Source organism: Parus major, chromosome 1, assembly GCF_001522545.3.
Source record: "Parus major isolate Abel chromosome 1, Parus_major1.1, whole genome shotgun sequence".
NCBI lineage: Eukaryota > Metazoa > Chordata > Aves > Passeriformes > Paridae > Parus > Parus major.
Window position 1 is genome coordinate 32,220,456 of NC_031768.1, and position 288,358 is coordinate 32,508,813.

At 37.3% G+C, this 288,358-nt stretch overlaps 2 protein-coding genes across 5 annotated transcripts in view; both read right to left on the reverse strand.

The window, feature by feature from the left end:
• Positions 1-1,176: 1,176 nt before the first annotated feature.
• OCA2 (OCA2 melanosomal transmembrane protein) lies at positions 1,177-156,654 on the reverse strand. Its single transcript, XM_033513614.1, has 24 exons — positions 156,587-156,654; positions 155,379-155,671; positions 134,656-134,754; positions 133,856-134,044; positions 130,280-130,337; positions 129,349-129,421; positions 121,044-121,201; positions 120,470-120,552; positions 119,976-120,129; positions 104,761-104,832; positions 103,855-103,920; positions 102,702-102,758; positions 101,283-101,407; positions 97,612-97,750; positions 88,587-88,719; positions 77,376-77,523; positions 75,854-75,911; positions 74,613-74,721; positions 68,740-68,867; positions 64,124-64,183; positions 63,465-63,569; positions 53,259-53,352; positions 40,073-40,166; positions 1,177-1,761 (listed from the first exon to the last, which is right to left on the reverse strand). Exons 2-24 carry the CDS (start codon positions 155,645-155,647, stop codon positions 1,674-1,676), a joined length of 2,559 nt encoding a protein of 852 aa, XP_033369505.1. The 5' UTR covers positions 155,648-155,671; positions 156,587-156,654; the 3' UTR covers positions 1,177-1,673.
• Positions 156,655-193,409: 36,755 nt separating this feature from the next.
• Positions 193,410-288,358, reverse strand: part of HERC2 (HECT and RLD domain containing E3 ubiquitin protein ligase 2) — a 102,443-nt gene continuing 7,494 nt past the window's right edge. For 2 of the 4 annotated variants that reach the window (XM_015626978.3, XM_015626991.3), the window contains exons 3-93: positions 284,343-284,457; positions 276,796-276,933; positions 268,366-268,585; positions 266,557-266,657; positions 265,635-265,791; positions 264,719-264,829; positions 264,245-264,416; positions 263,480-263,653; positions 262,667-262,855; positions 261,598-261,749; positions 260,633-260,790; positions 260,077-260,190; positions 258,425-258,676; positions 257,351-257,544; positions 256,525-256,725; positions 255,686-255,914; positions 255,487-255,611; positions 254,913-255,091; positions 253,739-253,923; positions 253,210-253,365; positions 252,760-252,945; positions 251,758-251,928; positions 251,548-251,651; positions 251,289-251,439; positions 250,479-250,693; positions 249,476-249,608; positions 249,252-249,379; positions 248,934-249,129; positions 248,190-248,326; positions 247,521-247,694; positions 247,294-247,430; positions 247,058-247,209; positions 246,445-246,636; positions 245,405-245,592; positions 243,578-243,770; positions 242,784-242,966; positions 242,031-242,215; positions 240,245-240,392; positions 239,962-240,158; positions 239,498-239,728; positions 238,635-238,770; positions 237,938-238,081; positions 237,471-237,613; positions 237,014-237,281; positions 236,712-236,854; positions 235,204-235,302; positions 234,944-235,112; positions 234,705-234,830; positions 233,992-234,100; positions 233,713-233,852; positions 232,136-232,326; positions 230,927-231,032; positions 230,668-230,759; positions 229,929-230,104; positions 229,380-229,491; positions 228,467-228,548; positions 228,225-228,368; positions 227,562-227,652; positions 225,991-226,168; positions 225,479-225,560; positions 225,225-225,396; positions 223,168-223,312; positions 222,255-222,480; positions 221,367-221,538; positions 220,635-220,821; positions 219,740-219,880; positions 219,393-219,584; positions 217,961-218,114; positions 217,162-217,269; positions 215,936-216,067; positions 215,290-215,448; positions 215,080-215,198; positions 214,582-214,707; positions 213,556-213,711; positions 213,293-213,408; positions 212,969-213,167; positions 211,586-211,800; positions 211,173-211,350; positions 210,184-210,345; positions 208,988-209,079; positions 207,983-208,122; positions 206,744-206,931; positions 205,896-206,093; positions 204,115-204,198; positions 199,799-199,940; positions 198,845-199,039; positions 198,635-198,747; positions 197,561-197,751; positions 195,785-195,890; positions 195,050-195,262; positions 193,410-194,416 (exon numbers count right to left, since the gene is read on the reverse strand). In XM_015626978.3, coding sequence (XP_015482464.1) covers positions 194,144-194,416; positions 195,050-195,262; positions 195,785-195,890; positions 197,561-197,751; positions 198,635-198,747; positions 198,845-199,039; positions 199,799-199,940; positions 204,115-204,198; positions 205,896-206,093; positions 206,744-206,931; positions 207,983-208,122; positions 208,988-209,079; positions 210,184-210,345; positions 211,173-211,350; positions 211,586-211,800; positions 212,969-213,167; positions 213,293-213,408; positions 213,556-213,711; positions 214,582-214,707; positions 215,080-215,198; positions 215,290-215,448; positions 215,936-216,067; positions 217,162-217,269; positions 217,961-218,114; positions 219,393-219,584; positions 219,740-219,880; positions 220,635-220,821; positions 221,367-221,538; positions 222,255-222,480; positions 223,168-223,312; positions 225,225-225,396; positions 225,479-225,560; positions 225,991-226,168; positions 227,562-227,652; positions 228,225-228,368; positions 228,467-228,548; positions 229,380-229,491; positions 229,929-230,104; positions 230,668-230,759; positions 230,927-231,032; positions 232,136-232,326; positions 233,713-233,852; positions 233,992-234,100; positions 234,705-234,830; positions 234,944-235,112; positions 235,204-235,302; positions 236,712-236,854; positions 237,014-237,281; positions 237,471-237,613; positions 237,938-238,081; positions 238,635-238,770; positions 239,498-239,728; positions 239,962-240,158; positions 240,245-240,392; positions 242,031-242,215; positions 242,784-242,966; positions 243,578-243,770; positions 245,405-245,592; positions 246,445-246,636; positions 247,058-247,209; positions 247,294-247,430; positions 247,521-247,694; positions 248,190-248,326; positions 248,934-249,129; positions 249,252-249,379; positions 249,476-249,608; positions 250,479-250,693; positions 251,289-251,439; positions 251,548-251,651; positions 251,758-251,928; positions 252,760-252,945; positions 253,210-253,365; positions 253,739-253,923; positions 254,913-255,091; positions 255,487-255,611; positions 255,686-255,914; positions 256,525-256,725; positions 257,351-257,544; positions 258,425-258,676; positions 260,077-260,190; positions 260,633-260,790; positions 261,598-261,749; positions 262,667-262,855; positions 263,480-263,653; positions 264,245-264,416; positions 264,719-264,829; positions 265,635-265,791; positions 266,557-266,657; positions 268,366-268,585; positions 276,796-276,933; positions 284,343-284,457 — 14,448 coding nt within the window. In that variant the 3' untranslated portion in view covers positions 193,410-194,143. Of the gene's footprint in view, positions 194,417-195,049; positions 195,263-195,784; positions 195,891-197,560; positions 197,769-198,634; positions 198,748-198,844; positions 199,040-199,798; positions 199,941-204,114; positions 204,199-205,895; positions 206,094-206,743; positions 206,932-207,982; positions 208,123-208,987; positions 209,080-210,183; positions 210,346-211,172; positions 211,351-211,585; positions 211,801-212,968; positions 213,168-213,292; positions 213,409-213,555; positions 213,712-214,581; positions 214,708-215,079; positions 215,199-215,289; positions 215,449-215,935; positions 216,068-217,161; positions 217,270-217,960; positions 218,115-219,392; positions 219,585-219,739; positions 219,881-220,634; positions 220,822-221,366; positions 221,539-222,254; positions 222,481-223,167; positions 223,313-225,224; positions 225,397-225,478; positions 225,561-225,990; positions 226,169-227,561; positions 227,653-228,224; positions 228,369-228,466; positions 228,549-229,379; positions 229,492-229,928; positions 230,105-230,667; positions 230,760-230,926; positions 231,033-232,135; positions 232,327-233,712; positions 233,853-233,991; positions 234,101-234,704; positions 234,831-234,943; positions 235,113-235,203; positions 235,303-236,711; positions 236,855-237,013; positions 237,282-237,470; positions 237,614-237,937; positions 238,082-238,634; positions 238,771-239,497; positions 239,729-239,961; positions 240,159-240,244; positions 240,393-242,030; positions 242,216-242,783; positions 242,967-243,577; positions 243,771-245,404; positions 245,593-246,444; positions 246,637-247,057; positions 247,210-247,293; positions 247,431-247,520; positions 247,695-248,189; positions 248,327-248,933; positions 249,130-249,251; positions 249,380-249,475; positions 249,609-250,478; positions 250,694-251,288; positions 251,440-251,547; positions 251,652-251,757; positions 251,929-252,759; positions 252,946-253,209; positions 253,366-253,738; positions 253,924-254,912; positions 255,092-255,486; positions 255,612-255,685; positions 255,915-256,524; positions 256,726-257,350; positions 257,545-258,424; positions 258,677-260,076; positions 260,191-260,632; positions 260,791-261,597; positions 261,750-262,666; positions 262,856-263,479; positions 263,654-264,244; positions 264,417-264,718; positions 264,830-265,634; positions 265,792-266,556; positions 266,658-268,365; positions 268,586-276,795; positions 276,934-284,342; positions 284,458-288,358 lie in introns of all 4 variants that reach the window. The other 2 variants (XM_015626999.3, XR_004496946.1) reach the window with 2 other exon arrangements.

A 288,358-nucleotide genomic window follows, 5' to 3' on the forward strand; every position in this document is an offset into this window, starting at 1 on the left:
GAGACAGGCCAAATTCAATTGCTGAAAAACTGTCAGAAGGAGTGTCTTTCAGGTCATTATTTATTCTTTGTTTTGTTTTGTTTTGTTTTGATCCAGAGTTACCACAGGGGTTTGGTGTGGTTTTTTAATTGGTTTTGTGGGATTTCTGTTTTTTGGTTTTTTTAAATCTATCAAAGAAACTGAAATTATGCTGGTTCTGGGAGAAGATCTTCTGTTCTACAGATGGTCACTGTTAGCATAACCTCAAGGTTTCTCAACAGTGTTGCAAAATTGAGCCCCATCTCAGGGGGCTCCCCTGATCCAGGGGGTTGAGCATGGTGGGGATGGAAGTCTTGGTGAGAAGTCTGGCCTCAGTGGAGACAGCTCTTCCCCTCTGGCTCCACACACTTTCTGTGCTATCACTGAACTGACTAGGAGGGGTGGCAGCCCTTGCTTAGAGTGAGTGCTGTGCCTCATCTCCATTGGCCTCTTAATATCACATTTCACACTTAGAACTCGGTGAGGGATTTAGCCTATATATAACGAGATGTATGATTAATCTCACATGGCACTTTGGCAGGGGAGATACTGCTTCTTTTTCACTTCCCTGGTTATCTCAAGGACTAAGCAGAAGGAAAAGCCCCATTTGATCATCTCTACTGGCCTGTAATTCAGCCTCATCCACTTGGGTTGCACTCACCCGGTTGCCATTTGTTCTGACTCAAGGTAAAACACACCCACCATTAATTCAGGCCAAACCCACCAAGGTTTTGGAAGATGGGAACTGAGCTCTTGAATACCTCACAGGATTTAATACTCTGACTGAAAATTTTGACCTGTTGTGGCAGCCAATTATAAAAAGCAATATATGTGGTTTAAAACATTTATCACCAGATGTAATGAAATCAAAGCCAAAGTATGAGCTCATTCTTCCATATAGTGTATTACCCTATTAAAATATTTAGAGCAGTCCTTCACAAAAGTGAATGAATGATTAAATGGAAGATGTCTGATGCTTTATCACTATTTATGATTGTCCTTTTGTAAGAAGATTAGCATTAGTTTATTTTAAGGAAAAAAATAGAGGCAGCCTAACACTGTTCAGGAGTGTTAAAATGAAAAACAAAGCCTCTGGGGAATGCAATCCTGCTTTCTAAATAAGAATTTCTTCCACAGCACATTTTCAGAACATGTGTTTATTTTTAATGTAGATAATGATACATCCTTCATCGTGTACAGATTTTCTGCTTAACTGTCAATTATTACAACTTGAATATTAGTTACTTTCATACAAGTAGCTAAATATATTGCCAAAGAAAAATGAAGCCCTAAAAAGAAATTACTGAACATCTGCTATTGTGAATGAGTTTTTCATCTGTGACTATACTCAGATTGTGTCAATACAAACTTTCAGGCACAGCATATTCCCTTGAGACGGTTCCTTTTTATCCGTACACTAATTGCATTCATAATGAAATATATGGATTCTTTTAATTTTGATTGTCTAGTTCTGCATATTGTTCATAAAACAAAAGGTTAAGAATGACCATATCTGATGTTTATTCCAACAATCATTTTGATTGATACCATGTGTTGAGGTTTTGCATATCTTTTTCCTTTCATATGTGTTCTTAGCATTCTGATATAAACTAAACAAAAGAGAAAGTTTATCTGAGTCTTGAAAGTATAAATTACTATGAGTTCCAACCTACTACAACATGAGCAACAAGAAGATAGCACATCCCGATGGTACAGGACACGATCATCATGGGGAAACCTAACCTGGAACAACAATAAAATAAAGATTAATAAGGGTACTATAGTTTGTTCTCCAATCAATTTACAAAAAAGATATTTGAATTATCCTACACATTACAAGTGAAAAGTATGTTTATAGCAATACCAAAAGCAGAGATGTACTGAGTATATAACAGTGAAATATTGAAGCTCACTTTTCTACCTCCAACCTTAGAGAGACAAGGTCAAAATTCACACAGTTTCATTGGTTTCAGAACATCCCTTTCGATTCACATTGTCTCAAAATCTTGCATGCTTCGTTGTTTTGGCATTTTTCAGGGCTTTTTTCCACACACACAACATGCAATTATACAGGTAAAATAACTATTCTTACAAATTATGCAGCATTAGAAATGATTTTCAAGTGTGTATCCCTTCAGATTAGGTGTGTGATCCTGGTGTGGCCCTTTAGAACACATTATATAGATCAAACCCATTAAATTATTTCCTTGTTGATCTGAGTCATGTACAGCTAGCACTCCTCTTCCATACCTCTCACCAAGTCTAACAGACTTGAGTATTAACAGGCTGTTGGAAATAAACCCCAGGCGCTCATAAAATTGCTAAAAATTTGCTGTTCTACCCAAAAAGCTATTTCTTTTTCACCACAGGAAAAGATTTTCAGACAACACCCAGATTTAATAGCTCTCTTTAGACTGACAAACACAGAGAGCAGAGACAGACAAGTGAAAAGGATGTTGTGGAGTTGGCCAAGTTCTGAATCTCTAAATCTGCAGGTCTTTCAGATGTGTGAAAAGAAAAGTTTTCTGAAACTCAAAAGCATTATTGAATGATACCAGGGGTCTTTGAAAAACCACTGCTGTGATCACACTCATTTGTTTTATGTTACTAAAATCACAAGGAGAGCTGAGATGAGAAATTATCATGCCACAAACGATACCTTTATACACTTCCTTTTGCCAAATTCAAACAAGAGTTTCCATAAAACTCAGAAAAGCACAGCAATATTCTCTGAAGTACAGCATTTTATTTATTCCTTTTCTTTAACTAAGACCAAGTTACACATGTGGGTATGTCAGTTGTGCCTTTTTGCCTTACTTTGCCCTTAGGGAGTTACTCGAGCCTTTTCCCCTCTGCCATTACTGACAGAGTTCTAAGAGAATGACCATTTTGTAGGGGACAGGAGGACATTATGCTCTGAGCTTGGTTAAATGAGCAGCTCCTTCCTTTAGCAAGCTATGGCTAGAAGAGACCTTTTGGGGCATTAAATGTGTCCCCCCACTTCCTCTGGCTATGAAACCCCTTGCACAAAATGAAAACTAAACTTCTCAATTGCCCATCGCCATCTGCTTTCTACCTGCAGCTGCAACATTACCCTAAACTCATGAGATCTTCATGAGATGTTCCTTCCATTGCTGTTTTTCTGGAATGCTGATTGGCAGAGGCATGGATGTGATCAGCAGATCAGAAGTGCTATTGCCTTTAACAGTTATTGATTTGAGTTTCTGAGAAGGGAACTCTACCAGCAGTGAAGGTCACTGCAAACACAAAATATAATCAGCCTTAACATATAAAGTTTGCAGAATAACTAGGAAAATATTGAACACAGGCACTCTAAAAAAATGTGTTGGAATTATTTAGAAATAAGCAAGTTTAACCATAATGCCAGCTTCATGGTCACTCAACCCAGTACTGAACTGTGCTCATCTCACACACCTATAGAAGAAGACACAATCCAAGAGAAAGAGAGAAAACCCCTGCCAGACAGAAAATGTACAAAGGGAAGACTGTCAGACTGACAGATGATCTCACTGCTATGTCCTTGACATTCCTCTGAAGGGGCTGGGCTATCTCCTTGTGTACAAGTGTCTCTGTGTCCATCACCCAATATTGCCTGCAAGATTTGTCCCAGAAGGACTGTGCTCACCATGCCTGACTCCAGAGGCTTCCTCCTCCATCTCTCTAGGGTTTGTAATGGTATAATGGCCTTTTCTGCCATTTTGGCATCAGGCATCATTATTGCTCTTCTGGTTCTAAAAGCATTAATGTTAAACTGCCATTTGGACTTGAGGGAAAAAAAGGAGAGCAGAGAGAAGGGACAGCTGTGGCCAAGAGGTGAATGGTGAAAGGTGTGAAAAATTGCTAGAAAGGGTTAGAGAATTGTCACAGCTTTCAAATATTTCCTGAAAAGTCTGAAATGTATTTTGAGGATTTTCTGGGAGGTGGAAGGGTTTGTTTTTTTCTTATGAACATACATAAATATACTGCAGAGAAGTGTTATTTGTTTTCCAGTCTGACTGGTCAGATCCTTGCTTTTGAATGACTCGCTTCTTGAAAGAACTGAATCACTCTTCAGTCACTAAACTGTGATCAAGCTGATTATATTGTAAAACAGAAGAGCTAATTCGCATCCTGAAGTTATCTTAGGAAAAAAAAGCAAAAAATAATTAAAATAATTTCCTGGCTAGCCAGCTCTTTCACAGACCCTTCCCATTTTTCTGTCAGCCAAACTGATCTGTGGCATTTCCTAATCTCACTTTGATAAAAGTGTCCTGATAGGACAAAAAAAAACCAAAAAACAAACCCAGCAATGGCTATAGGAACAAAAGAGGGTTGCTAAAACCTCCTACTACGTCCTTTAGTATATTTAATGAATGCTCCCTGTGGCTCTATCTACCTGACAGGCTGGTGAGCTGGAGATTGCTACAGGGCTCATAAGAGCAGGGGTTGCTCTTTGACAGAAAACATAGATCTCTTAACCTCACACTTGGCAAGCAACGAGCTGGCACTGGGAAGAGTGGAGACACAGCAGATCTTAATCTGTATTAATGCAACCTAACAAACCTCCCTGGAGAATGCACAGTAGCTCAGCAATGAATGGCAATGGTGCCTTTCTGAAGACTGGTAAGGGGAAGAAAGGATCCAAAAAGATTCAAGGGCTACTTGACCACTGAAAAGAGAATAAAAAGGCTTGTTCAAACTTGGAGGAGGCACGTGCAAGAAAATGGATTAATTATATGGGGCCATGTGGAGGAATTGGGATCATACCACCACTGTCACAGTGCCAGACAAATGTGTAGCTGGAGCCAGAAGCAGCCAGCCTGGGGAGGAACCTCACTGCAAGGAGTGTGCGTGCTTGCATAGGGCACAATTGCAAAGCTGTTATTCTCATTGCATGGGCAATTACCCCACAACTTGAGGTCTGAATTTCAGGCTCACTGGCCTGAGGACTAATGTAATTGGATCAAATTCAATGTGGAATTTGTGCACCAGAGCGAGAAGAGATAAATGCAGTCAGTAAGTATTAGTTACTGTAGAGTTAATCAATTCCTTGAGTATCGTGTGATCGTGCTATTTACACTACCCATTGCTCTTCCCTAAGGAACAAAAAGTTCCTGTCCCAGGCCACATATGACACAATGTATAGCTATGAATGTCTTCTTCAGTTATATTAAGTCCAAGAATGCATATTAAACAATGTAAAAATTACTTTGAGCCACTCCTATTTCCAGCATACCCTTGGAATCAAAAAGGACCATGTCATCCATTTGTTCCTCTCCAGGGAAAAGGATCAGTGGAATTTAAAAGTTATCAAAATATTTTGTGATCTAAAACTTCAGATTCATAAGAAACACTAAAGATCATACTTGTCATAAAAACACATTTCTGCATCCTGCACTACACTTCCTTTGTCCCTTCCTCTCAGCAGACAGGGATATACACAGAGCCTGCATGGTTCAAAAGGTGTACCTCGGCTCTCCACAGCCAGCTGAGAGAGGGTTTACTGCTGCAGCGAGAAAGCAAGGTCAGATAAAAGGAAGGGAAGGATGGCAGGATCTAGCAGACACCCCTTTTTCCCCTCCTCCTCTTCATATTAGAAGCTTACATGTAAAACTCCTATCTAAATGAAATCACACAGCCTAAATATACACGAAAAGCAGATGTTAGCTCAGTGTGAGACAGTGAGAATGTTTCAAGTGAGAGCCCCAGGGATTTGTCTCAGACAAAGTTTTACTTATTAATAACTTCAGCAATCCAGTAACAAAAAGCTTGCAAATTGTCCCAGTGTGGGAGACATGTCAGACTCTGTGGAGAACAGAATACAACATTTTCTGAGCAAATCAAAATGAGAATTTGAAATGAACGAAATGAAACTCCATGAAGGCAAGTGTGAAATATGTATTAGAAGTCAACTGTGGGCACAAAACTAGCAAGAGAAGTGAACCTTTTCCCTGGAAATGACCTAGATATTTCTAATTCTGTCTCACTGCAAGATTTCTGGACTTGGAGAAAAGCAAATCACTGTATAATTATTCTGGGAATAAATTCCATTTTTTAATAAGTTTCTATGGAAGTGAATATTATAGTTTTCTTAGGTTATAAGTTTATTAAGTATTATTTGCTAAATAATAATAGTGAAGCCTTTGGGGTCAGAATTGAGTTTTCTTGAATAAACTGGTCTTCTACATCAACTTGCAGCTCTATTCTGTGATGCTTCGAGAGCCAGCAGGATCCAGTATGTATAAGACTGTTCATTGCCCTGTTCTGCATGATTTGGGACACAAAATACAAGATGTTCTCATTCATTAAAACCTTGCCTACAGGCACTGCCTTCATTGACAGATCATAACTTGCACAGCCTGTGCATCCTTGAGAAAATCTGTGGAAGGAGCATGTCTCCAAAGAAATGGGGAACCTTCAGTGGATTCTCAGTGGAAAAGTAACAACAGAAATTTCCCAAGACCAAACCACTGGCAATGACAGAAGACTGATGGAAGACAGGGATAAGAGTTAAAAAGAGTTAAAGCTAACTTCTACTCCATTTGTATTTGCGATTTAATGCATAATTTAAACTCAAGTGGTAGAGTTTCATCAGGCTTAAAATTCTGTTTTCTCTCTGTTTGTATCAGTTTCTACTGCAAGTTCTACAGAAGTTATAACCTCAGCTTTTGCAGAAACAGGTAGGGCATGAACAGATAGTGGACACTCGTTGAACATGAACCAGCGATGTGTCTTTGCAACAAGGAAGGCTAATGGTGCCTTGGGATTCATTAGGAAAATATTACCAGCAAGTCAAGAGAGGTGATCCTTTCTCCCTATTCACCACTGCTGAGGCTACACCTGGAGTGCTGGATCCAGTTTTGGCCTTCCCAGTACAAGAGAGATGGACATAATGCAGAGTCCAGTGAAGGGCTACAGTGATTAAGGGACTGGAGCATCAATCATACAAGGAAAGGCCTGAGGGCTGGGGCCTTGCAGCCGGGACAAGAGAAGGCTCAGAGGGGAACTCATCAATGCGTATAAACTCTTGAAGGGATGGCATAAAGAACACAGCACCAGGCCTTTCTCAGTGATGCCCAGGGAAAGGACCAGAGACAGCACCAAATGAAACACAGGAGGTTTTGTCTGAATCTCAGAAAACACTTTTTTACTGTGTTGGTGAACAAGCTATGACACAGGTTGCCCAGGGAGATTGTGGAGTCTCTGATTTTTGGGGTTATTCAAAAGTCATATGGATATGGGCCAGGGAAATAGGCTCTAGGTGGTCCTGCTTGGCGCCTCCAAAGGTCTCTTCCAACTTCAAACACTCTGTGATTCTCACACTTTTTTTTCTTCCTCTGTTATTCAACACAGGATAAGTAGGCATCATCTGCACACCTGAAGATTGACATCTCATCAGAAAATATTTAATGAAGAACAGAAGACAGATAATTCTTCTCAATCTTGGACAGTCATTGTATGCAGTGCTTTACTCTGAATTTTTGATAAACATGAGTTCATTCTTAAAAGAATATCTAAAAGTCTCTGAAAGCAGCCTCGAAAAAGAGACTCAGGTATGGGCATGCTTAGGACATGCATAAGGTTAGTCCTGAACAAAAAGAAAGTTACACATTTTAATGAAATGTCGTAATTCAATTTGCAATGTAAGTATTTTTCTCTTCAACAAAAGGATATGACCACAATATTCATCCTATTTCCTCTTTTCCTTTCTTTCAATGCAGACTACCTTATGAGTGTCCTATCATTTCAGCTGTATCAACCTTTCCATCATTCTTAGTCTTTGACATCCTGATCCAGTTTATCCGAAAGTATGGACTTTCCTAACAGCTTAAGGAAAATATATTCAAAATGTTTATCAGATACCCATGACCGCTTCAAATCCAGACACCTGTTGTAGCTCAGAAAACAGGTGGCTAAAACTGCAAGTGATCATTAATTTAACATTAAATTACTGTGAATTTCATACAGTCTGGAATTACATAAAAATTATAGTGTGATTACCTACTAGTTACATAGGAGTTTCTGTGAAATTTGAAACACAGAACAAAACCTATAATTCTATTTTCATCTGCTTTCTAGATATATAATTTCTCATGATATTCCATCTGTTTGAGCCTATGCCAAGATTTTCCAAATAATTACTGCCAGGAGTAAACTTAAGATAGGGAAAACCAGATCCTGAGCAAAGAAATAGAAAGGTGTTATGGTTTGCCTCCTGCCATCTAGAACATTCTCCTAGAGGTTTTTGGCTGTAACCTCAACATAGTTGTATGCAGAATAAGCAATGGGCTTTTCCTTGGCCTTCCAAAATTGTGATTACTGAAAGAAAAATTTCAGATTTTAATTCAGAGAGAATAGTTGGTCTGCCAGCTCCACCTGACAGTTTCAAATGACTGTTGACACAATATTTGTTACAGTCTCTGTCTAGGTCATTGTGGTGCAACAGAGATGAAATACAGGACTGTCAGGATAAGGGACTCTGATAATTATCCAAAATCTATTCATACATGATAAGTTAGTAGCCAGTAAGAAAAAACATGAAAAAAATTTGGAAAACACATCTCTTCTAGTAAAAAAAGATACTGTAATTGATCATTTAAAAATCAGATAAGTGTTAGATGACAAGGTTGTCTGACCTTTCTTTTAAAAATAAATATACAATTCCAACAGAAAAATGTGAAATCCTGCAGACAGCCAGGGAAGAACACAATCTCAAGTACAGAAACAGAGCTGAACACAGAATTATTTATTTCTCAGAAAGACCAACATAATACAGTTAAATATGCATTGTATAATAATTTTTATACTGTAATACAGTATAAATGTCTATTTGCTGGATCCACCTAGATGCACATCATGCACTTTGGTCAAACAACCCCATTCAGTGACACAGGTTTGGGAAAGAGTGGCTGGAAATCTACCTAGTGGAACAAGACCTTGGGGTGCTGATCAACAGCCACTGAACATGAGTCAAATTGTTCCCAGGTGACCAAGAAGGCAAATGGCATCCTGGCCTCTATCAGCAATATCAGCAGGACCAGGACAGGGATTGCTCCCCTGTGCTGGTGAGGCCACACCTCGAGTCCTGTGCTCAGTTCTGGGCCCCTCCCTTTCACAAGAAAGACACTGGGGTGCTGGATTGCGTCAGGGAAGGGCAACAGAGCTGGTGAAGGAGCTGCAGCACAAGTCCTGTGAGGAGCTACTGAGGAAGCTGGGGTTGCCCAGCTTGGAGAAGAGGAGGCTCAGGGGTGACCTTATTGCTCAACTACTACCTGAGAGGAGGCTGTAGCAAGGTGTCTGTTGGTCTCTTCTGGGGAACCAGTGATAGGGCAAGAGGAAATAGCCTCAGGTTTTGCCAGGGAAAGTTTAGGATGGATGTTCAGAAAAATTTCTTCACTGAAATGGTGGTTGAGCATTAAAACAGGCTGCTCAGGGAAGCGTGGAGTCGTCATCCCTGAAGGTGGACTCTGCAGTGTCAGGGTAATGGTTGGACTTGGTAATGTTCGGGGTCTTTTACAAGCTAAAGGATTCTAAGTTTCTACAAATGTTAGGGGAATATCTTGTCTATAGCCAGACTAGTCCATACCCTACTAAATAAGTATGACATGACATGATAAAGTTCAGCATAAAGATTCAAGCTGATCTGTTAGTGCTTTTTGTTACACATTACCCTTGGATCTATCATGACATTAGCAGTACATTTGCTCTCTACATCTTGATATGTTTAATAGACATCTACCTTTGTGCCATTCTAAAGCCTAGGAAATGCAAATATAAGTAATTGGTTCAGCTTCTTGAGAAAGCCATACTTATTCCTCTCCCACACGTCTGTGTAATGAGGTGTGGTTATGAGTCTGAGCTTAAGAAGATTAAAATCATCATGGCCAATAGAAGAGAAAATCAATGAAGTATGTCTTGTCTGACAGCCCTTGTTCTCATGAATTTTTTCAATGGTTCTGATACAAATATTCTACTAATGAGATAGATTTATACAAAACTAGTGAGGTTTACTGTGCAAAAATGAATGCATTAGGGGTGTTAAAATAGGTTTTGCAATATTTGCAGCAACAGTTTCTGTATTTTATGAAACACTTAACATATTGTAAACTCACTTCTGACAATTATATGCTTTTCTGCCTTGCAAAAAGCAAATTCGAGGCTTAAAGACATTTTTCTTAAAAAATCTTTCTATAGCTCAAATCTCCCTGCTATAGAAGCGTTGCATCAAATAAAACATTTTGCAGGTTTTTTGAAACAAACTGCATCTATTTTTTAGACTACAGTGTATTTGTATATGGTCTAAACAAATCAAAGATAATGGATATGGCAGAAATTTACTGTGATTTATTTTAATTTTAAAATGTTTCAAATTAAACAACCTTTAACTCATTATTAATAACTCATTATTATCTTGCTTTATTTTAGTGAGGATTCAGGAAAGTAAGTTGCTTGAATGTTATTTCCATTAACGTCTTTAATCCCAGCCCTCACAAATGGTATCTTGGGGCACTTCTCTTAGGTTTTATTTTCTTCTAAATGTACTCTTTTAATTTGGTTAAAGCACAAGATAAAGGAAATGACATTTTATGCTAGAGATTAATCAGCCCATTCTTTAATAATTTCATCAGAGCACAGTCAACTACTTTAAAAGCCTTCGACTTTGCTAAAAAGCCAGACATTGTGTAAAAAGGAGTAGGTTCCACTCTTTTCCCCTCTTTTTCTCTCCACTTTGAGATTCCCATTCTAGTGCCACACAATGTAATGATAGAGAACTTGTGTACAGAAGTTCACCAGGACAAAGGAACAATGTAATTGCATTTTGAATGAAGAAGCGGAAGGATGTCTCCTGTGCACTAATGATTACTTTTCATTATGAATTCAGTAGATGCCTCCTGATAAAAGGCTGATAATGATGTAAGGCCAGTAAACTTTCCACCACAAGCCCTATGCTACAGGCTGCGCAGTCTCAGAGAACAGCAGAGAGATTTTCATTCCAGCAGGCTGCACGTGGAGGTTTCCCTCCCACCCACCATGAAATGTTAACCAAAGGCAAATGAGGGGGCAGATGGAGCCTCACAAGCCCTCACTGCCATCATGGTGCACTACAGTGTACAAGCCTTTTTGCCCCAGAGAAGCCACAGATCTGAGCTCTTACCTGCTCTTTACATGGAAAATTTGTATAATCAGGTCTAACTTTAAGTGCACTAGCAAACTAAGGTTTAATTCCATGAATCCTATTCTAAGTGGACCCATTACACAGCATGTTAAAGCTCCCATATAAAAAACATTAGAAAAATAAGTAATGAATAAATGTGCCCTCTGGATTGTCACAGACACAGAAATATATACCAACATTTTTAAGGAGAAGAAAATCATAGAAACATAGAATGGTCTGGGTTGGAAGGAATCTTAAAAATAATCTAGTTCCAACCCCCCTGCAGTGGACAGGAATAACATTTCACTGGACCAGGTCCCTCGGAGCTCCCTCCAGCCCAGCTTTCAACACTTCCAGGGATGGGGCATCCACAGCCTCTCAGGGCAATCTGTTCCAGTGTCTCACTATCTTCACAGTAAAGTTTTTTCTAATATCTAATGTAATCCCACTCTCTGTTGGAGCCATTTTGGTCTTGTAAATGGTCTCTCTCCATCTTTCTCATAGGCTCCCTTCAGGGGCTGGAAGACCACAACAAGGTCACCCTGAGGAGACCTAACAGATGGAGAAGATGGAAAAAGTATGGTGTGGGCAGGCAGATAAGCACCACCAGCAGGATGATTAAACATGGGCTCAGCTACATGAGCAGTTCACAGATACTGCAATCAAGCAGTCAGAAGCATCACTGTCTAATTGTTACTGATGGCCAACTTAGGCCTTAAGACACTTCAAACTGATAGGGCAGAGCTTGAGAAAGTCCAGTTCTCAATTCCTAAAAAAGTACTTTTCACAAATTTCTTTGAGAAAGACACATTAGTCCTGGTGTCATCATCTAACACACACCATCATGGGTGTTACTCAGGCCTGTGTTAGGAATAGGAATTAGTGTGTCTGAAATGAGGGGAAAAAAGAAATAAAAGCACTGTTGGTTTGTTTTTTTTTTAATGAAGGTAATTATCTATATTTATATTTTCAACAAGTGGGAAAAAACTATGGTGCTTGCTACATTAATTTCTGCCTCCCTCTTCCCATTTCCAACTCTGCAGTGGAGAAGAAGGATCGCTACTCCAGGAATGGAAGTTCTTAAAAAACTCTACATTTAACTGATAACAGAACACAGGAGGGTAACAGAAGTTCACTAACAAGTGAGTTATGTAGGAGATGGCCTGGGTCAGAGATTTATACCCAGGTTACATGTACCCCAGTCTTCATCCTTTTTCTGTTTTAGTCCTTTGAACAGCTTGGACCATCAAGCAGTTGGTTTAAGTGTAATCAAGTGATTCTGAACCGTTCCTAAGTCCCACCAGAGAAACAATTTATTAACTCTCAAAAATATCAGGATTATTTTTTCAGATATGTTTAAGATATTTTCCATTTCTAAACTTGGTCTTTCCAGCTAAGGTCAACAGATTTTTGAATTCTCTGTCTTAGAAAGAGAAGGTACAGTAACACACATGAATGCATTTCTACTGTAGCATTATGAAAAAAAAAAAAATCTGACACAAGCGATGTATTAATATCCTTACAGTGCCAGAGATGGAATATGAGTATTTGTTGAGTGGAATATTTAGATATTTGGGGTTTTTTTCCCTTTGGCCTTAGAAGGTCTGTTTTTTAGATAATTTCCATAATACTAGAAAAACAATTTATCTCTAAGATGGCATTTAGTTTTGAACTTCTAATAGTTTTTTTCTGCCTTTATTATAGGCAAGCAGTAAAGAAAATAACAAATGGCTTAATAAAAAATACAGAAAAAGAAAAAAACAAAACACAAATACTTTTAAAATTATTTAGTAATATATGTCAAACAGTACCACAAAGGAGAAAAAAAAACAAACCACAGAAATCCTTCAGCCCAGCACTCTTTTATAAATTTTCTTATAAATAATCCTTTTCTTTTTCTTTACGAGGCTATTTTAAGACATGCGTAATAAAACTGACACTTTAGAACAAATAAAAAAACAAACATAACCAAAACCAAACAAAACTCCCCAACAGCCAAAAAAATCATCCCCAAAGAAAGCTCCCCAAACCAACAAAACTTTATTTTTCATGATGAGTTTTGTGCCTCCTCCCATGAAAGCAATTCTTATTGACTATCAATTTAAAATCACTGTCATTACCTAACCACTATTGTTTTAGCCTAGTGAGCTGCTATTTTTCTGTTTTAAACTTTAGAGTAGCCCTTTTTAAATAACCTTAATTGAAGCTTAAAAACTGCAAGTATTGATCAGGAAGTTATAATTCAAGTGTTTTACTAGTGCTGTTTATATTAATGTAGTACCCCTGAATGTAAATATAATCAGGAACATAATTTTTTTAAAGTTATTAAAATTCACTTCTAAGTTCAGGCAGCAAAAGAGCAAGGAATACAGTAAATAATTCCATGTCTTTTGTGTGAAAAATAGTGTCTAGCTTACACAGGAAAATAAAAATCTATTTCCTATTCCATAAAAAGCACTACTTCATGCTGCTCTAAATTCAAATGCATTATAATGAAAATAATGTAAACAGTAAATCCTCCTTTCTTCTGATTGTGCTAGGACACACCAGAATAGTCTGTTTAACACATTATCTAGTAACAGGGAAAATCACTTTGCTAGTTCTATTAAACATATCAAATTATTTGAGAAAATTAAATGCCCTATAAAATTATATTATGATATGACTCCAGATATCTGTATGATGCTTTGGCAGGCAAACATAAAGCATTGGATAAAGCAAATGCTAGCTGTGGAAAAATTAATATTTTGTCATAAGAAGACTTCTTTATCAAGGTATATATGGCAAATATATATAAGTTTCATACTGATAGTGTTCTCTGAGTTTCCCAGATTTCATATCACTTTCTTCCATCTAAGTTATCTTTTTGTTTGGATCTCTTGCAAATTGTTTTGCAAAACAGTGTTTGGAGATACAGAATTTCTCCAAGCAAATTTTCTACATCCAGCACTGAATAATTCTGGTAATTGCAAAAAATACCCTATTTAATTAGAAAATCACTTTCTAATTTCAACAATGTTTGAATAACACTCTTGTTCAGCAACTAAAGTGACTGTCTAATCAAATTGAGCATGTTGTAATTAACTAGAATCTTGGCATTTGATGAATCTGAACGAAGATGAAAAAAGTAGGGTTTTTTTGGAAAACAAAATCAATTTATATCAGAACAGAAGACATTACACATGTGAGAATTTAAATATATGTTGTTCAATACAAAAAACTGTGTGTGAATTTTATAACACCTCCCTGGTGGCATAGAAACAGAAACTGAGTTAAGGCAGTTTGGCTTTTTTTCCTCTCAAAGTCAAATTGCAAAAAGCACATAAATGAGCAAGCACTTCACCAATTCTTCTCACAATCACCTCTGCTTGCCTGGACTTGTTCCCTTTTCAAGCTCCCTTTCCTCCCTGTTCCCACCAACTCATTTATCCACAGCTATGGACACATAGTTTGTTGGAACAGGACTATCTTCTCCCATTTCTTTATGAGCTCAAACCCAGTTCCTGGGCACAGCCTGTACTCTGAAATGAATGACCTGCCAAGAGCTGTTTCTCTCCAATATCTACAATGAGAGCCAAGTATGGAAATAAAGATGTCAACACTGTAGAATGGAAAAGTGAGGTGAGATGAATCTTGCCTTTACTGACAGGCAGCTCCATCAACATTAGAAAATAATGAAGCCTTATTTCCTATCTATTTGTGTCTTTAGTTTGATTGACTTTCTGTCTAGGTAAAAAACTTTCTTCTTTAACTTATAATGATGCTCACCTACATGGATTTTTTCAGCGTGTAAAGAAGTGTGGCCTCAGACTGCTCCTTCCCTAGGGAGAATACTAATAGGGTTTTGTTCTCCTTCCCAGCCACCAACTTTGATGGGATTTCAGGGATTTTAATTTTAATTGAGAAATCAAGCCCCCTGTTCTCACCATTCTCTCCCCTGCCAGGAGTGTTTGAAGTTGATAAGCACATTCAGAAGTTATTAGGTGGAAAACACAGCAACACATTCGCAGCAATACAATTGTAAAGGAAAGCAGATGAAAAGTTAGGCTTTTACAGAAAGAAAGGAACAACAAGCTTTTCAAAGGCATTCTTTTTTTTTTTTTTTTCTGAAACATACTTGTTACAAGGAGATAGCTTGATATGAATGAAGAAGCATTAGAGGAAGGGATCTAGCTTTGCATGTGCTTCCATTACGTAGTTCTAGTCTCCAATTTAATCAGAGTGCTTATAGAAGTGGGAAGGTAACAGGTAAGAGAAAGAAATGCGATGTTAAAGTTTGGCATACATTTTGAAATTTTATGTAAATCCTAAGGAATTGTTAAGTTATATAGGAAAACTTAATTTCAGTTATTAAAAAAAGAAAACATTATTGTCACAATTTAATTTTAAATTTCAACATTATTTAATTAGTGTGCTGCTGTTGAGAACCAGCACAGCATATACTTTCTGACTTTAGCAGGAAGTAGAAAAGTGAAATTCTGTTTAATGAAACATTTTTAAAAGCTCTATGACTTAATTAATAATCTCTGATGAAGTTCAAAAGCTTCAAGATTTTAATCAGTTTGCAACTCAGATGTATACCTATTGAACATGAAAATATTACTAGAGTAGGGAATAATATACAATTATGGCTCAAAGTGATAATACTTCTATATGCAATTTTTATTCTGATCACTTACATTTTAAATACTGTTCAGAAATCTCACAAAGCCATAAATTAATACTCCATCCGTGTACCTTATACCTGAAAACTCCAATTATTCTTATGATGAAGAAAAATATCTGCCAAAATATAAAGAACAAATGAACTATTTACATGTATGGGTTGAAATTATTAAGGACTAAAAATGTATTTGAAGACTTTTTCTAAATGCAACTGCATTATTAAGTTTGCACCGAATACACTGTGCTCTGGTAGTTGCAATTGAAATAAACAACTTGTACAAGTGTCCCTGAAGTAATTTATTTAATGATAAGCTTCAGCACATATTTAGTGTTTCAAATTCTTCTATGCCTTGACATACTAATAGCTAGCACTTCATAATATATACTGACTAAATATACTTTGTGTCAGAAGAATGTACTCAGATTTGTAGTAAAATATTGAAAACACGGGATAATCTTAGTAACAATTTAACTGAAGAGATATTTATTCTGCAGCCTGAATAGAACAATGGGACAACACTGAAGGCCATGTAAACATGAGAAGTGATTGAAAACCTGACCAACAGCTTTTTGAATGTCAGTATACCAGATATAAAGCTTCTTTTCCTTGGTATGCATGTACATGCTTTTCTAGCAGAGAAAGGAAATTAGTTCATGCTGTAAATCAAAAATCTCTGTGGGGCCAATGAGAAAGTTATACATTACCTTCTGCCTATTTCTCCTTGCAAAGAGTATAAATCTTGTGCAATATTCCCAGCATCTGGTGGGGTCAGCTCCACAATCTAATGCAGGTCATGTAGTTTTCCACTATGCTAGTGTACATATATCAAAAAATAGGATTTTCCTCAATGAGCTGTAATGTGAACTACTACAACCAAGAGGAGACTTCATTTCAAGCCTCAGCTTGGCCCTTTCTTTTTTCTTCTGCCAGTGACAGAAATTTTAAAAATACTTGATAATAATAGATAACAAAATTTCATTTTGTTGCCAACAAAATCACTGTCACTGGAGTCCCCTCCACTGACCTCTTAACTGCAACTAGAAGTAATGCTCCATTCTGTTCTTCCCAGCAAGTCAGTGGATTTGACATGTCTGCCTGTACTATTCTTGGCCTTGGAGGCTTCTTCATCTTCCAGCTCTCCGCTGATCTCTCTTCACATCTGTCACTGAATCTTCTTGCCAAAGAGATGCTGTTCTTGACCCTCTGCTCCTACTTCCCTTGTTTCTCACTCCAGATAATTTCACCACTGACTACATGCAATTCAGAAAAGTCTCCTATGCTGACAATTCATTGATCTTGTTCCCTCCAATTAATCTAGCCTCACTCTCTTCAAAGTTCAGTTCACTCCTCTGCTAGGTCTTTACTGATGTCTAGCTATCAGCTACATGCCAGCCAGCACCATTCTCTTTTTTTTACCCCTGCAAATCTTTCCATTTATCTCATTTTCTTATAGTATTATCACTGTACTCCTTATCCTCACACTTAATTTTAGTCCATTTGGACTCACATTTCAAGTCACTTCTAAACCTCTTACAGATTAGTTCTGCTTAATTGCTCTTTCCTGACTAGTCACATAACTAAAATGCTATTTTATGGCTCTCCACCCCAGTTTCTCAGTGTTGTTTTCTTTGACTTCAAGAAATACCAAGGATTATTCTCCAGCTCCAAAAGTTTGCTCATTGCAGGATTCTCTTTGAATGCCATCTCCAGTTCTCTTCTTAAAAAAAGCACAAGCATTGTCAGCTTGCATAGACTAGTACTCCACCATTTATTCACAATGCAATGTTTCCAGCTGTATCCTGGAGCTAGCCCTCAGCACCATTTGTTATATTTCAAATTAGTAGCTTACTGCCAAAAACCTTCCTAGCACTGATAGGGATGCCCCAAACTGCCTGTAAAGTCACCTTATCAGTATTCTTCCACTTTGTTTTGCTCTGGCACAACTGATAATACCAGACATCTTTGCAGTTCAGTATTACACTTCTTTATGTTTCTCTCTCAGCTGGACTAATATCACCAAACTTGGGATGTCCAAAGCTGAGGCACTCTGAGCTGGGCAGCAATCTGTGCAGCTATCAGAGAGACACAAGCACATATATTACATACATGGGCACTGAGGTCCCTTTCTGTCTTCAGATCAACTCACACATTTTTTTCCCCTAAACTCAGCAAGTCATCTGATAAAAGAGTTTACTTCTCTCTACAAACCTTCTGCTAGCTGTGTCCTTAAAACATACAGTAACATCTCTGCCCTAAAGAGAACAAGCACAGGGTGACAATGGAGTTCTCACACATACAGACACAAATCACAAAAGGTCAATTATTCCTGACTGAAGGGAAGCCACTTGCAGTGCCAGGCAGAACTGGTTTAAAAGCAAAATAAAGAGAGCAAAAAAAAAAAAAAATCAGATATCTGATTTATGTGAAACACTTTATGTATGGTTAAAATGCAAAGGAGGTAAAAATAAGCTGTAACAAGAGCTACAGTTGGATATGAATGATAACAAATGAAGAACAGAAAGAAAATTGCTCCAACACATGATACCCCATTTCTAATCAGTGCCACTACTTATCTGTGCCAGATTCTTCCTCACTTGTCTTGGATAGAGTGTTTTTCTGCTTGCCCTTCACAGATACTTTCTTGCACATCTCCATGACATTTTGTAGTGTATCATCTTTTACTACACAACTGTCTGCTGTGCTTTAGGAATGGTACTCCCCAGTTCAGCGCCTTTGCTGAAACATTCCACACCACAGGCCACTCATCTTTTCCCCACCACAGGAAGTACAGAGCAGGTTAAATACTTCACCTTAGAAGCCTAAATTACCCTTTTCTTTGTATTCATTACTACTGAACAATCTTATGCCCAGACTACAGGTTGACTGGACAGGTACCACACTTTTGATCAGTGTTTTACTCTGCCTTGCCTTGTTAACTGTGCTGGACATTAACAAATTGTATCTGTGCCATCAGCAAGTGCAAAACTCAGCACAACTGACCCAGGTGGAGTAGGCAGCTTGGGGTTGAGAACATGATGGAAACCACCTGCACAGTAATTGTGCCTTGTACAATTGTACCAGCACAGCATAAACCAGAAGCGCAGTAGATATCCAAAGGAAGTGCTTACCAGAAGAAACACACTGGACTTCAAGGAATGAATTAGTATCAAAAGAATAATAAAAAAAATTATTACAGAAAATATTCTGCAATACTGAAAGATTTTGCCTTGGTTGTTTCTGTTCACAATCCTGGCAATCAAGAGCAATTTAGCTACTAAACATCATATTTGCCTCAGGAACTGATAGATAGCTCCTACAGCCTGGGGATATGACCGTCTGTTACAAGAATTTATACACCTGAAAATTATATGGTAATGTATGTTTCTGTGAATTCAATTTAAATTAAAAAAACATTGAAAGAAAAAAAAAAAAAAAGGTGGTATTAGGAACAAACAGATGCAAATATTGCTAGATTAGCCAGGTCATTTTGGTCCCAGAGCTAGACAAAAGGCACAAGAGCCTTTTGCTGTTCTATAAGCAGTCTTGTAAACATCTCTCAGCAAGGTACAGCTCCATCTGGCAGAAGACAATTTCTTGAATTAGAATTCTAATATTACCTCCTGGCTTATACCAGGCTTCTGAACCATCTCACAAGCACTGTACATAATCCAACAGTGCCTATAGTGACACTGAATGTTTGCATTAAGAAAAGATGTTCCTTTTCACAGCAAGAGAATGTACAGAGATTCTGTAAATATCATTAAAATGCATAGGAAATATTTCTCCTTGTTCAACAGTATAATTAGAAGGAACCATATTTTCTGCATAAATGCCCATCCTTTAAAGAGGCATGAGCAATATCAGAGTTTATCAAAAGGGCACGGTCTGTTTAATAGACTGACAAAGTTAAAGTCAGAGGTTCTTGTGTTGATTTACCAATTTTTTATAGTTAAATCATGCCTTCCCTCCACTATGAGTTTGAATAAAGATGGAAAAAGCAGAGGCTGTTTCTATGTAAAAAAATCACTTCATTATGGCAGCAAAATTGAAAGAGAAGCCAGACCAGCGTAGTCTCTCCCACTGTCACCACATCCAGGTGTCCCCACTATTACCTAATTCTTACTTGCAAAGCTGTCCCATTCATCATTCATCCCTAGAGTAATAAGCAAACCTTTCAACCCTTTCAGACTTGGATATTTTGATTCCTCTTTATGCAAGGATGTCTTCTTTTTACAACTCTATATATCCAGAATTTTCACGTGCTTACTGTGAACTGTGTCTCCCTGACCTTTTGTGGTATATATATGTAGCCCTTGAACTGCAGAAAGACCAAAGGTTTTGTGGCATTTTCCCTGGAGTGCTAAATCATTTGCATCTTCATATAAATCAGCAGGTTCTAGGCCAATTCAAGTAAGTATGGGTATGTTAGGACAGTTAGAAAAATCAGCTGTTAAATGGAGAGCTACTTCCAATCTTAACTGCTTTGTCATTACACTTCCTGAATCAAGTGCTAATGAATAATAAATCCTCTTCAATGCTAATAAAAATATATTTTAAATATTTATTAATTTCTTGCTAGCAAAATAGCTCTGTTTTATTTCTAGCTAAGGAACTATACATAAGGACTCTGCTTTTAATTAAATTCAATGTTTTAAGAAATGACATGCCTAACTGAAATAAAACAAAGTTGATATATTTTTATCTCCATTGGATTCTCTAAGAATATTTTCTCCTTCAAAGCTTATCATGTAAACAGAAGTTATTGCCAAAGATTCTAGAAAGAACAGATGTTTTCATTTCCAATTACTATTTTTGTAATCCAAAATAACTCAGCACCTAGACATTAAAACACACTTTGTGAACACTGGTATGTGGAAACTGTTCCAGCTGAAGCAAATGTTAGGAAAATTGAAAAAAAACCCAAAACTGGCTAAACAGACAAACATCATAAATTATATATGCTAAACTGCAAACTTAAGATTTATTTTAGTAAGAGTCAGCACTAGCCACTCTAACCATGACATAAAACTATCTGGAAACTACTATATGAGGAAATAAAATGCTCCTCTTACTGATTAACAGTCTCGTTTTTCTTGTGGAGCATTTTAGGAGGCTATTTGAAAAGGTTGCAAAGCTAAAATAATCCTCCAAGAATCATTAGAAAATGCAGGCTTTATGCAAAACTTACCAAACAAAATATCTCCCTTATGTGGCCAGCACACTGTGTAGGGAACAAATTTTTTAAATACATTTATTTCTATTTTTTTCTCCATTTTAACAAAGTACTTAACCCATCTGGCTCTTTTTTATTTTAATGCTCAAAAATTAGCGGTACTACTGGATATCCATTTATTTAATATGTCTCTTGTTAATTTTTGTGCATTAGTAAGAATTTGAGGTATGAAGACAAATGATATCAGGTCATCTATATGAATAAGGTCATGAGAACAGAAGATAATGTTTCAGATTTACCTTTGACTTTCAGCAGAGCTTTTGTTGAGTGGACTTGCTGTTAATTTCAAATTCTTCCAATGTGAGATTCAGATTCTTCTTTCATCAATTTTGAAAATTTATGGTAATATTTCTAGTTGTGCTGGGTTTAATCAAAGCAAATTTCATTGTTGTCACAAGCTGGAATGAGTCCTGTGATCCTAAACTACCCATAACCAGTCTTGGCAATGAATAACGTACAGAAAGATCACACTTTACATCACAAAGACCCTGAGAAATAACCAGACAATATTTGATTTTCTATTCTTGCACCAAGAAGGTTTTGATAATTTTAATGTTAAATGTCATTAAATCCCTAACAGCTTTGCTGCTGGAATACATAGCTGTATGCATACAAAGGCAGAATTTGTTCCTTTCTAACACACATCATGCTTCTATAAATTATTTTATTTATTTAAAGTGTCAGCATATACATAGAAATGAGAATACTTTCATTTCAAAATAGTCTATAATTTTCAACAGGAATTTATTTATGCTAACCTAAAACATTTCTGCTGCTTTCAATCAAATATGTTATACATAAATATTCGTATTTAATGGTGAAATTTGAGAACAGTAGGTTCATGTCTGGGGTATAACTGATTAGATGATTCTCATCTAAGAAAAATTATAGACCATTTCTTTAGGAATTGAACTAAGGATGTAGGAAACCAGTCACAGAACCATTAAAAAGGAAATTCGGGATAAAAATTATAAGATTATTATGAGTCTCATTAAGAAAAATTCCTCTGGTGCCACAGGTGTCTCCATGAACTATAAACATAAACAACTAATCTTGTATTTCTTGTGCAGCAAAAATTTCCCCTAGTCAATAACACTTTATGATTTCCCTCTTGTACATGATCAGAGTTGAAGATCATGTCTATCAACAATGCATGATTCTTACAAAAGTTATTCTCATAGTATTTGAAATTTGCTGTATGTATCCAGGATGAGTTTTAATTTTAGTAAATAATAAATGGCAAATGCAGAACTTAAGTGTAAATCTGTTATGTGACAACAGAAGTGTCAAAACATATTCAAAATTTTCACTGGAATGAGAATCTTAAGGTAAAGTAAACATAACTCTTGCTGAATTATTTCCAGCAAACTAAATGGCTGACAGGTAAAGAATTGTGGTTTGTTAACTAAATATACTTTAAATCTGGGAATGAAAAACCAAATCAGTGTCCTTCCACTTTCTTCTCCTCAATATGCTGGACAAATGATGCCTGCTTCCTGCACAGCAATATATTTACATATATTTTTTATGTAAATTGAAATACAGTGTCTGGGCACCTTTCCATGCACAACCTTCTCCACGGTATCAATAAGGCACAGTAGAAGAATCCCTTTCAAATTCCCATATTCCCAGGGAATCAGATCTTGTTCAACATATGGCTACACTTCACTGTGAACTGCCCTTTATGGTCATTCCAGGGTTAGGAGGAGTACATGGAGAGAAAGCAATACAAGGGGAGGAGAGCCACCCATTCCTGCTGAAAGCATCTCATGCCCACCCTGCCTTCCTAAGGACAGAGCCCTCACCTCCACCTCCCCTCACCAGAGCACCTGGCTCTGCCACCTGACATCTGAAATGCAAAAAACCATAACAAGACCACCAAAGGCCCCAAAACAGCATGTGGTTGGCTGAAGAATGAGGGTATCATTTAAAGTCCCTTTCACTTATATGGCCAGATGAATTACAGATTTGAACCAGGCTCAGGCAGATCCTGCTGAAAAGTCCTGACCATTGACCCAGGAGCCACTCAGGAGCTTGGGTAGTGCTGCGCTTTGTCTCTGCCTTTCTCCTTATTCTCACACATCTGTGTGGGGGAGGAAAAGGTTATGGGCTGGAAATAACAAGGGAAGAGATATGAACAGAGAGACAGTAAGGGACAAGAAAAGAGACCGGAGGCCAATGAAGGTAGATGAACGGGTTGCAGTGTCTTAAATTTTCAGTGCATATATTACTTCAGTGTACAAGTTTTTTCAGTGTACAAAATTCCTATTAATATCTTTCTGTCCTAGCTATTATTTCCTCTTTTGCATTTTCCTTTGAAGAATTTTTGCACAATATCAGTGTATGCCTGATGAGAAACTTATTCTGGGATTCAGCTCCAGATTCAGACAAATGTAGATGAGAACTATATGTGAAAGAGGTTTTTTGTCCAAGTTCCCACAGGGAAGGTGGAAAATTTAGTGTGTTTAGGCAAGTGAATAAAGCCTTACATATCCACAAGGAACTCGGATGGCAGCTTAGACAATTATCTCTTATCAAATCAAGTATTGTAATTCAAGCTGTAGCCCATCTTCTGGTAAAACACTGTATTGAGAATCAAGATATTTTTGTCACATGAAGATTGACCAGAATAAAAATAATATTAAAATAGTGCATTCACTCCCTTTTTGTACTATATTTTTCTGGAATAAAAAATGCCAAAAAATTTAGTGCTTGAATTGGACAATAACTGAAGATAATGTTAGAGTGGTTTGAAGACTAATTTATTTCAAAATTGATGTGGGTTTGAGTAATTTGCTTTTCAAATGAAATGTTAATTAACAATTTTAAATATTAACTTTTAATTAAATACACTATATTAATGCATAATTATTCTCATTTACTGTGGTTTTCATAGAAATACACACATTTATGTATAAATACAATTAAAATTTGCCAATATAAATTGATAGTTTTACCCTTTAACTCTCATGCATCAGGAAGTAGTAAAAGTCAAGTGTCTCATATCAATATTTCTTTTGTATATGTGCTACACTGCAACCTTTATTTAAGAGCTGCTAAAAATTAACTATATATGTATATGCATTAATTAAGGTAGAATATGCATTATTTAGCTTTATAATACAACAGCATAGAGTTGGTTCTGGTCAGCCAAAAAAGGGGACTTGAAGAAGCTAATTCTCCCCACCTCAGGATATCCCTTCAAAATGTCAGGACAATTCTTACCTTTCCACTGAACACAGAAGGAATACAAATGAACAGGTTCAATTACAGGAACAAACTCATGTGCAATGAGTCATATTTCAAGTCAGCTATTCTATTTCTAATTGTTGTCTTGCTGTTTATGAGGAAAATGCAGGAAGTTCTGGAGTAACACCACTGTAGGAAAAATCTGTAATTTCTCTGTGGTGAAGGGTTGCCTCAAAGGTGACCTAAAAAGCCACTAACAAGGCTAAACCCCTTTTAAAATATTATAATTCACACTTATGAGTTTAGGTGTGCAGACTTTTGTGCTGTGTCTGGCATATATACACCAAGCAGAACAGCCTGCAGACACTGTTCATTTTGGGAAATCATCTGATTTCCAATTACACTTCAAATTGCCAAGGCCCTGAGGGCACCCACTGGCCAAACTGTCCCTGAACAACCTTCCTGGAGCTCCCTTCCACTCGTGGCCCAGGATCCCATTTCACCCCTCTCCAGGGCTCTCCAGCCAGACATTCTCAATGTCAGAAAAACACATTGCAAATGAGGTAGCAGTGTATTTTAGCAAAGGGTGGATTTTTTAATAGTCATCAGCACTAAAAAAAGATATTTAATATTTTTTTTCTACACTGATAGTTCAGAAATTAGCTGCTTTTCTGAAAATATTGTTGAAATTTCTGCATGAGCAAAAAACTCAGAGATTTCAAAACCTGTAGTTCTACCCCCACCTCCAACAGTAATTATGACAAGGATTGGCTTACCAAGCTTTTCTTAATTACTTCAGTAAAGGTTATTTACCATATTTATTAATAGAATCCTATTCTCTATCTCAAAACTGGAAAAGTTGACCACTCATCTTGAAATTGTTTCTATCCCTTCCTATCAGAATAGACATAGAAATTAATATTTTTATGGCAGTTTATTCTGTGCGTGTAAAAGTGTCAATTATTTTTAACCTCTTAACTAAGAGAAGACACTTATCTGTCACTGAAATTTTGAGTTTGACATCAATTAAAGCTCTCCCATTAAAAAGGAGTTATTAGGGCAACATGAAGACTTACACAATCAGTCTGTCAAAATGATATTACTGCAAAACCTTAAAAAGAAAACCTTTCTTGTCAAACAGGCACAGTTTGTAGGTGGCAGGCTTTAACTTCAAAATTAAAGCCCAGAGATCCCAAAAGCCCTACTTTATTCCCATATATGTGATAAAGAAAAGCAATTTTTAAAAAATATTACATTTAAGTAACCAAATGTGACAGACTATGTATACAAGAGAATACTGCTGTGTTTCTCATCACACTGGCCACTAAGCCAAATAATCCATATGGTGATAGGTCTAAAAATGAGACATAATCTAAACTGCTTTTAGTCTCATGAATTTTGTTTATGAAAATATATAAAATATTATATTTTATTAATATGATAACATGTCCACATGCTGGCTGCAATAATCATGGAAATAGCACATGGAAATATCAATAGCAACAACAATCCAGAGTCTTCTAAATTTAAATAAAAGAAACCACTGATTACAGTGAGCTCTCACCAAAGCAGAAAAAGCAGCAGAAAAGACCTTTATTTGACTGTTCTCCCAGTCACTGCAAATAGCTTCTACTAGAAACAGTCCTCTCTGATATACCATATTTAAGAAATACAGAACAATTCCTTTGTTGGTTTTGTTTGTTGTTGTTGCTGCTGCTGTTTTTGTTTGGGTTTTTTTAATCTTACTGGGTTTTGGCCTTTGCTGGTTTGGAATGTTCTCAATTTTCCCGCTCCCTGATTTGATTATTCACAGCTACATTGCCCGCCTTCTTTCTTTTAACATTTCATTTATCACTATCATTAGAGACAAACCTCTGCTCTTGCTGAGAAAAGCACACTTTCCACCATGATAAAGCTCCTCGCTACACTAGGAGAAGCAAAAATGCAATTCGGTCTATTTCAAAGTGAATCCCCTTCAAGATGCATTAATTCTCAGCCACAGTAAAAAAAAAATCAGTAAACAAGGTTCCAATGAATAGCTGGGACAGCAATCAAATTTTCAAAGAGTCCAGCCTGTACTTCAGTAAGGCAAATTTTCACAGAAATTTAACAACCTAAGCAACAGTGCTTCAATACTGCTTCTGCATTTGGATTTCAAAAGGCAAGAATTTAGGCACAAGGCATCAATTTAGAGCCCTCCCAGAAGGGCTTGGAGGATTAAAACAAAAAACATTAAGATCAAGAGAAGCATGTGTAGGAAATATTGGAAAATAGGTGAAAAAATCTAAAGCGTGTAAAAGTCATTAAATACAAACCACTGTGAAACTGGTGTAAAGACAGAGCACTTCCAGAAAATCCTGTCCCATGCACAAGTCTATGCACAGAAAATTTGTAATATCTAGAAGGATTAATAATAACTCATCTTTTTCTTCTCTACAGGTGGGCTTTTTTTACTGGCTTAAATGACAGCCTGAAGGACAGCAAACGCAGCTCTCACACATTGCAACCCCACAGCTAAGCCAATATGATGAAGTACTTTGGGGCCAGATACCACTCAAGACCAAGAAGACACCAACAACTACATTGTTTAGTTGCCTGTGGGAATATCTTTTAACCCACAGGACAGTACTGCCCTATAAGGCCCTGACAAAGATAGAATTTTTTTTCCCCAGAAGTCATAGGAAGAGAAAAGGACTTTGTACATCACTGAAGTGTTGTGTCAAGCAGACGAAATGGATGAGTCCTAGAATAACAAATACCATGGAGGGAAAATTACTTGTATCTCAACTACAGGCAAACCAAGATTATCTCATACCCAAACGTGAGTTCCAGTGAAAAGGAAAGCCGGTCTGGACTAGTTGAACCACAGAAAGCAGTGGATGGAGCACAACAGCTGATGTAATTTCAGAAATAATTTGCACATTTTAGAAAACTATACTTATAGAAGCATGGACTTGTTTTTGTTTTTTTAATGTATCTGCTCCATTTCTTACTGTGTTTTACCTCTAGCTCAAAATGTGTCAGTAGCTTCCCATATTTGTGGCAAACATCTTCTTTCGATTAATATTTTCTAAAAAAATTAACTAAGATCAAGACTCTGCATTAGATTTTTTCCCTTTTGTATAACATGGAGATACACACAGCACAACAGTTGGGTGCCACATCTATCAAAAGCCCTTCCTTTTCCATGTGCTGGATATACTGAAATGGTAACAAGAAGAAACTCAACACAATTGTTAACTCAAAGACATGGTGGAAGAAATCAGTAAAAACTGTTTCAGTCCTACTTCTTTTCTTGCCAGAAAAATATCGCTAATCTTAGCTAGCAAAATGAGGTGGCAATATCAGCCAGCAGGATCATAAGAGTGGGGTCACTCCAGAGAGACTGTAGACACTCCTTTCTTCTCACAGAGACTTACTTATGGTTCAGGTAAGGCACCAGCAAACCTTTTATTTAAAGATCTGCAATGAAACGTGTGCTAGACCACAATGGAGCAGGGACATGGACACAATAGCTCCTGACACATGGCCCACATTCTCGTTAGCACCGCTGACATTGATGAATTATCTTGGAGAATAATGCACTGACCTCTTTTAACTGCTTTCTGATTTAATAGGCTCCATTAAAAAAAAAAATTAAATCACAATCATGACAAGCCTAACAGCATAATGGTACATATGACCTTCAGTTTGTGCCTTTTAGCATTTAACAAAAGCATATTTACCTCAATGCAAAAGCAAAAAAGGCTACAGATTAACTCCTGCCTTCTACTGTAGAAGTTTAATCAACTACAGAGTCTTCTCTTTTTCAGTCCAGAAGTCCCTAAAACTGGATAACACCTATTTTAATTATATCTTTTATCTAACCATGAAATTCTGTGCATTTAGATACAGAACCACTTGAACTAGTTTTAGAGGATTTGGTGGAAATTAAATGCAGTGAAATGAAAAATGAGGTAATTTACTTGCCTTTTAAAAGCTTGCTGGGAAGGTGAATATTCTCAGCTATGATTTCAGCCCATATTAGTAGTTGTAAAATATGAATCCTCATGGCCAGACATGTCAGGGTTTTTTTTATTTAAACTTCATCACCTCTCAGTGAAAAGTTGTTTTCTGCAGATTTTTCTAGTAATTAATTTTTCCCATTTTTACATGACTGCTACTTAAAGAGACACTGAAGAGGCACTACACTGCTCTTTGGGGCAGACATTCTGATTTTCAAATCCACCTTGCAGCATAGATCATATCTTCTATGAAATCCTGGCCCTTAGATATACTTCAAAAAATTTTTCACAAAAATATAATTCTATTCATTTTAAAAAAATTCTCATGTGACAGTTTGACAAAATCTATCTCACCCACCTATTTGTGGTAAAACTTCTTCTCTTTACACATTACTAGAAAAAGAAGAGCAAAAACACTTGAGCAGTCTAAACAAAAAAAACCTCTAGAATAAATAAATATTTCTTACTACAACATTCACTAACATAATGATCACCATAACCCTGCATCTTGAAAGAGAAATTTATTTCAGAAAACTTGTATATCCTCTTCACACGTTAAAGGTCAGCTATGGAAACTAGTCTAAAGAAATACAAGACATAAGTGGGTTTTTTTTTAAATGTTAGGCCAAGGCAAGAACGAACTTCTTCACAGATATGGTCTAAATCTCCATTTTAGAAAAAAAAATTTGTTTTATTCAGGACCATTCTAATAAAAAGCCAATAAATAAGATCTGTCATGTATGTTAAAACACAAATGCATAGCGCGAGCCAGCTGTGGGATAGCTACAGGAATCATTCTATCCTGATGCACATCTGGTTAGTTCATGCATCTCAATATTCACCTCTATGTGAAAAAATCATTATTTTTAACACAGTGGCAGTAGGCTAGATGGTCAAGACACATATGGGTGAAGAATGAGAAGCTGGGTGTTAAAGCAGTACAAAAAGCCTTGCTCCAAGAGCATGAGCAGTGTGAGCCTCTAAAGGTGCTTACCAAATACCAGCTTCAATCAGAAATAAGGCCTGGGTGCACCATGGCCTCTCTCATCCTTCCTTCTCTCTTTTTAACTCTGCTCCCTCCACCAGTTTCTGTGAGAAGGAAATGCAGATAGAAATGCCAGATTGGAAATATAGCACATACCAACCCATTTCTCAAACGGGGAGTCTCAGGTTCAAGGATCTAGGAGTGATGTGTTACCTCACCTCTGCACCATGCACCTTTAAGCCACTTCTAGTAAAGTCAAAGTGTTTCTGCAGAACCCAAAAAATTGCAATTTTATTCTTCTTTCTAGATTTGCAGCTGGCCTATCATCAAGCAGAAACAACCCAAATTTGATCACACTAATGTATTTTCTTTTCTATTTGCATGGAACCTGGTGATAGGCTCTGGCAACAGGAGTACCACAGAGTATTGGAGGAGATAAACAAGAAGAAAGAAGTTACTAACTCTTCTGGAACTTAAAGAAAGCCTTTACGCATTTATAAGTTGGTAATATTCACCAGAAGTTAGCTAAGCAAATGAATATATTTTTCTATTATTAAAAATGTGATAAAATTTCTTCCAAATATTTCAGATAAGTGATTTTTTAGAGGAGCCAAACTACACTGTTTTTATGACCTTGACTTTTCTACTTTCAGGAAAACAAAATTGCTAGTATTTCCAAGAAGGACTGCATGAAGACTGTCCCTTCATGTTTCCAGAATGCCTCAGCATAGCCCCATTTCTTTAATACAACTTGTCCCTTCCTGCTTTCTAGTTTCCACTTGCCATCAGTTCTGACCATGAAGTAAAATTAGAAAATCATGTTTGGAATAGAAAAGAATCTAAGAGAAGAATTCATCTTGCCGAACTTTACCTGTGTAGGAATTCTAGGCTCCCCCTGTACTCAATATCACTGTAAGTATGTACACAGAGAAAAATCCAACCAAGCTTTGTATTGTAAATACAACAGATGAAGTGGGGGAGAATTTTATGACTTTTCCTCTGCAAAGGAAGATATAATCCAAGATACCTTGAAATCCTTTACATAAAATAGTTTCTATAGGAGTAGCAGTGCACAACACAGCAGAATATCTGCTTCCTAACACAGCCAAAAACGTCTAGAAATCATTACTCTTAAAATTATTTTCATTCCAAGTGCTGTTGGGAAGTTATTAGGTATTGATTTAGTTGGTAGCCTGTACTTATAAAAGGTGACCAAGAATGGGTTATGGTCCATGTTAAGAAAATATAGATATATATTACATTTACCACTCTTCTTGTTGTTCACTGATTTGTTTTATAGTGTTAAATTGCTTTATACAGTTTGTGACTTATAAGATCCATGGTATACAATTTCTAACAGAATACTCTATAAATATGATCACTCTTATAACTTGTATTCCTAGTAGGAATACCTAGCATGACCATAAGTTCCCAAGAGTCCTAATTCTTCCATCCATATGGATGCAAATATGCTTTTCAGAATAAACCAGGACCAGTGTCCTGCATTTCAGCTTAACAAGAAAAATTAAATTCTCATCTGGTTTCAGTGTAATTCAAACCAGTTTTTCTTTCTATACTCTATTTTCATGCAGCTATTTATTTTCCTTACTTAATATACTGATATGTGCCAGTAGACTAAAAATATCTGCAAGGATTGAATGGATAATTTAATGCATATTATGTATATCATTACTCAGAAGGAAAAAGGTGTAGCAGAAAATACACCAGGAATGTGAGTAGTTGGCATCCATGGAACATTTAGGGAAGAGCTTTTAGAATTACATCCATTACTCATTTGTATGACAGACCAGTATTCTTTAGCACTTGTCCCTTAATATTCCTGAGCTTAACCTTTCAAATTTATGAATTTCCAAACACCTCAAAGATTCTAAGTTCCAAAGAACCACTGATTTGCAAAAAAAAACCAACAAACAAACAAACAAAAAACAAACAAAAAAACAACAAACCAAAACAAAAAAACAACAAAACAAACAAAAAACAAAAAAACACTAGACTTCTTCACAGATAACCACTGTCCCATTTAGGGCACATTTTCCCCCAATCTAAAACTCACACAAGCAAAGTTCAATAGACAGGTTTTGGAGAGTTAGTACATATGGCAAAGAAAATATTTTGGAATGCCAGGGGTGGCTTGGATTTTTCTCTTTGTTCTTTCATAGCCATTTATATTACAAGATAATGTGAATTTCATATCTAATATTTTGTATTCATTGCAATCTAGAAACAGTAGCTTTATGCTAGTGAAAGGGAAAGTTACTCTGAAATCCAAAAAGGCAATTCAGAAATTATATATGAGACATCCTAAATGGCATATAACACTTCAGAATTTAAAATAAAAATCATTTTTAGCATCAAAAAAGTTGATCTGGCTCTTAGATTGGTATGGTTTGTGTTTACTCTTCAACTTGCTGCCTTTTTTTCCTCTCTAAAAAATAGAATCTTCCTATCTGATAGTAATTCCACAGTCAAGTATCTTGATGATATGGGATTACATTTATTTTATTCACCTGAGGTACTAGCATTCATTCTTGACTGTTACTGACCTGACCCCAAAATATATGTCAATAAAATTTCAATTTAACTTCTTTGTGTGCTTAAAGGATACATGCATACACACACAAACTATAGAATTTATTATCACTTTTAAACCAATATGTAAATCTTCACTATGAAAGATTCAAAACTGAGGATTTATGAGCCAGTGTTCAATTAATAATGTTTTGATGAGAAGTTTTGTACAAATTGAACATTTTGTGGTTTTTTAATATATATACTTTAGACTATGTAATATTGTTGCATATGTCATATGCATATTATTTGTTTCCTTGCTCAAAACTTCACCTAATTAACTGATGTCAACATTTTGTAGTCAGATCTATTTCTTAAAAGTTATTTGAGGTATATTTAAGGTTTGGGTTTATTTTATTTTAAAAGAGATCAACACAGATGATCAAGTGAGAAAAGTTACACATGAAACTGAATCAAATTTGCTGTTTCAACACAAATAGATTCTTGCAAAGAGTTTTTTTCTTACATTGGCACCAATTTGATGACTAATAGTGGATATTACTATACCAAAACAGTTGTGCAAATCTATACTAGACTATAATCTCACATGAGTAGAAAAAGTAGATGGTAATTCCATTATCTTGTAGGACTTGGACAAAATGAAGCACTGGAAAAAACAGAACTTTTTAAACTTCTACAAAGACGTAAGCCAAATCCTGCCCAGGGGGAAGAAAAGCCCCTGCAACAACAACAACATTTGGGGACAGAGCAACCAGGGAGCAGCTCAGCAAGGAAGGCTCTGGAGTGGAGATCTTCATGTGAGCCCATGGGAAACCCAGAACCAAAGCAGCCAACAGCCTCCATGACTCTATAGAAAGGGGAAGATCTCTTCCAGCCTGAACCTTTCTATGTTTTTTTCTATGATCTCATGATTAAATAGTACTTCCATGACCTTACCCCATAATATTGAAGTGATGTGTCTGAAGGATCACTGCTTCCTATGGAGCCAAATGAAACACTGGATCATTGCAACTGTATTTTAAATGTTGAGGATGAAACACACACGTTTCACAGAATTTAAAGGCTGAAACCATACTAAAATTTTAATACCTGAATCACATAGCCTTATTTTATGATGAGTGAGACGACAAGTATTTAAATCCCATCTTTCCTTATTGGAAACTAAAAGCTAATCCAAAACACTTCACAGCAATAAGAGAAGAAGAAAAGTAATACTTGTATGTCCACAGGCCAAACAATTCAAAGTTATTAGTTCTATTCAGAAGACATAGGAACATTTTAAATGAAATGAAAACTTCACAGTAAATATAAATCATGATTCAAATTGCAAAAAGAAATGTCTTCTTACTTAAAGGCTCAAAATACTACTTTTCACCCTTTTTTCTAAAAATAAAAAAAAGTAAATCCATATTCATTCACATTTCCACTTTCACTCTTTGCAGAGTTTAAATAAAATCAAAAATTTAAATAAAATTTAAAAAAACAAATCACCCATAACTCAGGAAATATTCATAAAGTGGTGTGCACCACTGTTTCAGGAATACTTGCTTTCATGGGGTTTGATGCAAGCCATGAAAATACTTAAAATCAGCAGCATTTCTTTTATTCAACTGCCAAAAATATCAATATAATGTTTGAGAGCAGTCATTAGATCAACACTGACACTTTAAAATATCGCAATGATTGTTGTTGGATAGTTCAAAGAAAATGCATTGTTCTTAACAAAGCCAGTTTAGAACCTAATAATTTAAGATGAATACATGCTGAATTAACTTTCTACTGAGTTATCAGCTGAAAGTTGTATATAGTTTTGCTCTTTCTGTCATAACAGCAAATAGGACGTTAAAATCTAGATTACATTTGTTAAACTCATTTCCCTAAATCTGATAGAGATTTTCATATGCAATTGCATTTGAAATTTTACTAAAAAGCCCTTCTAATAGTTTTCTTACACATGACAAGAAATCAAGATAAATGTAAAAACAAGCTTTAGTAAAACTAAGAGATCCAGATTTTTTAAGGTTAGAAATTTCATGAAAGAAAGGTTCTAAAATCTCAAACTTGCCCACGTATTAATACATGTTTGTTGAGAGTGCTTTATTCAAGTGCTGCATTTGCACTTGAACAGAAGAACTCTGTTTTCATGTAAATTATCAACATTTAACCCATGACCACTCACTCCTCCTTATTGATCAGAAGAGTAGTGGGAAGTGAGCTTGAGATAATTGTTCCATTATAATCATTAAACCTTTTCTCTGCAGTTCATAGAATCCTCCTTATCTACTTTGAACCTCCCCAAATTCTATCTTCTGGAGCTGCACAATTGAGCAGAAAGTCCACAGGTGAATTGAGTTTGGGTATTTTGATACCACAGTGCTCAACCAAAGTCTCCATCACCAAAATTCATACCCAAAATGTAGGGTTGATTTTATTCTGATCAGAATCACCTTTAAAAGAGCAACAGCATATTTGTGGCATAGAGTGGTGTTAATAGCAAGAAAATATGAGAAAAAGACACTAAATTATCAGGAATTAAAAAGACTACAGCTGTCTAACACATAATCCAGTAGAGAAATTTATATGGCTTTACAGGGTTCTTTTAAAATAGTTACTTTCTGTAAGTTGTGTAAACAAGATATACAGGAGGTAGCAAAGAATATCACATTTGTCCTCCCACGTATGTGAATGACAGTTCTCACGGGAAGTACTGTTTCACAGTCTTTGCATCTGAGTGCTCTCAAAACAGATAAATAGGATATCCAACTGAAAATACTTTTGCTGTGAATACCTCACCAAAAAAATCCTATGATAAAACCAATTTTTTTCCTAAGTTATTATCAGAAAGCAATATTTTTGACACTTCCAAATTATCCTTATCCCCACAGAAAACAGAGAATATTAATTCAGCTCTGCAGATGGCATATGAAGGGACAGCAATGACAGAAAAATGCAAAATCTTAAAATATACACAATGCCTTCAAGATTTTATCCAGCTGACCTTACAACTGTAACTCTACATTAGACTCTTAGGCTCGTAACCTGCTCCTCTGGGCAAACTGATTTCCTCATGTATTAAATAATTTATCCCACATTCTTATCCCATTACATAGAGTTATCCAATCCATTCTTCCCATAACCAACACTGTAATACAGGCACAGTCAGCCAAAATTGCTTGAAATAAAATTGGAGTATTTCCCACAATATCCACTTTATATTTTTGTCAAATATGTTTATCATTTTTCTGTGATTCATTTTTTCTATTGACATCACACATCGTGGACACAGAGGAGTGATTGATATTGAATTACAATAGGATGAAGGAACATAAGTTACTTTATATTTGAAATTCTATATATCTTTATAAGGTTATAAATGCCAAACTTACAGAGAAAACTAAAGTCAAGTTGTAAATTGGATTAGCAAGTAAAAAAAAGTTATTAAAGTCCCTACAGCAATGAGAAACTCTTGTTATGGAGCTGGAATAAAATTTTTCACTGGTAACAAAAGGATTTCTCTGCTTCATTTTCATGTTCCACGGGGTGGTCTGACCTAGTAGAGTGCTATACTGCAACAAACAAACTCAGATATACACTAGTAAAAATTTAGAAAACTATAATGAAATGAAGCATCTAGATTAAAAGAGACATATGCAACGTTATTTATCTTACTCCTTGAGAAAAACAAAGCTGTTGATTGTTTTACAGTCTGAATTTATATAAAATCATTATGAAAACCTCTGTAATTAATCCAGGCAACAAGACTACAATGTCTTTATCTGACCATTTGCCAAGAGAACAGTACTCTCCTAGATTTGGGGTTTACCTTTATGTTAAGCTCTTATTTATGTGTAACATTTCTTTGATAACTAGACTAAAATCATAATGGGAATATTATCTTTCCCTGCCTTCTGCTTACTCATAAATGATGTCTCTGAGCAATTACCTTCATATTATTAACACATCTGATGTTTTCTACAGGGTCAAGACTATGAAAATAGTCGAACTTCTGTCTAGAGACATACTGATCATTTGTTTGCTCTGATGTTTGTTCTGATATTCACTCTTGACCACATACAGCAAATATCCCACTGCTCTCTATATCCTTTTCCAAGCCCCATGGACTCACAATTCTTTCTGTTTTTACCACTTAAATACTTGTCTTTGTGTCCACAGTGTAGGAAAAGTGTAAGAATTTGAGGAGAGAGCAGATATAATCACACTCATGTAAGTAACATGAAAACTGAGACTTGGACTTACACTGAGTATCAAGTTGAGCAGGAATTTGATATTGCCTAGGTTAAGAAAAGGCAAATAGCTCCACATTCTATATTAAATCTTATCTTTTTTAAATGTGAAAAAAGTAAGATGACTGTGGCTGGAATATCATGTTCAGCTCTGGCCTTCTAAATTACTAGAAGAAGGAAATATTAGGGTACATCTAACTTTTTTTTTCAGGAGGAAAGATAGAGCACATAAATAGAGGTTGATGAGGAAGTTTTCAAAGTGAAACAAGAGCATAATTTGGCTGTACTAATTCCAAAAATGCAAGAGCATGTTTAAGGAAATTATTATTCTGAGCTTATTCTTCTTACGACTTTCAATTTTGTTTTTCTCATAACGTTGCTTTCATTCCTTTTGAATTTGAGTTATCCCAAATGAATCATCCAGTGGCAGTCACTCATTATTTGCCTTCATGATTCTCAGGCTGGTTAAAAGCTGGATCTCTGAGTGGCAGGACTTGGAAGGCACTACTGGGACTCATAAGCCTGGGGAGCAGCATTAGTGACTGGTCTTCAGCAGAACATTGTGCAGCTGATCACACAGATAAGAACTTCTGCCTTTTCCACATCCTTTGTCAGCAGGTCCTTTCCCCATTCAATGAGGCCCATACGTCCCCTATTCTTCCTTTTTGCTGTATGTTTCTTTTTGTTTTTCTACCACCATGTCTAACAGATTCAAAGATACAAATATTTTCATGGTGATAAATTAAACTTATTACAATATTGTATATTGTAAATTGTGTATGACACTGTTTATTTCAGTGGAACATAATAAATAATAAAAAAAGCTCACAAGGTCTGGAAACAGCGAGTAGAATTCATGGCAACTAAATGACCCTCTCTCACGGGCAATCTTGCTTTTTCCCCTGTGAGCACTGTTCAGACAGAAATGATCTCTACATGTGTTGATGGGTAATGTCAGAGAAGGGATCAAGATCTGAATGCATTCTGAAATGGATAAGATATTTGGTGACACTTGCCAGCACATTCACCGCCAGGCATCCATGGATATGACCTGATATCTCTTCAACCAGCAGTGTATTCTGAACATCAGGCTGCTTTAAGGTGCTTCAACACAGAGAGGGAGCCCTATTCCTTTCTCTCTTCTTTCTCAGTATAATCTTTCTCAGCTAAATAAATGCCATCCTGCTGGAACCACTCTACAGGCACAGCACTTCCAGCACAAGTCTCTTGGATGGTGAGAATGGGACACCAGGCCTGTCTTCCCCTTACATCCATCTGTGGAGCACCAGGTCCTTGAGGCAGTAGGACTCTTGATCCAGGGAAAGAAGCAGTTAGTTGTTGTTCTGAGTTTTCCCCAGGAGGCTAGAGAGATTTCTGAAAGACTGTAGCATCATGGTGATGGTCATGCACCTCCCCAGCACAGGATTTCTTCTGAGGAAGGCACTCCAGAGAGAAGCACATCAAGCTGGTGAAAACTCAGCATTCCAGGCAAGTTATCACACCTGGCCACCTCTGACTCTGGCTGAGCAGCAGAATAGCATTGCAAATACACAATACACACAGAATAGCACTGCAAACACATCTGCTGGATTACCTCTGCTACTTTCTTAAAATGAGTAGATGAACTTTGAACCAGGCAAGTGCCACTGCACGAAGACACACAGAGGAAAGGTCATGAGCCCACACACCCTCTTACAGGGCAAGGAACCTGTTTCTTGCCTTTTTCTCTCCCTGCACAGAGAGTCATCATCGTGCCTCTCGCCATGGGGAACCACAGCTTACATAGAATCTCACCCTCTGTGAGGTGTACTCACCAGACATGCCTTTCAACCCTGTCTGGAATTCCTCTTACAGACCACTAGCCAAACCCTCCCCTGCCTCCCTTAAACACATTTGCATGATTTGGTTCAGCATTCAGCTAGGTAAGAAGTATACTGGAAATAGAGTACTCTGCTGTATGACTCTAGGTACCACTTGAGACAGACGTGGCATGGGTTTCCTGTACAGAGGCACCTGGGAAGGGCAGAACAAAACCAGCTCAGGCTGATATAAATACATCTTAACAAAAGTCAGTCAGCAGAGGGTCATCATCTCCCCACACAAGGTATCCATGATTTTTCTCTGGTGACTCACAGGGGTTTATAAAATGAGAGGGTAAAAATCTGTGTCTCTGCTGGGAGAAGCACTGCAGAGGACCCCTCAATGGGAATGTGAAATGCATTGAGTCATCCTGGGCAAACAGGGAAGAAATGCAGAAAATTCACTTTATACTTTGAGGCAACCTTAATAAATAAAAGTAAGCAAAATCAAAATCCTCAAAGGGATATTCAAAACACCTCTTGATGCCAGGAGAAGCCTTAAGACATGTGAATGTTTGACTGAAACAAATATTTTCCTAACACAAATTGTGAAGAAGCTCATGATTTGCCTGCTCAGTGATTAAAAGGCAACCAGAAAAAGTGGGCTTTTATGGTTTTTTTACTAATTAATATCCACTGCTATCTCCCAGAGACCACAATGGATTCTGTTCTCACATCATTGTTCAAGGTGGCTACAGTCTTTCCCAGAAATTGCTTCCACCAAAAGCACATGTATAGAAGGCAATTTCAGAGCATCTGCCTACTGTTGTCAGTCTTACCAAAGAATATGTTCCAGTAAACACTGCTGAAGAATTTGTTTTCTCAATCAGTCTCAAAGAAGTTTTAATGACATTTCATTAGAAAATCTACATAGAGGACACACTGTTAATGCTGCATACAAGTAAAATCTCCAAATGTCAAAGTTAAAACCTGTGAATAATGAACTGTGCAATCCACAAGCCCATTATTACTGCATTACCATTTTTTTGTGCAAGGGCTTGACTTCCAGGAAATCTGTTAGCTATTACTATGTACTACATAAGGCTGTTCTTCAGTCTCAAAGATCCTGACAACCAAGCCTTTGATCTGATAGGCATCTGCCTTTCTAAAACATATCATCAGAAGACTATGGGTGGAGAGCTGAATGATGCTATGAGTAGCACATCCTCACAGCTTGAATTTTAGCAACAGCACTTTGGACTACCTTTCTTTTTAGAGTTATCATTAACTTGGCTCCAGAAAATCCTCTGTGATTAATCATATAAACCACACGGGTTTGAGGACTTTGAGGTAAACAGTTTAGAAGAAAGCTGATAGAGATGAGAAACTATAATAAACAATGTAAAGAAATTAAAGAGAAAAAATATATCCATGTGAGATTAACAGTATCCTGTGCCCTAAATAAGGAAAGAAGTAGGGAATTATGTTTTAGATAAATCAACGACACTTTAAACTTGAACTTTTTGTTTCATCCTCAATTTGCTAATTTCCACTTACATCCTTGAACCACAGTCTCAAAAACTGAAAGTATTTTGAAAAATATTAAATTGTTGTATGCATAAAGTACACCTTGTCCCTTAAAAACATGCTGATGAATGACCTGCAAAGAAAACTCCGCTAGTAAAAACTCTGTTAATTATTAATTAAACAATTATTAAGCAGCAGCTTGAGTTATTACTGGCTGCTCATCACACTTTCATTCATAGTTGCTAAGTAGCTGATCAAAAGAATTAAGTAAATAGTTTATTATGGGATCATGAAGTAAAAATCAACTCAGTCTAAATTAGGACATTTCAGTTTCTCCTGATGATGGAACATCCATGAAAATGTGCAGACCAGAAACTAGGTTTAAACAGCATTTTACAATAAAGCAACGATTTTTAATTTCTACAAAACTGAAGACTGGGGGTGATCAAAGAAGGAATTTTGGAGGCTTTGTTTCTCCTGGAGTTCCACTGTGCTCCCACCAGCTTCATGAATTCTATCAACATTATAAAAAAATAAAGTGATCTGCCTTCCACCTGCATTTCAGCTGCCAAAACCAAATAAGGAACACAAGTCTATTTTTTATAGACCCTTTCACTAGATTTTTCTCCTTAGAAGATTCATTGTTTCCCTGGAGAGAAAAAAAACCCCATCAGATTTAATGTGAGAAGTTTAAAATTGTACCTGAAGAACTCCATGAAAGAGAAGCCATAACCATGCTGTTCAGCAATTCCAGCACAAACAACATTTGCAGATGCTCCAATCAATGTTCCATTACCTGCAGTTTAAAAAACAAAGACCAGTTTATAGTTTGGCTCTCTTTCTTACTCTTTCTCTGTTTATTCTGTATTAAAGTACTAAAATGAACTCATTACAAATGAAAAATCAATTTCTGTTGTATAGGCTTGGAAAGAAACATAGTCTACCGCCACATCCTAAAAATAGCTTCATGCTTTGAAATATAAGCCTGGTATTATTCTCTGGTTCTACTTAGGCCAGAAAATAAGAAAGGAACATAGCACCAATAAAAAAAAATAACACCAGAGATCTGCATTCAGATAAACTTGCTGATTTTTAATTTTACTTAACTAGAAGGTGCCATCAGATGAGGTGAAAAGATGAGATAATTTGAGGATGCTAAGAAACATGGATGCCTTTTTTCCCAATGCCAACTTGATATTGACAATGTAATGTTTTCTTTATTGATAAATTAATTAATTTGTAAGATGTTTGGGATTTTTTTAACAGAAATTTAAAACACAGTAAGTGTGACAATGGAGGGGAATGGATCTGTTTCACGTCTCTCTCCTAAGGCAAAAGGATCACAGACTTTGTTTACCTAATCACCATGGTTCTTCAATAAATAAGAAAACATAATTTCATTCAGTGAACTTCTCCAAATTAACTTATACAAGCCCCCACAGGAGAGGAACACAACAAAGAAAAATAATTTGCCACATTTATAATGCGCATCTATCATCACTTCTCTTATCCCAAGCCTTTTCCAGAAATTGATTTATTTCTTCATTTTCTCTAAACTTTTAACAATCTGGCAAAGTACAGAAATCAGGTATTCAGAGCTCAGAAAGACCGACCCATTTTCTACATCATATCCATGAGTCATACCTCAAACTTATACATGCTGCATACTTGAATTCCACAAAGCAGATGGCTTCTGCAAATGTTTCTGATCAAAGGCACGACTCAGGAAGTGACAGTGACTCCTACATGCTGCTCTTTAACTGAAGTTTTGAACAAAGGAGGTAACTATCTAAGAGAATTTTTATATATATATATACACTTTGGTAAGTCATCTCTTTTGCCATACATCACTACATTAACAATCAATTATTCTAAGCAGAAGCCTTCCTTTCCTCCCATTGTCATGCAGCTACTCTTCTTACTTTGGTTCTATTCAAAATTTTAGCTCCATGGAAACTCTTCTGGTCTGACTTTCATGGTCTGACTTTGAGAGAAACAGATCCTAATGTAATTTATACTCTGGTTAATTGTTTTAATTCAGTAAATATTTCGGGTCACCCAGAGATCAGTGTACCAAAAATTATTTTGGAATAAAGGCAGAAGAATTATTCCCCCAAAGTATTCATACATGGTACTGTTATGGCCTTCTGAACCTGAAAATGCACACAAAATGAGCAGATGTCTAAAACTATTCTTAAAAAATAATATAACATTCTTAAATTTTTTAAAAAAATGAAGTGCTACAAATCATTTGACTGGTCATTATAGTGACAGAGCAACAAATTTGAGGAAAAAACTAAACCCCAAAAGTCACTCAGAACATTTTAATTACTATTTTTAGTTGATTTCATGAAACTTAAAGCTTTTCACTAAAAAGCCTTGGTATGACAAAAATTTTTGTGAGTCCAAAGAAAACTCGTGATTCCTATTTATTCCAGGATGGTCAGTTATTATCAACACACATTAGGCAGCAAACTGAGATTTTCATCCCAGAGTAGAGATCTGAACAAAGGTATCTTTTGTCTCAGGTGAGTGACCTAAGCAACACCTATTAAGAACAATAGACTGTTTTAATTTTCTCATTAGCACCATCAAACAACTCTTGAGCAGATGCCACTATGGAATAAGGAAGACACAGGAATCTTGTGATGAGAAAAGCATTCCACTACCACTCCCTCTAGTCCCAAATAGATATTTTATTCTGTATATTTAATTCTTCCTCTATGTTTTGGTTTTGTTTTTTTTTTAATTCCCTTTCCTTCTGCCCTCCTAGGAGCTATGTTAGGTGACCTACTTGCTCTGCTTTTTAAGGCTTTGACATTGCAAAGGAGCTGGAGCTCAGTGCAGAGATTCTGCCTGTCTCTGAGGAGTTCTGCTGATGTTGGTGAAACTGCACATCAATACAAGAGTGTACCCTTATTGATCACAAAACTATTGTGATCATGCTTGTGAGAATTATTTATAACCTTGGCTTCTTATCATACACAGAAAATCACCCCCACCCCTGCTTTAGGTGTGGAGAAAAAAGAATTATTAACATTCATTAATGTTAATGAATCAGAAACCTTGAAAAAATAGTGTCTAGCACTGGTCATTAGGAACATCACAGCTCATTTCCCTTGCCCTCTCTCTCTTTGCCTCAAAGTATATCCTAATTACTGTAATGCATGTTTAAAAATACAAAACTGAACTTGGAACAACAGCTATCCTGGTAGATACTGCCATGAGAAAGCCTAGACACGAGGTGTGTGGCTTAATTTGAAAACAGAACAAATGAATACAGCTGATGTAATTAGAGAAGTCAGGAAGGAACACTTCAGGCATTTTAAGTTCCAAACTAATCACTAGTCTACAGCATCCAAACATTTCATAAGAGATTTCTTCTCTATGTGTAGCACAACCAGTCATCACTCTCAGAATAATGTTACTGCAGACAAAGAATATAGCTCTGGCTTCAAATTAAAGAAATGAGACTAAAACTGCACTTGTCCCATGGCTCTGACTAGATACAGTTGAGATCTCCAAACAGCACGAGCTCTTCTATACTGTATGGGCTATAGTAATGCCTTCACATAATGAAGTATTACGGAAAGAGTTTCTGCTTCAGCAGTGAATTGATTTCCCCAAGTAGATTTCACTTGAGAAGAAATTGTCACCTTAAATGTTATCTGTGAGAAGCAGCATTACTTTTTCATTTGTTTGGAGCGTGTCTGCAGTTTAATTAGGCACTGGCTCAGCAGGCTTCAAAGAACTGCACTCAAATTAACAACAGAGGCAAACTTTTGTTTCACATCCCAGGAACATCTGTCTCCATAGCACAAGTTTAACTCAGAAGTGAAACAGCAACACCGTGACCCTCTGAATCATGGAAAACTCAATACTTGGTAAATGTACACAGAAACATATACATTAAATTCATTCTGATTCATGCAAATTAAGTATAGACATTTTTTATGACTTCACCCAGTCTGGACTTCATCTTCACATCATCTGCAATTTTAAGAACAATTCAGCTTAAAAAGGCTCCTGCTTGCTTGTTTGTATGCTCAAAACAAAATAACACATGGGTCAACTCTATCAACACATTGCAATAACCAATCTGTTTTGAGGAGTCCTATTGTAACTTTGTTGATGACTCCTACTCACCTTTTATCAAAAGGCATGTGCTTACTCAGAAACTGGATTCACTACAATGAATTGATCTATTTCTAATGTCAATAGTATGTGATATCTGTGAAGTAATACATTTTTTTTTCTGAATATCTGTTCTTCTTTTATTCTTGACAGACTACATGCACTCTTGTCAATATTAACTATTTTTAATATTTCATAAGCATGAAATCGAGAGCCCTGTTCTTAAGGAAAAAAATAGCAATCCTAATTAGCTGCCTATGCTACACAGAAAAAAAAACAAACACAGAAGAATCCTCACAGATCATAATCCTTTTTCCATGTAGCTTCCCAAGCTTTGTACAATCATTTCAGAAACAAAGTAGGTCTTCTACTGCTTCTGTCTAGAAAAGGTGATATAAGAGCTTCTTACTGATATGTCTCAAGGAAAATATCTTTGAATAGCTTTAGGCAATGTGAAATCAACCCCAAGTGTAAGACAGTATTTTAGAGTTTTAGTTTAGAATAAATCTCTCGAGAAATACCCAAGCCCCACTCATTAAAATATGCCTTTTCACCCCCAGCTAACTTAGACCTACAAGCAGGAAGACACTGACAAGGTTTGGCAAGCCTGATTTGATATCTGCACTATCCACCAGCCCTCCTTCTTCCAGCCTTCTTGTTCCATTTGTAGCCACTTTTCCATAACCCAGAGTTCATCTATTGTCCTTCACTACATGGCTTCTTCAGAGACTGCCAAACCTGAACCCAGACCTTGCACACCACACACAATGCACCTCTTGTGGGCCCAGAGAGCCTTTTCCTCAGTCAACAGAGTCTGCCCAAGTCATTGTAACCTGCAATGCACTGAAAATCAATGCTGGGAGAACCGATTAGGCTTACTGAAAGAAGGAGTTGGGAAATCAGATTAGAATCACAGCAAGAAAAGGGAGAGAGTTTGAATCAATAATGTGCATCCTCTGACTTCAAGCCTCATCCTCAGCTATTGAATTTTACTTGTCAGCAGCACATCTATTATATCTAAATGCTGTTAGTCCTCAGGAGTCCCTTTAGTATTGCCCCCCCCAAGAGCAAGCCTAACCCTTTTGTTTGCTGAGTTAATATGTTTGCTTGGAGACTCACCTCAAAGTGCCTGGCAGGATTAATGTTTATCACTCAAAGCACTGAGAAATCAAAGGGAAGGGATTATCACTAATAAAGCTGTTTGGCCTAGCATGAGCAGCCATCATAACAGTAACTTCCTTGAATATAAAGGAGATAACTCCTTGGGTGACAACTGAGTGGATGGCTAACAGAAATGTTTGTTTTGCTGTGAGAGTTACAGACCATTTCCCTTCCATATGCCCTGATAGTGGAGAACAAGCTATGCCTGTGCTTAACCAAGAGGCCTTCTGCATTTTCTCTCTCCTGCATGTCTGGACAGGTAATGCAGACCTAAAAGATCACCTTAATTTCATGCCAACACAAGCTCTGACATCAGCTTTTCCCTAGCTTTTAACAAACATCTTTGACAGGCCCAGTTTTACACAGGACAGCTGTTCTGCTGTGTCCAGACAAGGATTCTCTTTCTGAAATAATGAGTTTTATGCAGTCATGAATAATTTTAGGGTGAGGATTTTCAGCCCTGCTATTTTGCTGTTATGACCCATTCCATTACAAAACTTACTGAAGGAAGCCAGCTCCTTGCTTCCAATGCATTTTTAAAAGAAAATCCTGTGCAGTCTCCCATATAATTTACATTGTAAAGTAAAGGTAGATTGATGTGCCTGGCTTCCTTTCCACAGCATATTATCTACTTAAAGCACAGGGTAAGAAAATGTAACAAATCTGTCTGCCAAAATGAACACTGACCAGTTCTGGTTTTGATTAGCCTTACAGAAGACAGCCTTCATAGCTTTCATAAATTTTCAGTTTCACACAAAAGTAATAGAGATTTGACTCATTAAAAACAACCTCCCACACACACACATTTATATTCATCTGTTCAATGTCCACAAGTCTTGAACATCTTCTAATAATGGGCAAGACTTGAATAACTTAATATTTTTTATGTGTAAAAATTAATAAGCCAGATGATCAAACTTTGTCATCAGTGAAGAAGAGAACCAAGGCCAATTGAACAGTAGCAGTCCCTAAAAGGAACATAAAGTCATAGGCATGCATGAATTCATTTAATATTGTTATTTGTGATAAAATGCAGTCTTATGATACCAATATTTTTTATTTTACTGATTTGGAAATATTTTGAATGGTCTATTTCTACATAAATGCATAAACACGGACATTATAGAGGAATAAATTAAAGAACTTGAATGAAAGTTTTAAGTTCAGTTATCAAAAAAAGTTCATTGAACTTCATTCAACCTGATGCTTTCAATCAGGTGAAATTTACCACTTTTTCTCACCACTACACCATCATCAGCAGGACAGTTGCATAAGAATTACAGTAGTGAATGCTCATTGTTTCCTTTTTGCTACGAGAGGAAAAGGTGAAGTTCAAATTTGTCATTCTCGTACCAGAAGTGTGAAATAAATAAGGTGAGTTGCTCAACATCCTGCACTTGTTTCTTTAGTGACCTAAAGAAATCCATAAACTTCTATGAAATCCAGACATCTGTAAAAAATACGTAAAACCTGAGGTGACCACTAAAGCCACTTTAGTAGGAGTCAATCTATCCTGTGCAAGTGTAAAAAATACTATTATTATGATGGATAGTGCCAGCAGTCTGGCACACCATTCCCCTATGCCCTGTGACATGTATCCAAGTAGCCTTCATTTAATGCTTTTAATACTGCACATATTTCATATTTTTAATACTGCACATATTTCATCTCTGATTTTTAGATTCAAAGATTAGAACTATGTCTCAGTTTCACAGCTTATCCACATGTCATGTTAATGGGGACCAAATATTGAATAACTCTTTCATATACAAGAACTTGGTATAAGAGTACGTTATTCAACTTTATCATAATATACTTTGAAGACAACTGTGCTAAATAGATTTATCAATATCTATATAAATCATATCTCGAGCATGACTATAACTTTCCTTAGTGTCATACAGAATGTCTGATTTGTCAATATAAATCAATATAAATGCTGCAAGATTTTTTGTGCTTTTCAAGGTGCAGAAGAGGGGGCATTACCTGGAAAGTGTCTGCAGAGGAAGAAAAGTAGATAATCCAGTATTACATTCTGCGCTTAAGTGTTTTGAGTCTTTCAGTAGCTTCCTTGCCTTGTTCTGCATATATTCCAAATGCTTCCTTCTAACTGAATATACCTCTTCTGCTGCCAACTATTCAGTCTGTGTTCTCATACTGCAGCAATTCACCAATACAACATAATCAGTTTGCCCATTCCATATAATTGTGAAAACAGAAGTGACTAAGGCCTCTGGAAAGAACCTTCTGTTGTTTACGATAAAGAAATGCATAAAGCAAGTAGAGAAAATGAAATACACCTCCTATACTTTGTAGGAGCCCCAATGCCATGTCTGATCATTATCCGATCTCTAATTTGCAGAACTTTATAGCTTGCAGTTATTTTACACAGATTGAAAACCATTAATAGAAGCATTTCAAAGTTATCAGTTATACTAGCATTATAATCAAGTGATTTTGGTGTTGGTATAAATTTATTTTCTAAATCAATATTATATATTACACATAGTTGTCTTACTTCCAATTTAAAATCTAAGACTTAGAATCCAAACTATAAATCCTCATCAGTTCAGCTGAAACAGCATCCTTTACCCCATATGCTCCATGTTTCACTCTTAATGACATGCATACCTCTACATGTGCATGTCTGCCAAGATAACTCTTTCCAAGATTAGAAAAATGTCCTTGCTGAAAAAAATATACTGGTTTCAATATGGGGATTATTTTCCATATTAACTCAGTATTTTAAAACTAAACTGGTCTCTGATATTGCCTTCATAGAGACAAAAATATGTCTGTCAAATGAACACCCTCAGTTTTGGCTGGTTTTACATTTTAGGCTCAAAATTTTCTTCTGCATGTCTTCCTACCCCAGAGGACAATCTTTGGCAATATTAGAGAATATCCTTTAGCTGCAAGGAGTCTGGAAACAAGTCTGGGTCTCGCACCAAGGACTTTTCAGCACTGCTGGGCTTTAAGAACTTCACACAGCAAAGGCATCAAGATAACTCAGAGCCTGAACATCATGAAAGAACTAAGGAAAAGAGCAACTGGCTTTTTGTTGAAGATTACAGATTCTGTCTGCTTCAGAAAACAGCAAGAAGACAGTTTGGGCTCTCAGATATTAATTGAGTGAAAAGAGTCTTCATGCTTATATCCAATGTTTTTCACACTACAGAAAAACCCAAAAACTTTCAGGTGATATCTGAATGAGTTCTTCATTAAGAACAAGAAAATAGTACTAACATTTAATGGATAGCAGCCACTGTTAAATTTATTTTCATCATAGAAACATCATAGAAACTACGCAAAGTACATTTAGAAATCAGATATTAGTAGAGGATATAAAAAACATCCTTCTAGATATGTACAATTTAAGGGTATAATGCTGCTAAAGACTGCCCTGGGGTCTTTAAATAAAAATTGTGAGATATTTCCTAAATTCCCCTATTTGATTTGCCTGCCTTTCAAGGTCAATAGCAGCAATATCCTTTACCTTTTGAAAAATTGCTCCCATTCCCTACAATACCACCCTTTGGTTTGGACTGAGTTTTATATTGATAAAAAAAATATTTAGCTGAATCTGGGCTGCCTTGCCCATAAGACATAGAACAGGATTTCTTGTCATTAAAGGGCTCTTTTAGATCCAATTGGATCTTTCATGTATATATATATATATATATATATATATGTATAATATTCATGTCCTGGTTAAAATCAAGCTCAGGTAGGTACATTGTCTCTACTAAAATATTTTCCTACAGTTTCAATTACAGATTTTATACAACAATAAAGTTCAAAATCAAAGCTGAATAGTGCTCCTCCTAAATAACAGCTACATTTTTATACTATGCATTCAATTTTTGGTAGATTTTTTTAATCTCTCAAATTGAAAAGTGTTATACAAATTTGATTTATTGTAACTATAAAAGAACAGTAAAGTAGCTACAGTTTTTCATAATATTAATTATCATATATTTATTACATTTTATGCTTTCTGGAGGATATAACTTTTCCTCATACTGCAGAGAAGAAGAGTTAGTTTATGAATACAAACAATATTTTTGGCTTTATACCTTCAGTGTGTCTGAAGCTCTAAACCTAGTTTAGGATTTTATTGAGCAGAATCGGCAGGAATAATAAATCAGTGATACTCCACTGTGCAAGGCCCCATCTGCACCAGGGACCTAAGGAGGGCTGCTGAGAGGCAGAATAGCTACAGCACTGGACTATTGAGAGAAATCCCACTGTTTAGCTACACTGTTGGATAGCTGTAATAGCTGTAATTAGCACAATGTCCTGTGGATAATGAATTTTATTCACACCTGGGTTTTGACCCTGTAAGGTTAGAAGAAAAGTGCCAGCAATCCTCTCTTCCTGCCTCCTGTCTTGACATAGAGCCTACACTGAGTTGTGTGGCCAGAACAGCACAACTGAATGCATCCTAGAAACTGCCTATTTCTGCAGAATTGTAACAGTAATGACTTTCAGGTGTTGTCCTTCAGGAATTTTCCGGAGAAGGAAAATAGTGCAAAACTATATATTGTAAAAAATATCCCCTCTGGACCACATTGATAGTCACTGAAGCAGTTTCTGCACTTTTCTATGCTAGCAGCTGAGATCTCAGAAGGTAGGAACTTTCAAAAAATAATTTGATATTTTCCCTTTTTTCAAAAGCTTACTGTTTATAAATCATGAAAAAAAAAAAAAGAGAGAGATAAAAAGGCAAATAAATGCCAGTTCTTTAAATGTTAAATGTAGAAAAACCCCTCAAATAATGTCTTAGTTGTAATCTCTCAGCTCAGAAAATAGTCTAGTTCTACACAATTGAACAGTCTTAACAGGTGAATTTCTGACTGTACACTTACTCAATTTAGGTGAATCCTTATTTTATGCTCTTTTAAAAGTCATGAGCCAAAATAAAAAGTGCAATTAAACTTCCTCTTGTTCTGAAATTGCTGTAGCTAGCAACCTTCATTTGTTCTCAAGAATTTCAGGGCAGAATTCCCTAGACACTTTTGGAAGGTCTACATAAAAACTCATCTACAGAGTGTTATAATTCCATCAAGTACTAGAATACAAAACATTAATGAATGAAGCTTTAGTCAGTGCCCTTTCGTGCAAAAGTAATACAGATACAGATTCATCAGAACACCCCAGAAGTTTCTTCCTTTTTTACTTCCTTTAGTACCTTTTCTATTTCCTGTTTTCTTTCCCTTCATTGTTAACATGTAATTGAAATACAGGCAGATCACACATAAAAAGACTCCATGAGCAGCACAATTTTTCTAGGTACTTAGTCAGCCTGACCACTAATGCTCAGAAAGATGTGAATTAATAGGGTTGTTCAGCATCCAGACGATCTGGCTAATCAAAATCCCCCAAAAGCCTGAATTCATTTCACCTGTCTTTGGGAACCCCTCTCAGTCATGTGAGGGGCTCCAATGTGCTCTGCAGAGATCATCTGGCAATTTCAGTGGATGAATAAACACCTTGCTCATACCACTGTCTCCTTCACCAAATATGGAGGCTGGGGCAGCCACACTCATAACTTGCTACTTAAGTTCTTGAAGATTCCTGAGGCAAATGTAGATCTAAATTTCCAGAACCAGATCCCCTGGAAAATGATCATGTTTATTACTTAACTGTGTAAGATTGACCTGACCAAGAAAATTTCTGCCAAAAAGAATAGGGCAACTACGAGGAAAATCCAAAGAATTCGAAATTCTGACACTCTCACCCAGAACTCATCATGGTCATCACTGTCTTTGGCTTTCTTGATTAAGAGACAGAATTTTTCATCCCTTCTCACCTTCAGAGACACATTTCACAGAACAAGGAGGATCTATGCAATATTCCTTTACTCCTTTTGTCTGAGCACCAAGCCATGAAAGACAGAAATTTAGCAGCAGCAGTAGCTCTCTTTTGGGATACAATGACAACAAGGTGGCAGTTATACCATCAAAGGTCTTTTCATCTTAATTGAGACTGACTCCATCCTTCTTTCATTTCCAGGACAACAGCTAAGGCAATGAAGGAAAATTACTGCTTTTTCTCATCCTATCATCTTCCAGGCGTGTAGCTGCCTGTGCACTTTGTGGCAATAGGAAAAAAGTAACTGCAACCACTGGGAATTTTTTAGAAGAAAATGGATGCTGTTTTCCAAAACAGGCCCAAATGCTGATGCTCCCTTTAAAGACACATTAGTAGTGTTTACCCTGACCTACAAAAATGTTGTCAAATTACCAGAAATTAGGTTCTGCGTTATGTAGCAAACAGCTAACCCTACAATATGTAGTTGTAATGTATTATTTCATAAGAGTCTTCTACAAAATATCTTGTTTGTCAAGTTCCCTTGGTTGCATAAGCAGTGATAAGATCCAATCTTTTGCCCCAAGCACCAGGCAGTAATGATATCATTGTCATCTACTACTTCTGCAACTGCATTAGACTACCTTGAGGATTCTGCCATACACTTTGGGCATGATGGGAATTCTCTTTTGGAAATAATCTTTAAGGACCATCAACACTTCCTTTTTTAAGAAATAAAAGCCCCTTTTTACCCACTTTTCAAGGCTGCAACTTTTAAAGCTAAAGCTTTCACACACTTCTTATTCCCCAGCTATATCTATCCTGTCAGCTATATTTATCCTGTCTATTCAAATCTCCTGTCTATTAGCTTTTTGTCAATGGAAAATCAGGAGCATATCAAATTTCAGCCTAACACTCCTTAGAAGACATTTGCCAGTATAACTCAGCATATGCTCAGCTTTATCCTAATAGAGAGCAGAGAGGAAAGTTTAAGCTTTTGCTAATAGCGATCTAACCTTTTATCCAAATATTTGCATGGAGCATATCTGAACACCTAGGCACCTCCTATGGATCTCTAATCTCTTTAATTCAAATAATTTTCATGGTACTTTTTACATTTTTACTTTTGTCTCATGCTGCATACACACAGAAGTCTCTCAAAATCTAGGCAGCCCTTCAACAAACCAAATTAAAGGAAGTTGTGTTAAGATGATAACTGATAGTTTAGGAAAATCAGCTGAGACTGGTAAAGGCTACAGGGCTGGTAAAGCACATCCCACTCAGAATATGTCAGTGTAATCTGACTAACTTTATGTTCCTTATGTTTGTTTTTTTTAATCTGAAAACTTAATGAAATGAGAATACGTTCAGTAATCAATAAGTTCACAGAATCATAGTGTCATTTAAGATAAAAAAAAACCTCTAAGAACTCTGAGTCCTATAAAAAGGTGAGGAAGTACAGTATTTATATGGCAAACATCTATATAAAGATATGCTGATTATTCCAATCACTGGTTTTAAAGAGGAGCAGATTAAAGTCACAATATAATGATGAGTAATGATGAGCACAAAGAGATATTCCTGAAATGAATAACTGGTGTGAAATTGTCCTGCTCTGAAAATTCAATCTGTAAATTACTATCACTATAATCATTATTAGGTATTTAGGTCACTTGTACTAGCAATCACTTAGCTGAATAAATAAACCTGAACTTATATTGCACTCAAAACTGGTTTTAGTTGTGCCTGTGGAGTCACAGAAACTGTTTGGAGGGGCATGGAGGGGAAGAAGGGGCAGATCTATGGTGGAACAACGTTATTAATTTTAACTTTATATAACTTAACTACCTAAATGTTTAGAGAGCAAAACAGAGCCAATACAACATAATTAGCATTACAATTCTAAGTAGTAAAATCATAATACTAACTTTATTTCTCATTTAAAACTTACACATTTTAATGGCACTTAGTGGACTTGCTATATGGAAACATTGCATTGTAACATCTTCACAAGCCATTTCCAAAATGTAAAAAAAAATCCTTGTAAGTATTAATTTAAAAACTACTGGATTTCTATTCTCTTTTGCTCTTCTAAAAAACAGAGACAAAATCCAAGGCCTCCAGTACATACATGCTAAATTTTTAATTAAAAAATAATTTAAAACAGTCACGGAAACATCTCCTTGTTTTGTGGTAATGTACTGACAGTACACGAAATCCCAGTTAACACCAAGATGGGCCCTAGAAGAATGGCTGTTAGATTTATTAATAGAGGTACATTTCTCAAAGGCTTCAAAAGTATTTTCTTTACAATAAGGAGTGATAAATAGGTCAGCAAATGGATTCTGAAATAATTTCTGTAAACCAGCCAGAAAACCTTCTAGTGACTTCAGCAGATTTTGAAACAAGCATTCAGATCTTAGCTATTATACATTTTCCACATCTTTTCAATGAACAATGATGGCTTTCTGTTCTGAAAGCCAAATGTATCTTTGTCTTTTCTCTCACAAAAGATCAGAACCCTATAAGAGCCATCTGGACTGTTTCTTTGTATGGCTGTAGATTATGCAGATACAGACTTCAAACACAAACTGCAAAAATCCTATTGTAGCAGTAGCAACTGACTGGGATCTTCATCCAGGAGTGCTTTGAAGTCAAAGGAGCTGGATCAGGCCCTCCATGTGCCTTGCACAGTAAAATGATTGAACCTATTGTGGCAATTTATACATGTGATAATTGCATAGCTGTTACTTTATGTCAGCTTTCTCACATAAACTCTTACCTCCAAGGCATGCACCCATGGCCAATGAGAAGATTAATGGTTTCATAGGCAAGTTAACATCTGGATCTTTACTCAGATTGAGAAGCACTGGAATCTGTGGCCCAAGAAGAAAAGAGAGCAAATCAGTAGACATTATCCAACCCTCAGCACAACATAAGTTCATTAAAGGAGACAAACCACCAGGAAATCCAAAGAGTAATGGGGGAGGGGGGGAGGAATTTTTTGTTCTTGATGTTGATTTCTCAATTGGTTTATTTGCATCATATGCTTGATACTTTTCCCACTGACTGTGCTTGTCCCATAGCAGAGGAGAAGCTATTGACACTAGGGCAAGCCTGACACAAGTACTGCTAAAAAAACTGAGGCTGTCTTCAGCTTTTGAGTGCCTTCCATGAGACCCTTCTAGGTCTACAGAAAACTGACAGTGACTATAAATCAATTCCCCTTTATTTTCTTGAAAGCTAAAGGACAGAGATGTGTCTCCTCCTCGTCACTGGAGATGATGGTAAAAGGTGCCCAGACCTTCACAGTGAAGATGGCTGTAGATCATGAGTCAGTAATCAAAAAATTACAAATCCTTTTTGTAATCAAAAACATCTGATCCATTAGGGGAAAACTGAGAAAACTCCATTTGATAGGCTTCTAAATTCATAAGCAGATCAAGGTTATTTTACTTCTTATTTCAACATTTTATTTACCACAGAATGTGGATTTAGTTCACTGGGAAATATTTGCAAATGGTTTAATGCCAGCCAGCAGCTTAGCACCATGTGGTTCCCATCTCATACTCCCCAACACCTCCCCTTAGTGGGAAAGAAGAATTGGGAAAAAATATTAAACCTTATGGGTTGAGATCAAAACACTTTAATGATTGAGAAAATATTATAACAATAATTAATAATTATCATTATAGTGAATAAGATGATGATTTTAATGAAAATGAGAGACAGAAAAAGGAGTACAATGGAAGATAAATAAATGATGTATAATACAATTGCTCACTAACTGCTGACTGCTGCCCAGCCCATCACCCAGAAGCACTTGGTGACAAACTCCTCATAGTTTCTGTACTGAGTGTGTCATTCTATGGTATGGAATATCCCTTTGGACAGTTCGTGTCAGGTCTCATGGTTATGCCCCCTCACCCACCCTCCAGTTTCTTGTGCTCCTGCTCCCTGGCACAGCATGGGAAAATGAACAGTCCTTGACTTGCATAAGCACTACTTAGCAACAACCAAATCAGTGTGTTATCAAGATTATTCTTATGGTAAATCCAAAGCACAGCACTGTAGCAGCTATTACCAGGAAAATGAATTCCATGGTAGCCAAAAGCAGAACAGGCAGTTTTATGAATTTCAGTTAATTGCTTTAGCAAATAAAATAAAATTTAAAAACAAAACAAAACAAAAATAAAAATAAAAATAAAACAACTGAAAAGTGAAACAAGATTTGTAGGAAGGCATAATAGACTTCATTAGGAAATTGGTATAGGGCAGGCAGCCTTTCTAGCCAGATCTAGCACCAGTTCTCAGCCAATAACATTCTTCAAAACTAAACAACCACCTTCATTTGGAAAAATTGTTTGAGTTCAATATAATTTTGAGACCACTTGGTTTGAAAAAACAGTGTGATCAGTACCTGTAGAGAGAAAGTTATTGGGGAAAGGTGACAATATTATTCACCTGTTTTTAACATGTTCAGAGGTTTATGGGGCCAAAAAAGAAGGAGAAGGTAAAAGAAAATGTAGAATAGTAAGACATGATGCAGAAAGATATTTGAGAAAATAACTGTAATATATATTTAAATTAAAGCTTTTTCAGAGTCTAGGAGTTTCAGTGGGGAATGGAGTGATGACTTTTAATCCTCCAATTTGTCATTTTAATGTATTTCACAGTTCACCCTCAAGGGGTATGATCTCTTCTGCTTCCTGAAAAATGCTTTCACTTTGATGACTGAGCAATGCTCACCTTTATTGACTGCATGTGTTCTTTTGGTATGGAGAAATTTATAGGTTTTATGAAGAATTACACCCCTTTCCCCAGTCCTCCCACCAGTGATGATACACATCCCTCTTAAAACCCTCTTATTGATTAGCCTAGATAAGCTAATTTCTAAACAATTATTCTTGAATTTTACATTGCCTGATGATGTCTATTTCTATTTAAAGGCCTAAAGAAAGCCCAACATGACCAACATCTTGTCTGTTTTTTGCATGAAACAGTAAAGATATCATTTCTCATCACAAAATTAATTTCTCTCAAACTGTCACAGCTAGAACATGATATGCAATACAAAATTAAGTTATATTTATTTAAAAATAATTTAATGTTTCAATATTTCCAGTTGTTGAGGTCAGTCCTAAAGCTGTTGCCAGACAGCTCCTTTAATGAAGAGCAAATAATGCCCCACACCTCACCAGTGCACTAGATGTGCAGAGAGGAGACCAGAGGAGGGGTGCTGGTACTGCTCTATCAGCGAGCATCTCCTCCTTGGATGAGCAGCGGACTCATAGAGTGAAAGCCTCTCAGCTATTCCTGTTTTCCAAACAGAGCACTTGTACAACTAATTGCACACACCCTCATTGTACCAGAAGAGTATCTTAAGCAAGTTACCAGGTCCTATAGTTGTGCAGTGCAGAAGAATTCAGCAGGTCAAGAAAACACTAGTTAATATTCAAGGATCACCTCCAAATTCAGAAGCACAAAGAAAAAGTCAGGCAAAAATTCCAGGAGGCCTGCATGGATGAAAATGGAACTCGTGGACAAACACAAACACAATTGAAAAAAAACCAAAACCTTACAAGGGGGTGGAAGCAAGGACAAGGTATCCTGGGAGTAATAAAGAGAGATTGTACAAGTAGCCAGCAATCAGTTTAGGAAAGCTAAAGCCCTGATATAGTTAAATCTGGCAAGGGACATCAAGAGCAACAAGAAAAGCTGCTATAGAAACCTCAGTGATGAAAGGAAGACTAGGGAAAATGTGGAGGAAGGAAATAGGAGACCTGGTTATCTGGGACATGTGGAAATAGCTGAGGTACTCAATAACTGTTCTGCCTTGGTCTTTGCCATCAAGTGTTCCAGCTACATTGCTCAGGTCAGAGAAGGCAAAGGTAGGGACTGGGGGAACAAAGGACCACCTGCTGTAGGAAAAGACTAGGTTTGAGACCATTCAAAGGAAACAGAAGGTGCCCAAGTCCATGATGAGTGATGAGCTATATCTGCAGGTCCTGAGGGAACCAGCTGAGGAAGTGACTAAGTCACAATGCATCATATTTGGGAAATCATGGCAGTCTAGTGAAGTTCCCACTGATTGGAAAATGGGAAACATAACCCTAGGTTTTTAAAAGAGAAAAAGAAAGACCTGGAGAACAACAGGCCATCCAGTCTCACCTCAGTGCGTGGCAAGGTCCTGGAGTATATCCTTCTGGAAAGTATGCTAAGGCAAATGGAAAACAAGGAAGTGACTGATGACGTCCAACATGGCTTCACTAAGCGCACATGCATGGTGCCTGGCTTTCACCCAAATTGGAGAGACATGGATCTGATAGACAGACCATTTGGAGGATTAGAAATTGACTAGATGATCTTACTTAAAGAACTATAGTCAATGGCTCAAGGTCTGAGTGGAGCCTGTTGACAAATACCATTCCTCAGGGACTGATATTGGGACTGGTGCCATTTAACACTTTTGTCTTCAATATGTACAAAGTGTTCAAGACCAGGTTGCACAGGGCTCTAAACAACTTGGTCTAGTGGAAGGTGTCCCTTCCCATGGCAGGAGGATTGTAACTGGATGTTTAAGATCTTCCAACCTTAAGGATTCCATCTCTTATGATATTGTCCGGTTTGTGTATTTGTGCAAACTGCCTGTGAAACAGCAATTCACACCGTTATTTTAGGGACTCATTACTGCTCTACACAATGGGACTTCACACACTTTGCTAAGAACTGCCTGTGGCAAAGATGTCTTCTGTGAAAACTGCAGAGAATATGCATTAATAGAAAACAAACTATTTGTAACTTCCCAAACTGCTGATGATTGCCCTGTTTCTGCAGATGGCTACAGCCTAGTCTTGCATTTTTACTGGGCAGTGAAATGCAGGACATCATAGATCACTCTGGAAGGGCAGAGGGCAAGGAAATTCCAAAAAGAAATCTGACATTAAGAACATGAGATACATGCTAAACATTCAGCACTGCAAGAGAAGAGCATCCAATAGCTTCAGAGACAATAAACAGTGGGCCAAAAATTATTTACTTTCTAACTAAGACCTGTCAGAGACTAAGTCACCTTGTCAGCCAGATGATTCACAGAAATTCTTTGTTGCTCTGTATTGAGGAAATAGTACCTAAACTCGGCTAAAAGAGGGATTTACTGTGGCTTTTTACTTCCAGTAATATAAGAAAAATATAAACAGATGGTTTCAGCATATATCGCTGATAAAACATGTCAATTAAACTAAAGAGCATGCCGGCAATAACATCATGTCACTTAAAATTCTAAGGGCAGAAATTTATGCCTATTTGAACATGACAATTCTAGGAAAGTCCAGGTCTTAAAAATTAGAAAGTCTGTCTGTCAAAGAATGTCATTGCAAGTTTTGCCTGCTGATAAGGAAGAAAAATATCAGAGGTTTAATAGAATGACACATAGAGTATCAGTGAAGCATCAATACATTTATTCTGCAGACAAAGAAAGCTGGATATGCAACATGAAAAAACCCTTGACATTTAAAAATTAAAATGTGAGAAATATAATAGCCAAACTCCTGGTTAATGAATTTTTTATGATAGAACACTATCCGTTTCTTTAAGGAATTCCCAGGTATAACTATAGATACCAGATTTTCAGCTTGCAACACAGATTAGATTTGCTGCTGGCAACACAGCCTTTTACATACAGTCAGCGTTCACAGAGTTTCCCATAAAGTATTTCTCAAACTTAATGTCTGGGACCCTGCAACTGTAAAAGGACCCTTTGTATCAGCTGAATGTTCACAGAGCATGATGGTATTCATCCCATAGTACTGAGGAAGCCAGCAGATGTTGTGGCAGAGCCCCTCATGATCATCTACCAAAGGCCTTGGGAACATGAGAAGGTCCCTGCTGGCTGGCAGGTTGTCAGTGTTATTCCAGATTAGAGAAAAAGCATGAAGAAGACCCAGAGAAACACAGACTTGTTGGTCTAATCTCAGATCCTGGAAAAAATACAGAAAATATTATACTGGGCACCACTGAAAGGCACTTAAAGAACAGTACAATCCTCAGGCACAGCCAACAAGGTTCACAGTGAGAAAGTCCTGTTTAACTAATTTGATATCCTTCTGTGATAAAGTCAACATCCTTATGGATGAAGGGAAGGTAGTGAATGTAGTTTTTCTGGATCCTAGGAAGGCTTTTGGCACTGTTCCTCACCGTATGGTCTGGCTGTGGGATAAGCAGGTTCGCAGTGCTCTGAGTGAAGTCCTGGTTGAAGGGCAGAGCCCAGAGGGCTGCAGTGAGTGGGGTTACAGCTGACTGGTGACCAGGCACCAGCAATGGTCCTCATCTAGGGCCAGCTCTGCTCAAAATATTTATCTGAATATTTAACAGTCTGAAAGCAGGAGCTGAACGCACATTTAGCAAGTTTGCTGCTATTATTATACTGGGAGGTGCTGTTGTCTCTCTTGAGGGTTGACTGTACAAAAGTCCTTGAGCGTGTCCAGAGGACAGCAACAAACAGAGGAGAGCAACTGGAAGGTGTGTCCTGTGGGGAGGAGCTGAGTTGGTGCAGTTTGGAGACAAGAGGGCTGAGGGGTGATTTCATTGATTTCATTACTCCCTACAGCTTTCTGGGGAGGGGAAGTAGAGGCGGATGTGCTGAGCTTTTCTCTTGGGATCCAGTGACAGAGTACAGGGCAATGGCTCAGAGCTGCATCACAGCACATTCAGACTGGACATTAGGAAGCACTTCATTACTGAGAGGACGGTCAAACACTGGGAAAATGTTGCTAGAGAGGTGTTCAGTGCCCCAGGCCTGCCAGGGTTTAAGAGTCATTTGGCCTATGCCCTTAATAACAGGCTTTAGTTTTTGGTCGGTCCTGATTTGCTCAGGCAGTTGTATTGGATGATTGTTGTAGGTCTCTTCCAAGTGAAATAGTCTATTCTATAATTCTACAATACTTTTTTACAGTATATCTTACTTGGTGACAAGAAGTGATTGATTTTCCTATCACTTGCAGACAGCTATCACAGTTGTCAGGCATGCTTATGCAAAGAAGTGCAATAAACACTCACACGTGCAGACATATATTTAATCAGGGAGCTGGATTTTCACTTCTATATTTAGAGTGAAGGGGAAAGCCCTGGGATTACAGTTCATTGGGAAATTTTCAACCCCTTAATCTTGTTTGGGGGCAGTTCATTGTCTTTGCATACAGGATGAATTATTTGAAATAAGCAATTAGAAGATATTTCAAAAACTGTTTTGTCTTCATGCAGTTCCAACGCTCTATTTTAATTTTTTAAAAAAACAGAATTTTGGCAAGGCAAAAACAATACAAGTGCTCAACCTATGATGAGCTAAGTGCACTCAGAAACTCATCCAATTGTTTCTCGTAGGCAATTATCTTTGTAGAGCATCCTCTGTAGCAAAAAATATGTGCTGTGTTCTGCTCTCTTCCCAGAGTTTTCAATTTGGCAACTTCAATACACGAATTCCATTGGCACTGACATTTTTGAATGTGGTTTACACCAGATTTATGCTTGTCTAGAGCAAAGAAGAATTTGACCAACAACAGTGTTGCACTGAAAAGGTATTTTCAGGGCAAGGCACTTCAAATAATACACTGATCTGATTTTTGTAATTTCCAAATATTTTAATAAGAGAAATCTTCTCCATGTTGCTGAAGGCTACTGAAAATTATTGGTATGTTTTCACTGTTTAAATAAACATACAAATATTTTGCACTTTAAAGTACACCCATCTTAAAATAAGTGAAAATATTTGTGTTTTGTTCTTATGGCTACAGATAATGTGTTGTATTTTAAGATAAGTAAGAATCCAAAATTGCCTACACAGATACATAGAATCTCTTGAAAATGCTAAGAATTTCTTCTAGAAAACCAGTTTTCTTATTGGTTTTCATTATTTCAAGTCACAAAATAGTTTATTTCCTAGAATTCTGTGTAATGCTGGCTCATATATATTCCAATTTCTTTTTCAAAATATCAATCTACAGTTTCCACTTTTCACACCCTCTTAAGTTAACTGTTAAATCAGCTATAAATTTTAACGTTGTTGAATCTGAAACTTTAAATGAAGCAGCCAAATTTATCCAAACACTTAATAAAGTGAAACTTTTAGTCTCAAGATCCATTAATTAGGCATTAATATTTTTTCCTCTTTTTTTTTTTTTTCCTACACACAAAGCAAGCCATTATTAATCTGATTATCTCACTAATACATACACAGAAACTGAAAGGAAATTTTGGACAACCATACATCAACTTGATTTTTTAAAGGAAACACAACATCACAGTAACAGCTGTTTGCAAGTTTTTCTGTTTTGATTCCCTTCAGCTACACACCTAAGTCAAGACTCAGGCTGCAATGGAATTTTGTATTTCTTCCATTCCTCAGGTAGTTCCTGGGTCAAAACACTACACATGACAGAGAATTGAAAGAGTTTACATCTATAGTGCCTTCAGCCCAGAGGGGCAGTCACCTCACATAGAAGAGGTGACTGCCCCTCAATCCCCCCTCAATCCATTTCTGAGTTACTACACTGATTGTGCAGCCCATCTCCTCCCCCTGTTCCACATCTGGACAAGATGCACTAGATGTTGTTTTAGGAGACAAGTGGAAGACCTTATCCAACAGCACAGAGGCAGTGCTGGGGACATCTCAGTTATGAACTGATGCCTGTATTGAGGCTGCCAATACCTGAAGGAACAAAACACTAAACCTTTCCAGATGCCATTGCCACTGCAGTAGTTTTTTCCACAGTCAGCTGGGGGCTCACAATCAGAAGAACTGGGACCGGCAATACTGCCCCATTCCTGAAATACGGGACAAAACCCATGGTATACTCGTCTTTCTAATGCAGAAATGATACTATTAGCATCCTTGACTGTGAGCTGCCACCCAGCCTTTTATCATCTCTCTATGATAGCTAAGGAATTCACGTACAGGTCAAAAAAGCATTATCCTATGAGACAGGTTTTTCTTAACTCCTGGTCAGTGGCAAAGCCAATGTAGGCAGAGGTCTGTGATGTCATCCTCCAACCACTTTTGTCAATCATAGTACACAGCTGGTATCTATGAAGCTCACAGATTTTTTGTATCTGAAGGAGGCTGATGGATTCCATATCCCTAGCCAGTCCCTGGTCCATCAAAGCTATGATTAATGAACATCTCGAGAGAGATTGACCCATTGTCATGACATTGTTCCGCACTGAAGGAGACTTATGGAGACCTGAGGAATTCACTACATGTGTCTTTTGCTATTATGAGTGCAGGCTTCTTTGTGAAGCTGGAACCTTTTCCAAGGAAAGGACAGACAGAATCATTCATGTCACTGCTATGTCACAGCAGGTGCCCCATACTCTTGTATCACTAAGGAATGTCAAAGGAAACTCATATATAGAAGTCCCTTATAAGTGAAAAGTCATTCTACAAAAGAGTTGGGTTCAATATATTTAATACTCCTCATCAGAAGTCCATAACTTCGACACATATACTGAAAAATAGCCTTCCAAAACTAAATACTGCTTGTTATAAGAGTAGGACCAAAGTACTAAAGAATCAAAAGAATTTTTAATGGAAGTTTAAAGATCTTGAGACTTAATTACTTAGAAACATTCTGTAAGCATTTTCTAGTGCAAAATGACAAAAACTGAAATGCAAGTTTATTCATCAAAGTAGATGAATCTCAACTCTAGTTTGCCAAATAGCTCAGCTAATGACTGCTTTTACATAGGTGAGAATATGCATGCATTTTTCTTCCTGTCTCTTCTCTCTCTCTATTAACAAAAAAATTAAAAATCGTAGCAGTCTCTTAGGTTTATTCCAGAACAGAATGAGAAAAATATTAATTTGAAATAGCTTAAAATGTTGACAAGGATCCCTTCCTGTCAATCTGTATTTGCCACGCTCAAAGACACAAAAGAAATGGTTTTCAGGCATCCCAAAGGATTCTTGCACTTCAGTCCCATTTCCCAAAACATAGTCATTTCATGGTGCTATTTGGTATTGCTCCAAGCCAATTTTTTTAGACTAGCTGGGTATGAGGCAAAAATCTTCTAAGTGAAGATTTCTGCATTACTGCTTGATAGTCCTCAAGCACTTGCTGGGAGGTGACTCATCCCAAACCAATCCTTCCTTTCATGGCTATTGCTTGCAGCCTCTTGTGGTTAAATCAATACAATTTCACAGGAAACACCACAGTAATCAAAGCAAAGTGCCATATTAATATATATTTATAGAGTAGTTACAAATTTGACCGATTCGTCATATTACCTACAAGAAGTGTCTTAAACCTTGGCACAGGTTAAAAGTGGACATGACCATCCAATAATGGACAAAAAAATTGTGAAGAAAAGATATACTTAGCTGAGAAAGCTGCAACAATGAAACACTAGTATGGTATAATGAATGAATTATCACACTTTAAACAGAGAACTTGATTGAACAAACCTATCTAAGCATGCCCTAATTTGTTCTAATTTGATACTTTTCTGATATTAAAGCTCAGCTGCTGACAAGCGTTTGTTATGCTTAACATAATTAAGTGTTGTTTAAACTAATTACAAAAGTAAGGTAGCAATAAAAGTTCGGGTCTTAAAAAAACATTAGTATAACTACTCAGCACATAGAGTAAAAACACTGATAGCAGTGGATGAAGAGTGACAGTTTTCATCAAAATAGACAATTCTAATTTTTATGTGTGTATGTGGATATAAGAGGAGAAAATGCAAAAATGCAGCCAAAATAACGCCTCTGGTCCCACAGTTACCTGCAGCTGCCGGTGTAAATGGCCAGCTAGATACCGTAACAGTGTGAGTTAGTTTCTAATACTGATTCAATCTCAGAGGATAAAGTAAGCTACAGCACAGCAGAGGTAAAAAAAAAATCAAAAACGAAAAACCAAGCAGTAAATTGTAACCAGGCAGTTCAGCTCCCTTGCCAGGACCTGGGGGAGGATGTGCAGTGCTGCACAGACCTTACCATCGTAGCTGTGAAGGGGATGTTGTCAATCACAGAGGAGGCCAAAGCAGACACCCAGAGCACTAAAATGATGGCCACTGCCAAGCGCTGATCCTCAGGAACCACCTGGAAATGAGAGAGAGAAAATGAGAACTTTGAGATCAGTGTTGCTCTGTGTGTCCCCCACGGCAAAATTGCATGTTCTTTACAGTTTTAATTTATCGACAGTTATTATTCCTTTAGGCTCTGAGATAGGAAAGGCATCTTAGATAAAACAGGCTAACATTTAGTAACACAATTATGGCTCTTCTTCCAAGAAAACATGAACAAATAGAAGTACAAAGATTGATATTTCTAATACTCAGATTTCACACAAAAAAGTACATTGTGAAACTATGAATTTTGATCTTAAGTTGTTAATTTTTCACCTTTGCATTTTTGCAGTTTTTAGACTACAGAAAAAGCTTCTCTGTTCCATTTATGGTATGTTTATTCTGGCTGTAATCAGATATATACATATTAAATATCACCCATGCCAAAGTATCACATGCTTTCTTGATATTCCGGATTCAGGAATGCAATCCTTAACATCAAATTCAAAATAAAAGTATTCTTTATTGTTCTACTGGAATAAAACTTTTTTTCTTAACTGTTAAAAAATATTAATATTTTATACATACCTTTATTAACAAAGCAGTCTGCTCTCCTATATAGTCTATTAAGTGCAAATGAGCCAAGGCCTGGAAAAAAAAAATACATTGATATCAACTAATGAACTGCATGATGTACTTACTTTTTTTCACTGGATATAAGAAAAGGCATCAATTTTTTTCCCATTTACAAGATATTGATATTCAACTCATGTAGCTTCTACAGAAGTAATTTTAGGCAAGAAAAGACACAGCAGAAATTGGTGGCTGTATTTGCAGAAGCGAGTAATGGTTGTACTGAAATGACTTGTAGTGTTACTCAAGAGCATGGGACACAGGATCAGAGAACGGCTGAAATTTAAATTTGATGTTATTCAGAGGATACATGTCTTCTGAAAACCTGAATACAACTGATTTTAAACCAACTTCTCCAAACCCAAAATATAGATAGAAGTATATCATGTGTTTCAAAGGTTGGATGAAATCAGGCATCTCATGCTCAGTCTCAGTTGAAGAAACAGGAAAACAAATTATGTTTCTGTTTTATGGCCTTCTCAGACCCACTGAAAAAAAAAACAAAAAACAAAAACAACAACAAACATACAACAAAAACTACAAAAACCAGTATTCATCTGATAAAACCAGGACTTGGAGATCCTGGATGAATGGAAATTGGCAGCATCATCTGAAAGGCAGGAAATCCATCTCTCCAAGGCCCAAGTTAGGCATGTAAACTAAGGAGGTGAGCCCTGTAAGCACTGACCCCAGGACAAGCTGGATCATAGTGCTCCATCCTCCCTGTGAGAAGCATTCCCAGTTGTACAGGACATTTAGACAGCATCCCGTGGTGCTACCAGAGATGAAAAAACATAGGAAGATTTCATTCTGGTGGTGCTAACTCTGATCTCTCCTTGGGCACACAGAATACAAGCTGAGACTTCACACCCAAGAGCAGTGACCTTTTCCCGCAAGGTAAAAGGGTGATTTTAACTCATGAGTGCTGGCCTTTAATTCACTTTGGTTTTCTTTTCTTTTCTTGTAGGCATGAAGTACTATTTTCAAGTTTAATAAGTTATATCTATTTTATGACTTCTCAGTTTCTCAGGGGAGAAAATCACATAATTTTTGGTTTAGCCTAGACCATGCTGGTTGGTTTGTTTTCATTTTTTTCTGCCAAGTAAAATAATCAGACAGCTGCAGTATCTCACTTACTGACATCAGTCTCTCACAGAGGAGAAGTCAGTATCCACACCACACAGCTCCATATAAAGCCTCCACCTCGCAGTCAGACAGAGCCCTTCAGAGACTGCAGTGGGAAAACACACATTCCACTCCCATGCTGTCAAATTCCATGGCAGGTGCAGACAAAGATCCTAATGGGTATCGAGTGGTGTGGTATGGGACACTGTCTTGTCAGCACTAAGATGCTTTCATTCAGACTGGCAATTCCTGTACCTGCAGCTCAATTGGACATCAGCTGAATGATAGTGGTTTGGGTACCACCATATCAAAAATTTGGCCCAGAAATGTAACAAGGAAAGGTTTCTGTACAATTGAGAATACAGCATGCAGAAAACAAGCACCAAAACTTTTAAATATGTGCACATACCCCTTACACTTTAAAAAAAAAAGAACATTTTTTCATTACTTTGGCTTCCCAGAAGAAAGTTTCCTAAGACATTATTTTTTGTTGCTGATTTTAAGTTACCATTTTCTTTCTAAGCTGTGTTACTTTATCAGCTCAAAGGTTATGACAGTGACTTTTTAAATGGATGTAAAAGCAACATCCTTAATGAACAGCAATAGTTTTTTATTATTGCTTTGTGTTCACACTTCAAGATAAACCTTTAAAGAGATAGTTGTCAGCAATTAGAGCCCAGATTCACATTCAATTAATATTGCTGCCTTATTAATTATCTACTAAAAGGACATATTGTATTTCAGTAAAACTCAAAATTCATTCTGGAACTGAAGAAAAAGAGGTGTTCAGGACACACACATCACTCCTGCAAGAGAGCCTGCAGGTAGCCCATCTTGTTAGAGATGGTGACAATATTAACCACAAAAATAAATTTAGTGTATCTCTATGATCTCCAGGCCAACCTCCTGCAAGCACCTAAGTGAGAGTCAGCAATTAGTACCCTGCCACTGTCCTCCCCTGCATGTAAACTGCACAGAAGGTCTCCTGGATATTCCTGTGTCTTCTAAGAGGAGTCATCATTATTGCACTAATTGGTGTCTGCAGGCATATTAGTTCCTGTGGGGCAGTTCACAACAGAGCTTTTCTGCAGAAGGAAATCATGTGCCATTTTAAAACAAAGTCTGATTTATGCATAAAAATTTTCATTAATCCTCTTGTGGACAGTATGTCATGATGACTCTTGTAAATAAGCTCTGCCTGAAGGAATTAAGGTAGCATGTCAATCTCTACCATAAAACTGAACAAAGAACTGTAATCCTTAGAGGCATAGGGACTTACTTTAAAGACAGAAGAAGCAGAAAGGTTTTTATAGCATGTAACAGCCATTTGTGGATAAATACTAAAAAGACAGTTGTAAAGATTACCCAGGGGACACAATAGAAAACAACAGCACTCCAAAAAGATTTCCAAGTTTTTCATTGCAAAAGATGAACCAGACTGGACTGATGGACCCCGAAAGGCAGAACCTTCAAGAGTTCCCTTGTGGTTCAGGCACTCAAATCACATCTTCCAAAATGTCTGGAACTCAAATCACATTTTCCAAAATGACTTGCAGCCTAAGTCCCACACAGGTTTTTAAATGTGCCTTGTAATAAGAAAGAGAACATTTATAGCAATAGGAAACTGCTTCAGACTGGGAACTATCCAAGCTGAAGGATCACCAAGGTTGAGCAATATGAGCTGACAATTTCTGGCTGCCCTAGACTGTGGAAAGATTTCTTGTACTTCAACATATATCTTTGTTTTGACCAGTTTCTTCTTGACACTGGTAACTTAAAGGAAAGAAAAATGCCTTGGAAAGGTTTGTCACCTACTAGTCCAATAGATTCAGATAAAAATTAGCAGTGATGATATACACAGAACATTTTCTCATTCATTGTGAAGGAGAATTTAATGCCTCAATTTTGTTCTTGATTATCTGGACAAGTTTCTTTCATGCTATTATTCTAGAGAGCCATGAAAAATTTTCTTGCATTAGCAAACTATTCACTGGTGACCCGAGAAATAAAAAAAATGAAGTTTAGTGAATTATAATAGTTGCATCCAAAGTCTGGCAGTAAATGGCAAATAACTTCCTGTGTATTTTACTATGGTATCGTGCAGTTACACAGCACTTAAATCACAGCCAGTCAATCCAAGTTTAAACAATAAATGCATCAGGGAACACAACTAATAAGCTGTTACAACAGCAGTAGACAAAATAAACATGGCTTCAGCATTGATTGCCTATAAGAGCTAGAAAATTCAAGGTTATATGGAACCTCATGAAAAGGAGAACTAAAAATTGTCTGTTCTTAGGAGCACAGAATAAATCAATACTTCCTGATGATTTTTATACTTAGTAGCTCACAGAAAACTTCATAATGATAATCAGAGTTTCCACTCATCTTGGAGGTTACCAGATTTTGACTTCCACTTCGGCATTAATTAGAGTTAGTTGGATTGATTCTTGTTTCTATTTGCTTCAAATGTTGTCCCTATTATTGCTGGTGATTTTTTTTAATAGATTCCAATTTCCAAATTCTTGGGATTTTTTCAATTATTGTGAGGCAAGAGGGGACAAAAGAGGCTATATGAGAAAATTAGTTATCACAGGCTTTTCCCAGGCTCCTCACACAGGAAATTCACTAACCATGGCAGTGTCAGTGGTCACTTGGGTATTGTCAGTCATGTGTCTACAACTCTGTTACATCATTAACAACAATTAACAACTGAAAAACGGTCAGTATTCTAGAAGCCTAATTAAAAAGTTAATGTGAGTAGCCACACACACACACAAAAAAAATCCAAATATTTGGGATAAAAATAAATCCTCTCAAGCTATACAAAAGCATCAAACAGGGAATAAAAGCGGATGCAAACAAGGATGGACATGGATGTTATCAAGCAGAGAAGCACACAGAAACTACACAGCAAGATGTCCAGGCATTTCAAGAGCTGAATATTTTGTAAATTAGCATTGCAAACAGAAATTCAGTGTTATTTTCCTTTCAAATCACACTCTTATGAGATGTCTTAGGCCATTTAGTAGCCAGCATGTAGCAAACCGCACTAGAAACATTTTTCAATTCTGGTTTAATCTTGTTCTATTGTTTTTCCTATCATCTGCATAAATAATTGTAAACAAACACATAAAATATCTACACACGTAGACCAACAATAAACCCAGAAACTGAAATTTAAATTATAGAAAAATGATTGTGTCAGATACATTCAACAAAAGCAGAATAGAGAAAAATAATGAGACCAAGTTTATAATGAAAATTTAAATATGAAAGAAATCCAACAAACTTTCATTCTCTGCTATTCCTCTCCATATTACCATAACTACATTTGATCAACAATATTCCATGGGATTTAACCAGCAGGAGGCCTCTCTCCAGGAACATAATTCACATTTGAAATCTTTTGCAATTCTTCAGGCTTTAGAATCAGAGAGTATTACCTCCATGAGAACAAACAATGCTGCAAAGAAAAGGAGGGTTGCCCACTCAACTCTGTTCAATATCATCTCAAAATCGTGGATGTCTGCTAGCACTAGCAGCCAAAGGGCTCCCAACATGGCAATCCAGCCTGCATGAGAGAAAGAGAAAACAGTGTTTTACATTTCACAGCCTTGTTATGTGCTACCAACATGTAAGCTACACTACTGTGATTTTCAAAGATTTTTGCCATATTTTTGTTCTGAGTGTAACAGAAAAAGTTCACCGATACCACAGGATGAATGGTCTCTACTTTCAAATAATAATAAAATCTAAAATAAAAAAAAAAAAAAACAAGGCAAAGACAAAGTTGGGTTACCCCAATAATCAATGGCTTTGTATCACAGAGGAACCTTTAGGTATTTAGGAACAGTGAAAGATTCTGCAGCTCCTGGAAGGCTGGCTGCATCCCCTGGACCTTGGAGACTCGGTGGCTGCCTGCTCTAGAAGATAACCAGGAAAGGAAACTCTCCTCAGGAAAGAAGAGGAACTTAGAGCAAAAGAGGCTCTCTTCAGATATGCCACTTCTGTACAACCTGAAGTATTTTAATACAGATATTTAGGTAACTAATTGAAAGAAAATGCAACTCAAACACACAGTTAGCCAGAAAATGTAGCAAATCTGTCCAAGCAAGGCCTGCTTTCCCTCTGCACAGTTAAAATTCTATCTGGAGCTGTTTGATCCCTCTGGTTCATTTATCTTAAAACTCACAGAGCTCCCAAAGCACCAGAGGGAAGAGAATTGTCACTTCAGAATTGTGGAGGAGAGGACAGGACAGGACAGGAGATTTCTTTTAATTTTTTTATTCACTATGAAGAGTTTTGAAAGTACTAGGATACATTAAAGACTGGCCTCTCTGTTCATTTTTTTCCTAGCTTCCTGGGCCACAAAAGAGAGCCATGAGAAAGAGAAATAGAAATAAATTTTAAAAATAACTTCTCATTACCCTAGTGAAAACAAAGCCCATTTACAGCTCCACAGACCACTTCCTTTACTGCCTTTTTGTGCTTCTGCTTCACTACAATCGATGCCTCAGAACGAGAACCCAGAGAAAAACTGAATCTAAATTCTATTTTTACCTATTGAAGAGGGTGACAGTTTCTATTTATTTTAGGGAAAAGGAAATGAAATTTTATTATAAAATGCATCTTGCAAATTTATCATGCATTCTTCATAAGACAATATTTCCATGTCTTCTGCCTAGTGCCAGAGAAAAAAGTACAGTAGAAATTGCTTAAGCTCTTAGTTTTTCTCATAGCCAGTACACAAAACCACCTTTGGAATAATATTTAGCTCATAAGTGAGTGGAGCACAATTGCAACCCTACTCAAAAAAAATTTTCTTATTTTAAAATAATCAAGTAGATGACCTTGAAAACATGAAACAATCTAACAGAATAAAATAGAAGTTTAGAATTTAGAAGTAGGTAGCAGAAAGAGAAAGAAATTAGGGAGAAAAATTACAGTGTAATTTGTAGGCTTCTCAAATGCTCATTAAGAGGAATTTGCATACCTCAGCAAAAGTAATTTTGACCTACTACCTCATAGTAGGAGGTCAGAAGCACAGAAGCATAACAAGCTTCCTCCAAACAAAGTGAAAATGTGGACACTGTATGCTTACTTTATATGCACAGAATTTGGAGTAATGCATTTATAGACTCAAAAAATGCATTTATAGTCTCAAAAAATTAAGACTCAAAAAAACCTCAATTTTCTGAAAACTGAAATGGCACTTGAGACATTTGGACTGAAAACCAAAGTGAGGATAACATTGCATGATCTCACTGATGGCCTGGGCAAAACACCAGGCTGCTCAAGACAGTGCAAGATAGTACATTTAGGGAGGAAGAGATAAAACTGTGAAAATCCAGCACAGGAAGCAACAGGATGCCAAATAAAAGTCCTACAGAAAAGACTTGAGAAACACAGCATATCACAACTGAATCTCATGGCCCACTGAAATACAGAACCAGGGCTATAAACAGCAAATTCTGTGAAGCAACCTCTGCTCTCTGGTAAAGCCTTGTTTGGGTTAGGTTGGTTTTTTTTTGGGGGGTGGGGGCATGGAGGAGAAGTTGGTTGGTTGGTTGGTTTTTTACAACAGTTTATACTGCACATTGTTAATGAGTTTTGTATTAATTAGATAATTTAGACTCTAAGTGCTTGTATTATCATAAGATTACTTTGGTTACTTACTTTTGTTGCAATGATACAACTTTTAATTAAACTGACAATAAATTCTCAGCTCCAACTAACAGGGGATGGTTCCCTTTTTGCCCAGAACATCACAAGCTTAAGAAGACCATGGAGACTTTGAGAGCAGGAGCCTACTGCCATACACAGAGAAAGTATTTGTAGTCCAAATGTTTTGGAGGCCAAAGCTATTTACTTTACTGAAATATCTGAATTTCCAAGCAACTACAGATTATTCAGGACGGTGTTTTTAGCTCTACAGAAAAGGTCCACAGTTGTTGCTTCCCAAGCTTTGCATCTGTCATCATTTGTTTAGTTTATCAAGTCATGTTAGAAAGCTTTCCAAAATAATGAAATCAAATTTAAATCAGAATTTAAAAAAAAAATAAAGACAAAGAAAAAAAAATAGTCATTGTGACAGCTTTAAATGCAGTTGACAATAAAGTATCATTTGAGCCATTACTTAGAAGTCAACACCTACAAGTTTTCATCAGCTAAAACTGATTCATTTCCTAGACCTAGCTAATTTCTATATAAATGTTAGCTTTGGTGACAAATTAAAGACCAAATGTAGACTTTTCACAATGAGGATATAGTGACATAGGAAATGAAATATAAGATGTGCTAAACTTAATGTCATTCTTGGCATCTGGCCTATGCTTTCTTAATTCTAGCTTGTTCACCAGTTTTTATATCTTAATAGCTGTCTGTCTCACCAGGATTTTTTTGTTTTCTTAAGCATTAAAAAATTATTCATCAGCTTCTTAAACTCGTCTATGGTTTTTGTCAGATATTTTATAAAACAACTCCTGAATAACCCTGAGTAGCTCTATATTGAACAGCTCATCTTAATTATTGCACAAATTAACCTGAAAACAAACATAGGGAAAATACAAACACTTCTTTTTTTTTTTCCTCTCCAATGGGAAAAACACATTTTTAAGTCAATTTTGTCTGATTCTGCAAATATAGTTTTATTGTTTGTAAACATTGTAGAGCTGCACAGAATTCACAGCAGCTCAGCAACTCACTGAACTGACTAAAACCAAATCAAAGATAAAGCACCTTCCCAATAGAAGAATAAAGAATTAAGCTATAAATTGATTTTGGTGGTTTTTCTGACTCAGTCACTTTGAATGCTCCCTTCAAAAAAATCTAGCTTAAAATTCCAACAAAATCTTACTTTATATTATTTTTGAAATCGTTTTGGACATATTAATATAGTTCAAAGCTCTAGACATGCCTGCCTAAAAGATAAAGTCAAAATAGTTGCCAGGTCCAATCCTCAAAGAGGCTTTACTTTCATCCTTTGTCATCTTTATCAATTCTTTATCAATAAAATAAAATTTCACGGGGCCAAATGAAAGTACTGTGGGAGTCTTACGGTTTTTAGTATCTGTTTTTTTTAAGTCTCAGTACTAACCTTTTATTAACATGGATATTTCATAGAATTACATTAAATAAATTAATGAACAGGCATAAGAAAACTGAATGGGAAAAGTTCTGCATTTCAAAAAGCAGCTAAGTATGTAAATTTTATTATTTAAATTAAAATGTCAGCACTTTCAAATTATATTAATGACTACAAGTTCATAATAAAAAAATTCTATGAAGGCTTGGGACTGATAAAGAATTTTAAGATCTTTCTAATTCTCTGTACTCAATGCAATTTAAAGTTATTAGATTTCTAACACTTCAGCCTCTGCATAAACAATAATTCTGGTAAAAATTTAAACACTGAACTGCAATTTACTTTCATTTTTATGAGAAAAACATATTGAACAAATTTACCCAAGCCAAGAGTACAAGATGTAGTGTATATTAGTGTATATTAGGAAATACATTTCCATGCTTTGGAAGAGTGAAATCTGTAGAGACTCACAGCAGCATTAATTTGGTAATGATAAATAATGATAAAGTGACAGATATCATCAAGACAGTGAGATTCAGGAAACAAAAATAAGAACCTGTAAATTTTGGAACCTGTAAACTTAGCAGTAGGAGTTTACAGGTTTAATTACTTTTCAGTAGAAATTACATGTATGCTTTAGTAACATTTATTCATTAATCTGACAGGATTGCCATGAGTGCAGAATGGGGAGAAATTATGCTGAATACACACAGCCCTTATTTACTTTCAAGGTTGTTATTCAGCTACTGAATAACAGAAACCTACACCACCAAACATTCCATTTGTTTTCATTTATTTATCTGCCTAAAGCAGGACAAAACAAAACAAAACAAAAAGATCAGTAGTTACTATGTTTCTTCAAGCATGACTCCAACTCCTTTGCAGTTTTGAAAAAAGTATCTTACCAGGAGCATACACAACCAATGCTGTTTAGTCTTTATTGACTGTTTGGCTTTTCAAAAACATTTAGAGATGTTTGGCTTAATTCAAGGAGTCCTACATGGTTCTGTGCTGCTTATCCGAGACAAAAAAGTAAGGGTGTAAATTGATTTCTTAAATTGTCAATGTGAAGGCCTTTCTTATCTTCTCAGCCACCGTGACTTCAAATGCATTCAAATATTTTCAGCTTCTGCATTTTCCCAGACCTTATTAGCTTAGCACTTTTGCTGTTATAATACATCAGTTTACCTTTTAACTTCTTAACAGACAGTAATCTTCATGGGCTGAAATTGCCCATCTGCATGGTAAATAGTCTGTCAGTAGCAGATATGGAAGGTCTTGAGTACAACCTGATCACCACTGTAGAGCTATAACTGGCTCTATATTTTGCAAAGTGTCAATGTAATATCTGTGTATATGATTATTGAGTTACTCATTATGAGCTATTCCTCTTCAAGACTGCTCTGACTTTCAGCCACTGAGATTGGAGTACATGGTGTGTAAATTCAGATTGCATGAAAAAAAATGTATCTGGAATTCCATAATGAAGAGCTCAGCAGACAAAAAAAAATGTTTTCATTTTTTATTGGTCAATGCATAGGTTTTATGACTGTCTTTCTGTTAAATGTGAGATTCAATTTGGTTCTGTTTTCAGGATATATGGAGCTTTTTCTTGTAGAGATGTACAACTACTTGTATAGAAACCTCCACACATATATATATATATATATATATATATATATATATATATATATATATATATATATGTATAAAGTATGCACACAGCTACTTTCATTTCACACATATACAGTGTCTTCTGTTTTTTTATTTTTGGAAATGAATTATTATGGCGATAAAGTAATGGAGACTGTAAATTATACAAAGAGCTTTCTATACTTAAGAAATAATGCCAAACTGCTTTTTTGCTCTCCCATGAAGTGATTATTTTCTGATATCCCTGATGCATCTTGGTCATTCACTCAAACAGTGCAAATGATGCCAAGGTCAAATTTGCTCATTCCACAATGCTTAGCCAGCTCATTAGTATTGGAAAGTCCAGAAAATGAAGTCATGAGCACTCTCTGTTATTCCTCCTGGGGTAACTGGGACGTGACTGAATTTTTAAAACCTGCTCTTCTCTTCCCTGAGAAATTGCTGTTTAACCTGGTAGAATAGTAAGGACAGGGACATATGAAAAATGGCTTTCTGAAAAGATTGAGACTCAGAAAGAAACAACTGGATTTTTTTCAGGGAGGTTGCTTATTTTACTTAGAACAAAACTAGGAAACTTACCAAGATCTAGGTAGATGCCTGGAACAAATGAGTTGAGGAAAAACATAAGAATAACACATCCCAGTACTGTCAGACATTTAATGAGAAGAATTTTGTCTGTTATTCTGTGCTGGAGAGAGACAGGAAAATAAAATTAGTAATTGTATTGAAGAAGAAGCTATGCATTATGCATAGAGTTCAGAAAAGCATGTGTGCAGCGCAAACTGCTGTTCCTGTATTGTATATTCCTCTTCAGCATAAAAGACAGAACTACCTGGATAGTTTTTACAGGTGTGCATCTTAGGCATACCAATATGCAAGTCTCAGGTATATGCCAAGCCTCTCATCTCTACAGAGTTGTACACCTCTGGGCCCAGCACCAGCTTCGCTGCCAATCTCCTCGTGCCCTCAGAGCCAGTGCTTTCCATCATGTCTCTGCTCTCACTACTGCTCCAGGGAGCTGCTCCCAGACCTAGTTCTTCTCTTTTCTCATAGTTTAAATTTCTACTAAAATTCAAGCAAGTCTCTCTTCTTTAAAAGGTTTGTCTCTTATGCAATGCCTTGAAAGGCATGTAAAGAAGACCTGTTGTGATTCCTCTGGTTTGGTGTGAAACCTAGGACAGCATTCTCCCAGTCAAGGGCTTGCACCTCAAGGATTCCAATCAAGGACTTGAGCTCTCAGACACAGGCTTGATTCATTAGTGATGCCAGTGAGGTACAGAGATTAAGACACTTAGATAATTAAATTTAGGAGACATTAATCCCACTACAGAGTTTCCATCTTCTCAGTTTCACCATAAAGGCTTAAGCAGTGCTAGTGTGTGCACAGCTAAGAGAACAGGATTTATCAGGTGGTTTATCCCTACTTGAATAATAAAAGCAGTTGTCACCAAAATGCATTAAATTAGAGTCAGCACTGGGTACATTAGGAGGAGTGTACTCTATTATCATTCATCAAGGCTACAAACAATTTATTGACACCTCCTGAGCCTTTCTGGCTATGGATTAAAAATTTAAGAGAACACTGCTGAATCATTGATTGATTCTTTAAGTTATAGTTTTCTAAGGAACAAAAGTACAAAACCTAAAAAAACTCATCATGTGATTCAGTAACCTTGTCTGACCAAGAAGCCAACCACCCTGGCTGCTAACTTTTTGGCTATCAGGAGAGTTATTAAATTTCCATTAGATTTAAAGCACTATCTCTATATGAAGTCACAGATTTATTTACATATATACTGAAAGAATTGCCATCTACTTACTTTTTTCTGAAGTTCCTGGATATTTGTTTCCCAGTTCTTATCTTCTTGTGAAATTTGCCTGAAAGAAAATGACACCTACTTTTTTCTGGAGTGAAATCAGAGCTCTGCCAAGAGTGTTGGAATAAATCCCTCTCATCACAAAGAGATCACCTCTTTCCCTGTGTGGAGTAACTCATACCACAAGGGAGTCATAGCCTTCTTCCATCCAGCAGCAAAATTCCCATGGGCATTCACTTCAGACTCCACCTTTGTTACAAGCTCCACTAATACAAAAAACCTTCTGATCATGAAGGAAGCCACAGGCTGGGAAGGAGCCAAACTCCAGGGTATAGACCTCAGTATAGGATCTGGCTATCTGCAATATGTAGTTCCCTTAAGTTCCCTTAATATGTAGTTCCCTTAGTTTCAGGAGCTGATGTGTGTGTCCCGCTGCGATAAAACAAGGGTTGTGTGCTAACATCAGCAAGCCAGAACACATACCTTTCACATTTTCATTTTAAAATGAAGTTTTGAAGATCCAAATCACTTCACCATGTTATCAGCACAGTCAGGCCTCCAGCAAAAAGCTTTGGGCTTTGCAGTTCATGAGCCCCCTTGTTAATACTAATGATTTTTTACATTGCTGTAAATGTGCTGTGCTGGAGAAATCCTGATTTTCAAAATTAAATATACAACTTTTATTTTTAAATCAGAAGGGTCCTCTTTAGAATATTGTGAAGTCTGATAAACTTAAAATCTCTTGAAAAGAAGGTGATTTTAAAAGCCTTACTTGTCTTGAAGTATTACTACTGTCACTAAATTCAAAATACATAGTATATCAGCAAAAATTATGTAAACAATCTTATTACTGGAATAGTTCAAGAAATAATATTTACATTTTCTTGCTCAAATTCTTTTACAACATTATTAAAATTAATTATTAAAATTTCATTTTTGTCAGTTAACATACAAAATATTTATCACTGCTACTCTCATCCATTGAATTCCATAGCATAACATCTTGTTTTACTAGAATCTAAGCAAAACAAGGTCATTATTCTTTTAGCTGTAGTTTATGTAACCTTCTTTTCTATACATAAAAGTATGTCTGCACTCAGGTTCAAACTGAAATTTTGATTTTGAAATAATTTTAAAACACAGCAGTTCACTGATGAAATGCTTTTCAAATTCACCCATTCACTGAAGAGAATTTGAATTTTTCAGTAAAAAAAAAAGAAACACTAGCATCTTACTGTGCTGAAGCCACAACAGTAAGGAAAACTGTAGTGATATATTTGTGATCTTTTGAAATCAAAAGCTGCCTGAAATTTCTAGGCCTTTAATTTTGGGTCATATTGACAAATATATTTTCCAGGCCTTACACATCAGTTTTGTCCTAAATACTTTGTTTTTTACTGAGGCTGAGAGTGGCTTTTCCTATCTGCTCCAACATCCATCTCACCAAGACAGAGCTAGGAATGCAGTTCTTGTCCCAGTGAAGATCCCTGAAAGGGGAGGTGGGATGTGCTGGGTCCTTGCTTACCTGTGAAATGTCATCAGTTTCTTCCTCAGGAGCATCTCCAGAGTCAGCACCTTCTGCATCAAGAGGCATTTCACAGCAGTCTCCTCTCTGCTGGCTGGGTTGATTCGCTGAGCTGTCAGCCTCCAAACATAGATCTCATGTTTCAGCTCTGAAAAGACGCAAATTGCATCAATGTGAAGTTCAACGCATATGAAACCAGAGATGGATAAAATATGTGTAATGTGCTCTGGACTCAAAGCTGTTAAGGTTATTGAGTTGGTTTCCCAACAAACTTCCATTCATGAAGCTGCTTTTGTCATTCATTTTGCAGAGCTGAAGTAAATGAAAAATAAATAGAATTTTTTCAAAATTTTAAAGAAACTAACCGCAAAGTCTTTTTTCAAAGAAAAAGTAGTACTGTCTTCAGATTCTTCCAAATGTCTTCAACAAGCTTAAGGGCTAAAATTATAGCCCATTCATTTTTCAACAGAAAACAAACTGTCAGGATACAATATTATACTGCTAAGAGATACTAGTTCCCTGTGTAGTTAGGAATTACAGCAAATGCTCCTTCACAGTGTTCAAAATAGGCAGCATGTTTCCATTGGCTCTATGTTCCTACGAGCAATTTTATCTATGTAAGGCAAAAGTGAAATTTGGAACTTACATCTGATGGAATAATCTTTAATAGTATTTTAAAGGTTTCCTAGGAGGATTTAATTCCTAGGCACTGAAAAGATGTTTAAACACAGCGACCATCACTTTCATGCTGACATAGATGACAGCTGATCATGTGTAAGTTCAGACAGACTGACTAACACTTTGAAATCAGACTCTAGAATCTTCTCAGAAATTTAAATCCTTTTTGATTATTTTTTTCCCTGTACCATTGAGGCCTTGGAGAACGACCAAAAAACATATTTCTGTTCGAGAAGAATGTTAAATTGGGCATGCTAAAAAAAACTTTGAATTTTACATTAAATTACTAAAGAAAAAAATCAGAATATTCATTCAAAAACTGTCTGTGTAAATGTTTCCTATTGAAGCAATGGGATGTCTCCTCACGTTTCTTTTTTATTCCAGTCAAATTTTATGTCGTTGAAGACAACATGTCAAGAATCCAAGATTTTATATTTTAAGATTCCTGTATAGTCAGCAACTTGCTCTTGTTCTGAAAATGGACATGTAATTCTTTATATCAGGTAAGCAAGCTGTAAGAATTATTGATTAAAAAATATTTAGTTACATAGGAAAAATGTAAACACATTTTGATGTAGTGATGTTAACATTTTATGCTGCAACTCTCCAGAGAGTGATGATATGTGCTATCAAAGAGAGTACTAAACATGTTTAATTCCCCAGTTTCCTTTATAACTAAGTATTCATAATGATAATACACACTGAATCTTTAAAAGATTGACCATGAGAAGGAATTAGACTCAACAAAGCTCAAATATTTAATAACAAAAGTGTGTCCATAGTCTGTGCAGTTGAGACAGAAGAAAGGGATTTGAACAATTATTGACATACATTTTGTATGGTTTGCGTCTATAGATCCACACACATCTGTCAAAGTGGCAATGCTTGCCTAAATTTCACAGTGTAAGACCAGAAATACAAATCCACACTGCTGAAAGCCCAGTGATCATCCTGGGTAGTTAAACAACTAATGCTCAGCTAAAGCTTTTCTTCCAGGAAGGGCATTTATACCTGAACCACAGATTCTAAAAGTCTGCCAAATCAACCACTTTCCTTTGTAATATATTTGGTGGCTCTTGCCAGGAGCATAATCTGGCAGAAAATTATATCACAATATGGATAGATCTTGCTTATCAAAAGATCCACGTGACTTCTGGCCACCATTTATTTTAGCATCAGCATTTGCAACACACATAGATATAACAGGAGTAATTTTCCACTCACAGAGGAAAAAAAAAAGGCCTTTCTGTGCTTCATTCTTACATGATTTCTGAGTGAATGTGACTGCAGTTTTGGAACTGTCATCGGTCCAAGGGAAAGAGTGTGTTTTGCCTTTTTCTCTGGCATACGCTCATGAAGCATGAGCATCCAGTTTGCTGTTCTACCTCCCTACAGTTTGTCTTTTCTGACACAAGTTTTCTGATGACATCTGTTCATCCTGCCATAGCATTTCTCCTCATCCTTTCCAAGTGCAATTGCACCAAGGGTTTAGCTGATAGAAGGAAGCTGAATCATTCACCACCTAAATGAGACGCAAGTACTCCACAGTTATTTTCATACAGAGAATCTCTGTCTTCAATCCTCCAGAAAGAGGCAACTATGCTCACTGTATCTGCCACAAACAAATCCACAGAGTGGAAAGCAGCATGCCTTGCTTGTGTTGCAGATTCTTGTTTCACATCTAAAATGCCCTGAGGCTAATCTCCAAGTTGAGCTAAGTTGGACTGCTGCTTTGTGATCTATGTCAAACAATATATAAGTGTTTTTTGTCACATGGCTTTGATCGTGCCTTTATGTACAGCAAGTGCATGCTTGATTTTTGTGCCATCAGTTTTCTAAACATCCCAGGGATGTGAACATCTGACCTGATGTGGAGTTTACTTCAGAGCAAACTGTTCTTGGAAAATCAGATCAATTGATACATCTTCTCTACCACAACTCCTGTTTCAGTAATGATTTGTGCAGAGGTTTTCTAGGTCATCCCACAGAATGTTTCTCCTACTTCTCTCTCATGCACACTCTTATTGTAAATAGCCCATTGTGGCAGCAGGTGAAACATATTTATTAGAAGTAGTGCTTCCTTCGAAGGAAAAATAATGCAGAACCTTGAAGTCAGCAACAACAATTAACATGGCCAAAGTCCTTCGGGCCTTGCTATACTTCTCCCATTTCATAACTGCAAAACCATTTAGGCAGCAACCCCCAGAGTCTGGGAACATCTGATGTTTTATGAAATACTGTGTTACACATGGACAAGGGCTTAATGCAACCAGAGAGTCTAATCAATCACTTTGAAATTACAACCAAGAGAGCACAAGGGCAGCATTTGGCTGCCACTGAATCAAATCACAGGATAGTCTCACGCTGTGTTTGTCCATGTCCATAAGTTCCTGTCCCCTCCTCAGATGAGATCTAATGGTTATATTACACCAGCTGTCTTCACTCACTTGTCCAACCCAATCCACAGGGTTTTTGCAGGATTGGGTTTATGGTGGATCAGGCTTCTGTCCAGTGCAACCTACCACTCTCAGGTCAATTGCCAGGAACTGATGTGGTGAGGCTACAGCATGTTTCTCATTAAAGCAGCTAAATTAACATTTGACTGCAACTGTAGTACCAGTAGCCAAAGTGATAGAAGCAAAGCTGTTTAATATGCAAGGGTCTGGAGCACAAGAAGATATCAGAGCTGCAGCTCATCTCAGTCAGAGAATTCAGCTCATTATGATACAAAAACCTTTGTGAATGCCATATATTCACAAAGCCGACCAAGCACAACAGCAATATACCTAGCATTATTATTTCCAACAAGAAAATAGAAAAAACTCCATTTCCAACAACAAAATATTAATTTTTGGCTTAGTTATCAGATCAAATAAAGTCTCTTCAAACATGTAAACCCTACACTGCTAATCTGTTCTGACTTTATTATCGATCATATTTTGCCATGGAAACCACAAATATTACATCTTGGACCCACTGAGTTTAACAAAATTTTAGCTGCTGACCTGGACTGTGACAGTTTAGAAAAAAATTCAGCATGTTATAAAATATTTTTTACTTGAAAACTGCATATTTTTTCTGCAATCTGACAATTAATAGTCAGATTGATTTTCACTTGAGTAATCACACATTCCTCCCACCCAGCTGCCAATAACAAAGGCGACATCCTCAAAAAATGAGTGTAATTAATTCCCAGTCTCAGAATCTGAAAAGGCCAGTTTTGTTAATTGAAGATACTCAGAAGAGCATGACCAACCTTGATGAGATGATAAGAATTATCATTTAATGACAATTTCCAATTTCCACATGCACTAACTACGTAAACTATCTTTTTGCAAGCAACACAAGTTTGCACTGCTGGGCTGTATCTAACAACATTCAAAGTCTGTTCATTTGAGTATTTGTCTAATTCTTTTCTCCACATGTTACTGTAGCCTAACTATTTTCAGTAAAATAATTGTTTTTCTTAGCCAAATTCTCAGAATGAGAATATTTCTGTTTAAATACTAACTGTAAATTAGGCACCATGCTTAACGAGTAATAATAATATCTATAACTTTTAGTAATTTTTAAATCCCTCATATTATGTAACTAATCTTCTAAGCATTATGAGATGGTGTCGTCTCCATTTTGTAAGTGCAGAAACTAAATCCAAGATTTGAAACCCATGAGTAGGAAAAAATTCACCTTGAGGGATATTACAGCTCAAACACTCATGCCTCTCTCCTAGAGGCAGCACCCCCAACAGTACACAAGCATGTATCCTAATCTAAAGCTAACCTAAATCTAGAAAAATAAACAAACAAAACAAAACAACCATAAAAAAACTCAAAATAAACAAAAAAAACACCAACCATTTATCAATGTTGTATGGTCTTCAAAACTACATCAAAACATGTTTTTGCCTAATTCAGCTACATACATGCAAAGGAACACAAGAATGTGCAAAATGCTGCATAAAGCAATACAGAGATTTTATATAAGCTATTCAACTCAGTGTGACATCTGAGGCCCCGTTTGGTCATAAAGGCACCTAATGCCAGCTCAGCTACCCAGTATGGGATTGCATCCATCACATAGGAATTACAGGGCATCCTCATCCTGAGGCAGAACAGCTGGAGCCTGGGCAGAAAATCACAAAACTCATAATTTCAAACACCTAAATTACTCACCAGGAGTCATCTTCCAAGCAAGCTGGAGCAGGATGCAGCAGGCCTGTGAAAGAATTACAAGCCTAACCATGATTTTATATGGGAATAGTCAATTTAGTATGTGTATGATGGTCACATAGGACTCAGCTGGAGTCATCTGCAGATATTAAGGTGGGTTACATTTCTCATAACGTTTCAGGATGGTTGATAAAGATACATGTTACTCTTCAGTAGCCTTGTTCCTGACGGACAGGTGGGATATCCCTCTCTCAAGTAACATGGGCTCTCTCATCTCTGGGTAAGTCAGACTTTAGAGTCACAAGCTTATTTTAATGCTTGTGGATTTGCCCTCAGTTTCCTCTACTGCAATTCCCCATCTTTTAAAAGCAGGAATATGAATGTATTTAGGATATCTGCATGTTTATTACTACTTGCCTAATCTGCTTAAAATGCTTCATTCTGTTGCACTGAGAATGGCACAAGTCAAGAGTCAAGTATTTTGAGCATGTATTTATCTAAAATTCTACTGTAGTTCAGAAAATTTTTCTCAGTGTGAAATAAATCTAGAAAAATAACTCCAGCTTACTATCAAATAGTTTCCATTCAGACTGCCACACTTGCCAATCTGATTTTACTAGAATCTAAACAAAACAATGAAAAAATGAAAACCAATTATGCTGATGTCTTCCATTAAACTACAAGTTTCCTTTAGAAAAAACCAACCTCTCTTAAATTCACTGTACTTTGCTCAAAAGCAAATAGACACATTCCAATCCCAAAACATTTTGCACAAAATATAACTACTGCTGATGTCCTTTCAATACAAGGGAAAGTGCCACAAGGCACCACCTAGAGATGGTATTCCCAAGGATAAGTGTAAAAGAACCATGAAAGATAAAGCCTCAGGAGGACAACAGTCTCTTGGAGTATTTCAAAAGATAATGCCTCTTCTAATGTTTTTAACAGGACAAAATGAAGAGCAAAACTATGAAGCCTACTTCAGACTTACCATAACTTTTATCAATGGTTTAGAAGTTAAAAATGGTGGCTAATACATTGAACACGCTTTGATAAATGAAAATGGTAGAGCAATTAAAAATCTGTCAAACTTATACTTGTGTTTGAATCACCATCACAGTGAAAGATTTCTGCAGCAAGTAAACATATATAATGTGTTACACAGAATTAAAAAGTTCTTTTAAGCCCTGTTTATTAGGAAGATCTTATGGTCCTTAGAACCACGAAAGTGCAAAGCATTGTCATAGCTTCACCAAAACACTGTTAATGGAAAAGCCATGTCTTGCCAACCCCTGTATACCTGTGTAATCCTTTCACAACTGAGGACTGTATACAAAAACACAGAGGCACAAATGCTGTAAAAGAAAGAGGAGCTAGAACTAAGTTTTTCCCTCCCATCAGTGATTTTCCTGTACTCATTCCTTCCATGAAAAGTGTGTATAATAAATTGTCAAGTGCTGCTCTACTGATTCACAAAGACACTATATTATACCTTCTTTCTGCATAAGACAGGTAAAGTAATATTACAGCTGCTTTCTTGTGATGGCTACATTATCAATGCACTAAGCAAATAATATGAGATTGTCATATTCCCCTTGTTTTGCAATGTCAGAATACTATTTTTATCATCTGAAGACAAGAAGAGGCAGATCAATGTTTTTCTCTTTCCAAGAGAAATACTCTATCCACTCTAAAGGAATTCAAAGGACATATACAGGAACTAAAGCATAAAATTAACTAAAATATTTAAAACTATCAAAATCTTCAATCTGTGGCAAGTGAATAACTATACTTCTTTTCATTTCTGATCATCAGGAGAGCTATTGAAGGTGCAAATAATAAAAGACATCTTTTGATTTGCATTTTCAAACATAAAGCCATAGCCCTGGTGGATCCTGATATATTATCCAAAAAGGAATAAACACAGTGTCTAAAGGGGCATTAAGAGTACCTAGTTTGTTTGAGACTGAAAGTCTTACTGTTCTTTCGAACAAAAGACACAATATGTGCTGGAAAGATATTATGTTAGATACCAAAAGCATTCATAAGAAAGCTGCACCTTTTAGTTCAGCATGCTAACATCCACAGTAGGAGAGTTAAAATGTTACTACTCACTATTCAGTATTAATATCTAAAACTAGATTGCAGAGAAGAGAGAAAAAGAGAGCACATAAAGAAACCAACACACATTTTACTGCCCACATTGGTCCTCAAGATTTAAAAATCTTCCCCGTAAAACCTGATGAAATTAGCATCTTAGGTGAGGACAGTAGAGCACAGTGCACGTTGCAAAACAACCACGCAGACTGAGCTTAAAGTTGAATTCTTGAAAAGAGATTGAAATATTCCTTTCTTGGGACATTACTGTCTTCATAAACTCCATGGTGCTTTCCTCACCTGAATCAGTTTCCAAGTGAGAACAGGCCACTACTTCCAACATCACAATAAATACCAATTATACTCTACTGGCATAGACCTACGTAAGTACAGATGCACCTCAGGGCAGAGATTTCTCAATTTACTTAATTCATCTCAGTCACTGATGTACCTCTCACTGATTCTAGAGAGAAATGGTTCCTAAGTTACAAATATGTTACTAGCAAAAATAGGACTAAGGACTGCTCTTTGACCCTGAGCAGCACATATACTGATGTTACATTAAGCCTTAACCTGGGTACCCTCTGTATCTCTGCAGTGTCCTTGTGGCCCTAGACATTATCATTATTTTATGTGGGCTTTTTAAATTTCAAAGTGTCTGGTGCTAAGTATTGGAGTTTTCCTGCAAGTCATCACAGTAGTTCTTTCCCCTCCTCCTCTCCCTTTTCTTTGAGAACATCTGTAGAGCTTCACATGGGAGAAAGTAACAGATTTGCTCACTCATCTGGTTAGCGCATTTCCCATTGTGGGAAACAGCACTGTGTTTTACACACATTAAGCACTTTACATATGACTATGATTAATTAGAAAATTCCTTCTCTTGTCAGCTTTACATGCTGACTCTCACAGTACCATCAGTATTTTCCCAGCTGCTGCAGACACCAGAGGGAATAACATGCTCCCCCCTCTCCTAGTATTACCACTCCTACTTAAAGGGTGGATCTCTCTCCTTCAGCCAGTGAAAAAGTTGGAAAAAAGAAGCAAAAAAGTAGAAATGGGGAGCCAAAATTGTGCCAGGAGAAAGCTATTCCTCTCTGTAAAATGGCCAGTATAATACTTGTCACCAGAACATGTGCCACCCACTCTCCTGGGGACAGCAGCCTTGCCACTGAGATCCACATCTCTACAGCTTGACAACTGAGACTTAATGGTGTATTGTTACACTTCCCAAGGACTAAATAATGTGTTGTTAACCCTTAAAGGAAGAAAAAACTTTGGTTTCAGGTTTTCAGAGTGGGAGCTGAAACAATAAATTTAATTTCTCCTACACTCAAATATTATTTCCCTTATACATTCTTTTGTAAAAGTGTAGATCGATACAAAATTTTCAAACCTTCTCAGCTTACTCTTCTAGCCCCAGCTAGAAGAGTAAGCATCTTTTGCTGCATCACACAAAACAAGGAGCAGGTTTATCAGCTAAAAGACATGCTCAAAAAAGTCCTCAAAAATCCCTTCATTCTTAAAAAGCATTAGAATTTCTCTCTCATGGATGAGTTCTTCAGAGTCTTTTTTTTTGTCAGCTACCCTGCTGAAAGCCACTGCAGGTACACAATGGTTCCTGGGGAAAGAGCAGGTATTTTTTACTGCAGCAGAGGTGATGCAGATCAGTCTGAAAGCCAACAGATCAAAGACACTGGTACTAGATAGTGTTGAAATTAAGATTTAAATGTATCTTCGTAATAAGAGCATTGTCTGTTTTTAAAATTCATGCTAATCCATTTTAATAATCTGTGTATCCTAAAGCAGCAGAAGAAAAGCTTAAAGCACATGGTGCACAGCAACAAAAAAAATCTGGGGAGAGTAATATACCAATTAAATCTCACATAATTCGTTTAATTGCTAATTGAGGGCAAGGTGAGGAAAGACTGGTATTTAGTTGATTAAAACAGCTGCTTCAAACAAGCCATTTGAAGTTATCACAGAACCATTTCAACTGGAGATGAAAGGATGCCAGGAAGCACCTTGGAGGCCATTCTGAAAATCCATACCATGACAGCTATCTCCTAATGGAGCTGTACTGGTCTCTTCCTTTCTCTTCCCCTCTCACAGAAATTTTCAATGGAAAGAATGGCTCTTCAGCACATGCTCTAATTGAACAGCTCCTGATTAGGTTTGCACAAAGGACAAGCAGCTGATTACAAGAACACATGGTATACTGATTAGGAGACTGCTATACCTGAGCAGAGTAAGGTGCAAGTAACAAAGATTACCAGGAGATTAATTGAGGGAAATATGCTTGCCAGTGGTTCACTACTACAATGTTTCACTGGCAAAAATACTATGTCAGTAAATAAACTGTACTATTCAGATTAGTTTTAAAAAAAAATCATACATACTTTATTTCCTAAAAATCCCAAACATATGCTTTAAAAGTTTATAGCCAAAAGGAAAAAAGTAGCAATTTTATGTTCTAAAATATATATTTATAAAATAATGCTATTATGTTGGGATCAATACTGTTTACAATTGGGAGAATTAATTTTTTTCATGGCTATTTTGAAAATTCTTTCTTTGTAGAGTCACAGGTAAAGAACCTAGGCATGTTAAGGTCTGAATTAATTTCTTCATTTCTCTTGCTCTCTGGATAAGACTTCTAAGGGTGCAGAAAACCTCAGCTGTTTTAAAATGAATATGCCTACCTCATATCAGATAGACTTATAGGAGAAAGGGAAATTCTCCTTAAGTGTCTTAGAAAACAGTACGATAGGTCAGTATGATATCTACAGCACCTCAAAAATATTTTTGATCTAAATTCTAGGAAAGACTTTGGCCTTTAGAGATACAAACAGGTAAGCTGAGTGCACCTTATGCTGAATACAAACTGAAATCAAAACCAAAAATCTTCAGAAGGTCCTCCTAAGGAGGGAAATTTCTTCTCTGACTTTTCTATCCAATGGGATTTGAGACACGTGGTATAATCCACTGGGGAGAAGACTGTCACTTCTGCCTTTTAATAAAACCATAATCCTAAAGCAAATTTCCCCTGGAACAAGGCAAGGCACTATAGGTACTACTCATTTTGCCTAAATAAGGTACCTATCATGAAAGTCTCTGCCACAGTTTCTCACCTTGGACTCTCCTTATAAGAGAAAAGTAAACTTCTAAGGCCTGCAATATATATCTGTTCTAGCACAGACAGCTCCATTAGTCTTGAAAAGCACTTATCTTTCTCCACAGATTACAAATGACGCCAAGATATATCAACCATATCAGAAGTTGTCCTCTCCATGGTAAACAGATGCCACACACACAGGTTCAGAGATATTGTACAGCACATTAAAATGTGTGTTCCATGGTCAGTGGAAGCCTGGATCTTAAGTCTTCTGCAGCCCGAAGTGAAACAAGCATCAGTCCCAGGGAAGAAACAGTTATACTTACTGTCTTTGCACAGAGCTTGCTAATAAATTATACTTAGTGGAATATTTCTTATCTCGTAAAGAAATTGTGAACATTTGGGGGGTTAGTATTAAATTTCATCGCTGAAAGAGAAGCGCTAGAACAATGATAAAAACTTCAAAATGACTGAATAGAAAAGCATAAAAGCATGGAGACAAAAAGGGACTTACACAGTCGACAATCATTGAAACAGCTTTAAGAAGACTTCTAAAGACTATTGAGGTGAGTGACATAAAAAGACATACATTGAATTGTAGAAATTATGCACCAGGGAAATTTAGGGCAGAAAGAGCCACAGAGGCAAGGTGGAGAGGACTTGAAAAGTTCTGCATTTCATAAAATGTCTTTCACTGACCACAGACCAGTGAAAGATTGCTGAAAAATTCAATGGAAGAAAACCATCAGCAAAGGAATACACCGGGTCACTATGTCATAAGAGAAACCTGGGATATTTCTAAACCTAGGTTGTGAACTCAGCACCTTGAGCAGATGTTATCTGTTGCAACACAGAACATACTCATGCTTATGGCTATAATGAATGATGCAAAATATTCCTGCAAGTTTTGTAAGATATTTAACAATTCATGTCAAAAACCTCAATCTTAGCACCAGAAAAACATCCAGTTCTAAAAATCTGAAAATATCACAACTAAAAAAATATATATTAATTATTAGTTGAAAAATTAATGTTCAGAGAGTGAGGAGGATGGACATTTCCAGCTGAAGACAGTATTGTAGTAGGCACTACTCAGTTTCCATTTAGCACATATTCAGTGTAACAATTATAACTTTTCTTCATAATCACACTTACCAACTATTTCACTTGGCTCCTTATTGTAAAGTTTTTTGTTCCAGTAAAGAAGTCTGAGAAAAGGAAAGGACACCAGAACAACAAGGCAGATACCCAAAAACATATGCCCTGTGAAGGCTGCAAAATCCAATCCCTGAAAATAAAAACAAAAACCTAAATTAAAAATAATTTCTCTTTCTATATTACCTACAGGGAAAAGTATTCAGCTTTATGTACATTAACCATCAATAGTAAATATAAAGTGATATAGTAAGTTCCAAGTACAGAATCAGCTGTATTTCATCTGTTTCAAGGAAACAAGTCATGTTAAAATTTAACTCAGAGAACTAAAACATTGCATTACAAGTTACTCTGAAAAACACCTAGTGTTCCTGAAATGTACAGTAAAAAAAACCCAAACTGAATCATTAACTTTTACTTCTCAATTAAATCACTGTAAATTCATTCCAAATCACTCAAAGTCTCAGACTGGTGACAAACAAATGTTTACAATAATTCTATCTGAACCATTCTTCTACAATAAAGTATTATATGTCAATATTGCATTCATCCTTCTTTCTGGTTAATAAATGAACAGATCTCTTTATATTTTGCACAACAAAACCTTTTAACGAAGGGGTTTTTAAAAAGGTTAAGCAGAACATATTAAAAGGCGACTGCTTTCAAGCAATAAGAATGAATAACAAAAACTTGCCCTAAAACCTTGAAGTTTTCCAAGGTGTGAGTAGGACATTGGACTAGATGACCTCTAGGGACCCTTTCAAATGAGTTATTCCTTTGTTCCATGTTGCACACATTGTAGTGGATCAGGGTTAGCCTTTGGGCTGGGCTTTTCTGAAGTAGCCATGACTCGCCTGTCCAAAAGAAGTTACCCATGGAGCGCCAGGGAGGATCACATCCAAGTACTCTGGTAGTAAGGAACTGTCTTATATTCAAAAAACAGAGGTTGTCTGAGCTGGTGATCCCAGCAGAGCAGATCTGTGACCCCTGGAATACAGCATAGCTCAAGCCCTGGATATCCCAGGTTGTCTCAGCTGAATTTTCAGAGCACCCACTGATTTCCCAGAGACTCCAGAAAATCAGCTGTTCTTCCTGTGACACACCTTTGTGTCTCTATCGCTCCCTGATTTTTAACTGTGAGTTTCCTATACATCCTTTGGTAATTTCAATGCATATTAAAAACAGCTTCACTTTCAACAACAGATGATACTATCTGCAGTGTGTTAAGGCTATTGGAAACTTCTTGCTTTAGATGTGTTCTTCGATATTGTCAAATGCTAAAAGAATTTATGTGGAAATTTCCTAGTTGAAATGTCTCTGGTTCAAAAAAAGAAAGAAGAAGTTTCTCTATTGCACCACAGGGCATAATAAAAAGACACATAACACAAGAAACTGATAACAGTCATAAAGAACTTTCATAGCCAGATAAAGATTGGTGCACTTTGGCAAAAAAATCCATAGCTTGCAGACAGCGAATAAATCTCAAACCATAAATATGCAGACCTAGGATTAGAATTCAATCCTATTAAAATACAGGTTTAAGCTTCCTGAGGTAATGTCATCCCTACTTGCTATTTAATAGTAGATTCCTTGACTCTTCTACTCTCCAGACATTAAAAGGTGAAACTATACCTGTTCATTCACTGGCCTTTTGCTGTAACTTAGCTACAGCCATTGCTTTTATGAAAGCAGAAGGAAGACTCTTCAGGAATTTGAATGAGATTATTTTAATAATTGGACAGAAAAAAAAGTGACACAAAGAAAAATAACGTTCCCTCATTCAGTTTGCCTACAAAATAGGTCAGCCACTCAGGTGTCTGACATCTCTTTAAGACATATTTTACAAATCAGTTTTTATAAAGATTGGCCTCTGGGCATCAAGTTAAGATTCAGAGCTACAGGAGACATTTCTATGAGGGATGAAAACAACACTCAAAACTCTAGGAAATTTACAAATGAATAAAAAAATGAATTCCTGCAAAGGCTCAGTGTTTGTGAGACCTGCCCCCAAAGTACATAAACTCCATATCCCTCATGTTTATTTCCTTAATTACAACCATTGACAATAAATTGACAATAAATCTAATTTATATATGGGTCCCCTCTAAGATTATAGCCAGAAAGAAAGATCATAAAATTTTGGCCAGAAAAATAAGAATGTTAAACCTTAAAACGTGAACTGGCTTTAGTTCAGATTTTTTCCAGCTTTGACAGTGTGCCATTAAACAAGTCAGGAAGTATGCAAAATCATTATGCAGTTTGGTATGGTCTCTAAAATAGCACAAAGAGAGGTAAGAAGCCAAAATTATTTAAGCTGTAAAAACACTGAAGCTACACCAGCCAAAATAGAAATGCCTAAACCTGACTGGAAAAAAAGAATTATCCTCTGAAAGAAAAATGACTGGGAAACAGGTGGCTGAAGAACAATCAAGTAGTTAGGAATGGTCAGATTATACTCAATAGAGAATTACCAGAATGAGGAAAATTACTTTGCACTCAGACTAGTTTTACAAAGAAGCAGTGGAGATGAAGCTTTTCTTAGGCTGGCAGCAAACCCATTATACACACATCATGAAGAAAGATGACAGCTACCAGGCCAACTATGATGGTAGAAATTCTCTGTAGAAATATGCAGAAATAAAGATAAATGCTAAAGTAGAAAGTAAAAAAGATAAATAGGAACCAAATGAATTCTTGGTAACTCTTGAGTTAAAATATGTGGTATCTTCATCATGTATTAAAGGATCTTGAATTTAAGGAAGTAGCTTAATGCAAATTAACACAAATACAAAAAATCACTTGCCTTTACATTTTTATTATCTCACCAATTTCAAAGGAAAAAAAAAATTGTGTCTGGTTTCTGAAATGCCACAATGCAGAGGCTTCTCAAAATATACAGAACAAGAAATACGTCACTTGAAAGCCACAAAACTAATTTCTCGATGAAGAAAATCACCTCAAACCAGAAGTCAAACTAAAATGCTGAGGGTAAGAAGGAGGTCTCAGGTCTGACTCATAGTTGAAAGGAATTGAAATGAGATAGAGATCACAATACCCTTAAAAAAAATCAGGATTAACACAGATTCATGACATAAGAGCTGACATAGATAAGCCTTGAAAGTGATTTGCAGACACCATCACAAGAAGGGGAAAAAAAAAGTCTACTAGATTTTTTGACATCCAATCCAAGAGCTTACCCAAACTTTTCAGAGGGAGTAGCTGGGCTGAGATTCAGGATTTTGTAAAAGTTCATAATATCAGCACATTGATCTTTCATATCTCTGAGATCCCTGGTGCAAAAGAAAACGTGCTGCTCTGCTCTTGCTGCAGAACAGCTTTCCAATTCAGCTGAAACAAATTCTTTTCTAACATGGAGTGTGCCTATTTCAGGACAGAGCTTGTACGATGGGGTTGTCAGTGGTAACACAGGACTGGAGTCAGTTCTCTTCCCATCATCTGCTCCTGACTTTGCCCCCTATTACCTCCCTGCATTGACCCACAAGAGACAACGAGTGAAAATGAATCCTGATGATCACTAGCCTTGAACAGCTGATGCCCTGTAGCCATGAGGGGGCTGAGGACTACCAAGTGCACTACTTTTTATGGCTGATATCTCAAAGGCTCACAGGACAGCTGCCCTCCCTGATGCTTTGGGCTGGGTGCTTAGAACCAGGCTCTCTGCAGCACAGGGAAAGTGTTTTCAGGGAAAAGGCTGATTTCACACCAGGCATTGTCAGGTAGCAAGTAGCCAGCTAGCAGCCTTTTGGGGAACTTCAAGAGATCAAAGGGTTTTCACAGGTACCAAAGATGCAGAAGAGGATACCAAGGTGGTGGCACAGTTGCTTCATCAGTTGCCCCTGTTCCTTTCCCCACACCCCAGAAAGGACACAGAGCCTAAATTCATACCCTTTGTGGCTGTGGAAAGCACATTTTATACCTCCTGAGTCTTCTGCGCTGCTGGAGCCAGGATTCAGCATTGTAAAAAGCATTAAAGTGCTCCCCATGTCTATTGCATACAACAAAAAGTCATTTTCACAAAGATTTTCTTTTCCTGCACAATAGACTGGAATAATGCACAATAGGCAAGAAATATTTCTCTTCCAGGAGATTTCAATCTGTGAGATAAATACAAAACACGCTTCAAATGTCCCTTACTTGAGTCTGTGATGATTGTGTCAAATTCTTCTTGTTCCCCAGCCGAGAGAAAATCTAAAGATTTTGTTTCAGCAAGCCTAGAGGTTCCACTGCCTACAGATTCAGAGCTGAAACAGAGTGGGCATCTTTCCTTGGTTTATAGTTTAAAATGCAAAGTCAAATATATCAATTTCATATTAGGAGGAAATATCATATTGTTTTCCTAAAATACTCTCATCTTGATTATCAATTTTTCCTTGCTTCTGGAAATGTGAAACTAAATTCTAGTAATTCAGACCTTTCCACAAGAAATCTGCCTTTTAAGAGCGATGAGAAAGCAAAAATTATAGCTAGGTGCAGCGATTTGGGGGAGCAGCAAGTACTGTGTTCCTAGCCAGAATGCCCTTTACTTAATATTTTTAAACTAATAAAATGAAGAAGAGCAGGAGTAATTTATTATTTCTACACTGGCTTAAACTTCCCTTCTAGCTGAGTGACTGAGATCTGCATTGTCTCTCATGGGAGCTGCTCATGATGTCACTGAGCCAGAAATCACTGATGGTCTAACCCAGTTACATGAAGATAATGTTTATTTGAGATTCTTATGAACCTCCTCTTTTGTTTTACGTTATGCTGCTTAACGATTACCACATGCATAGACGGCAAAAATTCCAAAATCAGATGTTAGCCCATACATTTTAGTTCATGCACTTTACCTAAGTTTAATTTTCTCTTGAGAAAAGGAATCAATGAAACATCGACAGAAGGGGTAGAGCTCTACAAGTTGATTAAAAGTTTTAACAAGCTTGTATCCAGCAAACTCAACAAAAATAGCCTACTGAACTGTGGGAATCCATTGTGCCAATGCTTGAAATATCTTTAAAAATTCATATATAGTATTTTCTCTCCTTTTTTTTTTTTTAGAAGTACCTACTTTATCTCATAATTTTTTTTGTTACCACGATTTTTCATTAAATAAAACCAACTAATATCACATCATGCTAAGTTCCATCATGAAGGCTGATGGATCTAGGCTTCCATCTAAAAGGCAGCACAAGAAAACCTGATGTCCGTCAATTTTCCATGAAATTCCTGTTAAATGGCAGGAATAATTCTGAGTGATATGCTGAAAGCCCCAAATCCTCAGCAGACATCAGATTAACAGCACAAGCTTTATCACATCCTAACAAAAACAGTAAATAAAAGGATATAATCCAGCAGCTAGCATATGCTAAAACTGCCTTTGCCTTTATCATTACCTCTTTTATTCAGATTCAGCCTGGATACACCAGTGCACGTGTTCAGTATCACTATGTTCACAGCAACATTTTACTCTGGAGACTTATTTGCCATCCATTCTTTAGAGAAGTTGGAATCACAGCCTGTGCTTAGAGCACAGCAATTTCTGATGTCAAAGGCATGTTTGTAGAAGTTTGCGTTGTTCTCAAATACAGATTTTCTGTCCAACCCTTCAGAGAGCAAGGAACATATCCAACTGGATCATGCTCTATTGTGCATATAAACATGGAGTTCCCAAAGTCTGAAACCCATATCTCTTCAAAATTAAAATATAATTTTGTTAACAGTGGCCATTCTGTAGCAACACTCTGAAGATAGTAAAACACTAAAAAATGTTCTATATTCACTAAACAAGTTTTCCATTTGCTCTTGTTTTCCTTCCCTAAAATCAAAACATAAATTCTGTCTTGTGAAAATGTTTCCAACTCCAACTAAGAACCAAGAGTACAACAAATCTTCCTCTCCTGTTATGCAAATGTTCCACTGATTCCAGTCATGTTAGTAGGGAATATGTCAGGACTATAAATTAACAAGGGCTACAAGGAAAAAATCCTTTTGAGATTCATCTCAAGAAAAGTAAAGAGTCTTATTGATACATTTTAATGAGCAATATGTTACAAAAACCTTATTTATTCAGGTACAATTTAAATAAAATATTTTTAATATTTTTTAAATATGATGTGACTTTTCCCCAGGACCTACAGAAAAAAGTCTCTCCAGCACCACAGTAAACAAAATGTAAAGTATTTCTAGCACTATAACCAGATAACAGCACCCAAAGTAACAAGGCTACATTTCATTTCATATTGATATAAAAGCCAAGGTTTCATACAAAAGTGTAAACTTGCATAATATTTTACTTGGATGTTTTTAGAGGTCGATATACAGCCATAAAAGTTTGGGAAGACTGGTAAAATTCTCATCCTGATAGCACCTAAATAAAGTAGAAAACCAAATCATCTACATAGGACAGTTCATTATTCAACTTCCTGCAGGGGCAGTTGTCAAAGCACTCTGGTACTTACTGTGAAAAAATGACACTGAGAAGTACAAGAGAATGAAAAGGAAAATTTCAACAAAAATATAAAGGGGAAAAAATCCTAGAATTCCTAGAATGTCTAAAAACCTGACCATAATGCTAAAAGAGTTTAAATAAACCAAGTATTTTCTGTAGAAAACATCATAATAGAAACTATAAAATAAACTGCATGAAAGAGTCATGCAGTATATTATATATATATATATATATATATATATATATATATATATAATGACATTTCTAAGATGTCATTAATGCATTCAAGAACTTCTAACTCTGAAACAATTCAAAAAGAAAGAAAGGAGTAAAATGAATTTGGCTTGGTACTGAGTAGGCTCCCCATGCATTTTAGGCACAGAACTCATGTAACCCTTTTTCACAGCACCCTTTATTAGAAGTAGTTTCAGAAACCAGACAGCAATGTCTATATTTCTCCTTCTAATCAAAAGAGATCATGCTGGAGTGGGTGGACAAAATTAGGAATCCAGCTATTAGTTCAACAGCTCAGAGTGTAAGAGGCCAGATGGTCCAGCTCCCTCCCTGACCTCTCTCTTGGCTTTATCCAGTTACACCAGCCAGCACTTTCCAGGCAAATCTCCCTTAGAAGGGGTGAGCCCTAAGCAGTGAGGACATATCCCAGACCATGACACTCTGCTCAGGGCCAAGGGTAGGTCTTTGACCTCTTTTATTTATATACATAGACATAACAATTAAGAATATAGAAAAGAAGCAACGTAAATTCCATGGCCCTGTGTTGAACCTAATCTATTTCATTACATTTTTACTTCTGTGATGCAGCAAAAGATCTGAAAATAATCCAGACTGAAAACATCTGGAAAGATTTTTGTCCTTGTTTCAGATACAGAATTTGCTATAATGTCATATTTGTTAGAGTATTTATACATCTGAGTCCTCCTAAAAATATCAATAGCTCAAACAAGAAAAATGTAACATGGTTTCTTTTCAACTCTGATTGCTTAATTATTTCCCATGTTTATAGCCACTTCTAAAGGTTCTATAGAGATGGTAAGTTTCTGAGTATTTAGGAAAATGACCTTCATGGCAGGTGTTAATTATTCTCTTTCATATCAGAAGTTTTAAATAGGTGCACAGATTTCATATCTAAAATGTAAAACCTTGCCATCAGTTTCTCAGCTAACAATAAATATTACAGTCTTCAAAGTCACCATCCAAACCAGCCAACTGCAGTACATTTCAAATATTTTGATGTTAAACATTCAGTTTATTAAATACTATGAACTTTCAAAGACCTTTTCTAACCTGGACAGCACTTAATTAATTTGAGTGCATTCAGTTAATTAGAATGTATCTTTCTTTCCTAGAGCAATAGAAATATAAGGGTCTCTGAATTTAAAAATAAATAAATAAACCTAGGATTTTATATTACAATTCCTTCATTCCACTTGCTCAGTTGTTTTCCCACTACAATTAACACTAAATTTCTTTATTTTGGGAGTGGGGGGAGGTGGTGGTTTCTGGCACCTGGCCAAAAGAGAAAGTACATGCCTGGTGTCCTTAAAGATGTGTCCATTACATTCCTGCTCCTTGTTGGTGGCAATGCAGGGTGAGGAGAAGGGCAGATCTGCCCCACCCCAAGAGGGGCTGCCTCTTGCATCCTGAGCAGACCCCAGAGTAATCGGGGAAAGGGGATGGGAGACAGTGCCAGAGGTGGAAGGAAGACTTGATGCCCTGCTGTTCAGAGGTAGCAGGGGTAGCTGAAAGCACAGAAAACTCAGCAAACTCAACTCCATTCAGATGCTGAGGGCTGCAAACATTTGCCAGCGTTGCCACACCCAGTCCATAGGGCAAAGAGACCCATGTGGGTGGGAAGAAATGGTGGGACTGGGATGCTCCTGCTGTCTGGTTCATGTCCTGCAGTCCCACCCAGCACCAGCCACCATAGCTTTCCCTTTGGTGCCAGGCACACAACAAACAATAGAAGAGCCAAGTGTTGGAAGCTAAAATCTGTCACTGCAGCCTGGAGATAGCAAAACACTGTCAGGAGGTGGGAGCCATGATGCACAGGAGAAGAGCCCACTCCCTCTCATGCCCCACATCCCCTTGGGCTGTGCTTGAAGGGTTAAGTGGCTCACATGTGTCATGACTCTAGAGGGACAAAGCAACCTCTCTGTATAATGTCAAATTGTCTCATATTTAACATTTGAGAGAAAACCTATACTGAAAAAATGGCTGGATCATCTTCTTTTTCACATTTTTGCTTTTTTTCCACCTTGCCCTGTCTGCAGCACTCCGTTGTCCTGTTTCTTTCCTCATTTTGCCATTTATAAGGAAATCCTCTCCAATAACAAAAAAAGGAAACCTGTATTCTCAGTCCAGATCAAAAAGTCTGGACTGAGAATATTTTATCACTATTTTGTCCCCAAAAGATGGCTCTCTTCTATCTGATCATCCTACTAAAAAAAAAAGTAGATTATGTTCTGTTTATATGGCTGTCTGGGGGAAGAGAAGGATCAACATTGCATAGGTCAACACACTACTTTATTTTAGTAGCCAAACGACTGCAGTACATACCCTCTTCCTCAGCTCCTGCTTTGAAACAATAATCACATTTGGAGGATCCCCAACAGCAGTGGCAGCCCCCCCAATATTTGTGAAGATTACTTCCGCAATCAGGACGTGCCTAGGATCAAGATTAAGTACTTCACAGAGCCTGCAGTGTAAAAATAATGAAATTAACTTTTTATCCCATGCATAAATTACCTGAAATCTTAAAATACACAAAAATTACAAAATGCAGTCATTTCACAGACAAATTGCAGGATTTTAAATACAATGTGTCAATAAAGTGTATTTGAGCATTTATTGTGCTAGAGTAATTATAACAATATAAATTAAAATTTATAGATTTTCTTTACATTTAAAGTGCAATTATTTATGCCTACAAAACTGATGCATTTTTAAAAGCATTTAATTAAAAGTAGTCAACTATTACAAGAATAGAACTACACAGAAAATAGCATTTCAGGTTTTCAGTGTGATACAGCTTCTGAAACCATGGTCTGTAAGCTGCACTGACCATGGTCCTTAAGGTGCACTGACCTGTGGAAAACTACTCTGGTCAGCCACAGGCTCTGCACTCAGCAGCAGTGATTAACTTTCTTATGGAAGCAGTGGTAGAGGATTGAGCAGGCTGCCTATTAGCCATGAATCATCTATTAGAGATTTCAGCTTTCAGGCTAGGTTAATCCAGTTTATTCTGTTCCCATTTTCCTCCTTCTCTAAAGCTTGATCATGAGTATTTCTATTTGCAATGAAGCAGGAGCAGAAAATACACATTCCTTATGGTTAAAAAAATCTCAAAATGTTTTCAGCAGTTCAAATATATTTAATACTTATTTAGTAGGATGCTGCTTTGATAAGAAAAAGTAAAATGCTTCTGTAATAAGAAGCACCTTAAAGTGCTCTGACAAACACTGTTGTTGACTCAGTAACCTCATGATCTGTTTGAGCTCAGAGCCCACTTACACAGAGTAATCTTCACACAGATTACTCCAACTCACAGATTACATTTACGCACACACCCGCATAATCCACTCTGCTCTGAAGTCCGTGTTTGACTTTAAACTCAGGCTGTGGTAAAAAAGGCTGAAAGTTCAAGTCACACCTAAGCACTCACAACTTATCAAAGATTGCTCCAGAAGGTAAAAATGGAAGCCACACTTAAATTATTGTCCTCTATATCTCGTAATAAATGGGGGGAAGAGTGTGCAGGAAGAATGTTTTCTCACTGCAATTCTCTCACACATTTCTGTAAAGAAGTGTTGAACTTCATTTTTTAACCTAAGTCGGTGTTATTAAAACCTACATTTCAAAGAGAAAAGAGTACATTGCAAAAAGAAGTTTAACCTGATTCACTTACACTATCACCAAGAGTGTCAATTTAAAACTCAGAAAAAACACTGTCAGATGGTATATATGTTAGCACATAAAAACTCTGGAAAATAATAACTGTGCAAAAATACACTATTTCCTTGGCAGCATGAAATCATTCAGTTAAAGGGTACTTTGTAGTACAACTGGTCCAAATGTATCGATTGTGGCACAAGACTACAATTGTACTTGCAATTTTAACTCCATTGCTCCTTGATTTCCTAGTATTTCAAAATACAATCTAAAATTTCTTTAGTGACTCTTTCTTTTTGATGGGTCTAGTAGTATCTTGGAAAGAGAACTCTAATTTAAGTAAGAAAAGGCTAAGCCCAAAGTATAAAACCATCAGAACATCTTAGCTGTATAGTAGGAACACAGTTCCTCAACTATCCTGGTTATATAATTCCTCATGTAAAAATATTAGCCTTTACCCGTTCCCAATAACAGAGTATCTTGAAAATAAGCAACAGCTAAAAGGGGGTAGTTATTACTTTTTTTAGCAGCTTACTACAAATGCAGAATGAAACAAGTATCATGTTTTACACCTTATTACAGGAAATATAATCCCTTATGTTCGTAGAATCAGTATGATTTTCTGCAAGCTTTATCTCCATGGCAATGGAGTCTGCACAGTGCAACACAGTGGAGCTGTAGACAATAGGAGTGAGATAAAAAAGAAAATGACCCCCAGCATGAAGCTTTTTGAAGTAGGCAATTACTTGGCTTTAGTAGGTGAGATAAAATTTTATTTGTGTTTTGATAGTGATTCAAATACAAATGTTTCTCACATACTGAGTTTCCCCTTCTTCAGTGTTACAGCCTCATTTAGTATAAAACAAAAGGACTTAGTATGCATTTAGTATAAAAGTCCATTACTTAAACGTGGTTACAAAGGCAGAGACTCTCCCTTCACGGGGGTCCACATGGAGAAGACAAGAGGTAACAAGTACAAGGGAGAGATTTCACCTCAACATAAGAAAAAATAGTTATGGTGAAAGCAATTAACTGCTTGAACAACCTCCCCAGGGATGTGGTAGAGCCCCCATCACTGGAGGTTTTCAAGAAGTGATTGAACAGAGTACCAGATAATCTCATCTAGGTTTCCTTTCCCATGAAAGGTTGGAAGAGACCCTTCGAGGTGCCTTCAAGCAGGGCTATTCTAGTATTCTTTGAAAACAGAATAAATGTTACCGTAGCTCTGACTGTGAAAAGCTTTTTATGCTACATTGACTTCTGGATTTCAATCCATTCCCAAATTATATTTATCCAATATATTCTGCAACACAGCTAAAGAAAACTTGGTGTTTAATAGTTCCAGTTCTGCTTACTGTTAGAAATGCAATTATTGATTAGGGTACTGCAAAGCCATCTCTTTAAAATATAATCAGACAGAAGACAAATGGAGCTTTCATTCACCAGCTGTTTCCAGTCTAGAATAAATGCCACTTGCAAAATTGTTTTTTACTGCTTTACACTGCATTTTAAAGAGGGGGCATATCTTAATAGAATTTTGTGTACTTTAATGTGATAATGACTGCAAGCATTACATCTCTCAGGATCATTTCTAAAATGCACCAGATCATTCTGAAACTGAACTGGATTAAACAGATTTGCCTGACCAGATATAAGTTAAATTCGGGTTAAACAGTAATTTACAATCCCACATTGATTAAATGTAGTTGCAAATCACAAGTTATTAATTTACAGAAATCTGAAGTAATTAAATTCACGGTTGTCTGCTCAAAGTTCCAAATATATAACCTAAAACTGTTCAATTAACCACTAGCTGTCCCAATGACATGATCACCAACAGAAATAAGATTCAGATTCAAGAAGAAAGCTGTTAGTCGATAAATGGACTTTTTAAAAATTTGTCACTAATATTAGAAGGCATAACAATTTCACTAAAACATAAATTACTATCTAAAATTGTATATAAATATTATCCAGAAAAGGATAAGGCAGCTTTAATTTAAAAATTCTGTCTGCTTTACAGGAAAAAAAAATTCATCTGCTAGGGAGCATTTGGTGCAATATGCTATTGTAGTTGAGGTATGAAGAAAAACCAGAATGATTAGCTGCCAAGACAGTGTTCACAGGTTTCAAATATGTGCTCAATATTAATGCAAAGGCAAAAGGCAACCCATCCCTCTGAAAGTGCTAGCTTTTAATTCTACTACAATAAGATTATTTGAAGTTCTGATTTGCATTCAAATTACTAAAAAAAAAATTCAAACAAGTATTTTGCACACATGTCCACTAGTGATTGCTGGCTACAAAAGACCAAGTCCAAAACCATAACAATAAAATACCTTATGGTTACTGGAGTAAAGAGCAGCATAGTGGTAACATTGTCCAAAAATGCAGAAAGAATTGCAGCAATAAGGCACAGAAATGTAATCATGGCCCACACCTTGCCTCGAGAAAACCGATAAGCCTAGGAAAAACAAACAGAAGCAAAATTAATGGACTAGATCACTCTAGCTTAGATATCAAAAAATTATAGATAAAGCAACTTGATCAAATTCAAGCAAAAATGAGCTCAGAGCATTTGCTATTCCTTTACTATTACTCCAACAGCACCCTCTCCAATACTAAATAACTTGGGAAGAAAATAATTCATGGAAGTGGGCAAACAATCCCATCATGCAAAAGAAACAAGTCTGAAGAAACACCAGGCTCTGCTGCCAGTCATAAAGGAGGTCTGTGGCAGAAGAGGGGCTGAGTCCCCACCTTCTGCCTGCATGCCCAGGTGGACTAACATGGTTCAGACCTCCCATCCTCTCCACACCTGGGACACATTTCCCATCCTCAGAACAGCACTGCTGGACTGAGTCCAGAGGAGGGCCACAGAATCAAAACACTGGAGCACCTCTCCTATGAGAATAGGCTGGAAGAGATCTGAGTTGTTCAGCCTGGAGAAGAGAAGGCTCTGAGGTCACCTTACAGCACTTTTCAGCTCCTAAAGGGGTTCAATAAGACAGCTGCGGGGTGGAGTCTTTGGGTAAGGGTATGTAGTGATAGGACAAGGGAGACTGGCTTTAAACTGGGAGAATAAGTTCAGATTAGATAAGGGAGAAATTCTTTACTGTAAGGGTGGTGAGACTGCAACAGGTTACCCAGAGAAGCTGTGGATGTCCCATCCCTGAAATGGAAGTGGTCAAGGCCAGGCTGGATGGGGTTCTAAGAAATCTTCTCAAGTGGAAGGTGTCCTTGCCCATGGCAGGGGGATTGGAACACGATTGAAGTTTCTTCCAACCCATACCATTCTCTAATTCTATGGCTGTGATTCTATGAATTACACTTTTCATGTAATCTTTTGTTCTGCTACTATGCAAAGGTCTGCGGCCTCTTCTCATGTGCGGTCATAAAGTTAACAATAGTTCCTATATTTCTTCTGTCCCACTGCCAAGCACAAATAGAGAGTTCAGCTACAGCAAAACTGCAATCCTGGGGAAATCAGTGAAATACTCAGCTTAATAATGTCCAAATGCTTGTGTACCCTACTGGGGACCTTTAACATTCTCCTGTAAAAACGAAATTGCGTTAAGGGCTTCCTTTCATCAACACAGGATTTTTCCAGTATTACAACATGACCACTGTCATTTCTAGTGTGATAAGTATATGTTGACCTAAGAAAGGTTCTTTAAAGATCAAGCTTGGTGTGACAGATTTGAATAAATACTAACTTGATAAATTTAGAAATAATTATAAGTACCAAATAAACCCACCTTTACTGCACAATAGTCAAAGAATCCGGTCTCTGAAAATATGGCCACCAAAACCATCTACCAAAAGATGAAGAAAAATATAATCACTTGGAACAGATATAAAAAAGTAATTGAATTATTACTCAAAACTAAAGCAAAGCAGTTTGTGATTCTGACAAACAGACTTCTTATCTGACATGGTTTTGAGAATCTAATCACTCTTAGTATATCCACTACAGCTGCCAGATATCTCTAGTTAATGTATCATATGGTGAAATATACTTCTCAACATAAGCAGTCTGTAAATGTCATACAAGTCTAGTTGAATTTTATTTGTAGTGACTAAGTGGACATCATAGATTAAGTACTCAATGTATTTCCCTTATATCATTAATCAAGAAAAACCAATAAGCATGTTTGCTCTCTGCAGTGATACTCTGTAGAGCACAGAAGATAAGAACTGATTGCATTTTCCCACATCTGAGAGGTCTCCTGTCCTTCTGTCTTTGCTCCCAACAGATTTTTTTTATTTTTTTACTTTATTTTTCTGTGGGGAATGCCAGGACTAGTGTCAGGAAATAAGAAAAGCTCAGAATGGAAACAGATAATTGTAATTTTGTCTCTGTGTATTGTATATTTTGTGTTAGACTCTAATAGCACTCGGACAATGCATTTTACCACAAATAGCTCTGGGCAAAGTGATTAAAATAATATATGATTATAATCTCATCAGATATTACTTCTCCATTTCTGGCTTGCTTTTTTGCAGTTTCAGACATAATAGTAAGACAGAAAACCACTTTTCCAGCAGAGTGTGTTTGAGGAAGGTTTTGAACAAACAAAATTAAAAAGATAAATGAGAGTGATAATGTTTGGCCCTTAAACAGGTCTTTCCTTTTATAAATCCCAAGGATGTTTTTGGCATGCTATCAATACAATTTCACAGATTTAAAATATATATATATATATATATATATATATAAAAGGATCAACATTTCAGAAAGACTCCTTCAGAGATCTGATCCTCATCCTTTTTGGTAAATCTCTTAAGATACAAATGTTCATCATAAGTTGTCTGAGTAAAGTACAATTAAAAAATGTTTTGAAAGGAAACATCTCTTTATAGAATGTGATTATTTTAGCACTTTTAGAGCAAAATATATATTTTAGTTACCATTCCAAACAATAATGCCAGTGTCTCATAGTCAATCCACTCCACCACTTTGACCATACTTGGCCTCTGCAATCAAAAAATACAATTACAAGTGAATGCCACCTAACTTGTGATTAGCTGTGACTTACAAACTCCACTTAATTGATGAACCATTTAAATAAATGTGATGGAAATTAATAAGTGTTCCTACAAGCTACATAAAAAGGACTCTTTACTATTGCCATTACTACTATTATTATTATTATTATTATTACTAATTCAAAGTACTGCTGGCATCCTAAGTGGGTCATTATCAGGCTATTGGTTGGTCTAGTTGTTCCTTACATAACATTACAGAAATAAAAGATAACTAAATTACTTGGTACATGCAGTTTCTTTTTTAGTAAGAGAACAAAAGCATACCACTTCACCTGTGAACAAACTGGAGGGAATTAAAGGGAACAGAGTAATGATATGGCTATGAGAACAACTGAGAAAATCAATCTGAGGTTTCACTATATATCAACTAAGAGTAAGCAGCAGGTGAAACAAAAGGGTTGGAACATGCAAGCATGAGATGTAATTATTTAGGGTAGCATAAAGCAATGCATTTCCATTTGGGTTTGCTTGGTAGCCTAACATTACCGAAAATAACAGTGTTAAACTAATGCTGGATTAAGCTGAAAATGGTTGTAGTCAGCTTCCTTCAAATCAGAACAAAAAAAGCATCAAGTGACTTTTTTGTACTCTCCTTGTCTATACATTAGCCTGACCTGTCTTCCCACCCCAGTTTCTGTCCTACTATTTCTCTTTCTTAAAAACCATTGCTTTGCCATGTGCTCAGTTGGAAGTGGGCAAACATGGAAATTGATGATACCTGCCACCACAGCCAGAAACAAAGGGAGAGCTCACCGTTTGATAACTTACCTCCCCAACAATGGCTAAGGCAGCTAAAGCGGCCAAAGAGCCCAGCATGGCTGCAAGGGTCCTGTGAACAATCTGCAACAAAGGATAAGAATTGACCACAAACTCCTCTAAGTATCTCCTTAGAATTAAAAAGGAGTGGGAGAAAAGATAAAAACTCATGTAGGCAATTATTTTTTTGGCTTGCTTGAGGGTTTTTTTCTGAACAAAGGATGGTTAATTACTTTGCTATTAAAAACAACAACAAAAAACCACAAACAAACAAACAAACAAACAGAAACCAAATGAAACAAAATAAAAAACCAACCAGCTGAAGCCTTGCCTGTGCAAACCCTTCTGGGAAGTCTCATCTCTAATATCCTGGTAGAGAAGGGACTTCAGCACCAGTTTCTTATATTTGCCAGTAGGTGACCCAAGAAGGAAAGCAATTCATCTTCCCTAATTTAAGGATCAAAAAGCCTGGTCCTGTTGGCTTCCCTTCACATCCCATGGAAAGAAGGTGCATGGCAGGGAGGTGATCCTGTAGTAGGGACTTATTCAGCAAGTGCACCCTGAAAATGTGCTTTATCTCTCCAGGAATTGATCTGTAGTTATTTAATCCTCTATGTCTGGAAGATCACAGATTGCGTAAAATAACTCGGCTAAAGTAAGCATGTAATTAATGAAAATCACACTACAAAAGACTGAATCTAATTACCAGCTTTCACTATTAATGTGTTTAAATATTATTCCAACACAAGTTAAAATTATTGTTGAGAAAGAAATAAAACAGTCTAGAAATATTTTATTTGCTGCTAATTTCATAAGAAATATTTTGCTGATAATAAACAATAGGATGAGAGTGTCTCAAGGCCCTCCTTGTTTGTAAAGAAAAAGCAAGATTTGGCTTTGTTTTTTCTCCTTGATTATACAGTTTTAATGGAAATGGCAAAGAACTACACAATTTAGCAAATTACTAAAAAAATAAATATATAAATTAATCAGCTTAAAAAAGCAAAAAAATTTTCTGTCTCATTCTCCTGTTTTCCTTAAAAATGCACTGAAGAATAACATATGCATGGCCACAGAGCAAGAGATCAGACCAAGATTTTTATGCCCTCATGACCTACTTGTTCAGAGCACAGATTACAGCTCACACCAGCTCCTACAGAAATGTGTGTGATAACCCACTGGCTCATGTTGCATTTCCCTTTCAGTGCATTGACATGTAAGTACGCTTATGGCCCTTCTGATTCTGCAAAGGTGGGGAGCATTTGAGAACATTCCATAGCCCTTCTGGCTGGCAGTCAGGTGCAGCAATTAGACCTTACAGCTCTCTCCAATAACAGATGCCAAGCAGAGCTGTCCATTAGGGAAGGGGATCAGCATCCTACCAGAGCCAAGCTCAAGTGTAGGCAACAGGAAAATCCTCAGCTGGCCTCAAACTCCTCGTGCAATGCCCACCCACGTTAGATAGCTCTTTTGCAGTTCTCAGAAAGGTATCATAAGTTTTCTGAGATTTGTTTAGCTACAGATTTTTTGCATATTTCCAAATTTGCTGTCAGTGTTGTGTACTTAATTGCTTGCATTGGGTTGACTGCATTTTCAGTTTCCAAGAGTTTGCTGTCACCTATGGGTGAAGTTTGCTTTAATTTATGCAGAAAGAAACTGAACAAATTGAGTCATCTGTCAGTTCTTCATTTCAGTGGTTTTTCAATAAGGATATACAAAAGTATATCCCGAAGAATGCACAATGTACAAAGCATTATTATAAAAAACTTAGTAAAAATACAAGTCTTCATTCCAGCAAACTATCAAATGTAAGTCATAAGGTAATGTAAAGCCTAGAAATAACATTTATGTAAACTCTGAGACATGTAAATATTCAAAATTTGATATTTAGGAAGCTTTAGGAAATAATAGATTACTCTCATTAATTTTCTTTTCATAGAAAATAAACCCCGAACAGATAACCTATTTGCAAAGGTATGCTTAAAAACTTACAAATGTACAAGTTAGGAGATGCAGGTTATGAGTTCTGACATTTCTTGAACCACAATTCCATCTATTACATATTTGGAGGGCATTATATTAAGCAAAATTCCATTATTATTCTTTAGAAAAATAGTACAGATGATCAAAACCTTTTGAAGATTGGCAGGAGGATGAGTATCTTTTCAGGATGAATTGTGGAATGTATCCATAAACAACAGCTCAGGTAGAGAATTGAAAGGGCTCAGAAATAAATTATGACAGTGACTTAATCCCAGGAAAGCTGAGAGATTTAGTGAGCTTCTGGATCGAAAGACATTTTTAAAGGTTAAGTGAGAAATCATCTCTATTCACCTGATCCTTCTCCCACTCGAGAAAGTGCATACCCTTGTGCAATGACCACGGAGATGAGAAAGATAGAACTGATGAGGAGGAAGATAGAAAGATTTTAGCATAAAGTTTGCATGCTAGAGCTCCCCACCTCCCATTCCAACTGCAAACCTTATAAACTCTTTCCAAAAAGGGCATCTTCATCATCACCATCACCTTTATTTTTGTCTGAAGAATATCTAGCAGGGCTACTTACTGCAATAGCAAAGGATAGGGCTCTTGCCTTTTTCAAAGGGACAGTAATACCAGTACAAAGGGCTACTGAAAACAATGCAGCTCCAATTTCACTCTTTACAAAGCAGGGTGCACTTTAGAGCTCACTTATACAGGTCATTACAAGGCCAAGAGATGAAGAAATTGAAAAAAAAAAATGGAATGGATATTTACAGTATTTAATATAAAAAATTGAAAATACCCAAAGCTACAACAGTGAAACAACAATGTCAACAATTTATCTGTGTTGATAGCAACCTCAGAGTCAATTCAGAGTAAGCGAAGACTAGGAAAGGCTACTATAGCAATTTTGTTTCATAATTCTTTGTAGAAAGTTTGTCTCATGATTGCCTGCTGTGTGATAAACACAACGTGCTGACAGCTGATTCTAACAGTTTCCATACTCTTAATTCAGGAGTTCATTTTAAAGTAAGAGATTAAAGCTACTCAAGTAATTTATGCCACAAGTCTTTTTGCTTGATACTAATTAACAATATACAGTTCTAGAACTATAATGCAAATTGGATTTAGAAAGCCTAAATCTTTCCCAGATTTAAATTTATTTATCTCTTTGAAAGTGCTTTGGAATTTTTGCACTGAGTTCATCAAACAATTTGGTAGACTGCAACAGCATCATTATAAAAATTATTCTGAATACCAGACAGTAAATCTTGTATGGTGTTCCAGGAGGCAAAAGGAAAATATTTAGAAGCCAATTGAATGATGACCTGGGTGCTATTTCAGAGCATACCTTTCCCAGCTGAAATCCAGCACATGCGTATTCCTAAATTGTGTTTCTGAAGATATTTGGTAAATGATATATTGTACCAAACATTTTATTTCCACAAGTCCTTTGTTATAAGGGAGAATAGCTTTGAGAGATGAGTGTCAATGATTTTAATGCAAAGCTTCAAAAGGAGCCCCTATTACATCCTTATCCATTTTGTCTCCAGTGAAGCCTGTTTTATTAAACTTCTTATTTTACTGATAAATTAATTTACATTTGATAGAGTGGAAACATCGCTGCATTTCAACAAGGATACAGTTATTACCAAGCCTACATCCACATATGGGTATTATGTATTTTTCACCTACCTCCAGAACTGCTGAGACCTTCCTTATAAAATCAACAGCCAAATCCCTATTAGACTTTATAAAGTCTCTAGTTTATTTCTTAATTCTCAGGGGACAAGGAGGAAGAGCAGCAAAATTTACCCTAGGATAGGTTTTTTCTGATTTTATGTTTTGTATCTATTCCTTGTTATGTTTTAATAAGGATTTATTGGGTTAAAAGAAGACATCCTCAGCAGTGGAAGAAGTTTTTTTCCGCAGTTTTCCCTAAAGATAATCAAGACAGGATTAGCCTGAACGCCTCTGAAAATGTGCTCCTCAGTCACATCCCTTGATGGAGTAATCTTATAATTTACCATCATGTATTTTACAAATTCTGGTGGTCTGCTTTGCCTTGGACTATTCTAGTTGTTTTAGTAGGATACAGATAAAACTTCAGTCTTTTTTTTACACATATTTGATTCACTCTTGAGCAGATCAAAACAAGTGGCTCAAAAAACCCACATTTTGGAAAATTAATGCAGAAGTCTAACACTATCTTCAGAAGCTGAAATCAAAAATGGAAACTGCAGGAAAAAAATGGTAATTTAGCTTTAAAATTTAGGTAATTTTTCCTAACTTTCAAGCAACAGGACTGAAAATTTGGGTTTAAGATAGAAAACAAGGGTCAAAAACTTGGAACTCTGCCTTGCTGATCCACTTCAAAGCTGAATGGCGCCAAATTCTTAATTCATGGAAATTTGCATTATTTCTGGCAAATTGTACAATTTAGACACAACGAAGCAGCAGACTAGAAATATAGGATGTAGTCAGATACAAAGGAGGTCAGGGCAGAAGAAGAAGAAAGTCTGTGATGCCAGACCTATTTATTTGATTTTCCACATGCTCACCTCTAGTAAAGAGACTGACCAGTACCAGGTAGTGAAAGCATAGCACACACACACCCCTTCAGCTGGTGATGGCAGCTAATATTGTAGCTCCTCACCCTCCTCCCCACAGTTTTCTCCCTAAAAAAAGCTCTGCAGAAGCAATTCTGCAGCTCCCTCAGCCATGGGGCACTGTGTCCAGCGCATGGGAACTCCTCACAGGGGCTGTGCCTCAACAGTTTGTGCAAAATGAAAGATAACGGAAAATTAATTGCCTTAGAATTACCTAGTTAAGCAGTAGTAAGTAAGCTCTGTAGGGATTTTAATGAGGCAAAAGGGAGTTGCTTCACATATCTTAGAAAGTGTGGCATGCTGGTGCAGTGTGCAGGGGCGGGTTAGAGCAACTCTTGAGGAAAGCCTATAGGGTGCACTGGTGAAAGATGATGTGCATCAAGAATCCCAAAGTGACTCCAAGCATCACAAAAATCAACAAGACCAGTTTATCTGTTTTTCATCTGTATCTTATTCATATCTTCATCTGAAGATTAGGACATTATTTTTATGTATTCTATACATGCAGGCATGAATCATAAGACTTTAGCCCAGGTTAAGCATTTAGAAAATCTAATCATTAATCTCATTTTTATAAGTCAAAATACGTCAAAACTGCATCATTGTACATAAGTATGTCTTGCTTGGGAAAAAAAAAAATAATCCTGGACCAAAAGTTTACTCATTTTTACAAGAAATCAATGATGAATCAATATTATAGTACTGCCATTTGAATGAAATATGTGACCAAGACCATTTAAGAGCACTGACTTGAGAAATGCGTGGATTTAGAAACATTAGCATATCTTAGTACTAACATGCACTCTTATTCATTCTCTGCACAACAAATATTTATGCCTATAACTGTGAAAATAATATTCCATATATATTCATTTACATTCAATAAGCTCTTTTTAAAGACAAATACCCAACCTTAAATGACTGTTTTTAAATGGAAACACTAGGTTCTGTAGCAAATTTTGTAATTTCTGAACATCTACACAACCCCAAGGAAAGAAGGCACCCATCTATGACATTCTGCTATAATACCTATTTCTGCTCAGATAGTGCTCCAAATTATTTGTTCTGATTTAATGTCAGTGGAGGAAGTAAACAATCTTAAAAAATAAACAACCCTGTCTTAGGGGAAGTTATGGAAGGCAACAGTTTGTCACTTTCTAATACAATGCTATACAATATAAAAACTATACAGGATTATTATCTTAAATAGAAAGTGATTAAAAGTAATATTATATGGTGTCCAAGATAATGCCTGTGTTAGTTCACTTTTAGAGCTATGATACGTGTGCTGGTTTTTGCTGGGGTAAAGCTAATTTTTTTCACAGGAAATGGTAGAGGGCTGTATTTTGGATTTGTGTTGAACATAGGGTTGATAATGGAGAAATGTTTTGGTATTGCTGAGCTGGGTTTATGCAGAGCCAAGGCCTTTTCTGCTTTTCCTGCTCCCATGCTGATGAACAGACTGTGGGTGCATGGGAGATTGTGAACCAGGACAGCTTACCCCAGCAGACCAAAGAGATATTCCAGACTATATGACATCATGATCAGTATGTAAAGTGGGGGGAAGAAAGAGGAAGAGGGGGATGTTTGGAGTGATGGTTCTTGTCTTCCCAAGTCACTGTTCTGTATGATGGAGCCCTGCTCTCCTGGAGATGACTGAACACCTGCCTGCCCATAGGAAGGAGTGAAGTAATTTCTTGTTTTTCTTTGCTTGCATGTGCAGCTTTTACTTTCCTTATTAAACTGTCTTTATCTCAATCCATGAGCTTTCTAGCTTTTATCCTTTTGATTTTTTCTCTGATCCCTCTGGTGGGGGACTGAACAAGTGGCTTCCTGGGGCTTGGCTGCTGGCTGGGGTTAAAGCACAGCAGCACATTAACTAGAACATGCCAAGAAATACAAGGTAAGGATATCTTATGACTCTTGTCTAGGACAGGCAGCCCTGAAATCCTATGATTAAGTAACTGCATTAAGCTGACATAAATTCTTTCTATACATAAAAAAATCTTTCTATACACAGAAAAATGCAGAGAGAGAATCAGGGGGAGAGATACACAAAGAGACTAAAGAGAAATCAAATTAATTTCTGTGAATAAATTACCATATTAATTCATTCACCTCTTCTGTATTGAAAATATACAGGTTGATTCTAGATTCTGCAGAGGTATTTGTTACTCCATAGCTCTGTCAAAGGTTTTGAACGAGCAATGTGCACAATTTGCAATCTTTTCAGAGTCTATGAGTTTTCTTCCTCAGCTATATCACTGCTTGCTGTTTGTAGAGAAAACTGAATGACTAAAGCTTCCTGCTGATATGGAACATTGGATTAACCAGTTCAAAGTGGCCCTTGAATGATGCAAAGACAAACATACCCTTGATGCATGAGATGAAACAAACTATTAGATTTTCATGCCTTGGAAACTTGAGGAAAAAGCAAAGCTGGAGAAAAGAACATAGTACAAGGAAGGAAGGAGAGAAGTATCATTTGTACAGATGATGGACAGAGGACCCAGAAGAGGGTTTAATCCTATGTGATGAGGGTTGAAATGACTGCTGAGTTAAGTCTTGTTTTGAAATAACCTCTCACCTCAGAATATTAAGGTAAAGAGGGATAAAGAAGGTATAACATCATACCTAATATTTCTATCAGATTCATACAAAAGAGAGATGTCTGCCATGTTTATATCACTACAGTCATAAATGGATGTTTTCCAGACTCTACATGTTGGAATAGTTCTGATGCTAATAAAATCAGTTTTATATATCTCCAGAAAACTCCAGAAGGTCCAGTAATGTCTGATAGCTTGATAGCGCCTCAAATTTTAGAAGCAAATCTGTACTTGGTATGAATTTTGGGATTTTGTCTTGCTATAGAAGTGAATGGACACATAGGAAAATTAACAAACTCATATTCTGTAAATCAGGGCCTTGAGTCCAGTCTCACTAATGGAAAGGTGAGCCCTGCAGAAAGAGAGGATGATGATAATTTTTATGTGCCAAGGCACTCATTCCTGTAATATTTTAGCAACATAAAACATATTCTATATGACTTAAATAAAGAGATCTGTCTATGAGCCAGTAAAGAACCCAGAAGAAAATAAACCAAAGTGCTTCTGTGGGAGAACATGATCAAAACCCTTGTTTACCAACAGGCTGGCCTAGGAACAAGCTTTCAGTCAGTCTTGTAAGAGCCAATCCAGTTCTCCAGCATCTACCTCAGCAGGCTTTGCTGACTTCATCCAAGCCAGGTACTTTGATATCGTTCCCAATGCACACCTTCATTCTTTGTGTCCTAAAGGCATTTGAGAGGGCTGAGAGATCCTCAATTACATTTGCAGTTTCAGAACATTTTCTGAAACTGAAGAAGATGCCACCATTTGTATTATCCCAGTTATCACAGCATTCCTGAGACAGTAAATTTCTAGTAAACAAATGACATGGACCAAATAATGAAATTTTACTTTCCCTTTCTGAATCTTTGTCAGTCCTCTTGAAATAGTAGGTTAATAGAACCATACGGAAATACAGCTGTGCACTATGAACAACAGCAGAGCAAGCTGCAGCACCTGCATTACCTTTACAGGGAACTTTCTGCTCTAGCTAGCAGTTCCTCTGGAGAGTCTTTCATCCCTGACATCTCCTGTCTTTTTTCACTCCACTTTTCTTCCCTGAATCTTTTTCCACTTAAAGTCACGTTATCTCCCTTCAAGCCTGCCCTCTACACTTTCAGTTTTTTCTTTCACTGTTGCCCTTGCTCTTGCTGAAGGAAGACACTGTCTGAGGCCCCAGAAAGAACTGAGTGGTTCTCCTCCCTGTTTGTGTGCATTAGAAGCGTACGTGCGTTCAAACAACTTGTTAAAATTTTAAGACTTCATGGCTCTCTGCCCCTCTGGTTGCCGTAGGCAGGGTAGAAGCTGAACGGCAGCATTCAATTAAGCTAATTTAATGTTCTATTCCCACTCTCAAACGGAAAGGAAACACACCAACCCACAAAATACATAGTATGCAAGGCGGGGCAAAACATTTGTTTTGCTGGTCTTTCACAAATTGAACAAAATACAGTGCAAAATTAGGTTTAAAAGGCACAGAAAATAGCAAACGGCCATTTGGAAATTAGTTTTTGCATTTAGTGTCGAAAATATGGCTCGTATTATTTAAAAAAGCAGCATTCTGTGAAGAGGAGCCTGGCAGCACCTTTTAAAGCAGACAAGCCTATCTAGTCCTTAGAATAGCGAGCAGCACCACCCAGTGGCAATTTTTTTCCTATTTCATTCTTAATTAAAGACAGTTTACATGCTGCTGAAGTACCATAGTGCCCAAAAGAAGATATTTTTCTTTAAAACACACATATTCAGAGCACAGCCTGACTTCTAGCAAGATAGATCTAACGATTAGGCAGGCAATAGTCAGTGTAAAATCAATATTCATATTGGATTAATAATACAAAATTGTAATTATAACATATCAAGCTGTGATCCAGCTGAGGATTTTGCTTGCTATTATATTGCATTTTTGTTTTAATTGAAACTCATCCCTTCCTCGTCTTACAGAATTTTGCTTCCTTTGAGCTTCCTTTCCTTTGCTGTTGTTAGGGCAGGTAAAAAATAACTAGTTTATCTTACTGGTTCTGTCTCTGTCCTTTTAGAGCCTCCTCATTGTTGGAAGTGGCTCTACTCTACACAAAGCAGTAGAAATCCTGGCATCTCAGGGGTACTGATAAAATCCTTCTCATAAGGAACAACACACAACGCTCCTGCACAGCAGATTGAAAGTAATTTTGAGCTTCTCAAAATGCACTGAGATCAAAATACACAGAGGTCACAGTCTTCTCCTAAATCAGGGAATGGCATTAGGGAATGACAGTAAAGGTTGATTGTCTGTACTGCTTAACTGGTAGCTCAGTAACAGGCTGTTCTCTCTGGGAGAGAACACTTGTTGAATATTTCACTCTGGGAGACAGGACAGACACATCTGTCCCATGTCTAGATCTCCTTGTTCAACCCAATCATCCAGCATCTACCTCAGCAACTTTTACTGCACACCCCCAGTTTATGTCCTAAAACCAGTACTCCTGGGGATGGCAAGAGTGCCCTCATCATAGCGCACAATTTCAGAGGTATGGGGGGAAGAAGATTTTGAATGGCAAAGGTGCTTTAGAGTTATATGGACTCCAAACAAGATCCAAACCCATTTGTTGCCCAGGGCAGATGAGGTTAGACTGCTCCGGAGGAAGTTCAATTTTTATTTAAGGTAAGTTTTGCTACTGGATTTTATGTTTATGTTTAATTACCCTGATTTAGGTTTCATACAACCCTCAGAGTCCCAGTATTTAAAACTTCTGGGTTCTTTTACTCCCTACCACCCCCAAACAGTGGGACAGACTCTTATTAAGGAGGGTAGAAGGTTTGTTCTTATAATCTGTTCTAATTTTCTAGCAAACCCTACAGCACTGTTTTAATTCCTCTTCACTATCTTTTTCATCCTAAAACAAATGAAATCCATAGCATCAGGAATATATTCATATATTCTCTCTAACAAAGGCCAGGGAGTGCATCAGCTACTATTTCCTTTTTTACACAGTCTTTTCCAATAACTGCTATGGATTTTTTTCAGTTCCTTTGCTACCAATCTTTTGGGAGGACATTTGTGGAGGTGGGAACATTCTAATCCACACTCTTCTTAGTTTATATCTAAAGACAGATCAATACAAGAATAGATGGGAAGTGAGAAGCTGATCACTTCTGTGATAAGTCACGTTATCTGTTACTTTCCTTATCAGAAAAAAATCTCCCTTAATATTAAACCATTTCTATCACTTAATGTTAGGCTTCATAATAGCCAATAACTATTTCCTCTCTTTTTCTATTCCCTCTCTAAAGCATAATTTTTGATTAAAAAAAAAAATCTGGACTGTGTGTAGTACTGAGTGTAGACTGCAGTAATAACACCTTATTCCAGTTGTAAGAATGTTTCCTGCCAGGAAACACTGCTTCAACCAGCCTACAATGGCACAAAAAATGGTCAGACTAAAACCATATAAAAGTTTTGTTCTCTGGAGCTAATTTCTGCTGGTTAGATGCTATTAAAAATCAGTTTTATATGTGTTAAAGAAATTAAGTTTAAGGGGTGTTTATTCATAATTTAAGTTAGTTAATAATAGAAAAGTAATATGGAGAGAAACTGACACAATCCATTTCCATTAAAGTAATGAAAATTGTGATTATAAGCACATACTTCATGTTAGTAAGAAACTAGAGCTTTTAAGGCTAGACCCTGCACTTTCACGTATTTGTATTTTAAAAAGAAATACAGACACATAAATGTCATTCAAGATCTCAGATCATTAAAATGCCCTTTAAAGATCCTGGCAAGATCTTTCTTAGTGCTAATTACAAGACAGGGTATGAAGCTGAATTATATCACTTGTGGTAAGTCCTATGAAGGCTCTCACCTATCAAAACTTCTGATATTTGCTTCTATTACTTTTTTGCTATTTGATGTGCTATTGGTATATCTTACTTCTTCTTTCATTTTTAAAATTAATTTAGTATTATAAATGTTATTTTGCCTTTTCTCCTGATTAAATTTACAAAATAGCTTTTAAAAGGCAATTACTTTCACATTTGCTTCTGCTCATTCAAGTATCATAAACAGCTAACACCGCATTTTAACACACAACATAAAACAAATATATTATTAAGGGAAAGTGTTGGACAAGGGCACACATTAATTCATTTCAATTAATGAGCTCTATCCTTTAATAATTGATGTCTAGCATTCCTCCTTATATATTTCTAATTAATGCAGCTTCAACAGAGCTTCAAATATGCAGTTAATCATTAAAAATAAGAGTTTTATCAATTCAAAAAACTTTTTGGAATACCAGTAAAATTATTTTCATTATTTTTATTATTTTATTATTATAATTATTTATTATTTTAAAAGATATTTTAAGACATAGATGGGCAGAGAGATTTCTCTTTAACATAACCAGTTTATTATCCTGTTTTGTGTAGACAAAAACAGTGACAAAGCAAGAAAGCAAAAGTATCTAACCATATTTATTGGATATCTAACTAATCTGTCTAACTGTTAGCTAAAAATGAGATTTTATCTGCACTACTTTTCCTTGACCATGCCTGATGACCAGAAATGATACATCATTCAGTTAACGGGCTATCACTTTAGGAAAATGCTTTTCTGGATGAAATTATGGAAATCAAAGAAGGCAAACGATCAAATACACTCAGCTGAAAGAACAAGGATGTTCAGAGCAGAGGTTTATAAAAATTAAATTTCCTAGCTTTTTTTTTCCAGGTTTTCAGTCAAAAAAGCATACATATTTTGAGGATCAAAAATAGAAAAAACCTGTCTGGAAATACATTGCAAACAGATTTAACACAGCAGCATCAGCTTTGAACTCCATACATCCGCATTTTACACCAGGTGTCCCTGTAGAACATTGTGAAACTACTTGTAACCCATCTTAACCATGTGTCCACAGTAATCCTGAAGGGTCAGACAGTAGAGCTGAGATCAACAAAAGTAAATCTGGCACACTTTTTCTCTCTCTCTCTCTCTCTCTCTCTCCCCTCATCTCTCTCTCCTTCTCTCTCCTCATCTCTCTCTCCTTCTCTCTTTCCCCTCTCCTCATCTCTCCTTTACTCTCTCTCTCTTACCCTCTCTCCTTCTCTCTCTCTGCTCTCTTTCTTCCTCTCTCTCTCTCTTTACATGCACTTTTAAAAATTTCCATTGCAGTTTATGCTTTCAAGAACAGAATTAAATACTTTGTGGTTTTCTACAAGTCTATAAAATAGTATAGATTAGACCAAAGCAAAAGCACCCCAGGAAGCTGAATGTTTTTCTCCTTTGAGACAAGGGGAGGGAATAGGAGTCTGAAATGCTAAGAGGAAACAGACTGATATTTGGTCATATTTATATGACCAAGTAAAGAGAGTTAAAAGAAATATACAAAAATTTCAAGAGGTAGAGTAATGGAATTGTGTAGTAAGAAAATATTCATGTTTGTTGTAAGCCTGAAACTAGAACATTAGAAATTAAAGAGGAAAAGGGGCATCTTCTTTTATCAGAAATGTTTTATATTTTATAAATGCATAATACGGAATCAGTTTCAAAAGAAACAACACTGAAATAAATGCCTGAAGAAATGAAGTTCAACAGCTTGTTTTCTGAAGAACAGCACATCCTGAGACCTCCACTGACAAGGAGGGGTGCTTAATTTAGACATTTGATGCTAACATGGAGACAAACAGCTCAAAGTAGATTTTACCCTGCATCTTTACAGTGCCAGCAGTTTGGAGAAGACAATTGTTTACAGTAAATATACTTCAGTTTCCAGCTGGAACCTCTGACTAGACAATCTTCTCCCACCATTTCATATCCACAGGAAACAGAAGCTCTTGCAGCCTGTTTTGCACAGCCCCTGGTGACTAAGGTAGCAAAGAGCAAGAGGACAAGGGCAAGAAAGGATTAGAAGATGAAGACAGTGGGGATGAGGAGGCTGTGGGCAAGTTCTATGATTCATGCTGGGGAAAAAGGGCTGTGCAGGAGGAAAAAGAGGGTCTTGTGATTTGTAACAGATAAAACGTTTCATTTTTCTTCATTTTTAAAGAAAATATGTAAAAATATAACTCTATAACTTGTTTGGGTGTACACAGTGTCTGAATTAGAAGCTGTATTGCAAAGAATAATTAGTAAAATACAGAAAACTAATACTGACTGATAAAAGATGGGGAGAAGCAACACCAAAAATAAAAATCTGCAAGAGATTGCTCCTGCAGTAACACTGATTTCTCCAAGAGTGATAACAGCTAAAGGGCTAGAGAGTGCAATGTGTTGAGAAGGCAGGACTTCAGGCACTGAAGTGATGAATACTGAATATGATGAAAGCCACTATTACATATTCTAACAATATTAACATCCATTTCTTGCAAGAAATCCATGAGGGAGCCATAGAACTCAAAACCTAAGAGTTTAGAATTTGCTCTTGTTGTAGCATTTGACATTCCTATAGATGCTATGGGATAAATGGCTAATATCATGATGCAATACGTGGCTTTCCACACTACAAACTTTTAAAAAGTTTACTTATGAGTATTTCTACCTTTGAATTTGCAGAAATCATTTTTCTGCCAACAATAGAAATCTTTCCTTTATTATTTATTTATTATTTATTATTTTCAGAGAAATAATAATTTAATGAGTGGTTTTAAGGCTTTTTATTAAAAAAATAACAGGAAAATTAATGCTTTTCCCAGCTCTGCTTTTCAGTTTCAAGTCTTTATTTCCTTTTTGACATTAATTTTTCCAAAGAAGATTTTCAGGATGCAAACACAAAACCCCCCTTTACATACATTTAAAACCTGATGTTTTTGCAACTGCTAAAAGGTTGCATAGTTGGGGCTAGGGGTTTAGGGGATTTTAGTTTGGTTCCATTTTTTAAAAAAAAGAAGTTGCATTTAAAAGCATTAAGACCATTTTGGTGCTGTGCTGTATGCCTGCACATATTTATAGAAAAAATAGTCCAATCCCCCTCTGCATATATCTCTTTGTCCATTTATAATGTATACAGGGGCATTCTTAGGCTTAGAAAGAAATAATCATTGCTGAACAACATAATCTAAATGTCTAAAGCGTCTGCTGTGTTGTGTGCATCCATTATTGGTATTTAGTTTGGGTAAAGTTCTACAACCTTACCATTTTAATGGGGAAAGGGTGAAAAGCTCAAAGTATGCAGTGGATGTGGAAGAAAAATGAGCATGCTGGACTTATATACTGTGGAGTACCTTATAGACTTGATTTCATTCATTTCTTTGTTTCATACTGATGTAAATTAGGCATGATTTGACTCAGAGCATTGACAGTGTGGATGTTCATATGAATTAAAAATAAATTTTAAAGAAGTATTCCTCCCCATCTGCAATTCATTTTAAGATAACAGTAAGTGTTTTCAGTTTAAAGAATTTAGTTGGAGTTTTGTGCTATTTATGATATGTTTTCCATTCTTAGTGTGATGCAATGCATTTTTATTCAATGCTGTACCTCAAGGTTTTGTAATGTTGTTGCATTATATGTTAAAAGTCCCCTGTCCCTTGATTTCATATTAATTCAGACTCCATTTCCTCTTCAAATAATAGAGTTAAAGAATGCCTAAAAGTCACTTATTAAAATATATGTTACTTTTAACCTGTTAAAAGTATGCTAAGTTCATAGTTTGATGTACCTTACAGAAGGCAAATAACTAAATGAGTTTTTTTCTTTTACCTTATCTTAAAAAATAATTAACTTCAAATTTTCCACACCTTTCACAATTCTGACCTGTTTTTACTCTCACAAGAAAACTGCAATTATTTTGAAATATGAAGAAACTTATAGAGCCTAATAGAAAAATATACAAGATCACTGTAACATTAAAAGAAATTGGCAAAATCACTAACAATGCAGAACAATTTCCCCACATGTATCTTATTCATGTCATTAGCAACACTGATGGTGCATGAAGAAGTTATATACACATTTTTAAAAATATATCAAAGCCCAAGACTGAAGCACTTTTCTTGTGCTCCACTTACAACTTAGGGGAAAAAATAAAATCAAAGTACAAAACTGGCTTACTTCCAATATGATCAGCACGTAGACACCTACTAAGATGATGGATGCAACTGTTACTTGTGCCTCTATATTTGCATGAAGGTACTGATGCTTCATGGAGAGAGGAACACTTCCAGACTCCTGCAGGAAAGCTTGAATGTTTATGAAAATGGTGCCCCTGGTGAAAGAAAAAGAAGTTTTGTTTATTCCTGGAATGAAATACTTTTTGTTTTACTTGTACATTAATTTTATATTGAGTACTTAACAATATACTTGTTATATCTACAAAAGCAAGCAACTCCTCAAACATTTTCAAACAAACTCTATCCCTCTAGAAAGTATTGTTTAGAAATTAACTCTCAAGTACAATCTAGTCTTCTAAATACTTTTAAAGAGCATCAAGGAGTCATCCTTTCCTGCCCTTCTGAAAAATGCAGTGATAACAATTTTTAAAACATCTTAGTCAAGTCTGTGGAAACTACTCCTTTAATGCATCATTTTTCAGTCTTTTAGCCAACCTGTTTGGTATCTGAAAGGTTCTAGATGTGATGATCTGCTGATTTCTTCTTGAACTTAAGGGTAGAGACCAGTTGTACACCACCTGCAAGAGAGTCATATTTAGCAATATTAGCAGAAGTCAATGACAGTGATATGTCTCTGATATAGGATTTTATTCTTCTTTTTCTCTCTTCTGTCCATTTTTGAGGTTTTTGTGGTGGATCAGGTATAAAATCAGCCTAAATTAATTCCCCCTGATTATGTTTGTTACTGGTGCTCAGGTTTAATCAAACTAAATCATCCTCATACTTTCACTCAATGAAGTGAGAGACATCTCCAGGATGTCCTCCAGAGGGAGGATGCCAAAACACCTTACATTGAAGGTAGAGAAAAAAATTTTAATGCACAGGAATCCCAGAGAAGCCTTGTAAAGACAAAATAAAATGCAACTTTAATTAGAGTAAGTTTTCTAATGCTAAAATTGAAACACCTTGCAGCAAGAAAAAGCATGGCCACTTAATCCACACAGTGGTGATGGAAATAAGTGATAAAACAGATGCCAGAAAAAGTGAAAGAGAATTTAAAGACTATCACCTGCTGCTGGCGCCTCCTCCTTGATCCTGTGTCTTCATTCTGGCTGATTTGCACTACGATGTATTCCTCTGTTTGCTCATCAACTACTTGTGCCCCAAATGGGCCTCCTATGTCTAACTTCAACAGAGCAGAATCACGAGAGTCAGTCAGATTCATAGCTGTTAATAAAGTCGTTAAGGTGAAAATTTCCGGTAAAAATGAGTATAGGCTGTACAAGTTCCAGGAAAAAAAAATTAGTCAATTTATATTGAAAAAATATATTTTTCAGCTAAAATGCCTCAGGAATTTTGAAAAGGACAAAACAGATATCTGCTTCCTCACCAAGTAGTACTGTTTTGACTGTTTCCTAATAATAAAAGAGTTATAAGTTCTGAACAAATGTATCTTCCCTAGTGATTTTTGGGATTACCAGTGCTTTCATCTGATGTATCAAAGTTTCAAAATAGCATACAGAAATACACAGACAGAGAGGTAAAGCTCTTTAAATACTGGTACTAAATGAAAGACTACACCATTAGCTCAGCAATTTAAACATCACAAAACTTGTACTGGTGAAAACAATGTAGAAACTGCAGAGGACTTTGCCTGATGATTTGCTTTTTGGTCAAAGTTTTGCTCACAGTGTTACAAATATCCAAAAGATATTTTCAACCTCCTCTCAGCTGAAGCACTCACAGACTCTTTCACCCTCAGTTCCCTTATCTACTTCTTTTTTCTTGAGATATCTCACATGAGGTGGGGTCCAACTATACTCCTAGGCTAATATAATTGATAAAATCAGCCAACCATGATCCACGAATCCGCTGGAAGTCTGATTCTATTAGTCCCAATATATCTAGGGCTTTTTAAACCTAGTGTTGTAATAGTCCACTTCTGGCATGGTTGAAAAATGCATCCTTGTGGCTTGGTGGGTGGGGAAGGGAGGGGACGAGGAAAGCCTGAGCTTTCAAACCCTTCACAGTTTGTTTGTTACTGTAGTAGAGTAATATCATAATTTTTTTCCTCCTATCTGTGTCAGATTGAAAGCTAACACATCACCAACAAAACAAAAAATCAAACAAAAAAACTACGTAGTTTTACACATACATGTTCCATTGAAATCACGGGACTTAATCACATATTTGAATATCTCATGGTTTTAACATCTAATATTCCATTGAGCATACTACAAAGAGAGAGAAAAATGTACCAGATATACCCACCAAAATAATTTTCCCAAAAAGATGCTTTGTAGCCCACAAATCTCAGAGACTTTGACAGGAAAAGAAAAAAACCCAGGGTAGTTAGAGGACTCAGGGCAGTGTTGAGCTCTGTCCTGCTTCCAGTGACCCACAGAAAGATCATCCATGCTAAGTCAATGTCTAATGGGGAAAGATTTGGGAGATTATGAGGTCCTTCTGGATCTAGAAAAGAGCAATTTCTCACAGTAACCAAAAGAAAACCCCTAGATCTAGTACCAGGTGGGCAGCCAATGCGCTCAAAGTAATATAAATGTCACCCTGCTTAGCAAGGCAAGCCAAGCAAACACCGCCAGTGACACTCACATGCCATTAATTAAAAAATCTAAGCTTCCAAGTATCTATTTTCTTAAAGGAATCACACAGGAAAGGATAAAAAAAGTAATCTCACATGGAACAAATCAGGAGACAAGTCCAGCCAGGAGAATTTACATACATAGCTCTTAGCAAACATAAACAACAGTTCTCCTTCTGAAACTTTTAAATATGATTTGGCATCACAGATTTTCTGTGTCACTGGTTGCTATAGAATAGGAGTCTCAATAGGAGCTATAGCTATACCTTTAACTAGAGACATTAATTCAATCTTCTAAAAGGTCTGCTGACCTGAAGTCATTAACCCTACAGTTTGGGACAACTTTTGGTAGTCAGTTTTTTACAAGGAATGTAGCCACTTATGTCTTGAAAAGCTTCAGGTGCATATAATTATGGCAGCTTCCTTTTAAGCAATACTTTTAAAATAAATCTGTAATTACCTAGATGACACATTCAGGAGCTATTAGAAAGGATGTCTAAAATTAAACCTTATTTTCAAAAAGAGTGGCTCTTTTCTTCTTTTTTTTCCTCTACAGATAAGGATACTTTTCCCTTTCCATTCTGTGCACTTATAAAACCATTATAAAGAGACATAGAAAAAAAAAAAAAAAAAGAAAAGGAAAGGTTCTTCTTTGATTGCAAGTGCAACAGAACATCATTCACCAGCCTGCATTGAGGCTCTCAAATCTCATCAGAGTTATCTTTTTCCAAACAATATTTAGGGACTCTGTCATAATTCCATTGTTAGACTACAGCAGATCACAGCCTTTATGAAAGGTGGAATCATAATAAACCAGAAGAAAACTTCAGACATGCTTACATAAAAAAATACGATTTTTTTTTATCAAGCTGCTCTTCAGAATATTTTTGTTCTGCCTTACCTTGGTTTTATATTTCCCTTAAATTGTCAGAATGTGATTTCTTCTAAATTTTAATCATTCAGATATTTACAGTTTTTGGAAAACTCTCTTTTTACTTCTAATATTCCCTTTTATTCTGCAATTTAATCATGCTTTTCCTTTCCTGAACTTTTTTTGCAATGTGTCCTTCTGTGTGCCCCTTTAAAGCCAAAAAATTCTCCCTGATGAGAGTTACAGCCAGAGCTGATATTTTTTATTCCACTTCACCTAAACTGCTTCATTTTGATATAGCTCTATTCTTGAAATCACATTATTTCTGTGGAGTAGCCCGTCAAGGGATTTGGGGTTGTGCTTGCTTTGTGAAGCATTACACTGTGGCTGTCTGTATTTACACCTGGCACCAGAGCAGGTCTGCTGCTCCCAGCTGAACCAAGAGCTGCAGTTCCTGACCCTGGTTTTCTGAAAAGGTTTTGAGGAGTATGTGAGTCACCTCATGGTACTTTATGTTTATGGGATGCAGCGGCTAAACATTTAATTGGTATTCATTCTCCACAGTTCATGTTCCCGTACTTTACTTCCCTAAAAACAGTGATAAGAGGGTGCTTGTAAGATGGAATTCATTGCTTCATTTTGGACCACTGCCTGAAGCTGAGAATAATTGCTCATGAGGAACATCCATTCTCTCTATTAACCATAAAGAGAGACTAGGATGACTAACTCAAGAGTAGCTGTGTGAGTCCCTGCTCTACCCTCCATCATTTCATTATTTCAATATGTACAGAGGCAGCCAAAAAGCCCTGTTTGACAGAGATCCTCTGTTGTATTTGCACACAGATGGGTCCCTTTATGCTTTCTTTGACATCTATTTGTATATCCTATTCTGTATACTGCAGAATGTACCTTGAGAATATTGTGTCTATAGCTCATTTTTCAAAAAAGTCTCTGAGGTAGCTATACACCATTCATGCTGATTTATGACCAGGTCACTTAGGCTAGTTTCTCTAGGGTATTACCAGTTTAAAGAAGGCCTTTTTCCCTGGGTCTTAGCCTCCATTTTTGCATATTGTCCTTAACCAGTGTTATTCCTGCATTAGCATTTGTGCTTTTCTTTTTTTTTTTTTATTTCCTATCTCTGCTTGTAGCTGATGATCTTTTTTCTGCATCATCCCTTCACAATATAACAAGTTGAACCACACATTTCTCTGTCCCTGTTGGTTTCTCCATCTGATGAATGCTCTATAAACTTTTTATTTTCCCCTTTTTCTGAGTGCCAGTAATCCAGTTCCATTATTGTCTACAGTGGATACATCCTTTCTCTTCGCTCCATCAGTTTGAGAAGTTCTGTAACAAACTAATTTCTACAGCATTTTATCAGTTGTGCCTTGAGATTCTGCTTCTTGGCTGCCTCTGCACGTGGTCCTGGTCTTCATCCATGTATTTAACAGCTTGAACGTTGCCTGCAGGCCTAAATGCTTAGTACATTTCCAACAACATCAAAAACAGAAATTATTTTTAAATGCTTTCTGCAAGGCAAAATTATGGAGGAGAATCTGCCAGTAGAGAACTAGAGTTACAAAATAAAATAATATTCGAAGTGGAAAAGGAATTAAAGGGATTAGAGAGGTTTTGTAATTAATTACATTAATTTATGCTCCCTGGGGAAGAACCTTCAAGGAAGCTGAAAATTCTGGCAAAGTATGACTATATTCTTTGCCTCACAGTCCTTCTTTCTATATATACATCTCTTGTTCAGGGAGTGGGAAGCATTGTTTTCCATGTCACTAACAGTCATGGCATTATTGCAAGCTTTCTAGTGACCTTTCCTTGCTGCATGATTAACAGTTGCACCAAGAACACAAATTCATGCAGAAACCATTCTAACTCATATAACTTTAGCAAGGAATTTGGTAATACAGTGTCTAAAGTGTGCTTTTCCTAGACTCTTCATCCACATGTGGAATTGTTCTAAATAGTTCCACTGAATCCAATAAAAGAGAAATCTAGCCTATGATTTAAAATTCAACATATTTTTACTATTGAGATACATCTTCTAGTTTCTGAATTTGAGACTTTAATTCTGGAAGTGACAAAATCTCTCATGGAGAAGATGGAGGTACATCCATTAAAATCGCCCCTCTCTAGTCAATTTGATATTTGGTTTTGTCTGATTTGGAGTAAGCAGATTCAGGTGTGAATTCAAGTTATGTATTTTTACTGAGTTTTATTTTGAATGTAAAGAACAAGTGAGAAAGAAACTCTTCACACTGGGTGCTGTGAAAATATGTAATTTTCATAATGCCATCCTTTGCTCCAAAAATTTTACTGGGGAGATATCAAACACCTAAACAATCAGACAATCACATCACAAAGACTTTAAAATATATTTATAAAAATGCAAGATCCTTGGCCAGACTCAGGAAGAAGTCACTGTCTACTCCCAAGGTAATTTCTGACAATCTGTCCAAAAAAGGAAAATTAAATTGCTTTGCCCACACTGTTCTAACCTTCCCTGACCTATAACATGAATGGGTGCAAGTAAAAATGTTGAGAGGGAAGAAAAGGTTGTTACTGAAGCAGTTGTCAAGGACAGAGTAAAGATGAAAATTCACACCTCAACGAGGTAGGTGTGAGATCAACTGAACAGAAATGAACAGAAGGCTTACCTTTTTTATAAAAAGAAAATATTTCTACTATTGAGAAGTGTAGAAATAGCTATAACTGTATGAGATAAAGAAAGAAGGCACTACATGTATCAGAGAGACAGGCATTTCTTTAAATGACAGTGAAATAGCATACAAAATTTGCATAATTCCTTAAAAGCATGATGAATCCCAATTACTTTTTAATTTCATAAAGCCTAGTTCAAGTCAAAAAGTTAGTGTCTAGTTCAGTTCCAGTTGTCCATTCCTCATTGCTGGATAAAAGTTTAAAATTTGCTTAGACAAGGGCAGTAGTTATTAGAAACAAATGAAAGAACACAAAGTATATTTAGCACTTCAGAAAATTTTTCAAGTCTGAAAATGTATGTAAGTCGTGGAGAAGAACAAGAATATTTTTCATTCACTCTTTGATCATCCAGTTAATGGAGGGACATTTCCTGAAGGTCTGAATGGCCAAAAAAGTTAAGAAAAAATAAGAATGCTCCTGTCTTAGAATAGGTACATGTAATTAACCAAGAAATGCTGGAATTTCTTTAGACTCTTTATGTCTTCTTCTATCATCTTAATAATTAAAAATGTTCTCCTCTTAACATACAGCCTTTGAAAAAAAAAGATCTGAAAATGATTCACACGTTTTACATCAACAGTGATATTGAATCTTGCTTCCTTCAGAAATTGTCCTCTAGTCAGGCTTCAGAATAAACTTACTTCTTTCTGGTATTATAGAGCTGACTGTTAGAATTTAAAAGCCAATAAATCCCAAGTGTTTATCTTCAAAGAGAGACATTACCAGTACTTTGAAAAACTATACTAAAATCACTGAATTTATATTTGGTGCCTATAGGGAAATCACTATCCAAAAAAAACCCGAACCAACCACACACAAAATTACAAACTCAGAAAGCTTCTATTAATTCACAGCAGACCAGATGTTGTTTCCAGAATCTGCAGCCAGCACTCCTCAGTGTTACATGCCAGGTTTGTACCGATGGGGATGGGTAAAACAATGGGAGATACACATGGGCTAATACTGATGGAGGTAATGGGAAGAAAACCAGTTAGAGTAAAACCAAACCAGAGATAAAGGTATAGCAACACAAACAGAGATCTCATCTGAAAAGAAGGTCACCTCCACACCATCTAATGAAGGCCTCTCCCAGCACCAGAGAAGGAAAGTCTTCCCTCTGAGCAAACCTGAGATCTCAGGGGCATGGCAGAAAAAACAAAAATAAAAAAAAAGCAGGTGACACCAGACAAAGGACATAAAGACCAAAAATAATTACTCAATTTGCTTTTTAAAAATATTGCACCTTTTGTTTTGATTTTTGTAGTGTATGGAGATACATTGTATATGTGACCACACATTCATAACACAGTAATGTGCTTGGGCATCTCTGGAAAGAAACAGAACTGAGAGGAAGGAGTACAAAAAATATAAATAAATAAATATACAGTGGTTAGTACCAATTCAACACTTCTAATCAGCTTTTGAAGCAGAATCAAGAGGTAAAGTGTGCTCATTTGCATAATTTGACATCATATGAGCTAAGGTACTTATTTTCCACCCTAAGTCTCATATGATAACCTCCAAGGGCTTTGAGAAAAGGACTACTGCAGCACACCTACAAACCTACCACTAAATTGTTATAGTCATTCAGAGAGTAGCAGGTAGTGTCCACTACCTCAGTCTGTCGGCCAGCATAAATTGCATCTTCAGCACTGCTGTCTGAATGGTTAACATCACCTCGGCCTGGCCAAGAAGTGGAATACAAACCACAATACAAAACCACTGTGCAACAAAGTGAAAGACAGCCACAAGACATTACTGCTGTGCAAATGCAGACTGACAGCATCAGTAGGAGGACATTCAGGATTGCTGGTGCCTTCTCCAAAACTCTTTTAGAAATGCAATCTTTCTCCTTGACTCTTCTGCTTGAATTACTACATCACCTTGAAAAAGAATGATGGCTTTGCTGGATTGCTTGCCTCTCACTTTCCCCCAGCTCAGTGACATCAGACAGTAGATGAAACATCCAGTTTTCAAGACATATTACACAAACTAAAAAGCTTTACCTTTGTCAAGTAAGAAATAGAAATACTATATTCTGACTGCCTGACAGCTATTTATCTCAGTGTCCTGCCCTGATAGGTAAAATGTGAAATACAGGAACACCCATTTGTCTAAAATCCCAGTCCCAACTATAATTCCCTGGAACAAAGGGAAAATTTGGTTGCAGATGTGTACAATGTGTACAATGCAACAGCTATGTGCCCAACCCAAGTCTGGAAAGAGAGAAAATCCTCAATTTATGCTATGACATTTGACTAAGACTTGAACTTAAAGATTCACTTTCAATTCGTCCTCATTTGGCAGATAAGGCTGTGACAGCAGTGATGCTGTTCAACACCACACGACCATAGGAGCTTTCAACAACAGTTTCAAGGAGGACCAAAAACACTGATCTGAACAGGATATTGATTGGAGTTTACAGCTGAAGCTGTCATTGGTCCTACTAAAAGTCCATTTGCTTCCCTCGAAAAAGCAATCTCAATCTCAACTTTTAATTATAAATTGCCCTAAAGCACTTTTTTCCTCATTTACCCTACTAATTACTACATTTTATAGTGTCATTATTGGTGACAATGAGAATGCTAATAATTAAATCTATTTCAAATGGACTCTCCCTGCCCAAAGCTATGGAATTGACCAGTTATATAGAAGAACAAAGCATCTCAAAAATGAAAACCTACTGCACCTTTTCAAAACAAGGCACCTTTCACCTTCACCTTCTGAAATGTATCTACAGGTACATCTTCTTTTAACACTATTGAAATAAGAGTCAAGCAGATTTCAGCCCAGACTGATTAAACTAGAAATAAGGTGGGAAGAAGAAATGTAATTTGTTTGCAAAAGTTATTGTTTGTTTACTAAATGAATGTTCATCCCTCAAAGAATTTTCACATTCAGGTCTGTATTCAGCTATGAAAAATAAATTTTATTTGGGGTTCTTCTATTGCCTGTTCCTCTCAACAGTTTCTTGGCCCTAAACAGGTGCCATTCAGTACAACTTAAAGAGGGAGGACTTGAGCCTTTGTCAAAGGACAAGTCTGAACGCAGCCCAGGTTCTGAGGACACCCAATCCTCTCAGGGTATAAGACAGAAAATGCACACCCTTTCAACTACTTTATCAATGAAACTTCAGATCAGAGTTTTACAATGAAAGAAGGATACAGAAGCTTTCCAGAGGTGATACAGCCAACATCTGCCAGGGCATACCTTGATCTGGATAAATGCCAAATAAAATCTAGGGCAAGGATGAAAAAATAAACATTCATTAGCAACACAAAAACTGTAAAAGGACTGCTAAACTTATCTCAAATACTTTAAAAAGACTCTTTCAAATTTCACATACAGTATTTTTAGTTATAATTCCACCACAGTTGAAAAGCATCTCTGGGATACTTAACAAGGGTAAGTAATATTCCTTCTGTTAATTTACAGCCAAAGTCACATATTTTATGCACTTTTTCAAAATGTCTCTTAAGACATTTGTAATCTTCAGAATCCGTCTGGAAAGTAACACCCATACCTGAGGAAATTCAGAGTATCATCTGTTTTCTTCCCAGCAGAAGCCCTGCAACCCAAAATTGAGTTCCTCACAGCTGCCAAAAGAAATAAACTCCAACTTTTTGAAATTTTTCTCTACACTTTCAGTCTAAGATTTTGCTAATTTTGAAGATTTTTTTTTTTAAGGGATGGCAGCACTTTGGCCACTCAAAGGAGATGCCAACCTCCCCATCACCTTCTGCCTTTGACATTGTGAAGCGCTGCCATTGCTGCTGCATCCTCCCCAGCGCAGCTTCCCCTGTGAGCATTCCTCAGGTGTCAAAAGAGCCATCCTAAATTCAACAAGCATCCTTAAGGGACCTATGAATTTGGGTTTAATCTGCCTCTTCTTCCAACTCAACTGCTTACCCAACCACATTTTCCTGAGGGGTGACTAGAGCACCAAATAGGAGTCTGATTAGGCATGAAGCCCTGCACAGTATTGTCATTTTTGCCTTGAGACATTTTCTGTGTGGTAAGAGAAAATACCAAAGCTCATTTTGAACTAATTCTAAAGAAATGGGGGGCAGGGGAAGACTGAAAATTCAATACTTACAGAGCAGACAACTACAAAGATAAAGAGGCCTGAAACTTTCAGGAATTTTAGGCAACGTCTGAAACACAAGGAAACACGTATTTACTATCTGGCTAGTTTAAAAACAATAATTTCTATTCTCTTAACAGCTCTGACATTTCATAAACACCATGGTAAGCACTTATGGGTGATAGTATATCACATCAGAGTACAGACGCCATGAAGCAAGGGTTTGGGAAGCCTTGGTGACTACTGGGGCTCCTGCACCATCTCTGCTCCCAGCATGATCTCAATGCACAGGATGGAGGATTTGCCCCATGGAAAATCTAAGGGAAAGCTGCAGAAGTTGGTGCTGGATCCTGGAACCACTTGTCCACTACTCTTTGTGGCCCCTGTCAGACTTAAATGGCCCTCAGCTCATTCTTGTCTCTCTCAGAGAGGCAAAGGAGCATTGCTCTCACAGGGAGGTGGCATGGCTGTGCTGAAAACACAGCTTGTGGCATAGACAGCGTCATGAGTCACTTCCTCAAACTGGACTTAGAATACACACCCTGAAAAGTATTAGAAAAATGCAGTTTGAAGACAAGAACAAATTTAAGAATCTTCTGGGTTTAACAGTATATTTTAAAATGAAATACACCTCATGAGCATAAATCTACTAACAAAACTAATTTTTTTTTCCATGGCACATCTGTGACCATTGAAGGAATGCCCTGTTCTGAAAATGAGATGCCATAAAATATTCTGAACTGTCCAAACTTGCTACTGAGTGTGTTAGGCAAGAATAACTCTAAATTAAAATATGGATGTTGAGGTGTTGAGATAAGGCAAGAATAATTCTAAAATGTGGACATTCTCATGGTCTTGAGAAAGAAATCATAAAATTTAGTATTTTCAATTTACCATTTTTAATCTTACTTAAAAGACAACTCAACTAAAAATTTTCTGACTGCCCATCAATGTGTTCTACTGATGCCTTAATTTACAGAAGCCTTTCTGTTGATTTGACCTCGTTACATATTTTCATTTTGAAAGCATCAATATTCTTATTCTATTTTTTTTTAAAGTAAACATTCAAACCTTGTTTTTCTGACAGAATGACAAATGCAAGGCTTGATTTAAACCTGATGACAGGCAAGAAGGAAAACATTTCAAGTTACCAGGATAATTAGTTGAAAAATGAAGAGTGCAATAAAAAGCTGCATTGACAGATGTTGAAGGACAAAATATTAAAGCCGAATAGTCTGAAGAATGTTAGAAATAATTTTTAACCACAGTGGAAGTAAGTCCCTAAGTCAATTCATTGACAGAAAGCAACATAAATGACTGGAAACACATTTTCCAAAAACAATGTTTTCCAAAGTTTCCCCCCCTTTTTGGAACTTTCCAAACAGCAGCTAATAAAAATCAGCAGCTAATAAAAATATGTTATCACAAACTGGTACAAACAGGCTACAGTCCTCTATGTAATACAAGTGGTAATAACTTTACCCAAACTTTGCACAGCATGAAAATCTAGAGAAGGTAGAGGAAGAAGAGAAGGAAGCCAGTTAGGTGACTTCTTCTATGGCTTCTTCAAGTAGCCCTGCTCTACTGAAAAGCAAGATGGCAGAGAGAAGAAAGTAATACAGGCATGAAAAGAATAGAATGATGACACAGGCCATTATCAACACTTCAACACTGATAACTTAGTTAGGTATAATGCGATTTGTGGAAAATATTTAGTGCCAGTTTAGTCATAGAGCCTCTATCCTAGTCATAGAGCCTCTATGCTGCCTGTCAATTTTACTCATCTCTACATTACAGTTTTGTTCTGTAATTTTGAGAATTTATTTTGTTATGAATTAATAAAGTGTAATCCAGACTGGCTTAATTTTAATGTCCTTTATATTTTTTGTTTGCACTTTGGACTTCCAATTTACAATTTATAATATTAAAGTTATTGTTAAAAGACTCTTGATTTTAAGACACAAGTGAAATAAAATATTAATTAATCTTTTATAAATTAATAACGACTTGTTTGTAAATAACAAACTCATCCAAAAGAGCTGGCAAGATGCAAAAAAACCAAGGTTTTGGAAATGGTTTTAATAAATAAAGAATTTAGAAGGGTCTTTTCCTCCCGTCTGTTTGTTTTCATGGCAATTTTTATTAGGGAAGCAACATTTTTAACAGCTTACATTGAGACGTGATCAGCTTTTGACACACCCGTCGTTTGCAATCTGTCTCTTCCTACAGTGTTAATCTGGCACAGCGATGCAAGTACAAGCCCTGTGCCAAATCCTAGGCTGATATATGCCTCCAGTACAATCCTATCTGACTTCAGCTGGAAATTCATGGAGTATAAATCTATGAAGAATTTCACCCCCTCTTCTAAGCCAAATGATTTTTGATCTGCATATGGTGCTGGGCAGTTTAGCTTCACTTGCCATCTCAGCAGTGTTATGATTTACAACAGCCAAGGAGCTGATCCCATATGTACAGCTTGCACTGCAGCAGTGAAAATATTTCACTGGGGAAAGTTCTGCCAGAAAAACGAGCTCCTCCCCAGATTAAAAACCTATAATGGAAACAATGACCTATACTGGAACCTATAACCTATACTGGAAACAATGAATTTCACACTCCCAATAGATACTTTTGTTCCATCAAGTACCAGGGAAATCTACCACAAATGTGAGGAAAAGCACCTCCCAAACTTCTTTGCATGTGCTCACATTGCACTAATTGCAGTCATTGGAACTCTCCTGCTCCATTTGTTCACAGCAGAGCGGGAGAGCACAATACCGTATGCACAATGAGAAGAAAACAATTGTGAAATGATGAGCTAAGACAACGTACAGATTGGGAAAAGATGTACTGACATTCCGCTGGACAGGCGTGGCAGATCAACAAGGAGATGTGGACCTGCAGTGCTGGGCTCCACAAAAACCCTGCAGAGCTATTTACAGACACCAAAACAAACTAGAAAAATAATTGGACCTCTGGAAGGGGCAGAGGGAATTACTATCCAAGATTAAAGTTTTTGCTTGTTAAATCCCCAGAAAAAATATCCTGAGAAAATTTGAAGTTAAGCTCTTATGATGTTGCTATCTTTTAATATATTAACAAATTCAATTTCCTCTATGCCTAAATGATGTAAAAGGCTACTTTTGGGTAAAGAGTGAAATATACTAATGTTGTCCAAGATGGAAAAATGTTCAGTTATATTTTGCTTTATGTATATGTGAAAAGCTACTGTAATGACTACAAAACTTTTACACATATATTTTAATTAAAGTGAAGCAACAAAACACTAAAGAAAAAAATTCTGTGGAATCAACCACAGGGCTTTTAAAAATGGTTTCAAAGAATGTTAAAAGCAATATAGGGGGTATTTAATTACAAATTTAGAATGTCGTGTGATAGATTCTTGTTAGAACAAGGGGCTATTGATCATTATGAAGAGTCAATTTCAAACTATCAATGTCAAGATACCATCTACATATGAAGTACTAGTTTATTAATTTACATAAATAAATACTTTTCTAGACATCTATGCATAAAAACAAATACATGCAGAAATTTAAAAAAAATAATTAATGTTTGAATTCAGACCTCATCTTTGATAAATTGAACTTGACATGAAGGTTGTCCAAGATTTCATATTTCTCAGAAGAAGCAGATCTAGGAAAACTTGCCATCTCACTTTCCAGTTGAAACCTCTGCTCAAATTCTGCAGAGCTGTTGTCCCATGAATCATCATCTGTGGTAAAATCTGGATTATGAAGAGCCATACACTGCAACCTGTCACACATTTTCAATAAACATAATAAAACAAAACAGCGTTTTACTTCAGCGGGTAGTAGATGTAACTAACCTTGCAGAACCTTACATTCACTCTGAGATATTTTCATGGAAAATTTCATAGAAAGAGACTTGTTCAGTACAGACCAAACTCCCCTTGGTGACACAGCTGGGTGGACTGGGCAGCAAGAGCAAAGACCCCGTGACATTTAGGTGCACCTGAGAGCACCAGCTCTCTGATACACCATGCAGATGTACTTCAGGATTTGATGTGTAAACTCCATCATCAGGACCTTCCCTATAGATTTGCTGTGCCTTTCAGTGCCCTTTATGTAGCAGCACATGGAGGAAATAAGAGCACAGAACCTGCAGCTGTCTAAGCTTAGGGTTCTCTAATCACCCTGACCTCACACCTTACATCTTTCCCTTCTCCTTTTTCAACCCCTTCTCGTCTGCCAAGGTCCTCCAGAGTAATTCTCTGCTTACAGCCCCTGCTATTCACTTTATTTCCCAGCAGGTTTTGTGTTAGGATATAAGAAAGAACCACATGGAATTAAACAGAAGAGAACTTAGAAAAAAAAAATATTTTGAGAAAAATGAAAGTAACTCACCCATTTTCCTCTGAGGAAACCTTCAGTAGTGGTGTCTTTTCTGTAAAAACAGTGCTTTTTGACCTCAAGCTGAATAATTTTGAAAAATTGAAGTGGTATCTTTGAAGGGAGAAAGAAAAAATACAGAATAGTAAGTCTGCAGTAAAATGATTCACTACAGATCTACAGAATATTTTGCTACAAGTCCATCTAATTAGTTAAATATTCTTTAAGAATGGTGTTCACCTAAATAAAGGTTTTCATTCATTAAGTTTGAACTGGTCATGGTAGTTACTTTCTTATACTCACAGGGGACTCCTCCATATCAGTTTACACTAGCATACCTCATAAAATATGAGATATTAGAAGAATTTATTTCCCACAAATGTTATTTGAGACATGGATCACCATCTACAAATCCACTAATGTCTACAGTAACCTTGGTACTCGCTGTTAGGGAAGAAGATCAGAATACAAGTACTTCGTTTCTGCAGCACAATCCCTTCCAAATGGTTTCTGTCAAGACTTTGTCCCGGTGTCGCAGATAATTAAACACAGTGTAGGAGACTTTTTGCCATATTCCAGCTTAGCATTGTGAAAAAGCTTTTTTTTCTCAAGTGCAATCCCCAAACTTAAGATGCAGCTGAAGACAATCAATCACAATCACAGAGGTCTGGCTTTTGGGGAGGCTTCTGGGAGAGACTAAATAATTGAGCCATTTTAGAACATCTTCCCATGACCAGGCTCTTTCAGAGACATTTCCTATCAAAATCAACATTATTCAGGTAGTATCAGATTTATTCCATTCAAAAATGTAGCGTCCCACCACCAGAAAGTCAAAATGCAGGTCTCAATACACCCAGAGGAAACCATTTAGAGGAAACACAAAATTTCTCTCACTATTGCTGGACTGTGAGGGGAAATAAATTATAAAATCATAGACTTCTAAATAAATACACAACAGTGACTGGTTATTCTATCTTCTAAATATAAGGACTGCTCAAAAAGACGGATTTGCGTATTTTATTTTATAACAAGATGGAAGACAGTGAAGTTTCTTGCAATTTGTAGAGCTGTGTCTGAACTTCATAAACTTAAAACCTCCAGGTACTGCTTTGTTTGTTCAGTAGTGTTTTCAGTCAGATGTGCTAGGTGGTTATTTCAGCCTTGAGTGGCCACAATGCTGATTCAAACTCTGCTGTAAGCCACATATTTTCAATCTCAGCTGAAGAAAGTGAATGAGTTAGATTCAATTACCCAGTACCTCAGGTCAAATGTTGGGCAGATTACAACTCAGGTGCTACATTGCACTGACACTTTGTCTGTAAAGAGATGATTGCATACTCTGTAGCTACCAAAGTTCTTCCTTTTTTAAGCAGGAGAATATCATCCACGCAGGAGAAAGTCTTAGTGGAGAAAGTGGTATTTTGAAGCAAGTGCTCTTCTAATCTCATCATTGCTTTCAATGTAAAAGGCTACCTGAGTTTTTACAAAATGGAACCCATAGGGATAGCAAGAACACTATCAGGACTTTAAAGGTGTGCTCACCTTTAATTATTGCTGATATAATCCTGGCTAATCCCAGTATCCCACTATGCTCAAAGTCTGCATCCATAGGAGGCAATTTTTATAACAATTCTGATGGTGGACCTTGAATGTGTGCATTCAGAAATTTGACTCATGAAAACAACCTTTAGCTGTTTCTACTTTTAGACACAAGAGTGTCACTTGTTCCACTGGAAAAAAAAGTCTTCAAATGATATATAATATATGCTGTTCCGATATTACCTCACCTTGTCCACACTATTAATCTTTCCACACCTCCTTTTGTTTTTGTCTTCCTAGGATGTGTAAATTCTGAGACTAGTAACCAGACACTTTCTATAAAAACTACCATTTTCTTCTGCTTGTTAGTGTTTGACACCAACATTGCTTTATGCTACACAGGCACATGTATATCCACTGACAATCCACACCTCAGCAGCTCTTCACCATTTCTGTTATAACCAGTTGACAAAAAGTGCTGAAGGGCAAAGCAGCCACAGGAATGGCAACAAGAAAGGGAGTATAAAGGTCAGGGGGAAGGTGGCTTAAGTGACAGAACCTGAGCTGAAGAATCCAGAATGCTAATTAAAGACATCACCTTCACTTAGATATCACTTTCGCTTTCTTCTTACACTTTGTTATCCCCACTTGCTGGTGTAGGTCCTGTCACTTTTACATGGAACTGTGGAGCTGAACAGATGGCCAAGAATGATGAAGACAGTAAAAATGGAAAAGGTCTTCAGATAAAGTAAAAACAATTAGTACATGACAACAACAATTTGCAGAGAACAAAAACACATGGACAAGAATAAGCAGCAGGAAACAGCCAGGCTTGACAAAACAAAAATAATTAGAGAAAAAGCAGAAGAGCCTTAACTCCCCCATGATGTGATTACTCTAATTAGAGAATGAGAGTAATATAAACAATAAAGCTAATTAGGGCATAAAAGAATCTTGAAGGCTGAAAGCTCCAGAAAGAAAAGTTGTAAAAACATCATTAAAAAAATAGCATGGATTATAAAAATTAAAGCCATCCTTGGATTAAGAGCCTAATGCAAACCCCTCTGTGCCCCTCATACTTCTGCAGAGATGCTGGAGGTGCAATTTGATCATCCACTTAATCCAAAGATAAGAGATCTGCAACCAAAAGCTAGGAATGTACAAAACCCCACCCTGGTAGAGGAAGAAGTCTGCAGTGCTAAGAAACTCTCTTTGCGTCATTCTTGGTCCTCCTCAACCCTGCAAGTAGCTGATAATTGGGACGCTGTGTAAAAAGGAAACAAATCAAAACAAATCAAAATGTAACACGTGTCAAAATCTGGGGTCAGGCCGCACCTCAAATGTTTCTTTCTGATCAAATAACTAGAAACTGGTTATATCCACATGCTGGAATGGAGTGCAATCCACTTCTACTGAGCAATTCAGCAACCTTACTAAGAGGCTAATCACCATGTCAGCTCATTAACCCATTGTGGGCAGGCCTGTTCACAGGATGAGAAGACCACTCTAGATTTCTACTGTGTGCTGGCAAGGTTCTGGTAAGCTGGATGCCACTAGTGTTCGCAGTTCTTCTCTCAGGATTCAGACTCAAAAATCATTAGCATTTTCTACATCAAATATGAGACTCAGAATAGCTTGTGTTGGTCAAACTGGCCCTCTGGAGAGGTACAGTGAGACCTTCCTGCCATCAAGCACCAGACCTGCACTCTGACCACATTTTCAGGCATTTCCTAATGGTGTTTACACCTGCAACTTTAAACAAAAGGAAAAGGAAGACTTTGTGGTGGGCCCTGATGTTCAGCTATAAGCAACATTTCAATCCCAAATGCACCACAGCAAAGGACACCAAAAGAAATAAATATCTTACAAGAGCCTGAGACAGCAAAAGACCATAATCACCCTAGTTAGGCTGCAAACACTTGAAATAATCACTTGACCTGACTGGAACCTATTATTTATCCTTGTATTGAAAAGATTAATCATGGTGCACAATGTATTGCTTTCATTTGTTATAATAAAAAGGAAACATTTTAAATACCAACTAATATAATGCTTCATGTCCCATATGTAATGCCATCCACACAACTATCAGATAGGGAGCTATTTCTGTGAAAACAGAAAGCAATAATTCTCACTTCCATGGGAAAGATTTGGTCAGAATTGAAGAACAGGTGAATATGAAAGCATACATGTTTTGCAAGAACTTCAACAGTTCTTACCATAACTTATAAAAATTTCACTATATAAAAAATTAAAAAGATAATTCCTTTAGGGGAAAAAAGAGTTAGCGTGCTTCCCTGAATTAGTAATCAAGTTCTAAACTAGTAAATAAAGTTGTAAGCATGAAGCTGTCTCTCAAACAAAAGCTCAAGAGTACTACTAAGCCAAGAGTTTGTAACAAATACAACAACTAAGCAAGTTTCCTAGAAAATAAGAAGTCCAGAGTAAAAGTATGAGAGACAATTAGTCATGGAGACTAGTCAAAACAGCATGAATTAAATTTATCATTACTACATTCTTTTAGAATGAAGTCTAATTTCAGAAGCTTCATCTTCCCTAAATAGAAAACATTTATACAAATCATATGTACTGAACTAATTACTCTTATCTTAATTGTAAACAAGCATAATGCAGAAATAAATTGAAAAACACATGTTAAGAAAAAACAAACAAACAAACAAACAAACCACAAATAAAGAAAGCCCCAGACTAGCTTTTGACTGCACTTAAAACCCATTCTTCCACCAAATTTGTGTGTTTCTGATAAAGTCTGCATTTTGGGGAACAGTTTCATGATATAAACCCTGCTGACCAATGTCAGAGCATTCAGCTCTTAAACGTTTACTGTGCACTCAGCTCATACATCTGACAACTTTATCATATACGTGTGCTCACACAGAGGCACACCCCTCCCTGATGATTTCTCCTCAGCGGTAACACACCATGGGGAAATTGTTATGACTACCCATCACAAATCAAGTATGGCCAGCTGATAGAGTCAGGGGAAGGATCAAAGACTCCAGAGCTCACATCTCTAAACAGTTTCCAGTATTTCCGGATGACTGCTTTTTTTTTAGCTTCACCAAATCAGCAAATAAACTGCAGAACCTTTAAACCCGTGCACCATTAAGATGTCAGAAAAAATGAGCAATGAAAGCATTATTTAATACAGACTCATTTTCTATTTGACTTTTCTAATTTTCTATTAGACAGGACTGTACAGAATCCTGCAGAGGAATCCCCAGAGAGGGATCCTGAAGGGCTGGCAATACCTGACAGCACGACACTGTGAGAGGTACAGCCAACTGGCAGGTCTCATTTTGAAAGACAAAATGAGGTGCTGGAGTGTGTCCAAACAGTAAATAAGATGGTGAAGGGTCTGGAGCACAAGTCTTATGAAGAGCAGCTGAGAGAACTAGGGTTGTTTAGTCTGGAGAAAAGGAAAAGGAAAGGTCAAGAGAGGTTGTAGTGAGGTGGGCGTCAGTCTCTTCTCACAGAAAATGGGAGGACGTGAGGGAATGGCCTCAAGTTGTTTCAGGGATAGTTCAGATTGTCTGTTTGGAAATATTTTTTTCACAGAAAGGGTTGTCATGCATTGGAACTGACTGTTCAGAGAAGTGCTGAGTAACCAGCAGGTAACAGGTATTTAAAAGACATGTAGATGTGGCACTTAGGGCCAGGGTTTAGTGGTACACTTGGTAATGCTGGGAAAACAGTTGGGCTTGATAATCTCAAAGGTCTTTTTCATTCTAAATGATTCCATTATTCCAAATTGAGAAGCATTTGCCATGCCAAGATCCCAGTCAATTAAGGAACATGCTTAAGAAATGTGTGCTAATCTTATCCTTTATGGAAATGGTTCCTTAGATAGGGCCACACAATGTGCTTGCTTCATTAATTTCTGCTGGATTTGGAAAGTGAACATGTTCTGCAAGGGCAATTTTAATTTCAAAAATAGCCTGGAAGATAGAGTGCTTCCTCTGATTCTTGTTTTATAATCAAATTGGGCTTTGTAGGGTTATTGTGCTTCTCTGAAAAAAAATTTAAAATTTGGTATCTCCACAATTTGGTAACTTGTTTACATCAAGTCTCTGCCTGTCTCTGTCAAAAAGACATTGGAGGGTTGTAAACAGACTACACTATAGTAGGTGAAGAGAAAAGAAAGGACTTAACCCTTAAGCTGCCATGAAGTATTTCTGACTCTGCCTCAGCGGGACTGTTCTCACACATTTTCTGTTCCTGTGTCAGGGTATCATGCGGTGCTTCTACCCTGTGGGAGGGAACCAGGAGCAGGCAGTGGCCATGGGTCTGGCAGGGCCACAGTCTTCCCAACCAGGACCTGTCCCACAGCACCCAACAAGGGAGCAGGGATGGGGATGGGGACACAGATCAACTCTGATTTCTTGAGCATCCAGCAGGACCACAGTGATACAGCAGGTCCAAAAACCTACCATTTGACGGAGTGAGAAATTGCACTGCAAAGCATATCTTCTGTTTCCTCCTCTAAATTTTCTGCTTCAGCAAAGAAAATTGGAAAGCTACAGGAGACCACATGGAAAACTGCAGACAGTCTGAAGGAGAAAATAAATTTCAGGAGCAGATGCTGCCAAAAGAGTTTAGCTGTTAGCAACTGCCAGCAAGCTGCAAATTTGAAAGAGCCAGTATGGGTAGTGGTCCAAATCTCAAACCCCCAGTTTCCCTATGGATTACACTGATAACCTGTTAAGAGGTATTATCTGCAAATCTGCAGGGTATACTGAAAAATAAGTCTGCAAATTTATCAAGAACATTTAAAGCATGACTGCACTTGTGACACTTTAGTATATTCTGCAGGTTTGGCTTTTAAATGGCAGCATTTTTCCTTGACATTCACAATGAGCTTTTCACTTAGCCAGCTCTGCTGCTAACTGAATTTATGACAAATAAAGGGGGATCACACCATTTTTCTAGTTCATAAGGGAATCTCAAAAGTCTCAGCCATTGAGAAAGTGGTCACAACTTAGTTCTTTAACTTTGTATCTGATCAGACTCTTAAAGATATTTGGATGATGGGAATATGAACAGAACAGTGGGTCTGAGATACAACTAGATGATATTACCATGTCTAGAGAAGGCTGTTATTTGTCAAGCATTGAAGTGATAGAATATTGCAATCTCAAAGGTTTGGAGGAACATATGTTAAAGCATGAAGATTTGCTTAGAGAGCAGCTGAATCCAAGAATTATGCAAGAAAAGGAAATACAATATATTAAAACAAGATTACTGGGCACTTCCCATATGAAGGAACACCTTCATACACAGCAGTGAGGCAGGATTATTTTGATAAAATTTTCCTTAGTCCAAGAGATGCACCAACAAGCCATGCATTGCTTCTCTGGCCTTTCATTATCCTTATGCCACCCATTTTGGGGATTTAAAAAATTAATTAGTTAATTATACATAGAGATCAAGTAATGAAAAATCTATTTTTAAGCATTTCTTTGAAAATTGTTGTTCCATATGTTTCATTACAAGAATTTGGATATAAGATTATTCATAACCATATCGTTTAGATAAAAAAAGACTTTGTCACTAAAAAAAAGTGTCTCCATGCCTTAGAGTTAAAAAAAAAAAAAAGCCAGACATCTACCAAAAAAAGTGCTTGTTAACAACATGAGAAAATGTGGCTGATTTCTGTGCCTAGAGAGGTGTTACAGAGGCAGGCCACTGCACAGTTTAAAAAAATATCAAGTTGTCATCAAATTAAGTTAAGTTTCAAAAAGGCAACATGATGGATCCAAAATATTGTAAGCTTGCTGGGACTAGTATTTTGTCCATTGGTTGCAATAAAATGAAACATGGCAGTTCAAGAATACTCATATCTGTTAAATAGCTATTACAATATAACTACAAAAATTTATATAGCCTTTATGTTGATGATGATCTCAGTTGACTGGACTTAGCAAAAATGCTAAAATTTGCTTCAAAGCTAGAGCAGAATGAGCAGACAAAGAAGAAACAGCAGTAAAATTTGTAGATAAATACTTTCTAGTAGGAGATAATAGCTGTCAGATTTTGAAATAACACTATTAGGTTGATAAAATAATGTTGTTTTTTTCTTTCACTTGGAAGTCCATTATATTTTCTTTTTTTAAATTATTTTAACTAAAACTGAGGTACTAAGAATTTCTTTTCAGGTTCTGGCTGAGCAGAAGACACTGAGGTTATTCATATAAGCTTTGCCATCTGAAACTCTGGTTTAGGTTCGTTACAGACACTGGCAAGAGAGAGATCTCTTCAGATCATTTTCATCCTCCACATCTCTCATGTTGTCTATATAAGGAACCTGGGGAATTAACTCTGAAGTAACAAAAAGACTTTTTCACTGAATGATATACAAGCCTTATACAAATAATGTCTATATTACAGTGTTATAAAAAAGTACTTTTTAATGTACATTTTATTGCACTGAGATTTGATTTTTTCATACAGAAGAGTTTTCATCAAAAAAACTATTCAGTGTTGATTAAGTATACAAAAGAAGTCTATCACCAAGTCTTTCCAAACACAGCTTCCTTATAACTTCCTAACAAGTAAATTCCAAAATACAGTAATTCTACATAACTAGTCATTTGCATTCCACCTTGAGTTATATCAGAGCCAAAAACTTTTAAAACATTGAAAATCCCAGAGGAACAAATTGAAAAACTAAACAGAATAAAAAGGCAGGTCATATCATTTAAATATTTCCTCTTATATGTGGATAATAGTCAGTGAAGTTGTCCAAGAATAAATGCAGTTTTATCTCACAAAGATGGTGCTTTTCCATGCAATAGCCCCTAATCTTCACTTAGATCACTGTTACATATTAACATACACTGTTTACATGCCCCGGGAAATTCATTCCATAGCCTTGGTTCTAGTTTGCTACCAGATTTTTTTTTTTTGTGCCTTAAAAGGCCTTAGGGATCCAGACACTCAAGGCTACAGTGTCAGAGAAGGAGCTTCTAATCTGTATTAAAAAGCAGCTTTAAAACACAGATTTTTGATTCACTGCCGACTAAGGGGAGACAAATTTAAAACACAAGATCGGAGTCCATAAAAACATTCAACTGAAATTCTCAAAATAAAAAGAAAGGGGGGAAGAAAAACGACCACAAAACAAATCAAACCAAACACCGAGGATTATAAATAACACATTCCAAAGGAACTCTGAGAATTTGTTTGTCTCATGCAGGGTAGCATGCAAATTATATTCAGCAAGTCCTCCCTAAAGTGGGGTAACTGACCAAATTAAAAAAAAAAAAAAAAAAAAAAAAAAAAAAAAAAAAAAAAAAAAAAAAATTAAAAAAAGCCATTTTAGATTCTTCTCTTCCTGATTTAAACTTTAATCATTCTCCAGGTCATAACATGCTGCTGTGCACTGAAAAACCAAAAACCAGGATCAGGATTCAGAAGGAAATTCCTCTTCCTACACAGCAGATGGCTTTGTTCCAGCAACACAGTTTAGCTGTCTATCATATTTCTTAATACACTTTTTCCCCTCCCTGTCACAGAGATGCCAAACTCCTCTCAGAGACCACATTCCCTTCGACCCTATACAGAATGAAGTAACTTTGGTTACTCCATAGTCTCACAGAGGTGACTTCCTTCCATGTTTTTCCTTAAATAGCATATTCTTCATGAGATATGCCATAATATTTGTTATGTATGATTTAAAAATTAGTTCCAACCCAAAGCTAAACTCCTGCATATTGATCATCAAAAAAATAGGTAGGACAATAACTCTTCACATACACATGAAAATCGCTGGCCACACAGAAATGAAGTTACATAAATAAAACTTCATTCTGCTCCCAAAGAAAAAGTAAATAGAAAAGGGAAAGTGCCAGTGCCCCTGATTTAAAAAGGAAATTCTTCATCAGGGGATTATCTGCAGAGAAGGGGAAAGACGGTTCTGACTTAGCTGCCTTATGTTAGCAGCTTCTGTATCAGCAGTGGAGCACAGCTAACACAAACAGGTAAAGGGAGAAGAAATTTTATAGGTGTTTTGATTCCTCAAGCAGATACAGTGCCTGAATAATCTATTAGTTTTTCAATCAAAAACACTCATTAGCATTCTTAAAAGAATGAACTGATACCACAATTTAAACGTTTAAAAAGCAGTTCTTGTCATTTGCCATGTGTTGAACCAGACGGTTACCCGGCTATTTGATTATCAACACAAATGGATCAAACAGGTTTAGTGCTCTTGGACCAACAGTGCCTCCAAATAAGAAAAGCTTAAAACATAAGAAAAAGTGTTCACAAACACAATTCTTGCATATATTTTTTCAATAAAACAACTGCAGATATCGTTGTCAGCAGTAGCTGCATCAACAACTCTCTTTTTAGTACCATCTGCACAGGCACTTTGCAAAAAGAAATTATCCACGGAGTGTGATACAGCAGGAAAACTGAAGGATATTCTGACAAAATGGAAATGCAAAGGAGCCAAGCAAGCAGATACTCCTGGCAGCAGAGCAATAAATAAAGTAACAAAACAAAACAATAAACAGCAAACAAGCAAACAAATAAAGACACTGAAGTGCCCATAATCAGACATTGTTATTAAAAGTTAATGTAGAAGTAGCCCTTCTGCACCTCCAGAAACAGCATAGAAGAATAGTTGTTCCACTACACAAAAATGACAGTTTAGAGTGCAAATAATGTAATCCATTTGAGTCATGGCATTTAAAAGTAGATCATAATTGAAAAGAAATGCTTTAAAAACAAACAAACAAAAAATATTTATGAGAAGTAGAGGTCCATAGTGGATTGTCACAGAGAAAAAATACCACTTTGTACTATTTTAAGATTGTGGAACATGAAAATTAATTAGAATAGTGGAAAAACTGAAGCCACAGTACTTATTGCCTCCAGTAGCATTAGGAAAAAGTGTGGGCTGAACAGAAAAAATAACATGACACATGGCAGAGGTAAAAGATTTTAAGTTAAGACAAAAGCACATAGACAAATTTTTAAAAGGGCGTTGATTAGAAAAGATGGACTCCATCAACATTTTTTACTCATCACAGGAGGTATGGCTACATTCTCAGCTCTGAAGTATTATTCCTGTTTATATATTAATTTATTTTGGTCAATAACCAAATACTGTAGCTAAATTAGGACAAAGTATGCAGTTTCTTGCAACTTTATTGTTAATGGAGATTAAATGTGACACCCTGAAGACCTTATTCCTGAAGAAATACAGATGCAGCACAGGTAGCATCCAGATAATTAATTTTGCATCCAAGTAAACAAATTTCATTACTTATAAGGAAGCCAGTATCGATACTTACTTTAGATGATCTCAAAGTATTATAAGTATGACCTAAATCTTCTCAGTTTCATGCAGAGTTTAGAAAGTATAAAGAGACAGAATTTTCTGTTCTCCAACTTATCTGCTTGAGTCTAAAACATTTTTGGAGTGGCATATCAAGAAAACTAAATGACCAGTTGTACTCCAAATTGTAAATAGATTGGTACATTTGTTAACTGCTTTTGATATAGAGTTCTTGTGTGTTCTGCCTCACAAACATCAGATTTCCAGCTGAAGGAAAGCATGATAGGTCTAACAACATCAGTGTAGTTGAATCAACTTTTGTCCACAGATAAATAGATTCAAAACTTTGATTAGTACAATTCCCATACATACAAACCCTTATGACAATCTATCATTCTCTTCTGCCAATGACAAGTCTGTCTTCTGTCTTCAGTCAAAGTTGGAATATTTCTGGTTATGTAATCCTCTTCAATACTTCCATTTAACTAGGAACATGTTTTTAAGGAGTGTTTATTGTAATTTTATTTATGGTTAAAAACAATAGTTTTCTGAACACTGATGTTCAATGTTTTTTTACTCTGAAATATCACAACTTCTTGCAGTTCTGATTTGGCTTATTTGTAGGCACATACTACAATATGCCAAGTAGATGTGACCCAAAAACAATGTCTAAAATGCACAGATCCCATTGCACCACTTTGTAGAATATTTCTTTTTCATTGGCCTCCACTGGAAAGCACCGGGAGGCCCAACATACAGCACACAGAGCAGACTGGAAAAGAGGATATAGACCGCCAATGGATGCAACAAAAACCCACATATTTAGAAAATATTACAGCATAGCCCTTCTCTTTTAGCTTATACAATTTAGCTTATAGACATCAGAGAAAACAGAAGGGTATTCCTTGTCATTCTGGGTTTATTCTTCCTTTTAGCAGACAGATTCACTAAATTCAGGTTCATCCTCTTCACTGTAAGAGGTTTACATGCTGAACCAGCTGTCAATAGACTCCTAAAGAGGATTGCAGGTCACATGTCATTGACACGGTTGAAAAGGTAGAGTTGTTCCTATCACTTCTAGGAAGATTAGAAACAAAAGAGTATTTGAAACTGCTTCCACCTCTTTATTTTCTTGGCAGCAGAGAAAATAAATCGCGCAAAACCACAAGAATGGGAGTAAAAGTCACTGCAGAATATTTACTTACCCTACCCAGGATTAGACTTCTTACAGTAAACTCCTCAAAAGCATAGTGTTTCCTCCTCAAAAATCAAGTGCAAAGCCCTGCCAGGCACATGAGTTCAGTGTAATCGCCAGTGGGGCCATCTGAGGGAGATGCTTTCATACTCCCCCACTACCAGAGCTCCACCTCAGTCAAGGGAGTCCTTTCAGAAATGCTGCTCAAGGATACCAGGGAGCAAATGGCAGATGGATTGTTTGCTGTCCTTACTGACTAGTACCAAAAAAGACAGTAGCTCTGAAAGTGTGAGCAAAGCCTTCAGCCTTTCACAGCTGCTTCTGAATGATGCCAGCTCACACAGAACTGACTCAGTAGCTTCTGCTCCACTTTTTAAAACTGAGTGGCAGTAACTGCCAACCTGGTTTATATTTCACCCTGTCCAAAAGAAATAATATAAAAATATGCAAAGAAAAATAAATTTAAAAGAAAACAAACATAAGTGCATTATTTCTGAACCTACCCAGTTTTGACAGCCCTGGCTTCAGCTCACAGTGCTGTCCTTGATATAGCTCTGACCTGCTGTGGGCAGAGCTCTGTGCAGTCTCTGACTGCTGCTGGTCCATTAGCACAATTATTGCAGGTTGTCCCTGCAGCCCCATTAGCCCCTATCAAGCAGAGAATTGCTTGCTTTTTCACTGTCTGTAAGCATTTTTGTGACTCATTTATCAGCTTTTGCTATATTTCAGATAGTAAATCATTTGAGTTCCTTATGTACAGCAGGTTTTAAAAAGCCATATGATTTGCCAGACTACGGACTGTGACCTTTTTTTTAACTTCACTGGCTAATTTCTCCCATCTGCATTTATGTATTTTTCCATCAACTACATTCAATTTAACATGAACTTCTGTTCTTAACTATATGACCATCACTATCTGAGAAATTTTTGCTGCAGCTGAGGAATGATTTCCAGTGCTTTTAACACAAAAGGACAAAACACTCTGATGATAATTAACTCTAAAGAGAGAGACATTTGCAGTTTGGGGCAGACTGAAAGATCCCCATCACCAGCAGAACTATGCTCTAAAACATCTGCTCCTGATGGCAAGCAAGGAAAAAAAAAGAAGGAAAGAAATATTTCTTTCTGTATCCCCTTACAGGGTAAGATTGTTTTATTTTATGAGGAGTCATAGCTTCCATGTCTTTATCTTTTTAACATGTCTTGCTTTTGTTTGAAAGACCAACCTGTAAGTAATTATGAGTGCAAGATATTCAGGGTTAGCAAGGAATGCTGCTAACTTGGCTGTCTGGATTGAGGGTTTGGGACTGACAAGTTCATATTCTTGTTACCTGCAGCTTTGGATGAAGTTGACTTCTTTTTTTTTTTTAGATGTCTGGGGGCTGATTGTATCAGAGTCTAGCTTATAACCTTTTTAGGTAATTTAGGTAACTTGCTTTTACCTAATTTAATCCTTGGCTCAGTACACCCTGCTCACACTGTATTTCACACTGTACTTCACCTTCATTCAGTGTTCCTTTGTAGCTGCAGGGAAGAGTTTCCATTCATCTTTTCCACTACTCCTACTGCCTCTACATTTTACTGATATCTATCTATACAAACACTTCTCCTTCCACTTCTATATCAAAGTCCTCTCTCCTCCTCTGGCAGCAGCTCCCCAGCAGTCTGGGCAGAGGATGAGACAATTTTTTTGGTCAAATGTTCAGTGTGAGCTAAGCTAACCAAGCTTTTACCTCATCACCCCGGCTATTAGACTAAAGACTGCAGACCCTTCCTCTGCTCTCCCTTCAGGCCCTTATATTTTCCACAAAATAATAGTCATCAGAAAGAAGAATCAAGAGTATATAAACAGAACAGTGTTGATTATCAAGAAATTTTCTTATAAAATAGAATATCTGAATAATAGTTTCTGTTTTAATTGATGTTCCTTTATATATTTTTAAAATTTCATTGAAATTAAAAAAGAGATTGTCTTGGAGTCTGGCAGATGGACAGTGTCTGGCAGATGTATGTGGACCCATGCACTTAACCAAGAACTGGGAAATGTGTGTTTAATACTACTCAGAGCAAAGGAGATATTGTGTACCCAAACAACTACATAAAGTAATTCCCACTAGCATTACTTCTTTTTTGATTAGACCATTACATCAAGATGCTTTTTTCCTCTTCCTCTAAGCCCTGCAAAGTTCATGGGTCCCTGCTCCACCTCAGGCTCATTGAGGTCCACACCTTAATTTCAGTGGCCCAAACTTAACGTCAAGCATTACATTTCTTTACATTATTCCCTTTCTCAACTATTTTGGCTTCACTTTCAGGTCATGTCTTGTTCTACCCTTCAGCTGCAGAGCCTGGGCCCACAGAAGAATTGCCATGTTATCATGAAGATTATTTACCACCCAAACACAGTGCTGCAGTGGCTCCCTATATATATATATATCTGACTGATACAGTAATATATGTAAGGATCATGGATTTCCTATGCCTTCTTTTCCTTCCTCCTAGTCACTGTCCATGAAAACTCAGTTGTTCCTTCTCACATAAAACTTATGCACATCTACATAGCAGAAAAACTATGACAAAACTGAAATCTTATTAATTAGTATAACTTGTCCAGCTGCTAATGAGCAGTTATGATTTCTGTCAATCTTTCAGAACGTTGGAGCTACCACCTGCACACACACACACACACATCAGCCAGGAGCAAAGCTATGCTAAAGCTAGCAAAACACAGACCAATTTTTCAGAGAAAAGCTTAAGGGAGATATGTTGAGTGTTTGAGTTATTTGCTTCACCATAGATGGCCGGCTACTCTTCATGTCAGATATATAAGTCCTAGGCAAACCCTCCTGCTCATCTGTGACTGGCCCTTTGTAACACATTTCTTTTCAAAGTCTGACTGACTTGTTTGCTTTACCTTTCAATGTGAAAAAAAAATCTAACATTAAAAGCCTTTCCTTTTTTAAACAGTTTTGCATGAGAAAAGTGCTGTCCAGTCCCATCTTGTATATGACTAGCATCTTTCCACAGCTGGCCTAAGAGGTCTCACAAAGACAAACCCCACATTACCATATTATTAACTATTAGGAAAAGACCAGCTGCTTGTAAAATTCAACAGCTTTGTGGAATGTCACAGGCATTCAAATGAAATATTTGGCTTTTGGAGGTTTGTAGACTGCAAATTCTTCACTGAGTGCTAAGCTCAGTGTCTAGCCTGACAGTTAAGAAAGTGTGAAGCAGTTAATTAGTACCCCCTAATTCTTTCAATAGAGCACTCAGAAACAAAAATTAATAATGGTGGGTTCTTTTTTACTGAATGTTCTGTCAGAGTAAAAAGCATTTGAGTGGCTACATGGGAGCACTGTGATTTTAGTCTGTCAGTGGCAGAATAGAAATTGTAGTATATGACCAATCTGAGATAATGTGAATAATTATAAGAAATTAGCACTGAGACAATGAATAATACAAAGCAACCAAAAAATTAAGCAACTTTGAACACAGAGAAACTTACAATGAGTGAAGCCTCTTTCTGTATGTTTAACAGCAGGAACTATATCAAAAACTGTCTTTTGTTGAACACACCTCTTTTGCTCAAATGAAGTCAAATACTCTCTTTAAGTTACATCATACAACTAAGTTTCATTCTTCCTTCTGTTACCATGGTAAGATACCTTTTTTCCCAGGAAATGCAGAACAGCAAATTAGAATAGGGCAGCAGAACCCGACAAAAACTTATTTATTTGCCTATTGTGCATAATATGGTCTTCTGTTATACTTCCTACCATTCAACCTAAAGTTTTGCTAGAGCTGTTTATTGCTTCTTTTGAGCTTTTCAGGATTTGAATGGTATTTTATGATATTGTAGTGGCAACAGCAGGGAGCTATTATCTAAGCTAAGTGAGTCTCAGCAGTTCCATGCCCCTACACAGTTTGCTCATGATTAGCTGTGTTGAAGCCACATGCCTCCATGTAAGCAATAAATGTTTGAGAGGGTCTATTTAAAACCAAATGAATCAAACTAAATCAATTAGAAAAGTTGGACTTTCAAACTTCTTCCATACTATTTGTTTATTGCAGTGTCATAGCATTTAAAGATCCACATGGGAAATCAAAATATAGAAACGTTCACAATGGATAAGAAATGAGAAGAAAGCCAGAAGTGCCATCATTCAGACAGCAAGCAAGATAACCATCATTTGAGGATGATGAAGGTGACATTTTGCTGTGAAGTCATCTATCTGTGCTGGACTCTTCTCTAATGATACTGTGATTGACATTAAAAATCAGAATGGTTCCTACACAAACAGGCAATTATGATGTGAAAATGATGCTTTCTGTGTTTGACTGTTAAAGAGATGATCCCATTTTTTTCTAATAGCCAAAGATCAAAATTAGCCTTAGGGTGCAAAAAAAAAAAAAAAAAAAAGAAGTGGTTTTATTGTTTTAGAGAGGGTTTTTTTCCCTTAGTCTTTTCCCCTGTCTTTCAAATTGTCACATAAATTAAAGAAGCTTTTAAATTGTCACATAAATTTTACTTATTCAGACAGCAACCATGTCTTCTTGACATCTAATTCTAAATCTCATAAATGTCTTTTAAAAGTAGCAATACATCAACATAATTAAAAATCAAAATTGAGATTTATAATCCCTTATGGTTAAAGGCATAACTTCACTCTCATATTGACTTTTCACTATACAATACCTTCTCCTCTTCCAGTTTCTCCAGCTAAAAGGAAATAAAATTGCAATCTTCCTGCTGTTTTGCTACAAACCAAGGACTCAATAGACATTTTAACTCACTGACCTTGCAAACCTGAGATTGCAAACCAATCTCCCTACTGATTCTGATACCAGATATTCAGGAAGAGGTGGATTTGGTTGATCATTTTTACTTGTTACTACATAAGTGAAACTGTGGGACAGGAGAAATGCTGAAAGAAATAGTTTTGCTTGCTGAAAAATATTTTCAAGCAGACTAAAAAAATTTGAGGGTTTGTTGTTGGTTTGTTGTTTGGTTTGTTGTTGTTTTTTACTTTTTTTGTTATCCTAGAGATGGATCTTCTTAATGACACACAAAGAATAAAGAAAAAGTCTTCTAAAGACTATCATATTAGAGGACCATAAAACTCCAGGGCCAAGTTCATCCAAATATAACTTCAGTGGAGTAATGCAAAGTAATTGCTTACATGGAATTAAGAATTACTATTCATCTCATTTCTATAGATTACCTTTGATGCTCATGAGCTCCTAAGGTAAATAGCTGAATTCACCCCCTTCCTGTGGACCACAAAGGAAGATTTCAGATTTGGTTCATATAAAACCATGCTGTTAAGTTCTTCCCAGGCAAATAGCGCTGACAATGATGAGACCAAAGGGCCTTTTTGGGGCCACATTCTGTATGTACAGAGACATGATGGAAGCAAGTACCCAGTGTCTTTAGAGGTGTCAGTGCTGACCTGAAAAGTGTTGCCTATGGTGCCACAAAGCAGTGTGGAATCTTCCTGCAAGGTAAGGAGCTCATGAAGGTGGTTTGGACCAAGGTCCATTGGCTGTAAAAGTCACTTTCATGTAACTGTAACGAAAAGGACCCCGGTCAAGCCATTGTTTAAAATCTGAGGAATCTGAGAGAAATGAAAAAACTAAATGCAGACTTCATTGCCATGTTTTGATACTTTAAAAGCTGCATTTCTGATAATCCAAAGTACACCACTGTTCAGTGTAAACATACACCTAGGCCAGGTGCATTCCAACTGAATAGGATGTCACTGGAGCTCATTCATGGTCACTTCAGAGAAACAAGCCTACATTGTCCCCAGCAAGCAGGACTGAAGCAGGACTATGTTGTTCATAAGAAGGCAGACAGCTTTATTTCTAGGGGAAGAACACTGGAAATACAGGATCATTGGAGTGACCACAGTGGATGGTCCAGATCTCCTCACACAGAGGAAACTAAGGCGATGCAGTAAAACCTGGAGTTAGGAGGTACCACTGTTCATGGAATGTAAATGAGAAGGCACTCTGACAGACAGGCAGCCCAATAGGTACACTGACCACAAAATATTGCAGGACTGTGCTGCAATCAAAAGGAAATGCTTAATCCAAATAGGGTGGACATATCTGTCTCAGGGTGAATGGCCCTGCTTAACACAAGAACACTTTTTTAAAGGTAATTTTAGAGACTGAGATAAATCCTCTGTTCCATTAAATAGATTCTTTGGAAAGTCTTGTCTCAGTATACATGTGAAAAATTTAGAGAACCTGGGAGTCTTATCCTGAAAGATAATTCAGTAATTTAAGTTGAGTAGATGCATTAAAACAAACCATACAGACGTGCCAATTTAGTGAACCACTGAATGGAAAAAAAAGTTTTGTCTCCTCTTATTTTAATCATCAGTAGTTTTCTTTGCAAGCGAAAGAACAATTTACATTGAAAGCTAATTCTCATTCTAATGAAAGTAATCAAACAACTTGTGACTCTGCAAAAGTTTATCCCTGTTTTTATCCTCATTCTGTTGGGTAGTCACAATGATTTAAGGGTAATTGCTCATATAGAGTGGTCATACAGGTCACACCAGTATTTTAACTGCACCTGATAAATATTGGTTAAAATGCATGCTAAGGAGAGAGTGATAAGTTTCATCATATAAAGTGATAAACAGAGTGATAGGTTTAATCTTTTAAAAAGAAAAAAAAAATCAAAATTGGAATAGGAAGAGGCAAAGATCAACAAGAAGAAATTTTGAGAGATCCTTTTCTGAACCCTAATATACTACCATAGAAGATTAGATATACATTTGTCTGAAAGACAGCACAGGTATGGGTATGGCTATTTAACTGTACCTCTGTTCCTAAGTCATGCACAGTGACTCCAGTTTCCTCAACACTAACAGTGTTAGCAAAAGACTTAGAGTTACTCCCTGCACTCACAGGAAGGTGGGCTCCCCCATGACCTAGTATTTTTCATCTCTGGCACCTGAGACCAGAGAGGGCTTACAGATGGTTCAGAAGTTCACAGATGTTGTGTATTGCCAGTACACATATTCATATCACTCACTGAAAAATAATAGGAAGAAGTTTAGCCAGAACAGTGAAAGCTGGTCCATAAGAATACAAATGTGGTCTTTGTTCAAGTGCCAGGTAGTAAACTAGAAGGTAAATAGCACTGGCAAACACAGCTGTAGCAAGATATAGATGTGAATTCACAAAAAGAAAAACCTTGTCTTCAGATGCATTCAGTCCTTCCCTTCTCTTCCCTTGCCTTACCCCCATCCTCACACACATTGTACTTACCATGCTCTTTCAGAATAAGGCATTAACTCATCCCTTCACATAATGAACTGAAGAATTTTTAAAAGATTTGTTTCTGTCAGTAAAATTCTTAGTCAACACAAAAATCCTCAAATACTCAAAAAAAAAAAAAAAAGGTTTATACAGCTTTTGGGTCCAGCTAATAATTTGAGTCATTTTTTAATATTTGGAAAACATAGCTATAATGATTTCCGATTCTCACCCTGACAGAAACACTTTCAGATGCAAATTAAAATATTGACTGAGTTTGCTGTAGATTTCTATGCCATAATTATGATGTGTGTAATTAAGGGGCACAACAAAACTCATCCAGCTATCATGGCTTTCCTTTGCTCAGGTCAGGGAACTTACCAAAATGCCCCAAACTTCTTTTCTTCCTAAGATAAGCACATTTCCTTCTAACTGAGATGCAGGGGCAAGAGTCAAATCTCAGCCCTTCTCACCAAACCAGAGGCGTCACCAGCACAGCCAGAACTGTGGGGAGCCCCCAGGACTGCACCTCCCACATGACATGATTTTCCTGATTTGTAGCCACGCAACAAAGGTCTCCAACATCAGGTTCTGGATATTGTGCTGACACTCTGCTTCACAGCTGCAGTGTAAACCTTGTTCAATGCAGACACTGCCAGGCAGCATTTCAAGGCCTATGTTCTGCAGGAGTTTGGATTAGGTACAGCACTTCTCTCTCACTTTAGGTTCTGTCAAGCCACCTCTAAAGATGCTCAAAACTACCGAAAAAGTTGACAGTCCACCCTGGCTGCCTTCCAGTCACTGTAGTTGCTGCTGGTTCAAAGCTTTCAAAATCCATCTGAAATATTTTGGGGTCTATAAATTATTTCTAAGTACTTAAAAATGGAATTGCTGATGTTGTATCTGTCACAACAGGAAAGATTAACACCCCACCCCAGCAAACTGCACCGTTCCTGATGTGGGAGAGGATGCATGAGGAACACACACTCCTTGTCCACTTGATGTGTGGTGTCAGCTATCAGAGTCGTGCTATATTGTGCCATTTTAGTGTTTGCAGCCTCAGCTGTAGTATTTCTCTCTATGCCTTTATGATGCGTTTCTCTGAAAGAAGTATAGGGTGGGATGTGAAAACTTCTTTATCTCTGTGTGTTTTCTGACACCAAGTAGAGAAGAAAAGCCAATTGTATGATCTTGAAAACACAGCAAAATTGGCCCATGGTGGCTATTAATGCTGAGAACAGTTTAGAAATCCAGTGATCCATGACCCCTCCATGGCAATTACAACTGCCCTGATGTTCCATTAAGGTTTTGCCTCTTCGTGTCAGTGGGAGAAATATTCATTTAAAGAACATACGTATCTGTCCTGCAAGGAAATAAAAATTAATTTTGATTTGGAGAAAAAACATTGTTTGCTCTTATTCTTACCTTCCCTGCATGGGCACAGGAGTGAAATCCTCTCCCAGAGCAATGCAGCCATCCTCCCCTATTGCTGATTTTTCACACAGTGTCTGTGGATCTCCGAGACTTGCTACCATGCCATGATACTCTTTTAATAACTGCAGCTCATTGCAACTTCTGGTCATTGGTTTGGCTGCCACCTTTGCAGATAAACTGGTCTGATGTGATGATGTCTGATTCAGCTCCATCTCTTGTTGTCTAGTAACTGTACTACAATCTTTGTTATCCAAGTACATCTGTCCCTGCGGGGGGGCGTTCTCCTAAAAAAGTGAAAACAAATATACTAGGATTAAGTGGAACTGACCCAATGTTTACTGCAGTACAAGCACGTTTAAAGTGCCAATCAGATTTCTTTGAGTGCATTTTTGGGTATTTCCCTTGTTAATTTCTTTACACCAGGAAAAATTCCAATGTTTTAAACATCTTTGCAATTTCAAATTTAGCCACTATAAGCACTGAATTAGATAAATAGATGGGTCTTCTACTTTTTCCATGCCTACCATGATTTTGTCCCATACATCTCCCAATGACTTGCACTAACTTATCCCATAAAATAAGCCAAAATCATCTCTGCATCAGTGGCACAAGAGTCACTGCTGCAGAACATCTTCCCAGCTTACAAGAGCACTGCTTCACCACCACCACACAACTTTTCTCCTGCAGCTGTGGTGGCAGCAGCCTCACAGAAGCCATAGGTCTCCACCAGCCTTTGTGCTCCCTCAGAAAGCCCTGTCCCACTGCAGATCCACCACGGATGATGGACCCTCATTAAGCAGAGCAGGTACTTGAGTTTTATGAAGACAGTGTGCCATTCCAGCAGTTGCCAGCAGCATTCATGAAATGTGATGAAAATGAGGTTTTATGATATGATTATTAACGGTGATTTTAACAAAAAATAGTGCATAAAAGTCAAAAAGCTTTTATGTTCTCGTCATTAAAATTCAATCTGAAAAGTTATAAAAACCACTTCAGAATCCCACAAAGTGTGCAACTCAGACATGACAACTGAATTAAAGATCAGCCGGTCTTAAACACATGCTGTGGAGTTTAATCATGGGAATATTTCAGCATGAAGTGCCAAAGCCACTGCAGAGGACAGCAAGAGCTCAGGAAACAGGCCTGTCAGCCTCCAGCATCCTTCTGGTGGGGGAGCACAGCCTCGTCAGAGCACATACCTGCTCCTCCCTGTGGAGATCTCAGCACAGGACACTTAGGTACTCCTGCAGGGCTGTGGGGAAAAAATAGCACAATAATAGGCTCTGCTTCAGTCCCAGTGGGAGAAATCACTTGAAACAGAAATTACAAACAGCTAATTATGATTTCATGCGGATTTGACCTCTCATGGCCTTGCAGATTAGAAGGGAATGGAAGTTACTGAAAAAAAAGACAGCACATACAAGCTGCCACAAACACAGGTCATGACTCCAGGTAAAGGTAGGCTTGCTAACTAAATCTAAATCAAAAATCTAAATCTAAAAGAAATTCCCCACGTGGCATACCCTTCCCCAGCCCTGTATTTCTATTTCTTTCTAACTATCCTCAATGCCCTTAGTTCTCATCTCCTTATATTTTTCACCTGTCCTTATAAGCAGATCAACAAACTTGACTCTTCCCATCATTGCACAGTAGCTGCAGTACCATGTCCAGTCCTGGTCCCCTGGATGTTCAAAAACCATGCACAGGCTAGAAAAGTCCAAAGAAGGGCCACAAAGATGACCAAATAACTGGAGAATCTCCCTGTGAGGAAGTACTATAGGATTTAAATATTTTTCTCCTCAGGAAGAGAAGACTCAAGGGGGACCTCATTGTAGTTTCAGTAGTTGAAAGGTGAAGACAAAGAAGACAGACTCTCTCTTCACAAGAGAGAAGAACAAAGAAAAAAAGAGGCAATGGGTATGAGTTGAATGAGGATGGGTTTAATCTCAATACAAGAAGGAAATTTTTTTGCAGTAAGAATAACAGCAACAACATCCAGGGGTAGAGGTCTCATCACTGCAGATTTTGAAGGCAGAACTAAACAGGCTAGATGATCTCATAGAGGCTCCCACAAAAGGTTGGACCAGATGGTCTTTTGAGGTCCTTTCCAATAGGACTTGCTCTATGAGTCTATGATTAACAGCCTGAAAAAGATCAACATAAATAAGCCTTTACTTAATTGTGCTTTACTGGTCTTCTTAGAAGGGAGAAAAACTAAAGGGAAGTTAGGGAGAGTGTGGTAAACAATTAAAATAAAGAAGGAAGCATCTACTGCTTTCACAGGGTTCCCATATTTAGATATGGTTAGCATACACCAAGAAACACTAAAGACACTTCTTTTCAATGGATTATACCTCTCCTCTAGATATTTCCATAAAGGGATGCCTGGTGTTAGGAGCACAAACCTGGGTGGAGTAAAAACAAACATGCTGCCACTGAGCTGGCCCAGGGCTTCTCCATGGCCTAAAAATCACAGAGCTTTTGTGATCAAAGACAAAATCTGAGTGAAAGTCCTGGGAAGCCAGGTTTGCCACTCCTCTTGGCATCTAAAGCTGGAAGGTGTTGTGAGGGTAAACACACACCACACAGAGGCCACCATGGCCCCACCAAGACTTTATTGTCACCTCTGGTAGTCTGCTGCCCTACCAGCCAGCAGTTTTGCCTTTTCTAAAATTCCAAACTGTCTTCCCTCCAAAAAAATCACTTTGAAATGAAAATACTTTCAATTCCAACTAGTGAAGATAACTGCTTTTGTCTTCAATCTCACTTTATATATTTACATACTGGTTTTAGTAAGATACTCTTCAAATCCTAATAGAGAAATCTGCCCTTTTACTCCATTTCTCATAACATTTGGTTTGCCTGAGTTCCTACTGTGAAAATACACAGATTTTGATATGATGTCAGGCTGTGGAAATGTTAAACCTACAGCAACTCAGGCTGTACTGGTTTTTAAAAGACAAAAATCTGAACGCAACCTCTGAAATTGATCCTTTCTCACCTTCTAAGTGGGATTGTTTATATCTTGGGGTGAACAGGGACCAAATCAGACGGGCTCTTGTCTGTACAAAACCTTAGCTTGAAAGACATTTATTTTCAGAATTAATGCCAATGAAAAATTAAAAGAATGTCAAGGACAAGAAGCTTGAGAGAAAGTATGATGTCTAGTTAAAAACCCACAAACTGCTTTATTGTACATTCACAAAAGCTTTGGGGAAAAAAAAAAAAAGGTAACACAGCATCATTTTGCCACAAGAGGCACACTTGATTGTGAATGCCTATGTGGCTAAAACATTGCTAAGGCAACTATCTCCATGGTATCTAAGCTTCTAAGACATCAGTGCATTCAAGAAATTCTCAAATTATCACATCTCTATGTAGTTACAGAACTTCCCTTTTATTTCTCTTACCTTGCAATGCCTCCATCAGCAATGAGATGGAGGTGAGATGTTATCATGTGAAGGTAAGGGGAGATTTTAACCAAGGAAAGTCTATTTTGGGTATATTCTGGTGCTATGCACCAGCCACAACTAGAAAATATTCCAGCAACCACCCATCTTGTGTTTGGCTAATACAGTGATAATACATAAATAAAATAAATAAAAGAGCTAATACAGTATTTATGCCATGTTTGGCACCCCTTTTCATCCCTTTCATCCCAGCCTAAATAACTGAACATCCACTTTAAAAGTACTAGTGGAGAAGAATTTTTTCTTCCATTTTTTAGGTGCAAATAAGATCAATAAGTTATGTTATTTTATTTAAGAGGCTTTTTGCATTTGAAAATCAAGAATTTAATCTTAGGGTCCATGAGGCTGTGAAATGTTACATCTGCTCAAGGCAATGCCCAGAAATAATGCTTCCTGTCTTGCTGATCCTACTATTTGTAAAAGCCCTTTTCCACCAATACTGGAAAAAATACATATATTTCCTCTGCACTATCACCTTCCTGTTATCAGGCAGAAACTGAAATTCTAAAATACTACAAGCTGAGGAGTGATGCATATATTTTCTATATACATCCTCCCCCAGGCATGCATCTCCCAGTAGCTTCCCCATAAGTCAGACAGCTGATGTTTTCCCTCCTGTGGCAAAGACACCTGCAAATGGTCACAGCAGCATGGAAAAGAGCTGTTGTTCTCAGCCTGAGGCCCACAGAAACAGAGCAAGGCTTCAGTACTGCAGCTCAGAAATCCTCCCACCACTGGCTTACCCTCACACAGCCATTGACACACATAACCCTGGCCCTGCCATCCTAGGCACAGGTAGATGAAAACTCAGCTGAAAACCTACCCCTGGAGTTACAATCTAAAATCACACACGCACACACACACAGTCCTGCAATGCCATTGCCAAAACATTTATTTATATTTATTTATTTTGAGTAAAGGAAAGATACTGCAGTATCGAATGTTGTCATGTGCAAACAAGAGCTCTTGTTATTTAATTGCTGTTTTTTCTCTTATGAATTGGAAGTGTTTCTAGCTATAGGAAGGCAGGAAGGTTGGTTTGGATACACAGAGTGTAAAAAACTCCTTTGGCATCTAGGATTTTGCAGTACTTTCCAGTGCTACTGTTTTCCACAAAACCCTGCCTATCCTACATATATGATCCTCATTAGCTCTTACAGTGACATCAGAGATTGCAGAGAGTAGACCTCTCACATGACTGGGAGGACAACAGAGCATGGTGTACAAAGTGGGGCTGCAGGACAGCCCACAGCAGATTGTCAGTACTGACTCTTCCATGGTTTTGGGGATATCTTTTCTTGCCAAGAGCAGAGGTGGGGGTAAACCTTTCTCATTATGCACCAGACATACAAGTAAGACTCCATGAAGCTCCTGTCTCAGATTCCCAAGGTTCCTGCCTAAGACTCCTCACTTTTGTTCCCCATGAATTCTTGGCCCAGAGCTGCAGAGAGGGCTATTTAGCAGGTGGAAGCAGGGTGATGTGCAATAAGAAGCTTTGTTTCCATCAGTCTGCTCAATAAGAAATGGTTTTAAACTGCCCCCATGACAGCTGTTCCCAGGTGGAGGCTCCCTGGCACACCCAACGCTTAAAGCCCTGACACCTTATATTCTCTCTCTCACTGGGTTTTGAAGTGTTTCAAATATCACTCGTGCAAACTGGCAGAACTTAACAGCTCTCAGCAAGTTGCTGCATTTCCTTAGTCAAAAGGAGGGTGTTTGCCTGAGAGCAGTTTATTTTCCTAATCCATGTACTAGATGGTGAGACCTGCTGGATGTGGGGCAGCACAGAGCCATTCCCTTTGACCTCACCTTCCATACTGTTGATCTGGGATGGACATTCACATGCCCAGGAAAATGAAAAAGGGACCCAGCTGCAGGAGCTTGAGGAATTCAGCAGAAAACCCTGGATCTCAGGGCAAGATGCTCTTTGCTGCACTTTAGTGCCTTCCTGCAGCTGGGAGGCAGCCTGTGTGGAACAAGGCTTGTAGGGATTTCCCTGCTCAGCCCTGTAAGAGAGGGCTGAGGCTCAGACCTTACTGCTGTGTTGAGGCAGCAGCCCCTGGTGCACACAAGAGGCCTTGGCTTCATTAGTGCCTGGGATGCTCACAGGGCTGATGGGGATCCACCACCACAGCTCCACCTGAGGACTCAGTGAAACAGGACACAGGAACCTTGCTGTGCTCAGAGCCAAACTTGGCCTCTGCAAAGGGTGAAGTCCCCAGTCTCCTGGTGCTGCTGAAATCCAGCAGCTGCTGAGCCTGGAGCCATGGTGTTGCCTTCTGGGGACTGGCATTCCCTAGAGAATTCAGGCATTCCCACGGAATTCAGGGAGGCATGGGAGTGGAGGCCTTGCAGGATGGAGGTCCCTCAGTGCAGTGAGGTGATGGCTGGGCTAGAGAGCCCTGAGGAGGGAAGGGAATGTGTAAATTGGGATAGGGGTTAGAATAAGTGGGTCCGGACCAGAGGGGCTTTGACAGAGTACACGGATGGAGTTCTGGGGCTCACTGTACAGACGTGATTCAAACAGCTTAAGAGGGGAGACAATTTGCAAGAAGAAAACAAACAAACAAACCAAAAAAAGCTTCACCAAACCACATAACACTGTTCAAAACATTCTGCAAGCCGTACGTGGGCACAGGCTGCCGCCTGCCGGCTGCCTGACCACAAGCCACAAATCGCCTTTCCCCGGGAAAAAAACCTCCTTACAGGCGAGTCCAGTTTTTAAAGCCGGGTATCAGGGGAGTGTCCGTGCCCCCGGGCCAGGGGGTGGCTGCAGCACCCGCCTAATGGTAAATGGGTAAAACATCTGTAATAAGTCAGCAGGAGCTGCTTCTGCAGGCGCGGGAATGGTCTGACGAACATTCCTTTGTGTGCAGGGGCAATGGGAAGCAGGTTGCCTACAATACCTGCCTTGTATCCTACAGGGACAGCAGTGTTTCATGCACAAGCTTCTGCCGCCAGGCTGGCTGGACCTTAAGAATTTCACAGATAGAATCACAGATCAGTTTGGTTTGGAAGAGACTTTAAGAACATACAGTTCTAACCCCCCTGTCATAGTCAGGGACACCTTCCACTAGACCAGGTTGCTCAAAGCCCCATCCAGCCTGGCCTGGAACATTGCCAGGAATAGGGCAACCACAGCTTCTTTGGGCAACCTCTTCCAGTGCCTCGCCACTCTCATGGTAAAGAATTTCTTCCTCATTTCTAATCTAAACCTACACTCAGTTTGAAGCCATTCCCCCTTGTTCTATCACAAGATGTCAAAGTACAAAGTCCTTCTCCTACTCCCTTGTAGCTCCTTTGGGTACTGGAAATTGCTATTAGGTCTCCTCAGAGCCTTCTCTGGGTGGAGCAACCCCAACTCTCTCAGCCTGTCTCCATTGGAGACAATCTCCAGCCCTCCAGCTCCATGGCCCTTCTCTGGACTCCATCCAGCAGGTCCATGTCCTTCCTATGCTGGAGCCCCCAGAACTGGACACAGTGCTCCAGGTGATTTTTACATTTTAAGGAGTCTCTACTGGTTCAACAGAAGATGGTAGAGATTCCCACCATAAGCTGGGCACTAAGTGATGATCCTGTTCAAAGATTAATTTCCCCATTTAAGCGTTGCCCCATGCAAAAGATCCCCATAAGTTAGGATGTTTTGGGGTTGGTTTTGGGGATTTTTAAGCGTTTGGGTTATTTTTTAAAGAAAATCCTCTATTCCTGAGTGTCTGTGTGCCAAAGACCAGGTCTCATTCAGTATTTAGTTTTAAGAGTTGGTTTGGGGAGTTCTTTAAAAGAAGCCTTTGCTGAAAGAAGAATGTAAGAGAAGAGCTAACAGCCTGGACTTTAAGAGCAGGGAACACTGTAGGAATAATGACAATCAAACAAGCAAAAAAAGAAAAATCCAAATATAATCCAGACAAAACAGTAATTTCCTTTTTCCTTTCTTATTACATCTGCCAAAGAGATCACTACAAAACCCATTCATATAAATAGACTTTTATAATGTCTAATCAGATACAGATAAACAAACTGAAATATATTCTAAGGTTATCCTCCCTTTCACCATCACTTTCACCTCCTAGGTCCCTGTAGAGCCCATGGAGGGAGATAAGCACTGACCACCCAGTCTCTACCCAGCTGGCCTGAGATGGGGTCAGTGCACTATGCTTTAGGGCATTCTACCTGACCAGCAAAGGACTTGGAGGTCTGGGGGAGATGTGTGTTTTAATGACATCTCAGCCTTGGAGACCTTATTTCCAGGAATGTCACTACCATAGCTGAAGTCAGTGGGAACTTAAAACCTGTAGCACCAAGTAAACCAGTTCCTGGGACCAGTTCAGGGGCATGGTCCTTTGAAAACTTACTGAATGCTGTCACATCACTGAGCCAGTGCATACACTGAAGTAGATTTCTTGCTGGTAAGCTGAGCAAGTAAAAGGGGAGGGAGGCTGAACATCACCATTAGCACAATAAGCCACTGAACTTGTTCTGCCAGAGCTATTCAGGTGTAGTAGTTGTATCATCTGTGCACAGAATCCGAGGCACTTTCACTGGAACCAGAAGGTTGCTCACAATTCAAAACAAACAGGAAAGAAAAGCAGCCAAATATTATAAACTATAGTTTATGGACCCAGAGGTTCAGGGGGCTGTGTTAGCACCATGCTGTGTCAGGAGGAAAATGGCATAGCTTTGAAATAGACTTTTTTGCATTTAGGTCATGCTTTGGGAAAAAGAGACATAGACACTAGAGGTCACTTGCAAGATGTAGCTGGAGACTCTACAGCTCTGATTAGAAGATGCTTTGAAATCATGCAGTTATGAAAGGAAAAAACTCGGTCTACTTCCCATCATGACCTAAGTGTAAACCCAGAGAAGGTTTTTTCCTCTCCTTAAGCTATGTTTTTCATGCCATGAAGTTAATGTTTCTGTATTCTCTTAAAAATGAGATAAATAGACCATATCTCAAGAAAGATAAATAACCTGTTGAGGGGTCCAGGGCCTTTCATGGCACTTCTGTGCAAGAATGTGAAATGATTCACACTCATGAGTAAAACTTCAGCACTCTAACTCTGCTAGAGGACTTCTGAGAGCTTTATACTACTTCTCGTTTGCACTTCACAACCTTTCCTTACATGGTCATGGGAAGACAATGAGATCTCACATTCTTAGCTCATGTTGAAGAGCTTCTGCGGGTAACTGCCAAGGTCTTGAGGTAGAGACAGGCAAGAAATGCCCAACCCTGCAGCCTCTCTGAGAGTCTGCAGTCCCTGAAATCTTTCACCACTTTGAAATCTTCAATGTCTTCCAACAGGTCTTTATTGATTTGTACAGACTGCTGATATTATTTTATTTTATGCACGTCAGACAAAATGTATAGCAGTGTTCTGTCCTGTTATTTGGTGCATATGAAGGTATTTATAGCTTCCATTTTTTAGTTAAGAGCAAGACAGTAGGAAGAGGTTGATTAGCAGACACTATATTTTGAAATTGTTAAAATAAGCCTGGTTCATTTCTGCTTTGTTTCAGAAATAAAAAAATCAGGATGACAAGTGGAAAAGGAATATCTTTACTGGGGAGGGCAGGAGGGAGTGGAGGAGTTTCTTAACTTTATTTTTCTAATGAATATTTTTCTAATAAATATTACATGTTCATAACTAATTATTCTTCAGACATTCAAGCTGAACACTAAGCTCCTAAAAACAAAGTGCAAGGAAAAAATGTGTTATTTCCTCCCAATGGCATGCCTAGATGATTGTTATTCCCACAATGTCAATTGTTCTTATGTTTAACTTGATAAACTGCAGGTGCTTGAAATTGCTGCAGCAGCTAGAATACTGATACACAGTAAGGGTTTATGTCACATTTCTCCTGTCTGCTTTCAGCCTAAATTTACTTCATAGAAAAGGTGATGAAAAGGAGTCTCTTTGCACAAAGAAATTAGAGCCTCCATATGCCTTGGTAGCAGTATGGTGGGAAAAAGCTGCTACCAACAGGTGCAGAAGAGTAGAGTTCACGATATTTCTGCTTTCTCCTTGATTGCAAACATGCAGCAAAGCAGAATCAGACTTCTTCCTGGAGGACCCATGTGCAAATGGAGGTAACAGTGGGATTGACTTGAAGTTTTCAGCTGTCCTCTTTGCCCTAGTATTATCAGGGCTTTAGTTTGTGAAATGCCCATTGGTGCAGCAATTATTTCAAGTGGTAAACAAAGTCACATACTGCTTTTGATTATATAATTATACTTTTGAAAATTAATGTAAAATTTCTGTAGCCTGATAGCATGGTTGGAGTTTTTAATTCACTACAGGTAAAAATTGCATTATTTGTTGACACTGCATAATGCTTCCAAGATAATTAAACCAAAGAGGGGACATAAAGGGAAATAAGTATTTTACATAGATTCATTTCCTTGTTCAATGGTCAGAAAATGTCCGGGTTTTGTTTATTTAAAAAAAAAAATTATTTATTTTTTAAAAACTTTTTTTCTTTTTGTACTAAATAGTTTAATAGCTATATTCAGAAATTAATTATCACCACTGGATGAAACTATTTCCTGTTTTATATTTATTTTTTCAATGATTACAAAAATAATATTTTTCTGATAGAGTTGCGGCAAGATCAAAGCATTCTGGGAGCCAGACTGTGATCCTGTAAAGAGATGGAGCTGTACTGATTTCAGGCATTCGTAGTACTTCTTCTTTCCATACATCAAAGGGATTTGGTTCTGTTCTTATCAAATTTTCCTCTGATTTTAGCCAGGAGGTGGTCAGACCCACTGAAGATAAGTGTTTGAACTAGAAATTTCAGTGGTATTTTAATAAACTGTTCTGGTATAAATCAAAAACAGACTGAGCCTACATTGAGCAAGCAAGGGTGAAAATTAAAGCAGACACATTTAGATCTTTCTTTTCTGGATTTGGGCACTCTGTTTGCATCCTCCTGCTGAACAGAGCTTTTTGCCTCCCTCATTGAAAATGAACCTGCTTTTATGTACATTCATATTTCTTAGATGCAAATGTTCATGCAAGAGAAGGAAACACAGCACCCTCAATGAAAACTGGTGTGCTGTTGAGGTCACTGGTTCATGTTCCAGTCCTGAAAAATTCATTAACTCCTCTCTCAGCTTTAAAGCATTCTTACAAAACCAAGAAGCTGAAAACACATACTATGGGATGTAGATTTCTGAAACTGGCAGCTTTCTGGAGTGTTAAAGCTTATGAAAATCCAAATCCAAGCTAAAATGTATGGAATGTGAGCTTTGCCTTAGGGCTTTATCCAAAATACTGAGGTTAGGGGGAGTCCTTCCACTGACTTCACTCAGCTTTGGATCAAGCCTTTCAAAGACGTACAACAGAGGCTTGAAATGCCTAGAATGTGAATGAGGTTTGGTTACAAAAAGAAATTGTCCAAGTTCAAAACTCGAAGAGGAAGCCTAAATGATGGAATCTCAGGGCCAGAAGGTGAAAATTACACAGAGAAACTTCATCCTTCATGTTGTCAAGCTGGCAGCACGAGCAGAGGAAAAGTGAGAAGGGAAAGGCGCCAGAGCAGCCCCAACCCTCAGTATGAGTAGCTATGTTCTGACTGATGTATTTCCACTTTCTATGACTACTCCCTGCCTACCACAGTGTTCTCCTTCTCCCTCACCCATGGGCAACACTCTTCTCATGTTGATGGGAATGTGATTCTTTTATTTAGGTAAATTGTGAATTATTTTATTTAGCTGTCCCTGGGAAGAAGATGTTTCAAATTTAGCACAGAAGCAGAACTTTCATACCACAGTAAATAGGAAGAGTAATAAAATCTCTGAAGTGTTCAAGTAATTTAAATGTGTCACAACTGGGGATTGCTTTAAGCATTTAAGAGGAGGGGGTAAATTCACAGCCTAGCAGCCGCTGAAGACATGATGGAATTTTCTGTTCCCTGCTTTACTATACAAATAAGTTTGTTTCAGGGCTAAGGTGTACCTTGTCTTCCAAATAACATTTTTCCATCAGATTTCATTCAAGAAAGCTATAAATTATTTTGATACTTTGAGGAAATACATTATTGTAGGAACAGCCTCTGCTCATCAAAATGCTCAGCTTATGTGTGAGAGCACGCCTGAGTGTATTTTCCTGAAATGGGCAATGAGGATGGCCTCTCTGTTCAGATTACCTTAAGCAAGCCACCCCCAGTGAGTGATTGTGTTTGTTGAAGCTCACGGGAGACAGTGCGTTCCTGGGCAGAAAGTTCACTGCACAGGAGCACCATTAGCTAGCCCTTCTGCAAGTCATTCCAAGTCTCCACAAGGTCTGCAGCAAGAATGCATTTCTGAAGCAGCTGCTTAAAGATCTGAGAGAAACTTGGCTGGAAGAACAGCCACATGATCCTCCAGTCCCTGGAGTATTTTTGGCTTTCAGACGCTAAGTCCAACGTGACATGACAGCCTTACACAACCAGAACCTTGCCATCAACCAACAGAGTAAGTGACAGCTAAACAGAGTGGGGAAGGAGACGTTCACCCACCTTTCCCTTTATTTATGCTTATCAAAGCTTTTTAGCCTCTAACAGTTTGGGTGGAAGTGAAAACATCCCACAGTGGCTCTGGCTGTGGTACAGGGCAGCACGCCAGCTGCCAGCAAGTTGTCCTGAGCATGCATGAGCATTGTGAACATCTCATGTCAGGGCAGATGTACAGGCACAGACAGCTCTAGGCTTTTGAAAAGCTTGGATGAGTCTGTTTTATCTCTAGCTCTAGCCCTCCATCATCACACTACCCCTTTAAAAATACCTGTGGAAATGTAGCCCCTGAAATATATAATTTGCAGATTGTAGAGCTCATGAGAGGACTGAAAAAAGCTATCACATTGTCATGTGACAATTAGTGTCACTCTGCTCTTGGTCCCTATCCTTATATTCTGGAAATTGCACCCTATTTCCACTATGGGATACAGGGTACAAATAAGAGGAAATGAGATAAAACTGTAGGGCTTGACACTCACATTAACGGCTTTACTCCCAACCATGAAGCTAGACCTAGATATATTTGCACTTACTCTAAATCCTATTTTCACACTCAAAGTGGTGTAAATGAATGCTAGAGTTGGTGGGAATAAGGTCTATTATCTTAAAAAAAAAATAAATTGACCTCTCTAAAGTTCACAGAATACAGATTTTTCTTTATCTGATACAATCTGGAAATCTTACCCTAGCAGTGACATGAAAGTGGAAGATAATGACTAGACAATTTTGTGCATCCCAAAGTCTTTAATTTAATCATGCATTAGTCATCAGGAGATCTGAAAATATTACGTATTATTCAAAGATATGTATAAATTTCACATCAAACTGCAGATACTTGTCTCTTTTGCTTCATACACAACTAGTGTTAGAGTAAGGGTAATTGTTAGATAAAATAGTCTTCTTTGGATTTATCAAAGTTCACCAAAATTTCCTTAAAATGGAAATAGTTCTGAGTTAACAGAGAAACAAAGACTTCTAAATAATTAACTTCTTCTTCTGGCAGTCAAGTAGTCTGTATTTTAAAACAAAATATCAGTTATTTGAAAGTAAATAGAGTCTCTTTGATGTTCAGCTCAACTGATTATGAACTGCAGCTCAACTAATGTATTGTTTAATACAGTCCAGGATTCTTTGAAAGGGTTCCTGAAATTTGTTGCATCCAAAATTATAAACCTTTTGGGGTTTTTTTGGGGGGGATACTTTAAAGCAGTCTGCAGGTAAACAGAGAATAATCTGATTAGCAACAAGATTAATTAGTTTCTCTTCTGTTTCATTAAAGCAAAAACATTGGAGCTTTGAGTTAATTCCTACAGCAGAGTATAATATGTGGCTAAACAAAACTAATACACATGAAGAGGGGAAAAGTTGTCCACAATGTGTGAATGACTGGTAAACATATGGAACCCATTTGCAAAAGAAAAAATACCTTTGTTCCTTTCAAAATTTAAGAAAAAACAATAACTGTTCAGGCCCAGTATTGCTGGAGCCAGTGTGAGAAGTTTCTCTCTGAGAGCACAGACTCCTTCAGTTTAGTGTTACATGCCCCAGTTATTGAGATACCTTTGCTTAATGGCCAGAAACATCATTTGAATTTTTATGGCTGTAAACTGTTTTTAAGGCAGTCTGCTGGGCCCATTCAGAGAAAACATCTCTGCAAATAGACCCATGCAAATAATAAGTACAGGAACAAGGATTGAATTCTATTTACAGAAAAAAAATAAAAAATATTTTAAATGAAGCTATATAGCAAAGAACTATGGCCCTGCAAAATGGTTTGGCATTGAAGAGACAAAGCAAGGCTACAATCTCCTGCACCGTGTAGGAAAAGGATGAATACAATCCCTGAAGGTGTAAGCGGGCAGGAATTGAGATTGGTTTTTTCCCTCCATGTAAGAATTTGTTGCCCACTAAGTTCTGGATAAAATTCTGGGCTCCCCTTTTGGAATAGAATTTGGAAGGAGGGAGGCACTATAGAAAAAAAACAAAACCAAAAACAAAAAACCAACCAACCAAACAAAAACCTCTCCATGAAAATAATTCAAGGGCTTGAGAAATGCCATACCACAAGAGAGATTGAAGGTATTCCATCTGATCCCATTTTTCAAAAGACAAAAAAAAAGGATGTAGCAATGACTCAGTTACTGGGCCACCTTCACAGAAGCAAAATATCTGGTTCTAAAAGGCTTTTGCACTTATTGGAAACGGCATGACACAAGGTGAAGGCTGGAAGCTGAAGCCAAATAAATTCAAGTAGGAGATACAGCCTGATTTTTTTTTATGGTTTTTTTTAAGTCATCACACTGGTTAGGCACTGAAACAAACTACTGAGGACAGCGCCTAGCAATGTCTTCTGCAGCTATCAGTGGGACATCTGCTTAGACAAAGCATGACTCTCAGTCCAGCACTTGGAAAACTGGATGAAACGTGTAAATATGCTATAAGAATGTGAGAGATGGAGTCAAGGTTCTCCCTCAAGCCCCAAATGCTATGAAAGTCCAGCTGTACAGATATGCTTTTGGTCCATGATCTCTTATTCATCTGAGGTTAATTTTGCAGCTCAGGAAGTAAATCAGTCTCAGTATCAAGTGGAATTTGGTTTTTTACACCCTCGCTTTGCAAATCTTTGATAGCAATGAGGGAAAACAGAAATGGTAATCACAGCAGAGAAAAGTTGTTTCAAAAATCCTTATGGTAATCTGTTCCTTTTGGACCTATAAAGCCTTAGGAGGCTGAGGTGAAAAAAAAGCATCTAGTTACTGAGGGGGTTTTTTGTACATTTTCATGTTTTAAAAGCAATGCTTCTGCCAGCAATTTTCATTGAATACTGTTATTTATAGAGCCACTCAGCAATGAAATAGGAAGCTGTAATCACACTCTACATGCCTTGCCAGCCCTTGACACGGGCTGAATGTCTGAGAGGTACTGTATTCAGACTATCTTTTTTTTCCTTTCTTAATAACAATAAAAAAAAGATAATAAAAATCTGTCTTTCGAATTTCTCTATAAAAGGGGAGAACTCATTCATTAGCTGAGAGACACACAAAATGCAGAGAGCTTTTTATTCTTTTGTGATGAAGATACCAAGTTTAGCCAGACATTTTATTTTAATTGGATTTTCCAGCAGTAAAAGACTCTCAAAATGCACCCAAGGGAGGAGAGGAATGACTCTGCTCTTTCCCTTTGAGCCTCTGTGCCCAAACAGAATGTCTCTGAGTCTTTGACCCTCATGATTCTAGCCCCAGTGGACTGGCTCATTCACCCTCCCTGTGGAAGAGGAAGCTGATGATAATGATGATGATGAAGATGATGCCTGTGGCCTCCCCTCCCAGCCCCAAGCTGATGAAACAGCAGAAATGCCTTCCAATAGGTCCTGCCAGAGAGGGACTTGGTTATGTGCTCCTCTTTGGAGTACATATATTGGGCACATATGAGTGCTAGCATGTAGGCACACAACACCAAAGATAACCCATGCTGGCTGGAGAGAAGTGACCAAGTGATGCACAAATTAGTACCTACCTGCTGAGAATTTCCTTGAAAACAGAAAAAGGAGTGTATGAGGAGTGTCTTCTGATACACTAGCTCCTTGCTCAACACCAGACCAAGTTAGGTGAGATTGTATGTAGCTATTCTAGTTGTTTTATGTCCAGTTGCCATTTAGATTATTGAGAGACTCTCTGGCCTCTAGCTAAAGTAACCAGTGCCGCTGCAAAGCAAAGCTCACCTGGTTACAGGGTTTCAGAGACTTTGGGTTTTGATTAGGAGTTGAAACATCAACTGCATTTGGGCGCATCACACACAGAATGTAAAAGGGAAGGAAAAAACTGTTTTCAACATGGCCAAAGAGAGATATTAGACAACTGACCTAATAAAGACAGAAGTACACCATTCGTTCTGGGTTGGAAAAACACCAGGAAGAGTTAGGAACAATAGCACATTACCATATCTCATGTATCACTCTGCACTGGCTTCATTGTTCTAAATAGTAATAAAACAGGACAAGAGTACTCCCTGAGCCATCTGTGGCTACCTCTGTGTTAGTAATTGGTGTGGCACAATAGAAATGAATCTATCAGGTAAAGGACTGGTGCTGAAAACCTAAACTGTACACTGTTTACATCTCAGAAAGCTTCAGTGTAGACTCTCCCTTGTGTGGTCCCATGGACCCAGCAGTGGTGAGGTCATTGTGGTTAAATCTCAGATGCAAGTAAAGTTTGTGCACTCCGAGACTGTTCCTCCACACAAACGAAAGCATGAAACAAAAATGGAGATTCAGTTTGGACACTTCTAATACACCTTCCAATGTGCCCAATAAAACTGGGACTGGCATCCATGAGTATAAAAAATGGAGGAAGGTAAATGTGGAGGAGGAAAGGAAAATGTGTGAAAGATTAGCACCCACATCCCAAAGAGAAAAATCTATAAAGATGAACTTGCGACCATAGACACCACTTATTAAGAACTCCTGAATAATTGTCCTTAAGGATGGATTGAAACAAGTCATCCTGTCCCCTCTGGCAGATCCAGATAAAACTGCCATGGATGGTGTGAAAGAGCTCACTGCTTAGTGGGTTTGGGGAGCTAACAAGGCCAATTCACAGAAAACATCAAGACAAAAAGAAAATTCTTACCACATGGTACTTTTAAAAACCCACATTTGATTACTCATCGATATCAAAGCCCATATTGTTTACTGAAATTATTCATGTTCCTTCTTCAGAGGACAAGCGTTATAGCATTGTACAGTGCTGAGGAGAAAAGGAATGCTCCCTAACAGCCTGACATGAAAGGCTAACACATCACAGGTCACCAAGGTTACAGACATAGAGCAACAGATTCTTAAACCAAATAAGAGTTCTAACTCTAAGTAGTTGTGTATGTGTGATTGTCATATCTCTTTTTTCAAAGATGCTTCTCTGAGTCTAAATTCACATTTACTTGTTTTAAACTCCATTCATTTCCTGTTTTTCATTTTTACTCAGCTAGGAAAATTGCTTGGAGGCAGGCACAAGCATGATGCACTAGCTGCTGCCCAAACTTGCATATGAATTTAAAACCCTGCAGCCCAACAAAACAACAAATACACAATGACACAAGAAACTCTCCTTTCATTCCCTTCCTTTGTTGAAATATTTGCAAAATTATTTCTACTCCAAAACATGTACAAGACATGTCATTAGGATATGTGATCATGTAAGGATGTGGTCTGTGGAGGAAAAACCACAGCACTGCTGCTGAAATGCATTAAGATTAAAGTTAAGGCTCTGCTCAGCAAATCTGCTTATAGACATAGACATCCAAGGTCATACTTAGAGACTGACCATCCCAGAACAGCTCAGAGCTACATCCCCTCTGCCCTAAATCCCATATCCCATGCCTTCCCCAGTCTACAGAGACTTGCAGCTCCTGAGCAGGTAGCTTTGCTCTCCACAGCCCATTGGACTTCCAGGGCATGAACACATCCAGACACCTGCTAAACTCCTGAAAATACAAACTATCCACAACTTCCTACTGCAAGGAGCTCCTGACCTATGACACTTCATTGTAAATGATATTTTATTATGTGCTGGTTTTGCAGTAATTGATATTTGGTGAGGAGGGAAGAAGCCACCCACAGAAGTGCTCTTTCTGACAGAAGCTGCTAAGAGCTTCCTGTGTGCCTAGCAAAAAAAACAAAACAAAAAAACAGTAGCTGTCTAGCTCTGAGAATTGATAACTTATTAAACAATTTAGAAGCTGGGTCCACCTCTGTGAAATTCACATTTTAAGACAGGCAAACCCAGGAAAGCTCTCTCTTGGCTTCCAGCTTTTGCAGCGGTAACTGGGTGTCAGTCGGACCAGCCCCACACAGCCTGGGTGGCCAGGCCAGGCTGGCCCCATGAGGCCCAGCTGGGATTTTCTGCCCCCTGGGGAGGTGAGCGGGCTGCTGAGCCCCTCACCGGGGACTCCACCGGGCCCCGTCCCAGCTGGTGACTGGGGCCCCTTCCCAGCAGGGCTGGGCCCCTTCCTGGCAGAGCCTGCCAGTCCTTTTTCCAGCTGCACCACCAGGCCATGCCAGCCAGGAGCCATATCGGCACTGGGAACAGCCATGTGGCTGGGACTAGTGCCAGGAGTGGCCCTGTGGTTGATGCTGGGGATGGCCCTCAGGCCAAGAGCGGCCAGTAGCAGGGAGCAGCCACGTGGCTGGAATCAGCGCAACCAGGCCAGCGGCACGCGGCCATGGCTGCTTCAGCATGGCTTACAATGAGCTTTGTTTGTTTAGCCACTTTCAGCCAGCCATGCTGTGGACAGAAGGACAAAAGTGGCAGCAGCAGCTCTTCTTGTTTCCAGTGCTCCACATGAAGAAAAGTGCTGAGTGGAACTGGCAGCCGGCATGGCTCGCACGGTGTCGGCACAGACCCCATGAGCAGCAGCAAGAGGCACGGCGAGCAATCTCCCTGATGGACAGCCTGGATGAAATCAACCTTTCAGTGCTGCAGAACTCTACAAAAACTGTTTCAATTGATAAAGCTTCAGAACAAATAATCATCATCATCATCATCAATTTTCTCCTAAATTAGGAAAAGGAAAGGGTGAAAACACGCAAGTAAAACCACATGGGACACTCAAGTCAGTAAAGAAGAAATCAAATTCTAGTTAGGAGGGAATTGAGGAGATGCCTTGGTCTTGAGCTGAAATTCTGTTTCTAAGGCTATGGTAAAGATACATTTTTGATATATCAGACTTTGTTTTTTCCCTGTAATTCATGAAGCTCAAGGTGGGATGCAGCATTCACACACAGCCCATGAGAAAAGGGTACTCGCAGTGGAGTGTATGGATGCTGAAAAGCTGCAATCCAATGAGAAGCTTAAACAGAGAGAGATGAGAAACTTTGCCCTAGGGATAGAAGAAGAAAAGCCTCTATTTCCAGAGATAAAAGAAGAGAAATTTTGGGGTTTTTATGCTAGAACAGCTCATCCTTAAAATAGTACCCCCTAAGCTGACATGGCCCATGGAAGCAGCATTAAGAAAGCTGCAAGGCATGGGAGGGACTTTCACACTGCGAACAGTATGAAACAGTACTTTTCCCAGGCTTTTGGGAAATTTGCTGCTGCATTAAGCCACAGGAGGACTGTTTCTTGTGGAGAAGTCTCCATGACTTGACAAGAGAAAACTACGCTCCCTACAAGAATGGATGAAAGACTGTTGTAGAGGTGGTAACTGATTGAAAATCCCAGGTTTCATCTCTATGTTATCAGATGGGAAAGAAAAGAAGTCGGGCAAGGAGAGGAAAAAGGTTCTGAAGGTTTTATTCTGGTTCTTCTTATTATTTTAGTTCTGTTAATAAAGTTTTCTTTATACCTTTTAAGTTTTGAGCCTGCTTTGCCTAATTCATGTCTCACATCAAGAAATGTGTAAATAATTCTAGCAGGAGCACTAATAATTTTAGGCAGTTGGCAAACCTAAACCACTACATATTAGAACAAGGTTTTTCCTAGACAACTGCTAACATTGTGGTTACAAACAAACCAAAAGAGAGGCTCTAAAGTACCAGGAAGAGCAAGGGTGTCTTGGAAATAGAGGGAAGCTATGTTAAAATATCTGATCCAAAACTAGATTGCATTTGAATGTCCTGCCAGACCAGCATTTGACTTGATGTTGGGTAATCTACTACTAATATGTACCACTACAAGCTGTTGGAACCATACCATTTTCTGTGTATCTCTTGGTTCAGAGAAAAGGGAACTTGTCAGCCTATGGTCATGGCACTAATTTCCAGTGGGTAAGATGAAGTTTGAAGTTTCTTTCTTCCCTGTAAGATCAGAAGCCATATGAAGCCCCACTGTGAAGGAGGACACAGAATCAAGAATAGTCCATGTTGGAAGGACCTTTGCAGATTGCCTAGTCCAGTCCACACTGAAACCAGTCCTGGCTTCAAAGTTAGCCAAGGCAAATGACAGACTACAATACTATTAGCTGGGGTACCAAAGCAGCTCAATGTTTGGGCCAGGCACTTTTTGAGCATGTGAACCCAATATGAGAAAGGAATGGGCTCCAGTCACCAGTAAGGTTTATGGCTCCTGGGAGACACAGATAAGAAGTTTGTAAATTTCAAGGCCAAGCTCAGCACAACAATGACAATGTCCTTTAGGGAGTCTTCATGATGCCTCCTATTTCTGAATTCTTTATTTCATCTCAACACCAATGGAAAATGTTTTTGAAGTGTCACAGTGTCTAAGGACCAGGAACCTCGTCCCATCTCTCAAAGGGTTTAGGCAGAAACAGTTATCTCTTATCAATTCACAAGGTCAGTTTTCAAAGCTAATATAGGTACTTATTTTATCAAGTGACTCATGAAAACTTTATTCTTCACCGCATCTCTGGAAACCACCACCTGAAACTATACCATAGGCATACCAGGTGAGGGCCAGACCCCATCACACATGAGAACAGCCTGAGAGCACTTGGCTGACTAACACTCACCCCTCAGCTGATCAGCCAGACCGTTATGTAAAATTCCTCAGAGAGCAGTGAGGCATTCCTGGTCAGACACCAGCAGTCTGAGGAGCAGCTGGATGCAATACCCGCTGCGGGAGGAGGTGGGGATCTACAAACAGACCTCTATTTTCCCACATGCTTACTGAAAACTCCCCTGGTTCTCTGCTATGCCAGAACCTCCCTCAGGCTGCTGCATGAAGAGTCAGTTGAGGGCAGTGAGTTTGTCCAGCTCAGATAAAAGATAACCGTCCACTACTGGCTATAGTTGAGCACTTTTTCTCCTGTGCTTCTGAGCTTCTGAGTGTAGCACTTCAGGAAAAAGAATTTCAGTGAGAAATTATATCTGCTGTGTGACAGGTTTCTATATTAAACTAGCCCCAGTCAGAGAACTATGAAATTTTAAAGTAAATGAAGTAAGGGCATACAAGCACAAAACTGCCAATTTTGGGGAAAAAAAAAAAATTGTTAGCAGTTATAAAAGCGAGTATAAAACACCAGCTCAAAAAAAACCCCTAAACCTTAGGAGGTCCTTCTTTCAACAGATTGTAAGAGACTGAGCCTATTGTTGAGAAAGTCAGGTCCTTAACTGAAGCTTGAACCATGTTTGAGGATATTTAAGGCTTTCCCAATAAATTTTCTTATGCCTATTAGAGAGTGTGCTCAGCTGCTTCGTTTTTTACAGAAGCACTATTGAAGTGTCTCTGCCTGTCCCTACCTCACCAATTTTCAGAAGCTTGAGCTTTGAGTCACTCAGCTGTCTGTCCATGTATATTCCAAGGCTTAATTTGTTTTCTTTTTCCAAGTGCAGTGATATTTGTACTTAAAGTTCTGTAATTAGCCCCTGGCCATTCACAACTGCCAGCTAAAATTCTACCTGCTACTGGTGAGACAGAGCAAGATTAATTAGCTAATAAGGAAATTAGAAGATAATTAACAGTGATTTACAAAAATACATTTTATCCTTGAAAGTGCAAAAGAAAACATATTGCTGGAGCTACCAAACAGGTAGAAACTGGTTTTGCTCTAAACAGCCCCTTAACCACAAATCTTTCTGTACACATTCCTAAACACAAATAGCAAACACTCAAAACTGCTGTGAGTGAACATTACTGATGATGAATATTACTGATCATAAGTGATACTGCTTTGACAAACACTTCTGCCTCCAGAACTCTGGTTAGGCTGATTAACACAAATTTCTAAATTACTCATTTATCATGAGATCTCCACAGTTTTGTGGAATTTATGGCACTTTTTACAGCATGAATTGTAATAGGAACTAAAACTAAAATTAACAGACACAGTCTGTAAAAATAAAGCACTAGAGGCAGCATGCAAACACTAAAATGGCTCCTTCATAGCCATACAATTTTTGAATGATGTCTCTACAGGTGAAGAAATACTGCCTCAATTATTCTTATTCCTATAGACTGTGATTAATGTCTGACTTAAGAGAGAAGATCGTTTAAGAGCAGTAATAGCTTGTCAGCTAGACCCTGAACAGTTGCATCATCTCTCCAATTTACACATAGTGTATTTTTTTGGCTTTTTTCACCTTGTACCTGCTCAGTTTCCAAGATAATGGAAAAATCTCAAACATTTGTTATGCTTGTGCTATGAATTAAATATGGCTTTCACAATGCAGTTTAAGCAATCCAGCTGTTCTGGTTAAAAAGCAAATTGCAAACTTATAAAACTACAGCCATAACAAAAATGCATTTCTAGGAACAAGCAATTACAACATTCTGTATTTCTTTACTTTGCTGAGAACCACTTTCAGAGGAAAAATCACCCACGAATTCCCTTTGATGGTATTCAAGAAAAAGGGTCTGGTGCCAAATGTTACACTTATATTTCTGCTTTTATTTAGTTTCAAACAAACCAGTAAACTTCCCAGCACTCCCTCTAAAGCAGTTCCCACAGGGTGCAGCTGGTACTGCACTTCAGTGCACTCACCCTGCTGCTTTTTCTTGCAGAGCTCAAAATACATCCCAGCTGTGCCTCACACCCTATGGGATAGCTGCTTCCCTGCACAGTAAGTAACAAATCCACAATAATCACAAATCCACAAATCAAAAAGTCATGCGACTGTATCAGCTTAATAATTGTAACTAGACCGGGATGAAAATGTATGTTTCAAGTCCTCCTGGTCTTGATAAAAAAAAAAAAAAACCAGGTTAAAAAAAAATATATTTTTAACAAATTATTCCATGAACAATAGAAAAGGAAATATTATGCAATTAGATGCAAGGCCTAAGAGCAGAGCAAGCCTCTGGGTTTGGGTCAGCCTGGTAGCACCCCAGCACAAGCAAGCTCCTCTCCTTTATACTTGACTAAACAGTTCTCAGGAGTCATTATATCAGTCAGGGAAAAGCGACGGCACCACTTCTAATCCTGCTGGAAAAGAGTGCCCTGTTGGCCACCTCTGTGAGGCTGCTGAGAACTGCAGCCCAGCTGTGCATTAGCTGAATAAGGTTCTACCTCGTTTCCCAGATCCAAACCTCTAGTGGCTGAGCTGCAAGCTGCAACACTACAGCAATATTAACAGAAAACTGTTTTGTTGGGGCTGAGCAGAATTCAGTAGCTGGGAACCAGTGGGGAAAAAAGCAAGCACAACCCCCAAAAAAATGAAACAAGGAAAAGAAACAGCCCTGCTGTCCCTTTGTGTGAAGCAACCAGAAAGACCATAGACTAGTTTATCAAAAAGAATAATCAATGCTATTGTCAATTTAGAAGTTGCAAGCTATAAGACTCATCATGCCAAGATTCTTTAATTTAAAAAGGAATATTGCAGTTGTATCATCTATGTTACCATAAACCAATAATTGTAATGATATGTGTGAAAGAGGTGAAGTTTTCTGCTACAAGCACTTGATGTCAGAGGAGAGAAATAGTTTGAGGAGTCCTCAAGCATGGCATCCACAGGGTGTGCTGGCAGTGCTATAGATCAAATAAATGCAACAATAATTACCCCTCCCAAAAGAGTAAAAATTTGCATGAGTTTGTGCAAATTAGCAAAGGCAATGAGCATCAAATGAGACCTCTACAGCATTGAGCCAAATTATGCTGCAAGCCTCTGAAGTGACATAGCACCATGAAAGAAGATAAGGACATCTGCTGTCAAGGGATGGAGTAGGAGAGGGGTGGTGGAGATGGCTGGGAAATGCCAAGCATGCTAAAATAACCTGTGGAAGACAGACATCTCCATGCCTTGCTTTGTCCTGTTCCATGTACCTAATAAGAAACTGCAATAGCCCTTTGACCTTTTTCACTTTCAGATGCTCCATTTTCAAAGCCATCTTCTCTGATAGAGAAGTCTGAAGCCCCAGAAATCCTCACTGTGTACTGTGGCTGTCGCTACCAGTTATCAAGGACTCTTCTTCAATACTTGTTTTACTCTTTTTTATAGGCTCCTGAAACACCACAATCCCAGTACCTAAATCAACTGAATCTTTTGTTAGGTGCCATGAAGACGGCTTCAAAACAAGCTGATGCATGCAAGAAAAAGTCATTCATCAACAAGAAGATACTGTACCCTGCATAGAAGCATCCATTCATTTGCTGAACAGGAGCACAACTTTTATTCCAGGCTATCTTTGCTCATTGAAAAAGACACCCTTTTTGATAGGAGAATGATGGGTGCAGTCATATTTCTGCAGAAATCAAGACATTCAATCTTTTCAGCAAGATCACAGGATGAGGGATAAAGCATGGAAAACACAAAAACACAAATGTTGACTTGTGGCTGAATACATTTTTATGGTCATCATACCTTAGACTGAATGGATGGTTTTGGCAACAATTATGTAGCTTTTTTAATGGACACAGAATGTTTTTTCTTCTTTCAGGCAAATTAAAATATGAGTGTGTTCAGTGTTCTTTCCTGTTTGATCTGTTCCTAGCTGGACACACAGATTTTAAAGCAATTGATGATACTACACTGACCACATTAAAAAAATGAAACATCTGCCAACCACTACCGCACAGGTTTCTGAAGCTTCTGAGATAATGTTCAATTTGTCCCTGCTCAGAGCAATGACACACAGAGTGTGCCTTCCAGAAACACCAGGGTTATTGCAGTATTCTGTCTCCTATGCCCAAAAATTGTAGGAAAGGTCTCCTAATCTTTGCCACACAGATTTCAGCAACTTTGTTTTCTAAGTAGGACAGGGTGACAGGGTTTTGTAAAGCTCTTGCAGAGGAAACCAGGTCATCCCTGTATTGATAGACAAACCTTTATTGCACTATTAACACAATGTGTTAAGAACAATATTTGCTCTTGTCTCAATTCCAATTTTCCCCCTTTGTTTTTAATCAAATGAAATAATCAGAAATAAAGACAGTTCCTACCTTTTCCCTAAAAAATATACTGGCTCTGTGGCTATTCTACAAAATGTACAAAAGTAATTTACCAAAATCCCAGAAGTTTAATCTATTATGTGAAAGAGCAATGGCCAAATCTTAACAGTATGAGCCTGAAGGCTTTCTGCTGTAACAGGATTTAGCAATAACTTTTAATTGGCAGTTCAAAGTTAATCCACAGGGGAAAATGTGATCTGGCAAAAGCACTCAGTCACAGAATGAAAAAAAAAACGAAAAACCAAAGGAAAAAAAAACAAACAACCCACAACTGTGGGTGAGAAACATTAAAAATGAGAAACATTATAGAAAAAATTGCTGCATTGTCTCAGTCTAACAAGGCTCTTCTTCTGTGATACATTTTATCCCTTTTGTACTTAATTCCTCTACCAGTGAAAAAGTGGACAAAAGTTTAAATTTTTCAGTTCTAGTATATATATATATATATTTATATATGTAGCTTTATTTAACATACCTTCTGAAGGAAAAATCATAGACAAATCCCTTGGACTAATGCTCTCCTCTTCCCTTTTTCTCCTTTGACATCAGGCCAGAAGCCTGAAATTTTCTTTTCTTCTACTCAAGCAGTATCCAAAATGTCTGCAGTGAGGAACCATTTCTCCTCCTAGATTTAGCCCAGGAAAAGCCCGTAACACAGAAAATTTTTTTGGATCATACTCACTAGGATCCGTTCAGCTCTAAATGTCAGCAATTCTGCCATCTGTGGTTTCTCTTTGTTCCAGTGATGTTTCAGACTAACTCATGGTGTCCTGCTTAACACAGAACACAACATAAGGGTGCCTCAAGAGAAAACTGATGAGGTCCAAACCAGCCTCCCACCATCAGAGCAAATTCTGCATTGAAAGCTGAGATTTTGGCAGTTTTTGTCAGTTGTCCTCATGGAAAGACTAGGAATTCTGATGGCAGCATGTGAGAAGACTAACAATTTTTGTGAGAGTTCAGAAAGCAAATAAGTGTCTGTGCTCCATCTATGACTGTATTAAGGAATACCAAAATTTTCCTACATCTTAGCTGAACAACTCTTGAAAGTTGCAGCTCTTCAACACCTATTTCATATGAGTTATAGAATTTATTTTCAAAAAAATATACATATAAGCATTCCCCTTAAAAAATGATATAACTTCATTTAAGTGGCTGATGCCCTGACTTCTCACCTTAAGTTTCATTGAAAACCAAACATCCACAGCTAATTTGTAAAACCTCAAGCTCTTGGGAAATGGAGAAGTTTTGCCCTCTTACTCTTTCAGCAAAAGCAGGGCTGAGCAGAACAGACCAGCCCATTGTTGGTCTGCAGACTGCTCCCTTGCTGGCAAAATATTCCAGCAAGGTGACTGGAAAAATCACAACAACTTGCTACAAATATAGCCAACATGAGTAAAATCCATGAAAAGGAATGCTTCAAAAAAGGGATTCAAGTTTTATTAAATCATTTTACATGAAAGATGTATTCACTTCATATCAATATGTCTTCTCCAAACACAGATCTAAATAAACTTTTTAAACACAAATTGTTTTTACATGTTTTACAGAACATCTAGTCCAAAAAGTAAACCTGAACTTCTTCCCTTACACATAAATTTAGTAGGAAAGACAACAAAAAACTACATTAACAATAGCAAGAAGTTTGAGTCCTTAAAGAATCTAAAAAAGTTAAAGCAATCTTTTAAATATAAATATCCTAGGAACAGTTAATTTTTGAGACAATGTAAAGGTAAATAGGAAAAAAACCAAAAAATATTTGAATATTATGACATACACTCTGTGTCTCACTGATGTTTTAAAATGCTGAACACTCAGGTACACATAAAGGCTGTCCAAAGACCTTTCACTAATTGCAAAGTTTGACCAATTTTTAATATGAAATATTTTATTGCACATATTAAAAGTTATCCTCACAAAATAACACAACTGCTTTAAACAATTCTAGGAAACATTTCTTGTAGAAAAATTGCATTTTACCTGCTCTTTTGAAGAATTCTTGAAGAGGTTCTTTTGATTGGAAAGAAAAACCTAAAAAAAATTAAAAAAAAAAAAAAAAGATGCACAGATTTCAAAAATAAAAAGTTTGGTTCAGCTAAGGGAGCCAAGAGATCCCCCTTTTTTTTCTGAAGAGTTTATTTGTGTAAATAACTTTGTTGCTGTGGAATCCAGCTCAGCTCTTTGTAGTAAGCATCTCTGGATGGGGAGAGAGTGACATTGCATTCTCTGCACACTCATAAATGAAGCAGGAATTCCCAGATTTGCCATCATGTGATTTCAGTGAGGAACTAGCACTCGACTTTCTCCCAGCACCCGCTACTCTCTGCCCAAATACAGCTCTCCCAAAGCCTGAGATGGCCGTAACAAGTGGCAAAGAGCACACAAATCATGATCCGCTTCACTGAGCAGACACTTAGACACTTTAGGCAGGAAGCAGGAGGAGAACAGAGCAGAAGTACCATTGTTAGACTACCACAGAAGTTAAAAGAGAACAAATTAAGCAATTCTCACAAGTTAAAACTGTGTATGTTGGGGAGGGGTGGAGTGGTGGGGTGAGATTTAAGCGGGGGAGAAATTCACTTTTTCTGCCATCAGAAATTACTAAAGAGATTATCCTGACAAACACTCATTCTTATTCTTTATACCAGAATTTCAAAGATTTACAAATGCCACTGAAGTACTCAGTGGGATGATAATTAAGCACTACATCAGGCAAACTCTTTTTGTCTATTTCAGACAAAAACTGGTAAAAGACAATATAATCTACACTCTACATATAGTATATGCCAACTGTAGAAATAGATGCTACATTAATTTCACAGCTACAAGCAGAACAGCACAAAGGCAAATAATGCAACATTTATTCTTCACAAAGAGAATTATTCTATTGACATTTTGCCATGAATAACTGCATGTTATTAAAGAGCAATGATGGTTTCTGCTAGCTGAGCCTTCCTAAAGAAGCAATTGTTACTGAGTGATGAGTAACCATTTTTGACATTCTAGTATTTAAATATAAGATGGACACTTCCAGCTCCCTCAGGATTATCCCCAACTTATCCAACTCCCTCAGTACTTATCCCCAACGTTCTTGTTTGATGAGCATCATGGATGTAAATCCAACACTTGCCTCCCTTGCTTCTGGGGAGAGTCACTTACTACAGGAGGCTGGTGAGAGAATGTGATAAGGTGTACCATTGTGCAATTTCTATTAAAGTCTTCATTTGTGCTGGAGGTAGTTAATCATACAAAACTGTGTTTTTCAAAGCTTTTTTCCTTCTGGTTTGTTTTTTTTCTTTTTCCCATAGGCTATAGAGTACATGCAATAGATGTTCTTTTATTGTAAAACAGGTTCCAGTTTAATCTAATTATCTACAAACACCAAGGTGACAATAGCTTAAGATATAGGAATTTATTTCTATTCCTGTAACTCAAGAAGTACCTGTTCATGTTTTGTGAAGGCAAATCTATTTAAACCTGTCCCCATTATCACAGTTCAACTACCCCCTGACTGCAGTAGTGTGGTAATAGATCTGCCAGCACAGGAAAGGTCTTTTTAATCACAGAAAATATAATTTCCATTAAAACATTAATATACAGGTGTCCTTCCATCCAATTGTATGCAGACAAGTAAAACCAGTTCTTCTTTCAAAGATTATTCTGACACAAGAAAAAAAAAGAATCCCTTTATTAAGATAAATTATTTACCTTCAACTTTATAACAATTCATTTGTGATTCTATTGCTTGGGTACTTCAGCCATGGATGAGGACCCCAGGGCAGCAGATGCTGTAAAAATATAGAAAAAGGTGAAGTGTCCCTCTTTACAGATCATGTCAAATGCAGAAGACAGCACAGTAAGGAACAAGTAAGACATAGCTGATTTGTATAATAATTGCAAGATTTCCAGAGGGCACACATCAAAGGCATACAGACTACTTTGTGTGCTGTGAGAGTTCACCAGACAGACATCACCCCATTTAACCTACATTTCCATTAAGACTTGTGCTACATCACTGAGTTAGCCATGGAGCTATGGAAGGCCAGGCAGAAATCCAGAGAATTAGTTAGAGGATGCCACACTCGATGGAGCTGGCAGAAACACTTCAATTTAGTGGCAGGTTATTGGCATGTGTGAATACTGTGGCCTTCACTACACCCATAGTAAACATTTGTGATAGTCTCATTTATTCCAGGAATACACTGGAATTGTGAAAGCTGGGAACACAGTGTTGTTAGATGTCCTTATATTGCTAGGAAAAGGGGTTTTTTCTTCCCTAATTCTATTAGTAAATTTAAGGAAAAAAAGCAAAGAAGCATTATATATTTGTACTAGACAAAGTGGTGCTTGCTGTTGATGACCAAAATGGAAGGAACATCAGGCCTTGCACTGGAGAAGAATCTGCAATGGGAACAGAAACATGCAAGAAATACTAGTTAATTATAAAATCACATCTAGAAAAATCACATCTACTGCTAGAAGAAAGTAGTAATGTTGCTCCTTTGATTTAGGATTTTTAAGTCTGTAAGTCTGAAGAGTGAAACAGGAGCTAACTGGGGTCTGGACTCAAACTCATCATTTTTGTAATACCAAGTTGTTGAACATCTTGGTTTCCACAGAACTAACCAGAGCTGCATGGCAAACCAGGGTTGGTTCTGGTTGTCTGTCTTTTCAGAGCAAAAATGGGAGTTGTAGACCTATATCAAGGTTTTTATGGAGAGTGTTTTGGGTTTGAAGTGATAGAGAGATAGATAGATAGATAGATAGATAGATAGATAGATAGATAGATAGATAGATAGATAGATAGATAGATAGATAGATAGACAGACAGATAAAGGTTATAGCCCTTGCATTCTAAACAAGCCCCTGCTGGAGGTGAAGGAAGGGCTCATTTCTCAGTAGGGAGTAAGTTCCTGAAAACAGGATGGCTGTTGTGTGAAACTCCAGAGCTCAGACCAGCACAGAGGGGCTTTCGCATTCCTGAAGGACTTTCCATGCGGGAGAGCGCTGCCCGCCCAGCCCGGGGCGCAGGGGAAGCAGGAAAGCCCAGCAGCAGCAGCAGCAGCAGCGCCTCCCCCGCAGGAAGGAGCGACTCCTCCAGCCACTGTCCCATCCCTGCCGCAGTGCTGCCCCTGCCGTGGGACAGCCGGCTGGGAGAGCAGCCGGACAGCTCTCCTTACGGCACAGACACCTCAAATAGACAAACTATCCCAGCCTGCGGTTTGCGGCTTGTGGCAAACTTCGCGTGGCTACGCAGAAGTCACAGGTCTAAACTCCCGGTTGTAGTCCCTGGAGGTGAAGGACCAGTGCAGTCAGCAGTTTAAGAAGGGACACCATGACCACGGCCAGCTGTTCACTGCGGGATGAGTTTCACAACTTTGCAGACTGCATCAGCTCTATTAAATTAGCCTCTGCTCCCAAAATGTGGAGAACAGACACTGAGCTCACAGCTGGTGACCCTCCACTTAAGACACCTGGCTTATTCCCCCATGGGTTGTGATGGTGGGAGTGTTGCCACTTTGGACTGTATCACTCGAGTCCTTCAGGCTAAAGCCTGCTTCACCAGGCTGCCCAGCCTGCTGCTAGAAATTCCTTTGCCTTTTCTAGACAGGTGGATACCACCACTCCTAACAGGCTGGAGTATTTCTGAGTAGACACATGCTGTTCTTGGAAAAAAATTGTTTCAAGTGGTCAAAAAATTGGATTTGCTCTTAATGGGCTTTTAGGTGCAAATTCCTAGTCTGAGAAGGAAAAGAATCAACCTTCCAAAACTATATTTAAAGGCTGCTAAACAACCTTTGGATAAAGACAGAAGGTCATTGAGTCCCATCAGGGAGTTAGGGGACGTGACCCATTTATCATCACAGTATATGTCCCTTAACATGTTCAGGCCATGTATTTGTCTTCCCTACAAGCATCTTAGACAGAATATGTGGAAAAGTAAACTGCACAGTAATCTTCTAGAAAAAACAGAAGTGGTGGATTCCAAAAATCTCATTGCTGAAACATTTTCCCTTTTTAGATCAAAGAAAATGTACAGATGTAGAATTTCTTGCAGATCTCTTTCAAGGCTAATCTTCCAACAAACCTTTTTATTAAAAATTGTGGTGTAAACTAAAATATGCCAACACAGTTCTTTTACTCAACTGGAGTTGAAAGGTGTGGAATTGGTGGAAAAAATATTCTGTCATGGTGTCATGTCCCTGTCTAAAGTGAAAACTGCAGCAAAGCAACACAATGTGACACAGACACTATTTGTGAATTGATGCTCCTGATACTTGGAAAAGATTCTGCTGATTTGAGTATCTGTCTCAAATGTGAATGTTAATGGTATATCTGTGAGGCACTATTCATCTTTGCATTTAGTCATCTGATGGACAGTGACTATCATTGTGCAAAGATTTCTCGAAAAGACAGAGTAGAATTGTCTCAGTTGTTTCCTGACTCTGTTCATCTTTGATCAGCTTTCTCCACTGAGTTCACATGTGGTGCACTAGCATCATACCTGAAGAAGTTTCCAGCAGAAGAATTTTGAGAAAAATTTTTGGAGGACATGGATATAATGTAAAATAATCTAGGATTCTTTTGTAAATGGTTAGTGTTAAGTGAAAAGAAACTTAAGTTTCAATGGGCATTTGTATATACTTTTTACTGCCAATAAGCCATAATAAGCACGGGGTACATCACTTCTAGAAAATAAAGTCCAAGCTAGGAGTACAAAACTTCTTGTTCCTCTGTGAAAACTTTTATCAGTGTGTGAGGGCAAAAAAGTGCCAATGTGGTTTGGTGGTCAGCTGAGTTTTGTTACACTGTTTGGCAGCAATACACAGGAATAAAAGAAGCAAGAAAGTGTAACATCAAAATTTTACAGGTAAAGCTACAGGCAAAATGTGAAGGTTTCTCCTAAACTGAAAAGAGTTTTTGAGCAAGACTCCTGCATATGTCCTTCCTGGTTCTGCTGCTTCTCACATTTTTCATCAGGTTCATCGCATTGACCTAGAAACATCCTGGAGAACAGGGTTCATGTCCAAAATTAGGTTGACAGGAGAAGGGCTGTCTGACCTGAGGAATGCAGAAGTCAGTGGGTTATGAAGTGCTGTGCATAGCAGGAGGAGGAAATCAAATGCATGAAATACCTGTGTGGGTATATATAGTGAGATTTGGGTTGCTTTGGGTGAGTGGCTCTTCCTCCATGTTCCTGCAGAGGGCAGGGATGCCTGGGGGAAACTGGCTGGACACAACAGGGTAAAAAACTAACTTTGGAGTACAAATCACACACCTTCCTTCCTGTGATCCTAAGGCTGCTGCCTCCTGGCAGAGACACTGACCAGGCTTCCGTCTGTGGTATTTATGACCAGAGTTAACCCGTGTAGGGCACTGTCTGTCAGGCTTTGAAATTTTTCATTTTGGAACAAAGGAGTTAAAGACCCTCAGCTGTTCCAGCAGATGAAGGCTCCACTTGTGCCTGCAGCTGGTACCACCTTCCCCACACAGCCACATGGATCTCAGCGGTGGCCAGCATTCAGTCCTTGTGGCTGAGTGTACACACAGGATAAGGAAGTGCAGTCATGCAGAGGGAGATTTACTAAAAGATTTAAGAAGAAGATGTAAGAAGACAGGACAAACTGCAGTGAAATCACTTTTGGCTTCAGTCCTGGTTTTGCCTCTCAGTCTGGATAAAAAAAATACTGCCTTGTGTGCTGGAGGATGTCAGTTGATAGGGGTTTCCAAGATGGTCCTGCTTGGTCTCAGGCAGTTTGCAGTGTGGTTAAAATACCCCTGTATAGGAGTAGACAAGCCTGTGAGAGATTTTCAAGCTTCCTGTGTGGTTAAGGCACAGGACCAGGAGTCAGGAGATCAAAGTTCCTGTGCTGTACAGATAAATTGTTTCATCACAAAGGCTGCATTGATGAAAATTATTCCTAAACGCAATTCTTTGATGCAGCCAAGGCCTCATTCTTTCCAGGAAGTATCACCTTCTCATCCCTTATCCCTTAACAGCAACTGTTAGGCCTCACAGAAGATGGTAAAACAACTGCTCTGCGGCACTTCTGGGAGATTCAGGTTATTTTATGTTCTCAAAACAACCCTGAGACAGTAGCATTTGAGGGAATAATCAGTGCTCCCTCTACCCATCAGAGCCTGGATTCACTTCTGCTGCTTTTTTTCCCAAGCCAACTTGGGAATGACAGTCTGCTCTGAGAAGGTAGGGGTGTAGGGGGTAGGAGTGTGATTTTGGTGCAACAGAGGTCTTTTATCTGGTGAGGTATTCATGTCATGAAAAGCCATGATGCTTTCCTGCCCCTGAGATGGACTTTGCATTGCCAGCATTGAGCAGTCCTCAGGACCCTGTGTGATCAGATTCACCCTTCAGAGATGAATATGTGTGTGCAGCTCAGAAATGCAAAGTTGGCCACAGTCCCTGGAGGTAGGTCATCCATGGTGATGTGGCAGAGTTGTTTTCCTTTCAGTGTGGCTTTTTGGTCTGATGGAGCTGCATCAGTAAAAAGCAAAGGTCAGAAACAAAAAACTGTGAAGTGAGATGAAAGCGAGTGTCTTGTGAAATATAGCTCTCCTCTGCCCAAGTCCAACATGGAGACAAGGATTTATGGTGAGATGTTCTTAGTGGTGAGCTTATGGGAGCCACCTCTGCTTTAAAGAATATGGAAAGAAAATTCTTCTCACCAGTTTGGCAAATGCTGAGGTAGAGATGTTTCCATTCAACAAAACTGACACAATGAATTTTGTAAAACAGACTGGGACATGTTAAGGAATGTTTAATAATGTTATGACTTAGCAGAATCATATATAAAATAGGAGTGTATCATTAATTATCATAATATATCACTATTAATTATACTCATATTTAGAAAAAATGGTAGAAGAATATGTAACTTTGAAGGGAAGGAAAAGCCTTGTTAACCACTATTAAAATTTACTGAAATATCTTAGCAGTCAAATCACTCCTTTTATGAAAAATTCAGAAAACTTCCCAGTTTAAGCAAATTAGCTTCACCTCTGCTAGAAACATTATTCTCTGGTCTGCCTCACACACAAGAGATAATGGCTCCATAACACCATTCAGGACTAAGATTTGCCTCTGTACGGAGACCAGTGTAACAGTCCTGGAATAATTATTTATCTTGCCCTATTCCAGACCAGTGCAGAGTGGGAAAGTGGAGAGGGATGTGGTTACTCTGAAACAAATGTGGAGAGTGGCATAGGTGCAGTGAGATGCAGAATTTGAAGCCATCCAAGATTTATTTCACTATGTACATGAGAGATTCACACAGACAAAGGTTTATCTTTGTAATTGCCTCAGCTGAGTTATGATTAATCCTAAGGATAAGGGATGACTTTTGGACATGAAGCTCCCCTTGTGAAATAAGTACTGTCTCATGCTTCTTTTGACGTATGTGCCCATGCATAAAAGGGCATTTGCTCTAGTATTTGCATCTCCTCATACAGAGAGTAATGTAGTGGTCCTGGTAGACCTTCCTGTATCACCTGGACTGCTGTCCTGCCCTGGTGCCCCTGAAGCAAGGTATGCATGTCCAGCAGCTCCCTGGCCCATGAAGACGGGCAGCATTTGGCCTATGGAGCAGCTGCATAGCCAGGAGCTATGGCCAGGAGAGAGAGGAGTGTCAGGCAGGCACTGAATGCCACCTTTCAGGGTCCAGAGCTGAAAGGGTACTGTTGTTATCTGCATTCCTTCCTGACCACATCCCATGACCTGTTGCGTGGAGCCTTTCAGAGTACATCCAGGCACAGTCAACAGGGCTGGGATGTGCGTCTGTGTCCTTGCCAGCGGCACACTGTGAGCAAGGATCAAAAGTTCATGGATGTTTTGCTTTCCCTGTGGGCCATCCCACTGCTGGCGAGGCACACTCGGTGCTGGGCTGAGCAGTGCCATTACAATTGTAGCGTGATAGGAAACACTCAGAGAGCTCCAATAGTAGCAGAGTGCAGGTATTGTTTAGTATCACTAAAAGGATAAGGACTGAATGAGCCACTAGTTGTGTCTCAGCATCACCCTGAAAACAAAAGTCATGGGGTTGGCTGCCAGAGAGTTTTCTTCTTCTTTTCCTTGCTGAACCCCTGCCCAGAAGGGCTGCTTTTTCCCATGTTCTCTGGAAAGGTGAATCTTTCAAGTTTGCTGGCTCATAGAATCACAGAATGGTTTGAGTTGGAAGGGATGTTAAAGATCATCCAGCCCCAGACTCAAGCAGGGACAAATGTTCCTCAGGACTAACCACCTCAAGTACATGTATATCAATGCATGCAGCCTGGGGAACAAACACAAGGAACTGGAGCTCTGCAGCCAGTCAGAAATTTATGAAGTCAACACAGGTACAACATCTCACATGGCTGTAGGATCACACTGGATGGGTATAGGCTAGAGGAAAAGGGGGTGAATACCCACTGAGAACTACAAGGGCATTGCCAGGGTTTGCACAGATGCAGCTAGAAAAACAAAAGCTCAGCTTGAACTGAAATTGGCCAGAGATGTAAAAATAAAAAAACACAAAAAAAGGTTTCTTCAGTTATGTAAACAACCAGTAAAAAATGAAGGAAAACATGTACTTGTTGTGCAACAAGAAAGGTGGATTACTCACCAACAAAGCTTAAAAGGCAGTTCTCAGCACTTTCTTTACCTTGGTCTTTACCAGTAGTGTTGGGCCTCTGGCCTTTGGAAGAAAAATCCAGGTTGATACAAACATAGACTCACCATCAGTGAAGAAAGAGTTGGTGTGCAAACTGTTACAGGAGCTCAACCCCTACAAATTGATGGTCCCTGCCATTATCCACCTGAAAGAGTTTGACAGCTGACTGACATCATTATGGGTGCACTTTCCACAACCTTGGAGAACTGTGGAGGATCAGGGGATATTCCAGAGGGCAGCAAGAAAGTTAATGTGACCCTCATCTAAAAGAAGGTCCTAAAGGATGATCCAGGAAGTCACAGGCTCATCAGTCTTACTGCAGTCCCTGAGAAAATTATGGAACAAATCCTCCTGGGGGGCTATCACAAGTCAGATGAAGTCCACGACTGGGAAAAGCAAGCAGGGATTCATGAAGTGTAAATCACATTTGACAAACTTGCTCTACCTTTATGACAGGTTCACTGCCTTGGTTGATGTGTGGCAAGTGGTGGACATTGTCTACTCAATGCAAATGAACAGTGTGCTGCTGCAGCACAGAAACCCAATGAGATACTGGGTCACATCCAGATGGAATCACCAGCACTGATAAAAGTAGTCTATCCCACTCGACACTTGTGAGGCCACACCTGGAACACTGTGCTGTTTTGGTCCCTACTGCGCAAAAAGATGTGGACAGGATGCAGAGGATCCAGAGAAGGACCACAAAGAGGACCAGAGGACTGGGAGGCCTGCCATGTGAGGAAAGGCTGTAAGAATTGGGTTTGTTCTGCCTTGAGAAAAGAAGCTTTATGGGAGACCTTATCAACATGTTTCAGTACATAAAGGGTGCTTACAAAGTAGACTCTTTTTTTACAAGAAGTCACTTGGAAAAGAAAAGGGGTAATAGTACAAATTATTCTTGAGGAGATTAGACAGAAGAGAAGAAATTTTCACAGAATAATCTCACCAGGGAGGTGGCAGATTCCCCAACATGGACGCTTTTAAGATTCAGCTGCACAGAATGCTGAACCATCTCATCTAAATTGTGCTTTTGCCAATAAAGGTTAAAACAGATGATCCTTGAGACCCGTTCCAACCTGATAATCTATGAAATGCTGGAAGGTAGGCGACAGGTGACAAGCACCACAATGTAAAAAGGTGCCTGCCACTCTTCTGTTAGGATGGGAAAGCAAAGAAGGAGGCCTAAGAAACTTATTTTACAGTTCAATGCAACTGTATGCAACAAGGTAATGTTCAATGCAACAAAGCATCCGGATTCCTTACATTAAGCATATTTCCTTTTTGCTTTTCTTGGATAGAAAACCCTGACATTGTTTTTCTTTCCTATAAGCAAGTTAAAAACTCCATGTCACAGTAGTCCACCCTATGCTTCTGAAATGGGGCTTGAAACTCAAGAATGGTAACTGAACTTGGTCAAAGACTGGGATTTGGCCACAACTCATTCATCCCCTCTCCTGAAAAGCTGACTACAGAATCTCTTTGAGTTGGATGCCTACAGGGCTCCAGTGTTAACATGACAAAAGGCAGCAGACAACCACATGAGCACTTCTGTACTAATTCTACTACTCCTTACCCTCAGGAGAAAGTCTATTCAGCAGCAAAGATAGAAGAGGTTTCTTAAAGGTTTTTGAGTTTTGCATCTTAAGGACTCAAACCCCAGTAATTTTCACCAACAGACAGAGAATTTGGAGGACCGAGCAGAGCACAGGCCAGATTTCTGGAACTTCCAATGAGAAGAAGATGAAGATAAGGGCATTTACTGCAAGAGATCTTTAGCACTAAACAGAGGACTCTAAAGGTAACATATTTCAAACCATTGGCATCTAGCTACCAGTAGTTTCACCACTATACTGAAGTATCAAGTTTGTCTCACGAAAACTTAGTTCATGATCACAGTTAATATTTAATCTACTTGGAACAGAAGTCAAACGCACACACTAAAAAAGAATGAATCCACTCATAATTGTAAAAAGTTAAATTGTAAAATGTTGAATACTCACATATACCCGTCCTAATAATTACAGAAGCAATGGTATGACATTACCCACTAATAGATTTTAGAGTAAAATATTAGTGCTTTGGCATAATTAATCTTATGATTAACCTGTTTTGAAAATTTAGTGCATAAACTAAATATGTGGTCAGGAGTGGGTCATGATCAAGTGCCCTGTGCCAATGTGCCATGACCAAGCCTTGTAAGGTGACTGAATTTTCTCAGCAATATGATGTTACACAAGTGTCATCAGACTCTTCTCCTCATGCTCAGGTACTTCAGGATACCTCTCCCTTACACTTCCTCCAAGTGTCCAAGAATAAATTCACTATTACTGACAGCAGTGGCCTTAGGAACTACTGCATAAACAAGATGTACCTAATCACTACAATTAGCATGTTATCTGAAGTTGCTCATATTTACTGTAGCTCACAAAATCTCTTTGGGAATGTACCTATTATTGGTGGAGCAGCTTGTTCAAAAGCTGTAAATTGCAGAAAATTTCCTAGCAGAGCTGTTTGAAATGTTCATCCAATGTCCAAGCTGCATTACCATGAAAAAACATATCCTGGTTCTTAATGTGGCAGAACTTTTATTTAGAGGGAAATTATAACTTTTGCATTTACATGGCACCAATTATATACAGTACACTTTCCATGATAAGAATTGTGATGCTGTTCACAGAAAGGTATCAAATTTGAGATAAATAATGCATAAGCTAAAATATACAAACCAGGGGTGGAGGTGAAACTATTGGCCATTTTTAATTATCTATAGAAGAATTTCAAGGAATAATGTTTATTCAATGTTCAAAAACTTTTAACAAACTTCTAGTAAAGTTAATTGAAATATTTATAATACTATTCCGTTGTTGCACAGTATTTCCAATATACAATCAAGAAGATGCACAGAACACAACACTTAATATGAAAAAACCTATTGCACCCACAATTTAAAGGTTTCACTGCCTTTTGGATGCTGCACTACCATATTTATATAAACATTTACAACACTTCAGTAAACACAAAGGTTCTAAATGTAGTGCAGCATTATGGGGGGCCATTTTCAGCTTTTAAAATAAATGTTAAATGCCCATATACTGTGCCATTTATTTTAAGCTGATGGATTAAGCTGTAATCCTTAAATCCTACTGTGAGTAGCAAACACACTTTCCCCATGTTCAGAAGATTACCATCACTCTGACTATACAGTCTCTATTCTGAAACCTAAGCTGTCCTTGGCTTCATTGTCGTTTTGGCATTTTGCCTCAGTGCTTTTAATAACTATTCCTTATGTTACTTTTCAGTGGCCTGTTAAGTAGTCCTGTGTAGAATCTGAAGCAAAAGAATCTGCATCTTCATTATCAGTCTCGTCACTACTGTCATCAGCCGCCGGCTCTCCCGTCAGTGCAATGCGAGCATAGTCATCAGTGTCTATGGACTTGCAGAAGTGAATGGCATACTTGAGCTTTTCCTCTAGGACCTGCTTACAGGAATACCTGGGCAGCTTCAGGAGAAAGAAGCATGTGTATGACTCAGGAAGGAAGTGGTCTGGAGGATTGTACTTATCCAATACCTGTTAACAAATAAACAAAACAAAACAAAATATTTTTTTTTATTCACTGTCCAAAAACACGAATAAGTATTGAAATAATAACTGTGATTTTTTTTTCTCAGCAGCTTATTGTTTTTGATTCTGATGCTGAAGTTTCTTAAAAGAATGAAGAGGCCAAGTCCATTTTCCCTTCACTCAATCAATAAATAAAAACAGATGTATATGAGCTGCTTTGATTATGAATATGTGGTTGGGAGCAATCTAAAAAAGACTCTATTACTTCAGAAGGTATAAAAAATTATTTGAAGATTATGTGGTTTTAATTTAGCAGAAATTATTAACTAAACTGAATGAAATGCTAAATAAATGCCAGCAAAACCAGTTTCCTGACAGTGGAAAACTATCAAAATTCACAGAAAGAAATGGCTGGGAAATTAAAGGAATATCCACTTGTCCAAGTCAAGAGAGAAGATTGGTTCTATACATCTCATATAACTGTCACAGATATTATTATTCAACTGTTGCGCTGTTGAATCTACAATCTAAAGCTGCAGAACAGTTTAATGAAATCAGGCTTTTGTTATGTCATGCTGCTATTTCTTCACTACCAGCTTTTTGAGATGCCCCCAACTTTCCTCATCCCACACACCTTACCTGAATAACAAAGTCCCTCCCCCTAAAGTCTGCAATAGTCCTGGGCAGTCTTGTTCTGCCCCACACAAAACGCAGGAAGAGAGATCGCTCTGTGTTGGAGAAGGACTCCATCACTTCCCAGAACCACTGTATCAAGGAAGCAGTTGGTTCAATGCCTTTGTAAGTTGCTACAGATTTCAGGAGATGAAGTGGAATATCTGGGCTTCCACATACCTGAAAAATAAAATACAGTGATAGGCTACTCAAATCTAATCAGAGCAATTGCAGGTGATTTGTCCCCTCCCTTCCTTTAAAATATTTAATCAGCTTTTACACTGACAAACTGAGCACTCAGATCTTTGAAATGCCATGCATAGTCTCCTAGTACAATAAAACTAAATATACATCTTCCCATCAGGGGACAGTAATGAACGTTTTTTATACTCCTGAATTTAGGGCAAGTATCTCCAATTTACTTTCTAGATCACTAGCATGTGGGTTTTTTTTTTTTTGGTCTTGCTTGTTTGATTCTTTCAGAAATAATTCATTACATCACTGCTCAGCTATGTCAAAATAATTTCACTAACACCAAGAGGGCAATTAAACATTTTCTGGTCTTTCCTTGAACTGATGTTTTCAACCACATAGCAGTCACTGTAAACAGCATTTAATGTGGGGCTTTTATTAGTAAAACAAATTAGTGGATAATCTCACTCCAGGCTAATTTGACAGAAGTAACAAAGCAGAAATCGGTACCATAGTTTCCAGTTCATATCCTGTAAAGAGTGAAAGTAGAGGAACTGGAACAACACGGGCCATCCCCTCACGAACTGCAGCAACCTGCTCATCAAATTCATGAAGCCTGTAGAGAAACATTTTCAGAGTTTCTGTGAATGTCATTTATAGCAATTACTGTATTATCAAAGCATCTTTAACCATTCTCCTTCTCTCATGTCCAGCTATGTACCAAAGAAAATTAACAAACATTTATTATAAAGTACTTGACTTTCTACACTAATTCCTATTGCACAGCAAGCTCAATATGAAGGAGATAACTTACAATGTTTTAGATATTTTATTTCCAATATTATTAATGTGCTATGCCTGGCAAAAACAAACCAATATCCCATTTGGAAACAATATCCTCTTGCAAAAAGAGTGTCTGTATCTTGAAACTCTAACTTCAAACATTCTCAGCACTAGACAGACATTATTGCATTAAAAAAAAAAAAAAGGGTCTGAACTAAAATAGGATGTCTGAGCAGACAGTAGTTTTTTTTTTATGTCAAGACAGGCACAGATAAGTAACATTCTGCTGCTTCTGATGCCACACATGATTTGTGTTTGGCTTATTTTTTTCCCCTGTCAAATAATTTCTGAGATGTTTTACAGAGCCCTCCAGAGCAGAGACACATCTCTTACAAGTGCTGTCCTCAGGCTAGTCATCACCAAAACACACAAATATGTCAGGACAAGTTTGGTCTTCTGCATCCAATTTTCCACATGGATTCTATTGAGGTGCTAGTTTTCCCTCTCAAGGGCTTCATATTGTTAAAACACTTGATACTTAACCTTTAAATGTTTCTCCACAAGGCCTTTTAACTGTAAAATGCTTTAGAAATGCTCATGTCCTCTGAGGACAGCCAGAACAGGCAAGAGAGCAAAGACATTTCTTCAAAGGAATATCAGCTCCAAACAAGACCCCTCTCTTTACTGTCAGAAACAGGTCTAAGTATTGGTTCATAACCACTTACAGTGGAGAAAAGAATTAAAAACTGAAGCTGTAATTCACAATTGGCAATTGTATGTGAAAAACCAATTTCTTATCCAAATTATCTAAATTTACCTATTTCAGTAGGCACTAGGCCCACTGCTTCAGATACAAGATGCTTATGATTGTTTCTGAGATGCACTCATCTAGATTAGGTACCTGGCCACATAAGCAACCAAAGGCCAGTCTTCTCAAAGACTGAGCAGTTATTTCTCACTGATTTCTGTGCAGTGACCACCCATGGGTGTGCATCAGTGTCCTAGCCAAAGAAGGAACATTTTGGTTTGTATGTTCCAAGCTGGAGTAAGAACTCAGCTGATACTTCCCTTAACTGGAGTTGATGATATGAAAAGATATGAGTGCAGCAGTACTAGATCAAAGCTCTCTTCACAAAGAGCTTACTGATCAAGCCTACTACTTTAGCCCATAGGAAGAATTAGATGCATGGGACATTTCTCCACCTGTAAAATTGGCTGCCAAAACTGCTTAGTCAGGACAAATCTAGAGGCACACCTGCTCATTTATTTTGCAACCTAAAAATTAAGTTTAAGAATTTTCTCCTTGGATATGGTAAGTGAAATCAGAAAATCAACACTGTAATCACATGAAAATATTAAAATACTTGTACATAACAGGCTAATTCATGTATACATGTAACTTGTATAAGCAGGCTAATCAGCATGTTGTTTAAAAGCTGGTATGTATTTTTAAAAATTAAATATACATTCATATCAGTAATTGTAATGATTTATTCAACAAACCTGTAGTTTATTGCCAGCCTCACATATTCTGCTCTGTTATCCAGTGTAATATGGGTGTACTTGGAACTCAGCTGAATATCTTGACCACTTGCATTAGGCACAGTGAATGGGAGGCTCATTGCTTCAAATTCTTCTGAAGTAGCTTCATTGTCTCGAATGTACATAAGCCCAGGAATAAAATCTTTATCAACCTTTGAAAGTAAGAAACCTGAATTAAAGTCAGTTTACAAGCACTATACAACAGTATCTCTTGCATACCAAAAGCAGTGCATCATGTGTCACCCACCAAAGCTTTGACCAATGTCTGACCAAAACTCCTCTAACTTGAATTCAAAGCCATAAAATGGCTTAGTGCTTTACATAAAATTTCATTATATTGGATGTGGGAGAGTGCACATATTCTAGATTTGAATCTTTTTGGAGGGCCTTTGCCAAGAAACCATATAAGAAAATGGATTTAAAGCTTAAAAGCATAATCATCCTTACCAGCACTGGGTTTGGTACAAAAGGAATCCCCTCACTGACAAGTAAATGACTCAAAGCTTTTATAGGAAGTACATTTCTACATGACAGTATTTGAGAAGGAAATTTTCTTCATAATAAAGACCTAAGTCTTAGTCCACATTTACTGAGCTTCCTAAACAGAAATTGAAAGCTTGTGAAATTCAGTATGTGAGCACAAACTAGTAACAGTTTGACTTACTTTCTTTTACTTCAAAACAGTGCAGGCACGTGCCCTCAAATCAGTTACCACAACTTGGTGCAACAGACAGTAGCAGCTACAGAAAGGTTTACTGGGAAGTAGGAACTGAGCCACAAAGATTGCCTAGTCAAAACCATGAGAAGATTTGAGAATGCTCTAGAATTCATATAGATTATTTAACTACTCTTGAACAACTTATATTTACAGTTTTAACAGTCAGTATAAATCACCCTTGTATTGTGGCTCAAAATTTAAAAGGCCAGTCAAAATACAAGCACATAAAAACCAGGGAGACCAATCACTTGAGAAGTTTACACTAGAGTCTGCTTGTTTTCTGTAAGCTATATCCTACCCAGGAAGTTCCTTCTCACCTCACTGAGATCAGCAATTGTGAGGTTCATTCCTGCAAGCTGTTTCCACACTGGCTCAGCCAGGTTGAGGCTCAGAGGGCTGCCAGTCCGGATAGCAATGCCCAGAAGTACACCTGTAAGTTTAAACATTGTTTATTGGTTTTATTAGATTCAAGATAGTCTGACTACACATAAAGAACACAGGATGTCACAAAGTTGCTAAGAAATTACCAAGAAAGCGAAACATGTTCATATGCAGGAGTGACTTGGCAGCAGGATTTAATAGGAAACAATCTCTGTTTGCTCCAGATTCATCTCTTCCATTTGGTGTCACAATTAACAGAGGGGTCAGCCCATTCTGAAGTTCCTCACACATTTCTGCTATTGATTCACTATAACCTCCACCACAGTCATCCACAGATTCACCTTGGAGAAGAAAAAAGGCTCAAAATTAAATATTCTTTCAAAAATAACTGAAGTATTGAAACAAATTGTATTTCCTCTCTGGGGATAATTGAGTAAACAAAAGTTTACTAAAAGCTGCAGTTTTGTATCCCTTCATATGAAAACCCTAGAAGTCTGACTCTGTATTTAGATGTTTCGAGTTCATTGTAAAACATATTCTTTAGATTGTATGACACATCACAATGCCAAAAATACTATTTTAACAGAGTGCAAAAAATATTTTGTCCCGTATGCGAATCACAATAAAATACAACAGAAATAGAAGAGTAATAATGTTGCTTTTTCGTGAGTGGTATTTTAAAGTAGGTATGTTTAATTTAGCCTATATACAATAGATAGAATGGCTCTTCAATCTTAAAATATTTATCATTAAAAAGCTCAGTCACAGGCGAATTGTAAAAACAACCCTACCAGTAAAACTAGCTAGCCAGGATTATCTGCCAATTCAGACAGCTGAAAAATTAGGTTTAGGTTTTGAAGAACATTTGCTGTAAGCAGAAGAGCTGTCCCAGAACCTGAAGAGAATTACAGACACACATTAATCTTGAGGGGTTTTATAAAATCACTTTGAAAGGTTTTCTACATTCCAACATTTTGAGCATCTTCCTCTGCCCACACACTTCCTTCCTTCCTTCAGGTTCTCCAAAAAGAGTAAATCCAAAGAAAACTGTAAATTTAAGTGCAAAGTAGGAAGGCATAGAGTGTTGAGAACTTTCTTACCAACAAACTTGACTTTCCAAACACGATGAGGAAGCAGAAGGCTATCAGGGCTAAAGGAACTCATTTTAGCACACATCTGTCCAAACACTGACTTTGTACCATCAGGTCCAGCCAGTCCTCCTTTACTCCTGGAACGTTTTACCTATTGAATAAGCACATTATAAAAGTCACTGAAGAACATATTTCAACTGGCATCACTATGCAGATAAATAAGGAATCTTCAGTTTACCCAACCACCAAAACCTTATCTTTAATTTCATCTGTCAGTAATCAGCACTATATCTGTTCATCTTTAAAGGAAAGTGGAAAGACAGAGGGACAGAAAAGATGAAGTCTGATGATAAAGACTTCTTCTCTTACTTCTAAGGAAGCAGCTGATTACTTGGCTATTTCCGTTTTTCTGATTTCAGTCCATTTTGTTAATTCATTCTATCTCTCCTCACAGATTCAACTGACAAATCTGGCTAAATTTTTCAGATTAGAGATTGTGCCAGAAAACTCAATATGTGTTACTCTTACATTCATTAATAGTAATGACTAAACATGCATCTGTGATACTTAATAGGGGGCTCTAAAAACAAGTAAATACTATCAAAATACATATGTATATATAGATACACAGGTAATGTATTCTTAGGCACCTACAGAAAAAGTGTGTTTTAATATCTGATGAAGATCCCTAAGACTGGCATACAAGTAAATTTCCATGGGATTTTGCTGCAAGAGATGCACACAAAGAGGGTAAGAATACAAAAAAGTATTTCACCAGCACAGAGAGGAAAGAAATGGAAAGTGAACAGAGAGCTGAAGAAACACAAGGCAATTTTTTCCCTGCCTGGTGTTCTGCAATTTATCTTCTCAACCTGTCCTGACTGCAAATGGACTTCTGCACATAGATGACCAATATCCACAAGGCTGTTTGTTCAGAAATAGCCAAAACTTGTCCCACTATATTTAGTCACACTACAGGCTGCAGTGCATCTCAAAATCCAGCTGTTCTTATGCTGAGTATTTCTGATGGCTCTGGATAAAAGAACCAGCAGATTTCTCTCAGGTTCTAGTGAAAAGCTGAGATACCCAGATCCTCCTCATGTGCAAGATGTTCTCTATCAACACAAGCCGGTTTTAATTCAGTGGATTTCTGAGAAATTTGTATGCCCAAGAAGTTTTAAATTGAGAAACTCTGTATTAGTCTTAAGCAGCTTGAAAAATACTGGCCATCCTATGAGGCTCTCTTCAACCCAGAAGACTTCTCTCCCAGAAGCTGGGAAAAACCTAGTCCATAAAGCTATGCACTCAGACACTAACAAAGAAGGATTTACAAAAAGATGGCAGCTTCTAAGTTGGAATCAGCTAAGAAATACATACAGTTATGACAGATCTATGAAGAAAATAAACACAATTCAAAGATATGTCACAAAATCACCAGAAGAGGTAGGTAAGTATCACTGTAATAATTCTAAAAGCACACAGTTCTTACTTGTAGCCTGAGTTTCAGTTTTCTATGGTCAAACTTAAATGCTACAGAATAAATAAGAGTAGAAAAGGATGAAGAGAAAAGATTATTCTACATAAGCAGACAAAAAACCTTAGTCTAATCAGTGTAGGAAAATTAGAGCAGTCAGGAAATGAGTGTTCTTTAAAAGTACTTTTGATAAGGGAGAAGACAATAACCAGAAAGGAGGGATGTTAATTAATTTGAAATAACACTCAAAAAGAACAAATCATTAATTCATTCATATGCTGTGCCTACTTTAAGATCAGATCATTTTTACTCATCATGTTAGTGAGATTCCTATAACCTACATTTCATAAGGAGTCCTTGTGAGGTGGAAGAAACTAGTCTTAAAGTGGTACTTCATATACCCATACATATCACCTTCCTCCCTTGAGAGTAAAGAACATTAAATCAGGAGATTCTTTGCCATATTACATTCATGAAAGTAGACATTCTCCTTAATAACTGAAATTCACTTCCTTTTGAAAAGGAAGAAATTATTTTCAACTGCTGTGCAAAGATGTGTTTTAACAACATTATGAAAGTATCTGCTTATAGGTCAAAACATACTGTCCATTTGACACTGCATGAACTACACCACAACTTAAACACTAGGAAAATCTCATCTGCAAGTAAGAGGGTCAGCAAGTAAAACTGAGCACTGGAACCCTGGCTAGTCATTCAACCATTAGTTCACTTTTGGCTTAGTTTTTGACTGTTTATTTTACACCTTTCCAGAACAGGGCCCAGGTGTTGTTCTGGAACCTTTTACTTAATGACTATTCCCAAAAAGTAGTATGGATAAACCTGCATGAAATTTGGTTTCTTCTGCCCTATGCAGTCCTCCAACAGCATCCCATACTGTTTCTGTGCATCCGAGCTTGCCTCCATGCTACAGCTCAAAGCATAAAGTATCTACACTCTATTTTCTGCCATAAAACACTAGGCTGGCACTTAGTTGAGTTACAGTACAGCCATCACATTGTTTTTCACATATTCTGAGCAGAAAAACTACGGAAAACTACCACGTCCCACCATTACAAGGCTCCCAACAGAAAAGACCCAGAGCCAAGAAGAATGGAAGGTGAATGTGATCTGGTCCCTGTAACACTGGACCCCAGGATAAGGGAGAGTTGCTTTGCTTGGGTTTAATCTGATGTTCAGTTCTGGTACTTCCAGAGAAACCACTAAACAAACAGCAAGGCTCACTGAGGAATTATTGCAGAAGACAAGTCAATACCTGGAAAACAAGCTTCAATTAAAAACTCATCTGGATTTTTTATACCAAGGAAGATTAAATGAAATGACTGCACCATATAATCTATAAAGTGCAAGAGTCTTCTGAAAGCCAAGAGGTCTTAAAGTCCATCTGCACTTTAACTTACAACTGCAAGTAAGAGGAAAAATTTTGACACTGACATTTAGCTTTTTTGAGACTACATAAAGCAGCCTTGAATCTTCAATTAAATATTATAAAGGATCAAACAGTTTCAGAATCCATATTGTCATTCTGAGCAAAAGCTAACTCAAGAAATTGTAAGCCAGATTTGGTACTGCCTAATCAGGCCACTTTATGAACATGACCTTTTTTAGTCTTCACTTGGCTAAATTAACAAAGTTAGTTACAGCAATATTTTATTTCCTCCAGAAGCTATGAAGAAGGGAAGCTGCCAATTCTTTTCTAGGGTTCAAGACAGATTTAAATAACAATCTGAAATACAAGAGAAAGCCTATCTCAACTAATGAAGGAGGACACTAGGAAACTATCCCAAAACCTACTCATCACTAGTTTTCTGCTTAAAATACTAGCATGATGCATTGGACTTTCTGAATTCAACACACACTTTAAAAAGGAAGCAAAAAATCTCTGGTACTCTCTTCAGCTTCCCAAATAATACAGCTGGAGTCAATAAGTAAAAACTTAGAGATTCTATAATTCTAATAAACTAGAACAAGACAGTCACGGAACACTAGCACAAGTAATTTTAAATGTTCACAGAAAATTGCAAAGAAAGAGGGTTCAGCCAAAATAGCATGTGTCTGTTCGCTAACAGAAAATAAGTTTAAATTTTCCCAGTTTCTCTACTCTAACCTTACAAATGCTAATGTTTAGTGAAAAAAAAAAAAAAAAGAACCCACCACAACAGGAAAGAAATGCATGAGGACTCTGATCAGGCTGCAGTCCATTTAAATGAAAACAATGTTTTACTATTCTGTGTTACAAAACTATCAATGGAAAAAAGGCATATCTGGCCTAGGGCACAACATTACATTTCCTAACATGAATGATAAAGAAAAAAGCCTTTTTATATCAAAGACTTCTGCAATCAATATGACTACATGTGATGACCAGCAAAGGATAAGAGTTTATCATCCTGAATTTTAATTAGATCCAGGAGCTTCCTCTCCTTTCCTTTTTTTCTTTTTTTTTTTCTTAGCCTTCATTCAGCTGAGCATTTGGAAAGGTAAGAAAAGCATCAGAATCACTACTCTCTTAAGCTATCTAATGTAGTGAGTTCTGAAATGGCAGTCCTTTATCAAGCAGGACATACTCTGCTCCTTAAGAGTCTTAATCATTCGCTTAACATTTCAACAAGGGTCACCCTCTCCCCTAACAACTGCAGTATGGACAAAAACATACTGAAAAAAATATAAGCAGCCCTAAAACTGCAGTCACTTCTTTATTGTTTGATTCTCTGACAAAAATTAAACTCTTTAGCATTCAGATACCAAACAGCTGAAACAAAGAAAGGGTTATGACCAACTCAGCACTGTGAGCTACATGCAGAGAGGAAATCAGCACTTCAGCTGAAGATACCTGTATCCTGTTGAGCTCCACAACTGGCCCGTGCTGACGATCTCTCACCATAGTAGCTTGCACAACTTTTCTGAAAGCTGCCTCCTAAAGAAAAAAAAAAAAACAAACAGATAATGGCAAAACTGAAGCCAAGTTAGAACCCTGCACATATTTTGCAGCAAAACACATAGTTGAAGCCAGGAAATAAAAAAGCACCTGAATATGAAGGTACAAGATGCGAGTCAATGTTATTTGTGCTATGTTTCATGTCTGAAACAGTGGGGATACTAAAAAAGTAAACAAAGTCTGATCTGTATCACTTAAAATCATGGCTTGAAAGGTTGCACTGCACCCAGATACAATTATTAAGCAACCAATGTATTGCTGAGTACAAGTATAAATTAATTTATACCAGAGAAATGTAAGGATACAGAGAATGATTAACATCAGAAAATGACAACCAAAAAAGCCAAAGATGAGATCATCTTGCTATGGAAAGCAAGAAATAAACAACAAATAAGCAACAATTTTTTTAAAAAAGCTTATTTAAGTATCTGAGGATCCCTCATTAAATATTTGGATATAATTTTACAGTCAATTTCAAGCAAGATTAAGAAGATTTTAAAGTCTTTAGAATCTCTGAAGGTAAGCTTGACTTAAATGGCAAGACACGAATATGGCATCACAACCTCTGATGCCTCATGAATGCTTCTGATGTATTAATCACTGATATCCCATTATATCTTATGCCTGAAGCCCTTCTGTAACTATTCTGCAGACTCAAGTAAATTAGGCTGAATGTGCCTCCTGCACACGCATTCTTACATGTAACATTACATATGTAAAACTCAGAATTAATAGCATTAACAAACAAAAATCTCATGAATGGAACAGCAAGGATTTCCTTTCTAGTTTAGGTTTTGATGACTTCCCTTGGTCTGTGAAGTTAGCTACACAGCTTGGTTGTTCTACTACACAATTTTACTGGAGTCTAGAGAAAGAGACCCTGAGACAACAGACCCTAAGAAGTCTAGTTACAGGCCATGTGTCTTATTTAAGGACACAGAACAGCACTGCAGGGGAAACTTAACCAATTCTCTTTTCAAAGATATCTCCCAGCAGATTCTGTCTGTTTGTATAATGTTTTCTTTTTCAGTCAGACAAATTACTGTGACATTGAGAAAATTCAGACCTAAAACTGATGATTATACTGAAGGTAAATCAAGTTTTTATGGCTTATCATACCTGAAGTTTTGAATAAGTGTTGCGGCTTTGAAGCATTACAGCTATCTACATTTTCTCGTGACTGACTTCACTTAACTAGAAAAAAACACTTTGCCTAGCACTTGAGATTGAACTCCTAGGTAATTCTATTTTCACTTTTAGCTCAGTCTAAAACAAGTTTGTACCTGCACAGAGCTTTGCATTAACCAGTATATCACCTGACCTTGATAACTGAAATACAAACAGGTATGAATTGGTCATTGTCTGCTATCTTACATTTTTTCCAGAATATCATCCATTTAATACTCTAGAAGAATTCAGCTATACTACAAACTGAAGATTTACAACATACAGTTATTTTCAAGATCAACGCATAAAAGCACTATGATGAAGAACTGAGAAAAACATTGTAGAAAGAACACAAAGAAAGAAGTTTGCATCATCAGGTTGCAAATATCTGATACACAATTTACAGAACAAATTAAGATACACAGCTCCTTTTTCTTCAGAAACAACTTAAACAGTACTTCTCTGTTATGGTTACAAATCTCTCCCTTAGAAACATTTTGATAAAATACCTTTCCCTGTGATATCAGTATTCCCCGTAACGTGTCAAACCCAACTGAGGGTCCTTGGCCAGTTTCATCAAGTCTTCCTTCAAGATCAAACATTGGAATGCAAGGACAGAAGAGTTCTGAAATGTGATGCAGGAGCAGAAGCCTATTTCTTAATGAAATGATGGGAATTTCCTGCAGATGATTGTACTCCATAGGAACCTATGATAAGGCAATGATATCCGCATGTAAATTGTAATTATTATACACTTTATTGTATTCAAGAGAACAATCTTTTAATTTGTAGGTAAACTTGTATTAGAAATTCAGATATTTGCTTATTCACACTGTCAGTACTTCATACATAGAGTTCATTTGTTTATGAAAGATACTAACAGTATCCATCTAAACTCAACCATTATATGATAGCTAGAATACAAATGTTGGTCCATATTTTACAATTTATCCATAAACAAATACATTTTACATCCTGTTATCACTACTTTCAGGCGTAGCTGAAATACAGAATATTCAAAAAAAAAGTCTTCTCAATATAAACCAACAAAGAACTCCCTTGGAAGGCATAACATTTTCATAGCTGCAAGGCAGAATTAAATTCCTGCCAATTTTCAAAAAGAGTTACTGTTCCACATTTGGATTAAAAACTGAATGAAGAGGCTTTTTCAGCTTAGAAAAATGGAATCCTTTGGAAATAGAGAAGTAAAACAAAGTAACTGGCTCAAACTTGAAGTCAAACCAAAGCACACTGAGCTTATGCAGGGATTTGGAAAGGAAATACATTTACTGAAAGGTCAGCAATAAGCACACTAAGTAATGTTTCAAATCTGAATTCAATAAGCCAAAATCATTACCTGTGTAGGCAGCTTGCCAGCATTAGCAGGTTTACTGGTTGACCAAGCTAAAGTATGTGCTGAACCACAGGCTACTCTGTTGATCTTTTTACCCTGAAGTGCTGCAACCAGACGTGGTCTTTGGATGGCATTAGTTGTTCCATCTCCAAGCTGCCCTTCATCATTATCTCCCCAAGTATACACTTCCCCTAAACCAATAAAAAAAAATTATTATCCTGAGGCTAATATTTTTAATACAACCTTTTAATAAAATTGTCAATTATTTAACCAGATAAGGCTGTAAACAAGATTTCTGTGACTGATGGCCATTCTGAAACCCACTATCTAGCGCAAATAAATCTTGATTGACACAGTCAGGTCCACAGTCTCTATAGAGCAGCTAGCGTAAGATGCATTTCTTTCCTCATAGCTTGCATAACTGAAAGGTTCTGCTCCAGAATAGGAGATGGTAGAGCACCATACTCTGTAACAGAACATCAGGAACAGCCTGTATTTGACAGTTTCATAGCAAAAGCAAAGCCAATATGAAAAAAAAAATTAAATGGCTTAATATTTTGTATAAGACAAAAATCCTATAATAAGCTGTATTACTAGACAAGATATTAAAATGGGAGCTTGCTGTTCCATGATAATTGGGAAATACTTCTAGAGTAACAACCTCATTCCTGAGCATTCATTTTCTGCAGCTATATTCATTACTCACATTCATTTTCAGCATCTATATTTCCATAGCACCTATAAAACACTCAGTTATTGTGCAGACTTGTTAATTGTGCGAGCGAATCTGCTACAAAGAACATTCACTATCTCATCTGGCTATGTAAGAAGCAATATTGTTTGTGCAGTGCTTCATTTAGCAAGTTAAACACTTGAACAAGCTCACAAGACACTGAAAAAAAATATTAAAAAATAAAAAAAATAAAAAAGCCAATTCCATTCAATGCTACTGCTTGACCATTCTGTAATCACCTTTAGAGCTCTGTATTTTTCTTTAATCATCAGTGCTTATGCAACTTGAATTCGTTAATTTTCACTAATTTAGTTTTATGTGATCATTTAAATCAATGTTATGCTTGCTGCTCAAGAAATATGCAACATCTGCAAATACAAAATATGTCCATGCACACAGAGAACCAGCATTTTTAGCAAGGACAACCTACCAACAGTCGACTAAAAGCTAAAGTTTCAATTTTTTCAAATACAGCCCTAAAAAATAAATAAATTATTTGATTTTTATACCATCTTCAGTGCAGCAAACACAGTGCAAAGACCCTGTAGCAATGGCAATAACTTTCTTCCCTTGCAGTCCCTGCACTTGTCGTGGTCTTCTAACATGGTCATCAGATCCATGGCCTAAGCGATGATAATCTCCCTTGCCCCTGCACAGAGAAGTAAACATTTAAAAACTGTTTTAGCTGTGGAAAAAAATGTAATGACAGGCTGACATTCGACCTATAGATGTACTTATAAAATCCAATACCAAAATACGCTCCAAACATTCAACATGAAACATCGCTACTTTGTATGGATGCGATTCTGCTGACTCAGTACAGATCCTTACACTTCCAATACAATATTCCTACTTAATCTGGGTAGATCCTTCTATCACTTTTCCAGAGGGTGATCTTTATTTTTAACTCTTAAAGGAGTTAAGTATTAGAAGCATTCATCTGCAAAAAGAGTGTATTTACTGATCTCAGAGACTGGATCTTCATACAGTTTTACGGATACCCAAACGTCATACAAATAAGGTAGATGAGGGAAGTTGGGAAGATATTTTGCTAGGTCTTTTTAAACATTTCTAGCAGTTTAAACTACAAAATTTGGAATGGTGTAAGAAAGACTTAAACAAGAATTTTTAAAATCAAATTCTCAGACTATAGCCACAAGCTAGACACAATTTTGGTAATACATGAGAATGTTATTTATGCTATCGCCTTCTGCCCTGCATGACACTTCATGCTTATAATTCTACTGACCTCCTTGGAAGTTCTGCATCTCCCAGTGGCCAGTGTCTGGAATTATAACCCTGTGCTTAGGTTTCCAAGACAAAATACTTGGATTTTTCATTCATGGTACTAGAAAATGTTCCCTAAAGTGGGAGATTTTATTACTAATAAAGACTCAGGAACTGAAAAAGTTTTTGTAAGAGAAGATCAAGACAGTGAAGGAAGTGTAAACTGATATCTGTTACAGACAAGATGACATCTAACACTGTCTAAATAACAAATATAGAATACTTACCATGTATAGACAGCTCCAGACTTGGTTAGGGCCACAGAAAATTGTGATCCACATTCTACTTTAACCACTCCAAGACCTGTGAGGGAATCAATCTAGAAAAACAATATCAAATGAAAATTAAATTAGTTAATTAAGGAGACTGTAGACTGAACTGTCTTAAGTAAAATACAACATGCTACCGTATGTCTACTTGTATATTTACAAATCAAAATATTTGAGTTAGAAGAATTCCACTCCTTTCATCTTTCTACCATTTATTGCTTAAGCACTAAAAAGAAGCTCAAATTTCACAAACTGTTGAAGATCACCTCTACTATGTTTTGCCCATAGTTATTCTGCAATTTCCCAGACTAGAAACAATTAAGGCTTTGTCTACTAACACTCATAATCATCCTTAGCTTGTATGACATGGATGTGATTCTGCTGACATAACATAAATATTTTATCTCCAGCAGACCTTTCCTATTTATTCTGTGTAGGACCTTATGCTGCTTTACCATCAGTCCTACCAGACTAACTGTTGAAACATAAACAAGCTATTTTTATATTATGTTACATCATGCTGGAAACATATGGAAATAGAATGGGGATACCTGTATCCAAATAATTAAGTGTGATTCTGGATTCAGTATCTAAAATCCACTGTGCATAGGTATACACAGTGACAGACATTTCTCAAACAGAAGCAGCATTCACCTTCACAACAAATGCTGGAATTCAAATTTAATGGCTACGTGGATTTCATCGGTAACATGTGAAAAAATTCCAAGTGAACCATGCATTCACAGAAAGGGTTTAATATAAAGTAAGATTACTTTTCAATGAGTTGATACCCCTTTCTGGACTATTATGATTATTGCCAATGACATGTCATTGACTACTATGTGTGAATTTATTAATACGAGGAAACATGAGGATTTCTTGGCAAAACCTAATGTTTTGACAGGAACCAAATATGAAAATCAAAAACATTATTTAAGCCAGCAATGTTTTCCAAAGAAAAACCTTCAAATGCAACTTTAACAGTCAGCACAAAGCTTAAAGTCTTGTTATTGCAGCCTACAAAGTTCATCTTAACCAGAAGAATCCTGATGTTCCAGGATGGATGAAAGTTTGCACACATTGACAAATCTGTCTTCAGTGTTCTCCAACAACCTCATAGTTTCTAAAGAGATGAAAAAATTACACAGAAATACCTTCATTGGTACTTTACAGCCATCACTGCCTCCTCTCCCAAGTTTTCCATAATCTCCATCACCCCAGGACCAGACTGTATCATCATCAGTGAGGCACAGTGTCTGTGCATCTCCACTGCCACAGGCTATATCAATCACACGGTACCCCTGGAGAGCTTCCACCTGGAATGAAATCACCCATTTTTATTCACCATAAAACTCAGCTATTTACTTTCACAAAAGATGACAAACTCATCTAGAAGAGGTAATAACTGGATCTACAAGTCTGAAACCGCACAGGAACAAGGAAACAAAGGCAACTCTAAGAGCTTTGCTCTTTTAAAACTGCAAAATGAAAACCAACTATGTATTTTACATACAGGATTTATTTTTTTGAAGTGGTGAACTAGTTGAATTTTTTAAACCTCAATGTCAGGGAAAACAATACAAAACATCTAAGGTTATCAAAGACTATATTCTATTAAAATAATTTCAGGCACTCTGGGCATGTACTGAATACAGTAGGGGAATAAAAAAGTGTTATTTTCCAATAGTCTTTTACTAGTTTACATTTTTAGCATTTGCATCATAATCTGAATTTAGTCGACATCCTTTGAAATGATGCCACCTAGTGATGAAGTATGGGATTTGGAATCACAAAGTAAAAGGTTGGTGATCCACATAGATCACATCCTTCCTATCCTTGCCACTACTTGAAATAGATTCCAGGTGGCACAATCTATCATTCAAAGCAGCACAAAACTTAACTCGTTTCTTTAAATTTCCTTTAAATCTCTAAAATAAGTTCCTTGTAAGCTGCTTGGTGACTGCTAGCAAAGTTTTGCAGCTCCTCTTTCATTTTATCCTTTCAACCACGGCAGCGTGTTCATTTCTCACAAATGCGTGCCACTGTCTTGCCCTTTCACTCTTTGTACGCAGAAATGCAAGAAGTTATAAATCAGAAGGTAATAACTGGACTAGAAGTGTTTAGTGCTCCAAAGGCTTCTTACCAGTTTAGGTTTTAGTTGGTCCTCACTATCTCCATGGCCCAGGCGTCCATATCGTCCCTTTCCCCATGTGAAAAGGTCTCCTGCAGCTGTAATACAAGCGCTGTGTGCTCCCCCAGCAGCAATGTCAACCACTTCTATGCCTCTCAGAGACTCAATCACACGAGGGCGATCACAAGGGCTGGAAAGAAAACATCTGTCTGGACAAAACTTCTGGCACAGTCCATTCACATTCACCAGTGTATGGAGAATAATGAGAATGAGGACACCTAAAATCGCTGAGTATTTGCTTTGCTCTGGTTTAATATGCTAAGGATTTCTTTTTGACTAGAAAAATTTATAAATATACAGCAGTATGGTAAGTATCCATCAATAGGGTTTTTTTTAAATAACTAACATTTTCAAGTGTTACTTGCCTTCGGTTTCCATGACCAAGTTTGCCATCTTCTGCTTCACCCCAAGAATAAACTTCTCCCTCAAAAGACAATGCCAAACAGTGCTTTCCTCCTGAGTTCACTGCAACTTTCTTTATGAACACGTGTTGAATGGATTCCAGTAAAGTTGGAGTAGAAACTGATTCTGTTCCTCCAATTCCAAGCCTACCACCTGCTCCATATCCAGTGGCATACAGCTTTAAAGAAAAGAATAAAATTTAGTTTTGTTTGCCTCACACAGAACATTCCCTAGAAATGAATTCTAGAGAAGAATTCTTAATATATATGTGTCAGAATGCAGTTCAACAAAGTCTAAAAACCCAGTTTCTTACAGGCTTCTTATTTTCTCTATTTTGGAAAATAAATATTTTGAAATATTTCACAGAAATCTGGGAAAATGTGGCTACATTCAAGTCAATAAGAACTCTCACTGACTTAATGGATTTAGTGTGAAAAACTAAAGCTTATTTTGTAAAACTATCAAGAGACCATAACTTTGTTTGATAGTATTACAAAACCATCTATCACATATAGCTCTCCTTCCAAGCAGCACTATTCTAGTTTTCTTTCTTCTGTAGAATATGCACACTTAAACACAGTTGCTTCTTTCCCTTCTGTCCCATAAATACAGTTTTAATTACTGCTTTTCACTCTTTTTGTCTCTTTGAAAGTAATTTCTTTTCACAGAATGATGTCAAGAAATGCCACTAATCTGCCCTTTACCCTTCTGTGAATTATTAACAAGGATGATACTGACCCAAAGGAATCATTACAGTACCTCACTAGACGAATGTAACTGTTACACAAAGCTCTAGCTAAAATTCTTCATCATGTACTTAACAGCTGCCATCTGTATAAAAATTAAAACTTTCCAAACTCATAAACTGATTTTTTTTTCTCCTATACCTTACACTAAACTTCTGCACTGAGATTCCTTTTCGTTCAGGATTTGATAACCTGGAAATTAGATCCTGCAATATCTAACTTGCATTTAGCCAACTGTAAACGATCTCACATTACCCCTCTCCCCTGTCAGAGAGAAATAATCACCCCTGCTTTAGGGAACTCTGCGAGCATGCTGCTTGTGCCCAACTTTGACAGAAATCTGATCACATTTTTGAGCTGACATCTCAAATACATTTCTTCTTTCTGCCATTTAATGCAATAGTAACTGCAGTCCTAGAAAATACTGGTGGAGTTGGTACAGATCAGATTTTTAAAAAACAAAACAAAAAACAAAGTTACTAATACCAATAATAATGAACCCGTGCTATGCACACTATTTTTCATTTAGCCAAATCCATTCTGACAGAGGGTGAAATATTTCAAGAGAGTCAAACAAGCAATCATTTGTTGTATCCTTACTTTCCCATCAGCAGTCACTGCAAACAGAGTCTGTTCACCACCAATTAACTGCACCGGTCTAAGGGTGGCAAGAGCTTCACACGGAGTTGGGACTTTGACCTTTGCACCTTCAATTCCACCAAGCTGTCCTCTGTGATTATGACCCCAACCATAAATAGTTCCACTGCCTCCAGCTGAAAGCGTCCAATCATCAGGTCGTCTGCAGGAAATGCAAAACAAACAAAATCTTAAAACAGCTTTTTAAAGTCACAAAAAATGCAGTTTATCATTATACAGCAAAAAAAGCATCACAAGACCAAACCAGTAACAGTTGAAAGAAATTACCTATTCATCCACTGGACAAGCTGCTCATCCTGTTCTCTCTTAAACACATCATGGCACTCATGAAGAACATCCATATTTTCATTATCTGCCATTAACTCTCGGATTTTCTTTGCCACCTGTGAAATATTTTGCATTAAACAACATTATTCAAATTATTGATTACTCCTATCACAGTTGGCATAAAATAGTTCAAACTCGGTGTATCTTTTTACGTGAGGCACTTTCACATGTTCCAGTAACTATTTGAAGTATTCCTGCAGTACCTCATCAAGGAAAAGGCGAGGTAAGGGTGTCCTTTTATCAAGAGCCACAGCAACCCTGGATGCCATGCAGTATCTCCTGAACCAGGCCCATTTGTGTGTCTCTGCACAGCAAGGGAGAGTGTCCAACTCCAGATCACAAGCAAGAGCCACAAGCACCTTCAGACAATCAAAAAATCATTTCAGAGAGGTATGAAAAATATGCAACAAATCAGTATGCATTTGATAGAGATGAGCAGCAGATAGACCAGTAGGGCCTGAACAGTCTCAAGAGCTATCTTCACTACCCTCATGGATGGGGTAACATCAAGTGTAGCCCCACTATCTCACATGGTTAGGTATCTACCTTCCTCTTTCAATCCAGAAATTTTCATAACCTCTTTCCACATCAAATCCCATGAGCTTAACATTTTACCCTCCATTGCTAAACTAAGTCTCCTTTCCACAATTCAATGAATTTTCAAAGTTTGATTCCACTTCAAAGCAACGTTTCAGATTAATATTGTGAACAATATATTACTTCCTCCTTCTATAAACTTTTAAGATTTTCTTTCTGTTTAGATAGGTACCCCTCTTAGTTTCATTTTTATACTACAAAGGAGGCTTTTTCACCTTTTATTCCTCTTGCTCTTCTCTAGACTTCCTCAGCTTGTTTATTTTTACTTTGAGTACAGGGTCCATTTAAGACATTGTCATGTTTTCCAACTGGATGTAAATAAAACCTTCAGAGTACTAAACTAACTAAATAGAAATATGCAACACTACTATTAAAAAAGTTAATCAAAAACTGTGCTTACAAGTTTTTCTGAGTTTCTCTGTCTAGCTAGCTACTTTTTATTTTTCATTTGTGTATTTGATTCTTCTTTTAGAAGTAGGATTCTAGCTTTGTATATTTAATTCTCCTTTTTAGGAGCAGTACTCTGATTTTGTCAGTAAACATTACTGATATAGGACTAAGTGAGCTTAGCACATCTCAAAGAAATCCCAGAAGTATTTTAATGTCTTATTTCACTGATTGTACTGCATTACCTTAAAGAAAGGGCTGTGGAGCAATTGTTTGCCACCTCTCACAATGGGATCTTCATAGTCAAACTGTCGCTGCAAAGCTTCTGGAAGACCTTTAACCAAAGCAGCTAAAGCACTCCCTGTGAAACTCTAGAGACACCACACAACCAGAAAGTTAGCCATGGTGCATGCATTATGGGAAGTACATTATTTAGATGACTGTGCCAAAACACAAATAACTTCCCAAACTACAGCTAGCTGTGCGAAGTACCGTTTCCATCCACTTGTTCAAACAATATTATTTCTACCCCTTTTTGGCAATTCAAAAAGCAGACCTGTTATGTCTTGGAATTAGCCATTTTTCCCTTTCTGAACTGGAGTACCTTTACAGACTTCCGTGCAAGAAGACTATTCATTGGCCCATTTCCTATTTTGCCATGAACACAAAAAAACGTTGTACATCAGGTACACTTTAATCTTAATGTGAAAAAGGTGAAGAGGAGAGCACCACTGCCTTCTTACCAAAGCTCGTGTTTCTCCTTCATTATCCCCTAGGATGCGGTTGATGTTAATGGACTGGCCAAACTCCGTGGTGAGCAGCTTCCGGAGTCTCTGCAAGGCCCACATTCTGTGGCCAGCAGCTAAGGAAAAATAAGCATACAAAGAGCGTAATTACTTAAAACAATCACTGTGACTTCAAAAAAACAGACCTAATTTTAAGACTATACTCACCTAAGGCACTCAGTTGAGCACAAGCTGCAAGAGAAGCTGCCAAGCGAGGAACTATGCTCCTGTTGGAAGCAAAATTTAAGCGAAAATCCAACAAACACGTAACCAAATCCATTGAGGGACATGAAAGAATGCAACGATCTGAGAGAAGGTCTTTAGGGCCTGCAAGAAACAAAAAGGAACAACAAAGACAATAAAAAACTGGGGAAGGTTTGTCCTCAGACTGAAATAAGAACAGAACATTGGCAGGATTTAGTTGACCAAACACAGCTCTCTAGAATTCTAGTCTGCATGAGTTATCTATTCTACTTCCCTCTGAAGAGATAGGAAGAAAGATGTATGTTCATAACTTAATTTACATAATTTTAAAACTGATGGTTTTTAAAAACTAAGGGCATTTCAGATGACCTGTGTCCCAGAAGTATCCTCTCTTCACTGATGAAGAGGCAAACTAGAGTGAGTACAAAATATTTTTCTCTCTTCGCTATGTACAAGTTCACCTCTCGGGACTTAGCTGAATATGCTTCCTAAGTATGAATCTAAACAAACTATTAAACTTAGGCACATAAATGCCATGCAGTAAGTGCAGTGTAAAAATAAAACAATAAAATCTACTCTTACCCTCCTGTAGATGTATGTGATACCTTACCTGCAGCTGGCATGATGGGGTAAACTGTGAATCGCCATCCCCATCCATTCACAGACCCATCACTGATGAACTTCCACTTTAACTCATCCCCTGGGATTCGCAATTCACTAGACCAATCTGACCACTCACGACCTTTACAGAAGGCAAGACAAACACACTCAGCTATACTGTCTGAGCCAATACACTAGCCACTCATCAGCAGCAATTGGTTAAGTATTATAAACATCGCACAAAGGCATTCAAGAAAAAAAAGCTATGTAAAATACATGAACATAAATGTACAGATGTTACACTAAGTCTTAAAAAGTTCAAAACCAAGTCTTAAAAAGTTCAATTAGCACCGCTAGCAGATAGCCTAGTACCACAGTCAGGAGGCAACTACAAGAGCTTACTAAGATCCTTTGTCCTATTTTCAAATTATCTTTCACATTACAAAAATATATAATAACCTATATATTAAATTAAGCTTACAGCTTCCAACCAGGAAGCAACCAGAAATATCTCAGTAATGAAGCACCTTTGGGAAAAAATGGGTCAACCTGAAAAGCCCACACTGTGACTGCACAGGCAGTAACTACTGAGACCTTTGCACTTAATGTAGTGTGTGGGCAAGTTCAAAATAAAATTTGATGAGATTAAAAATATTCCTCCACAATCTACTACAAATTAATAATGCTTAAAAATTAAATAAGAGAGATCAAGATTAAAGACGTGAAGAACTCATGTAGAGTCACATACAAAGACCAGAGCAGGAAACAGAAAGAATGAGCACCAAGCTACTATTTTGGACATTTGACAGCAGAAGAGCATTCGTCTTGACTGTATGAAAGCTGAAATTTCTCTTACATACTACCCGAAAAATGAAAAAGCTAGCGAAGTGAGTATCCTTTTCCAATTTGTTAAAATGCACTTTGATTATACAGAAATTCACACATGTTGGCAGGGGTGCTAAACACTAATTTTACACTCTATCCGCTCTATGGAAGAACTTGACAACCTAACACGCACCTCCCAGAGATTCTCTATATCCAAAGACACAAGATCAACCTTTGCGCCTAGATCCTACAAACTTTTTAGTTTAAAAGACAGTATCAATTTACACAAGTTTTCCGCTCTTTTACTGGCACAACCCTAACAAGAAGTCAGTTAGAGGCAGTGGCACATTTCCTTCAGCATTTAGGAGTGAATCACACAGGACACTTTTGGAAAGCACTCGTTCTCCGCACCTGATCGGACGGACACAATCCTGTTGACGCCATCCATTATGGTGAGCGGATCGTGGCGCCGCTCCGTGGAACACTGGCGGTCAAACTCTACCCTCAGTCCCTCAGCACCTAAACAGCAACAAAGAGCAATCAGTATCACAGGCAAATGCAGCAGTTTAGAAATTCACATGAAATCAAACACGGTTGTTTGGAAGCCATAGCACCCATTAATAAAAATAACTTCTTTTGATTTAATGACATTATTTGTCTGTAATCTCTTCTCACTGCAAGGCTTAAATCACAGCAAGCTTGTGTAGGTAGGGGCTAGCAGACAAAAGATCATACCAGAACATTCAAAACTGAAGTTGCAAAAGAGAAAAAATGTCTGTTTACACTTAAGGCAGATAGCTCCTTGTTGTCTGTAACTTTTGTTAAGTACTAGGTAAATTACTGAAGGAAGCACTAAATGAAAAGACAGCACTAAAACAAACAAATGTTTCCCTTGCTCAAACTAGAAGATGAGTGTTCAATTGCTAAACCTGAAGAAGTCCTTCTCAGCTTCATAACTGAATGGAGCACAGCAGTGACAGGCAACTGAAACCACACCCAGTGAACCCAGAAATGCACCTTGTATAGAATCAAGATTTTCATCGGTGTGTAAGAAATCAGCTTCAAGAAATACTTTTTTTATAGCAACAGGACACATAACATGGCTTTAAAAGTTCAATACATGTTTTTGTAAGCTAAAGAATAATTAATTTAATGCAGGCAGGCTTAAAAATAATTGGCTCCTGGCAACATAACTCTAAGAATTTCGTACCTGGTATTTTAACTGTGCCACTAGAAGATGTATCATCAGTATATGGATGGCTGCTCTCTACCACAACTGGTTGTGAAGAGAGGCGGCCACTTTGTGAATCAGTTGCTACATCTTCTAGTTCTGTAACACAAAGCTCCAACAACATATCAGCAACCTAAGAAAAGAAAACAAACAAAACACTCTACAAACTGTATGTTTGATTAATCCAAGAAATCTACATGAATTACCATTCTTCCCAAATTTAAAGTAAGCAACTTGTTTTTGGAAATCTGATTCGTAAACCATCATATTAACTCAAAAATACACTTTTCGGTAGTGTTAGAGCTAGAAAAACTCCTAAAACTAAAAGCCAAAAAACTTCAGTTTTCAGTAAGTAAATGACAACATAAATAATTGTTTTCCCTTAAAAAAAAAGCAAACTATTAAATATAAGCTATAGAGCCTATACCAGCTTAGAAAGGTATAAATATATTAACCAGTATGTAATACTGCAAAATGCTGTTTAGGGAAAAAAATGCAAGAAGTACTGATTTTAAAGGAGTTTCTAATAAAAATTCTGGATCCAAAACACAAAAACCCCACACAAACCCAAAACTGTTCAGTTACTCACTATTAATGATAAAAAAACCCAGAGTTAATGTGTAAGTGAACATATAGCATGTATGTAATTTTACTGGGAAAACTCAAGCCCAACATAAATATACATAGCTAATCACCACAAATTGAGCAGGAGGAGTAACAGTTTTAGAAATCTTAAAAAAAACGTACTGTTACTCACTAGGAAAATTACTAGTTGAAAGGTAAAGCTACAAGAAATATTAAACAGCTTTTAATTCATTACTGTACATATATTCTATAAATAATATATGATTTATTACATTCTGCCAGCTATGTCAAAAAAAACCCCACACCCCACACTGTAAAAAATTAAAAGCTTCAATGCATGAAATGTAAATATTAACAGTTCAGAAGAATTATTGTATGGTTAACAAGACAATATACTAACAGCATTTTTAGCTAGCAATAGTGACTGCATCAATTTGAAAAATAAACTCAGATGCAAAAAAAGAACTACCATGGAAGTTTTTAAATTAACATTCTAGAGACTGAGTAAATAGAGCTTGGTTAATTCAGCTGCATTCCAATACCCACCAACACTTGGCCAATACACAAAAACATTCTATTTTAATGTCTAATTGCAGCATGAAAAATGGAGAAATTAGTCTGTTACTGACATCTGCAACACACACACATATTCATGTAATATTTTCATTGAAATGGTTAAAGCTCACATGCATTTGAGTTCAACTCAAATTTTCATGTGTAAGAAGTTTCTTAGGATGCTGATCTGCACTTCCAATACAAGAAAATATACCAGCAAGCTAGTAATAAAAAAGGACAGAGTTAAAATGCAGCAGAAACAAAACCTGACCTGTGGGTAAGCTGTGCCCATGCCAGACAGCACGGCTGAGAGAACATCTCTTCCCTTTTCGCCTGCTCGGTTGGACACCGCGAGTTTTAACAGGTCAACCATGACTCGCGTGTCATCTGGTACCAGGAGACTTGTAAACTCATCCAAGTACTGCGGTTCTGGGCCAGATACCTTACTCTGGCTTTCTACATCCTACAAAACAAACAACAAACATCCCTCTGTCTTTGGGCAGATGTTTAAAAATGCAGTCATTTACAGAATAACTTTTAAAGCACAAAAAACAGAAAAGCTGCTTGATAAAAGCACAGTGAAGAATTAAGTTTTGAGAAGAGAATTGACAACATTACTTCTTTGGTTTTTGTCATAGTTTCTGCAATAATACTGGCAGCTCCAGGATCATCTGTGACTGGAATGAAAGGACGGGAAGAGGCAGCAACAGCTGAGGGAGTTACAGCAGATGGTGTCACAGCATCTTCAGAAGGAACAACCTAGCCAAAACAAATAATAACTAATGAAATCTTCAACAAGACACTGCACAACCTTTAAGACTTAACTGTTTATTAGAAGGGCTAGTGCTCAAAGACAGCAGCAATTTAAAAACAGCCCTAAATTCAAAACCAACAGATTCACTGCCTTTATTTTTAGCTTCTATTTTATGTTCCCAGTGTGGGTAAAACAACAAACACTCCCCTCAGTGCCAGCTGCTACAAAAACAAAAAAGAACTAAACATCTGCCTGTAGAAAAGTCTACAAAAGCAGAAGGCAAGCCCTGCCAATACATATGAAGTTCACTGTTTATAAATGCAAAAGACCTCTTCAGTAGCAAACCTTTTCTTTTTTCTGCTTTTGTTAGCAGTTGAGAATCAACATAGTAGAATTTCATTCAGGGTCTTGTGTCAACATTAGTTGATCTAAGTTTACAACTAAATTTCCTTAAATAATGGTCAAATATTCTGCTATTCTTGACTTTCTTTTACTATCTCTCCTGTAAGATGAATTCAATATCTCTAAAATATTGCTAAAAATCATCATGATTGCATTTAAATGACACAATGCTTTCTGACAGTTTAAAACTGATCTTACACTAAAACTTTATTTTTTTCAAATGTGACATGTGCAGAGAATCTAGTACTGAAATCAGAGCATGAAGGAATTTTTTATTCTCTGCAACTGTCAGACTAGTTGAGATATTTATCAGCCTTACTGCTAAAACTAATGAAAAAAAATAATGTGACACTTTACCTCCCCTCTCCTGTCCTGCCAAGGGTTTGGACTCAGCCTCTCCTCAATATCTCCTACAAGCACACACTCATCTCCATTTGCAGGGCTTCCTGCAGAAGTGGCATCTGCTGGGGGGGCTGGCGATGAAGAGGGACATTCTACTGGTGCAATCATACTTGCAGGCATCAATGCTCCAACAACTGCGTCCCTGAAATCATTTAGGGTGGATTAACATAAACCTAATTATACACCCTTGTTGAACTTGAAAAATTTTATTAGCTTGTCTTAATGAAATAAGGTAAGGCTTCCAAGCTCTAGAATTTAAACAGTAGTCCATTGTTATTCTTCTCTGGGCCTGAAGCTTCAGTATTTAACATGAGTTCCTCTGTACAAATTTGAGCAGAAATACTCTGTTCTCTATTAACCATGACAGCACTGCAAAGTTTTATTGTTATTTCCACTCTGCCCTCTACTGCTTCCTCTGTACCACCCATCATGATTTACTTACACGGCTTGTACATTATTTACTTGAGCATTTCTGAATGAATGATTTTTTTCCCCAGACAATGGAAACTTCTGTAAACGTAACAACAAAGCTAACATCGACATCAAAAGAAAATTTAAATGAAGCTTAGGCCTATCCTGAGGACATCAAACTTGATGAAACAATTTATACCTGACTCAACAGTCCCTAATAGATGGTAAGCTGTGTCATCTTTTGCTCTGCAACAGAAAGAATGTTCCCATGCCTACCTGGCATACATGATTTGTAATGCAATCAGTATGTGAGACAATGCCTGCTGTTTGGCAACATTCCCATCAAGTGACAGGAGAATCTTAGCAAGGGAAGGGCGATTCGGCTTGGAACTGTTCGCCCCACTGATTTTGTTACTGGCAGCAGAAGAATCTGCATCTGAAGGAACACCTAAAAAGAGGCAGGGGGAAAGAGAAGGTAAGCACTTTTTAATGGCATAATACATAAAAGGAAATGGTTTATCCAACTTCTTGTTAAATCAGAAGAGATGACTTGAACTAACTCTACAGGAGATTTTTAAACTGCAGTGCCTACACTTGTAATATTAAAGTTAATACTGAAGCTTTTCAACAAGGGCTTTCATAAAATAGTATTTGATCTTGTTACTTACTTATGAGGATTAAGGTAATACAGATAAAAATATTTTACTGATCAGCACCTAAAACAAGTTTTACTTACACAAACATTCTGAAATAGCAAGAATATCCATTAGATACAAGTTGCCTTGCTCATGAAAGCTTAATTAGCAAGATGTTAGATGCTTTTATATTCAACACTAAACACTGCTGCTTTGGTTCCCTAATTCTTAAGTCACCTACATTAGAAACAAGAGGAAATGTGTAAGAAGATTACTATTAGTGTAGCATTCATCTATTATTACCTCCATAAAGAGTAACTCATTGGAGTGTTTGAGAAAGCAGGTTGCATTTTAATTTACAAGTTCCACTTTCAAGAAGAGTTTAACCAGAAGTGTATTTTGCTGTTTCGTGATTTATTTTTTTTGAAACCATTTTCTTTTGCACTCTTCTATCACCTATTGAATCACACACGAAACAGACACTCCAATGACAGTTAAGGAAGACAAGTTTAAGGCAGCAAATACCAACCAAGATAAGAAGCACCTAAAGGGTCCCTCGCTGTCTGGAAAAGGACTGGCTCATGAACAGATGGTGTAGCTACATCCACCGTTGTCCATGCCACACTGTGGGAAGACCCACAAGCAACCCGAGTGATTTTCTGGCCTTCCAAGCCCTGGACAAGAGTGGGTTTTCTATTGACTGTAGTAGTTCCATTGCCTTGTTGCCCATGGTCATTGTCACCCCAAGCATAAACCTGTCAGAGAAAATTTCCACTAATTACTCAGCTCCACTGCTTATCTCCTTTCAATGCTTTCTTAAAAATTCCTAAAAAAAATGTTTGCTAGTAATCTAGGACACTTTAGACAATCTATTGTCAAGACATTCCCCCCCCCTCCATTAAATAATGCAGGCATTATCATACATTAAAAGAAGAAAAAACAATCAATGCATCTGATAAAGGTATCAGATGGTTCATAAATTATTACTGAATCATAATTGATCAGTTGATTCGCAAGTCACTCAATGTTCATAGTAAGTTAGAAGAATCAATTGCTTAGTAATTACACTGCAGATCTGAAGCAATATTATAAAGCTGAAAAATCTCTCAAGAATACTATGACTGCTGCTGTATTTCCAGAGTAAGAAGCAGAAAGCTGATGATGAGCTAATACAAGGAAAACGCTACAAAAGTTACTATGACAAAAATATTTCAGCTCCAATACTAATAGTTTAAATTAAAATCATGCTTATATTTATTCAGGACTTTTAAAAGCAAATAAATAAAATTAGAACTTTTTATTTCATTTAATCAGCACCTATACTGTTATACGTAACTATATAACTGTTATACATACTGTTATACCAGCAGTTATATATAATAAACAGTTTATTCCTTTCTGCATCAAGGAAAGAGGGGAAAGGAAGGTGATGCACAACATACCTGTCCAGTGTCAGTCACTGCCAGACAGTGGAGTGCTCCCACAGCCACGTGCACAATCTTTTTGCCCCTCAGTCCTTCCACAACCTGTGGCTTTCGTACATGCACATCTGTGCCATGGCCTAGCCTGAAGTAGTCACCCTTACCCCTGTAACAGACAGTAAATGTGACATTCAGAACAGCTGGACTGTTTACACACTCCTCCTCCATGCAGATTCCCAACTGAATATACTCCATTCATCCCTGCCTCAAACACACACACTAACTAGCAAATGCTTCTGAACTGAATACCAAGAATCCCTCATAAAAATGAGGATAACTGCAGTTCTATTACTGTAGCTTTTCACATCAATACAGAAGAGCATGACTACGACTATTTTTTAAATGCAAAGCAACTGGCATTACATTTCATTTCCTCTGCTGCAGAAACACTGCAATTATAAACACAAAATTAATGTCATTTGATGAGACTTGGTCATATTTAACTACAGAAGATAAACTCAACAACAACAGAACCTTTAACCTAGGTCTGCTTCTACAGAAAAAATACATAGGGAACTAAAAATGCTTTCAGAATTTATTTTTTTCACATTGCTGGAAGCCTCAATATAGATTCTTAAGTCTCCAGAATTTAAATTCTTCCAAAATTGGTATACAAAAACTGCACTAAAAAGAAGAGCATACACAAAAGTAATGTAAACACCTTAAAATGCCTCTACCAAGAATATCAATAAAGAAGAAAAAAACCCTGATATTTTTCCACTATGTTTTTAGTAACCACTCACTCAGTTCTTTTGCTCACCACCAATTTTTCTGAAGAAAGGTTATATCATGCTGGAGAGAAACAAGATCTAGAGTACTGTTATCTACCTGAAGTTATAACACAGAAGTGATGACTTTTTTCTTCAAACCATAACATATTCATGAAGAATAAAAGTTTAAAAGCAATTCAGCCATCCCCAGCAGAAACAGACCCAAAAATCTCCTTTTAGACCTGTAATGTCATGAAATAGATGTAGATTTTTGAATAGACTTAACAGTGTTAAGAAAAACTAGGGCAAGGAGGGAATGAACAAGAATTTTGACATGAGTTCTTAATTTTAAAAAAAGACTGTCAAATAATCTTCCCTCTTGCTCCTTTTGTCACTACAAAAAAAAATAAATTTGGAGGTAGAGAAAGAAAGAAATACAGTTTCAAATGGCCACTCTGAAAAACTTCTCTCCCCTTTAACAACAGTAGTAACCTATAAAAATCTAAAGTTTCAAGGATTTGTCTTCATGTTATTCAGCAACTGATGATGACACAACAAAAATGATTGGTTTAAGTCTACTTAGTTTTGGTATACATCAAATAGGTCACAGTCTTAATACACAAGAATGGGGTAAGACCTTGATCTGATTAGTGCTCTGAAGTTGACCTGCCATGCAGTAAGCTCTCAGATTTTACAAAAAGGTTTATGAATTCAAAAAGCCAGATTCGTGTTCAAAACAAAGCAGAAGCAAGTAGGAAAACAGGAGAAAAATAAAACCATATCTGAGTAGCTCTCAGTGATCATCTCATACCAATTCTTGCTCCAAGGCATCATTACTGACAACTCAGTGGCCTTCTGAGCAGCAACAAGCTGTTGTTGTGTTCCTGTGTTCCCAAGGAAGTTCTTCCCATCTGCTCTGAATTTCAGCTTACTTCCTTACCCTCCTGCCTCCTTACTCTCTCAAGTCTCTGCTTTAACTGTTGGCTTCATTCTCCAAGCTATGGCTCTCAAGTTTTCTTCTTTCATCTCCACTCTTAACATTCCTTTACATGTCCTCATGGTGACCAAGAGAAGAAATGATCTTCCCTTTCTGCCAGTAGTTCAGTCAGAGCCAGGCATTCTAACAGAGTCCAGCAAATAAGAAAGCATGCTAGGAGACACAGAGCAATTGAACGGATACAGCTCACCTGGAAGAGCTGCCAGTTTAAAAGACAAAGCACACAGATAAGGCACAAATGGAGTCAAAAAACCATTAAATACAGCACAGAGCAACTGATTTGTTAATACTTCCTGTCAAATGTAACATACCATGTCCATACCACTCCTGACTTGGTCAGTGCCAACGAGAACTGTGCACCACACTCAATCTGACAAACACCTTGGCCATTCAGTCTCTCAATGTTCTGAGGAATGTTGCATCCTTCACTTCCTCCTCGGCCCAGCTTTCCAAAATCACCATCACCCCAAGAAAACACCAAACCTAACAAACATCAAATTGCAGGTCAAACAATGGTCACAGTAATCCCATGTGCTAGAAAGCTTCTGAAACAAGATACTCCTACCTTCATCCGTCAAAGCGAGAGTCTGAGCATCTCTGCTCCCACACGCAACCTGAATGACTCGGTGGCCAAGGAGCACTTTAACCTACAAAACAGAAGGAGTAAGAAAGAATTTTTCAAAGAAACTGTGTTTTAAAACCTTACAAACATTTCCAAGGTCTTATGACCCATCTCGGTCATTGTGCCCAGCCTGAGCGAAGAACTATCCAGCGATGCTCAGAATCCAACACTGCTACATGGTAGCTGCCAGCTGTGTATCAAAGTGGATGCAGGACATCAATGCTGAAAGCACCACTTGCCATTTTCCATCACTTCCCAAGAAAGAGAGTGGATCTTTTTGGCCTTTCTGAAACAGCTTTACTTTCACTAGAGGTATGGGTATCAAAACCTAGTTTAGATCACTCCAAAACAATGCCCTCATACTGTCTTCATGTTTTTTGTTACTTTAGCTTCATGCTGCTGTCTTTTGCTAAACATGTTTGCATTTAATCAGAAACAAGAAACATTGATTTTACCATCTTAGGCTTCAGCTGTGTGGTATTATCTCCGTGTCCTAGTCTTCCATATTCTCCAAGACCCCAGGTGTACAGTTCACCACTAGAGGTAATAGCAGCACTGTGGGAACTGCCACAGGCAATATCACGGATGCGTTTGGTTTTCAACGCTTCTATCAGCCTGGGTTTATCACAGTTCCTGGAGAAAGTGAACAACAAATCCACTGTGTTAATCAAAAAATAGCCACACAATATACCCCAGCTGTTGCAATATAGATTGTGCAATAGCTAACAGTAATCTCAAGATAAGGTAATACGTAACACTCTGATTCCAAGATGCATTCTTTAGCAGCACCATAAATCCAAAGTTTACACTGGTTTAATGTACTTCAAAGTTTATTTAGAGAATATTTTATGTGTATGTTGCCAAACTTGGGTGAGAAATTCAAAATGCCAATGTGATGAATTAATTAACCAGCGCATAATAGAAAGTGAAAACCAATTTCCTGTCACTGGCCCAAGTTGAGGGATTTATTAGCAGTGGACACACATAAAGATTAAGATATGACACTTCCATCCCAACTTTGTTCTTCACAATAAATAAATCAAAAGTAGAATTTACAGTCAAGACTTCTATGTGAGTACTGCTAACATTTATTCGTCATGTGGATACAGTGTTCCCTTAATTCCAAAGAAGATTCAACTCAAGATTTTCTAATATTGGCTGTACCAGAATTGCTAAAAAGATTCCTTAAAATTATGCATGCCTCTGGAAATACTGCTACTGTGAAATGCCCAGGAGTTCCAAATCTCACTTCCAGTAAAACTACACAAAACAAGAGGCAGTTGAGCAATAAACAGCCATACTACTCTCATCTGGACTTCCCTTTTCATTAGTCTGACCCAGCCTTATAAACATTTATTTTCTGTAATGTAATAACCGTCTGATTTTAATTTTGTATGTATTACGGCCAGGTCCTCAAAATACATCAAAATGATAAAAGTATTTACCCATGGGCTTTGTATATGAGGGTTTTTTCCTTAAAAATACTGTTCTGTGGGTACATGCAAAGTAAATATGAGAAAATTCAAATTTTTCTCAAAGCTGTCATGTGGAAGATTAAACTCTGTATTACTAAAAAGTGGAAGAAGTTTATTTCTAGTTAACAAGTATGTGAAGTCTGAAGAAAAAGGCTATAAAATGACAGCTTAAATGATGAACTGTTACAGCTGTTCAGCTCAGGAATATAAAATTGCTATGGTTTTACTCCTCAAGGCACCTCTGAAAACCATAGCTTACAGAAGTAACCAAAAATTGCATGTCCAAAAATACATAATTTCATCAAGAAATTTGAAAATACTTCATTCATCTTCCCAAGTATTACATTAATTGAATGTCTTCTTTCTAAATGGCTGCTACAAATGCTGCACCATCAATTGGCACATACTGTGGGGAAAAAAAAGTCTTCTTAAAATACTTTTTTATTCCTACTGTATGAAAAATACTGTTGTTGTCAATAGTGGTGGTCAGCTGTGCTGTAACATTCAACACAAATCTCTTACTGAAATATAGACAAATTTGATATCCTTACATTCGACTGAAGTGACCAAGTTTTCCATCATCTCCTTCGCCCCATGAAAACACCTTTCCATCAACAGTTAATGCCATAGCATGCCGGCCACCTAAAATTGCAAACACAAATTTTCATTTTTGAGCTTTCAAGCAGGTCTTAGCAACAATTTGACTTTGCTGCTCTTCTACAATGCAACTGTATGAGTCTTTCAGCTCCACAGACATTACTTATATTCTCTGGAGCTTTTATGTGATTTAACTTAAAATAAAAAACTTTTGTGACAATAGGTGTCCTGGCACATTAAAAAAAAACAAAAACCCACCAAACCAATAATCACTCAATTTTCTATTTTCAGAGCTGCAAGAAACAATAATGAGAAAAACAAACCCACCATTTGGAAATATTAAAAATGAAAACACTTTCTTTCAATCAAATGGAAACACCAAAGTTACTTTCCAGCAGATAAGAAAACTTGTATGGTCTAAATTCACAAATTTTAATAACAGAACCATTAGATTTAATCTGACGTATACAACAGACAGAATTCAATAACCTGTACCTCTTTTAGAAACAAGAACCTGATATGCTAGGGCATCACAGCACCCAAGAAAACTGCAAAGCAACTATTTTCAGGTTTAATATGTTAGGTTTAATGTATATAAGGACAGCAATAGTCAGTACCTGAGTGAACAGCCACTTTCTTTACCACATAGTTGCTGAGAGCTGTAATCTGGCGGGGAATTGGCACAGTTCCACTAGATATTCCTAAACCCAGCCTTCCATTTGTGGCTTCTCCACAGGCATACACTTTACCCTCTACAGTCACTAAAAGGATGAAAAAAGTTGGAAACACCATTAGTGTTCCACAATTCAAAATCTGTTTCTGCCCTTAAATAATTATATATATTTTAAACTTATGTTACCTGCAAAAAGGCTTTTGGATCCTCCAGCTACTTGCACAACATTCAAGGCAGACAGGGTTTCAGAAAAGGAAGGGACTTTTATCTAGGGCAGACAGGAAATAAAAATCATTACAATTCACTTTAATGTTTCACACTCTAAAAATAAGAGCTCTTAAGTGATAAACCAGTTGATCTAACAGGTACTTTCAGATGATTCACACATGCCAATTAATATTACGCCAGGCAAAAGACAAAAACCAATTAAAAAAATTTAATACTGAAACTACAATGAATATAAAACCTGAGAAAAAACAAAAGGCAATATAAACAGGGACTTTCTTTTAGTCAAGTTTTCTTGAGAAAACTGAAGAATACAGGAAAAGTTAGCTGTTTGATTCTCCATGGATACAGTCCCATGCTTTCAGAACACCAATTAAAGAAATTCTCTCAACATAATTTTCAGATTAAAGAATGGTATTTTAAATTCATTAAGCATTTGTAATGTATCTCATCTTATATTAAAATGATATGCAAATGACTGCACACTGGGCTGAAATTCCTACAGTACAATTGCCAGGTACAACACAAAGTTCACCAATAGTTATTTAATGCGTGCAAATTCAACAGGAACAGAATATGTAGTGTCACACATTTTTTAAACAATTAGCTCATTATCATCTAAAATAAATGACTGAGTGGCTGCTAAAAATCAAGTCAGATTTCAGAGTAACAACCAAAATGCAAATTTTCTCCAGTTTTCCACCCAGCAGACATCTACTTGCCTTAACATTAAAAAGCCACCAAAACCTACTTTTTATGGCTTTCAGTAATAAACTGTAAAATTCTGATTAAGTCTGAATTAATTTTAAGTTGTGTAACTCATACATTTTTTTTCACTGTTTCTCTTTTGTACTTCAGTGTAAAAACAACGTACCTTGGAACCTTTTAGCCCTCCCAATTGGTCTTTGTCATTCAGTCCCCAAACAAAAACTTTGGTTCTTATTGTAGCTGCTGATTCAAGTCCAGCTGCCTTCTTTCTAACAAGACTGAACAACGTGAGAAAAGAAATCACAGTCAGTTGAGCAAACAGCATGCTGTAACATAGGTACCTTTTTACTGTATTTACTGATTTTTACAGTCTGGAACAGTTTCAGGACTCAAACAACAGTACCACATTTGAAAAAAAAACAAAAAACCAAACAAACAACAAAAAACCAAGCCACATGACATGTATCAAATATAACACATCAAGCTTTTAGCTCAGTTTCCAGCCCCAAGGATACTGCAAAAGGGCATGAGTCATACAAAATGTTACACCTCACCAGCATGATCATCACAGAAAACGTATTTATTGACAAAGGATCTACTAACCATTCAACCTAATTAACGTGTTCATCCTCCAATCATCTCCAGAGTTACAGGAATATTTAGACACTAAGGTTCTTCACCATTGCCCCCTGCCTTCACCACTGCAGTTACCTACCTCCCAGTGTTAGCTTTATCATCATCCTCTTCCTCATTATCAGAAGCCAGGAAAGGGACTGCAGCCAAATCTTCATCCTCGGCACGTATACGTCCCAGTATGCTGAGGCCATGTATTTTGCAATCAATGCCAGAGCTTCTGCACTGCTTGATTGCAATCTCAATATATCTGTGGTACTAAGAAGAAAAATACTCTATTGACATCTTTTGGGTTCTATGTTAATTCATAAAACATAGGAAAGAATTAGAACTTTTGCTTGACTTTGTCACTTTATGAAAATGAATCTGTCACTTAAAATGCCTGTCATATCAGCTCTAAATAATTCATGTTTTATCATTAGCATATGGCCTCATTCATATGAGAAATTTCACTCCCAGTATCACAGAATTCATTATGCATTTCTTCTTGCTAGAAAAGATTAGCACTGCTTTCTAAAATTATCCCCAAAATTTAACATAAAACCCCCTAAAATATCTATTATACCATTACTTTGTGATTATCTTAGAATAATTAACTTCTTAATATTCCTAGAATATTATTCTTAGAATAATAATTCTTAATATTCTTAGAAAATTATTCTTAGAATAATTAACTTTCTACTAATTTACCAGAAACACTGGTAAGTTAATAGCAAAAATAAAATACCAGGCTTTAATGATCACAACAATGCTTTTCATGTCTTGCAGCATAATATTTTTCTCTTGCACACAAGAGTAATTCTCATACAAATTCCACTTACTTCAGTACAATCACTGAGTAGAGGCACTGTGGTGTCTGTAGGGTTTATATTGATTGTCTTTAGCTCTATAAGGTTATTTAAGGAATTACCCCCTAGAAAACAAAACACAGAATGAAAAACATTTTAGGATATGTCATTTGTTTCACTAACAGGCTGTGCACATTAAACAGGTAACTATTTTAACAAAAACCAGATAAATACCTGGTGTTGGGTGCAAAAAAAAGAATCTTTTTTGACTTCTTAGAGAACATACACATACCTGAAACTACAACTAAGGAAGGCATGTAGCTGCTGTCTGCAGGGTCCACTATCATCTTCAGTCTGTGAACAAGAACATCTGGAAAAATCTCCAAGCGAATCCAGTGCTAGTGGAAACACAGAATTCAATTTTTAGATAGTATTGGTATGACCACCATATGATTAACAAGAATATATATGCGATGTTTTTAAAGAAAGAATGGAAAACATCTCTGGTACAGAACAGCTGCAATATATGGCAACTGGCCAAAGGGAAATGACCTTGTGAACTTCTTGCTTGTCCTACATCCAATTACAAGAGAAACAGTTGTAGCAAACTATTTCAGCCAAGACCAACACCAGGGAGATGACAGAAAGCACAGCAGGTTAAGAAAGGAGGTTAAGTAAGGGGACATAATGTATTAGGTTACACTCTGTAGAAAACCTGGAGTAAGGGTACTTGGGGATATTCTCAGCATGGCCATCAACAGAGCATCAAAACACACTGGACAGATGCCCAGCTGCAAATCTTGGTCCCTAGACTGGTCACAAAGCACTGCTGCAGGCCAATGAAACTGGTAAACCATAAACTAAGGAACAATGCCTTTTATAAATTATCTGGATGTAGGAGTCAAATGTAGCTTAAGCAATTTTGTCAATGACACTAAACCAGAAGAAGCTGTTGACTTCCTGCAAGGCAGAGAGGCCTTGACAGACTAAAGGGCTGAGTAATCACCAATTGTATGAAATTTAACTAGCGCAAATGTGGCATTCTCCACCTGGGATGGGGTAATCCTGCTTATACTGACCAACCAGAGGATAAGAGGCTGGAAAGCAGCCCCACAGAAAGAGAGCTGGGGGTTCTAGTGGATGAACAGCTGCACATGGCTCACCAGTGTGCACCCACAGCCCAGAAAGCCAACTGCATCCTGGGCTGCATCAAAAGCACAGCAACCAGCAGGTCAAGGGAGGGAATTCTACCCCTCTACTCTGCTCCTGTGAGACCCCACCTGGAGTGCTGCATCCTGGGGTTCTCAGCACAAAAAACCCTCATGGACCTGGTAGAGTGGATTAGAAGAGGACCACAAGTGCAATTAGAGAGATGGACCACCTCTCCAACAAAGACAAGCTGAGAGAGTTGGGGTTGTTCAGCCTGGAGAAGGCAAGGCTCTGCGGAGATCTTTTTAAGCAAGAGGTATACCAGAATAAAGCATTTAGGGCTTAAAGTTACCTTTCCTTGTGAACCAGAAGACTGCCAGCACTGCTCACTACCATCAATAAGACGGGAAGCCTGATTCACAGAGGACGAGACATTCAAATTCTTGACTATCCTTGACCAATCATCCAGCAGCATTCCCCGCTGGCTACTGTGCCGTCTCTTCAGCTGCTTTCCAGAGCGCCCACTGAACACGGGAGACTGACCTGCACGGTTAAGTGACACATTAAGCATGCACCTCTCAAAGAAAATTGCTCCTCTGAAACCCATAAGTAGGGTGAAAGAAAACGTAACAAATCCAACATTTTGGGTTTGTGGGCTACCTTGAGAACAAAGGCTCACGTCATACGGTCATGGTGATACTATGTAGGGCACAACACTCATGCCTTAAGGGCGTAGCTCATTTTTTTACAGGAGTTTCAACTTTATAATTTCTTGACTAGACAGCTACTTGAAAAGGTCCTTCTCTTTAAAATACAGATCAACATTTATGGCCCACAGCAGACAAATTTTTTACTCCCCTACAGCATATGAAAAACATGCAACTAAACCTTTTTTCAACAAAAATCCCCTACCAAAGAATACAAATAGAAATTTGGAACGCTGGAAAATTCAAATCTTGTTCCAGAAGAAGGTGGTATAGTGAGATGTGGATTTCCTTCCTGCAAAAACTTACTTCCTTACTTCCACTTCCCTTCACTGATTTTGTAGAGTCTAGAAAATTTGACAAAAAGAATACTGTACCACTTCTGCCCTGCACAGGGCAAGGGGAAGGATTACAGATTCACACCATTCTAGTTGCACAGCCTAATCAACTGACTTATTAAAGGAATGTCATTCTTGCCTATTAGACAAACCATCATGCACACACAATCCATGTTCACAATCTCTAGTGAGGGAAACAGGTTTATTCATTTTCCAAAACAACTACACTGACAAAGAAATTTACTCCAGAATTCGGTATCATCATGCAAATACTAGGGATAAGATTAATTGCTAGACAGGTGGATGAAAAAGAAATAAAAGGAAATGTAAGTTTTGCATAACAATGCAAAGCCAAAAGGAAAAAAAATAGGAAAAAAAAAAAGTCTGATTTTGAGCCTTTTAAAAGGCTTCCCTTTCCCACCACACTCATCTGGAGCCTCAACATCACAGAGGAAATGAGGCAACAGCCATCATACACTGACAGGCAAAATAGCTCAAGAGCAACAGAGGCATAAGAAAGCATCTTAGGTATTTCCAGTTGCCCCTGGCACCACGAGGATTCCATTCATATACATCTAGGCTGACAGCATAAGGCAGGAGGTTTAGAAAAGAATACATTTTCTCTTGGTGTAGGTAAAAATGCCATTCTGACATGTAGAGTTACTGCCACGTAGACATTTTTTAAACTTTTTAACACTACAAAAAAGGCTTAGGGGTTAATGTTTTGTTGTAGTCCATCGCATGCAATGCTATTAATGTCTTGGGGGTCAATCAGAACACTAATTTCATGATATTAAGGAGCTGAAATTTAAAATTGCTTTTTTCAAAACAACTTAAATAAACACATTTTAAATTAATCTAAGAAACAATTAGACTGCAAAACTTACCTGGTTCATTTATTCTGCCAAAAGTATGTCTGGTGTTATGCTTCCTGGTTTTAAAACATGTTTCACAGAAGTCAAAATCATCACAGTTTCTGCATTTGAATCTAGGCCCATTGATAGGAAACATCTGACAGCCATCACACCTGATTTGACAAGAAAAGAACAAGTGAATATATATATATATGCACACACAGATATAACATGAGACAAGATAACAGAACCAAGACAATAAGATAAAGGATAACACCTACAGACTAAGATAAAAAGTAAATCACCACTTACGTGACTCCAGGATGAATGCTGGGGACCAATTCCATTTCTGACAACAAGCCAGTCCAATGTGATTGTTGAGGAAAGTCTACAATAACATCTTTTCCATTGGCACTAAATGCTGTGACAAAAACAAGGAGAAAATAAAAGGTGTTGCAAATCTCTATAAAATGAAGCTGAAAGTCCTTAAAGTAGTATTCCATTTGAATTCCTCTACTCTGATTTGTTCTTAATTTTATTTAGAAGAAGTTCCCAAGCAAGCTCGTACTTCTAAGCACAAATACAGTGTAACCAAAATCTGAACCTCTTCAAAGAACCTGTGTACCAAAGACTGCCTCAATAATATCCCTTACAGCCTGACATCAGTGCACCCCACTTTCTCCTCACTTATTTATGAAGCCTTCAAGTTACAGTTACTTCTTAAAGGAAAACCATTTGTGGTTCATTCAAAGTGTGAAACAGAACTGCAACAGGAAGCTGCACAGATGCTTAAAGACTTCTCCTGTGTGAAAATGAGGTGGCTCAAAAGCAGATGGAAATGCTAACAAAATGGGCTGCCACAGAGTATATGTCTATGAATTCACCACAGACTTCAACTGCATTCTATGTTCTCTATCATCATACAATACTCCACAAAACAGAGTAATTTCTAGGTGTGTCTAGAAGAAAGTCTATGTGGTTTTGAGTTTATTAGCTCCCCCTGCCCCATTTTGAACACACATCACCTTTGACGATGCCCACGCTGCGGTGAGTAACTGATCCCCATTTGTATTTGGGTGTGGTGACAGAGCTTTTCACACGCACTTTGTCACCTATCTTGATATGAGAGGCAGAACTCTGTGGCGGGAATCCTAGCAGATGCAAGAATAAATGTATAGTGAGTGGGCTTTCCCCCTCCAAAAATACATCTCCCTTAGTCTACCACTCACTTTTTTAGTTAAAAAGCAGTCAGAAGTGAACTCACCTAAAAGCTCAACATGGATGTATCTGACCCAGTAAGTACCACCCTTTTGTTGCCAATCACACTGCACGTTCAGATCATGCAATCCATCTCGATCCAATTTAATAACTTTGCCTACATCTCCTTCACAAACCTCCTCGTAGGTTCTGCAGCACCTAACCATCATCCCCACCTAGGGAAAAAAGGACAACAGAACAGCTCTGTAACAGCTTCAGTACCAACAAGAAAGCAGTTTCTTTGTTGATTTTGATCATCATACTTACCTGAATATTCTCCCTAACATAGACAGCATAGTCATCATTGCTTAAGAAATCAGCTCGTTTCTTATAGGTCTGGCTCTCTGTTACAACAGCACCACTTGACTGGAAAAAAGTCCAAATAAATATGAAACAATTAAAAAGTTCATTTTCAATTCAGATAAATAAAATTGTTAGCAAAGACTGAAGATAACCCAACAAAAATAAACCCATACAATATCCTAGCCAATATCCCAGCTGCATGCCAAAAATGGGAAAATAGTTCAACAGGTTCAACTCACTATAAGGATAACACTGATGATCTACTTGATTTTGAATTAAAATTTACTTTCCAAAATTACTTATCAAGGAAGATAGATGCAAATTTTCAAAATGTTTGAAAGAAGCTGCAAGTTGCTTTTATGAAACCTGACTGTCAGAGAAAATCAGAACAGAGAGGATTTGTCCTACTCAAATTAGCCTTGAAGATACTCATTCACATTCTACTTCTTAGGACACTTGTTGGAGGAGGAAAAAAATAAAAAAACAAAAAAAAAAGTAAATGGTAATCTCTAACCTAAACCCTACTGACTTTTCTTTAGATAGTACAATGAGATTTAAAGCACTCCTTTAGAAAATCAAGCTAAAAAAATAAAATTGTAGTTATTCAAAATTATTCAAGATTTGATTAGCTTAATGCTTTTTAAGAGAACTACTTCATTCCCACTGTAATGAGAATTTTCAGAGAACTTTGTTCTGTTCCAAGTATTAAATGTGGGGTTTTTTTTTTCATTAATAGCTATATATAGCAGTTTTTCACTGCAATACTGATAAAGATACCAAAAGCTGTCAAGCTGATTTCCTTCAAAATATAATGCATTCATTTCAATTACAAAATCGCAAATGTGCAAGAAAACTCAAGGTAAGTCCTTCAAGGATAAACAGAAATATGAAACCCATTTAATTTTATTGACAAGTCCTTCTCTGAAACAGTTCTTGAAAGTCAACAAATGACTAATATTTCACATTAAACACATCACACTCAATAGGCACCGTAACAGTAATTTTATCGTCCACAAATGGACAAAGTTTTTATAAGGAAAAGGCTAAGTTATTTAATAGACTTTTTTGCCATTTATTCAACTAGTTCTTAAGTCCTTCCTTGTAGGTAGCATATGTTTATTTTTCAGACCAAGGGAAAGGAGAAGGGAGAACTCCTTTACCAGTATTACACTATAACATCAAGTAATTTTGAAGAAACTAAGAGCATCTATCAGGAATACTTGGAACTACCACCAATGAAACATCTACCTGCATTCTACTCTCCCCTGTGCTAACTCAAGAAGTATTTATGGATTATTCTTAGTTGTTTTATGTCAAGTCTTAGAAACACAGGGCAAACATGATCCTTGTTACTGTTTTGAAGGCTTGGGACAGCAGGCTGTCATTGCGCTCTTGACATTTTCCCAAATAGGGAAGAATCACAAAATTTGCAGCTAGCTAGCATAACTTAGGTTTACTAAGTCAATACTCACCACAGGACAAGCAGCTTCAGCTTCTTCCACTTCTTCTGCTATTTCCTCATCTGAATATTCATCGGAGATAGTATCAGCATCAGAAAGATCCGTAATTTGAACATCAGGGTGATCCAACAACCAGCCAACTAAGGCTTCCACTCCTAACACAGAAAACAAACCCAGTTTGTCTCCAAGGGATACTCTGACATTCTTAAGATTGTATCCAAAAGGAGGATAACAACTGGTCCCTCAAAAGTACTGTTTTAATCAGCTTGCAACTCTTCCCCTCCTCCTATTATTATTTTTACTAAACAAAATACCTGGTAATCCAGAAGCACTTCCAGAGGTTCCCGACAGAGATTTTAGTGCAAATTCTATGTTTTTCCTAGGAAATCCCATTTCCATAAGCTGAACTACAATGGGGAGGGGGGGAATTGGAGATTGCTTGCGTTTCTTCACTTTTGTGGGTCGGATATGTTGCACTGTGATGGGTGTTGTAGATTCACTAGAGCTGCAGTCTTCAAATAGCGGAGTTGAAGGATGTGTAGACTCTACAGCCAAATACTGGCACACCGCCAGAGCAGCAGCCTAGAGGAGAACAAATAAATCAGTCCAAGCAAAATAAGAATATTTAGTGTGAACATCAATTAAACATTATTTGCCCAAAAGGGTTCAGTGTCACTTCTTTTTTAAACCTATAGATTAATAAGTTTCAACTGGAATGTGAATTATAAAGAGTTATTTCTTAGGTTACTTAGCAGAAAACACAGACTCTACCTCAAGCTCCTGTTTGTCAAATATGGCTTTCACGGGTGACGGTTGCGTAGCAGCTGACAAAAGTTGCTGCAAAAGGATCATGGGAGGCTGGGGTCCTTCAGGAGACATATCCCCTATGTCAGGAGAGGCAACTGCTCCATCCTCTTAAAGAAAAATATTATTTTAACCAAAACTATGTAACACAGTCAATCAGGAGACTTATTCTAGGGCTTACTGTTATTTTTCACATATTTCCTCTCCAGAGACAAAATGCATTTAAGATTAAGCCACTGATGTTCTTAGTTTTCAAAACTAAAGTTAAAAATCCAAAATCTTTTTAACATAGAAGCTTAAAACTTGCATGAATTTTGATTTTTTTATCTTTAGAGAGCAAACTGAACTTCTACCATCCACTACCAAGTGTTATGGTCACATACTCTACTACCATCTAAACAAAGACAGCACAGTCAAGCAGCATTTCAAAATACCTGCAGGATTTAATGCACACTCCTGAACAGCTGGCTGAGATAAGATCTGCCTTAGTGTATCCTGGTGAGAAAGCAGAGCTCGTCCTGCTTTTAGTATGTACAGCTTTAACTGCTGGCACCGCAGCAGATCCAGATCAACTTGACCTAGAAAATTAATATTAGAAATATTAAGCAGCCATTAGAGCTAGAAATCTCTTGTATTAGAGAAAAAGGATTACCATGCATACAACCTCAGCCCAAACGTCAGTTTACATCTTAACTCGCTGTGTACTGCTCATATGAGTCAGTTTAAATAGCACATGGATCAAAAGTCTGCACATATTGTATGACTCATGGTATTAAAAATACTCCCTTCCTACTTTTCCCACCCTGGACAATCATACCGCTGATTTATAACACAGTAAGTGCAGCTGAGATGTTATTTGGACCCAATATTTTATACAAATCAGTAGAGCAAGACCAGCCCCAAATCTTATTTACATTTTTCCATCAAAGATATTTCACTTACAGTGCAGAGCAATTCAGTGTCTAACTAAACTTGTCTCTTAAGTGCCTGTTATCCAGTACTGAATAAGAAAACAGCTAAGGTTCCAGGAGATCCTTTTCCTTATCTATGTTTGCTGATACTAGTATTTTTCTCAAAGCATATTCATCTAACTTCCAATGAAAACAAACAGCAAAAAGCCCCCAACTGTACCTGAAAGACCTTGATTGGGAGACTTCATTCTTTGTTTCTCTATTTTACTTCCAGCCAGATTTACTAGTTGAGCCCAAATGGATAGCATAGGTTCAGTGAAAGGCAAGTTGTTCACATTAAAAGCCACAACTGGAAGCTAGACAGTGGGGGAAGAGCCAGACAAAAAAAAATTAACAAAAAAAACCAGGTAAGCGTGTTCCTAAAATCTCACAAAGTTATTAAAAAGTTTCAATGGTTATTAACTGCAGAAGAGGAAAAGTAGCATTTGTCTTACTGCTCTTGACCAGGAACAACTGGAGAGGATCTCTATTATCTCTATTCCCTACACAGCTCCTAAGCCTGTATTTGTACCACACAATTGCAGGTCTTCTTGGTGAAAAAGCAGAACAGAGTCAGAACAAGAAAGAACTTCTGACTCTGAAGCAGACCAAGCACTTGGCCTGTGCTTTCACTAAAGTTGTATCAACCATATCAAGATTAAATTGCAAATACCCAAGACATTCTACACTAGTTAGCAGATCAAGTTAAACAGAATGCTCCTCTCATCTAAGAGCTACAAACTGCAGTACAATTAATTGGGATTTTAACTCAAGTCAAACAACTCCAGCTTAAATCCCTCTTCCTTTCGCCTCCCCAGCAAATGAGGATTGGGATTTAAAGGTCCTACAAAGGTTTGCATAAGGACCATCTTAGATATGCATTCAGAGCATTGTGTGTGTTGAATGTCAGTGCATTTAGCCAATGAAGAACAAATGTCTTCTTTGGTCCACATTAGTGTTTTAAACCTTCCCAGTATCAAAGCTTTAATAAAACAAACCTACTGGATCCAGGCCAGTGTTAAAGCTTTAACAAAACAAACTTACTGGTTTCAGTTGATTCAGAGGGCACACTCTACACGTTCGCATGTCATAGAACTGCACAGTGATTTTCCCTTTCGGGGTGATGCGTGTCACTGTGCCTTCTCCAAATTCATCATGAACAACTTGTCCACCCAGTCTCAAGCGACTGTCTATGCCACCAATCACAGCCAAGACTGCCATCAGAGCTCCCACCTCTGGATTCTCAGTGTCAGGGAAGTAGTCATCCAACACAGCCTAACAAAGAACAATAAAATTTAACTGTAGGGAGAAAAAATACCCTTCTATCTGCTTTAAAATACAAAGTTAATCACGCATATTTCAACTTAAAAGTTACAACACAAATATATATAAAAATAGAAAAAATGGTTTCAATATTAAGCTTAATATTGTTTACAAAGATTTAGCATTTATAATTTCAAAAGAAAGATTGCTATAAAAATGAGCTTATTTTAAAACGTGGAAACTACCCCTTCTGACTGTTTTCCTGCAAAGATGTGGGTGATGGAGGTTAGCTGAGAGTTGATGTACTTGTTTATGAGTCCATTCCACTGGCTGAGCGAATGCAGTGTCCTCAGCAGTGCCACTATCTCTTCTGCTAAAGTACTACTATGAGTGGCAGTTAGAGATGCTTGGGGCCTGGCCTTTCTCCTCCTCAGAGTTGATTCTGGAAAGACAAAGCAGTGGCACAACAGTTATGAGTGTAAGGCACACACTTCCCATACATAAAAACAAGAGGGAAAATTCCTCTACCTCTGAGTAGTGGGATATCCGAAGAACAAGTACTAAGCAGGCTCCCTAAAAATCCAAACAGTTTTTCCACAAGAAATTTCATGTCTCTTGACCTTTCATTTTTATCCCAGGATGGAAGTACTGCTTTCAGTAAATGTACAGCAAGGATCTAAAAAGAGAACAGAATTAGTGTTATTCTAGTCTACATCACCAAATACTAAAGAAATACTCAAACATATTAAGTACAGAAGAATAACATTCGTAAAGTTTGCTTTCCTTTGTAGTTCTTTCTACAATGCTGATTTCTTTCCAGCTGGAAATTAAAGAGCTACTGAGCCTGAGTTAGCTAAGGGATATTATAAAGGAAGTGGATACAGTTCAGAGTCAGTAACAATTCTGTTGGCACATTTTAATACTGAACCAATCTCTTCAATACTTAGGACATGAGAAACACACACACTGAGAAACAAAAACAAATAGGAAAAATAAGAATATAGAATGGGAAAGTTTGTTCAGATTGTAGACTCAGAAATTAGTATTAAGATGTCTGTCAGAATGAAAGCTTCCAAGTGTTCTGCAAAGAAGCTATAACAGTTAAAATTCATGAACTATAATGCAGACTGGTGGAAGGCAGGCAACAGCAGCCACAGTGACACTCAAAAGTAGCCACTGTGAAACCAGGGCCTCCAACACAGTACAGGAGGAAAAGGCTGGCATCTCTGAACCCAGACACTCAGTGCAGGACTGACAAGGAACAGGGGAAGTTGCAGCACTGCAGTATCAAGGAGCAGAGGAGGATGCATATTTAGAGTAGGAGCATTTCAGGTTTTGAGCTTCCTCATCTTCTACCCAGAAGACCAATACAAGCGACTAACAGCGAAGAGAACTCTTCTTTGGCAAACTTCTGTCAATAACATGTCATTACAGAACTTCAAGGTCTCATCTTTTCGTTGTTCTTCTGTTAGGTGCTGGTACATGAGGAATGGTCTTTTCTCTTGAGTATTCCCTGAACAGCACAGATGACTCTACTGCACTAAGTCCTGGATGATAATAGAAGTCTCAGAATATCAAAAATACTGGTAAGAATCTACTGGAAGATCATGAAAAAATGAACAGGCCTTTATTATACAAGGCTTTAGTTAAATTCTGATGGCTTATTGAGGAAAAGAATAATATGATCTTTTGATCCCCAAGCCTTAAAATTTGGCAGCTATTCCATAACAAATTTTCTTTTCACTCTAATGTGAAAGGCGCTAACAAGATGCTAATGAATGACAAAAGAGAAAGGAAAAAAGAATATAAAAGAATTAAAAGAAGAAATGAGACAAGGGGAAAGATGGCAAGGGAAATACGATAACAAAATAAGATGCAAAGTTATAGCTTCTTAAGAGAGACTGTAATTTAAATATTAACATTCTCCTGTTGAAAGAGGGACAGTAGACAATACATAAATTGGCGACTTTAAATGAAATACAACTTTTTTCTGACAATATACTTGTTATTCTTTCATTTATTCAACTTAGAGGAAATATTACATGTGAGTTTCTGAAGAACAATTTTGGAACACTATTTTGACTTTTCTTTCACTAAAACGAGGGAGTCCATAGCAACCTGAAGGCTCAAAATTCAAGAGATGTAAAGTTAAACATTCCTAAATATAAAGAAAATGTTATCTTTTTCCCAACTAACTAAAAACTGATTTATGGACACCTCCCAGCTGTTTTGTAAAAGACACCTTTCTTTTTAAGACAACTAAAGTCTACTAATTTTATTGCCTATTGAAGTAATTTGGAAATACACACATTACCTGTCTCTGTAGTGAAGCAGCAGTGAAAGATTCATGCCCCTCAACAATTTTCATTAGCAAAGTTATCCACTGAGATGTACTAAGAGTGCTGCACATCTGAGGCATGAGTGCTATGCTTCGAATGAATCCCAACGTGCACCAACTCCTATGCTGTTCTTTATAAACTAATTTATTTGGCAAGGAAGCTAAAAACAAAAAGATATATACATGTAACAGTTGATTTTTTTCACCAGCTATGTAGTTCTCTATATGCTACATGGGACTTTTTTGGACAAACCAGAACACCAAGCTATTTCACTGTCTTTACATAAACTATTAATTTCAGTTTTAGAGCCTGTAATTCATTTTATAAAATATGCCTTTAAAGCAATTCTCATCCTTATGCTGTTTCCTCATTTCAAAGTAGTTAACAGCATTACTTCTGAAATTACAAAAGAGCTGTAAAAAGGAGTATGACACACCCAGTCATGCTGTTGTTGCCAAACACAAAAAGGTTGCTGATAAATTAATTGTCTAAGTCAACAATTCACATCTTATGCATTTCTTCTGCTTTTACTGCTTATATTCTAAGAATGCACAGGACCACTTATATTACTTTCAAAAATTAAGATTTTAAAAGCTCTTACAATGCATTTTCCAGCCTTTGGCCTTAAAAGAATTAAAAACTAGTAGGAAAATATTTACAAACTTACAAGACAGCAAAGCACAAAACAGAAGCACACAGCTCAATCAGACTGCTGCTATGTAACATACCTGACTTATCTATTGTTCCACTCTCCACAAGCATACGGAGCAGACCACACAAAGTCCGAGTAGCATCACTTTGCATGACTTCAGCATGGACACCAGCAGAGAGACACAGTGTCTGCAACAGGTTCACAGTACTTGTCAGCATCATGGAAGTAGGGTGGAGATTCCTTTCAACTTGTTCTCCTTCTGAAGGGAGACACAAAAGGCAAAGGAATATATTAATGCTGAGTTATTTTATTTCACAAAGGTTCTCAAACAAATGTTATGTGAATGATTTGTCAAGTATTTTCTCTGAGATGATCTGACATGAAGATTCCTTATTGACAACTCCAAGAACAAAATATAAACCAGGTATTTTGCACATACATTTTCAAGCTTTTCTCTAGCAATACCCAGCTGAAAAGAATTCCAAAGTATTGCCAAGAATAGGGAAATCCTCTGAATGTATAATTAAGGCATATAAAAATCCCACTTCAGAATGTTATTAACATACATCAAAATGTATACCTCCAGGTATTTGTAACTGAAACTATTTCAACTGAATAATACTATTTTCTCTGAGCCATGAATATGCAATAAATGTGACACCATCTTGTCTATCTTCCTTTCTCACAGTGAAGTTACATTAAGAGAGATTCTGGTCAGAAGTGTACACCTATTAAATGAATTTTCTTTGATGAAGCACTTGCTCCTGTGAAAAAACTATTTTATATTGCAAGATACCAATTTTAAAATTCAACTAAAACTGTGCCTCCACTATATATATATAAATATAAATTTATTTTTTTTTCTTTTACCAGAATCATCCTCAGTATCTGAATCCTCTGTTGTGGGCTGTGTTGCAGGTGGTGGCTCAGCTAATTTGAGATCATATTTTCCCTCCTTTCCCATTCTGTAAGAATTTGTACTTCCAGTGTCCCACTGCACTCTAATCCAGCCATCTTCTCCCAGTTCTCCAATCACACGACCCAAACCTGGTGTGGGTCCATCCTGACAGAAGAGAGAAGATCAAGTTATTCAATCAACAACACTACATCGTACCCAAAGTTCATAATACAGTAATTCAAGTGCTCCTTTTGCTGCTAACATAATGATTAGGAAATAAACATTCAGTGGGGTTTCACAAAAATCAAGCATGAAGTTAGAAAGTATTTCAGAATTTTCAAAAGAATCACCCCAGTAAGCTACATATTTGGACACTCACGATTAGATCTCTTTTATTAGGTCTTACATAAGTGCAAGTTATGTCCTACATAGTTGGAAATTTATATTATTACAGCAAATAAGTTATTCTGTTTCCTGTTAAATGGTAAATTAGCAGAGTCTCACTAAAAGAGAATTTTAAACATCTCCAAGAATGAAGCTAAACAAATAACATAGTTTACGTTAATTCTCCAAGGCTTTTGTGGTAAATGGTCAGAATTGCACAGTATTGCTGTAAGACAGTGAAGGATTGATAAAGCTGGTTGTGAAAAACACAACCTTTGTGATAACCTCTTGCTTCTCCTGCACCTGTCTCCAGCAGGGCCTAACAACTGAGCGATGTCTGGAGTGACACGGCACTCTCGTGCACCGATACAGTTCCAGTGAGGCACAGAACGGTACCTGGGCCCAACCAACAGCCACACTCCTTTCACCATCAAAAACAAGCCTTGTTATAAACCCAGTTCGTTCAGGAGATAAGGATGCACAGAGACCCTCTGATGCCTCAATACAGGGAGGAGGACCAAAGTGTTTATTTTCCCTCTTTTGTCAACTATAAATTCTGGTAAAAGGTAACCGAAACCCTCATTAAGCCCTGTTATTAACTTAGGCACCCCTCAGGATGCTGATGAAGGAAAACATGGGATGTGTAATAAATGCATGTATGGCCAAAGTCACTAAACTCCACCTGTAACATGATTGTTCCATCCCACTGGGACAGGCCAAAATTTACAGCATGAAAGAGTGGCTTCAGGGACAGAAAGGGCTGGAGGGGGAATACTGTCTGTTCAAGATTTGTTGACAGACTGCATCTCTTCTTTTCCCAAAGAGAAACCTTTATGAGAGCTTTGCATCTCCAACAGCATTGGAGCACACCTGGGAATATTAATTTACATACACACAAATGTGAGTGTGTGTGTGTATATGTGTGTGTATATATGTATATAGTGTTATTAGATCTCTTACGATGTGTCAAAACACGTACTAACACTCTGTAGTTAGAGCACTCATCACCAGCAATCCTGAGCCTACTTTTCTGGTGCTTCAATTAACCACACTATTTGTGAATCGGGATCCTGTAAGTCCTTACTGAATCCATGAGATCAACAGAACAGCACTCGTAAGCTGCACTATTTGTGCTTCTGTGCTCATGCAAGTTCTCCTCCAAACGCAGCCAGATTTACAATGCTAAACTCAGCTACAATCAAAAATTAAGCACAGCTGCAAACAGCCCTACTTTGATCTCTGAGGACCAGCTGGAATGCAAGGTTTATTTTCTGTTAAATTCCCATATCCTTAATTCAACATTTTTGGAATGTAAAATGCCCTTAAGTTTGATTGACCAGAAACTTCACAGACACTCCACTGAGCAGAGACTTTAGATAATGACACCTTCAAAATCTGTATGAAAGAAGTTGTACCTGATCACCCCATTTCCAGTCGACCCCTCTCACCACTCTGGTACCAATTTTCATCATGGCTGCCAGCTCTGGTCCAGAAACAGGGAGCTGAACAGGTGTTGTTTCCTTTCTTGATTCTTCTAGGACCGTGGCAGAAGCCCCATGAGAAGAGGCAATCATATCTTCTTCAATATTATCAGAACTGGGTCCTAACAAGGAAAAAAACAAGGAAGAGATTAAATCCAGCTACAGATGTATATACATGCCTTTGTCAAACATAAACTTACAGACACATAAATATGTAATATTGTAATATATTGTGATATAAAAAGCAGCAACAAACAGGAAAGCTGACGAGCAGGCAATATGTCAAATGATCTTTCAGAAAACTGGGGTGTAATGGTTTTGAATGCATAGGAACTAAAATACTTAATTTTGAACAGAAAAACAAGTGACAAATAAGAGACATTAATAATGATGACTCAAATGGCTCAATGGTTCTACAAACAGACTTTCTTTTGAAAAACTTCCAGTGCACACTCCAGTTAAAAACAAGTTACAGGAACAAATGTTTGCTATTATCTAAGAAAACAAAGAGAGAAAAACTGAGGCCACTTGAATCATAGCAAAACACACCAGAGAACTTCTATAACAGAACAAAGAAAGCTTCATGCCTAAACATGCAGACTGGGAACATTTTTCTTATGTATAACAAATGAAATGGAGAGTAGAGAGTAGGCAATTTTTGCTACTTTAATTTTAAAATTTTCACTTTTATTTTCAACAGTTCCACCAAAACTACACATTACCTTAAATTTTAGTAAAGGATGGCCAAAGCAAACACTTAATAAAAAAAAATAATGACCGAATAAAGGCTGCAATTAAGGCTCCTTCTCAATCATGCTTGCAGATGTATCAGGGTATCAGGGTAAAGGTAAATAGCATTAAGCACTATCTTCAAGCAGAAAAGTGACTTTGTAATTTGGGTACAACAACAGGTAAAAAATACAGGAGGCTTGTAAAGCAAATGCTTTCCTCCAAGTAAGAAAGAAGAACTGTACCTATCAGCCGCAGTGTGGTTTGTGTCAAGGCCAGCATGCCAGAATTGAGGAGGAGGCTCAAGGTATTCGCACCATGCTGCAGCGTCAACATGTTCAGCATGACCAGCAGAAAACGTGCTTGTGGAATAGTTCCAAGACTTGGTCCTGCTGGATTCTCATTTGTAATTGTTTGAAGAGGAACAGGCTGCAGACCTAGGTCAAACATAACATAAATAACAAAGTCAGCTGACATTTGGGAGCTACAATAGAAAAGGCTAAAGATTTGTTTGATTGATGGTTTAAAATATTTTTTATTTCCTGCTTGGCTTTGAGAACTTACAAGCAAAAGTTCCAAGAAACTGACTATAATTCGTGTCTAATGGTAAAATGTTACCAAGGAGTAATCAATCACCTCTTGCTGGTAAATCAGCAATATACCCAAACACTGAAAAGTGAGTTAACACGGGGTCAAGGTGGGAAGGTTGGAACAACGCACAAAATCAAAGTAATTCTCAACACAAATCAAGGGAACTGATTTCAACATACTATTTACTTTTTTTTTTTTTAAAAAAAAGCAATAATATTAATGTAAAGCCATTTTCTCCACAGAAAACAGCAACAAGATGAGATTCACCTAGTTCTTTAAACTTTGCATTAGCATCTAGCAAGATGTTCCGGACATTCTGAATAGCCCACGCATACAACTTTCCAAAAGTTACTTCCAGCAGCATTCTGTTAAACGGCGGGATCAGATCAACATCCTTCAAACAGTCAGTAAGAGGCTCCCTTCAAAGAAAAGCAAAAACAAAAATAGGTATTGTTTTCTTATTAAAGAATTGTGAAAGCAAAAGCAGCAAGAAGTTTTTTTACCCTATATTGGCTCCTTCTGGAATAAGCCTCTGCCATCCACAGAACACAGCATACTGCACAGATGGGAGCAAAAAATTTTTAGCTGACAATTTCAGAATAGTGTCTATTCCCTCCAGACGAACTTCTGCTCTTTCCAACTGTCAAAGAGAAAAAACAAATTGCCATACTTATGTAAACTGCTAATAACTGTCATAATTATGTAAGTGGCACATTTTCATTCACTTTACCTGTTTCAGTAAACATTTTCTCATTTTTTCTACATCCACTGGCTCTTCTTTAAGTGCAAATTCAACAATAGTGTTAAGAAGGGCAGACTGTGGATACAAGCCTTGAACATTTTGCTTCAGCCATTTGTATTTGTGGACACCTGTAACTGTACTCAAAATTGGTTGCCATTTATCCTGCAAAACAAGAAGGTAGCACTCTAAAACTTTTTAAACTATTTTAAATTATGCATGCAAAACAATTTCCAAATGTAAAATACTGGGAGGACCTTGGGGATAAATGAAGACTTCTTCAAAGTCAGGAAAGAGCTTAGCATTATTTTAACTCATTATCATTTTACTATTGCTACATAAAATTTCAAATGTGATATGTTCAAAAAAACATCTTTTCTTTTTTAAAATGTCACAACATTTTACTTTGAAATGAAGCTTTATCTAAGATTATTAATTATTTTAAAATTAGAGACGATATCTTTACATACACTAAATACACAGTACAACCTTATTTTTAAATAACATTCCAGGCTTCACTGAAACAACATGTCAGAATTTCACATCCCCAACACCATTATCAGAACATTAAACATCAAGTTATAGCAATCATGCTTTAGCTCATTCTTTTTTCTCTTGTTATTTTTATTGACAAGGTTGAGTCAAAATCTGATATCCTACCTTGGGTGATTTGATTGGGATGGGCTTTTTATCTATAGGTACAGGACTGTGAGGTACCACACAAGATTCTTCTAAATCACTTTCTTCATTTCCTATTTTGGACTCTTCTACATCAGCTGATTCAGATTTTTTTGGCACTACAAAAAAAAAAGGATTATTTTTTCATGCAGTCTGATTAGATTTTACAGTGTTTTACATTTTTAGGTTTGCATGATAACCTAAGCACACAGAATGCCTAAGATTGGTCTTCAATAAAAGGAAATGTACTCTTGGTGAACTCTATATCCAACTGTTACCAAATTAACTCTGGTATTACCTGCAATACGCTTTTATCTTTGAAGACAAACTTGAAAAGCCCTTTGATGTCTGTTCAGAACATTAATTTAGTTCCAGTTAAGTCATTGTTTGACTACACTTTAACAAAATATGATTTCTAAAAAGATGTCACTTCCGGTGGAATGTTACTAAAACCATTTCAGAGGGTCTGATATTGAAGGATCGTTTTTAATACGTTGGAACATAAAGAAACACACCTCAAATAAACCTGACACTTTTGACTTTTGGCTGCCAGTTCTTGCTGCAGGATCTGACATGAAACCACTGGTTTAGAAAACTTCATGAAAAAGCAGCAGAAAGCAAACGGCTTTGATGCTTTGTCTAAGGGGAGTCTCATATAGCAGCAAACCTTGAAAGAAGATGGATTTTCATTGTTTCAAAGATAATACAACATTAATTCTGCCTTACCTCTTTTTTTCCTTTTTTCTCTAATGATTTTCTGAGCTACCCTTCGCCATCGGGGCAAGGAACTAAGGAGTTTAAATTTGGACATTATAGAGAGATCATTGCAAACTGCAGGACGCAGCTCATTGAATAAGAATCTCAAACGCTCAATGACAGGAGCACAAACTTCCTTGTAAGAACGACCCTGTTCCTGATGTGTCTACAAAAGACATTGAAAGATTAAATTATTGTATAACATGCAATAAGATGAACAATACATAACTTCTTAATAAAACACTTCAAATGAAAATTAATCTTAACATCAGCAGCTAAGAGGCTTACCTTAATCAGTGAGCATTTTGCTTGGTAGACAACACGACACACATCCACTACAGATTTTGGTAAGGTTTTGTGCTTTACCTGGTCAACTCCAAGGGTACCAGGATGAACAAGAGACAGTGCTACATGACCTTAATGGGAAAAGACAACGTTTCAATATGCATTTCCAAAACCATCCATATCAGAGTTTAAACTGGTCAAAAGAAACACACCACAAGCCTACCTACCCAAATCTTCATGCTTCAGAAGACAACATAGTAACAGACGCCCTACTTCTTCCACAGGATGCTCAGGAGGGAATGTGATTGGTGTTGTTAAGTGACACTGTTTACAGTATCTCTCAATTTGACACAAGAAGTCCTAAGAAAACACACAACAGCACCTGTTTAACTTTGGATTATGATACAATGAAAAGACTCAAAATACCACAGACAGCATTTAAATTAATAATCTTCACAATCTGAACTAAAATTCCTGAGATAAACTGCACATACTGGGTATTGTAACATACAGCAACTCCAACCCAATACTATAAATACCATACATCCTGTCTCCTGTATGAAGAGCAACGTGACCCAAGGAATAAAGCTACTACTGCTTTGATCTTTCATGAGATAATCAGGTCACCTAATACAATTTTCAATTGTCTTCTGATAAATCATGGGTCATCATTACCAATATTCCCAAAGATTTATTTAGGGGTTTTTTTCATAAAGGAGCAGAACTCAGAGGGTTAGAAAATCTGCATGTATTACAGAAGATAGTAATAAATGTAAATCACAGGGTTTTTCATAATATCCACAATTCCAACCATGTGAAACCTGAACTTCAAGGCCCAAAGGGATTTTTAAAGGCATACATGAATCTGAAACATAAAATACATTTGAATCCTGACAAAAATACTCCATCTTAGTTCAACTGGAGATGAGCAGGATCTCTCAATGCTACTGAAACTTGACATGAGAAGTAATGTATTACTAATTTTTTTTATAAGAATAGCCAAATTTTTTAGTTCTCCCACTCAAATATTCTGAAGAAATAACATACTGTTATGATATTAAGTGCAGTATATACATTTTATATGGATAAAATGTACTCGACCATTCCTTTCACAAAAAGTAATTCTGAAATAACGTTTTCCATTTGTTTTGCTACAACCTTCAGAGAATTTCCACCACCACTACCACCTTTCAGAAACAGTGTTTGTGCACAGAAATACTGTGGGCTTACCTTCACAGTGTGATCCTGAATATTATTATCTGCAATAGCCTGGAGAAAGGGCTGTGAATGGTCACTCAAAGTTAATCGATGTGAGTACAGTTTTGATTTATTTGGGGTAGTGTTACCAGGTGAACTGCAGTGGTCTTCATCTTTTTCCTCATTGTAACTGTAATGAATCTGGCTAGTTTGCAAGCCGCCAGAGAAGATCGATGACTTCAACCATTCTAAAATAAAGAAAACATGAGGGAATATTCTGATCAAAGACTAAGTTATCAAGACTCAATTTCCTCTAATAAAATGAATTCACAGGCTTCAACAACATTTAACAAGTTCCTCATTTGCTGAAACTTTTTCACAGGAAAAAAAAAGTGCTCTGTAACCAAGAAACAATTAACAGGGCAGCCATATGTTTAGATATATAGGGCCTTTGCAATTTTTCTGCCACTAATATTGAATGATACCTTCTATTCACCAAACCAAAACGCCCAATAAGAAAATATCCAATACCACATGATCCAGGCACTCTTAACTGACAACAAACAGGTGAGATAGGAGACTGTGTAACATTGTTTTCTATTCTATGTTGCATACTATGAAATGCTGAATTCAACTGTTCAAAAGTATCTAATCCCAATTTAAATCTTGCTAAATTATTGAGATTTGATGAGTGTGGTACTTGGTGTTAAGAATAAAGAACTCTTAGAGGAGATATCAAGACTAAACAAGTGCTAAATTTTCAGTTAACTTATTTGTCCTTTTTCTTGCATGCTTTGGCAAGTATTTATCACTTCTTAAAGCTCAAAATGACATCCTGCTTACTGGCACATTCAATTTCCAGAGGAGAAAGCGGTGTGCTCATTGCCAGGTAGGAAGCATGCAGTCCAAGGAGAAGACCCAAATTCCGTTCTGTGTCTATCAGAGGCGATGACAAAGTGCTGAGATCTGGCGTTGTAATCACTTCCTGGTCAGGCTGCACAAGAAATAGCAATTGTAAACTAGAACTGAGCTGCAACAAGAAACCTGACAGCAAAGCAATGCTTGACTTTAGTAAGCATTTAGCCATGAATAACAACTTTACCTCTATATATTGGCCAACACAGAAGGCATGCATTGATTCCCGTGTGTCCTCAAATTGCAAAGCAGCTTCCAAAGCAACAACTGGGTCCTCACCAGCAAACTGAGCTAATGAAAGAATGAAGTAATTAATACACTCTCTAAAAATCTGTTCGTTCCACCTGGTTTTGCAACAAAAGTAATTTGTGTCTTTAAGTCAGATGAAAATTCTCACCAAGTATGCTACTGCCAGTTAAAGACTGGGTTTGGAAGTCCTTTATATCATACACTTTCCCATCGATCACTGTCCAAAATCCTCCGTCTTTGTTGTGGTTCTCTAGATCAGCCTTACGTATAAGCGTCACCTCCTCATTATTTCTGCAACTCTGGCCAGTAAAAAATGAACCTATCCATATAAAAGAGTAAAGAGAATTTATCAAGAGAAAATCAGAAAGTAAGGGGTTTCTTTATGAACATTATTTTACTAGTTGCCTAATCCAATTCTTCACATCTGTTCAGAAGCTGCTTATTTTTTTATATGCTCAAAAGTAAAGTGGCTATTAATATGTTCCTGTCTACATATTGTGCAATTAAATTGTCTGAATACTGTGTTCCTTTATGCACCAATCTTTAATGCCACCTAGCATTGCTCAGCTATATGGCTGTTTTGTGTGGAGGTAGAGCAGAACAATCAGTTTTCTGGTAAATCACTGCTCTAATCACTTTTTCCTCCAAATTACTTTGGTTTTATTAGTCATTTGCCTACAAGGAATTTGTTGTATATTTCATTTCAGTTTAAATTCAGATTTTTTTTTATTACTAGAGAAGCCTCTCTTTTGACTACAGACACAGCTCATAATGCGAAGTGCCCTGAGAAAATAAAAATTCCTTATTTCAAAGCTTTCACATGACTCATCCTTTTGTATTACAGACAGAATTTAGTAATAAAATGCCTATATGTACTACTCAGGTTTTCACTAACTTCTCATACTGAAAATATGATGTAAACTACTTCTTAAAAAAGCTGCATCTGTACTCTGCTTCACACTACCTTTATATGTAACTTCCTTAAGAATGTACTGACAGAAATAAATACTGCCTTATTACTGCCATGTAATTTGGTTACTAAAACTTTGTACTGTGAAGTAGGATTCCCTTCCTGAGAGTAGTTCATGAACCCCTACCATTTTTATACAACTCCTTTATGAAAGCAGTCCAGATGCTGCTAAATTCATACCCATTATTCCTGGCCATGCTAAATCCTCATTGTCGTCCCTTTCCTTTCCAGGGGCTAAGTGGTTAAATCTGTCTAGATGTTCCAGCAAGCCAGCCAACAGAGGGATAGCACCAGCTTCCTGCATTAATCCAGCATTTTTACTCAGGAGTAGCACTACAGAAACCACCAGTTCTGGAAGAAGAATGCCTAAAACAAAAGATAAACACAGAAGACACTACCATTTAGTTCAAGTTTTACATTCATTGCACTGCAGAAGTAAATCACAATTAATATATTCTGCTTTAGACTAGTGTTGAGTACAAAGCTCTTGCCTTCCTCACTGAATTCTCCCTCCTTTTCTCCCATGAACCAGAAAGTTAAACTCACTCCTTCTCAGTCATTTACAACTTTCAAGAATGTCTTAAAATTCTGTGAAAGAGGAAGAAAAGAGGACAACAAGCAAAAATCTACCTGTTAAATCTCCATCCACAACACAAGATACTTCTGCAAAATGCCTATGACTAGTACAAGCAATGCTGGTTGCCACAGGAAGTATATCACTAATGTGTGTGCACAGAAGAGCAGTGTATTTCTTCAGCAAAGAACCAACACCTAAGAGGTCAGGACCTGTATAAAAATAAAGGAAGAGCACAGAAAACCATCACATAATCATACCTAAAAAACAGACTTCAAAAGCTGACAAACTCTTTTGAAATTATGCCGCTTGATATTAGCTCTAATTTCAGAAATCATATATTTTAAAAAATTTATTAGAAGTTTATTATCTAGATCCTATTACCTAACCAAAAAAAAAAAAATTCACTTACAGAAAAAAATGCGAGTAAACTACTTTCAAACACTGTTCAGACAGCAACCAGGCTGATAATTGAGACAGTAAGATAAACTAAAATAAGAAACTGCCATCCTGTAAAAGCTATTACAGAAATACTTGGGGAGGGGTCAGCAGTTATTTGCTTTTATTTTTAAAACCACAACTTACTGTATGTATTAGGAACCTGGCCAACACAATCTGCTGGGTAAAGTTTGCTAATAAGGAGACGCTGAAAACGGAGCAACAGGTCCAGAGAAGCAGATCTCTCCTTGCTATAAAGTTCTTGGTCCATGCAGGAAGAAATGCGACGAGCAACATCTTTTAGTTTGGCTATGGTCTGTGAAGCGATGTTCCTAAGTGGTATAAAAGTATCACTCAAGAGGAGCTCAGAGTGAAGATAGCCCACAGCCCATGGGTTAAGCTTTTGCTACAATTTTGCATAAACATATAAGAAACCTCTACAAAGTTTCTATGCAGAACTTTCACTCAAAAAAAAAAAAAAGGCAATGGTTTTGTGGATACATTTGAGTTAACCAGATTTGTAAAATACCTCAAGTTTGTGCTTTTTGTCATGACTCACTACAAAAGATAATATGACAAACTTCAACAAGAGACTGCAGTGAAAGCCATGACACTTCATAGCTCAAAAGAGTCTCAGTATTGATTCAATTACATGGTTGCCATAACAATTAAGTGAAAAAGTACAATAAATTTCTTGGTAAACTCATAATTATTTCCTGCCACACATGCTGTATGTTAAGTATTCCTGTAGCTCCTCTGGTTGATATAAAGCAGCTTTGTTCTCAGCACCCTAATTGGTCATGCATACACAATTCTCAATCAAGAATTTAAAATTGAGGTTTCTTCCCCGCTTAGTCTCCTTGAGGCAATTCTAAATAAATGGAACAAAATACTCAGTTCTAAACAACTTTGCAGTGATTCTCACACTTTGTAAGGACAGTCTTTTAAACATTTGTCCTGTATTTGGTACAAAAGCTTTCAGATACGTCTTTCAGAGAAGAAGTATCAAAATCCATAAAAGCAAGGCAGCCTTTCTAAAACTGTACCCAATGTCAATTGCTAAATTTCTTAAATTTGTAAATATCTTTCTAAAATTGGGTAATGTATTGAGCAATAGAACATTGCTCCTTGGCAAACATAACAGAACAGAACTACAGGTAAGCTATAAGAATGTTCAAAATTTTAAAGTCTGAGAAGCTAAAAATGCTAGCAAGAGACTTTATTTGCTAACCAAAATTAACCACTGTTTAGCTGACTAGTTCATAGAATGTCTTAAACACATCTTCTGTACAAAAGTAAAAGACAAATTCAAAACAATTACCTTAGTAACTGCTGAATTAACTGAACTAACGGTAAACTTTGTTTTCCTGCAGATTCATAGATTCCAGTGTTAATAAGGTCTTTGTCCAATGGAGTTCTGCTCCTATGAAGTGTTGATGCATTTGCTTCTTGTTCATCAATTTCTTTTTCTTTCTGTGCTTCCTTTTTTGCTTCAATATCCTAAAAAATTAAATTAAGTTAAAGAAAACATTCAAACTTCCACTATGATTATGAAACATTTTGCTAACAAGTATTCATGGTATTAAGATCAAGTCACTTTTACCTACAGCAAAAATGAAACAACTCCTACCAAACACAATGTGCACTGCATGCTCTGTAACAAGTACATGGGCACACTTTTAGAAAAACAATTATAATGTCCAAAGAAAGGTGAAGGGAGGGATGAGGGTGGTGAAGGTAAAAGAGGGTAGGGGAACTCCACAAAACCATGGTGGACACATGCCAGTAGCTGCTGCACAGTTTACAGCTGAAGGCACATTTACTCTTGTATTTATAAAAGTAACAAGTCCAGTGCCCTGCAGAAGAACCTGAACTGCAAAGCTGAAGAACCATACCTGAATTTCTGCAGTAATAGCAGCATTTAGCGCAGACTCTAAGCCTCCATCAGCCATCAAGCTGCCCACCAAGAGGTCAATCATAAATCTCCGCCCTGGGCTTACATTCATTTCATTTCCTGAAACTAAGAATGGAGGAAGCCATTAATGAAGTCCAAATGCAAGACCCAAACAGAGATGCTTCAATTTGAGGACCGACCTGCACTGGGCAGGAGCGCCGAGAGCGCCCTGGCGCGCTCCTCCGCCGTGGGCAGCAGCACAGACCAGCCGCTCTGCAGCACCGCTTGAGCCGCCGACTGCACCGTGTTAAGAACCCCAGCGTTGCTGGCCAATGTCACCACTGTCTGCTTCAGGCTGTTGAGCAGGATACTGCCCAAACCTAAGCCAAGGCATTCTGGATCCACCTGATGACTAATGGCAGCGTGAAGCTGAAAGAAAGGGCGAGGGGTGCAAAAAAAAAGGCACATTTTAATTAACAAGTGATATGAACTTGGTGGGGATGGGGTGAAGTCACTCTTGGAGCAAGTAAGTTCAGTGACCAAGATACAAACTTTTACCTGCAAATCTGTAAATTTAAAGGGAAATGCTAGCTTACCTATATCCTGAATCTAAACCAATACTCAAAGATTATGAATGGTAGCTAAAGAATAACCTAAACTGTTTCTGAGTCACTACATTATGCTAGAAAAAACAGCACATTTTCAGTGACTGTCAGACACCAATTAAAGAGGTCATTCACTTTAAAAAATGCTATTTAAAATTCATAAAAATGCTCAAAATCTCTGAGTATACAAAGCTCAATCCATTTAGATATTGGTTTTGTAGTTCAGTCTTAATGAAACCCAGAAGCTGTCAAGAAGAACAAAACACAACCACTAGATGACAAATTACAGAGTATAAAATAATAGTGTAGTTATTCCTTTTTTTAAAATCAATAGAAGTGTTTTAAAGCACGTTAAAGGTCATAGTTTCCATCCAAGCAATTTCATGAAAACATTCAGCTCAATGACTGCTCAAAGTGCAAGAAATTGAAGGTACCTGAAGTCTTAGAAGATTTAATGTTGCCACAGCCATACACTCCTTTTCCTGAGGAGGGGGCCAGTCAGAGGATCCATCCATTCCCTCAGTCACTTGTCTCAGTAAGAGATCCAGCTGCTCAAATGTCATGGGGCAAATATCCACCACAAAAGGTACCCGCAAGCCTATTGACCACTCTGAACATGATGACCAAGCAAAGCTCTATAAATAGAAACAATATACAAAGTTCCACAGTTAGTTATTTTCTAAACATTTTTATTTATTATTATTATTATTGTTATTATTATTATTATTTATATATATTTAAATATTTATTACATATAAATATGTAACCAGCGTCATGCTTCTAAATATGACGCAGAGTGTAAAACTACATCTGCCTACAAAGAGTAATAAATGATGTGGAAATAATACCAGCACAAGTGTTAGAGAGAATGCTCTACTTTCATCATTGAAAACATAAATAAAACCCTACCTATCCAGAACTCTCTTACAACATTTTCCAATGTTGTCATACCCTGTCCAGATTCCTGTGGCAAAAATACTGAGGTAACATTCTGCTGACAACTCCTCAACTGCTGTACCAGACAAAACAAAACAGGTAAATAGCTACTACTTCTCAAACACCCAACAGAGGGAAAGCTAATCATGCTGTTTTGGCAGAACAACTGCACAAGATTTTTTTTTTTTTGTAAAGCCTTTATTTATTTAGAATAAGAAATAAAAATAAAGAAAGTTATGCAAGCACATAGCAAAGGATCAGGATGAGAATACAGAACTAACCTCAGCAGGAGGTAAAACCAAATAATTCAAAAATAAAACCCACCTGAGCAGGTCCACAAGCAATTCCAACAATATGCTTTGTGTCTAATCCTGGGAGAGCTGTGGGCTCTGGTTTTGTGATACGCAAAGTATCAAAATGCTGGCACTGATCATTGCTTCCCCAGCTGTGCACTTCACTATCTTCAGTCAGTGCTAAACAATGGGTAGATCCAGCTGCCACATCTATCACTTTCTTTCCTAATAGGAAAGTTAGAGATTGAAAATATAACTTAGATATTACAGTCATTGACAGAAAAATAGCAGAGGTAAGGAAAACTATGCTAATTACAACCATGCTTAACTAGGAACATATTATGGTATGTCATGAGTCTCATTTCTGTCTCAGCAGTGGATTGGAAGAGTACAGCAAAAGTATAAACCAATAGACAGATAAGTACAGAAGTTTACAAGGTTAAAAAAAATCTTCTACTTTATGTCCCTTCTACTTAGAAACCTTTTTGGAGAAGAATTATTTAAAGATTTCCTCCATCTATGATGAGAGACTGAAGTTATTCTCATTTAGATCATTCAACATATATGAATAAGAATTTAAAGGAAAGACAGAGCAATAAAAAAGGTTTCTTCCTCATCTTCCCCTACAGAACCTCAGGTTTCCCACAAATGAAGGAAGTAATTTTCACTCCATTCCAAACTAGTCAAAAGTCAGACACAACTTTAATGACATTATTTGTTGTCTCTTCTTTTCATTTATTCCATTCACCTGCCTTAATCTAAGCATATACTATATATATATAAATGTGTGTATGTGCATAACAGTGCAAACATACTTGCTTTAAATAAGCATTTCTGTGAACCTAATAAAACAAAAGCAGTAAGAATAAAGAGAACACAAGGCATGCAGCATTTAAAGTAGTCATAGTGTCTTTAAGTCTGCTAAGATCTTGTAGGCATAAATGCAGAAGTGATGGGAAATGCACATTATTACCTTTTTCAATGCCACCTGCAAAAAATATGACTCAGCACATGGTATTGTCACTCAAAGCAGAGTTCATTTGTGTCAGGTAAAAAGCTCCAACAACACAAAGAGCTCTGGAATATTTCCAACTCTGGTAATTACCTTTCAAGCCTTCCAGCAGTTTGGGATATCGAACGTGCTCTTCCGTCCCATGCCCAAGTCTCTGATTGTCACCTTTCCCCCAGGTGTAGACCTGGCCATCTTTGGTTAAAGCAATAGAGAACTGACTCCCACAGCGTACTTTCACAATGTCCAGATCTTGAAGCTTTTCTATCAACTTGGGAGTTTTGCAACCATCACTGCCTCCTCTTCCTAGTTTTCCATAGTCTCCATCACCCCAAGACCATACCTGGCCTTTAAATCAGGAGAAAGGAAATTAAAAAAAATTGTACTGCTTTTTCATCTAATCAAGTCATGTGTTTTAGTAAGTACTTAAAAACCCAAGATTCTATAGCAAGCACAAATTTTAAATTGCACTTTAAGAAAAGTAGTCCCAAATTCATTTCTAAGTGTTTGTGATAATAAGAAAGAAAAATATTTGACAAGTTTCCATGCTGAAAAAACTAAACATAAAAAGCACAACGTATAACATGCACTGAAAATCCATAGGTGCATGGAAAGTCCTTAAAAATATAGGAAGCACATGATTTTCTATAAATCAAGCAAGTTAAAAACTGGGGTTTTTTTATTATTTATAAGAACTTACAAAATGTTTTCTAGATCAAATGTCCAAATTGTCTGTTTAAACTATTCTTATTTTCAGTTTTTATCATTCAAGCATTTCTCAAAATGAAATTAAATAGCCACGTTTATCATGTTCTTTTGAAACACACTACTCTTAGTCCTGATGTAGGAACTTAGAAACAGTCAAGCCATTCTACATCTGCAGAACCAAATAGAATGATGGTTCAAGAATGGTAAACTCATGCATGTCCAAAACAAAAGCCCCATTTTACATTCTGATGTATCTGTGTTTCCTACTTGCATGATCAGAGTCCCTAAGGTATTCTGATAAACAACAGAAGCATACAAGGCGGAGACCAGAGAGAAAAAAAAAAAAAATATAAAATCTGTGTTTCCATTTCCTGCATGAGTTAACATTTCAGGTTTTAAATAATGCACATCATATTAACCAGCTATATAACAAAAGAAAAACTAGCTTCCAAGAACATATCTGCTTTCTAAGAGATGACTTTGGGGCTTAACCTCACACAATGAAATGCAGGTTTCAAATCTGCCTCGTCCAAGACACCTTGGTCAGGGATGTTGGAAAGGTAAACTTCCATGCAGCTTCTCTTTGACACTTCCAAAGGGTTAGCAGAGACAGCTCTCCTGCTCTGAATTCTGGCTCTTGTGACAACATGAGATATTTGCACTTATATAGTAATGAATAATATTTAGACACATACACAGATATGTATAATTCTGTGTTTCCATTATACATTTACTTGAAATATATATATACAATAACTATATATTTGCATATTCATAAGGAACAAACTGCATATCTATGTATGAAAATACCTCTGCAACATTATATATGTACGTATATGTATAATGTATGCACATGTATATCTTTGTATAATGTAAAATGTATAAATATACATTTTTATTTCCCTAGAAAGAATTTCAGCTTCAAATTCTTACAGAATTCAAGCTGCTAGAAATAGAGATATCTGCAGTATAAATATCTTCAGAGTAAAAGGAAAGACAGTAACCTTACTTAAAATGTTAAGCTTTGTTTTGCTACTAACCATTTTCAGTAACTGCAAGAGTCTGAGCATCTCCACTTCCACATGACACATCAATGACTTTGAGTCCTTTCAGCCCTGTGACCAGCATTGGGATGGTCTGATCTTCACTTGAACCTTCAAAACAAAGTAATTCTGTGAGAAGCAAGACCCAAAAGGCCTGATAGGTTCTTTTGTTTGGTTTTTTATTGCTTGTTTGCTTTTGGATGTTTTATTATATGGGTGTAGGACATGGTTTAGTTTTGTTTTTAGATTTGAGTATCATGACCAAGCTCCCTTATGGTTTCTGCAACATCCAACAAGGATTTAACCCATGAAATAGTCTTAGCTTCATGAGGAAAGGAACAGAAAACACCACAGATTTTTCTTCTTCATCCAATTGCTTATTTCCAGATCATTCAGGGAATTTAATGGGTTCGATACAATCCCTCCCATAATTATTTCAATTCATATGAAGGCACGTAAGGTTCTCACATCAGCTTTAGGTGGGATGAAAGGTGGGATTTGCAACAGGCACTAAATTCTTCAACAACTTCTTTGAAGATATCAACTAACTCACCATGGCCAAGCCTGCCATAGTTTCCTCTTCCCCATGTATACAGCTCTCCCTCAGCAGTAATGGCTGCACTGTAGGTGCTTCCACATGCAATATGAACAACATGTTTGCCAGCTTGCTTCCCGGATAAAGCAGATATCATCTTAGGTTCCTCCAGAGGACTATTTAAAGAGAAAGTGATATATTTCACAAAAGGTGATTTGATGAGGAGTTGATAAAAGGTGTGACATACTTGTTAGAATTGCTGCAATTCCACCTACAAGCCTTATTATTAGTCTGAAGTAACAAAATATAAATAGAGCTAAAAGCCAAAATTAAGTTCAAATTGTTCAACAACACACAAACCACTGAAGCAATGTCTAACAACTGCAACCTGTTTCCAATTGAGTTCATGCAACATTTTTTAAAAAAATTTGTGTATTGTTAAAAATACTACCTTTACTTACTGTATCTGAACAATTAATTTCATGACACTGATAACCCTTGTGTAGTCTCTCTCTTGCTTTCAAAGGAATTCTGCACTGGGAGAAGACACTTAAAATCTCTAAAATTTATTGATCTACATCCCCTATACAATACTGTTGTAGGAGACTGCATCTACACAGAAGCAGAAGATTTATGTCCAGGAAAAATGGAATAATGTATAACATACAACACACTGCATAAAAAATAATGACCCTGCTTCAACATGTGAGTCAACATTTCAGAGAAAACATGCTCTGGATTCATAAAACCATTAATAAAAGGCCTAATAACACTGCTCCCTCCACCTACAAGTATTTCAGCAAGTAGCATTAATAGAGAACCAGGAATATTCTAGACAGAAAACATGCAGGGAGAATGCAAGTTCTGCTCAGTAACAGAACAAATGTCAAAGGCTAAACATTGCTTATATACACAGCGAAATTATTTTTACTATGAACTCAGAACACTTGCAAATAAATGTGATGATTATTTCTAATACATACACTGTATCCCCATGACCTAGTCTTCCACCATCTCCACAACCCCAAGAGAAAACTTCACCATTTGCTGACAAAGCCAGATAGTGATGCCCATCTGAATGTGCTGCTATCTTCACAATATTTCTGGAAGCTAGACTCTGCACCAGCTGTGGTCCCTGTAAACCAAGCAAAAGCAATGTGCTTACAAAATCTGCTGATGTTTTCCATCACATAACTAGGTACAGCTTTCCTATTTTCCAGTTTCATCAAAACTTTGCTCTCAAATTAATGAGATGAAGGCACGAAGAACAAAATGGTCAAATACGACAAAAGCAATGCTTTCAAGTTATTTGTTCCCATTCTTATAGGTCTTCAGTACATATGAAAATGGTGTCTGTCTTAAGTTTATCTTATGTACAGGCTACCTTAGTGATAAAGGCTTCTAATTACTTTACTGTAAATAGTGTAGTGTGTCACTAAAGGACTCAAAATGATTCACACAAACACTTCTCAGTGTTACAACAGGAAAGAATCGACCTTTATTCTCTGGCTCCAGTATTTATAGATTCTTGACAATGACCAGGGATTGGATAATCAAGTTACCACCTTCCCAAGCACACCGGTCATGCAAAGCATCCATCAAAAGACGTTTCTTAGAAGGAATGTGAAAGACAACTTATGTTTATAGAACTTCCATGGGAAAGTAACTATGAAAACATTATCAGAAAGCTTTACTCTTCAGGGTGACAATAGTGTTTGAGAAATTACATAGCTTGGACACAGTTATATCACTAAAGTAAAATGCATTTCATATCTGCCAATTTCTGAAGTTGCCAAGGCCAGCATATCAATAAAAGTAATTATCACTGTATCCATAACATCTAACCTGATAGAAATTACAGAATCCATGTGGTCTTCATCAAATCAACTCAAGAGGCAAACCCCACTACTTCTGAAAGTTCAAATACAACAGAAAGCTCACAAAAAATTAGAATGTCTCCATCTACTCTCCTAAGAAATTGCAAATATTTAGAAGAGGAAACTCATGAAGCAATACAGGACAAATTTTTAAAAACACATAAAGAACTCTCACCAGAGTATCGCTGTTATATGCTTGCGTATAAACTCTTCCATTTCTAGATAAAATCAGGAAACGTTTCTCTGCACAAGCCACCTGTACAACACCAAGGTTGGCCAGTCCTTCACACTGAATTGGACCACTCACATTAGCGTAATATTTCCAACCTATTAATCCCCAAGCAATGACCTCTTGCAATGATCCCTAGGAAACAAGAAATTCTGTAAGTACTAAATTTTGAAATACATAACTTATTAAAATCCACAGAGCAAATTATTTTTTGAACCTTTATATGGCAAATATGTTCAAATATGAGACCATCGTTCTTTCCAACAGTCAATAAAACCTACTTAATTGGAAGACAGAAAAACTAAAGACCTGCACACATCATATTCAATTCAGTCTGGTAGTAAATGAGCAATAAGTATCTATGGTAAGAGATTCAGAGATTTTCCAGGTTGGAAAGTCTGGCATTTACTTTCCTCTTTCTTTTATTTTTTTAGTACATCAGACCCCCAATATTTATATAGTCTGGTCTTGAGAATTTACTCTGAGAAACACAAGAAACAGCTCATAATATGGCAGAATTTGCCATAATGTGGTAAGAAAGAATGGTTCATAAACCATAAAATTGCCCTCCAAGGCTCACTGAAAAAGGGCTGAAGTAATGTAAGTAACCCAAGTAAGACAAATTTTGGAACTCAAGGTTACATTGTGAAAATCAGAAAGGAATTTGAAGAATCTTAGGAGCTGTTCTCCTTGCATTCTGAAATTCAGTGATGCTTTTAGGGAAAACATCTTACCGTATTTGAAATTGCAAACAATTACCTTATGAGATGTAGGAGAGCTACACTGTGGAGGCATACATGGGGTGGCAAGGCGGTCTAAATGGGCCATGATAACCACAGCTGTTTGTCTCAGATCAATCGCCAGCTCATTGTCCTGTGGCAAAGTCAGATACCTCAGAAAACTTTCGTTTGGACTTAGAGGGTAAGTCAGGAGCTGGAGAAGAGAAAAGAGCTGTCAGAAAAACATTCAAGGTATACCTATGAGACTACACCTGCAGACACACAATAAAGTTTAGATGAAGTAAAAAATAAAGGGGACTATCTGCACAAGTGTAAGAGAAGATTAATTAACTCTGCACACCCTTTGTTTTACATTAGAGGAAAATCTGAAACAAATGTTGACAGAATAGTCAGATTGTGTATATGATAGAAAGCTACCAGCATAATAGAATTGATTTACTATGTTTTATCAACCTCAGTAATAGTCACTAAGAGTTATAACTCAATTAAATACAAAATAAAAACAATCCCAATATGCAGAAAAGTTACTCAGCCATATCTAAATTCATTATCACATCAGCATTAACTATGAAACAATGCTTACCTCTAATCCTGCTATGACATTCTTGCCCCTACCTCAAGAAACTCAAATGAAACATGAAAACCAAATGACCATGGTGTATATACATCTTACATAGAAAACACCACCACCAATTTTGTTTGGATAATTTTATGATTATTTTAGCTAGGCAAATGAAATTGATTCCAACGTAACGCCTCCTTCAAATAATCCAAAAATAAATACCTGAATCTCTTCCTCAGTATTGGGCATGTCTTTATTACATATTATACTCTGAAATCTTTGTAGCAAAGGTAGAAGGGGTGCACTTGTTCCCTGTGCAGATCGCTCATTATCTGTTTCCCTCGTTCCATTATCCCAAAGTTGAAGTAGCAACATAACTGCAGACAACATTTGGCTGAAAGGGGGAATCAACATTTTCTATTAATAAGCATTCCTAAAACCACTGGGTTAGGTAATCCATACAATTCAATCCCTACGTTTTGAAGTTTAGCAAAATTGGATGTCAGGGCCTTCTGTTTTAAACAGATTATCAAAATATAAAAAATGGATTTTGCAATCTAGATAATATTAGGTCTCAGTCACCACTGTCTTAATGGAAAGGTGCATATGCTTTAAACCACAATTATTACATTAAACCCAAACCCATGAAAAATGAAAACAATGACGGTTAAAAATCAGAGTGCTCACGCTTCTCACCTTAGTGTACCCCTCTGCACTGCCAGTTCAAGCAATATGGCAAGTGCCAAGTGCTGGTCTTGCAAAGGAATGTTTCCTGGCCCTTTGGTACTGGGAGCTCCATGCACATCTCTATTTAAAAGTCAAACGATATACATTAACTAATAGGAAATGATACACAATTGCTTACCAAAAGCATCTACAGCACCCTAAGAACCACTAAACTTACAGAAAAATATCAAAGGGGTGATGAAAGCAGCTGAGAAGAAAAGCCCACACATTCCAAACTAGATCAAGTTTTAGAGGGACAGTGAGGCTTTAAAAACATCCCAAGCTTCACCATCTATCTACAGTTCTATTAAACATGCTGAGAATATGAAAAACATTTTTCACAGATGAAATTCAAACATGCTTTATGATATTCACCTTAAGGATGTAGTTCCAGTATTGAAAAGACATATCTAGTAACCACTAGTAACTTCTAGTAACTACTGAAAAAATGTAGCAACTTGAAGCACACCTAAGCAACAGGGAAAAGCAGGGGACTGTTCCAAGTTCAATATGACTGTATTTTCCCTTCTGCACAAAAATCTGTACCATTTTACCATACTTGAAGGGCACAATTAAAAGTGCACATATATAGCATTACCAAAGAATAATTCTGCAGATATATTCACGTGAGTAAAATACAATTGTTTTGGTAAGCCTTCATGCAGTGATTCAGAATATTCCAATTCAGATTTTTCTTAAGAAGCTAAATTCATTAAATCATATTTAAAGAGCATCATTTTAATAGTCCATTAATTTTTGCTTGCTTGTATAACAACATGAGAAAAGGAAGGAAATCTTTCAAATTTTCTATAAATCACTATGTTTATACCACCAACTTCTGAGAGATGCACACTTGCCATTTAACAGCTCAAAAGTAGAAACTTACCCAGTCACAACAGACCTTAGGAATTTAGTAGCTCTTTCTACCACTTCCAGCCACACAGAAGATACAGTCCCTTCATCAAAAAGGGATGCCTCTGGTAGAGCTCGCAGTGCATCAAGTGATTCCTGTAACAACTCACTGCACAAGTCTGCATCTTCACCTAAGGAACACAGCCAAGAGCAGTTACAGTCCCTTCTTTACAGAAGTTAGAGAAATTGTTGTACACAGTATTTTGGTGAGCCTTTCTTCAACACAAGATACAAGGTACTTCCTATAGACAGAGTTCTCAATTTTCACATGAACATTTGACTGCAAGATTCTGAAGAAAGCTTTGCCAAAAAAACAAAACCACAAAATTCAGAAAGGTGAAAACCCAGACCAGCTCATTTCACAATGCAGCTACTGAGAAAAGCGGATAACTAGGGCTGGCTGGAGTAAGCCCACACCTGCCATCTGACCAAATGGTCCAGGCTGAGTCAGGCAAGTTTAGTGGCACAGGTGACAATTCTGCCAACCTCTGCAATTTGACAAGAGCTGACAAGCACACAAACTAAACACAAGCTTCACGCTCAAAGTTTTTTCTAAGCTTCTACTATCATGCAATACTATAGTGGCTTGACCTTGTCTGAAGAATAGATCTAACTTTTCTGAAATCTAGCATTAAAAATACATGCTTTTTATGAAATCCCAACTTACCTTCCTCAGCATAAAATATTCCAGAAAAAAACAGCATTGATACTGGCTTGCTTGGGTGGCTTTGATCAGCAACAATATTGTTGGGCATAGTACCACATAAGTGCAATTATGCAAATCTATCAGTCATAAATTTATAGTTCTATGCCAATATTTAACACACACACAAATTTTAATGAGTCACCTGGCTTCAAATGAAATATATATTCAATATGCTCAAGAGCAGACCCACCTGATCTCCAGGCTCTACGAAGGAAAGCAAATGCAAATGAAAGTGCTGCTCGGGATCCAACACGTGCAAGTCCTTCCACACCTTTGCCTACAGGTCTTGAGCTAAATAAAGTTATGTATGAATAGTTTCAATAAATTTGTATTACAATTATACGGATTTATGTTATGATTATTTTGTATAACATAGATTAAATTATTTTATAATTTAGCCATATGCATGCATATACAATTACACAATTTTTATTTGTAAAGAATCACAGCTGTGATTCTTGAGAAACCAGGTGAACATCATCAAAATGTCAGCAACCAAAATTCAACTTCAACCACTTCAAAGAAACAATTCAATGTCCAATATAAAAAAGCTTCAAGAGAAAACATATAAACCAGACCAGCATAATGGACTACCACCAAAAAAATGCCCACAGCTACTCAAAGTGAAATTATGATGCTTCGCTCAAAATACACAAACATAAGGTACTTCATGTACTAATTATTTACTCAGGATGTCAATATTTTTAGTTAGTTTGGACTGCAAAAACAAAGCTGCAGGGTTTTTTTTATTTAATCTTTAATTATGGATAATTAATTCCACTCATTTTTTTCATTACTTATCTTCCTATTCAAGTGTCAATGCTAAAAATCTCTCTTTACAGTTTCTGTACTTGTGTGTGTAAGGAAGAGAGAGAGCTTCAACTTCTCATAACATCCAATGGACTCACACTTCCGTTAACTTCTCATACAATCAAATTAATTTAAGTAAGCTCTCCTTTGTAGCCAACAACAAGAGATTCCCTACCACTTCCAACACTGAACCACTGAATCTACTTTGCTTAGTTGTGAGATTACAAAGAAAGTGAATATCTTAGGACTTTTACAAGAAATTATACTTGTATTTTTAGTAATATGGTAACTTAAACATATCAGTGCTCTATTTAATCAGAGACGAAAAAAATTTCAAGACAACAGTCTATTCAGATAAAAATATCCTTTTCAGAACTCCAATTCCATAATAACTAGTTGTGATATCTATTTACATTATCCTTTCATATCTGAAGCTAGATCAACCTAACAAAAATTTCCCTAGCCAAATTACTTGTTCTGTTAGGCAGCTACTGAACACTTTATTTAATGCCTTATCTGATAGATTTTTCTATTTTTAGGTCTAGATAGTTATCCTGACATGAAAAGGAATCAGATAGTTCCTTACTCAGTTACTTCTCTTGAAATAGTTGCATATAAAATGTGTAATTACATCATTTCTCACTCAAACTAAGGAAAACTATGTTCAGGGGGTTTTTTGTATTAACTTGTTACATACAAAATGCACAATTACATCATTTCTCACCCAAGCTAAGGTTCTATGTTCTGCTTCTATGTATTTGTATTTTTAATTTATGTGAGCTGAGCAACTATTTAACTGAGCAACTACTGACAAAAATATAATGTTACTCAAACCATGTAATTTCCATTAGCACCATTTCTGAAACAGGCTTCTCCATACTTTCTAGCTGAGCAGAACAAAAAAAATACTTCAATAAATGTATACTTATAGCTCAAACCTTAATATCTACAGTAATGTATTACAATAAAAACCTCCTAGTACCAACAGAGACACTGTAAGAAAGCACCAGGCAAGGAGGACTGATGGCAGGTAACACCACTTAATATGGCAAAGCCATCTTAAGAAATAAGTTTCTTTACAATTAATGTTTCACAAGGAGGAATAAATCTGATTAAGCTCTCACAGACAGGCTGATAACCTTTCTATGGCTTTTCTAATGGATTAACTTGTTCGTGCATGTGTTATTACCTCTTCTTATCCACAGCAGGCAGAGGAACACTACTGCTTTTCCACTTTACTTTGACATTCTCCTGAAGAACTGCTCTGTTCAAAGCAATGAAATATCGTTCCAGGATAACCAGCCTCTGCTTTAGCCTCATGGCTGAGAGAGCTGTTGTTGCAGTTTGTGTGGCCAGACTTTGCTGTTCCTTCACCAGTACCTGAAGGCACTCCTTCAATTCATTCACGTCTGAGTAGCAGAGAGAGAAATCATTTTATGGACATTCATCTTCGCTATATAAAGTATCAAGAACAATAACGAGAAATTGAAAACTGTAAATTGACTGAAAGTCTGAGTCCAGTGAAACTCTGTTTCCATATTTAATGCACAGGGTATGACATAAATACAATCATACCTAACAGGTATGTTAGTAGATACAGTTAGAACCTTAGACAAAGGTTATCATCAAAACTGGTTTTGTCTAAACATATCAAAACCTTCATATTTCATGTCTGAAATTAAAACATCACAGGAAATATTTATGCATTCCAAAAAAACAAGTTAGACAACAAATTCTTATCATCATCCAACCCTAGAGTCAGACTTCTCCTAAGTGCAGGCAAGTGCCTTGCAAGTCCCCACAAGAATATACTTTCATTTTCACCCCATACACCTTCTCTTAAGTTTCTCAGAAGTTATAAAACTACTCTCTGAAGTTCTAGGATCACTGCCAAGAGCTGCTATGCTTCTTAAACAAATAATGTCAGAAATTTAAGATGCTTTCAAGTACTATTAGTAAATAAAAGATCTGACTTGTGCACCAGCACCAGAATAGAAATTCTTATTTCTCTTCACCAAAGTACACAACAGCCCAAAGTTCTAGTAATCTAATAGCAGTAACAAATACACTGTCAAAAACAACTACAAAAAAACACTTTAAAACAAAAACTTATAAACTGTGTTTTTATATACTCTGTAGCTTTAATTCCTAGGACAAATATCAACAAAGTACATTCCTAAAGGGCTTCTTTTCTGTCCCCTCATTAACAGTCTGATCACTGAGCCACCCCATTCCTCTTTGCAGTGCATTACTATACTTATCCCAAAGCCAACCACATTTGCTGCCTGGCAGCTACACAGAAGTATCTTTGTTTTAAATGACACCTGACTAAGGGGTACGAAAGAAAACATATGTCTGCATATATGTAACAATGGCTTGTGAGAAGATGGACACACTTCAAAATAATTATAAAAAACTAACCCCAAAACCAACATATATTTTGTAACAAGTGCCTCCAAAGTATAGAAATTTAGACACATTTATGTTAGTCTCTATGGTTAAAGGTTTTATCTAAGGAGGCACAGAACTTCTTTTGCAACTGCAGCTGTAAAAAGTATTTCTAAGTTTTGTCCCCCATCTTTTTGTACCCAGGAAAGAATTCAAGCAGTCCTCTCTGCCACTGGATCACATTGCACAGTCATTTATGCTGTCAGCCATAACCCCAGCCTGTTTTCAACATTGCTACTCAGATTTCACCATTTCATAATGTGTTAGATTCCTTTCCCTAGGCAATTCACATCTTTCCACCTGACTATGAGGGAATTATTTTTTCAACAAGAGAGAATAGATTAAAAAAAATATTCCTTGCAGACAAGACCTCTCAGATGAAAGCAACAGCAGCAATTACACATGCTGACTCAAACAACAAGAAATATGACAAAATCAACAAGAAATTTGACAAAAAGCCACACCATCCCTAATTTTGACTCTACAAAGTTTCCCAAAGAACTCTGTAGCACAGAGCAAAATCACAAAGAAAACCAGCTCACAGTGCATACCTCAGAGTAGCACAGCAGAACACAGTCAATTCTGACACATCCCAGTTTCACGATCTCTTTAAGCAAACCGTCCAAATACACAAAATAATGACATTTTTCTCCTCTTCTTGAACACTAAAGTCCTATCAACCTCTAAATAACCACCAGACTACAACACTGAAGTAAAAAATGACCATGCTCTCTTCTTCACAGAGACTTTGCTTATCACTGTTTGTTTAGACAAGTAATTTCATCCTGCAGATTCATTTCCTAAATTGATAGTCCCATACCTATAGGAAAAGTAAAGAAATTGTCAATGAAGAAAAAAGAAGGCACTTTAACACCTATGCTTGGGGAAGAGACTCTTATGTTTGGTGCTACAGAAAGCAAGCACTGTGTGATAGATTCAGCAGAGTCTGTCAAGTAATACAGAGCTACAGCATTCATCCTTCATTCCTGCCTGGCAGGTCACCTAATAGTGAAAACTCTTGTAAATTGTTTCTGAGAGTTGAAGACTTACTTAGGTGAAAAAGACCTTTGTTTCAAAACAACACACAAAAATCTAACATGGGGACTACTAGAAACACTTAGGACAAGCAGAAACCACCTACTCACCAATCCTCTAGCAATTACTTCATGAGGAACTTTCCTTGAAATCCTGAATATGCAATGCATACATTTCAAACTACCTTCAATCAGCCACAATGACAACCAGGTGTAAACATAAATTAGATACATTTCTTGTCAGAAAATTGCCTTTTTAAGGTTTAGGGTTTGACATGTTTCAATGATCTCAGACCTAAAGGGAGGTTAAGAAAGCTGGGGGAGAAGGATGTGCCTCCACAAATAAAAATGGCTATAATTTTAGGAAGGCTTTCTACCAAAATTAAATAATTATACTCATACATATTTTTTATAAACTTCCTTAGTATTTTAAGAATGCAAAACAAAGTTCATATACAAAGTGTAGTAAAGGCTGGAACCAGTAATAGTATCCTTATAACTAAGATATCTAAAAACTGAACCAAGAACTGTCTTGTTTTATTAAAAGTAACACTATTTTTAAGTGAAATATATCTATACACATTCTCACCTTAAATTTTCTCTTATTCCACAAGTAAATTTATCTTTACAAAAAATATCGTTAATCTTTCTAAAGATTTAAATACATCTGGGAATCAATGCAGTGAAACTCATCTCAGTAAACTTTCAAATCTGAGCAACACTTGTTCTGATGAACTGAACATTCTAATGAGAGAATAGCTTATTAATAGTAACGATTCAAATTTCATCTGAGAAGGTTACAGACAACTCTTTAAACAAAACTGTTCATATGTCATTACACCAGCCCTTGATGCTAACCATCCTTTGCAATGCTATGCTTTGCCAATTATTCTGTGAAGGGTGGAGACACATTATTTCCCTGACCTGCATCTGCACTGTAGGAGTTGGAACCATACCACACCAGTTTAAATTCTCAAACCACCATTAGCAGAACACTTGTTAACTGGCAGCCATAGTCAGGGTATGTTGCAGTCTGCAGTAGAGACAGGTAAAGGTTTTACCCTCTTCTGTTAAAAATTATCACATCTCTCACTCCACTCAGCAAACAACACAGCTAGGCATCTTCACTTCCTAATTCCTCCTGCCCAAAGTCCCCTGTACTAGAAGGAAAAACACTGGAATTGTTTAACCCAGCCTATTTAACAGAACAACATTAGGAAGTGGTGTTACTCAGATATTTAAGCAAAATAAAAGACGAAAAAAAACACCTGAAGAGAGCAGCTTCTTAAACCATCTCAGCCACAGCCAGAACACCAACCTGACATGAACCTAAGGCAGGTAGCATGTCCAAAGACAGCGTGCTCCTGTTTCAGCAGCACAAAGAAATAATTTAACATGCTTCGTGGTTCCTTAATATTCATTTCATTAGCTCTTTTAGGGAACACCACATGCTTCTGACAGATAAATTAGACACCTTAAAAATGCCAATAATCAGACTGAATTGTTTCCAGGCTGACTCCCAAACTTTATTAACAGCAAATATAGATGTTACAGGGTGGAGAGACTTCAGACTTAGAAACACGTTTCAAGCAGAATTTGGCATGAATCTACCATTATAATGAGTACACATTCCTGTCTAATGACATTAGAGAACTAATGTGCTCTAATTTTCCTAGAGAATTTAGTATTTTGTCTTTGCTTTCCCCTCCCACTACACAGTATTTCCACTGGACAAAGAGGAAATAAAGGATGCAGCTGGCTTGGCTTAACAGGCTTCTAATGACCATTAGAAAAACCTTCAGAATGAGCAAATTCAAAAGTTAGAGGGAAGGACAAAATTGCTATCACATAAACATAATTTCCTTCAGAAACACAACCAAAACAGGCTTTCAATGTTCTTTTATACCAACAAAGAATATAATGCCTAAAGAGCATTTAGATTTTAGCCTTCTGCTCCCCTGTTGAAAAGATGAACAACGTTAGACTTCACCTTATTAGTACTCAGCAGGAGAAATATTGGTCAGCTGCATGTGCATTCAAAATGCCTCCCATTTTGTGGCTGGGTACAGGACAGTGAAGGATTTGGAGGGGAAGCCTTATGAAAAGCAGCTGAGAATACTAGGTTTGTTCAGCCTGGAGGAGACAGAGGGGACACCTCATTGTGGTCTTCAACATCTTTGTCAGGGGAAGTGGAGGGGCAAGTACCCATCCTTCACTCTTGTGACCAGTGACAAGACTCAAGGATATGGCATAAAGCTGAGACACAGGAGGTTTAGGCTGGATATCCAGAAAAAGTTTTTTCACTCAGAGGGCAATAGGGCAGTGCACTTCTTCAGGGAAGTGGTCACAGCACCAGCCTGACAAAGCTCAACAAGTGTTTGGACAATGCTCTCAGGCACATGGTGTAACCCTTGGGGCTGTCCTGAGCAGGGCCAAGAGTTGGACTCTATGATCCTCATAGGTCCCTTCCAACTCAGCATATTCTACAATTCTGTAATTTTCAAAGTTTTAGATAGTCAGCAAAACTTATTTAAATTGATGTTGTAATACTCACGCACCAAATAAAATAGCAAGAATTTTGTCTTGTGTGTAAAAACGCATGCTAACACATACGCTCCTTAAGGGCGAAAACAGCAACCAAACAGATATTTGGACCTGGACAAATGGTTTCAAGCTGGGGTAGAGGGAACAGGATGGGATGATGATGCAAAGGCAAAGAAGTAAAAGAATATACAGTGCAGAAAATACAGAGATGAAGGAGCTCTGAGAAATTCAAAACAGGGAGGTCAAATTTCATCCTTTGACTCAGCATTTCTAAATCTAAATTTGAAAGTATGAATCAAGAAATCTGATAAAAGCCAAAAATATCTCAATAAAGAAGGCTAAAATAAGGGTTTTTTTCAATGCCCTGACTACTTTTTAATTACTTCTGTAAACAGTGTAAATTTAGAGTTCATCATGTAACTGAAAGCCCCTTACAGGATGGAAGTTCTGACTAGCTCCTCTCACAGGCCAAATGCAGGAATACAAGGGCACTTGGTACTAATAAGTCTCTCAACAAGCTCACTGAAGTCACATGGTTAATTTTAACCTTGCCTCTTCAGGACTGCCTATAAAGCATTTCTTGGTGCAATCTTGGTGATATTGTAATAACAATATCAGAAAAATAAGATGCAACATTGTAAAAAGTTTGATTCAATATAGCAAACCTTAAGATTATTACTAAGACTAAACCTTAAGATTATTATTAAGATTATGACTAAGAAAAAGAAGCCAAAGAAGATGAAATACTGCTCTGTTTTCTGTAGGCTTTGAACAACCACTTCAAAGGGTTCCTTTTTTTTTTTTTTCCCAATACCTAGGGGTGAACACCTGGACCTCAAATCATATAAGATCTTAAAACCTCAATATCTTCAGAAAATAAAACTGATGAAGGTAGTAAACAAGAATTTTTAGGAATAATCAGAGGAGCTGCTTTATAAATGTACTCAACCTGGTACGAATACAACAGGCAGAAGATAGTTTAAGGGAACATCCATGTAAAAAATGAATAGTCTAACAGTGGTATCACAAAAGAACTGAATATGAAATGGAAGAATACTAAGATGCAAAAGAGAAAGAAAAAAACCACCTCAAAGTCAAATAATGACTTACACACACGTATTTATTATTCTTATGTATTCTTACAGTACTTGGAATAGTAAGACCATTACAAAAAAAAAAAGAAAAAGAAAAAAAGAAAAAAACTACGATGTCTTTGCTCTGTTCTGACAGCACAGTGACCTCAGCATAAATGAGACTTAGGGGAAGCATTCTGCTTCTCTAAACTTGTGCCAGGATGACAAAACAAGCATGGAGTCGAGGGGCACATGAAGTTCTGCTTCTCAACACATGCAACAAGCAGATTTTTCTCTGTGCTCTCACAATCTCTTAGCCCTCCTGGGGGAGGGTGTCACAAGGCCCACTGACCTAGATTAGCCTGCTGAAGTTTGACACCAAGGTCCTCCACACTTGGCAAAATAAGATTGTATTACAGCGCTTCTAAAACATACAGTGTCTAATATCTAGTTACTATTTTCCTAATGTAAGGCTGTAAACCATTAAACTTAGCAGAAATACTTCAGTGTATTGACCTGAAACACTGACTTTAAATGCCTCTTCAGTTCTTTTTGTAATGTAACTTCAAATCTCCATCTCTGAATTATACCTTGCTTGGGAAGGAATATAAAGCATAAATGAAGACATAGTAAGTCTTTAATTCTTACTTGGTCAGCAATGATATATTTAAGAAGCAATTCTCCTTTTTTAAAAGTTCCTTCATGGTTTTGACAAGGAAATGTTTATTTTTTGAAGGATAACAGAAAAAATGCATAAAACAGCTCTCATTTTATGAAACATTAACAGAAAATATCAAAATGGAGCAGATGCTGTATAGTTTTTTCAAAATTAATTACCAAGCCACAAAAACTTTTGAGCTGGCTCAAAAAGCAGCTGTTAGCTACATATCTGACAAATGCAAGGCAAAAATTAACAAGGTAACCTACAATCTTGAACAAAAGCCACAATTGTGGTTTGTTTATGCAATAAATATATTTATTTATTTATGTTTAAGGATTTTTGCTATGTGACACAAACTTCAAGCACAAATGGTAACAGAGACCAAGGAATAAAAATTTATTTTTGGCAAATTATGAAGTCTTCACATGTTATTTCTAGAATATGACTCCATATATGTGGCAATAAACCATAAGCACTAAAAGTGCTTATAAACAGAAAAGCTATTACTATTTACAAGACAGAAATCTATTTCTTTCTGAAAACTCCAAACACGCATACATCCTTTTTATTCGAAAAAAAACTTTTTTCAATTTTTTAAAAAAATAATTTGAGGGTCAGCTTAAAAGCCAAGTCTTGTCCCAAACACTTTGGGCAGCTGGAAGAAATTTGGTAAGATTTTTGACATTTAGATTACCATTCTGTAAAATAGTTTTATTTTGCTTTTTAGCAACACACATTAAATAAGAATATAAGACATAAATAATGTGACCTTTAGCTCACATCTCTCCACCACATTGAATTCTCGCTCCCTCTTCCACTGTAGTGGCAATTCTTATCATTCCTGATACACGGCAAGATTCTGTCCCACTAGCAGAGTGACAGCAAATCCATCTGTCCCCCTGTCCTTAAGGAAAGGGAGCAAGAGGCTGGCACAGAGCAGAGGACAGCAGACTGGCAGCTGACCTGCAGCTCAACAGAAACAAGTATCTCCCCTAGCAAACACAGCTACACAGATGCAGATTCTGGCACTGAAGAGATAACACTTTTCCCAGGGATCTTCAAATGCTTCTGGGTGAGGGGAAAGGACAAGTGGCACAACAGATGTCTCTGAAGTTTGTACATGCCAACATCTGAATCAGGCAACATCATGTACCAGGAACTGTAAAATAAACTACTGAACTGCGGCTTCTTCTGATCTGCTATTTTTAAACATGGACAATTTTAGACAATGAACTTCTGCTCTACAGTAACAAGCAGACACAAACTTTAACAGCTTTCAGTATCAAAAATATTTTACAGACCCCTACATGAAGATAAGAACACACAAACGGCTTTTCCACTGCCAGCACAGGTGCAATTACTGTCAGCAAAGATCAGGACAAACAGTTAACTGAACTAACCATTTCAACCTTCCTCCCATGATTCACACAAACCTATCTACCAGAACATGAAACCATAGAGAAAAATCACCTATCAAACCATTACTGCTTGCAGAAAATCCAGGCTTCAGAAACTACCATAATTTCTTTATAATGCCTGCAACTGAAAAGAAATATTCCGAAGACATTGGAACTTTTCACTGGGTAACTTCATTTATTACAAGTCAGTCTATCATTCCTTCAAGCAGCCTGAAAGGGGCAAATTGACTCTTCAAGTCAAGAGTCTAATTAAACCTGAAATTAATAACAGCAAATGTTTCATTTCAATCACAGTTAACCACTTACCCAACTTATTTCACTAACCTAAGAGATGCATATGTCAGCAAGTACATTTGATACAAATACTTCCTGAAGCTACAAAAGTAGTGATCACTACAGAATACATAATGGCAGTGACAATGACCAAAACAGCTGTAATACCTGGTTGTTTACCCCACACCCAACTCTCAACAATCGATTTGGCCCTGTAAGTGGGCAGTGGAGTCTCTTCTTCATCTTTCTTTTCTTTGTCATTTTGCTCTTCTTTCTTTGATGCAGTTTGGCATTCAGTGCTATCATCTAAAGAAAACAAAAGGGAGGGAAAAAAAATGGGTTAAGCTACCTTCAATTCAGGCTGGAATTCAGATCTAGATTAGAAATGTAAAGGTGAAATCCCCAGCCCACCAGATTACAGAAATATTGTCTATCATTAAGAGAACACCATGGGGGGAAGTAGTATTTTATCATGTTAACTGTCACAGGTGCTGGGTTTCGTGTTACATTTCGTAAGACAGTGACCTTACAATCCAGAAATCACCTCTGTAACCTCCTCTGGATGATGAACATTTAATATAGACACCATCATGTAAGAATTTCAAAGACTTTGCAATACACAGTACTGCAAAGGAGGTACTTGAAGTCAGATTGTGCTCCCAACTATCCCCATTGCTGCAGTATCTACTTTGTTTTACATTCCATTTCTAACAGAATAAAAATAGACAGCAATAGCCTTCATTTCAAAATCTAGGAGAGCTATATATTGGCATTTATACTAATTTTATGCAGTAGTATGTCAACATCTGTAAAACATCTAGCATCTCAGTAATTACTAGCAAGTAATGAAAATAATACTACCATTTCCTGCCCAAGCAACAAAACAGCACGTGCAATCCTTTTGAGACAACTTTCACAAAGTCAGAACACAGGCATCAGTCAATTATCACTGAAATCAAAGGCTGCCTGAAATCTCAATTTTCTAAAGACAGTAGAACTAGACAGCTGGAAGTTCCTCTTTATTTATATTGGGACTATGTATTTCCATATCCATACCTCCAGTCAGTTCAATGCATAAGACTGCCTTGCAACTGACAATGTGGCCCACTACTTTCCTCATCCTGGCCTTCTTCTCAAAACATACCACTCAAAATTTCTGAAGTCCAGCATCTGAAATTTGTCCATGAAGGGTTCAGTCCCAGCCATCGTTACCTGGCTCCCAGAACTGACCAATCCATCATTTCTATCTGTTGCCAATCTAGTTCAGAGACTCCCTCCTAAATGTCCCAGCCACAACGTGACAGAAACACTAGTATTTTGTCTTTTTGACTCTCTCACCCCACATACCCCACCAAAAAAAAAATGCATTTGTACCAGTGTAAATCATAAGAAAATAATAAGCAAGAGGTTTACATCAGTAGCCAGACAAGGAACTGCAGACTGCCTCACACTCAGAGTGAGATCAAAGGTTCTCATTACCTCAGAATCTACAAAATACACCTATCACAATGTACAAAAACATTCAACTATTTTTTCCATCTGGCCTAACAGAAAATTAATGCTTAATCTGGTTGGAACTGGATCTGTGATTCCCTCTTTTTTTTTAACTGGAGACAATAACACCTCCCAAAATAAAGCTTTTCTTGGGGAGCCTTAAATACACAAATTTTAAATTAAAGCATTGTTTCCTAACCTATAAGTGACACTAGTGCTCAGGAGGTGGAAGATGAAGACTGAAGGGCAGGGAAAAAATGAAAGGAGGCACAATCACAGTATCCATAATGGAGCTGAAATGGTGAGCCAAGGAAGAGATAGCAAAGTCACTTGAGAGCAGGAAAACACAATTTGAATATACCTCTTATAAGTGGCAAACAGAGAACCTTTGTCCCTCAAACACTGAGGAACAGCCTGTGAGTCACCAGTTTGATAACAATGTCCAAAATGTGATTCAATCCAGCTGTTTTTTTCAAAGGCAGAAGCAAATAACATTAAAAGTACAGAATCCATTATAGACCAAGGACCCTGTTCAGCCCCAGTAGCTCAGAATATTTCCACAGTAGCACCATAATGTCACTGTTTCTCCACTCACCCACACGTCTAGAGACACACTTTGCAGGGTCTGGAATTTTAGTTAGTGGGTAGAAGGGTGCTGTGCCAAGATGCAGTTTTGCAGGCAGCTGTAGGAGAACTTGTTATACTTTTTAACAGATCTTTGGCTAAGGATGACAACCAAGGGCTACAAACTTAGTAATTTTATCCAACTCCTCACTGCAGATAGAGATCCCAATCCAGGTGGGAACTCAAGCTTTGTATGGAATAAAAACAATCCTGGCACGTAAATCCACAGGAGGATTTTTTTTAATTGTCTGTATGAACCAAGAAGAGGAGAAATGAGAAAAAAAGTAGGAAGGAAATGACCTAAAAATCACATTAAAAGACCATGTCAAATTGTTCCACAAAGACAGTTCAACTTGCAAAAACCACTTGCCACACAAATAGACAAAGCCAGTATCAGTCTAGATTGAAAGCAGCAACACATACACCATAATTATGGAAGTTCTGTTATGCTTCATGAAAGATTTTTAAGCAGAAAGACCCTAAGATTTTCCAGAAAGGGACAGGGAGGAGAAATATCTTGAGCAAAGCCAGAACAGACCAAAGTAACAAGTAATAGGACAGTTTTCAAAACAATGCCTGCAAAAATAAAGTGCAGTGTGTCAGCATGATTTAACTTAGTTTTGTGAACATCGTGGTGGGGTAAACAACTGTGTAACATCTCCCTGAAAGACCTTTCTCTTTATTATATTTTAGTTTACAGCTTTATACCTCTACACTGAGGCAGGTAGGCACAGCCAGCAGTCAAAACTAAGCCAATGAAATAACCATCCTCAACCAGAAATTAGCACCCAAATCAAAGCACAGCAGCTTACCATGTATGCACTATCTTGCACAGCCATAGCCTAATCTGGTATAAACAGAGGATAAAAAGGAAGCACTAAAAATGGAACTTACATTTCATAATCAATGAAGAAAAAAACCTGACACTGCATAGTCGCCTCCACCACCTGTTAGAGTATGGTCTTGTGCTGCTCTGAAATGCCAATGAACTCACGTAGTTGGAAATTCCTCCACAGAGAGAAAGCCTGCAACAGTTTACCTACAGATGTTGCCACTGACAGGGCAAAAAGTCACAAGGTGTGCTTTAGACAAGGGCTGTACCTTATAACCACCCTAAACCAGCATTTGCTAGTCCCAGATTCAGGAAATATTTCAGCTGCAATCTATTTTCTGTCAAAAATCCTTCATTTTTTACGCACACACACACACACACATAACCTACTACATACACAAAATCAATAGTTACTTGTGAGGGAATGATACATGCCTTACCATTTGCAAATCATATTTATACAGACTTCTAGGTTAGATGCTAAGATTCTGATCTCCTAACCCTAATCAGGAATAAAGTTTATTTTCTTCCCTGGTATAATTTATTTTTTTTTTAATGCATTAAATTATGTTTTTAATTTACAGTAGAGCATTCTACACTTCTGCAGTCAAACTGTCCAACAGAGTGACTACAGACGTCCCCATCCTGCAGTGAGAGTATGATAGTCCACAGCTGAGCACTGAATTCTTGAGTCACTGGGTGCAGCCCACAGCTGGATCAGGGGAAGCAGAAAAGTGGCACTTCTCACTTTTAACAAGTTCTCCCTTTTAAAAGTTCTCCCTTACACCAAAAAGGAGGCTCAAAGTGGGAGCCAGCCTACACCCCTTACACACTACTACAGGTTGATTTACAACGTGGTCTGAACAGCAGCCACCATAACCAACTCCCACATACTGTTATTCTTGCCACAACTATTTCATTTCTGCCAGCCTCTCTGGAATTGCTTGTGGCATTTGGACTTCATTTAACCTGCTTGCAGGTGCAACACTGAATGAGGTTTGTGTATTCAGAGGCACCAGGCTGAGAAAGGTCCAGCTTTCAGGAAAGGGGGAACAGAAGAGGAAGCCCACAGTGTTTACCAAAGGCAGGACAAAGGCATGAAGCTGGAACTTAAAACAGTTAATTGAACCAGAATTTTCCACCTATGAAGTTTGAGGAATCAAAGATAAATAAGAAATAGCAACGCACAAAAGAGACCTGTATGTCTTAAAGAGACTGGTTTGTCTTAAAGTTTTACAGTAACAGTTCTCTAACTTGAAAATTTAGTAAGAATGATATTATTTAATACTTTTTATTATTTTCAGAACATAGTTTCCCATATACAAGGTATTAATCTAATCCAAATTTCCTGAGGGCAGCCTGATTGTCTTTGAAACACCTGCAATGCTGCAAGTGCACCTGTACTTGAACATCACTTCTGTCACAGCTGTGTCCTCAGATGATACGAACACATTCTTTTGAACACATTTATCAAACACGTTTTTCTTAAAGTGCCATGAATTCAAAACTAAGACCTTATTCCTAAGCAAACATTCTTGCTTAGGAATAAGACAGGAGAAAAAAAAATCACTACTTCTATATTCTTCCTAGAGAGAAAAGGAATGGTTTTTGCTATCAATAGCATGTTCTTCCAGTCTACTGCCATTGCTAATATCTGCTGACAGAATGAAGTGCCTCTTCTGAACAGTCAGCATCAACAGAGAGCTAGTGACAAAACAGACTTATAGTGGATGGGCTTAAATCAAAACTTCTTTAAAAAGACTGAATAAAAGGGACTACATACAGCAACCCCTCTTGCTCATCTCCAGATTAGTAAATTTAGCAGCAAACTCTGAATATTGACATTAATCTATACTGCTTTTCACGTAAAACCACTGGGTTTTATATAAATCTCATTACTTGTACATACTTTCCCCTCTCCTCTTGAATTACATTGGTAGATCATTTATGCAATAAAAAGTATCAGCCAAACAGATTTAATACTTTAGATTTTTATTTCATGAAACTCAACTTGAGCTGCAAGTTCAGAGGTGCAAATCAACTTTTCTGGTTCCATGATTCACTACTGCCTAACAGAATCAAACATACAACCTGATTGACAGTGACCAAAAATAGCTTTGATTAGCCCTTTTTTCCCTCAAAACTCAAGCCTGATAAGCAACACAGCTGTATTTTAGAATCCTGTAGGCCAACACAATAACATTTATGAAGGCTAACTTCACTGAAACACAGTTCATACATTATCCTAAGAGTTAAGAGTCTGAAAAAGCTGCTATTTAAGTTCCTCACCTACTACAGTGTTTCAAGAAATATGTACAAAATATACCCTCCATCTGTGGAAAGGAACAGGTGTGATCTGTGCTACGCAATACCTACACTTAACTCCTGCAGAAGCAAAGGCAAGTGGAAGGTGGCATTTTAGTTTCTACCTTTGTTACTCACCATCCAATTCTATCTTAATTGGCACTAGAATAAAGTAATTTTCCTCAAGAGTATTGTGCCCATGATGGTAACAGGTAAGTGATCTCCCTGGCTTTATCTCAACCCCCAAACCTTTCCATTTTATTTTTTCCCTCTGTCCTATCGAGGAGGGGCAGCAAGCAAGGAGCTGGAAGGCTGGGCACCTGGCTAAGGTCAACCCACCACAATACAGTACTGGAAACAAGCGGCAGTCTGCCTTTACCATCACCACACTATGCACATGAGAAAGCTTTCAAAAGCCTCATCACAGCTTGGACATTTTAGAGTAACATAAAACCCTTATTTATACAGTCAAGTGTAAGAAACTCTGTATTTTTAAATAACAGTGGTTTACAGTCTTTAACACTTCATACCTTTTTGAACCTTCTAAGAGGTGTACATACATACATTCGGCATTAAAAGAAAAATTCTCATCATTGTGCAGAGTAAGTATCCTAAGTGTGGATAAACATGAAGTCAAAGGTGATTGACTTACCACTTCTGGATTTTTATTTTATACTGCTGTCTATACTTTGTACCATAACTAACTAAAAATCTCAATTCTCTGCAGCTACTTAGCTATAAAAATATTGGAACAATTTTCTGTCAAAGACTAGCAAAGGTACAACTCTAAAAAACAGTGTGTAAATACCCAGCACAAAAAAGATCAATTCATCAATTTCATTTACAATGTAGGTATTTACTTTATTATATCCTTCAGTTTTACAGATGTTTGTTATCCTTCTTCTACATGAAAGCACAGTGTGTTGAATGGTTATACCACAACCACCACAACACCTCTATCATGAGCTGTCAGTGAATGGGAAAGCATTTCCTACAATTCCTTTAGGAGGTAATCTTTCCCTTTATTGTATCAAGTTTACAACACCTTTTATTAATATACATGGAACTGGCCAATCCTAAGAACAAAATACTACACTACCTCCCACTTATTTCACAAACAGCTTTGTGGTAGTAGCCTTTCTGAGAAGAACAGCTGTATTTTCACCCAGTGTCAACAATAATATTCCAAAGGGCCAGCAGCATAGGGAAGACAAAAGTTTTCTGACTCTGAAACAGTTAATAATATCATATCATATATAATATGATATATAATAATATATATATTATATATATAATATCATAATAATATATAATATCATATATAATATAATATATCAGGTTAAAATAATCTGATTTTTTCTACAGCATGCAGCCACCAATATCCCAACAAAGCTTATACTCTTGATAAGTAATATCAACTATAATTCATTCTTTTCTCATAAATTATTTATTGTATCTTCCTGTAGAAGTTACCCCCTCTAGTCAAAAACACATCCATTCGTTTCTCCTATTTTTAAAGGAGGCATACTAGAGGTATGAAAAAATCGTCTACGTGAGTAATTGAGCATTATTGGTTTGAAACATCATTCTACCCCCATCAGTACAGTTCAGGAAGTAATAGATGCTAAAATAGCTCCTTGTTACCAAAGACAGTATTTCTACCCATCTCCTCATTTATCTGTAAATCTTACAAATTATTGACAAAACTTATCTGACCATTTGGTGAGTCCACTTCAACCACATCAGGAAACAAATATTTTCCTTTTTAACTAGTTTAATTTTTTGTTCAGTAAGGAGTCAAAAGAGCACCATTTTTGTGGTGAAGACAAGAAGAAAGCAAGAGCAGAATCACCCCATTCCAGCATTGCCCATCAAAAAACAAAATCCACCCCCACCAAAGTAATCCCTCTAAATAGATGTATTACTCTGCCATTTGCAGTATTTGCAGAGTGTTAGAACTGCTCTCAAGTACACTGAAAACTTAAAAAAAAAAAAACCAAAAAAAAAAAACATGCACTACATTCTCAGGCAGATTATGGACAGTTTTAAAGCTGACCTTTCAGCTACTTTCTGAAGATTGTAAACAAAATTAGAAATAGCAGTATCAGCTTTATCCCATTCCTCAGTCCACTTCCTCTAAACAAAGGCTTCAGCTGTAAACACACCAAGCATACCAAACAGAAAGACACTGCCAAGCCTCTCTCATAATAACATGCCTAGTTATAAAGTTAAATTTCAGAGGCTGGAACAGATTTAAGCCTTCATTTGGAGGTTTGGACATTACTTTTCCATACACTTTAAAGAAATCACTTTCAATTGTATTTAATTCAAAACATTAACACCTGCAAATTATACAGACAGGTGATGATAAACGAAAGTTTTGTAATAGTATGGAAGCTGAAGTCCATTTTCATCATCACAATGAAAGTAAAAAAATGAACAAATTAAAAGAAATTCATACCTTTTCTTGGAGGTAGTTCACCACTCTGTATTAATTCTGTTCCAGGATATACAATCTCTCCATCTTTTACCATTTCATTCCACAAGCCACATAGTCCATCTCGTGTAAAAGCAAGCTGTTAAAATAATACATTATATATAGTTATATTTCTCTCATTTTTCTCTCAAGGCAACTCAAGCTATCACTTAAAACACATCTGATTTTATACATCATTCCAGAAGAAAGAAAACACATGTACCATCTCACTAGAAATGAGACTGAGTGTTTGTGTGTATGTGTGTATGACAAGGATTTAAATACTCTTCAGAACCTCTGATTGTCTAGCTATGCTATTTTCAGGTTAAAAGTGCAAAATGGTAAATTTTAGGTAGGTGCAAGTCCAGAAAAATTAACTTCTTTTTTGTGACAAATTTTCATCAGAAGCATGAATCTGGTCACTTCAGAACTATCCACCCGTTCCAAACACCATTAGCTGGGGGAGGGGCAGGGAAGAGGGAGTGGGGTGTCCTTTTTTTCTTTAGGAAAAGCTATTCAAACAATGTCAAGCTGCATAAAATCTCAAAACAGAGAAGCACACAGTCCCCTCGCCAACCAGCCACTGAAGAGCTGGGCATCTTAACCAGAATGATGACATCAAGGCACAGATTTGTAAATGAATTCAGCCAGTTCAATCTGGTCCTGCTGTGCAAACCATGTCTCACAACCCTCCCTCTTCTTTCCAACTGCTACAATAACTCCTCTCCCAGGAGGAGCCAGGTTATGGAATGGATCAAGCCTAAAACCAGCTGCACCCAGAGGGAGAGCAAAGGGCTGCCTCAGCCCAGGTCAGCTCCCAACACACTTTGTGTTCAAGAGGACAAATACTGGCAACAGAACATAGGCTCTGCTAGCTGGAACCACTCACAAAAGCACTGGCTGTAACACAAGTCTCCTAATGATTTAGGAATTTGGATCGCCCCTGGAGAATCCCAATGACCATTTTACGGATGCTGCTTTTTGCTTTATAAAACGCTGCAAAACAGGTATCTACATCCCAAGTGAATTGCATAATAACCGGGCTGTAATTCACAAGTGTATAGCATAAGGGAGAAGGACAGGACATGAAACTGAAAAACAGAATACTTTCTGCATACCAAAGTGGTGCAGTGGACCACATTACCAAAAAAAAAAAAAAAAAAACAAAAAAAAAACCCAAAAAGAAAAAAAAAAAACCCTAAAAAAACACACCACAAAAATAAATTAAAAAAAAATAAAAAAAAACCACACCACCTGCTCAAGGCTTATTCAGAAGCATCTCTGTGTTACATAACCAGCATTCAAATCCAAAGTATTCTAGCTGAGAAGTAATACAAAGATGTGGCTTACAACAACTGCCATAAAATATTTACCACTACACAGAAGTCCACTAGTCTCAAGCAAATAGCTCAAAATAAAAATACATTGCAGTGATTAAAGATTACAGGTTTTAAGAGACACACCAAGCAGCAGGGAAGATATTTGCTAATCCAGCTCATCTCAGTTAACACAAATTAAAACACAAGTTGCATGCTTTCACAACACTGTAACACACTAAATGACCATAGTAATTTCTTGACTTCATATTGCATACTTCAGAAATCCACTCCAACACGTATTAACGATTTCAGTAATTCTTCTTTCAGCATAAAATATGAGTTGACACATTGTACGTGTCTGTCACTATTGCCTGACTGGGGCAGAATCATGCAGCATGAGATAGACATTATTCATCTTATGTGATCTATCAATTGTACAGCACCAGAAGCAAACTGACCATGCTTTACTGAAAGATAGTCCCTGTTCTTCAGTGTTAAACAGCACCAAGAGCTTTTGCAAAGATTTGTGTTTCGCTAAGAGCTTTACATTTGGCTTCATTTTTTAAAAACTGGAATAATCTGAAGTTGCATTTCAACAATGAAAAAAAAATCATTTGCCATTAACCGATTTTCTTGATCATTCCCAGTCTATGAATATTTCAACAATAGTGTTCACTTTTTCCTTCTTTAGATGTGGTTGTACACTTTAGCAGGGCACCTAGGGAATTTACTTTTCATAGCTTTTTTCTTGTGTAAAATAGAAAAACAGCTGTTTTACTGATTTTGGTTCATATAGTGGTGATAGATTCTTTTTTTAAACTTTCATGTGTTAAATGCTAACCTATGGTAAAACACAAGCTTGAAAAATAGCTAGTGAGGCAACCCTCCAGATGGGTTGCATAATAAATTATACTTGTCACAAATTAAAGATCTTTCTCTCTAATAAAGTGTCTTTTTCACACATTTTACTTTACATTCTCAGATCACCTCAGCATGGGAAATTATTCTCACAGCCCATAGAATCTAAATGTCTCCAGGCTTTGAATGCCAGATTCATAATGTAGCACTGTTCTATATCAGAAAACTTATTTATTACTTTTGAAAATATCCATATAAAGCAGAATCAGGAACTGCTTTCTCCACTTCAACCGCTAATCCTTTTACATGGCACAAAGTTCACTCAACTCTTTCATGCACTAAAAACTGAAAAAGTAAACAAAATTTCTTTGGCCTTGGGTTTGGTTCAAAGTCTTATCAAAGTAATTTTCTTGGTATGTTGCAAAAAGATAGAGGAACCACCAAGACTACAGGTCACAGAGTTCCACCTCTTTCTCCAAATACCATAAGCAGCCTTCAGATAAACAATTTTGCCTACTACTCAGGTTGTAGTTAACATTTTGTCAGCAGTATGTGTCTTGGGGGAAGGGAAAAAGGAGACAAAATTGAAAGTAAAGAAAGACTTGACTGACTTTGAATGGATAATTAAGAAACAGTATTTACAACCAACTCATCTGTCACAACTGAGGGCAACTTAATTTCATCTGTAACAAAATGACTATTAATCTACTCAGCATTCAGCAGATATCTAGTATTTGCTATATATACTAGCCAAAAGTGAAAGAAAAGTCTGAGTTTTTAAGTGATAAATTATTGAAGAAATTTTATTTTCATGATCTCAAAATTACATAATCATAATAGAAAATTTACAGCTCCCTTAAGATAAATATTTCTTTTATCCAACAGAAATGGGGGGGAGTGGTTGATACAAAAGAGGGTCGTGCTGACATCCAGAAGGCCCATGACAAGCTGGAGAAATGCATTGACAGGAAGCTAAACAAGAAGTGCAAAGCCCTACAGCTGGGGAGGAACAGCCTCAGGCATCAGTACAGGTCCAGTTCAGGGCTCAGTGTGAGAGACATGGACAGAAATGAGAATCCCCAGCAAAGAGCCATGAAAATGATTAAATGATTAAGGGACTGGAACACCCTAACACCCTTTTTAGGAGGAAAGGCAGAAAGAAAGGTCTTGGGAGGAAAGCTTATATACATATATACATATACACACACACACACATATATATATAAAATCTGAAGAGAAGGTGTAAAAAAGATGGATCCAGGCTTCACTCAGCGGTACTCAGTGACAGGACCAGAGGAAGTGGGTATAAACTGAAACACAGAAGCTTCTCTCTGGCCACCAGGAAACACAATTTTGTTGTGAGAGAGCAACCAAGCACTGGCAAAAGGTGCTCAGAGAGGTTTTAGATTCCTAGTTCTTGGGGATACTCAGAAGACATTCAAACGTAGACCTGGGCACTGGACTCTAGATGGCCCTGCTTGAACGGGGGAGTTGGACCAGATGGCCTCCAGAGGTCCCTTCCAACCTCAAACATTCGTATCCCTGTGAAACTTCCAGCTGAAGATAAAACTCATCTGTGTAGTAGAAAAGTCAAGTGTCTGCTTTAACTGCTCAATCCTGCATTTTTTTCTTCCTAGAGTATTTTACAATTTTCTTCTTTTGCTGCCACCAATACCTCTCCCATTCAGTCATACATAAAGAGTCTATCAACACATCTCAGTGTTCAAACTAGAGAACTAAAACTTTCTTCAGAACAAATCTGAAAATATTTCTCTGGTTTCTGCTTTCAAAAAAAAAAAGAAAAAAGGTACTTCTTCCACTAAG

Excerpts from the sequence above, each read along its gene's own strand:
- OCA2 (XM_033513614.1), bottom strand. The coding sequence starts at position 155,647 with ATGTACTTGGATAACAAAGATTGTAGTACAGTTACTAGACAACAAGAG. Across the intron at positions 40,167-53,258 it reads CATGGGTGCATGCCTTGGAG|GTAATGGAACATTGATTGGA; the intron begins GTAAGAGTTTAT and ends TTTAAACTGCAG. Across the intron at positions 1,762-40,072 it reads TCTTTCATGGAGTTCTTCAG|GTTAGGTTTCCCCATGATGA; the intron begins GTACAATTTTAA and ends TTGTTGTTCCAG.